The following is a 288,358-nucleotide window of genomic DNA, read 5'->3' as shown; positions in this document are numbered from 1 at the left end:
TTTCTGAAGCTGGAAACGGGGAGAGACAGTCAGACAGACTCCCGCATGCGCCCGACCGGGATCCACCCAGCACGCCCACCAGGGGCGACGCTCTGCCCACCAGGGGCAATGCTCTGCCCCTCCGGGGCTTCGCTCTGCCGCGACCAGAGCCACTCTAGCGCCTGGGGCAGAGGCCAAGGAGCCATCCCCAGCGCCCGGGCCATCTTTGTTCCAATGGAGCCTTGGCTGCAGGAGGGGAAAAGAGAGACAGAGAGGAAGGAGGGGGGGGTGTGGAGAAGCAAATGGGCGCTTCTCCTATGTGCCCTGGCCGGGAATCGAACCCGGGTCCCCCACACACCAGGCCGACGCTCTACCACTGAGCCAACCAGCCAGGGCCAAGTCAAATATTTTAACGAGTATCTTCTGAGAGAGAATTTTAGCAGTCAGACCTTGAAGTCACTGATACACAGGAGGCAACTGAAATTGTGAATGTGTATGAAATTGTTTTCATAAGAATTAAGCATGGAGAAAGGAAACTAGGACAGCCTGGCGCTAGTGGGCTGGGGCCAGGGAGGTGAGGATTGGAGTACAAAGGACTGCTGTTACAAAGATGAGGGCACACCTGACCAGGTGATTGCGCAGTGGATAGAGCGCAGGCCTGGGACATAGGACCCAGGCTCAAAGCCCCAAGGTCACTGGCTTGACAAGGGGTCACTGGCTCCGCTGGGGCACCCCAATCAAAGCACGTATGAGAAAGCAATCAATGAACAACTAAGGTGCTGCCATTATGAGTTGATCTCTCTCCCTTTTCATCTCTCTCCCTTCCCACCAGTCCCTGTCTGTCTTCCTTTCTCTCCCTGCCTTGTGCCTCCCCCACCACCACACACAAAAAGAGAAAAGACAAGGGTAGTCAAGGCAGCAGATAACATTCTATAGCCTGAGAATACAGCATCTTTGATGGCAAGGAGCAAGATAATGTTTCCCTCTACTATACTATAGGCCAGCAGTCATTTCATCCTCTAGACCAGGGGTAGTCAGCCTTTTTATACCTACCGCCCACTTTTGTATCTCTGTTAGTAGTAAAATTTTCTAACCGCCCACCAGTTCCGCAGTAATGGTGATTTATAAAGTAGGGAAGTAACTTTACTTTATAAAATTTATAAAGCAGAGTTAAAGCATATAATAATTATTACCAAGTACTTTATGTTGGATTTTTGCTAAGTTTGGCAGAATACATCTTTATAAAACAACTTACTATAGTTAAATCTATCTTTTTATTTATACTTTGGTTGCTCCGCTACCACCCACGGTGAAAGCTGGAATGCCCACTAGTGGGCGGTAGGGACCAGGTTGACTACCCCTGCTTTAGACACATCATAAATTATGTGTCTTTTTATATACTTTTTAGTAGAGAATTGGCTACTAACTGATGAGACGATATGGTAATTTTGGAAACACCGTACTATCAGTATGAGGTCTGTGATGTCTGTGCAGGAACTATAAAGTCTGTTTCCGAGCCAGTGTTGACGAACTTCAAATTCAGCTTGTACCAAGCCCACGAGGCATCTTTAAAATACATGTCATTGAAATATTGCCCCACATACCTTTCCAATAACTTTTTTGTTCCTCTCATTTTTTTGTAAGTGGTACTTTGGAGTTTTACCCACAAAAATGTGTTAGGGGGATTCTTTTTGTTTGTTTGTTTGTTTTTTCTTTTTCTGAAGCTGGAAACGGGGAGAGACAGTCAGACAGACTCCCACATGCGCCCGACCGGGATCCACCCGGCATGCCCACCAGGGGCGGTGCTCTGCCCACCAGGGGGGATGCTCTGCCCCTCGGGGCATTGCTCTGCCGCGACCAGAGCCACTCTAGCGCCTGGGGCAAAGGCCAAGGAGCCATCCCCAGTGCCCGGGCCATCTTTGCTCCTATGGAGCCTTGGCTGCGGGAGGGGAAGAGAGAGACAGAGAGGAAGGAGGTGGGGGGGTTGGAGAAGCAAATGGGCGCTTCTCCTATGTGCCCTGGCCGGGAATCGAACCCGGGTCCCCCGCACGCCAGGCCCGACGCTCTACCGCTGAGCCAACTGCCCAGGGCCGGGGGGATTCTTTTATTAACCGGGTTCTCATGTTGATATTCCTATTTTTTTAAAAGATATTAATACTCTGGTTAAACGGCATGTATCTGTTCTTAGGACTAATTTTTATTCATTACAGTAATAACAAATTACCACAAATTTGGTGGCTTAGAACAACAAACAGTTCTGGAAGCCAAATGTCCAAAATCAAAGTGTTGGCAAGGCCTCGCTCCTCTTAGTGGCTCTGGGAGAGAATCCATTCCTTGCTGCTGGTGTTCCTTGACATTAGGCCATGATCAGTCCAAAGTCAGCCTCCATCTTCATGTCTGTGTGTGTGTTTCATCTCCCACTTCCAAGAACATTTGTGATGGCATTTAGGGCCCCTCAGGACAATCAGGATATTCTCAAGAGTTTTAACCACATTTGCAAAGACCCCTTATAAAATAAAAGTGACATTCACAAGTTTGGACATTAGGATGTGTACGTATATTTGGGAGACATTATCAGCCAACCACACAGTTTTTTACTAATTTTGTAACAAAGGCTAACATGGGTCTACGCTAGAATAACCCAAAACTTGCAGAATTAAATCAGACCTAGGCAGTCCCAGTCCCCTAGAGCAGTGGTCTCCAAACCCCGGGCCGTGGACCGGTACCGGTCCGCAGAGAAAGAATAAATAACTTACATTATTTCCATTTTATTTATATTTAAGTCTGAACGATGTTTTATTTTTAAAAAATGACCAGATTCCCTCTGTTACATCAGTGGAAGACTCACTCTTGATGCTTGTCTCGGTCACATGATACATTTATCCGTCCCATCCTAAAGGCTAGTCCGTGAAAATATTTTCTGACATTAAACCGGTCTGTGGCCCTAAAAAGGTTGGGGACCACTGCCCTAGACAGATCCTACCTAAGAAAACTCCAGAATTGTGATATTCTGCAGAGATTCTTCTGAGGGAAGCTAGAAACAGATTAAGCTTTCAGGAGTCAGTATGAAGTCCAGTCTGTGCTAGTTCCACAATTCTAGAATATAGCGTTCATGGAATGTTGTGTTAACCATTATTCCTCTAAATTACCTTCCACTTGCATTAGCATACATCCTATCTACCATAAATACTTTATATTTTTCAGTGATGACAGATATTTCCCCCTTCCACTGTGAGGTTACAATAGCAAACTTTTTTCTTTTTTTTTTTCAGGCATGAAAGGGCTTTTTCTCGACCTCATCTCCACCTTTAATCAGACATACATGATTTATATTAGAAAGAAATGATTGCTGCTTAAACCAAACACTGTCATGAGTTAGATTTCACTCAACATTTGCATTTGCACTGAGTTGAATGTTCTTTGTTTTGGTGTGTGGGGGTGAGGGGGACAGACAGAGATGAAAAGCATCAACTCGTGGTTACAGTTGACTGGGGCAGGGAGACTCCAGCTGAGCCAGTGACCCCTTGCTCAAGCCAGCAATCTTGGGCTCAAGCCAGCGACCATGGGATCATGTCTGTGAACCCATGCTCAAGCTGGCAGGCCTGTGCTCAAGCCAGCAACCTAGGGTTTCAAATCTGGGTCCTCTGGGTCCCAGGTCGATGTTCTATTCACTGCGCCACTGCCTGGTCAGGCAAGTTGAATGTTTTATTCACTGTTTTATTTTTTTTTAGATTTGGGGAGTAATGGACAATTACATGAATTAAATGATAAAAATTCATTTGGTTACAATGAAATATATCGAACATTCAAACAAATTAAGGATTAATTCAACTTGATGTGTTTTGGGGGTATTTATTTTATTTCAGGGGGGCAGGAAGCATTAACTCATAGTACAATAGTTACCTCTTGTATGTGCCTTTACTGGGCAAGCCCAGGGTTTTGAACTGGCGATCTCAGCATTTCAGGTCAATGCTTTAACCACTTTACCACTACAAGTCAGTATGGTTTTAGAGGTTTTTATAGTACACCCTGTGTTATGGGTGAGGTTTCTATCACTGGATGATCTTCAACCAGGCCTTATTTGTTAATTATTTGAAGTAAAGGCATAAGGAGATGGCAGCTGTGTGACTTACATGTCTAAGTCACATGTTCTCATGTTGATTGAGTCATCCTCTTCTAGAACTATTCTGGAAATAGTTATCATCACTTCACTCATTCCTTTGAATTTTCCAACCTCAATAAAATATGACTTGGAGTATACAAGATTTTAACTGAAGAGTTATACATAGAGTCTATTTTATAAGATTAAAAGACAGTAATTCCTGAACTACATCTTGGGCTCCTTGCATAAACTGGACCAACTGATAATTACTATTTAGCAGACACCTGACTTAATTTTTCTGCCAGCTCTTAAGTTTTTAGAAACAGCCACCACTATGACACTTATTTCATTCCACCAATGTCATAGAGGATGTCCCTAAAAAAGGAAGTTGCACCCACTACCCTTATCCTTCCACTCAGAACCAGTATACCTAACTCCTGTGGTCAGGGCTTTCTCCTTTGGCAGGATGTGGCTAATGCCGGATACGGAATTAATGTTTTATTGCCCTAGGCCCCCTGCCAAGTGTCTTGCTCAGGGACAGTAAAGAGGACAGGTCTCAGGATGTCATCTAAACAGGATAGGTGTAATTTGTCAGCCCTGGAAAGAGGAGACAATTGCAGTGCTATTGCTCTGTCAGAGGTGCATCTTCCCAAAAGTTCATCTACCCAAAGCTATTACATCAGAAGGAAGGAATTTTTACAAAACGTTCATATATTGATTTTTCAAGAGAGGAAGGCAGGGAGAAAGGCAGGAACATTGATCTGTTCCTGTATGTACCCTGACTGGGAATTGAACCAGCAACCTCTGTGCTTCAGGATAATACTCTAACAAACCCAGCTATCCAGCCAGGCCAAGGAAGGAAATTTTAATTCAGTTGTTTGTAAAACTCACTGAGAGGAGCAGTAAAATTAGTCACAATTGACTCAACTGCTTTATCTCACTTTGAAGAAGGAAGGTAACATTCTAGAAAGCTAAGCCTTCTGGAGTGTCAGGACAACACTCAAACCAACTGAGCTGCCCTGCCAGAGCCCTGAAGCAAAAGATTTTGACAGGTCTCTTTGACCTGCATAAATGAACCCTAAAATTCCACATGAGCTAAACCAAAATATATTCAATATCTAATCTCAACCCTACTTTAACTATAACTCTTTTCCAAAGGAAAATAATCTGTGAAATAGTAATAAAAAATATTAATTTGTTATATAATAAGAGTCTAGTTTTCATGCATAGACTTTCTCTGCTCTCCTGCTATCCTATCAAGGTGGGACAATCACCTTGATAGGATAGCTTTAACGAAGCTGTCACCCAAGTTCCCCAAAACCAATTAAAATGGGGAATGGTGAATGAATTTGAAAAACTCTCAAATGGTAGCTTAATTCTTGGTTCTTCAGCATGATGTTTCTATGGAAAAGACATCTCTAGGTTGAACAACTCAAAAGCTCTGATAGTTAATAATATTATCATTTCTTGGCTCCCCCTACTATGTGCTTCCCACTACTCTAAGTACTTTATGTGTTTGTCTTAGCCCCCAAAACAATGCTATGAAATAGTGGTTCTTAGTGTTTCCTAATAGTGCTAATGGGTGCATCAAATCAATACAATAAAACAGTCATTAGAAACACTGAAAAATAAAATTATTTTTGCTGATATAAATGAATACTTCAAAAGCACAAAATCTATAGAAATTATTCAGGAACTACTAAAGTTGCTGGGTACAAGATAAATAAGCCAAAGATCAATACCTTTTTTCCTATATTCACAATAAGCGCATAGAAGCTGATACAGGGGGAAATATTTGTGACAGACAAAAACTATAATGAGCTACTGTAAAGTCTTATTCTAATAAGGCTTATTAGAATAAGACAATCAAGATCTGAACATAAATGGGAAGACAATATCAAAATAAACATTTCCCCAAGTTAACATTTAATGTAATACCATTTCTATTTGAATCTTCAACTAGGTGAGATTTTGAGACTGAAATTGAACTAAATGATCTTAAATTTCAAGGGAAAGAAGAAATGGCATTAACCAATAGAGTAAAAATGAGTCCAGAAGCAGATTCTAGTGTTTAACAATAGTTACTATATAACAAAATATATTTCAATAAGAAAGAATATTATTTTGTAAGTGATGCTGGCACAACTAGCTATCCATCTGAAGAAAATAAAAGTTCAACCCCTATATCACAAAAAACACATGGACACATTGCAGATAAATTGAAAAATTACAAGGTATAAATAAAACAAAAATCTTAGAAGCAAATCTGAGACTGGAAGTGTAGTCTAGAGATAGGGCAGACCTTAGCCAAATCAAGAAACTCAGAACTTTTTAAAAAGTTATTTTATATGAATTAAATTGCTAAAATTAAAGATAGAGATTTAAAACTTGTTTGGCAAAGTATATTACAAAGTCAGAGTTGGGAAAACAAATAAAATAGGGTTAATATAAAATAGAAATGGTTCTCAGAAACTGAAAAATGATCCCTTCAAGAAATGGGTGAAAGAAGCCAACCTGTGGGTGCAGTGTATAAAGTGTTGACTTGGAATGCTGAGGATCACCGGTTTAAATCCCTGGGCTTGCCCCATCAAGGCACATACAGGAAGCAACTACCACCAGTAGATGCTTCCCGTTTCTCCCCCCTCTTCCTTACTCTTCCTTACTTTCCCTCTTTTCCTCTTTCCTCTCTCCAAAAATCAATAAATAAAATCTAAAAAAGGAAAAAAGGCATGAAAAGCCTGACCAGGCAGTGGCACAATGGATAGAGCAGCGGTTCTCAACCTCAATATTTATTATACAATACGGGGGTCGAACGACCAAAACACGGGTCGCCTAAAGCCATCGGAAAATACATATTTATTATACAATACATTTTTAAATAAAATATGTATTTCCGATGGCTTTAGGCGACCCCTGTTTTTTGGTCGTGCGACCCACAGGTTGAGAACCGCTGGGATAGAGCATCAGCTTGGGTTGCAGAGGACTCATCTTGGAAACCCTGAGGTTGCCAGCTTGAGTGTGGGGTCATCTGGCTTGAGTGCGGGCTTCCCAGCTTGAGCGCCAGGTCACTAGCTTGAGCATGGGATCAGAGACATGACCCCATGGTCACTGGTTTGAGCCCAAAGGTCGCTGTCTTGAAGCCCAAGGTAGCTGGCTCGAGCAAGGGGTCACATGTTCTGCTGTATCCCCCGAGTCAAGGCACATATGAGAAAGCAATCAATGAATAACTAAGGTGCAATGAAGAATCCATGCTTCTCATCTCTCTCCCTTCCTGTCTGTCTGTTCCTATCTGTACCTCTGTCTCTGTCTCTTTCGCAAAAAATAAATAATAAAAAAAGGATGAAAGATTTCTAAGGAGTTCAGGGAAAAGCAATTCCAAATGACCCATAAACATAAAAAAAGTGCTCAAACTAGTCAACAGAGTGATCCAGAAAGTAACAAAGAACCCAATAGGCCAAAAATTGCAAAGATATATATAACACTACAGTTTCAGGAGGGAGCTTTGAGGGGAAGAAAAGAGCCATACATGTATTACTGATGGAAATGTGCATTGTAGTGCCTTTGGGTAAACCAAAATTTTTTTAATGCTATCTGCTAATGTCTATTAAAATTCAAAATAGGCATAGTTGACCCAGCTACCCTATACCTAATAGTGAGACCAAAGAAATGAAAAGTTACATACTCAAGACTATTTACTGACACACCATAAGAAAAAGCAGAAATAGGATGATCATCAATAAAGAATGATTGAACCTGACCAATTGTGTCGCAGTGGATATAGCATTGACCTGGGCCGCTGAAGTCCCAAGGTTCAAAACCTCAAGGTGTCGCCGGCTTGAGTGTGGGATCATCAATATGATCCCATGGTTGCTGGCTTACGTCCAAAGGTCACTGGTTTGAAGCCCAAGGTTGCTAGCTTGGACTGAGCAGCCCCCCCAAATCAGGGCACATATGAGAAGTAATCAATGAACAACTAGAGTGAACTACAAGTTGCTTCTCTCTTTCCCTTCTTTCTTTCAAAAAAAAAAAAAAAAGGTTGAATAAATTATGATTCATAGAAGAGTACTATGCAGCCATTAACGAGTTTGATGTTGCCTGACCAGGCGGTGGCGCAGTGGATAGAACGTCAGACTGGGATGCGGAGGACCCAGGTTCGAGACCCCGAGGTCTCCAGCTTGAGCGCGGGTTCATCTGGTTTGAGCAAAATGCTCACCAGCTTGAACCCAAGGTTGCTGGCTTGAGCAAGGGGTTACTCAGTCTGCTGAAGGCCCCCCCCCTTCAAGGCACGTATGAGAAAGCAATCAATGAACAACTAAGGAGCCACAACGAAGAATTGATGTTTCTCATCTCTCTCCCTTCCTGTCTGTCTGTCCCTGTCTGTCCCTCTCTCTGACTCTCTCTGTCTCTGCCACAAAAAAAAAAAAAAAAATGAGTTTGATGTTTAATGATTGACTTAGAGCACCAATTTTCAACCTTTTTCATCTCGTGGCACACATAAACCAAATACTAAAATTCTGTGGCAAACCAAAAAATAGATTTTTTTTCCCAATCTGACAAAAACAATAGGTATAATTTTGATTGATTCACACACACACACAAAAATAGTAATTACCTACACTTTTTGCTCCAAAATGACTTCTTAAAATAACAGGTGCCTATACTTGTATAAGTATTTATTGGCCATGGCTCCACATCCTATCCAAAATGCCACAGTCCAGATAAAGGATGAAATACCCTGATGGAAAGGGATGAGGCTCTAATATGTGTTTTTAGTTACAATGGGATTTTAATAGTCTCTATTGGGTCTGCAGTTTGGTTGCCTAGTTTAATAGGGATATATAAATAAAGACATTGAATGTTTTTATTCAGTGGTATCATGGACAAGCAAAAAAAGTATCTTTTAAAGAAAATCCCTATATGTTGTAAAGCAGTGGTCCCCAACCTTTTTTGGGCCACGGATTGGTTTAATGTCAGAAAATATTTTCACAGACCGGCTTTTAGGGTAGGGAGGATAAATGCACAAAATATTAATAAAATTATGCGACTGGCGTAAAAACTGTATTTTTAAATATAAATATATAAGGATTTCTGGCACCAAGAATTAACCAATCAGACACCATCTTATTATGTGATGTGACCAATAAGATGGAACTCTATTCTATGAACGATAATATAAATATAAGACCTATATATTTATGGTTCAAGACAAGGCATTCACATCAGACAGCTATTATTTTGTTGGCTGTTGTCATTTATTTGACAATCTAAGGAAAAAGAGATCAGTGCCCCTGATTAAATAGTCAGATTTTGCATGTTTTTAAATTTTATATATTTTTAATTGAGTTTATTGGGGTTACATTGATTAATAAAATTATATAGATTTTAGGTGTACAATTCTATAAAACATCATCAGTATATTGTGTTGTGTGTTCAGCAACTCAAGTCAAGTTTCCCTCCATCACCACTTATCCCCCTCTACCTCCCCCACCCCTCTTTCCCTCTGGTAATCAGCGTATGTTTTAAAAATTCTTGAGGCATGACCAGTTGAAAATTGGCTGACTTAGAGGGATTTCTGTGAGGTACTGAAAGTGAACAAAGTACAATACAGAGAATTGTGTTGCATGTGTGTGTGTTACATGAATCTGGAAAAGGAACAAAAGGATACATACCAGTTTGTTAACCTGGCCATAGAGGAGGGGAGTGGTGAGGAAGTTAGGAAGATCTCGGTAGATAGAAGAAAAGCAAAAATACACCGATGAGGGAAAAGACAGGAGCACAAAGTTACAGAGAACGGTCATTGTCAGTAGCAACTAGGTAAATAAGTTTCTGAGATATAAATATTAAAAGCTATATGAATGTTATGTAAAATATAAACGTGGGGAGGGTAATGTACAATTAGAAATTACTGTGCTGGCATTAGTCATATAGATGACTTTTGAATTTTTTTCCCTAATATTGTTATCTTTACACAAAAATAAATTTTAGATATTTTAATTCATTAAGTCATTATAACTTTATATTTAAATCAGACAAAAAATTATTCAAAAAGGCGAAGGAGTTTAGCTTTCTTTTATTACCTGAAATTCAACCTTTTTACACAGCTAAAAATCTTCTGTTGATCTGGTGAAGGACAAAGCAGCAGAAGGACTTCCCCAGGATAGGACTTCCCCCTAAATTAAACTCAATCATTTAAAAATTGCAAATAGGAAGTCAGAGTGGATTTTAAAGCACAGATTCACCTAATGCCCTTTTGCAGTAGACTCAACCTTCCAAACAAGTCTCAAAGGCAATGTTCAAGACAGATATAGTTTTTTCTGAGCATTATCTTCTACTGCCAATACTTACATTCTATCATTTTATGCTTTTAGATTTACTTCTATTTATAGAAACTGCATAGTTTTCTCTTACATGCAAATATGTTTGTAGCTCATAAAATACTCAAAATATTTTACAAGTCAGTTCTTGCTTTTGATTTATGAAATAAATACACTACATTTTCAATCATTAAAATAATACCTTGAACCTGACCAGTGGTGGCATAGTGCAGTGGTTTCCAACCCCCCGGCAGTGGACCAGTGCCGGTCCGTGAGCCATTTGGTACCAGTCTGCAGAGAAAGAATACATAACTTACATTATTTCCGTTTTATTTATATTTAAGTCTGAACGATGTTTTATTTTTAAAAAATGACCAGATTCCCTCTGTTACATCTGTCTAAGACTCACTCTTGACGCTTGTCTCAGTCATGTGATACATTTATCTGTCCCATCCTAAAGGCCTGTCCGTGAAAATATTTTCTGACATTAAACCCGTCCATTGCCCAAAAAAGGTTAAGGACCACTGGCATAGTGGATAAAGCGTCAACCTAGAATGCTGAGGTCAGCAGTTTGAAGCCCTGGGCTTGCCTGGTCAAGGCACACAGCAGAAGAAGCAACTACTCCCCCCCCCCACTCCCGCCATCTCTTTATATATATCCTCTCTCTAAAATCAATAAATAAAATCTTTTTTTAATAATAAAATATTAAAAAATAAAGTAACACCTTGAAAACTTTGTTGTTAAATAATAGATTCATAGCATCATGCATGCTGTATCCTCATAAGGATACATTTTTATAGATCCTCTAGTGAGAAGATACTTACAAAGAAAACTATATATAATTATCCATTCAAATTTTTAATTATTTGTTCCATTGTTCTCTAAAAGGTTATTATTTAGCCTAACCAGTGGTGGTGCAGTGGATGGACCATTGACCTGGGACACTGAGGTCCCCGATTTGAAACCCCGAGGTTGCTGGTTTGAGTGCAGGGTTGCAGGCTTCAAGCCCAAGGTCGCTGGCTTGAGCAAGGGGTCGCTGGGTGGCTGGAGCACCTCCCCCCGTCAAGGCATAAATGAAATGAAACGAAATGTTATAATTTAGTCAGATAATGATGTGTGTTTGTTTTCCCTGTACTCTTTCCCCTCCCTGCCCTCTTCTGTAGGAAAATGGCCTGGAATTAGATAAGACTGTTGTCCTGAGACAAGCCTTTGGTGTGGACTTTGGAGCGCCAAGTGCTGTGAGGGCAGAATGCTGCTCTGGCAAGCCCTACTATGATTGTTTATAGGAAGCAGCTGATCCCTACAGCCATTTTCCTACATGCCTCTATCCGTTGGTCATCTTTCTCTGCACTTGAACCCATTGTAGACTAATTTGACCCAGGCTCTGCTAATTTGCTTGATGAGCAAAGAGAGCAACAATTATGATGCTGCAGAGATCTGGGCTCTCAGTCCTAGAAGCTGGGAGTCCTCTGTACCCACCTTTTCTGTATGTTGTGTCTTGTGTGTTTTTCTTAAGTCCTGCAGCGCCTTCCTTTCGTGCACCCCCATTGCTGAGCTGGTCTCAGCACTCTTCCACCTGTCTCAGTATGCAAGTAGCACATATGTGCCTCCCATCTTCAGCCATAATACTGAGGTCTGGACATGACCTGCATTAGGTGAAGTGGACTGAAGACTCAATGTCTTCATCTGTGTTTTCAGCACCGCATACGGTACCCTCTGGATTTCTGTGCAAACCTCAGATAAGAGAAAACCCCTATGATGTGTGAGGTTGAATTTCCTGCCAAATCATGCAGCCTGAGGGCTTAGTCAGAACTAAGGTCACATAAAAAATTTGAATGTGCCTTTTTTTACCCAGTTGAATTTATGGAGTAAGGTTCATGCTAGCCACCTTCTTTTTATAATAAATTTTAAACAGTATAAATTGTGCCATTTATAGAAAACAGAACAAAGCAAGAGACCTAATAAATCATTCTTCAGAAATGCAAATGTGTGTTTGATTTACAGGATTTCTAAGCCAAGCACAGAAGTATATGAAAATAGCAAGGTAAAATGCACAAGCTGTAATAATAGTTTTGTGGTTTAGCTGAAGAATGTCTTATGTCAACAGGGAATAATGGTTTTATTTTTCAATTGCCCCTGAGATCATATCCACTATTGATGAGGCCTGAGATGTCTGTAAAGAGAAGTCATTGCAATTAATTTGTCCGGCAAACTTTTTGTCAGCAAATTCTGCACTACCTTGTAAATGTTACTAACAACTCTCTGCTAAAGACACTGGAAGCACAAGCCACAATGAGACCTATATTGAGCTATCCCTTACTGTTAGAATTCTATGAAGCAATAATATATAATTTCATGTTAAAAATCTTTCAGACATCAATGTTAAAATCACAATCCATCAATAAAAGGGTAACTTGAAATTACAAAGTTTACAGTTCACCATTATGGTTTCCTCCTCAAATTGAATACAATTTGAAAGAATTGAGGGAGAAGCTGTAAATGAATTATTTGAAGGTTCTTCCTGTTTTTAAGAACCAGAAAATTAAGATGATAAATCTTTTGAACTGGCAGAGTACTGTAAAGTATCTGTATATGATACAACATAATGTAAATAAAAATAAATTCAATCTGATTATACAAATATAGAGAATCTTTCTAAAATACTCTTAGAAAAATTGAATGCAATTGTACTGACTGGAACTGACCCACTCATTCAAGAAAAATGTGAGTACCTACCAAGTAACAAAAGGTAGAGGTGAACGGAACGGATATGGTCCCTGCTTTTTTTGGAGCTGAATAAAGAAGCAGACACTTATATTGAATATTTACTACATGTGGTGCATTATAATGTTAGTCAATGTTTACTGAGTGATTATTGTATACCAAACACTGTTTGAAGTGATTTACATATATTAACTCATTTAATCCTCCTAGTAAATCTATGAGGCAGGCACTATAATTTCTGTTATACAGAAGTAAAGACAATTTTGTCCAAGGATCCACTGAGTAAGTGAGGGAGCCAGGATTCAACCCAAAGAGTCTTTGTGCTCTGTACCACCTCTACAATTGCTGCATAAATATTATTTAATTGCCAGTACAAACTTTTTGAGTACAGTACTCTTATTATCTCTGTGTTACAGAAGAGGAAACAAATGCAGAGAGGTGAAATAACTTACCCAATGAGAACTGACCAATATCCTACCGACTTTAATACATTTCACTGGGAAAATAGACAAGTGTCAGCCAGGCTCCACATGTAATTTTTATCCCATTTGACCTTGAAGAAAGGCATTTTTCTTCAAACCAGCCACCAACACCACCACCAACACCACCCCTCCCTCTTTTTCCCCAACCCTGCAAAAAAAGTACAGTCTGAAAAGACAATGTACTCAATCAATAGCTTTTTTCTGTTATCAGCACAACTACATTCTTCCTAGAATCATGATAGTGTCTCCTTGAGTCCTTCATGAGCTTTTTCCTATACATGAAGTCCAAATAACACACCCAGACCTTGGAGGGCACAGTTTACACTCCACACTTAAATATTTTTCTTCCTCCCCTGATTCATAAACTTCTTCCTCTTGAAATGTAACAATTTTTAAAATCTTTTTTGCTGCCTGAGCTATCTGGATCTAACTCATATCTTGCAGATTCCCCCTAAAATACATTTAAAGCTCTGTTTTGCTTCACCTCACTGATTCTAACTACTTTGCAATATCATCTGCTATTTATGCATAAGTGTGTGTCAGAATTTTATTTTGATTACCAAGATCCAATACATCTAAACTAAATCCAAAAACCAAACTAAGTAAAAAAACGTGGAGTTGATTTTGTACTACATATGTAATATGTCTCACTAAACCTATATAAAATATATATAGTTTAGATGTATAACATGACTAAAATATATATAGTCATATGACTAAAAGATTGCTTGGTACAACAATGTGATGGAATTTAACGCCACTGAACTGCACACTTAAAATGGCTAAAATGGTAAATTTTATGTTATGTATATGTTACAAACAATTTTTAAAAATGAATAGAAGAGGCCTGACTTGTGGAGGCACAGTGGATAAAGGATCCACCTGGAATGCTGAGGTCACTTGTTCGAAACCCTGGGCTTGCCCGGTTGAGGCACATATGAGCGTTGATGCTTCCTGCTCCTCCCCCATTTCTCTCCCTTTTTCTCCCTCGTTTCTAAAATAAATAAATAAAATCTTTTTAAAAATAAATAAATAAAAGAGCTGGTTGACATCAAACCGGGAGGGGGGTGCGGGCGACAATAAAATATCATCAGCAAGCAAGCACCATTAACTATTTGCGAGATGTAATAGTTTTACCTCATAATAGGTTTGAAGTAAGACTGTTTTAAGAAAATAATGGCTAAATTTTATCTGGTAACTACAGTAGTGATTTAAATATATATGTATTTCATGTTATGATCGATTAAGTATGTCTGAATAGGTAAGTTTACATGATTTTTATTTTTATGAGAAAATTCTCTTTTTCCTCAGTCTGTATTTCCCAGGTTCAGGCACAGTGTCTGGTACATCATAGACACAATAAATATTTGTAAGTAGCTGAATAAAGGATTCTCTGGGATTATATCCACTGAACTGCTCTGTATGAGGAACAAAAGAAGACTTTGCAGTCATATTTATATTTATCAACATCAAATATTAATTATTGTGAGCTCTTCATATAGACAAGAAAAAAATCTTTTGTTCTTATTACAGCATCACAGAAAAAAGGATTAGAATTGGTTCAATTCAATCTATGTTACTAATGCCTCTAACACCATGTCTCAAGTTTGATACTGTAAGATGAACTGATAATTATTTTGAGTAAGAATAAGATCATTTTGAACATGTATACTATGCCATGCATATTATATGCCTGGTACTATTTTCTAAGGCTATACACATATTAACTGACTAAACCTTCATAACAATCTTATAACCTAGTACTATTGTTACACCCTCCCCCCCAAAATACTGAGGCACCCTCTTCACCCAAGGTCACATAGCTAGCAAGTGGTGGAGGTGGGACGAGACCCCAGGCAACCCAGCTCTCAAGTCTGAGCTTTTGACTACTTTGCTTTATTGCTATTTTTATATTCAGTCCTCATATCTACCCTAAGAGAATATTTTATTTTCAGAGATGAGGTTTAGAATAGTTAAATAGCTGAGAAACTACAGAACTGAGATTTGAACCTGGAAAGTTCGAGTTCTAAGACTGAGCTGGCAACTTCCAGTCAATATTGTCTCCTGAGCCAAGCCATGTTGTAAAACTGCACATTGTTGTTGGCTAACAGCTCAGCCAAAAACTGGTGTTTGTGTTCAATTCATGATTCATTGTTATGTGCTATACTTTTGGCATGTGGTTCAATTTAGTTCAAGTCCATCACCTAAAATAAATTACTTTCTGCAACTGTATTTCTTTAGATAAAGAAATTATACACATAATATGTTTGCAATGTTTTGAGCTCAAAGAAGAAAACTCCAAATATTAAAAAAAAAAATCTCAAATCTGAACAAGAGTTAAAATATAAGTACTTCCTTTTGTTTTATATATGCTGCAGTATACCCTACAACTATATATATGCAATATTATTCTAACTTTGGGGCATAGAAAAATGTTTAAGCATCTACCATAACTTAATTCACTAGATTCATATCTGACTCATTGGCATACTTATTAAAATATTTGTTTGCATTTCAATTGGACCATGCTATGAAAATAAATTGCCTTGAAAAAAATAAGGCACAGTGAATTAGACAATAACCATAAAATCATGCAGTCTCACCAAAGACAATGACTATCAACATTTGCTATGATCTTTGTTCAGATTTTTTTTAATGATCTCATTTTTTTAGAGCAGTTTTAGGTTCACAGCAAAATTGAGAGAAAACTACAGAGATGTCCTATATATTACCTGCCCCCAAACATGCAAACCCTGTAGACCGTTTGGGAAATTGTAGTTGAATATAGCTAGAATATGGCATATGAGGTAGAGATACTGGCAACATGATGCCAGTGTCAGGCAAACTGGATCTTGAAGACTGAGTCTTCACTTTTACAATGCAAGTAAAACAAGTTTGGCTGAGAAAGGAAGGACAGAGAAAAGACAACAGCTAAAAAGGAGCAGCAGGTGAAAGGATGCTTCCTCCTGAGGGGGAAGAGAGGTCAGGCCGATTTGGGGACTGAGAGAAACTGATCTCATGTGACACCTGATGTAATTAGATGAGAAATACTCAACAATACCTATGTAGTATCCTTGCACCCTGTCCCTCCAAATATGTTTATCTATACATATCTGTCTATATCTATATCTAGATATCTATAAATTTTTTTTAGGTGAGAGGAGGGGAGATGGTGAGGCAGACTGCCACATGAGACCTGAATGGGATCCACCCACCCAGCAACCCCTGTTGGGGGCTGATGCTCAAATCAACAAAGCTATTCTCAGTGCATGAGGCTGATGCACTCTGACCAACTGAGCCACTGGCTGTGGGCAAGGAAGAGAGAGAGAAAGGGAAGAAAAAGGGGCCCAGAAACAGATGGTTGCTTCTCCTGTGTGCCCTGACTGGGAATTGAATCCAGGATGTCCACAGAGTGTCCGGGTAGACACTCTATCCACTAAAACACCAACCAGGGCCCAAATGTTTTTTAAAATATTCCAAATTAAGGAATATTCTGTAAAAATTGGTCTGTAAAAATGGGATCCTTTACTGGATCCCATATTGAAGGAAGGCTGTTTAAAAAAAGACATTACTGAGCTGACCAGTGGTGGTTCAGTGGATGAGCATCAACCCAGAGCACCAAGATTGCCATTCTGATTCCTAGTCAAGGCACGTATGAGAAGCAATCAGCGGGTGCACAACTAAGAGAAGTAATGAGTTGATGCTTCTTTCTCTCTCTCTCTCAAAAATAAAGGGAGGAGGGAATTATTGAGACAATGGGGAAATTTAAATATGCATTCTGTTAATGTTAAATGTTCTGAGTGTTTATATTATTGTATTAGGTAGAAAAATGTTTTGTTCTTGATTTAGGATATGCATTCTAAAATACTTAGAGGTGAAGTTTCAACATGTCTGCAGCTAACTTCCAAATGCCTCAGGCAAAAAACAAACAAAAAAGAGAGAGGGCAATTGTGCAGAAATGTTAGCAATTGGTAAAGAGTATATTAACACCTATTTTACTATTTTTACAGCTTTTCTGTAGTTTTGAAATTTTTCAAAATAAAAAGTGGGGAAGATGGGAGGAGAAAAACAATGATGTTTGATTTCCTCAGCTGTTGAGGGTGAAGGAGAGGAAGTAGTGCTCCCCATCAGACAGTTCAGGTTTGAGTATTTTGAGGATGGCTGCTTACTTACTGAACTTTAGTTCCTGAGCAGCTGTTCTTTCATAAGCCTTTTTTCCAGCTTCTTAACAATTCTGTGAGCTCTTGGTAAGCTTCCAGTAAAATCCCCTTTTCATAAGTTAGCTATAGTGAGTTTCTGTCACTGAAACCAAAATCCTAAAAACAAAGCTAGAATGTATACCATATGCATCAAACAAGGAGTTTATTCCAAGTAGTTTTTTAAGAAATCAAATGACTATATTCAGAAATATTTCAGGGTAGTATGCTATTGATGTCTACTGATTGTGTCAAAAATGAACCCTGGGGCACTTTTCAACAAGTGTTCTCTCTTTGCATATGAACTGAACATTGGGCTAATCTTTTGCCCAAAAGTGCTTTTCCTTTTTATTGTGTGCCTTATGGCCAGTCACTTCAAGAACTTTGTGTGAATAAATTACACTGGAATTCAGTTGCCGAGAAATGCATGACAAGATCCTGAACCACTGCTCACACTTTGAATAAACTTGCTCTGGCACTGAAAAAAAAATCATTAGGATCACAATTCACTTCCCATAAGAAAATAAGTGCTCTTTTCTACAGGAAAATTAGGAGATGGGAAGAATGAGAGAGCACCAGGATGGGACTGGCCAAGTAAGTTACTGAAGGATGAGAAAATTGCCATTTCAATGATGACTATATGCTGTGTACATTTGACATCTCAGTTTTTTCTCCTTTTTTTTTGATTAATTTTTAGAGAGCGAGAAAGGAAGAGAGACAGAGAAAGATCAATTTGTGCCTGACCAGTGGCGGCTCAGTGGATAGAGCAGGGGTCCACAAACAACGGCCTGTGGGCCACATGCGGCCCCCTGCGGCCATTTATCTGGCCACCACAGCACTTCCAGAAGGGGCACCTCTTTCATTGATGGTCAGCGAGAGGAGCGCTGTATGTGGTGGCACAGCAAAGCACAGTGTCGCTCACATACAGAACTACTTCTGGTGACGCAGGACGCACGTGTCACGTCTCCGGAAGCGCGTCATATCACTCCTTACGGCTAGCAGTGACAAATATGGAACCGGACATTGACCATCTCATAAGCCAAAAGCAGGCCCATAGTTCCCATTGAAATACTGGTCAGTTTGTTGATTTAAATTTACTTGTTCTTTATTTTAAATATTGTATTTGTTCCCGTTTTGTTTTTTTACTTTAAAATAAGATTTGTGCAGTGTGCATAGGGATTTTTTTTTATAGTCCGGCCCTCCAACGATCTGAGGGACAGTGAACTGGCCTCCTGTGAAAAAGTTTGGGGACCCCTGGGATAGAGTTTAGACTTGAGACACTGAGGAAGAGATGAATTAAGGTTAGTTGAGGCCTCGGGCACAGAAGAAAATATTGGGCCTCTTACATTAGAAAAAAAGTGTAAAGTTGGGGTTTTGCAGGGCCCTTCAGAGGTCAGGGCCTAAGGTGTGCGCCTGGTGTGCCCACCCTTAAATCCACCTCTGCAGTGAGGTCCCAGGTTTGAAATCGGGAGGTACGGGGCTTGAACGTGGGCTCATTATACTTGAGCGCTGGGTCACTGGCTTGAGCATGGCATAGATCCCATGGTCACTAGCTTGATCCAAAAGATCACTGCCTTGAGCAACAGGGTCACTGGCTCAGTTGGAGTCCCTCGGCTCAAGGCACATATGAGAAGCAATCAATGAACAACTAAAGTGACACACTACCAGTTGATGCTTCTCATCTCTCTCCCTTCCTGTCTTTTTCACTTAAAAAATATAAATATCAATTTGTTGTTCTCCTCTCACTCACACCATCACTGGTTAATTCTTGTATGTGCCCTGACCTGGGATCCCATCCAAAACCTCTCTCTGCAGGTGGGGACCATGCTCTAACCAAGTGAATTACCCAGCCAGGGCCAACTTCTCGTTTTTTTTTTAAAAGATTATTATTATTTATTTATTTAATTTTTTTACAGAGACAGAGAGAGGGAGTCAGTGAGAGAGATAGACAGGGACAGACAGACAGGAACGGAGAGATGAGAAGCATCAATCATTAGTTTTTCGTTGTGCATTGCAACACTTTAGTTGTTCATTGAATGCTTTCTCATATGTGCCTTGATGGTAGGGCTACAGCAGACTGAGTAACCCCTTGCTTGAGCCAGAGACCTTGGGTCCAAGCTGGTGAGCTTTTGCTCTAACCAGATGAGCCTGCGCTCAGGTTGGCGACCTCGGGGTCTCGAATCCAGGTCCTCTGCATCCCAGTCCGATGCTCTATCCGCTGCACCACCGCCTGGTCAGGCAACTTCTCGTTTTTAATCCTCACAAGAACTCTAAGATAAAGACGTTATCTCCATCCCACAGATGAGAAATCTTTGGTTGCAGGGGGTTGGATCCTACTACATGGCACCCAAAGCCACATTCCTCCCCAAAAAATACCACATTGTCTCAGCAGGAATAAAGTATGAAGAGGTCCTTCAGGGAACGAATTTCCCAGAATTAGAGCATGATGTAAGTGCCTGGGACAAAACTTCGACTGATTCCTTCAGGGTCACTTTGAAATAGAGGCAATACCATCATCACCTTTTATGCTTTTTAAGGCAGGTGACTGGTTTCTCCTTAATAGGGAAACATGCTGAGTAAATAACAAATAGCCATTCTGGCAACCAATTTCAAAAACTGGAGAGGGTTTACAATTCAATCAAAGTGAGTAAAGTGAGAGACACGGACCCTCGAGGTGTAAGGCAGAGACAGCATGTCTGAAACTCAACTCCAGGCTCTTTTTCACATGGAATACCAGAAAATTACTTTAGTTATTTTTTCCCCCCCGGAAACTGTCAGTATACATCAAGCTTCCCAGTAGGATAACCCGGCGCCCAGACCACACTCACAAATAACAGGCCGGCAAAGCGGCGACCGCGTAACACCTCTAAACCCTGTTAGGCTCCGCCCCCTTCCCGACAGGCCTTGCGCTGTTCCACACTGGATCACCTTCGCGCCTGCGCAGATAGGACCTGAGCCTGTAGGCGGAAGTTGCCCCTGCCTTCGTTGACAAAGTTGTTCTCCCCACACCTCTTTTCTCCACGGCGACAAAACGAGAATATTCTTCCGGGTCGAAGGGTTTGCTTCTGGAGAGCGGGAAGGCTGAAACGCAGTAGCTGAACTGAGACCAAATTAACAAGATTCTCGGTGGAAAAGGTTGTACCCATGGACAGGTCAGTTCTGGTGGTGAGTGCTAATCTAGGAGGCTTGTCGCTCATGCTTGTTGGCGAAACGCACCAGGTAGAACTCGACTCCCAGAGGAAGCCGACCGCCCGAGTGCTGACCCTAGGAGTCTCCCTGGCTGCGAGACTGCAGCTGATGAACGAAAGACCGCTTGGGTGGGAGAGGAATACAGATAAAGATAATTCCCTGCGTCCCCACGGCGGCTCTGCCATCTGTTCTGCGCCTTTGCGGAGCAGTTTTCGCTTCAGGGGTGGGCGGGGTAGGAGGTGGCCCTGCACGCGAGATGCCGACTGACCGGCCCGAGATCGCAAAGCCAGTCAATGACGGAGCTAGGAATCTCATCTCAGACTTTCTGACTAAAAGTTACGGACAGATAGTTATTGAATTAAGTTTTCCTCTGACCCTGACATGTGCTAACCGCCTGCGACCAAGATGAGTTATTCAAAGTTCTTGACCGCGGAGAATTCGTCATATAGTAGGAGACAACCAAGAAGTATAGGCAGTTTTGTACTTCTCTATGGGGAGTAAATGAAGCAGTTAAGCCTCCCTGTCAGGAGAGGTATCGGGAAAACCTCTCAGTGGAGGTAACTTTCTAGTCCGTCTTTGGAGTGATAATAGTAGCTAAGATTGAGTGCCTCAAATACTACAAATATATTGTAAGCTAATTTTTTGTAACAGTCCTGTGAGGATAGAGGCTATGATACTTTTTTCATAGATAACACTGGGACTAAAAGAGGTTAAGGAACCTGGTCAAAGTTAGAAAGCTAATGAATGGAAGAACCAAATTGCCAACCTGGTTTCGTGAGTCTCCAGACTCAGGGAGGCTGTTTGATGAGTAAGAAAGTGTTCACCAGGTGGACCAAGAAGGCAAATGTCCGCCGCTGTAAAAGAAACGTGTATGGATATGAATGTGCATGCTTTGTGCATCAAAATGGCACATGCATATGTTTGTATGGGAATGATGTTTGTGGCTGAATATAAGGCCTAATTAGTAAGCTGGGGACAGATTGTAAAAACATGGGAGGAAATTTGGACTTGATTCTGTAGGCCAGAGGTGGTTATCTGAAGGCTTTAAGTGGAGGAAAAGCACATTAGATTCTTCTCTTAAAATACAGGTCTCTTAATTCACACAATTTATTTTCTAGACCTTGAGCTGAGATTCACACATCTGGAGCATTGTAGTAGTGCTGAGACAGGAGACACCGTTTGTGTACTACAACTCTTTGACTTAGCCTCCCATCTTACCAGATCAAACAGCAGATACCCATGGTTTGAAGAATTTTGGAAACTACAAAAAATCCTTTTAAGAGATAGCTCCTGCAATTTTAGAGAACTCAATACAATAGAGGAAAAATTTACCTTCATGAAGCGATTATCTGAAAGTGTTATAATAAAGTACCAAGTGTTGAAATAATTGCAAAAGAGAAAATATACTGAGTACTAGGGTGTTAAAGAAGTCTGTGCAGGTAAAATTTAAACAGAACTCTGAGGGATAAGCAAAATTTGGAGCTGGAAGGGCATTGTTAACAAGAAGAGCGAAGACGTGGCTGCTGAGATGATTTGTACCTTGACTGACTTGGGTCCTTTGCTTCAATAATGATGATATAGTTCTTTGCAAGTGCTACATCCTCATTTCATTCATGAGTTTGATTGTGCTATTTTAGGAGTGGCTTTGGAGACATGTCATCCCCTGTGATCCGGGAGGCAGAGGTGACACGGACTGCACGGAAACAGAGTGCTCAAAAAAGAGTTTTCTGTATCCTTTGCATTTTAAGCATCATAAAAATTTTAGCATGTTTGGAAATAGGATTATAGCATTTTCTTTTTATGACAGGTATTGAACACTAGCTATAATACATGCTACAGACACTAGGGTTTTTTGTGTGTGTTTTTGACTCCTCAGGTATGTTATTTGGTAAATAAGCTGAAATTCAATGAGATTAAGATTTATCTCCCTGAAAATAAGGACAGTGCATTATACTGCTATCATATTGTGGCTAGCTTCTGCTGAGATTCCATATCCTTTTTTTATTTGAAATGTGACTAAGAACTCTTAGATCAATGTGTAGTAATCTAATACTGATATCTGAGAACTTAAATGGTAGAGATAATTATTAATTTGCATAGAAAAAATGATAAACATAAAATATCTTGTCCTTGAAAAATACATTTATATATTTTGTATAGTATAAATACGGTAATTCTAACTTAATAGTGTCTTTTCTACACGGAAAATTTCTTAACTTCCTGCAGTTCGGCCATCCCAAGATGAAATTTTTGCTAATATCACACCAAGAAATCAGGTTACCCCTCGAACTCCCAGCTCATTTCGACCACCTTGTAAGATTTTTTGCCTTTAAAGCTTTTTTTTTTTTTTTTTTTTTTTTTTTTTAAGGTGAGAGGAAGGGAGATAGTGAGGCAGACTCCCCCATCCCTCTGGACTGGGATCCACCCAGCAACCCCATCTGGGGCTGATGCTGGAGTACTGAGCTATTAGCACCTGAGGCTGACACTGGAACCAACAAAGCTATCCTGAGCACCAGGGGCCCAACATTCGAACCAATCAAGCCACGGATTGCGTGGGGTGGGGGGAGACGAGGGAAAGAGGAGGGAAGTAGATGGTCACTTCTTCTGTATACCCTGACCGGGAATTGAACCCAGGACATCCATACATTGGACCAACACTCTATGTCCACCGAGCCACTGGCCAGGGCCTTAAAGCATTTAATAATAGTAGTAATAACTAACACTTCTAATACACATAATAATATTTGATTGCAATATCAATAATTAAGAACAAATAATAATGATTGCAGTTGAATTCTGTGCTTTATGTAAATAGACAGTAACTACGATGGTAGGTATTATCTCTGTTTTGCCAAAACTGAAAGTGAGACTTGGAGAAATTTATGAATGCTGATAGTATAGCCAAAGAAGTATGTAAGTAAAGTAATGGGACCAGAAAGCAAATAATGAGTTGCTTACTCCAAAGCCCATGCCCTTACTGTACTACCTCCCCAGTGTGCTATTTTATAAAATTAGAATATGAAGAATCCACTGACTCAATGATGTAATTTTTCATTGCTCAGTTATGTTATAATGAAAGCATCTCTGCAGTAAAATTTTTCTTGATGCACTCAGTAGTACCAAAATAAGTTTAAATCTTCATATCATGGAAATACTAATATGTGAAGTATTTATTTGGTTATAATCGAAGTAGTTGAAAACAAATTTATTTGTTCTTTATTTATTTTTGCTTGTTCTTTCATGATCATTGCTTATGCACTCGGGATTCATTTTATTAACATCTTGTTTGTAGTTACTCCACCAAACCGAAGCTTACTAAGGCAGCCAGACGTTTCCTGCATTCTTGGAACAGGAGGGAGATCTCCCAGGTTTACACAGTCTTCAGGGTTTTTGGGAAATCTGTCTATGGTATGTAGTATTAAAATAGGGCTGAAATTTTCTCCATTTTACAAAAGTACGTTATGATGCTCTTTAGGAATCACTATGATACAGTATTTAAAATACCAGAAGCAATGTCATATAAACTGTTATGTAGAATGATTTGACCTAGGTGTTTAAAGTACTATAGAAAAAGAAAGAATTGTATCTCACTGAGAAGAGTTTTGTTAGAATAGTATTTAGGAGGCACATTTAGTTCCAAAAACAAGATAAAAATAATAATTCTATATTTGGCTCTGTGTTTATTAAAATGCTTAGATTTTTTATTTTATATTATTTCTTATTTTTCTGAAGCTGGAAACGGGGAGGCAGTCAGACAGACTCCTGCATGCACCTGGCCAGGATCCACCCGGCACGCCCACCAGAGGGCAGTGCTCTGCCCATCTGGGGCGTCGCTCTGTTGTGACCAGAGCCATTCTAGCACCTGAGGCAGAGGCCATGGAGCCATCCCCAGCGCCCGGGCCATCTTTGCTCCAATGGAGCCTTGGCTGCGGGAGGGGAAGAGAGAGACAGAGAGGAAGGAGAGGGGGAGGGGTGGAGAAGCAGATGGGCACTTCTCCTGTGTGCCCTGGCTGGGAATCGAACCCGGGACTTCCACATGCCAGGCCGACACTCTACCATTGAGCCAACCGGCCAGGGCCCAAAATGCATAGATTTTTACATGTGCTTGAAATTATCTAAACTTGGTGTTTTCTGAAGAGCAGTGTTGTATGTTAAACCGCTCTTTGGCCTGACCAGGCGGTGGCGCAGTGGATAGAGCACCAGACTGGGACGCAGAGGACCCAGGTTCAGGACCCCACCAGGTTTGAGACCCCGAGGTCGCCAGCTTGAATGGGCTCATCGGGTTTGAGCAAGGCTCACTAGCTTGAGCCCAAGGTTGCTGGCTCGAGCAAAGGGTCACTTGGTCTGCTGTAGCCCTCCGGTCAAGGCACATATGAGAAATCAATCAATGAACAACTAAGGAACCGCAATGAAGAATTGATGTTTCTCATCTCTCTCCCTTCCTGTCTGTCTGTCCTATCTGTCCCTCTCTCTGACTCTGTCTTTGCCACAAAAAAAACAAAAACAAACAAACTAAAAAACAAACAAGAAAAAACTGCTCTTTGTTTTAAAAGATTAACTTGATCTTTAAAATATTTATTATTGTCTCATGGATTTACAGAATGTGTCAATGATTTGATCTTTTTTTTTTTTTTTTTTTTTTTTTCATTTTTCTGAAGCTGGAAACAGGGAGAGACAGTCAGACTCCCGCATGCGCCCGACCGGGATCCACCCGGCACGCCCACCAGGGGCGGTGCTCTGCCCCCCAGGGGGCGATGCTCTGCCCATCCTGGGCGTCGCCATATTGCGACCAGAGCCACTCTAGCGCCTGAGGCAGAGGCCACAGAGCCATGCCCAGCGCCCGGGCCATCTTTGCTCCAATGGAGCCTTGGCTGCGGGAGGGGAAGAGAGAGACAGAGAGGAAAGCGCAGCGGAGGGGTGGAGAAGCAAACGGGCGCTTCTCCTATGTGCCCTGGCCGGGAATCGAACCCGGGTCCTCCGCACGCTAGGCCGACGCTCTACCGCTGAGCCAACCGGCCAGGGCCTGATCATTTTTTTACTCTGCTTATAGAACTTGTTTATTTTGGCAAGATTTATCTTGTACTTAAACACATGAGTGAATTGACTGCCTCTGGATTTTAAGCAAAAGATGAATTTTATTATTTACTGCAAGATTAATAGTAAAATTGTTACTCTCTTAAAGGCAAGGCTAGAATAAGTGTGTACTGATTATTATAAAATGTATAGGAATTACTGTGAAATCAATGATTTTCTTTCTTTTTTTGTGATAGAAACAGAAAGAGGAACAGATGGGGACAAACAGGAAGGGAGAGAGATGAGAAGCATTAATTCTTTGTTGCAGCACCTTAGTTGTTCATTGATTACTTTCTCATATGTACCTTGTAGGGGGCTACAGCAGACCGAGTGACCCCTTGCTCAAGCCAATGACCTTGGGCTCAAGCTGGTGAGCCTTACTCAAACCAGATGAGCCCATGCTCAAGCCGGCGACCTTGGGGTTTCAAACCTGGGTCCTCCGTATCCCAGTCCTACACTCTATCCACTGCGCCACCATCTGGTCAGGCATCAATGTATTTTCTTGATTTGTTTTGCCAATTTTCATATTGCTATGAGTAGTGGTTTTGGATATGTTGGTTACCCTGAAGAAAGCAAAATTGCTACATTAGTTTTCCATGTTTGCATACCAAGATTTGATTGCAGAGCGAAGTCTTTTTCTGAATGCAAAATGTCAGTGCTGTGTAAGATTCCTATACTAATTAAGGATAAGTACCCAGAAGGGATTGAACTATTAATCAGTCTCTGATAGCTGGAGCTAGGTTCTCTTTAGCCCACAGTTACTATCATGAATAATCATGAATATATAGGGTTCCAGCACCCATCTTTAGCATTTTCCCTTGGGAGACTGATTTACCAGTCTCAGTGTGTCTTCTTCAGTGTTCCTTGGTTGAAGAGTCCTCCTAATTTAGCCCAAAGTTGGTTTTTCCAGATGATGGTTCTTAAAATTAGTTTGTAATCCACTTTGGTTCTGGGAGGTAGAAGTTGGTAAGTTCACCTGCTCCATCGCCATCTTGTCTTCTGTTTTGGGAGACTGATTTAAAGATACATTTTTATTGTTGCTCATGCCTGGATTTTAAATAAAGGTGACTCTTTAAACATTTTATTATGAAAATTTTTAAATATGTCCAAAAACATAATAGTGGCATAAGCCACTATGTGATCTTTCGTCAGTCTCAACAGTTACCAACATAGGGCTGATCTTGTTTGGTCTGTTTCCTTCATATTACTTTATATCCCTCCGATTTCATAACTATTTTATCCATAAATACTTCTGTACATACCTTTGAGACCTAGGAATGCTTTCTGTGACATAAGCACAATATAGACATACCTTGTTTTGTGCTTCACAGATACTACTTTTTAAATTTTTATTTATTTATTTATTCATTCATTCATTCATTCATTCATTCCAAAATGAGGAGCAGGGCGCCACAGATAGACTCCCGCATGCGCCAGACCGGGATCCACCCAGCATGCCCACCAGGGGGCGATGCTCTGCACTAATTCCATTATGATTTCACACATTCACTTTATATTTCTTATTATATATTTCATTGAGTATTCACAGTTTCTTAGTGTGTCAAGTTTTTTTAAGTTGGTTAGTTCAAATCAGGAACCAAACAAAGTCAACAGTTTGCATTTGCATAATATGTCTTAAGTTCCTCCCTCATCCTTATTTTAAATTACCATTCATCTGTTGAAGAAACTGGGTCATTACCTGAGCATGTGGTGGCACAATGGATAGAGCATTGGCTTGGGATGCAGAGGACCCAGGTACAAAACCCAAGGTTACCAGCTTGAATGTGGGCTCACCAGCTTGAGTGTTGGGTCGCTGGCTTGAGCATGGAATCCTAGACATAACCCCATGGTTGCTGGCTGGAGCCCAGAGGTCACTGGCTTGAAGCCCAAGGTTGCTAGCTTAAATCCAAGGGTGCTGGCTTGAGCAAGGGGTCACTGGTTCTGCTATAACCCTCCCAGTCAAGGCACATATGAGAAAGCAATCAATGAACAACTAAGGTGCTGCCTGTCTCTTTCTCTTGCTAAAGAAAAAGAAAGAGCCTGACCAGGCAGTGGCGCAGTGGATAGAGTGTTGGACTGGGATGCAGAGGACCCAGGTTCGAGACCCTGAGGTCGCCAGCTTGAGTGCGGGCTCATCTGGTTTGAACAAAAGCTCACCAGCTTGGACCCAAGGTCGCTGGCTCAAGCAAGGGGTTACTTGGTCTGCTGAAGGCCCGTGGTCAAGGCACATATGAGAAAGCAATCAATGAACAACTAAGGTCTTGCAACAAAAAATTGATGATTGATGCTTCTCATCTCTCTCCCTTCCTGTCTGTCTGTCCCTGTCTATCCCTCTGACACTCTCTCTGTCCCTGTAAAAAACAAAGAAACAAAAAAAAAAAAAAAAAGAAAAAGAGAAGAAGGAAGAGAGAAAGAAACTGGGTTATTTTTCCAGTACAATTTCCCCAAAGAGAAAAGTTGATATGAACTTAGAGTGGTAGGACTTCCTTATTTACCTATTAATATCAGCTTAAATATTACGAAATATTTTGAAAGTATGGAGTAGTACAAAGAAGAAAACAATAAAAAAAAAACTAATTTTCTTTTTTTTTTTTTTTTTTTTTTTTTTGCATTTTTCTGAAGCTAGAAACAGGGAGAGACAGTCAGACAGACTCCCGCATGCGCCCGACCGGGATCCACCCGGCACGCCCACCAGGGGGCGACGCTCTGCCCATCCTGGGCGTCGCCATGTTGCGACCCTCCTGGGTGTCGCCATGTTGCGACCAGAGCCACTCTAGCGCCTGGGGCAGAGGCCACAGAGCCATCCCCAGCGCCCGGGCCATCTTTGCTCCAATGGAGCCTTGGCTGCGGGAGGGGAAGAGAGAGACAGAGAGGAAGGCGCGGCGGAGGGGTGGAGAAGCAAATGGGCGCTTCTCCTATGTGCCCTGGCCGGGAATCGAACCCGGGTCCTCCGCACGCTAGGCCGACGCTCTACCGCTGAGCCAACCGGCCAGGGCAAAACTAATTTTCTTAATAAAATATCTCCAATGGCTATCTCTTGAAAATGAAAAACGTACATAAGATTTAAAAAATTTTAGTCTTAATGTCTTTATTCACTCAATGGCAACAGCTCTATTCTTTTCTGTATCTTCCTTTTTTACAAGGTGACTAACCTGGATGACAGTAATTGGACTACTGCCTTCTCAGGACAGCGTTCAGGGCTCTTCGCAAACACAGAGTCCCATGGTGTCACAGAGGACCTAACTCTCAGTGCTGTTATGTTACATGAGGATGACCCTGGAGAAGCTGGTAAAATGGCCTTGAGCTTCGGTTGTAACAAAGTAGCTGTCCCTCTCCTAAAATCAAAGAGACTATCTCCTCCTGTTCCTGAATGTCATCTTTAAATTTTTTTTGTTGTTAAGCTAACTAGCTATGGTAATGGCTAAACCATCTGATGTGGTAGCTCTAGAAGTTTGAGAACTTCACCTTAGTTCTCAGTTGGAGCAACATCTTGCCATTTTATCCTTCAGTGTAAATAGCAGCCTATTAGGTTATTAGTAGACAGATCTCTATATTGTCATTCTTTTCCTACTTGTGCTGTTGAAAGTGCTTCTCTTTTTCTTTAGGTTCAGTTTTTTTGGGGGGATGGGTGCAGTGAAGAAGGAAACTTTATTCAGTGAAAACAGCTTAATAGTGCCAAAGCACAGATGCAAAAACAGCTTAGCTGTGGCATAGCTGTGAAAACAGTACAGTCGGAGAACAGCTCTGGGGCCAGGCTACTCTCCTGCTAGACAGCTCTGGCTTGCTCATCAATGCTCTGCTCTGCGCAGCTGTGCTCTGCACTGCGCTGGTCTTCTCCACGATGGTCGGTTTCGCTCTGCTCTGGCAGATGTTTCAGTGTTTTATCTCGGCCAGGGAGACGCAGTCTTCCTTCTCCACTGGCAAGGAAATGTGCACTCTAGGTTTATTTTTTATCTAACACTGTTGACACTTCTTGCTCTGGCCTGGATGCTGATGCTGTTTTTTCAAATAATATTGAACCCTTTCTAGTTTTAGGTTGGTTATTACTATTCCCTTTTGGAAAAAAAATATTTGCTTTTAGTGTTTGTGTATGCATACTTTATTACATAATTTTTTAGCATATAATCATTATCATACACTAACATATGAGTGCTATATTATTTGGAGATTAACCCCTTATCAAGTATATGGTTTATACATATTTTCTCCCATTCCATTTTGCCTCTTCATTTTGTTGGGGTTCTTTTGCCATGCAGAACATTTTAGTTTGATGTAGTTCCACTTGATTTTTGCTTTTGTTCCTTATGCTTTTGGTGTCATGTCCAAAAAATTATTGCCAAGACCAATATCAAGAAGCTTTTCCCTGTATTTTTTTCAGAAATTTTACATTTTCATGCCTTAGGTTTAAATCTCTAATCCATTCTTAGTCATTGGTACAAGTGGTATAAAATAGGGATGCAGTTTTATTTTCTCTATGTGGATTTCCAGTTTTCCCAACACCATTTATTGAAAAGACTCTCCTTTGCCCATTTTCTATTCTTGGCTCCCTTGTCAAATATTAGTTGGTTATATTTGTGGGAGTTTATTTCTGGAGTTTCTGTTCTGTCCCATTGGTCTGTGTGTCTATTTCTGTGCCAGTACCTTACTGTTTGATTACTGTAGCCTTGTAGAACAGTTTGAAACCAGGAAGTATGATGCCTCCAGCTTTGTTCTTCTTTCTCAGGGTTGCTTTGGCTATCATAAGTTTTAGTTTTGCAAAATGAACAGAATTCTATGGGTGGATGGTGGTGATGGTGGCACAACAGTGTGAATGTACTTAGTGCCACTGAACTGTACACTTTAAAATGTTTACAATGGTAAATTTTGTTATGTGTGTTTTACCACAATTGTGATTTTTTTAAAAATACAACAGTTATACAAAAGACTTGTAGCTATGTTTTTAAGTTTTCAAACAATTATCTATAAATATGTCATTTAATGTTTTTTTATTCCTTTTTCAATGTGTTCTAGCATCCATGAGTATGTTTTCTGATTTCCTCCAGTCTTTTTTGAAGCATTCTTCGACTACAGTTTTTGACCTTGTAGAAGAGTATGAAAACATTTGTTGCATTCAGGTAAGATAATTTACTTCATTACTGATTAAACTTTAGTACTCTTAGTTTCCTTTAAACAGCATCAACCTGTGAATTTCTATACAGTATTTATGGGAGGTATCTTAGTTGTATGGCAAGGATGGTATGGCTAGGAGGTCAGCCAGAGTAGCTCTGCTTTTTACATACTGAAGTCCCCTATCAGGTTTATTTTGAGCAGGTAAAAGAATTCTGCTGCTTTAAAAAGGAAAAATTATAATATACAAAGAACTTTTAAAACTCAACAAGAAAAGGAACAATCCAATTACAATTAGACAAAACATATTAATAGACACCGCACTAGAGAAGATATACAGATGGCAAATAAGCATATGAAAATATATTTAACAACAGATGTCATTAGGGAATTGCAAATTAAAACAATGAGATGGCACTATACTATTGGAATGGCAAAAGTCCAAAACGCTAACCCACCAAATGCTGGCAAGGATGTGGAGCAGCAGGAACTCGCATTCATTGCTGGTGGGATTGCAAAATGCTACAGCCACTTTGGAAGGCAGTTTCTCAGTTTCTTACAAATCTAAGCATACTTTTATCATCTGATCCAACATTTATACTCTTTGGTATTTACTCAAATAAGTTAAAAATGTATGTTTACACAAAAACATGCACATAGATGTTTGTAGCAGCTTTATTCATAATTGGCTTAACTTGAAATCAACCAAGATGTCCTTTAGTAGGTAAATGGATAAATCAACTGTGGTACATCCAGACTATCGAATATTATTCATCACTTAGAAGAAATAATCTATTATGCCATGAAGAGACAAGGGTGAACCCTAAAGGCATATAACTAAATGAAAGAAGCCAATCTGAAAAGGCTATATACTGTATGGATCCAAACATTCTGGAAAAAGGAAAACTTGGAGAGAGTAAAAAGATCAATTGTTGCCAGAGGTTAGGAGGGAGGGAAGGGTAAAAAGTGAAACACAGTGGATTTTTAGGGGAGTGAAGTTATTTTATATATCATAATGTTTGATATATGTTGTTATACATTAGTCAAAACTCATAGAATGTTCCAAAACCAAGAGTGAACCCTGAGCAAAGCTCTAGACTTGGGTTGATAATGATGTCATTGTAGGTTTATTGATTATAACAAATGTACTACACTAGTACTGGATATTGATGGTAGGAGGTGAGGTTATGTATATGTAGGGGCAGAGAGTAATGTGAATTCTGTACTTTGCTCTCAGTTCTGCTGTGAACCTAAAACTACTCTAAAAAATTGTGTTAAGAGGAAATGGGCTTAAAGATGCTATCACATTCAAGAGTAATTGAAATAATAGCCAATATTTGTGGAATATTTAATATTATTTCAACAGTCTCTGAATTGTTTCATTATAAAAAGCAATGGTGCCTGACCTGTGGTGGCGCAGTGGGATAAAGCGTCGACCTGGAACACTGAGGTTGCTGGTTCGAAACCTTGGGCTTGCCCGGTCAAGGCACATATGGGAGTTGATGCTTCCTGCTCCTCCCTCCCCTTCTCTCTCTCTCTCTCCTCTCTCTCTAAAAATTAATAAATAAAATATAAAAAAATAAAATAAAATAAAAAAATAAAAAGCAATGGCTTTATTAAATAAAAAAGCAATAATGATTACTTTAATGAATCACTGGAGTTAGAATTCCAATAGAGAATTTAATAAATGCTGTTCAGGGATAGGGAAAATTTACATCATTAAAATGTCCATATTGCCTGACTGGTGGAGGCACAATGGACAGAGCTGTAACCTGGGATGCTGAGGTCCCAGGTTCAAAAGCCCAAGGTTTCCCTGGCTGGTTGGCTCAGCGGTAGAGCGTCGGCTTGGCGTGCGGGGGACCCGGGTTCGATTCCCGGCCAGGGCACATAGGAGAAGCGCCCATTTGCTTCTCCACCCTCCCCCCTTCCTCTCTGTCTCTCTCTTCCCCTCCCGCAGCCAAGGCTCCATTGGAGCAAAGATGGCCCGGGCGCTGGGGATGACTCCTTGGCCTCTGCCCCAGGCGCTAGAGTGGCTCTGGTCGCTGCAGAGCAACGCCCCGGAGGGGCAGGATGCCCCCGGTGGGCAGAGCGTAGCCCCTGGTGGGCGTGCCGGGTGGATCCCGGCCGGGCGCATGCGGGAGTCTGACTGTCTCTCCCCGTTTCCAGCTTCAGAAAAATACAAAAAAAAAAAAAAGCCCAAGGTTGCCTGCTTGAGTGCAGGCTCATCTGGCTTGAATGCAGTTTCTCTGCTTGAGTGTGGGGTTGCCACTTGAGCATGGGATCATCAATATGATCTCATGGTTGCTGACTTGAAGACGGGTCCCTGGCTCAGCTGGAGCCTCCGGTCAGGGCACATGTGAGAAACAATTAATGAATAACTAAGGTGATGCAACTACAAGTTGATGCTTCTCATCCCTATCTCTTCCTGTCTGTCTCTCTCTCAAAAACATGATAATAAAATAAAATGTCCATACTACCCAAAGCCATCTGTAGATTCAGTGCAGTTCCTGTCAAGATACTAATGGTGTATTTCACAGAACTAGGGAAAATATTCCAAAAATTTATATGGATCCACAAAAGACCCAAATAGTCACAGCAATATTGAAAAAGACAAAGGTGGAAGGAACCGGCTACCTGATATCAAACTATGCTAGGTCATAGTAATCAAAACAGTATGGTACTGGCATAAAAACAGACATATAGATCAGTGGAACAGAACAGGCCAGAATAAACCCACACCTTTATAGTCAATTTTTTTATTATCTTTTTTTGTGTTTTTCCAAAGTTAGAAGGGGGGAGGCAGTCAGACAGACTACTGCATGTGCCCAACAGGGAACCACCCAGCATGCCCAGCAGGGGGCAAAGCTCTGCCCATCTGGGGTGTAGTTCTTTTGCGGTCTGAGTTATTCTAACATCTGAGGCGGAGGCCATGGAGCCATGCTTAGCGCCTCGGCCAACTTTGCTCCAGTGGAGCTTTGCTGCAGGAGAGAAAGAGATAGACAGAGAGGAAGGAGAGGGGGAGGGGTGGAGAAGCAGAGGGACACTTCTCCTGTGTGCCCTGACCGGGAATCGAACCTGGTACTTCCACACGCCAGGCTGATGCTCTACCATTGAGTCAACTGGCCAGGGCCTATATAGTCAATTAATTTTTAACAAAGGAGGCAACAACATACAGTGGGTCTATTCAGTATACAAAGATAGTCTATTCAATAAATGGTGTTGAGAATATTGGACAGACACGTACAAAAAAAATTAAACTACCTTACACCATACACAAGAATAAACTCAAAATGGATTCAAGACTTAAATGTTTGACTTGAAACCATAAAAATCCTAGAAGAGCCTGACCTGTGGTGGCACAGTGGATAAAGCATCGACCTAGAAATGCTGAGGTCGCCGGTTCAAAACCCTGGGCTTGCCTGGTCAAGGCACATATGGGAGTTGATACTTCCAGCTCCTCCCCACCTTCTCTCTCTGTCTCTCTCTCCTCTCTCTCTCCCTCTCTGTCTCTCTCTCTCTCCCTTTCTCTCTCCTCTCTAAAAATGAATAAAAAAAAATTTTTTTTTAAATCCTAGAAGAAAACATAGGCAGTAAAATCTTGGACATTTCTCATATCAGTGTTTTTTCTGACATCTCCTCAGACAAGGGAAACAGAAACAAATGAATTACATCAAACTAAAAAGTTTTTGCATCGCAAAGAAAACCATCAACAAAGTGAAAAGACAACTTACTGAATGAGAGAACACTGATACATCTGATAAGGGGCTAATACCTAACATTTATAAAGAATTTATAAGACCCAACATCAAAAAAAATCCAGCTTAAAAATGGGAGAAGCATATTCAGTATTAAAAGACCTTTGTGAGCTTGAGAGAGGTGGGTAAGAAGAGGGAGGCTGTGTCCCACAGACACTGGCACCATGAACATGTTTTGGTCAACTTCGATGCACAGTTAAAATTTTCCCGTGTGACCCTGTTGACACAGCAGCATCTGAAAAAGGTCTGTGCCTGTTTTGCCCTCTGTTTGTGGTGGCTGCAGGGGCCATTGTCCATGTGGTCACTCATTTCGTTCAGGTTGTCCTGCTCTCTGCCCTGGGTTCCCTGAGGTTGATGACTTGGTTGACGACAACGCCTCATAGCCTTGAAACTGAGCAAAAATCCTGGGACTTATTGTGAGATTTGCTTTCCTTAGAGCAGTTGGCCTGGGCCCTGCTCTGGAGTTGTGCATTGCCATCAACCCCAGCATCCTTTCCTCTGCCTTCACAGGCACAGCGAGGTTCTTCACCTGCTTTACCCTGATTGCTGTAGTTACCTCTTTTGGGGAGGCATCTTGATGTCAGTCATGAGCCTGGTGCTCTTGTCTTCCCTGGTACAATGTCTTGATCCGTTTGACTTTTCCAGGCAAACCTGTATTTGGGCTAGTTGGTTATGTGTGGCTTTGTCCTTTTTGACACTCAACTCATTATTGAAAGGCTGAAAATGGAGATAAGGATTATATCTGGCACTACATTGACCTCTTGTTAGATTTCATTACTCTTCAGAACACTCACGATGATTCTGGCTGTGAATGAGAAGGACAGGAGGAAAGAAAAGTGAAATGACCATCCAGCTTTACCCAATTTGGCTTCCTTTCCTTCTACCTCCTCATTTTCTCTTTGCATACATTGCTCGTGGTGTGATCTGTAGTAATTGAAAACATTAGAAAAGCTTACAAAAATTGGGCAAAGAACCTGAATGAACACTTCTCCAAGGAAGATGTACAGATGGCCAATAGATTTATGAAAAGAGGCTCCCCGTCACTAATTATCAGAGAAATGCAAATTAAAACCACAATGAGCTAGGCTAGCACTTCACACCTGTGAGAATGGCTATCATCAATACCTCAACAAACAAGTGTTGATGAGGCTGCAGAGAAAAGGTAACCCTTTTGCACTACTGATGGAAATGCAGATTTGAGCAGCCACTATGGAAAGTAATATGGAGTTACCTCAAAACTTTCAAAATGGAACTGCCCTGCCTGACTAGGTGGTGGCACAGTGGATAAAGCATTGGCCTGGGATGCTGAGGACCCAGGTTCAAAACCCTTGAGTGTGGTCTCATCCAGCCTGGGGGTGGGGTCACCAGCTTGAGTGTGGGATCATAGACATGACCCTATGGTCACAGGCTTGAAGCCCAAGGTCGCTGGCTTGAGCCCAAGGTTGCTGGCTTGAGCAGGTGGTCACTGGCTCGGCTGGAGCCCCTTAGTCAAGGCACATATGAGAAGCAATCAATGAACAGCTAAGGTACCACAACTCTGAGCTGATGTTTCTCATCTCTCTCCCTTCCTGTCTGTGTCTCTCCCTCCCTCCCTCCACCCCATATATATATATATATATAAAATGGAACTGCCATTTGACCCAATGATTCCACTTTTAGGAATTTATCCAAAGAAACCTGAAACAATTTAAAAGAATATGTGCACCCCTTTGTTCACTGCAGTGTTATTTACATTAGCCAAGATTCGGAAGCAGCCCAAGTACCAATTAGTTGATGAGTGGATAAAAAAAGCTGTGGTACATTTACACAATGAAATTACAACTCATCTATAAAAAAGTAGGAAATCTTACCCTTTGCAACAACGTGGATGGACCAGGAGAGCACTGTGTTAAGTGAAATAAGCCAGTCACAGAAGGACAGATACCATATGATTTTACTCATATGTGGAATCTAATGAACAAACAAGCAAAATAGAGACGGACTCATAAAAAGAGTAGGCTGACAGCTGTCAGGCGGGGTAGGAGTTGGGAGCTAGTTAGGGGGGTGATCACAAAAAAGGAAAAACTCATGGACATGGGGGAGTGTGAAGTGCGGGTAAATGGTGATGGAAAGAGGCTGACTTGGGGTGATGGACATGTCATACAGGGTACAGATGTGTTGTGGAATTGTGCACCTGAAACTTGTATAACTTTATTAACTAGTATCACCCCAATAAATTCAATAAAAAGGAAAAAAATGTTTAATAAGTGAATGAGAGTCCAGATAATACTTTTTTAGAAAACTGGCCTTAAGGCAGAAGTGACATTATTTTGTGAATACTTTTCAAAGGGAGGGAAATCCTGTTGTGATGTTGACTATTCACATTCTGAATGAGAATAATCATGTTCCTTAATTCCCTTACCCCGAGTCTTTAAACCTCCTGATAAACAGTTTTGCGTGTGTTTCTATGGAGAATATCCATACCTTTCATAGATTTTCACATGTGCCTCAGTCCCAAGAAGTTTAAGAACTGTTTTAGAAGAAGGAGCAACTTTGAGGTTTTGGCTAGAAATGGCATTCTGTTTGTGCCAATCTTAGGAAAGTAGTTTTCTTGATCTGTTATGGGGTATAAATTTTTCAGAAATAATTTGAAGATACCTTATTTTTAATTCCCATTGCTGCTTGGTTGATTCATGTTATGATTTTGTCAGTTGCAGGCTAGATTTAGCTTATCTTCTGGAGATCTGTGCAGGGGGAAAACAATCTACCCAAGGCTGTTACTGTTGAGTCTGGGTTATGTTTAACTTTTACACATGCATTCACATAAACACACCTTACTTTAAGGCCGTTTCTAGTGGGACTATTACATTACATTCATTTAAAAAAGACAATAGGCAGGTTGGACAAATTTATATTAGAAATACGTACATATGTATATAATTAGTTTTAGCATAGTGTACTTGAATACAATGTTACTTAAAATGATAGAAAACCTCCTATGTCTCTGTTTTTAATTCAGGTGAATATGCTGAGTAAAATAGTGAACCGAGCAACGCCTGGACTTCAAAAGTTTTCCAAAACAGCCAGTATGCTCTGGCTTCTTCAGCAGGAGATGGTCACGTGGAGGCTGCTGGCTTCTTTGTACAGGTAAAGTTGTGTAGAAGTCATAAATAATATAAACACAGGTGACAAACCAATAGGCAAATTAACTTAAAAGCTAGAGTAGGATGTGTTTGGAATTAGGTTCTGCTGAATTTTTCTGGGGTTTTTTAGGCTCTGCTATTTTTGATGCTTGTCATTGTTCATGCCTTATTTGTTAGGAGTGAGTTAGCGAGGAGGTTTCAGGTCATAAAGCACTGGTAGCTACCCAAAATTGGATATGTATAACGATTTAAGGAAAGTGCTAAAAATACTGTAGTACTTAGGAGAGGAGAGATAAGAAAAAAACTGAAAGATAGAATTTATGTGTTGTGGAAACATGACAGAAGTTAACCAAATTTTTCTTAGCTGCTCAGTGGTTCCTACTCATTCTGTTGTTTTCTCATATTTATGAGAAAACCTTGAAAGGAAATCATGTAATTTTATTTTGGGCCATGTGAAAACATGTTAAAAAGTTAAATGTAGCCTGACCAGTGGTGGTGCAGTGGATAGAGCATTGACGTGGGATGCTGAGGACCCAGGTTTGAAACCCCGAGATCACCAGCTTGAGTTTGGGCTCATCTGGCTTGAGTGCAGGCTCACCACCTTGATCATGGGGTCACTGGCTTGAGCACAGTAGCATCATGATCCTGGGATTGCTGTCTTGAACCCAAGGTCACTGGCTTGAGCAAGGGGTCACTGGCTGACTTGAGCCCCCTGGTCAAGGCACATATGAGAAGCAATCAGTGAACAACTAGTGATGCAACTACGAATTGATGCTTCTCATCTCTCTCGTTCCCCCTCAAGAAAAAATAACAATAACAAAAACTTAGATATATATATATTAGCAGGTGGCTGTTAAAGACTTTTTAGTGTATACTGTTTAGAAATAGTAGTACTTTTTTCTTTTAAGAAATGGTGTGTACTTTTAAGTTTTGTTTGGGCATCAGTATCAGATTCAGAAGACATTTACTACTTGTATCTTGTTTAGAAGCATGATAGCTAAGTTAATTGAAAGTTATTTTTTAGGTTGTAGGTTTATGCATGGATATAGCTTAAAAGGCGATTTTATATATTTATACATATGTGAAATAAGGCTTTTTTATTTTGTGTTATTTTTCCTCAGAGACAGAATACAATCTGCCTTAGAAGATGAACATATGTTTGCAGTTACTGTAAGTTTTATATTGTTTTTTTCTTCATAAATGTTTTTTTAAAATGTTTTTAGTTGTAGAATTTGACTTTTGACCCTCCATCTTGAATTTCTTCATTTTTAAAATTTTACAAGTAAATAAAAGATACAATAAAAGGTAAAATAATCAAATATTGATTTATATCATAAAGTAAAATAGTCTACTTTATTTCTCTTACTATTCAGTATAACAATTTGTTATTAAATCCTGCCAAACATTTTTCTATGCATCTTTTTTACATACATATATACATAGTTTGCTTTTTTGTTGTTTTATTTTAGATGTTTTATTTATTTCATTTTTTTCATTTTATTATTTATTTAATTTTATTTTTTTATAATTTTATTTTTTTAATGGGGTGACATCAATATATCAGGGTACATATATTCAAAGAAAACATGTCCAGGTTATCTTATCATTCAATTATGTTGCATACCTATCACCCAAAGTGAGATTGTCCTCTGTCACCTTCTATCTAGTTTTCTTTGTGCCCCTCCCCCTCTCCCTTTCTCCCCACCCCCTAGAACCACCACACTCTTATCAATGTCTCTTAGTCTCACTTTTATATCCCACCTACATATGGAATAATGTAGTTCATGTTTTTTTCTGATTTACTTATTTCACTTCGTATAATGTTATCAAGATCCCACCATTTTGCTGTAAATGATCTGATGTCATCATTTCTTATGGCTGAGTAGTATTCCATAGTGTATATGTGCCACATCTTCTTTATCCAGTCATCTGTTGATGGGCTTTTTGGTTGTTTCCATGTCCTGGCCACTGTGAACAATGCTGCAATGAACATGGGGCTGCATGTGTCTTTATGTATCAATGTTTTTGAGTTTTTGGGGTATATACCCAGTAGAGGGATTGCTGGGTCATAAGGTAGTTCTATTTTCAGTTTTTGAAGAACCACCATACTTTCTTCCATAATGGCTGTATTACTTTACATTCCCACCAACAGTGAACGAGGGTTCCTTTTTCTCCACAGCCTCTCCCACATTTGCTATTACCTGTCTTGTTAATAATAGCTAATCTAACAGGTGTGAGGTGTGGTATCTCATAGCAGTTTTGATTTGCATTTCTCTAATAACTAAAGAAGATGAGCATCTTTTCATATATCTGTTGGCCATTTGTATTTCTTCCTGGGAAAAGTGTCTGTTCATGTCCTCTTCCCACTTTTTTATTGGATTATTTGTTTGTTTGTTGTTGAGTTTTATGATTTCTTTGTATATTTTGGATATTAGGCCCTTATCTGAGTAGTTGTTTGAAAATATTATTTCCCATTTAGTTGGCTGTCTGTTTATTTTGTTATCAGTTTCTCTTGCTGAGCAAAAACTTCTTAGTCTGATGTAGTTCCATTCATTAATTATTGCCTTCACTTCTCTTGTCTTTGGAGTCAAATTCATAAAATGCTCTTTAAAACCCAGGTCCATGAGTTGAGTACCTATGTCTTCTTCTATATACTTAATTGTTTCAGGTCTTATGTTTAGATCTTTGATCCATTTTGAGTTAATTTTAGTACAGGGGGAGAGACTGTAGTCCAGTTTCATTCTTTTGTATGTGGCTTTCCAGTTTTCCCAGCACCATTTGTTGAAGAGGCTTTCTTTTCTCCATTGTGTGTTGTTGGCCCCTTTATCAAAAATTATTTGACTATATATATTTGGTTTTATTTCTGGGCTTTCTATTCTGTTCCCTTGGTCTGAGTGTCTCTTTTTCTGCCAATACCATGCTGTTTTGATTGTCGTGGCCCTATAATATAGTTTGAAGTCAGGTATTGTAATGCCCCCAGCTTCATTCTTTTTCTTTAGGATTGCTTTGGCTATTCGGGGTTTTTTATAGTTACATATAAATCTGATGATTTTTTGCTCCATTTCTTTAAAAAATGTCATTGGAATTTTGATGGGAATTGCATTAAATTTGTATATTGCTTTGGGTAATATGGCCATCTTGATTATATTTATTCTTCCTAACCAAGAATAAGGAATATTCTTTCATCTCATTATATCTTTTTCGATTTCCCTTAACAATGGTTTGTATGGCCCTGACCTGTGGTGGCATAGTGGATAAAGCGTCGACCTGGAAATGCTGAGGTCGCTGGTTCGAAACCCTGGGCTTGCCTGGTCAAGGCACATATGGGAGTTGATGCTTCCAGCTCCTCCCCCCTGTCTCTCTCTCTCTCTCTCTCTCTCTCCCCCCCTCTCTCTCCCCCCCCTCTCTAAAATGAATAAATAAAAAAACAAAAACAACAATGGTTTGTAGTTTTCATTATCTAAGTCCTTTACATTCTTTGTTATGTTTATTCCTACGTATTTTCTTTTTGTATTTTTCTGAAGCTGGAAACGGGGAGAGACAGTCAGACAGACTCCCGCATGCGCCTGACCGGGATCCACCCGGCACGCCCACCAGGGGCGACGCTCTGCCCACCAGGGGGCGATGCTCTGCCCCTCCGGGGCGTCGCTCTGCCGCAACCAGAGCCACTCTAGCGCCTGGGGCAGAGGCCAAGGAGCCATCCCCAGCGCCCGGGCCATCTTTGCTCCAATAGAGCCTTGGCTGCAGGAGGGGAAGAGAGAGACAGAGAGGAAGGAGGAGGGTGTGGGTGGAGAAGCAAATGGGCGCTTCTCCTATGTGCTCTGGCCGGGAATCGAACCCGGGTCCCCCACACGCCAGACTGACGCTCTACCGCCGAGCCAACCGGCCAGGGCCAGTATTTTCTTTTTTTTGTAGCAATCATGAAGGAGATTATTTTTTTGAGTTTGTTCTCAAATGTTTCATTGTTGGCATATAGAAAGGCTATGGACTTCTGTATGTTAATTTTGTATCCTGCGACCTTACTGTATTGGCTTATTGTTTCTAGTAGTCTTTTTGTGGTGGATTCTTTGGGGTTTTCAATGTATAGGATCATATCATCTGCAAAAAGCGATACCTTTACTTCGTCTTTTCCAATATGGATGCCTTTTATTTCTTTGTCTTGTCTGATTGCTCTGGCTAGAACCTCTAGCACCACATTAAATAAGAGTGGAGAGAGTGGACAACCCTGTCTTGTTCCTGATTTAAGGGGGAAAGCCTTCAGTTTAGTGCCATTTAATATGATGTTAGCTGATGGTTTATCATATATGGCCTTTATCATGTTGAGATATTTTCCTTCTATACCCATTTTGTTGAGAGTCTTAAACATAAAATTGTGTTGTATTTTATCAAAAGCCTTTTCTGCGTCTATTGATAAGATCATGTGGTTTTTGTTCTTTGTTTTGTTGATATGGTGTATTACGTTAACCGTTTTACGTATGTTGAACCATCCTTGAGATTCTGGGATGAATCCCACTTGATCATGATGTATTATTTTTTTAATATGTTGTTGTATTCGATTTGCTAGTATTTTGTTTAGTATTTTAGCATCTGTATTCATTAGAGGTATTGGTCTGTAGTTTTCTTTTTTTGTGCCATCCTTGCCTGGTTTTGGTATGAGGGTTATGTTGGCCTCATAAAATGTGTTTGGAAGTATTGCTTCTTCAATTTTTTGGAAGACTTTGAGTAGAATAGGAACCAAGTCTTCTTTGAATGTTTGATAAAATTCACTGGTATAGCCGTCTGGGCCTGGACTTTTATTTTGGGGGAGGTTTTTAATGGTTTTTTTCTATTTCTTCTTTACTAATAGGTCTGTTTAGGCTTTTTGCTTCTTCTTGACTCAGTCTAGGAAGGTTGTATTGTTCTAGAAATTTATCCATTTCTTCTAGGTTGTTGAATTTAGTGGCATAAAGTTTTTCATAGTATTCTACAATAATTCTTTGTATATCTACGATGTCCATGGTGATTTCTCCTCTTTCATTTTGAATTTTGTTTATATGAGTTCTTTCTCTTTTTTCCTTGGTAAGTCTTGCCAAGGGTTTGTCAATTTTGTTGATCTTTTCAAAGAACCAGTTCCTTGTTCTATTAATTTTTTCTATAGTTTTTCTGTTCTTTATTTCATTTATTTCTGCTCTGATCTTTATTATCTCCTTTCTTCGGCTGGTTTTGGGTTGTCTTTGTTCTTCTTTTTCTAGTTCCTTAAGGTGGGAAGTTAAGTGGTTCACTTGGGCTCTCTCTTGTTTGTTCATATATGCCTGAAGTGATATGAACTTCCCTCTTATCACTGCTTTTGCTGCATCTCATAGATTCTGATATGTCGTATTGTCATTTTCATTTGTCTTTATATATCTTTTGATCTCTGCACTTATTTCTTCTTTGACCCATTCATTTTTTAAAAGTATGTTGTTTAGTTTCCACATTTTTGTGGGATTTTTTTCCTCTTTTTTACAGTTGAATTCTAGTTTCAAGGCTTTATGATCAGAAAATATGCTTGGTACAACTTCAATTTTTCTGAATTTGCTGATGTTGTTTTTGTGGCCCAACATATGGTCAATTCTTGAGAATGATCCATGTACACTGGAGAAAAATGTATACTCTGTCACTTTGGGATGAAATGTCCTGTAGATGTCTATCATATCCAGGTGCTCTAGTGTTTTGTTTAAGGCCAATATATCTTTGTTGATTCTCTGTTTGGATGACCAGTCTAGAGCCGTCAGCAGTGTATTGAGGTCTCCAAGTATGATTGTATTTTTGTCAGTTTTTGTTTTAAGGTCAATAATTAGATGTCTTATATATTTTGGTGCTCCTTGGTTTGGTGCATATATATTAAGAATTGTTATGTCTTGATTCAGTGTCCCCTTAGCCATTATGAAATGGCCATTTTTGTCTCTGAGTACTTTTGCTGTCTTGTAGTCAGCATTATTAGATATGAGTATTGCTACACCTGCTTTTTTGGGGGTGTTGTTTGCTTGGAGTATTGTTTTCCAGCCTTTCACTTTGAATTTGTTTTTATCCTTGTTGCTTAGATGTGTTTCTTGTAGGCAGCATACAGTTGGATTTTCTTTTTTAATCCATTCTGCTGCTACTGTGTGCCTTTTTATTGGTGAGTTTAATCTGTTTACATTTAGTGTAATTATTGACACTTGTGAGTTCCCTATTGCCATTTTATAGATTGCTTTCTATTAGTTTTGTGTCTTGTTTGATCCTTCTCTTTCATTTTTCTATCTTTTGTTTTTATTTGGTTGTATTCCATACATCTTTCCTCTTTTGCTATCTTTTTAAATCATGTGCCTCTGTGGTGGTTTTTTCAATGGTGGTTACCATTAAGTAATGAAAAGAGTTCCTACCCTGTTCATTGTAGTGCACTATCTTGTGCAGGGGTCCCCAAACTTTTTACACAGAGGGCCAGTTCACTGTCCCTCAGACCGTTGGAGGGCCGGACTATAAAAAAAAAACTATGAACAAATCCCTGTGCACACTGCACATATCTTATTTTAAAGTAAAAAAACAAAACAGGAACAAATACAATATTTAAAATAAAGAACAAGTAAATTTAAGTCAACAATCTGACCAGTATTTCAATGGGAACTATGCTCCTCTCACTGACCACCAATGAAAAAGGTGCCCCTTCTGGAAGTGCGGCGGGGGCCGGATAAGTGGCCTCAGGGGGCCACATGTGGCCCGCGGGCTGTAGTTTGGGGACCCCTGATCTTGTGAGTACTTTTGCACTCCATTGTCCTTTGCTACTGTTAATCTCCATCCTCTCCCCCCCTTTTTTTTTGTTGTTGTCACAGTTTAAATTTGGTTTTATTGTGTTCTTCTTGGAGCTTTTACTTTTGGCTCTGTTTTTTTTTTTGTTCTCTGTATCTGATTGGAGAACCCCCTTTAGTAATTCCTGGAGTGGGGGTTTTCTGATGATAAATTCCCTCATCTTTTCTGTATCTGTGAATGTTTTTATTTCTCCTTCGTATTTAAAGGATAGCTTTGATGGGTATAGTATTCGTGGCTGAAAGTTCCTCTCTTTCAGGACTTTAAATATTGGGGTCCACTCTCTTCTAGCTTGTAGAGTTTCTGTTGAGAAATCTGATGATAATCTAATGGGCTTTCCTTTATATGTTGTATTCTTTTTTTCCCTGGCTGCCTTGAGAATTTTTTCTTTGTCGTTGGTTTGTGCCAATTTCATTATGATGTGCCTTGGAGTAGATTTGTTGGGGTTAAAAAAACTCAGAGTTCTGTTTGCTTCTTGAATTTGAGGCTTTAGTTCTTTCCACAGGCTTGGGAAGTTCTCATCTATTATTTGTTTGAGTATGTTCTCCATTCTATTTTCTTTCTCTTCTCCCTCTGATATACCTATTATTCTTATGTTATTCTTTTTGATGGAGTCAGATAATTCCTGTAGGGCTATCTCATTTTTTTAAATTTTTGAGTCTTTTTCTTCTTCTCTGTTGTGCCTCAAGTTGCTTGTCTTCTATTTCACTAATCCTACCTTCTATCTGGCCTGTTCTATTAGCTAAGCTTGTTACCTCATTTTTCCGCTTGTGAATTGAGTTTTTCATCTCTGTTTGATTTGTTTTTATAGTTTCAATTTCCTTGGTAATATATTCTTTGTGTTCATTGAGTTGTTTTCTGAGCTCCCTAAATTGCCTTTCTTTGTTTTCTTGTATATCTCTGAGTATTTTTAGGATTTCTGTTTTAAATTCTCTGTCATTTAGCTCCAAGTTTCCAATATATTAAATTTTTTCTCCATAGATTTTTCCTCATCTATCTCTGTTACCTCTTTCTTTTGTATCCATGATATTCGATTTTCTCTTCCTTAATGGCATCTGAGGGTGGTTTTGTTTATAGTATTAATGAGATTTAATAAAGAATAAAAAGTTAAAAAAATAAAATAAGAAATAGAAAAGTTTTTTTTTTTTTAAAGAAAAAAAAAATAGTAAAAAAAAAAGAAAATTATGCTCCCCCTCCTTTTTTCCTCTCCTCTTCCCTCTTTCCTGAGAAAATTTTGTGGTGAACTGTGAATTATATTGTACTAAATAGAACAAACAATCCCTATAATGGAGGGCCTGAGTTGGGAATAATTAATAAAGTGGCAAAAGAATGGGGTATGGACCCACAAAATGCAAATAAGGAAAAAATTTGGGTCAAAAATACAATGATTTGTTTTTAGTTGTTGGTTTTCTAAGAGATATGATGAGAGGAATAAGAGGGAAACAGGAAAATGGGAAAAATTAAAAACTTACTATTGTATTTAGTGGAATAAGAACTAGATAAAATGGAGAACCAGGGTTGGGAGCACTGCTAGTGAGTTAAAAAAGTGAAGTAAAAACCCCCCAAAATGCCACAAACATAAGTTTGAGTCCAGATAAGATTATTTGTTCGTTATTGAGGATTGAATGCGAGGAGACATAAAGGAGAAAGGAAGAAACTAATATAGAAGGAGAAAAGAAAGAGAGAAAAAAAGAAAAAAACAGAGGGAACCACTAAAAGAAGAAAAAAGGAAAAAAAGGAGAGAGAGAGAGTTAAGGGTTTTGGAGTGCAACCCTCATAGAGAGAAAGGAAGAGGAAAGAAAAGATAATGGGAGATGTAACACTTATGGGTAGTGTAGTTCAAGGAGAGGAGAGAGTAAGACCGGCAGAGAATTAAACGACCAAATTGGAAGAGGAAAAAAAAAAATCAAGACATGAAGATAAGAGAAACAAACGAACAAATATAATAAAATGGGATAGGTTATAAAGTCTGTGGATTATTCTTGATTTTGAGAGGTTATCTTCTTGCTTTTTCTTTTCTCTCTCTTTTCCTGGTCGGTGACTCTGTACCTCGGGTTCTGCCCCTGTGGCATGCTCAGGTAGAGGTTTGCAGTTGATAAGTCTCTATGGCAATGTCATGTATTGGGCTTCAGTCTCGTTGGCAGTCGAGGCTCAGTAGCATTTGTAGGCTCCGACAGTGAGAGAGTCCGTGTTCCCGGAGCCTCTCTCCTAGTCTTTCCTTCCTCAATTATTAGCCTGGTGATCCAGCTATGGGGTTGCTGCTGTCTCTGCCTGGATAGTAAGAGGCTCAAAGAGCTGGCATCTCCCCACTCTATTCCCCCTCAGCACAGGGCTCTGGGTAAGGCTCAATCAGTCAGAGCTGCTAGCACAATCAGGTGGGGCTTGCGCCCACACAAAGACCTCTGACTCTGCCACTCTGTCCGGTAACACAGGCAGGCGGGCACCCACTCCCAGGGCGCTCAGAGGAATCTCTCGCTCACTATGTCCGCACGCATACCAGAATATCAGGCCGGCAGTCTCACACTCTGAGTGAAACCCCCGCCCGCACGGAAAAGTTCCAGCATTGGAATTAGCTCTTGCTCCCTCCCCGTGTGCAGCTTTTTCAGGGTGCTGGGGCGGCCTGAGACTCCGCCCTCAGCCCACACAAAGGCCCCTGACTCTGCCCCTCTGTGGGATAACATGGGCTCCCACTCCTGAGGTGCTCGGAGGAATCTCTTGCCCACTCTCCGTGCACGCCGACCAGGATATCAGGCCGGCAGTCTCACACTCCAAGTGAAACCCACGCCCACACGGAAAAGATCCAGTGTTGGAATTAGCTCGCTTGCTCCCCGTGTGCGGCTTTTTCAGGGTGCTGGGGCAGCCCGGAGATTCTGCTTTCGGCCCACACAAAGGCCTCTAACTCTGCCTCTCTATGGGATAACACGGGCGCGCACTCCTGGGGCTTTCAGAGGAATCTCTCACTCACTATCTTCCCCTCCCGCAGCCAAGGCTCCATTGGAGCAAAGATGGCCCGGGCGCTGGGGATGGCTCCTTGGCCTCTGCCCCAGGCGCTAGAGTGGCTCTGGTCGCGGCAGAGCGACGCCCCGAAGGGGCAGAGCATTGCCCCCTGGTGGGCGTGCCGGGTGGATCCCGGTCGGGTGCATGCGGGAGTCTGTCTGACTGTCTCTCCCCGTTTCCAGCTTTATCTGCCCGTGCCGACCAGGAGATTGGGACGAATGGCTGCCCCACTTGTCTTTCTTTATCTGGGTTTGGCGTGAGTGTTAGCTTGTATTGCCTGGGTTGCCACAGGCACAGTTTTTCCTCGGCTTGGATCTCCGTGCCACAGTCTGGTTCAGCCATTTGTGCCCTGGCCTGGATTTATTCACCCCCTTTGCCCGCCTTAGTTTCTATACTCTCAGTTCCCAGTGAAAGCAGCCCTATTTAGGTTAGTGAGGAAGGCGGAGTGTTTCTTACTCCCTATTTCCTTCGGGGTTTGATTATATATTTAGCCAATTTTTCGCTCGACCATACCTTTGGGTGTATTGCAGAACATCTGGAGGTTCCAAGGATAGATTTTTCTGTTTCTGGTTGAAGATCTTGTTGAGTTTTTGGGGACATTTATCTGTATCGCTTCCTACCACGCCATTACTCTGACGTCATCTGTCTTATTTTTTTTTTTTAAGTGAGAGGAGTGGAAATAGTGAGACAGACTCCCGCATGCACCCCTACCAGGATTCACCTGGCAACCCCTCTCAGGGGGCCAATGCTCGAATCATCCAAGCCATCTTCAGCACCTGGGCTGACGCTTGAACCAGCCAAGCCACTGGCTGTGAGAGGAGAGGAGAGAGAAGAGGGAGAGGGAGGGACAGAGAAGCAGATAGTCATTTCTCTTGTGTATATATTAAAAAACAGTAAAATTTATTACCCTCATAACTTGCATTAACAGTTTTCATGATGTTGAATTATCCTCAGATAGAATAAACTTGAATTATGATGTATTCGTAACTATACTACTAAATTTTCATAGCTAATATTTGATTTAGAATTTTCCCAAGCATGTTTTCTCTTTTTTGTGACTTACCCTCATCCAGTTTTGGTGTCTAGGGTTATGCTAGCTCTCCAGAACAAGTTCATGAATCTTACATCATTTTTTGGTGCTTTGTTTGAAGAATATAGGAATTACCTATTCTTTGAAGGTTTGGTAAAAACATGTCTTTAAAACCATAAAGACCAGAAGCTCTTTGGGGTTTAATTACTTTTTATTTTCTGTTTTTGTTTGTTTGTTTAAGTAAGTGAGAGGAGGGGAGATAGACAGACTCCTGCACCTACACTGACTGGGATCCACTTGGTAACCCGTTTAGGGCAGATGCACAAATAAACCAAGCTATTTTTTTTGTTTGTTTGTTTTTTTTTCTGAAGCTGGAAATGGGGAGGCATACAGATTCCCGCATATGCCAGACTGGGATCCACCCGGCACGCCCACTAGGGGGCGTCACTCTGTTGCGACCAGAGCCACTCTAGCACCCGAAGCAGAGGCCACAGAGCCATCCCCAGCGCCTGGGCCATCTTTGCTCCAATGGAGCCTTGGCTGCGGGAGGGGAAGAGAGAGACAGAGAGGAACGAGATGGGGAGGAGTGGAGAAGCAGATGGGCGCCTCTCCTGTGTGCCCTGGCCGGGAATCGAACCTGGGACTTCCGCACGCCAGGCCGATGCTCTACCACTGAGCCAATCAGCTAGGGCCCAAGCTATTTTTAGTGCCTGAAGCTAGCATTAGGACCAACAAAGCTATCCTCAGTGCCCAAGGTTGACGCTCTAACCTAGTGGTAGTCAACCTGGTCCCTACTTCCCACTAGTGGGCGTTCCAGCTTTCATGGTGGGCAGTAGCGGAGCAACCAAAGTATAAATAAAAAGATAGATTGAACTATAATAAGTTGTTTTATAAAGATTTATTCTGCCAAACTTAGCGAAAATCCAACATAAAGTACTTGGTAAGTAATTATTATTATATGTTTTAACTTGCCGTAACTCTGCTTTATAAATTTTATAAAGTAAATTTACTTCCCTCCTTTATAAATCACCATTGTGGAACTGCTGGGCAGTTAGAAAATTTTACTACTAACAGAGATACAAAAGTAGGCGGTAGGTATAAAAAGGTTGACTACCCCTGCTCTAACCAATTGAGCCACTGGCTGCAGGAGAGGAAGAGGGTGTGAGGGTGTGAGGGGGGGAGGGAGGGAGTGAGAAGCAGATGGTTACTTCTATTGTGTGCCCTGACCGGGAATCGAATCCAGGACATCCATATGCTGGGCTGACATTCTGTCCACTGAGCCAACTGGACAGGGCACTTTTTATTTTCTGATTACAAAAGTCATGTTTAAAGTAACTATAGTAAAAAAAAAAAAGGATAAAATAATTATACATTTTTATAATAAACGATTTTAGCCATACGTCTGTTAATCTGCTTTTTCACCGAGAATATTTTTTGCTATCTTTTCAAACTTTTTTTTATTATTTTTAAAAATCTTTTGGCTTTCTAGCACTCTTAATTTTTTAAGGGTTTTTCAAATTTTTTTTATTAAAATTATTGGGGTGGCATTGGGTAATAAGGTTCTATAGGTTTTTAATATGCATTTCTAGGATACATGATCTGTATTGTGCATTGTATATCCACCACCGAAAGTCAGGCTGCCTTCTGTCACCATATATTTGACCCCCTTTATTTTTTACTACACCTCCATCCCTCTTCCCCCCGGTAACCACCACACACATTGTTCAGTCTGTGTCTATGAGTTTATGTTTATTTGGTTTGTTCACTTGTTGCTTTCTCAATCTTTTAATGTATTTATTTTGCAGATACTTATTTCATGCTAACCAAGTGATACGCATGTCTAGGAAGATTATCTTACATTTGGCTGTTTATTGGACTTATTAGTTTTTTTGGAGGGGGGCTCGTCCCGGATGTGAATGAACTTATTAGTTTTAATAGTTCTCCACTGATTGTCTTGGTTTTCTGGTAGGCAATCCTATTACCTAAAAATAGTGACAACTTTGACTCCTTTTTCGCATTTACTACTAATTAGGTGTATTTTTTCCTGGTTTTAGAGTTAAATGTCATATTCACTATAGGCTTTAGCTAGATAGTTTATCATATTAGCAAAATATTCTTTTATTTGTAATTTATGAAGATATCTTTATCAAGTGACAGTTTGGCATCTATCTAGATGTTCCTATGGATTTTCTCCTTGAATATTTGAATAAGATGTGCTAATTAATAGGTTCCATCACCACATATTGTCCTTTTAATACACTGCTTAATGTTACTTGCTAATATTTTTGTCAAGTTGTACTTAAAGTTGGTCTTAAGAGTTTTGTTTCTTTTTTTTTGTTTTTTTTTGTTTGTTTGTTTTTTTCATTTTTTTTTCTGAAGCTGGAAACAGGGAGAGACAGTCAGACAGACTCCCGCATGCGCCCGACCGGGATCCACCCGGCACACCCACCTGGGGCGACGCTCTGCCCACCAGGGGGCGATGCTCTGCCCATCCTGGGCGTCGCCATGTTGCGACCAGAGCCACTCTAGCGCCTGAGGCAGAGGCCACAGAGCCATCCCCAGCGCCCGGGCCATCTTTGCTCCAGTGGAGCCTTGGCTGCGGGAGGGGAGGAGAGAGACAGAGAGGAAAGCGCGGTGGAGGGGTGGAGAAGCAAATAGGCGCTTCTCCTGTGTGCCCTGGCCAGGAATCGAACCCGGGTCCTCCGCACACTAGGCCGACGCTCTACCGCTGAGCCAACCGGCCAGGGCAAGAGTTTTGGATTAAGTTTTATCACCTGTCAATGTCTGCTGTGTAAAATAAGTAGATTTTTAAAAGTTTTTAAATGTTAATTTTCTAATGTGTCACATGACTGCATCCATCCCTTTATCAGGATTTTCTGTTTGTTTTACTTTCTTTTTTGTGGGTTTTTCTTTTTGTTTGTTTGTAAGAGAAAGTGAGAGAGACAGGAAGGGAGAGACATGAGAAGCATCAACTTGTAGTTGCGTCACTTGAGTTGTTCATTGATTGCTCCTCATACATGACTTCACGGGATGGGCAGGGGGAGGGCTCAAGCCAGCGACCATGGAATCATGTCGGTGATCTCACCTTCAAGCTGGCTATGCTACGCTCAAGCCTCAAGCAGTGACCTTCGAGTTTAGAACCTGGGACTTCAGCATCCCAGGTCAACTCTCTGTACACTGCGTCACCACTGGTCAGGTTTGTGTTTTATTTTTAACTAAAACGATATCTCTTGGAAAATATAGGCAACCCCACACTCAAGCTGGTGAGCCCGAACTCAAGCCAGCGACCTTGGGGTTTTGAACCTGTATCCTCAGCATCCCAGATATAGATATTTTAAATTCCAAGTGTAGCCAAAGAATTACAACATCAAGTAAAGCAGTGACACACTGATACAGCAATTTGAAATTTAGTAATGAAAAATTTTCTTAGGTGAATATACCAATTTGCTGTGTGGTAAAATGTTTATGTGTGATTAAATACACTTATTTCAGATTCAATTCACTTTTACTATTTTGTTGAAATAATATAGAGCATCTTTTTTCTTTCCCTTCTTTAATAGGCTCTTAATGCAAGTGAAAAAACAGTTGTGGAGGCGTTATTTCAGAAAGACTCACTTGTCCGACAAAGTCAGGTATGAGTAGAATTTTTTTGTTTGTTTTTGACAGAGACAGAGAGAGCCAGAAAGAGAGACAGATAGGGACAGAGAGGAAGAGAGATGAGAAGCATCAATTCTTCATTGTGGCTCCTTAGTTGTTCATTGATTGCTTTCTCATATGTGCCTTGACGGGGGGGGGGGGGGGGGGGGGGGGGGGGGGGCTACAGCAGACCTAGTGACCCCTTGCTCGAGCCAATGACCTTGGGCTCAAGCTGATGAGCATTGCTCAGACCAGATGAGCCCGCGCTCAAGCTGGCGACCTCAGGGTCTCGAACCTGGGTCCTCCATGTCCTAGTCCAACACTCTATCCACTGCGCCACCGCCTGGTCAGGCTGAGTAGAATTTTTAAGAAAAAAAAATTTTTAATGAAATATGGAAAAAAAAGGTAAATGATAATAAAAGAACTGAAGTTATTTTAATTTAGAATATATTTTTTAATTTTTTTCTTTTTGATCTTTTTATTTGTAAGTAAAAAGAATTAACCTTCTTTTTGGTTTTCAAATAATAGCCCTAGTATTTCCAGGAATAGCCTGTTAAAAACTATTTTATTCCTATAGAAAGTTTCATTGTTTTGCCATAATATTTATATATGTTTAAAAAGTGATAATAGTGACTGGGAAAGTTGTTACTTGGCATTTTTGTATCAGAAACTGTTTTAAAAGATTTTATTTATTGATTTTACCAGGGTGGAGGGATGAGAAATATAAATCATAGTTGCTTCACTTTAGTTGTTCACTGACTGCTTGTCATATTTGCCTTGGCCTGGCAAGCCCAGGGTTTCGAATTGGTGACCTCAGCATTCCAGATCGATGCTCTATCCACTGTACCACCACAGGCCAGGCTGTATAAGAAACTTTTTTGAAATTAAGGGTAGGAGTACTACATATAAAATACTAACAGATTTTATAATTAATACTCTTTTTTTTTTTTAACTTTCCTAGCTGGTGGTAGATTGGTTAGAGAGCATTGCCAAAGATGAGATTGGAGATTTTTCTGATAATATTGAGTTTTATGCAAAATCAGTGTATTGGTAAGTCATTAAACTTTTATTCCAAATACTTAAAGTTGGTTTTGTTTATTCATCTTTCAGCAAATACTTATTCACTTCTTACTACTTATTCAGTCTGTGAGTAAAATAGATTAAAAACCCTGCCTTATGGAATTTATAATAGTTTAAGAGAAGAAAAAACAAATACATATGCTGTTAGGTATTCTGAGCTTTGAACAGAAAAGGGGAGTTGCTGGATAGAGGACGATAGTGGGCACTGCTTTAAGTAGAAAAGGTGATCAGGGATGGCCTCTCTATGGAAGTAACAGGTAAATTAAGTGTAAGAAGCTTTAAGAAATAAAAGAGGTGAGTCATACAGAAATGTGGGGGTTGGGTGTTCTGGTTAGGAACAAAACTACAGAGACCGTGAGAAGGTCAAGTATTTGTTCGCAAGGAGGCCAGTGTGAGCACAGTGAAGAAAGGAATAGTAGGAAATGAAGTTGAAGGGAGCCAGCTCACCTAGGACTTTTACCAGCAGACGAAGGTACGGGTTTGGGACTTTAGTCTAACTGTGATGGGAAACCTTGAGGATAAAAGGAAGTGACATGATTTGTTTTATGTTTCATACTTTCACAGCTATACTTAATCATAAACCAAGAAGACACCTGTGCTATGTTTCATCTACTTGTGATTTTAAAAAAATTTTCCCCATACCCTTCAGTAATTTTAATTTACTGTAGGCCTTTGAAACTAGAAAGCACTGCAGGTTAAAGGGACAGTTTATTTCAAGACTTGAAGAAAAAGTTCAGGTTGCCTTTGAATTCAGTAATATAATGTGTGCTAAATCTGCAATTCAATTACCATTTTTCTCTGCTTAACTAGGAAAGTGGTGTTACTGGATGTTTATTAAAAATTAAATCTTTATGCAACATAATCAAACGTCAAAATAACCTGGAGATGTTTTCTCTGAACCTATGTACCTTGATTGATGGTCACCCATTAAAATTAATAAAAAAATTAAATCTTCAGTAGTTGTGATTTTTCTAAGTAAAAATGAAATCTTCATTTTCAGAAAAATAATTTTTTAGTTAAAATGACCTGTTAAGATTTTTGCAAGTTTTTTTATGAATACAAAACAGAGACCCCCCAAAAGAGACTCACACTTATATGGTCATTTGGTTTTCAACAAACTGCAGAAAAAACTAGATGTGAAAAAAAGATTGATCTTGACACCTCTCTTACATCATATTCAATAATTACACTTGATCTTAGCCAAAAGGCCAATCATATTCAATAATTAATTCAAGATGGGACATAGTCCTAAATGTAAAAGTTAAAACCATAAAGCTTTTAGAGGAAAATGTATGAGAGCATCTTTATGACTAGAGGATAGGAAAAAGTTTCTTTCAGAAATTAATGCTTTCAGAAGCATTAATCAGGGGACAAAATTGATTTGACTTCATCAAAATTAAAACCTTCTCATTAAAAGACATCATTGAGAAAATGAATTGGAGGTGAGCCACAGACAGGAAGAAACATAGAACCCATAGTTCAGAAAGAACTACAACTCAGTAATAAAAAATCAACCTAGTTAAAAGGGCAAAGATTTGAATAGGTGCCTCACAAAAGCACATAGATGAATGGTTAGTAAAGACGTGAAAATTAGTTATCTGTGCTAAAATAAAATTGCCTTTTTATACTTAGCATTTTTGCATGTTTTTGTAAGTTCATATTCTTTAATTTTTTTAACTTTGACTTGATTTTTTTTTAATAGACCTATTAAAATTGCTCCTTTAAAAAGAAATTGTACTTTTTCTTTTAGGGAAAATACTCTGCATACGTTGAAACAGCGGCAGCTGTCTTCTTATATAGGAAGTTCCCGTTCTCTTGTCACTGAAGTGGTAAGTGTTCTTTGAAACAAAAGTTGTCATCAAAAAAGAAAAAGTAAAAAAACAGGAAAAAGAAAGAAAGGTGTCTTCAAAGTTATGTGATTTTTATTTTTAAGGCTGAGAACTTTGCTTCTCTTGGATCCTTGTTTTTGTTTCCTGAAGATTTGTACATATTTTTTAACTCTAAAACTACTAAGTTGCATTTGAATTGATGGAATATATTTAAGCATATCTGTGACCTGTGAATTATAAATTTTAAAAGAAGGCATAGGAAGTATTGCTGATTTGCCAGTGTTAAAAACAAGTTAATTTTGGTTTTATATAGCAATATTTGACTCTTCAACTGTTTGACGGTGACCTGTGTAGAAAGCAGAGAAAAAAAGTAAAGGTTTGTGAATTAGCTTGAGGTTAGAAAGTTCATTCCAGAATATGAGTAACTGAATTTGAAAATGAGTAAAATTGTAGAAATAAAAGTATCCAGCTTTGTGACAGGTGGCAGCATGTCAATTAAATGTTTAAAGTGAACAGTGGGAGAAATAAGAAGCAATCGGGCCCTGGCTGGTGAATCAGTGGATAGAATGTTGGCCTGGCGTATGGACATCCTGGGTTTGATTCCCGATCAAGGCATGTGGGAGAAGTGACCATTTGCTTCTCCCCTGCCTCTCTCCTCCTTCTTTTCCTCTTCCCCTCCCGTAGCCAGTGGCTCAATTGGTTCAAGTATGGCCCTGGGTGCTGAGGATAGCTTGGTTAGGGCGCATCAGCCTCTGGCACTAAAAATAGGTCAGTACTCTAGCATCAGCCCCAGACAGGTTTGCTGGGTGGATCCTGGTGGGGTCCTGTGCAGGAGTCTGCCTCACTGTCTCCCCTCCTCTCACCTTTAAAAAAATAGAGAAAATTTATAAAATTTCATTTGGTAACATAAAGTGGTTTTTGATGAAAATTATTTGGAACTACTGGAAGAGCTTGAAATAAATTGAACTAAACTACTTAGTAATAAGCAACCGAAAATCATTTTCTCTAACCATCTGAAAAGTGGTGGTTTCCTTTCTCCAGAAAGAGACCAAGTTCCAAAATTGGATGAGTGTATCTATCTGCAAAATATTTGTGACAATAGCCAAACATTGTGCATTCCATTTTCTGAATTGATAATCATTTTGCCATACACAGTAACACGAGTAAGAATGACTTTCTTTCTTAAGTCACATTAAAATGGTTTTTCATTTGAAATTCAGCTTGAAGTTCCTGTGTGCTTTTTGCTGAAGTGTGAGAACAGTATATAATCTCATTAAAAGCACATTTTTGCCCTGGCCGGTTGGCTCAGCGGTAGAGCGTCGGCCTAGCGTGCGGAGGACCCAGGTTCGATTCCCGGCCAGGGCACACAGGAGAAGCGCCTATTTGCTTCTCCACCCCTCTGCCGCGCTTTCCTCTCTGTCTCTCTCTTCCCCTCCCGCAGCCAAGGCTCCATTGGAGCAAAGATGGCCCGGGCGCTGGGGATGGCTCTGTGGCCTCTGCCTCAGGCGCTAGAGTGGCTCTGGTCGCAACATGGCGACGCCCAGGATGGGCAGAGCATCGCCCCCTGGTGGGCAGAGCGTAGCCCCACGGTGGGCGTGCCGGGTGGATCCCGGTCGGGCGCATGCGAGAGTCTGTCTGACTGTCTCTCCCTGTTTCCAGCTTCAGAAAAATACAAAAAAAAAAAAAAAAAAAAAAAGCACATTTTTTTTCTATCTTGAAAGATAGTAGGTAGAAATAATGGGGATTTTTTTTTTTAGAGGGGGTCATATTTGTTTATTGAAAATCTGTTTTAAATTTTTTTATTGATTTTTGGTGTATTTTATTTAGCATTAACCCTATAATGGGCTCTCTTCTTATAGATTATTAGAAACTACCAAAGTACCCTTTCTAATCACCGACTAGAATGAGATTCCCTCCATTTCTCTTCTGTGCTAAATTTTCATCTAGGCCTAATCTTGTTTAGAATTAACTTGACCATGTAGTTGCTTTTTTATATGAGGGTAAAGATCAAGTCATCTTGAATTATGAGTATCATTTCTAGAGTTACCTGGCTGAACTGGACCAGTGGTGTTTCCACCTTTCCTGACCTAGACATGCACCTCTGTGGGCCAAAGGTGTCTGTTTTGAATGGTTAGCAGGCAGTTGTGTGGCTATTTGGAATGCTTATGACACTTTTATTCCCATTGTTAACTAACTAAATTGTAAATGAATTTATTACACTAATATACTCAGAAATTTATCACCTCTTGATGACATTTAAATGTATGTGGGTTACAAAGGACTTAAGTTGATGATTTTTTTTATAGGACCCTGATGCTCCCATAAGACAGAAAATGCCCCTTGATGATCTGGATAGAGAAGATGAAGTTAGATTACTCAAATATCTTTTCACTCTTATCCGCGCTGGAATGACAGAAGAGGTAAATCATGTAATACCTTGCTTTTCCAATCTTAAAAAGTCATAGACACTTTAAGCTGAAAGGGATCTTTGTGACCATCTATATGTGTTCTCAATATAGTTTATCTTTTTCATAGTGTATCTAGATCTACTGTTTGAACATTTCCAGTGATAAATTCATTGTCAAGTCAGACTTTGCCATCTTATTTTGTACTGCATATCCTCGGCATATTTCCATTATTTCTAGTTCTGATTTTTAAGAGTTGAGAGTAAGTCTGACCCAAATTGCTCTGTCATGTGACACTATTTATGCATTTGAAGACCACCATGGCCCTCAGACTTATTCCTTTTAACCTCACCTCTTTAGGGTGTAAGCTCCTTTGTAATATTTAATATCTTGTAGTACCTCTGAGAGATTGCAGATTCTATTCCAGAATACATCAGTAAGCAAGTGGTAATTGTGTTGCTGATAGAAGGGCTTGCCTTCAATTTGTAGAAAATGCAACATCTGTAAAGTGAAGCCCAATAAAATGAGGTGTGCCTATAGAATGTTAAGTATCTAATTAGACAGCTTACTATATGGCTGTGTTGATTCTTTAGATGAGGCAATCTGATACATAGGAGCTTCAATCTTTAGGTATTATGTTGTACCTCTTTTGCAGTACTCTTGGTGATTTTTTTAGAATTAATTCCAAGTATAGTTTTGGTTTGTTATGGGTTTTTTTTTACCCTTTTTTTAAATTAAAAAAAGTTTTTTGGTTGATTTTAAAGAGAGAGAGAGGGCAGGGGAGAAGAGAGATGAGAAGCATCAACTCATAGTTGCTTCACTTTAGTTGTTCATTGATTTCTTCTCATGTGCCTTGACTGGGGGGCTCAAGTTGAGCCAGCGACCTCTTTCTCAAGCCAGTGACCTTGGGCTCAAGCCAGCAGCCATGGGATTATGATGCAGATCCCACACTCAAGCCAGTGACCTCAGAGTTTTGAACCTGGGACCTCAACGTTCTGGGTCAACCCTTTATCCACTGTGCCATCACCAGTCAAGTTTTGTTTTCTGTTACAAACCATTAACATATATTAAGTACAGTAATTTCTTACAGTAGTGTTGGGTTATTAAGCATCATTTTTTAACTAAGAAAAGAAGTTGATATCATATATTCATTTATTCAAAAAATATTTAAGTCCCAGCCACTCTACCAGGTGATGTGCAAGATATTAGGAATTGCAATGGCAAACTAAGATGTATTTTTAAAAACAGAAGACAGAAATTGATCACACTACTGAAGGCATGAAAACAAGAACTTTCTATGTCCCATTAACTTTATGTTACCACAAATAGTGGGTTTTTGTATTTACTTAAAGCTCTTTATCTTTTATAATTCTTTTTAACATAATTGTAATCATAGTATACATTCAGAGTTTGTTTCACATTTAACATCTTTATTGATATACAATGCACATACCATACAATTCATCTATTTAAAGTATATACTTGTGTTTTTTATATTATTGATTTTCTTATTGCAGCAAAATGTATATAACAAAAATTTGTCATTTTAACTTTTTTAAGTGTTTTTTAAGCATTTCAGTGGCACTAATTACATTCACTGTGAAACCATTGTGTCTATGTCCAAAACTTTTTATCACCCAAAACAGAAACTCTGTAACCATTGCGCACTAACTTCCCATTTTCTTCTTCCCCCAGTGCCTGGTAACCTCTCATCCACTTCCTGTCTCTATGAATTTGCCTCATCTATATTTTTCATATAAGTGGACCCATACAATATTTGGCCTTTTATGTTTGGCTTACTTCACTTAGAATGTGTTCAGGGTTCTATATTCAGGGTTTTTTTTGTTTTTTGTTTTTTGTACTTTTCTGAAGCTGGAAACGGGGAGAGACAGTCAGACAGACTCCCGCATGCGCCCGACCGGGATCCACCCGGCACGCCCACCAGGGGCGACGCTCTGCCCACCAGGGGGCGATGCCCCGCCCCTCCGGGGCGTTACTCTGCCGCAACCAGAGCCACTCTAGCGCCTGGGGCAGAGGCCAAGGAGCCATCCCCAGCGCCCGGGCCATCTTTGCTCCAGTGGAGCCTTGGCTGCAGGAGGGGAAGAGAGAGACAGAGAGGAAGGAGGGGAGTGGGTGGAGAAGCAAATGGGCGCTTCTCCTATGTGCCCTGGCCGGGAATCGAACCCGGGTCCCCCGCACACCAGGCCGACGCTCTACCGCTGAACCAACCGGCCAGGGCCTATATTCAGTTTTTAATCCTCTTTTTATATAGTATATCAAACATCTTTCCATGTTTCTATGTAGTTTTTATAATTTATTTCATAATTATTTTGTTACCAATCCAAAATGGTGTTTGAGATGTTCTTTAACTTGTATTAACTAGGTTTTCTGGGTTTAAGAAACTCAACTCAAATTACTTACAAGAGGGGAATTGATTGGCTTATGGAACAGAGGCATTTGGAGTGTTAAATCTAGTTTTAAGCAGGATCCAGGGGCTCAGAAGATGTCATAGAATACTGTTTTTCTCTCCCAAGCTCTTGACTCTGCCTTCTTCTCTGGCTTCATTCTCAAGAAGCCAGTCCTTGCATCTGCGGTGGCCACCAGCAGTTTACATCTTCCTTCTAGCTAGCAACCCCAGCAAAAGCAGTGCATCTCTTTCTCAGTATCTTCAGCAAGAGCCTTGGTAGTAATTCTTGTTAGATCACATGCCTAACCCTAGTGTTCAGAGGTAGGATTAGGTACCATATGAACTAAGAATGGAGAAGAGATGGTTTCTAAAGTGATTATGGAACAACAAACATCTATCTATCTATCTTACTGGTTATAGTAAGCTCATTTGATTGGACTCTTTTTTTTTTAGTGAGAGAGAGACAAACAGGGACAGACAGACAGGAAGAGAGAGATGAGAAGCATCAACTCATAGTTGTGGCACTGTAGTTGTTCATTGATTTCTTTCTCATATATGCCTTGACCAGGGTTTCCAGCTGAGCCAGTGACCCCTAGCTCAAGCCAACAAGTTGGGGCTCAAGCCAGCAACCTTTGGGCTCAAGCCAATGACCATTGGGTCATGTCTATGACCCCAGACCTTGGGATTTTGAACCTGGGTCTTCAGCATCCCAGGCCGGTGTTCTATCCGCTGTGCCACTGCCAGTTCAGTCTTGATTGGATACATTTAATGTAAAGAAATATCAGTAAAGTGAATGAGCAATAATAGTACTCTGTCATCTTGGAAACTGTTTTTTAATAATTTTACATAAATTGAGAGTCATCAATCTCTTTAGCCTCGTTTGTCTCTAGCAGAATTAAATGCCTGTGGGCTCCATGGGAACCTATTGATTAGCCCAAAATTAGAGCACAGAGATTATTAGGAAAAGAAAAGCAGAGATCACAGTGACATGCAGATGGTGATAAAGTGAAATGCCATCACTAGTTGTCTGCATCATCCTCTGTAATGTGTCGTAAGTTATCTGATCATGTCATACATTGCTTCTACTTTTCTACAAGGCATTAGCACTGGTCCAGCACTGCACCATTATGTAACTACCTGCTTTTTCTTTTTTCTGAAGGCACAGCGGCTCTGTAAACGTTGTGGTCAGGCATGGAGAGCTGCAACACTTGAAGGCTGGAAGCTCTATCATGACCCTAATGTTAATGGAGGTATTTTAGTAGATTTTATTCTGAGAGTTGGGGGTATATTTAGTTCTAAATGCCAGTCTTTGTGAAGTATAGTTTTTGTTTTTAGAAATCAGTAGAGATCTCATTTTGAACTATTATTTTATTTCTTGAACTGTTTTGTAGGAACAGAATTAGAGCCTGTTGAAGGGAATCCATATCGACGCATTTGGAAAATAAGTTGTTGGAGAATGGCAGAAGATGTAAGATAAAATAAAATATTTACTGATACCGAGTTTTACTCTATTGAAGCCCTGCGGAAGGTGCTGTGGGATGTTCAGAGTGGTATAAGGCGGAAATACCTTCTTTCAAAGAACTTCCAATCAAATTGAGGATAAGAGTTGGCAGACTTAACTGCTAATCAGAATTATTGAGACACTAAGTAGTAAGAATTAAACATAGGCAGAAATATAAAGGAGGTACCAGTGAATTCTGAGAGTAAGCATTGGGCTAAAGCTGATTCTCAGGAGAGAGAATTAAATTGAACTTTAAAAAAATTAGTGGGATTTAGGCTCTTGGGCATGAAAATAAGGAATTCTAGCTAGGCCATATAGGTTATGTCATGATTTGTGCATTCCTAAAAATCACTGCAGCATGCAAAATTGTACAGATACCCACAGGACTTTTGTGGGGGGTAGGATTTAAGGGTACAATACTCAAAAACCATCAGTGTACATAAAGAGACAAAAAGTTAATAGAAACAGCACCATTTCACACTATTAACTGGATAGGAAATACATAGATACTATGATAAATATGGCACTTTAAAGTGCTATTAATAGATTCTGGAGGTGAAATGGAATAATTTGATGAATATAATTAATTCTGTTTAGGAATTTTGCGCACACTGATGTGACAGGTTCCAAATGCTTTGTTTTGATGTTTCTAGGTCAGTATCAGGTAAAGTTAGATATTTAGAAACTTTCTAGCTGAAAACACTTATATGAATCTACTGGAATAAAATTAGACTATTCTATATAAAGACTCCATTAGACTTGGATCTGCTTCAGCCCTGTATTCGAAACTTAGATGCTTGACTTTTCCTGAAGATTTCAGCATTGACTGTATGGTCCAACGAAGGGATCTTGCCTTCTTATCACCCCACAAGGTCTTTCAGTAAGTTTAGAAAGGATCAAGTAAATCGGTTCAATTTAGAAGACATTGCAGAATTACAGATTATGGAAACAATGACATACTAAGAAAAACAATTTTCCAAATTAATTTATATTTATTGTATTTCAGGAGATTTTTAATAGATATGAGAGAGCAATTTATGCTGCTTTAAGTGGGAATCTCAAGCAGGTATGCAGGCTATTTTAATAATCCTTTTTTCCTATGGAATGAAACCGGATACCTAAAATATTCTCATAATTGTATATGATAAATGTTATAAACTTAAGCTAGTTTTTGAGAGTAGCAGTGATAAAGGTAATCATGAAATAGAATAGTGACTTGAGCTGCTTAATATGATATATCCCATATACCAAATGATGTTTAATACATGAAATCAGACTTCAGTTTCTAAGAATTGTAAGTTTAATTACAACATACATTTACTGATGACTTATAGTACGCATAGCTTTCTGCATAAGTATACCACTGAGGCTCAGTGACTATTTGGATTGTCTAACAATCCTGTATGTGACCCCATTACCCCCTATATTTTATAGCTATTTTGAGGTATGTTATATTAATTAGTTGAAACCCCATCATATATCAGCATGGAAAATTGATGCTATTGTAAACTCAGTATGGAAAAAAATCTTAATAGTTCACAGTTAGAAGATGTGGTTTGGAGGGGTGTGTGTGGGGGTTATTTGATATGATAGTTTACATTGCAGTCTCCGATATTTTGTGATTATAGTGACTTTATCATCCATATCAATGGGTCTAACTGCTTTTTCTTTCCTTTTTGCTGACTATGTCTACATTTTTCTGTTTTGGAATGGGGCAAAGCTTCTTCCTGTCTGTGACACCTGGGAAGACACAATGTGGGCCTACTTCCGGGTGATGGTGGACAGTCTGGTGGAACAGGAGATCCGGACATCAGTTATAACTCTGGATGAGACTGAAGAACTCCCTAGAGAATATCTGGAAACAAAGTGAGTTTGTTGTTTTGCTTTAGAAATGGTGATTTTTAGTATACCATAACATTTTATTTTGTATCCCTTATTCATATTAATATCATTTTATCCCTTTCCTGTTCTTTCTTTCAAAGTTGGACCTTAGAAAAAGTTTTTGAAGAACTTCAAGCAACTGATAAAGTGGTAAATATTAATGTGAATATTTTACAATAACTGGAATAGGAAACAATAAATGTTATGCTACTGTGCACTAAAACTGGAAGGTAAAAAAATATGTGAAACCTTGTTATCTTCTCCCTTCTTTTCCTTGCCTATTATTCAAATGAGAAACATCTTTAAAAGGAAAAAACCTTATTGCATATTTAAGTAATATATAATTTCTGTTTCTTTGGTTTAGGATTGATCTCACCTAAATATATTACATGCATTCAAGCTAATTTATCCCTTACCTTTTGAAAAATAAAAACACATAATGGAAAATATAAGACTTTTTCTAAAGTAATCAATATATTTTTATTTTATTTTAAATGACCAAAGTAATAGCATATGTCCTTGGAACAAAGTAATCCCATAATAATAAAAACTTTATTATTTCCTCTTAACACCTTTATGGTCACTCTCATTCCTCTGAGATGGTAAAGAATATGATATGTATTCTTCCGTATCTTTCTCCATACTTTTACAAATATGTAGAAGTAATAATATTGATATTCCACTGTAGGATTTTGGGTTTGTTTGTTTTTAAAGATTTTATTTATTCATTTTGGGGAAAGGGGTAGAGAGAAGAAGGGAAGGAGTAGGAAGCATCAACTCCCATACGTACCTTGACCAGGGAAGCCCGGGGTTTCGAACTGGCAACCTTAGTGTTCCAGGTGGACGCTGTATCCACTGTGCCACCACAGGCCAGGTGGATTTTGGATTTTGTTGTTTTTCTCAAACCACATGTATATCACTCTACAACTTTGTTTTTATTTTTTATTTAATGATATTCCAAGTTAGTAGATATAGATTTAACAAGGTAACTTACTATTTTTAATAGGTACATAATGTTCTGTACAATGATGTGGTATTTTAAATAGTCCCACTTTTGGTGATATTTTGGTTGTTTCTAGCACCGAAATGAACATTTGTGTGTATATATGCTTATCTACTAGTCCTGTTTCTTTAGGATAGGTTTTCTGAAAGCAGAGTTGCTGGGTTAAGGGGCGTCTATATGTTAAATTAATTAACTGGGTATAGCAATTTATTCATACTCGCACAAGTAATTTATTAATGTGTCCTCTTCCCTGCATTCTCACTGGTCTGAAATATCACCCTCTTTATTTTTTTCCAGTCCATCAAATTAGGTGGAAAATAGGATCATACTGTTCTGCAGACGTTTTACTATGTATTCGTAAGGCTGAGCAAGTTCTCCTATGTTTATTGGCCTTCTGTGAATTTCCTGTTCTGATCTTTATCCATTTTTATGTTGGGCTTTATCTTTCCCTTATTGTACAACAAGCTCTTTGTAACATAAGGAAATTAACTTTTCTGTCAAGGGTTTATTGCTAGCTTATTATTTTGGAGATTCCAGCTAGTGAAAATAAAACAAAGTCAAGGAATAGATATAAATATTAGAAAGAAGGAAACATTTGATAAGAGTGTAAATCTAGAAACTCAGAACCCAATATGTTACTAGAGTCAATAAGATAAGAATTTGTTAATCTAAACTCAAGAAAAAGTTACAAAAAAGTTATAGCCTTTCTGTACTTGATGTAACTAGTTAGAAAAGTATATGGCCCTCCCCAAAAGTCCCATTTAAATTATTGACTAAAACTATAAGATACCTAGAAATAAAAATTAATGAACGATTTTAGGACCTTCATAAAGAAAACTGTAGAATCTTACTGGAAAACATGAATAAATAGATATACCACATTCCTAGATGGGAAGACAATGTAAATGTCATTTATTCCAAAATTAACATAGAAACAGTGCATTATGGAATTATTTCTAGACAGAAAATTTTGAAATAGAAGAACAAGTAAGAATGGCAAGAAAATTTGGAAAAAAACAATAGTTGTGGGATAGTTGTCTTCGCAACAGTGTGGAATTGACAGAGGAATAAATATATCAGTGGAATACGAAAGTTCACGTGAGATCCAAGTGTAAATGAAAACTTAACAGGTAACAGAGGTGACCTTTCATATTAGAGGAAAGGGGGTGGTTTGTTTAGATACATGATGGTATAGGCATAATTGACTTTCCATCCAGAAAGAAAACAAAACAAGATCCCTACCCTAGGTCATGTACTATATTTAAATAAATTCCAGATGAAGCAAAGTTTCAAATGTAAAAAGAATAAATGCTGAAAGAAAATTTTGACAACCAAATAAAAATTTCAAACATTCGACAGAAAATAAACTATTTGCTGCAAGATATCCAGCTGCAGATTACTTGTAAATGTTTTTTTCTACTGTCTGTCTAGTCACTATTTTGATGGTTTTTTATTACTCTTAATACCATATCAGAAGATAATACCCAAAAAATCCTTTTAGTTTATTGATTATTTATTTATTTATGACAGACAACGAGACAGAGGGACAGCTAGGGACAGACAGACAGGAAGAGAGAGATGAGAAGCATCAATTTTTTTTTTCTTTTATTTTTTTACAGAGACAGAGTCAGAGAGAGGGATAGACAGGGACAGACAGACAGGAACGGAGAGATGAGAAGCATCAATCATTAGTTTTTCATTGTGTGTTGCAACACCTTAGCTGTTTATTGATTGCTTTCTCATATGTGCCTTGACCGTGGGCCTCAGCAGACCGAGTAACCCTTTGCTCGAGCCAGCGACCTTTGGCTCAAGCCAGCGAGCTTTTGCTCCAACCAAATGAGCCTGTGCTCAAGTTGGAGACCTCGGAGTCTCGAACCTGGGTCTTCCGCATCCCAGTCCGATGCTCTATCCACTGCGCCACCGCCTGGTCAGGCACATCAATTCTTTGTTGCAGTATCTTAGTTGTTTGTTGATTGCTTTCTCATATGTGCCTTGACTGGGGGTCTACAGCAGAGCAAGTGACCCCTTGCTCAAGTCAGCAACCATGGGCTTCAAGCCAGTGACTGTGGGGTCATGTGTATGATCCCATGCTCAAGCCAGTGACCCCTTGCTCAAGCTAGTGAGGCCATTCTCAAGCCAGAGACCTTGGGGTTTTGAACCTGGTTCCTCTGCATCCCACTCTGACCCTCTATCTACTGTACCACCACCTCATCAGGTCCCAAAGAATGCTTTTTAGAACTGTTATTCTTGTTGATAGAAATCTTTTAAATTTATTTTACTTAGGTCACAGTGCCCTCCCTTTCTTGTCCACCATAGAGTGCCAAGGAAAACAGTAGAAAAATATTTTTAAAAAATTGTCCCTGCCCGGGTTGCCCAATTTGTTTTAGTGTTATCCCCATACATCAAGGTTGTAGGTTATATCGCCAGTCAGGGCACAGACAAGAATCAACTAACGAATGTGTAAATAAGTGGAACAACAAATCAGTGTCCTCTCTCTCTCCCTCCCTTCCCTTTCTTTCTCTTTCTCTCTCTCTCTCTATCTCTATAAAATCAATAAATACAAATTTTAAAAAGAAAGTTTAGTAACATTCACAGTGGTTAGTTTTATCACAGTTCCCCGCTTTCAGTGATACTGTTCAGTACTGGATTTGTAAGTCTTAAGTGTATTTCAAAGACAGTATCTTTCTATATTTTGTTTTGATTTCCTACAGTCCTTTATTTCCAACTTTTTCTTTATATGTGTTTCTTCTAAAGTTTGACAATCTTAGTTTAACAATGAATACATACTACAGAATGACCTCTAGAAGATTTATAGGAAATGTAAAAAATTTTTTCAGAGAGTTCTGGAAGAGAATCAAGAACATTATCATATAGTTCAAAAGTTCCTTATCCTGGGAGACATTGATGGTAAGATATTATAATTTTATTTTACTTTGTATGAGTCCCTTGTTTTCTTACAGTAATTTTGTAAAAAGTTGTCAAAACTATGCATATGGGTTCGATTCCCGGCCAGGGCACACAGGAGAAGCGCCCATTTGCTTCTCCACCCCTCCGCCGCACCTTCCTCTCTGTCTCTCTCTTCCCCTCCCGCAGCCAAGGCTCCATTGGAGCAAAGATGGCCTGGGCGCTGGGGATGGCTCTGTGGCCTCTGCCTCAGGCGCTAGAGTGACTCTGGTCGCAACATGGCGACGCCCAGGATGGGCAGAGCATCGCCCCTGATGGGCGTGCCGGGTGGATCCCGGTCGGGCGCATGCGGGAGTCTGTCTGACTGTCTCTCCCTGTTTCCAGCTTCAGAAAAATGCAAAAAAACAAACAAACAAAAAAACAAAACAAAAAAACAAACAGGTCCTGGCCGGTTGGCTCAGCGGTAGAGCGTCGGCCTAGCGTGCGGAGGACCCGGGTTCGATTCCCGGCCAGGGCACACAGGAGAAGCGCCCATTTGCTTCTCCACCCCTCCGCCACGCTTTCCTCTCTGTCTCTCTCTTCCCCTCCCGCAGCCAAGGCTCCATTGGAGCAAAGATGGCCCGGGCGCTGGGGATGGCTCTGTGGCCTCTGCCTCAGGCGCTAGAATGGCTCTGGTCGCAACATGGCGACGCCCCGGAGGGGCAGAGCATCGCCCCCTGGTGGGCAGAGCGTGGCCCCATGGTGGGCGTGCCGGATGGATCCCGGTCGGGCGCATGCGGGAGTCTGTCTGACTGTCTCTCCCTGTTTCCAGCTTCAGAAAAAATGAAAAAAAGAAGAAAAAAAAAACCAAACAAACAAACAAAAAAACCTATGCATATGACCTACTATACCTTTTAATTTTTAGAAATAGCCTATTTGAATGCAACTATCTGCTTTAATGTATTTCTTTTTTTGTGGGAGAGACAGAGAGAGGGATATATAGGGACAGACAGACAGTAAGGGAGAGAGATGAGAAGCATCAATTCTTTGTTGCGGCTCCTCAGCTGTTCACCGATTGATCTCATATGTGCCTTGACCGGGGGCTACAGCAGACCAACTGACCACTTGCTCGAGCCAGAGACCTTGGGCACAAGCTGGTGAGCCTTGCTCAAACCAGATGAGCTCACACTCAAGCTGGCGACCTCGGGGTCTCGAACCTGGGTCCTCCGTATCCCAGTCCTACACTCTATCCACTGCGCCACCACCTGGTCAGGTGCAACTATCTACTTAATTGTTGTAAGATAAAGTTTTAATTTCATCCAGAGTCTGTTTTATACAGTAGTTATTAACAATGAGAAAGTGACTTAATAGCCCTGTAGGATTGGGGTAAATGTTCTTGGCAATGTTTATTTATCTTCTTTTGATTTTTATCCCCCTTATTGAATCTTTTCTTTGATGGCTTGTAGGTTTGCTTGATGAGTTTAGCAAATGGCTTTCCAAAAGCAGAAATAATCTACCTGGACACCTCCTGCGCTTCATGACTCACCTTGTTTTGTTTTTTCGCACGCTGGGACTGCAGACCAAAGTAAATAAAAATGAACCATTCACTCCTCTCTGAAAGGCAGATGCTTTTTACCATCAGGAAAACACTACTTTTTTATTGTTGTTTTCTAGAAATGGTGGTGGGGTGCAGAAGTCTTCTAAACAGTCTCATGTGGTCACTCAGTGATAACTTACTGTGGGTGGCCCATTAGGGTTCTGATCTGTGGCTACAGAGTGCTGCTGTTCATCTGGTTTCTGTTAAATTCATAACTTTAATCCTTATTAGTACCCCACTCTGAATCCACCAGCTGAGTGAACCAGACTGAGTAATGTGTGAGATTTTAAGCCTTTGTTTTAGTTTTTCTTTCTCTTTTTTCCTAAATGATTAGTAACATTTGGTTAGAGTACATGTAGAAGGCAGAATGATACAAGTTAAAAACTTGGGTTTGGGAGTGAGAATCTGGGTTCACAGCCTTATCCAGCAGCCTCTAGTTTTGTAATTCTTGGTAAATAAAGCCTCCATAGATCTTAGTTTCTTCCTCTGTAAAATGAGAATAATAATACCCACAAAGAATATGATATGGTTAAATCAGGCAATATGTATACTTTGCTAAGTACTTAGCCTAGCAGATAGTAATGCTCAGTTATATATTAAATCATTTAATAGAAGATTTTTTTATTAGATATATTGTTTGTATATGTAAGCAGTTGTGTTTATGATTGAATTATATCTTTTTTTCCTGTGTAGGAAGAAGTTTCCATTGAGGTTTTAAAGACATACATACAGGTAAACTTTAAGAGTCCACAATTTGATTCTTTTTTTCTTTTTACTATTTTAATGAAAAAGAATAGCAATATTTTTATACCCAGTGGCAGGAAATTTATCAGAATCTATAAGAGACATTTTAATAATTACAAGTTTATTTTTTTGGAGTTTAAAATTATTTTAACAACACAAATCTGTGTATGAATTTCTCCTAAATGTGTTTGAAATTTTGAAGTGACCTTTTAAAATAGTATCATTGATTTTAGAACTTGTTTTATTATTGACATACTATAATCTTGTTCTATTTTTTAGCTTTTAATAAATGAGAAGCGTACAAATCTCATAGCATTTTATACCTGTCATTTACCTCACGACCTAGCTGTTGCCCAGTATGCATTGTTTTTGGAAGGTGTTACAGAGTTTGAACAGCGCCACCATTGCCTGGAGCTGGCTAGAGAAGCAGGTAAGAATGATGGAGAATGTCGTCTGTCAGACTTTATAGGCAAATTATCATTTTGGCTTTAGTAACATTTATCCCTCTAGTTTTAAATGTTCTCTTGAGAGAATTTCATTGAAGTTCTATTTTAATAAAATATACTGTAACTCATAAAGAAAAAATCTTTTAATTTTGGCATTTTAACAATATCTTTTATATGTTTAAAAATTATCCCAAATTTACCAAATTATTGTGACTGTTTATAGAGGATATTAGCATAAGCAATTAATTATTGCTTTTGTCTCTTCAAAAAATTTTTTAGATTTGGATATTGCTACTATTACAAAAACTGTAGTTGAGAATATTCGAAAGAAAGATACTGGTGAATTCAGTCATCATGACATCGCCCCAGCCCTAGATACTGGCACTACTGAGGTAGTATGAGGGGAAGGGGATGGGTTGTGCTTTGGTGAACTTCTACCATAAAATACTCTGGCTTTTGTTAAGAATTTTGCTCTCTCAGCCATTTTTAAATTATAAAAATCAGAAGCAAACTTAATGTCTAATACAAAGGTTTACTTATAGTAGTATTGTTAAAACAAGGTTGTTTTTTTGTTTTTGTTTTTTAGCGAGAGAGAAAGAGAGCGAGAGGGAGGGACAGACAGACAGGAAAGGAGAGAGATGAGAAGCATCAACTCGTAGTTATGATACCTTAGTTGTTCATTGATTCAATCTCACATGCGCCTTGACCAGGAAGCAGGGGAGAGGGTGGCTTGCTCCAGCTGAGCCAGTGACCTTGGACTTAAGCCAGCAACCATGCATCATGTCTATGATCCCACACTCAAGCCAGCGACCCCACACTCAAGCTGGTGAACCCACACACAAGTCAGATGAGCCCGCGCTCAAGGCAGCAACCTCAGGGTTTCGAACCTGGGTCCTTGGTGTCATGGGTCGATGCTCTAACTGCACCACTGCCTGGTCAAGCATTTCTTTTTTTTTTCTTTTTTTTTTAAGTTTACTTTTTTAGTTTATTGATTTTAGAGAGAGGAAGGGAGAGAGAGAGAGGAACATCAATCTGTTCCTGCATTCAACCTGAAAGGGGATTGAACCCACAACCTTTGTGTGTCAGGGACAACACTCTAACCAACTGAGCTATCCAACCAGAGCAGCAAGCTTGTTTAAACGAAAGAAAATGAGCATTGGATATTTGCTTATCAGATTATTCTAGATACTTGATCAATTACTAACTCTTATATAGTTTACTTATTCCTATTTTCAGAAAAGAGTGCAAGTTTATATATGAAAGAAAAATATTTTAGAGTAGCATTTAAAGAGGTCAGTGGTTAAATTGGTGGGACATAGACTATGTAATTCCAGATTCACAGTCCAGTAAGTTTTTCTTTTCTTTCTTTTTTTTTTACAGAGACAGAGCAAGAGTCAGAGAGAGGGATAGATAGGGACAGACAAACAGGAACGGAGAGAGATGAGAAGCATCAATCATTAGTTTTTCATTACGACACCTTAGTTGTTCATTGATTGCTTTCTCATATGTGCCTTGACCGTGGGGCTACAGTAGACCAAGTAACCGCTTGCTCGAGGCAGCGACCTTGGGTCCAAACTGGTGAGCTTTGCTCAAACCAAATAAGCCCGCACTCAGGCTGGCGACCTCGGGGTCTTGAACCTGGGTCCTCAGCATCCCAGTCCGATGCTCTATCCACTGTGCCACCGCCTGGTCAGGCCCAATAAATTTTTCTAAATTTATTAGTTATAAATATAAAAATAAACTAAGGAAAGCTATTCTTTCACAATTTTGTATAACTTAAGGGAAAATGATGTTCACTAAAGTGCAGGTTTAAGTTAATTCTACTAATTTGCAGACTATCTTAGAAAACAATAATTTTTTTTTCTTTTTCAATTAAATGGATAGGAGGACCGTTTAAAAATTGATGTAATTGACTGGTTGGTATTTGACCCAGCACAGAGGGCAGAAGCTTTAAAACAAGGCAATGCGATAATGAGAAACTTCTTAGGTACGCTGTATTTTTATATCTTTTTTTAAAAGTTTTTGTTTAAATCCATATACTCTTGAACATAGTTTTGTTTGTCTAACCTTTCCAATAAGGGAGGGGACAAAACAGCCATCCCTATATCAAACCTAGTGTCATGAAATAAAATATGTTTATAGTGAATTTTCATATCCTACTCAATTTTGCATATCCTATCAAGGCTTTGAAAATATAATCCTTTTTTTTGGAGCCTCGCTGCGGGAGGGGGGGGGAGACAGGGAGGGGGGGATGGAGAGGGGTGGGGGGGCGGATGGGTGCTTTTCCTGTGTGCCCTGGCCGGGAGTCGGGCCCGGGGCTTCTGCACGCCGGGCCGACGCTCTACCGGTGAGCCAACCGGCCAGGGCCATTTACTATTTTTGTTTGAGAAAGTAGTGAACAGAATCTGAAGAGTGTATACATATGTGCAAATGGCTCGGGAACCATATGTTTAAATTCAGAGCTTCAATCTTTTTAGTGTTTCACATATTTGAGTTCACATTAAGTCAACAATTATGAGGTTATGAGTTTCTAGAGCAATAAGAATTTTTCAACTCCTCCAAGATGAGTATTTTATACTTTTTAAAATACATAGCCCTGGCCGGTTGGCTCAGTGGTGGGGTGTTGGCCTGGAGTGCGTGGGTCCCGGGTTCGGTTCCCGCCGGGGCGCGCAGGGGAGGCGCCCATCTGCTTCTCCGCCCCTCCTCCTCTCCTTCCTCTCTGTCTCTTCCCCTCCAGCAGCGGAGAAAAAAAAAAAAAAAAAAAAAAAAAAAAAAAAAATATATATATATATATATATATATATAATCCTTTTTTTAAGACAACGGAAGTATGTAAAAGTAATTGCATGTAATGAATCCTTTTGTGACTGTATCTTATAAATAAATAAAGAAGCCCAGCCATTTAGGTAGAAAGGTCACCTTGACCTTTAACAGAAGTACCTTGGGACCTGAAATGGTTACAGCTGGTTATAAAAGTTGCAAACCAATGATTCCATTAGAAACCATTACGCAGAAATCTACATACAATATATTGAAATTTTTTGTATTTTTTTCACAGCATCAAAAAAGCATGATGCTGCAAAAGAAGTATTTGTGAAAATTCCTCAGGATTCCATAGCAGAAATCTATAACCAGTGGGAAGAACAGGGAATGGAAAGTCCACTTCCTCCTGAAGATGACAATGCTATCAGAGAACATTTGTGCATTAGAGCTTATTTGGTGGGTTTGTAAAGAAAACAACAAATGTGCCTTTCTTCAGGATGATTTTTCTGATTCACTCTCAGACTTTGAACTGTTTGATGAGTGGTGATTGGCATTATCCTGTCTCTCCTGCGACTGTGGTACTGACTGATCTACACATGCATTGAAATCACACCCTGGTTTTCATCAGCATGAGCCTGTAATTAGTGCTAACCAACCAAGAACATCTCACATGGCAGATAGTGTGTGTGATGTCTGAAACTTATGTTTTCTTAAGATTCTTTGAATGCTTGTCTTGACTTTAATATTTCTGCTTTTGTCAACAACTGAGAAAAGCAGTACATTCTCTGTTTGTTAGGACTGAGATAATAACAACATGCTCATTCAAAATCCATTCAACAAGTAAGTTGAATGGGCTAGGTCCTAGGGCTAAGTCTATGAATGGCTTTCTGTCATTGCCTTCTAGAAAGGAATAGACTAGTCAGAAAGACAGACCTGTAAACATGTGTACATCACAGAGTGATAACATTACAGAGTGGTAAATGTGAAGCCGCTGTGCGATCAGGCGCTAAGATAGGAGTAGGTGCCAGAAAACACAATGTATATATACAGTAGTACAAATCTTGCTGGTGTTTGTCACTTTGTAAAACATATATTCATGATTTTTTTTTTGCATAAAGGCAAAAATTTAAGTTTTATTTCTTGATGCTGCAAAATTATTTCTAAGAACCAAATTTTAAAAACTTGAGCATATGTGAAAATCTTCTATTTTATTTCATATTTTAGGAAGCCCATGAAACTTTTAATGAGTGGTTTAAGCATATGAATTCAGCTCCACAGAAACCTACTTTGATACCTCAACCAACTTTTACTGAAAAAGTGGCTCATGAACACAAAGAAAAGAAATATGAAGTAAGCTAAATATAGATGAAACCTGTCTATTATATCTTAACAATACATATATTTAAAGAGGTCATTTTAGTGTTTTATTTCACTGCAATCTGTTGATATTTACTTTTACATTTGACTGAATGAATGAATGTTAACACTTTAGAACGGTGATTTTCAACTGATGTGCCTCAAGAATTTTTAAAACATGCAATACATGCCTGACTGGTGGTGGTGCAGTGGGTAGAGCATCAACCTGGGACGCTGAGGCCACAGGTGTGAAATACTGAGGTCGCTGGATTGAACTCAAGGTTGCTGGCTTAAGTGCAGGCTCACTGGCTTGAGTAAGGGGTCACTGGCTCAGCTTGAGCCCCCAAATCAAAGCATGGATGAGAAGCAAGCAGTGAATAACTAAAGTGACACAACTATAAGTTGATGCTTCCCATTTCTCTCCCTTCCTGTCTCTCTCTATCTCTGTCTCATGAATTAAAACAAAAACAAAAAACATGCAATACCTGACTATTTTGTCAGGGGCACTGATCTTTTTTTCCTTAGATTGTCAAGTATAAAAGTAACAGCCAAAATAACAATAGCCATCTGGTATGAGTGCCCTGTCATTTTTTTTCCCTTGAAGTGAGAAGCAGGGAGGCAGAGAGACAGACTCCCACATGCACCTGACTAAGATCCACCCAGCATGCCCACTGGGGGGTGATGCTCTGCCTATCTGGGCCATTGCTCCATTGCAACCAGAGCCATTCTAGCACCTGAAGTGGAGGCCATGGAGCCATCCTCAGAGCCTAAGCCAACCTTGCGCTCTAGTGGAGCCTTGGCTGCAGGAGGGGAAGAGAGAGAGAGAGGAAGGAGAGGGGGAAGGGTGGAGAAGCAGATGGGCGCTTCTGTGTCCCCTAGCTGGGAATCGAACCCAGGACCTCCACATGCCGGGTGATGTTCTACTGCTGAGCCAGCCGGCCAGGGCCTTGAACCATAAATCTACTGCTCATAAAAAATAGGGAATATTTTATAGCTTCATATTCATTTTGAAATATCCCCTAATTTTTGTGAGCAGTATATATAGGTCATATAATAGAATTGTATCTTACTGCTCATGTCATTTAATAAGGTTGCATATGATTGGTTAGTTCTTGGTGCCAGAAATCCTTATATACAAGTGTAGGCACCTGATTTTTTTTTTTTTTTTTCATTTTTCCGAAGCTGGAAACAGGGAGGCAGTCAGACAGACTCCCGCATGCGCCCAACCGGGACCCACCCGGCATGCCCACCAGGGGGCGATGCCCTGCCCCTCTGGGGCATTGCTCTGTTGCGTCCAGAGCCATTCTAGCGCCTAAGGCAGAGGCCACAGAGCCATCCCCAGCGCCCGGGCCATCTTTGCTCCAATGGAGCCTTGGCTGCGGGAGAGGAAGAGAGAGACAGAGAGGAAGGAGAGGGGGAGGGGTGGAGAAGCAAATGGGCACCTCTCTTGTGTGCCCTGGCCGGGAATCGAACCCGGGACTGCTGCACGCCAGGCCGACGCTCTACCACTGAGCCAACCGGCCAGGGCCGGCACCTGATTTTTTTTAAAAAGTCACTTTGGAGCAAAAAGGGTAAATGATTACTATTTTTTTTAACTATATCAAAATTATACCTATTTTTTTTGTCAGGTTGGCAAAAAATATCTGTATTTTGGTGTGCCACAGATTTTTTAGTAATTGGTTTATGTGTGCCTTGAGATGGAGGTTGAAAATCACTGTTTTAGAATGCTGTTCCATGTACTTATTCCCATCTCTACTTTGCAAATACATTATTTAGTGGTTTTTGTCCCTGATATATTTGCAGATGGACTATGGTATTTGGAAAGGGCATTTGGATGCCCTAACTGCTGATGTGAAGGAGAAAATGTATAATGTCTTATTGTTTGTTGACGGAGGCTGGATGGTGGATGTTAGAGAGGTAAGCTATGTGTATTGTTTATAGCTAAAAGCAAAAACAAGTCTTATTTTTTAAGTTTTACCTCTAAATAGGAGCATTATAGTTATTATATAACCTTTGTACTTATAACATTGCATAATTTAAGACTAAACTGAAACTACTTGCTAGGGAATGGGAATATTGAACTCTTGGGTAAACTATTTCTTCAGATTTAGTGTGTTCACTCAGGATACTAAAGTCTAATTTTTAAAAGTTCTGGACCTAAATTTTTAACTATACATGTATGCAGGCTCAGTTTAGGGATAATAAGTCTTAGTATGAGTAAAACATATATTTATATAAAGCAGTGGCTCTCGCCTCTGATCTGTCCATTTAAATGATCTGGGACGATTTTAAAAAATACTGGGCTCTACTCCCAGAGTTCCTAGTTTGATTAGTCTAAGGTAGGGCTGGGTTTTGGTTTTTTTTAATTGCCTAGAGAGCTTTAATGTATACGCTGGGCTGTGAACCAATTATTAATACAAAAGCACTGAATGCCATAAGAAACACACAAAGTAACTATTTTGCAAGTTCAGGAAATAAAAAATTGCTTCTACCTAGAAGAGATCTGGACAGGGTGCTTGAAAGGTAGTCATTTTAACAACTTTCTAACCAACCGCTTGATGTCTTTCTGTAGGATGCCGAAGAAGACCATGAAAGAACACATCAAATGGTTTCACTGAGAAAACTGTGTCTGCCAATGTTGTGTTTTCTCCTTCACACCATATTGCATAGTGCTGGTCAGTATCAAGAATGCCTCCAGTTAGCAGATATGGTATCCTCTGAGCGCCACAAACTATATCTGGTAAGTTCTAGAGCATTTGAGCTTTTAAATTTTAGTGATTTGGTAAACTATACTTATATTGTCTTAAAGTAATTGATCATTTTAATGATAGTGCTTTCCCCCTATCACCCAAAAATATGTAGCATTTCTAAGCAGTTAGAAATATGTAGACTGGCTCAGAAAAATAGCTTTGAAATTTCTAACCAAGCTAACATACTAGCCTCTGGCTCCATTAATATTAAAAAAGGAATTTCTTCTATTAAGCGAATTAGGTTGATAAGTTCTTAATCTTCTTTGTTCTCATTTTCTTTTCTCTTTTTTAAAAATCAGGTATTTTCTAAGGAAGAACTAAAGAAATTGTTACAGAAGTTAAGAGAATCCTCTCTTATGCTTTTAGACCAAGGACTTGATCCACTGGGATATGAAATTCAGTTATAATTCATCAACTTTTTGTAAGCTCACTAATTTCCATGATAAATGGAGTATTTTGTAAAATATACCTACTTGTAATTACTGGGTTTTTTCTTTTGCACTGTTATGGGGAGAAATACTTTTAAAATTTAGACATTTGAATTTTGTACTTTTCAGAATATTATGGTTACACTGAAATTTTACTGTAATATGTCAGTATTTCCCTATGTTTATTAATAAAATTATATAAAAATTAAACTGTTCTTTTCTTAAAATTCCAGGATTGTTTCTCTGTTATAAGAAATTAAAATTCCTGGTATCCTACTTTTACTCTATGATCATAAGTACTCTAGTATCTTAAAATTATGAGTAAAATGGAAAGTAGACTTAAGCCAGTTATATAATTTCTCATCATAAAATTTAGTATTTTTAAAATATTACAAAAAAATATTATAGCTCAGAAGATGAGTATAAGAAGAATGTTTTCTAAAATAATATTAAGCTATTGTTTTTTTATTTTTGAAGACATTTCTAGTTTATTACCTCTTATTCAGCAAACCTGCTACTCATATGGAGCATGTAAAGACTAGTGTAGGATCTGGCACTCAGTAAACTCTGACTAAATTGAGAAATACAAACTGAGTAAAATCTAATCCAGCCCTTCTAGTAGGGGAAATACAATAAATATATATTGTAAATGCCATTAGAAAATACAAGCAATTGCCTGGTCTGTGGTAGCACGCGATGGGTAAAGCATAGACCAGGAAAGCTGAGGTCACCAGTCCAAAACCCTGGGTTTGCCTGGTCAAGGCACACACAACAATCAATAAGCAAGCAGAGAACAACTAAACTGAAGCAACTATAAGTTGATACTTATCACTGCCCCTCTCCCTCTTTGTAAAATCAATGAATAAAATCTATTTTTAAAAAAGAAAAAAAAACACAAACAATCTGAGCAGGAAGAAACTATTTCCAGCCGAAAGGTCTCTGAGGAAGTGGTATTTAGGCTGGGGTTTGAGTAATGCACTAAGTTTGCAAAGGGAAAGATAAAGCACAAGAAGGGTGAGGCAGCCTAACTTGTGGTGGCTCAGTGGATAAAGCGTCAACCTGGAATGCTGTAGTCATGGGTTCGAAACTCTGGGCTTGCCTGGTCAAGGCACATACGAGAAGCAACTACTATGAGTTGATGCTTCCCACTCCACTCCCCCTTCTCAATCTAAAATCAGTAAATAAAATTTTTAAAAAAGGGTAAGGCACTACAGGTTGGAAAATCAGTATCAGCAAGGCTAAGAAATGGTACTGCATATTTATGAATCAATAAACATGCCATATTGACTAGAGTGGAGAATTTATAAATGAGAGAATGTGAGTCTAACAGAAAACATGGTCGAGGTTAGTAACTCTCCAAACTGGCTAATCATCTGAATCCCCTGAGAAATTTGTTATATATGTGTTTATAGATGTCAACTCTAGAGATATGTGGCTCAGGAGGCCTGGAATGTCATAGAATTTGTATTTTAAAATGTAATAAGCAGTGGGTGATTTCTAAATAGCTAAGTTTCAAGCCATTCTGGCTTACATCAGAGATGGGTATTGGTACACCTTGCACCTAAAGCAGGCAGCAGTAATGATCGCAGTGCAGTCTCCGTGCCATCAGCTGGGAAGAGGTATAGAGACAATGGACTCTGCCTCATTTTTATTCTAGCTAAAGTGATCCAAAGATGAAATGTTTACTTATCAAAACCTCTTTAATTGTTATATCTTACTATGTATCCATTTTCATGAGGGAGAGCCTTATGCACTGATAAGGAAGAATAAGTCTAACAGAAAGTACAGGATTTATATGTGAGTAAAGACTACAAAATACTGATGAAAGAAACCAAAGAGGCCCTGACTGGTTGACTCAGTGGTAGAGCATTGGCCCATGTGTAGATGTCCCAGGTTTGATCCCCAGTCAGCACACAGGAGAAGCCGCCCATCTGCTTCTCCACCCCTCCCCCTTCCCTTTCTCTCTCTCTCTTTCTCTCTCTCTCTCTCTCTCTCTCTCTCTCTCAAAAAAGAAAGAGGCCCTGGCCGGTTGGCTCAGTGGTAGAGCATTGGCCTGGCATGCAGGAGTCCCACGTTCGATTCCCGGTCAGAGCACACAGGAGAAACACCCATCTGCTTCTCCTTCCTCCCTCTCTCTTCCCCTCCCGCAGCCAAGGCTCCACTGGAGCAAAGTTTGCCCGGGCGCTGAGGATGGCTCTGTGGCCTCTGCCTCAGGCGCTAGAATGGCTCTGATTGCGGCAGAGCGACGCCCCAGATGGGCAGAGCATCGCCCCTGGTGGGCATGCCGGCTGGATCCCGCTCAGGCACATGTGGGAGTCTGACTGCTTCCCCGTTTCCAGCTTCGAAAAAATACAAAAAAAAAAAAAAAAAAGACCAGATTCCCTCTGTTCCATCTGTCTAAGACTCACTCTTGATGCTTGTCTCGGTCACATGATACATTTATCCGTCCCACCCTAAAGGCCGGTCCGTGAAAATAATTTTCTGACATTAGACTGGTCCGTGGCCCAAAAAAGGTTGAGGACCACTTCCCTAATCAATCAAGCCATGGCTGTGGGAGGAGAAAAGAGAGAGAAAAAGAGAGAAGGGTAGGAAAGCAGATGGTTGCTTCTCCTGTGTACCCTGACTAGAAGTCGAGCCTGGTACTTACACATGCCAGGTCAGCCTCTACCACTGAGCCAACAGGCCAGGGCTTTTTTTTTTTTTAACTTTTAAAAAAGTTTTATTGATTAAATTTAGAGTGGTAGGAAGGGAGAGAGAAAGAGAAACATCAATTTGGTTCCACTTTATTTATGCATTCATTGGTTGATTGTCGGATGTGCCCTGACTGGGGACTGAGCCCATTACCTTGGTGTATTAGGATGATTCTCTAACCAACTGAGTTGCTGGCCAGGACTCTATTTTTAACATGTAAAAATGAGAGTAAGATAATCACATTTCAGGATGAGTATAGGTTAGGGCTCCTGTGTTTTGTGGAAGGAGGTAAAGAAAGCCACTTGGCCCTGGCCGATTGGCTCAGCGGTAGAGCTTGGCCGGGCATGTGGAATTCCCGGGTTCAATTCCTGACCAGGCACACAGGAGAAGCACCCATCTGCTTCTCCACTCTTCCCCCTCTCCTTTCTCTCTATCTCTTCTCCTTCCACAGCCAAGGCTCCATTGGAGCAAAGTTGGCTCAGATGCTGAGGACAGCTCCATGGTCTCTGCCTCAGGTGCTAGAAGGCTCGGGTTGCAACAGAGCAACGCCCCTGATGGGCAGATCATCTCCCCCTAGTGTGCTTTCTGGGTTGATCCCAGTCCGGCGCATGTGGGAGTCTGTCTCTCTGCCTCCCTGCTTCTGGCTTCAGGGAAAGAAAAAAAAAAAAAAGCCACTTAACCAACTGAATCAATCTGGTAAGGTACAGGTTCTAGAACAGTGGGAAACAGGATGAATGTCAAAGATGGGGTCAGACTGAGGGAGGCCTTGAATGACAATAATCCTAACCCAACAGGCAGTTAAAATACACTAGATATTTTTAACTTTTTAAAATGATGTTATGTGTAGTTAGTAGTTAACTTAGAAACGCATGATAAAATTGCACTAAGAACAGGACAAATAAGTGCACTTTTAAAATTATTATTTTTAGCCTGGTGACACGGAGGACTTTGTTTGGAAACATACTGGTTCTTATAAAACAGCATTTATTTGGGATGTGAGAAGGACATGGAACTTGTTAAATGTGTCAAATGGGTTAACTGTTTATTTTAAATTTTAACCCTAATTTGAGTTCATATATTTTTTTTAATTAATTTATTTATTTTTACAGGGACAGAGAGAGAGAGAGTCAGATAGAGGGATAGACAGGGACAGACAGGAAGGGAGAGAGATGAGAAGCATCAATCATCAGTTTTTCGTTGCGACACCTTAGTTGTTCATTGATTGCTCTCTCACACGTGCCATGACCACGGGCCTTCAGCAAACCGAGTAACCCCTTGCTTGAGCCAGTGACCTTGGGTCCAAGCTTGTGAGCTTTTTGCTCAAGCCAGATGAGCCTGGGGTCTTGAACCTGGGTCCTTCCGCATCCCAGTCTGACGCTCTATCCACTGCGCCACCACCTGGTCAGGCTGAGTTCATATTTTAACTATCTTCAAATGTAAGAGAAATGGAATGATAAAAACAATTTATCGTCCATGCTAAGATTATTAGTCCAAATCTATAATCACAAGGAGACAATGAAGATAGGCCAGTTAAAGCCTGGGCTCTTACTTGGGGAGCAGGTGCGAGTAAACATAATAAATCCTTATCAGGTAGAATTCTGTAGATCCAAACTGGGAGGAGGATTGCAATATAAAGATACAATGGAAAAGGCACACAGTACAGCGCAATGGTAGAGTGTGGTAGCATGATAGGTAGAAAAGCATATCAGAAAGACCAGGTTAGGAAAGCTACACTTCAGACTTTGCCTTATTGGCTTATAATCATTCCCAAATGTTTGAGTCATATCTTGGGGAAGCTCTTGACCACCATTTTCTCACCAAATTTAGATCAGGTTCTTTTATTATACATTCATGGGACCATATATTGTAACTTCAAAACATTCATTTATTATGGTTTATAATTGTTTAGTACCAGTCACTAAATTCTGTGAGAGAGGGTCTGGATTGGTTTTGCCCTCCCTTATTTCCCAAGTGCCAAACAGAATTCCTAGTGTGAGGCAGGTACTCAATATTTGAATAATTCTTATATCAAAGAGGAAATTAACACTCAATCAGACTACTTAGGAATTAAGGAAAATGGAAAATGAGAATTACATTGTCTTGAGGACTGTGGACAAAGCTATCATCAGGGGGAAACACACAGCTTTAAATTGTTTAAATAAATAAGCACTGTTAGGGAAAACAGTAGGAATGAAAAATGTAATGAAACAAAATCAGTAGAAGTAATCTTTGAAAAGGCCTATAAAATAGACAAATTACTGGCAAGGCTAATCAAGGGACAAAGAAAGCCCACATACATGATGTCTAGGTTAAGTAAAGTGATATAACAACAGATGAAAATAGAATTTAAAATATGGTAGAATACTATCAATACATACAACTCTAACCAAGTATATTAGAACATTTAGGTAAAATGGACACTATTCTAGAATAAGAGGCCAAACATTCTTCAAAAAGAAAATATGAATATGAATAATTTCCTAACCATGATGAGCATATATGAAGGTTACACTTTCTACACTTCTGTATATTTGGAGGACTAAAATTAGCACTGTCCCTTACATAAAATTGAACATCAGTGTTTGCACAGCCCATTCCATCAGCTTTAGAGCAGCAGTCTAGCAAGTCGAGTCAACCCACCCACAGGAAATGTCAAACATCAAGAAATAGATTCCAAATGAGTCCAGCCACGGTAGAGAGTCGGTGCCTAACAAGGAATGCAGACCAACCGAGCAGCTTTCCGTACAGAGAACCCAACGCGCCTGCGCAGAGTAGAGGCTACGCTACCAGCTGGGGGCGGAATCACGGGCGCCCCGAGTCACATGGCAGGAGGCGGGGCGCGCAGGACGTGCTGCCGTGTATTCGCGGGCTCAATGGGCGGTGGCAGAGCATGTGTACGCTGCTGTTGCTCGCCTTGGACCCTTACCCCGGCGAGCAGCTGAAGCTGGCGACTGCGAGAACGCAACAGTGGAGGAGGTGGGCTAGGGCAGCCGGAGGCAGGCCGGCCGTCGTCTAGGAGGCTGGGGGGCCCAGGTTTCGTGGGGGTCATGGCATCGCTGGCAGACCGTGTGCGGGATAATGGGCGCATCGCCGCTGGGCTCCTTCTCAACTTGCTGGTGTCCATCTGCATCGTGTTCCTCAACAAATGGATCTATGTGCACCACGGCTTCCCCAACATGAGCCTGACACTGGTGCACTTTGTGGTCACCTGGCTGGGCTTGTGCCTGTGCCAGAAGCTGAACATCTTTGCCCCCAAAAGTCTGCCGCCTTCCAAGCTCCTCCTCCTGGCCCTCAGCTTCTGTGGCTTCGTGGTCTTCACCAACCTTTCTCTGCAGAACAACACCATCGGCACCTATCAGCTGGCCAAGGCCATGACCACGCCGGTGATCATAGTTATCCAGACCTTCTGCTACAAGAAAACCTTCTCTACCAAAATACAGCTCACGCTGGTGAGTAGCTTCAGCTTCGCACAGCGCACCTCTAACAACTCATCTCCCCGACCGTCTTTTTTTACCGGGAAATTTGAACGTTTAATCTTGAGCCACGCTCTTTCCCAGTATCTTGAAATCCACACAGGTGTCATGTGGGAGCATGTGATTTTAAAGGCTAATTTGAGGGAGATGGAAAAAAGCCATCTTGGCACTATATTGGGTTCTTATCCCAGAAGTGTGCTTGTGTGTTTTAATAATTCTTGTTTGTTGGATATCCTTCAATGCTGTGATCCATAAGAAAAGAAAGCTGTATTGGGTGGTGCAATTCTGTGTATCAGCTATCTGCAAAATTTCAAACTGAAAACAGCCTACCTCCCCCAGGGTAACCAAACCATGTATGATAAACGTTGAAGGTTTAGCATAAAATATGTCTCAGACTATGTCAGCAGTGATACTCTGCAGAGGGTTCTGCATCTTTAAGAAAATGAACTAAAATAATTCTAGCACTTAATAACTTACAATATTTAGGATCCGAATGCTATTGTTATGTGTTTATGTTTATATGTTGTTTAAACACTAGTTTTGGGGTTTACTCCTGTCTCTATGCATGTGGCATTCATTTTTTGCCAAGTGCAATTCATTGACTCATTTTTTCCTCAAAATTTTAAATAGAATTAAATGTAAACATAATTAGAACTATTATATCTTTAACTGAGGAAACAGGATTAACAGTCAGTGTTTTCAAATAGAAAAGAAAAACTTATAGAGGTTCTTTGTAACCCAGTGATGTGTTTTTTTGATTAACCTTGTAAAACACCATGAAAGAAATACTCTTGAATTTAATCTGAACAACATTTACCTCTTTTTCTTTACAGATTCCTATAACTTTAGGTGTATTCCTAAATTCTTATTACGATGTGAAGTTTAATTTCCTTGGAATGGTGTTTGCTGCTCTTGGTGTTCTAGTTACATCCCTTTATCAAGTGGTTGGTAACTTTTTTTTCTCTTTGTTCCTTTTTAGCAGATTTCATAAAATTTGAAGCTGTACCCCCAGTTTTACAATATACAGTATAGAGACAATAGACTTAGGAAGAAAGCATAAATGCATGAATTGTCTGACACAAGGTGAAGAGAAGAAAGGAGACAGAGAAACTTGGGTGTATGATGCTCACCAAATACCTACCTGTTTGTAAGTGTGTAATACCCATGCTTAACAGTCTGAGTTTGGGGTATGTTATATTATTTTCTGGGAAATTTTCACAAAATGTATAATTAAGACTTTTTACTTGAGGACTGATTTCATTGGTTACATTTATCATTTATGCTTTAATTATAACATTACTGTGAAGGAGTGAGTACACTTTCTAAACTTTGAGTGGGAAAGGAAAATTACGGATTTATTTATCTTTGCCTCAAAAATATGCTACTGTTACAACTTGTATCTTGGCTTTGAATATATACATATATATATATATATATATTTTTTTTTTTTAGCAAGAGAGAGGAACAGATAGGGTCAGACAGACAGGAAGGGAGAAATGAGAAGCATCAATTCTTCGTTGTGGCAGTTTAGTTGTTCGTTGATTGCTTTCTTATATGTGCCTTGAGCCAGTGACTCCTTGCTCAAGCCAGCAACCTTGGGCTCAAGCCAGCAACCTTGGGCTCAAGCCAGCGACTTTTGGCTCAAGCCAGCGACCATGGGGTCATGTCTATGATCCTACACTCAAGCTGGCGAACCCACACTCAAGCTGGGCACCTTGGGGTTTTGAACCTGGGTCCTCTGAGTCCCAGACCTATGTTCTATCTACTGCGCCACCACCTGGTCAGGTGGCTTTGAATAATTTGTCTACATCAATACTTTATAGCAATGGGTATTTTGATTTCACTTCTTGTACTAGCAGTATGCCTTGCCTATGTAGCAGGCATTCATTAAAAATTTGTTCATGGCCTGACCAGGCAGTGGCGCAGTGGATAGAGCATTGGACTGGGATTCAGAGGACCCAGGTTCGAGACCCCGAGGTCGCCAGATTGAGCGCGGGCTTATCTGGTTTGAGCAAAAAGCCCACCAGCTTGAACCCAAGGTTGCTAGCCCCAGCAAGGGGTACTCTGTCTGCTGAAGGCCCGCGGTTGAGGCACATATGAGAAAGCAATTAATGAACAACTAAGGTATTGCAACGTGCAATGAAAACTAATGATTGATGCTTCTCATCTCTCTCTGTTACTGTCTGTCTGTCCCTGTCTATCCCTCTCTCTCTGAAAAAAAAAAAAAATTTTGTTCATGGATCTGCTTCATTACCATAAAATCTGAACAAGTATATTTGTTTTTTATGTAGTGGGGAAAAGGTAATTTGGTGTAGGGTACAGTCAAACTGTATTTTCTCTGTACTGAAAACCTTGGACTGAAAATGTGGGTGTACCTGCATGGGGAAATTAGATTCAAAATTTGTAACCAATTTTATTCTTTTTGCAAACATCCACTGGTAATAAACTAAGACATCTTGTTGAATGTTAGGAGTTTAATAATACAGCCTTAGCATCTACTCCAGCAGGAGGAGAGTAGGGGAGTCCTTCAGATGTGGCTCTTGGAGGTGATGTGCCCTTTGGGGGTGCAGTTTCATTAGAGGAGTGGCGGGCATAGCCAGGGTGCACACAGGAAGGGAAAGTGGAGGTCCTGACTCACCACGATCCCAGGCGGTTCTGTGTCAGAGAGGCAGCTGCCTGGTGAGGCTGCTGAAGTGACGGGCAGGTACACAGTCTGCATTCGTTTTTGCTCGCTGCAGTGCCCCAAGGAGCCAGCAGAAGAAGAATCAATTCTTTGTCCTTCATATTCACAGAAGACTCTTAGCTAAGGCTGTCAGGAGTCTGTCAGATTTCCTGCTCTTCTATTTTTGTCTTGGTGAATTTCTATAGACTTACAGTATATATAACAGGATACCCAGACCTACAGGAAAAAGGGTTATGTAGGAGCAGTTATTCAAAGGCTGGACTGTTTTTGCCAGATCGTATTCCTATAGTCCTATCAAATTTTTCTTTGAACAGTTATATTTTTGAAGCATTTTGATGGGATTTGAGGTGTCAGTTCTGCTGAATGACATAGTTAGTTGTTTAGGGTTTGTCATCATCTCATTTCTTAGGAGTACTGGTGGGAGATTACCCACAAAAAAATTACCCATAAAGAGGAAAGTTCCTTTTACTGTTGACTGGTCTTTTAGTGATTGAAAAGACCTCACTTTCCTTTCTAGCCACAGACATTGGCAGCCACCTAGGATAACTGAGTTCCGTCAGTCAGTCACCTGGGATAACTGAGTTCCCGTCAGTCAGTCACCTGGGATAACTGAGTTCCCGTCAGTCAGTCACCTGGGATAACTGAGTTCCGTCAGTCAGTCACCTGGGATAACTGAGTTCCCGTCAGTCAGCCACCTGGGATAACTGAGTTCCGTCAGTCAGCCACCTGGGATAACTGAGTTCCCGTCAGTCAGCCACCTGGGATAACTGAGTTCCCGTCAGTCAGCCACCTGGGATAACTGAGTTCCCGTCAGTCAGCCACCTGGGATAACTGAGTTCCCGTCAGTCAGCCACCTGGGATAACTGAGTTCCCGTCAGTCAGCCACCTGGGATAACTGAGTTCCCGTCAGTCAGCCACCTGGGATAACTGAGTTCCCGTCAGTCAGCCACCTGGGATAACTGAGTTCCCGTCAGTCAGCCACCTGGGATAACTGAGTTCCCGTCAGTCAGCCACCTGGGATAACTGAGTTCCCGTCAGTCAGCCACCTGGGATAACTGAGTTCCCGTCAGTCAGTCACCTGGGATAACTGAGTTCCCGTCAGTCAGCCACCTGGGATAACTGAGTTCCCGTCAGTCAGTCACCTGGGATAACTGAGTTCCGTCAGTCAGTCACCTGGGATAACTGAGTTCCCGTCAGTCAGCCACCTGGGATAACTGAGTTCCCGTCAGTCAGCCACCTGGGATAACTGAGTTCCCGTCAGTCAGCCACCTGGGATAACTGAGTTCCCGTCAGTCAGCCACCTGGGATAACTGAGTTCCCGTCAGTCAGCCACCTGGGATAACTGAGTTCCCGTCAGTCAGCCACCTGGGATAACTGAGTTCCCGTCAGTCAGCCACCTGGGATAACTGAGTTCCCGTCAGTCAGCCACCTGGGATAACTGAGTTCCCGTCAGTCAGCCACCTGGGATAACTGAGTTCGCGTCAGTCAGCCACCTGGGATAACTGAGTTCCGTCAGTCAGCCACCTGGGATAACTGAGTTCCCGTCAGTCAGCCACCTGGGATAACTGAGTTCCCGTCAGTCAGCCACCTGGGATAACTGAGTTCCCGTCAGTCAGCCACCTGGGATAACTGAGTTCCCGTCAGTCAGCCACCTGGGATAACTGAGTTCCCGTCAGTCAGCCACCTGGGATAACTGAGTTCCCGTCAGTCAGTCACCTGGGATAACTGAGTTCCGTCAGTCAGCCACCTGGGATAACTGAGTTCCGTCAGTCAGCCACCTGGGATAACTGAGTTCCCGTCAGTCAGCCACCTGGGATAACTGAGTTCCGTCAGTCAGCCACCTGGGATAACTGAGTTCCGTCAGTCAGCCACCTGGGATAACTGAGTTCCCGTCAGTCAGCCACCTGGGATAACTGAGTTCCCGTCAGTCAGCCACCTGGGATAACTGAGTTCCCGTCAGTCAGCCACCTGGGATAACTGAGTTCCCGTCAGTCAGCCACCTGGGATAACTGAGTTCCCGTCAGTCAGCCACCTGGGATAACTGAGTTCCCGTCAGTCAGCCACCTGGGATAACTGAGTTCCCGTCAGTCAGCCACCTGGGATAACTGAGTTCCGTCAGTCAGCCACCTGGGATAACTGAGTTCCCGTCAGTCAGCCACCTGGGATAACTGAGTTCCCGTCAGTCAGCCACCTGGGATAACTGAGTTCCCGTCAGTCAGCCACCTGGGATAACTGAGTTCCCGTCAGTCAGCCACCTGGGATAACTGAGTTCCCGTCAGTCAGCCACCTGGGATAACTGAGTTCCCGTCAGTCAGTCACCTGGGATAACTGAGTTCCCGTCAGTCAGTCACCTGGGATAACTGAGTTCCGTCAGTCAGTCACCTGGGATAACTGAGTTCCGTCAGTCAGTCACCTGGGATAACTGAGTTCCGTCAGTCAGCCACCTGGGATAACTGAGTTCCCGTCAGTCAGCCACCTGGGATAACTGAGTTCCGTCAGTCAGCCACCTGGGATAACTGAGTTCCCGTCAGTCAGCCACCTGGGATAACTGAGTTCCCGTCAGTCAGCCACCTGGGATAACTGAGTTCCCGTCAGTCAGCCACCTGGGATAACAGTTCCCGTCAGTCAGCCACCTGGGATAACTGAGTTCCCGTCAGTCAGCCACCTGGGATAACTGAGTTCCCGTCAGTCAGCCACCTGGGATAACTGAGTTCCCGTCAGTCAGCCACCTGGGATAACTGAGTTCCGTCAGTCAGCCACCTGGGATAACTGAGTTCCGTCAGTCAGCCACCTGGGATAACTGAGTTCCGTCAGTCAGTCACCTGGGATAACTGAGTTCCCGTCAGTCAGCCACCTGGGATAACTGAGTTCCTGTCAGTCTCTAATTAGTCTGCCCTGTCCCCCAGTCTTTGGGAGGACCATTTTTAGAAAGAAATGAAGTCTGACACTACATCTGTATTCTTTTTTTTTTTTTTTTTTTACAGAGACAGAGAGTGAGTCAGAGAGAGGGATAGACAGGGACAGACAGACAGGAACGGAGAGAGATGAGAAGCATCAATCATTAGTTTTTCATTGCGCGTTGCAACACCTTAGTTGTTCATTGATTGCTTTCTCATACATGCCTTGACCGCGGGCCTTCAGCAGACCGAGTAACCCCTTGCTGGAGCCAGCGACCTTGGGTTCAAGCTGGTGGGCTTTTTGCTCAAACCAGATGAGCCTGCACTCAAGCTGGCGACCTCGGGGTCTCGAACCTGGGTCCTCTGCATCCCAGTCCGATGCTTTATCCACTGCGCCACCGCCTGGTCAGGCATCTGTATTCTTACTGACCGGAATTTCCATTCCTGCATATTTTCCTGAGATCTTTTATGCTTATATGTTATGCATTGACTTCCCCGTTTACTAGGATCAGGATAGAAGATAGGATTTTTTCTCCTCCTTTATAATTCAGAAGAAAATACATGATCAGACATTGAGTTTATAAAGGTCCTTCATCCAGGGTGCTTAAAGAACATTTGTATATATTATTGATCTTTGATATCTTGTAGAATAATTAGGCATTTTCTCTTCCCCCAGCCCTGTGCCCTCCATTCCCATTTTGTGTCTAGAGTTGAATCTTTTTTTCAGTAAATGATGCTATTTTGTTTTTCTACCTAACTGGTTTCATCTCCTAATTTTTAGTGGGTGGGAGCCAAACAGCATGAATTGCAAGTTAACTCAATGCAGCTGCTGTACTACCAGGCTCCGATGTCATCTGCCATGTTGCTGGTTGCTGTGCCTTTCTTTGAGCCACTGTTTGGTGAAGGAGGATTGTTTGGTCCCTGGTCAGCTTCTGCACTGGTGAGTTCTGATTGTTTTGGTGTCTAAGAAACAAGATAATAATTCCTCCATTATGAATGTAATTTTAATTTTCAGAGCACTATTTTTTTAATTTTTTAAAAAATTGATTTTAAGTTCTGGCCAGTGGCTCAGTGAATAGAGTGTCAGCCTAGTGCAGGGGTCGGGAACCTTTTAGCTGAGAGAGCCATGAACACCATATATTTTAAAATGTAATTCCATGAGAGCCATACAATGACCCATGTACATTATGCATTATCCAATAAAAATTTGGTGTTGTCCCAGAGGACAGCTGTGATTGGCTCCAGCGACCCACAACCATGAACATGAGCAGTAGGAAATGAATGGGTTGTAATACATGAGAATGTTTTATATTTTTAACATTATTATTTTTATTAAAGATTTGTCTGTGAGCCAGATGCAGCCATCAAAAGAGCCACATCTGGCTTGTGAACCATAGGTTCCCGACCCCTGGCCTAGTGTATGGACATCCTGGGTTCAATTCCTGGTCAGAATACACAGGAAAAGGGACCATCTGCTTCTCCTTCCCTCCCTCTCCCCCTCTCTCCGTTTTCTCCTCCTGTAGTCAGTGGCTTGATTGGTTCAGGCATGGCCCCAGACACTGAAGATAGCTCTAGTAGATCCAAGCATGACAGCCTCAGGTGCTTGGTAGTTGAGCATCATCCCAAGACAGGGTTGCCCGGTAGATCCTGGTCCAGGTGCATGAGGGAGTCTGCTTCACTATCTCCCCTTCTCTCACCTAAAAAGAAAAATTATTTTAGAGAGAGGAGAAAGGAGAAAGTGAGAAAACATCAATTTGTTGTTCTACTCATTAATTGATTCTTGGATGTATCCTGATAGTTGTTTCCGTTACAAAAATGGAATCATATCACATGGTTTTCTGTATCTGACTTTTCTCAATATCTTATGAAAGTCTATTTATATCATTCTTTTTAATGCCTGTATAAGACTTTTAGTTTCAGTTCTTGACCACTATAACCAGTGTTGTAATAATATCCTTGTACATGTGTCCTCATGAACTGGTACTTTTTATTATGAAGTAAAATCCTAAGAGTAGAATGGCCAGATTAAAGGGATATGTAGTTTGGGGACATTTTAAGTTAGAAAGTATAATCCCCCACTTAGGGAAGGAATATCTGCTTTAACCTTTAGAACAGTCATTAAGAATGTCATTTTTGTTGGTGGTGTTAATTTATTTAACTTACTTTGCTCTTAGTTTGTTCTAGATCCGTGATGGGGAACCTTTTTATAAAAACCGCCCAGCTTTCATGGTGGAGGGTAGCGGAGCAACCAAATGGCGCTGCATTGGCCCTCCATGAAAGCTGGAACACCTGCTAGTGGGCAGGAGGGAACAGGTTGACCAGCACTGCAAAAGTGGGTGGTTTTTATAAAAAGGTTCGCCATCACTGTTCTGATAGTAGTCTAAGCACTTTGCAAATATTAACTTACTTAATCCTGATAACGACTTTTTTTGTGGATACATACTGTTATATTTACTGATGAGGAAACTGAGAGACAGTGAAGTAATTGACTCGAGATCCCACAGCTAGTAAGCAAATCTGAAGTTCTATTGAATTTATGCATTCTGACTCCACAATCCATATTCTTAATCACCCCACTATGCTGCTTGTGAGCAGATTGATAGTTGTTTCAAATTCACATGCTTTGACATAAGAAATTAGTATGTAACATTTTTTCCAAAGTAGAAATCCCTGAACCATCTATGAGATGATATTTCCTCTTAATTTTATAAACATTCTAGCCATCTTGGCTATCCAATCTTCAAGCCATTGTAATTTAGATACCTTATTTAGAAAGAGAGAGGTTTTTTTGCAATAGGCCCTCTGGCAGATTTGAAAAAGAGGCGAGTAGCAGAAAGACCATAAAAAAGTCAAAGTTAGGCTCTGGCTGGTTTGCTCAGTGGTAGAGCGTCGGCCTGGCGTGCAGGAGTCCCAGGTTCGATTCCCGGCCAGGGCACAAAGGAGAGGCGCCCATCTGCTTCTCCACTCCTCCTCCTCTCCTTCCTCTCTGTCTCTCTCTTCCCCTCCTGCAGCCAAGGCTCCATTGGAGCAAAGTTTGCCTAGGCGCTGAGGATGGCTCTGTGGCCTCTGCCTCAGGCGCTAGAATGGCTCTGATTGCGGCAGAGCAACACCCCAAGATAGGCAGAGCATCGCCTCCTGGTGGGCATGCCTGGTGGATCCCGGTCGGGCGCATGTGGGAGTCTGTCTGACTGCCTCCCCGTTTCCAACTTCAAAAAGAAAAAAAGTCACTTAGTGCTGAGACCATTTATATAGGGAAAGTCACCTTCCCTTTTTTTTTTTAATTTCCATTTATTTAATTGATTTTTTAGGGAGAGGAGAGAAACAGTTTGTTGTTCCACTTATTTACATTGATTGGTTGATTCTTATATGTGCCCTGACTGACAATTGAACCCGTAACCGTGGTATATCCAGATGATGCTCTAACCAGCTGAGTACCCAGCCAGGGTCTCACCTTTCTTCTTTAATATTCTTAGAGGACATCACCTCCTCAAAGTATAGCTTGTAATTGTATATTTAATGCTAAGTATCAAGAAATAGGTGTATAACATCCTGTAAGTTCAATAAAATTGATAGTGTTATATTTCTAGAAACAGTTTTTAAAATGTTTTAAAGGTATGTACAGTTTTTTTTCTTTCTCACATTTTTTATTTATTGATTTTAGAGCGAGTGGGAGAGAGAGACAGAAACATCAATCTGTTCCTGTGTGTGCCCTGACCAGGAATCACAACCATAGGACGGGCTGACACTCTATCCATTGAGCCAACCAGGCAGGGCCAGTTTTTAAAATTTTTAAAGAGCAAGTTTTTCAGAGTTGAAAATTAAATGGGTTTCACTTATAAAACAAATGATATATTACTCTTTTTACCTATATAGGACACAAATCTAATTCCTCTGGTCCCCTTATGATTGCAGTGATTTAAAAACCATTGTCTCAGTACACCAAGATTGTGGGTCATTCCCCAGTCAGAGCACATACAGGAATTAACCAGTGAACATATAGATAAGCAGAACAACAAGTCAATGTTTACCTCTCTCTCTCTCCCCCTTCCGTTCTCTCACTAAAATCAATCAATAATTTAAAAAAAAAAAACTGATATGAGGGGGGGATGCATTCAGGGAGACACTAGAATCTATGTAAACGCAATAAATAAATTTTTAAAAAGACTGAGATGTCATTCATGTCTTTGGAATTTAAACTTGTTATTAACTCAAATCATAAATATTATTTTATTTAAACTCTCTTATTCTAGAAATAGAAAGTGACTTTTAAACTAATTTATAATAAAATTGTGAGATAGGCCTGACCAGGCGGTGGCGCAGTGGATAGAGCTACGGACTGGGATGTGGAAGACCCAGGTTCGAGACCCCAAGGTCGCCAACTTGAGCGAGGGCTCATCTGGTTTGAGCAAAAAGCTCACCAGCTTGAGCCCAACGTCGCTGGCTCGAGCAAGGGGTTACTCGGTCTGCTGAAGGCCCACGGTCAAGGCACATAAAAATAAAAATGTGGGAAAATTGTGAGATAGGTTTGAAAACAATATTGTGTGTGTGTGTACTGTGGTACAGCCCACTTTGTCCCCATGTCCTCAGCCAGGTTGTCTTATACCCTGTCCCTTGTATACAGCTTGTGTTTTCCATGCTCCCGTGCTTTGGCCCATACTGTTCCTTCTGCTTGGAATTCAGCCCCCTCTTTTTTCTTTAATATATGCATTCATTTGAAATCCAAGGGCGTTTTTCAGATTAACAAGAAAAATGAACTGGAAATTCTCATTCAGAGGCAGGATATTATTGGACAATTTTTCTTTGAGTTTTGTAGACAATTCTGTAAACATTTCAGAATATTATTCATTCTACACTTTTACCCTTAATTCTCATCTTTCAAATTGTGATTCTATTTTTAAAATCTTCCTAATGGTTGATATTTGAGTTTTTAGAAATGCACAATGAAATTCTTTTTACCTGATGATTATAATGATTGAAGCTGCATTAATGATTCTTTTGGTTTACTTGTAGCTTATGGTGCTGCTGTCTGGAGTAATAGCTTTCATGGTGAATTTATCGATTTATTGGATCATTGGGAACACTTCACCAGTCACGTATCCTTTTCCTAATGACTTATAGATGCATAGTCTTTGTGTGTATGTGTGTGTGTGTGTGACAGAGACAGAGAGAGGGAAAGAAAGGGGCAGACAGGAAGGTAGAGAGATGAGAGATGAGAAGTATCAATTCTTCGTTGTGGCTCCTTTGTCTCCTTAGTTGTTCATTAATTGCTTTCTCATGTGCCTTGAGCAGGGAACTATAGCAGAGCGAGTGACTGCTTGCTCAAGCCAGTGACCTTGGGCTCAAGCCAGTGACCTTTGGATTCAAGTCAGCAACCACGGGGTCATGTTTATGACAGTCTTTTATATATTTTCTAAAACTCCATCACATTTGTTTCCTTGAGTCTCACAATTACTATTGCATGGCCTAAATTGAGTAGTGTGAGTTATTTTTAATCTTTAATCATCTCATTCTACACTAGAGTCTATAGAGGTTTAAAGAAATAAGAACTGGGAAAATGGGTTAGTTTTCTGTATCATGAACATTATTTATTTATTTAGCGAGAAAGACAGGCAGGAAGGGAGAGAGATGAGAAGCATCAAGTCATAGTCATGTCATTTTAGTTCATTGATTGCTTCTCATATGTGCCTGGACCCAGGGGCTCATGCCGAGCCAGTGACCCCTTGCTCAAGCCAGTGACTTTGGGCTCAAGCCAGCAACCATAGGGTCACGTCCATGATCCCATGCTCAAGCCAGCAACCCTGCACTCAAACTGGTGAGCCTGCATTCAAGCTGGATGATCCTGTGCTCAAGCCGGGGACCTTGGGGTTTTGAACCTGGGACCTCAGCGTCCCAGGGTGATGCTATATCCACTGCAGCACCACCAGTCAGGCCAGTTTTGTGTTTTCTTAAGTCATAGATGATCATTTCCCTTATCAAGATGAACACAGAGAACCATTTGTTGCACATAGTGGGGTTAATTGAATATTGGGGTGAATAATAGGATGGATGCTTGAGTTGTCAATCAGTTCTCAGTTATCTATAGTAATAAAGTAGAGGTGTGGTTATCCACATAGCCAAAGTTAATCAGACCTCTGAAATTGATATAAGTGACCTCTGAAGTTTAGGGGATGTTTTTGTACTTATGGGTGTGCCTGTTTTCTCAATATTACTTCAAGCAGTGAAATCATACCTTGGAGATCCGAATTACACCCAACTTCCCATCTTAACATTCTAGTTGTCATTCTGTTTCTCTTCCCATTTCACTTTGCTCCGCTCTGAGGCAAATGCAAAGAATGTATTTCTTTAAATCAAAGAGGTAGGTTAGTAATATTATGTCAAGTGTACTGATTTAAATGAGTGAACACTGATGTCATCAAAGTAAATAAGCATATTTTCAAACAATAAATAACAGCAATGATAATAATTTTTTTAGAAGAATACTTAATAAGTGTTTATTTGGTGCCAGGCACTTTTCAAATCACCTTGTCTATACTAGGCATTTAATTCTCACAGTAATTCTTTAAGGTAAATTCTGTTATTTTATTTTGCAGAAGAGGAAATGGAGGTGCAGAGAATTTAAGTAACTCAAGGTTGTGCAGCTGTGAAGCATTGTATCCAGATTTCAAATCATGTACTCTGCTGCCAAGCCAAAGTATTTAAGTATGTGCCCTTATTAAGAACACTTATTGGGCCTGACCAGGCGGTGGCGCAGTGGATAGAGCGTCAGACTGGGATGCAGAGGACCCAGGTTCGAGACCCCGAGGTCACCAGCTTGAGCGCGGGCTCATCTGGTTTGAGCAAAAGCCCACCAGCTTGAACCCAAGGTCGCTGGCTCCAGCAAGGGGTTACTCGGTCTGCTGAAGGCCCGCGGTTAAGGCACATATGAGAAAGCAATCAATGAACAACTAAGGTGTTGCAACATGCAACGAAAAACTAATGATTGACGCTTCTCGTCTCTCTCCGTTCCTGTCTGTCTGTCCCTCTCTCTGACTCACTGTCTCTGCAAAAAATAAATAAATAAATAAAATTAAAAAAAAAAAAGAACACTTATTGAACACCCACTATAAACTGTTCAGTGATTTAATATTAAATATTTATTATATGTCAGGCACTGGACATATAGCAAAATAGACAAAAATCTTTACTCTTACAGGGTTAAACTATAAACAAACAAATAAAAATATACATATTAGTGTTAGGTAGTGTTTAGTGCCAAGGAGAAAAAGCGTCAAAGAGGATATGAAATGTTGGTGACAGAGTTGAAAGTTTAGGGAGAAAAATCAGGAAAGCCTCTATAAAAAGACTTTATTTATTTTTTATGTGAAAGAGACAGACCTACAGGAAGGGAGAGAGATGATGTGAAACATCAACTTGTAGTTGCATCGCTTTTTTAGTTGTTTATTGATTGCTTCTTGTACATGCCCTGACCCGGGGGCTCCAGCTGAGCAGTGAGTGACCCCTTGCTCAAGCCAGTGACCTTGGGCTTCAATCCAGCAACCTTGGAATCAGGTCTATGATCCCGCTTTCAAGCTGGCAACCCTGCGCTCAAGCTGGTGAGCCTGAGCCAAAGCCAATGAGTCTGTGCTCAAGCAGGGACCTCGGGGTTTCAAACCTGGAACCTCAGCGTCCCAGGTTAGCCCTCTATCCACTGAGCCTCCACCGGTCAGGCAGACTATTCCTTTCTTAATTGACAAAAGGAACCACTGAGGAATTTTTTTAATTTGCCTTCCCTCGGTATAAATATCTTTAATACATCATGAGCTACTTAAAAGAGGCCGAGGAGTAAGGAAATGCCTAAGTGTTAAAGGCAGTGCACTTGAAGATAGCTCATAATTGAAAATAAGGCGTATTTTTTTATGGTTCTAATTAATATCCTTGGGAAGAACTTCTGACTCTCAGGAAATCACCCATGTTGGTCAGGCAAGCTCAGGTCCCCTGTGACACGGAGGGACCTTCCCAGCTGCCCATTCGGGCTCAGAACAGAAGAGAGTCTAATTTGTGGTCAGGCAGTTTCAGGTGTGCGTCCCGGACTCTGCCTCCACCTGTGAGCCTGAGCAGGTTGTGAGAGCTCCCAGGCCTCACTCTGGCCACTCACAAAATGAAGGAAATAATATCTACAATGGGTTGTCTTGTTTGAGAGAATATGTGTCAGGCACCAGGCGGATTTTTTTTTTTTTAATTATTTTTATTTATTCATTTTAGAGATGAGAGAGAGAGAGAGAGAGGGAAGGGGGGGAGGAGCAGGAAGCATCAACTCCCATATGTGCCTTGACCAGGCAAACCCAGGGTTTTGAACCAGCGACCTCAGTGTTCTAGGTCGATGCTTGATCCACTGCGCCACCACAGGTCAGGCCCAGGCGGATTTTTATTACGCATAAATACTGCTGTTGATAACTATTATTGTAGCTAACACATATGGTTGCATAGTGCCTGGCGTGTCACTGATGCTCAATATTACTTCCTTCCCTTTCCCTCATTTCCCTCCTAAACTTACTCGTGCAGGGCGTGCTTACCTTGAGTCAGTTTTCTTTTGCCTTGCAAATCTCACCTCACTTGTCAGGGGAAGTTATAATTAGAAATGGCACTTTAAAACGGAATTGTAAATTGACATACAAGATACCTTCTCTTCCTTGCTGTGAATTCCTTTCACAACCTTATATTTCCCACTGGTGGCGGGAAAGGAGGCGTGAACCCCTTTTCTTTTCTTTTCTTTTCTTTGGAGATATCAATAGGGATAGTTGAAGCAGTCTCCTGTCGCTTATTAATTGCTGCCACCTACCTGTAGAAACTAGGATTGACCCAGGACTCCACTGAAGTTCCTGTTGTTTAGATTGGGGAGGGGAGCTGTCATTCAGTACTATCATGCAGTACTTTCCAGCCACAGGAAGCCATTGCTCTGTCTGTCTGTCTGTGTGTGTGTGTGTGTGGGGGGGGGGGGGTTAAAACATCTAACTTGTTATTCCTTTTTATCCTTATCCAAAAACCTCAGCTATAACATGTTTGGACACTTCAAGTTCTGCATTACTTTATTGGGAGGCTATGTCTTATTTAAGGATCCACTGTCAGCGAATCAGGGTCTTGGCATGTTATGTACATTATTTGGCATTCTTGCCTATACCCATTTTAAACTCAGTGAACAGGAAGGAAATAAGAGTAAACTGGTACAGCGTCCTTAATTGGGTTTTAGCAGAGGAAAAAAGTCACCTCAAGAAGATTTTAAAATGTTAAGTGTGCAAGTTGCTTTCAAAGAAGAAAATAATTACGTTGCAGAATTCATTGAATGATGGTTTACAAGAATTAACACAAAAGGAATTTTATTTATAAATAATGACTTTTTAATTTAGAGTACCTTTTTTCAAAAACTTAATTCATGCTTCTTTTTAAGGATGATGATTATATGGAGTATATAGGATGGTTTGGTTATACCAAATGAAGTACATGAAATAAAAATTCTGTAACAGTGCCAGAGGACTTCATATCACTGAACCACAAATGTGTCATTATTTTTAAGTGTTCATACTCTTCCAAAGAAGGATGCATAGGACTCCTCTACATGCTCACAGGTCTCCATTGTGAGCTCTATTATAATTTTGTCCAGTGTTCAAGTCAGAATTTAAATCTAGCATTTCTATTTTAGTTGTTTTAGTATAACTTCCTGCTTATTTCATTTATAAAAATGAAATAGAATTTATAGAAACCAAAGTGAAGTATAGAAGACCATAAAACAAAATCCAATTCCAAGAGTACCATTTTTCTTGTGGAAAATTGATATCAGAGTTATATGTGGGCCCTGGCCAGTGGCTCAGCGGTAGAGTGTTGGCCCAGTGTGTGGGTGTCCTGGGTTTGACTCCTGGTCAGGGCACACAGGAGAAGCAACCCATCTGCTTCTCCACCCCTCCCCTCTCGAGCCCACCCTTTCTCTTTCCACCCTGCAGTGGCTCAATTAGAGCAAGTTGGCCTGCACTGAGGATGGTTCCATGGCCTACACCTCAGGCTCTAAGAATTGCTGGTTGCAGCCTGACCAGGCACATTGGAGAGAGCATCTGCCTGGAATACAGAGGACCCAGGTTCGAAGCTATGAGGTTGCCGGCTTGAGTGTGGGCTCACCAGCTTGAGTGCAGGATGGCGGGCTTGAGTGTGGGATCATAGACATGACTCCATGGTTGCTGGCTTGAAGCCCAAGGTCTCTGGCTCGAGCAAGGGGTCACTCACTCTGCTGTAGACCCCCGGTCAAGGCACATATGAGAAAGCAATGAACAACTAAGGTGCTGCAACCAAGAATTGATGCTTATCATCTCTCTCCCTTTCTATCTGTCCCTTCCCTTTCTCTGTCTCTCTCTCCCTCAAAAAAAAGAAAAAGAAAGAAAGGCTCCGTTGCTGAGCAACAAGCTGCACCCCACATGGACAGACAAGTCGATGGCCATTTTGTTCTTGTGGTTCTAGTGGGCATAGAAGGAGGGAGCAGGGCAGTTGAGGGGACCTACCTCGACTGCTGCCACCGCCTCTGTGCTGGTGGTGGGAAAGGAGGCGTGAGCCCCAGGTGCCAGCCGCCAGCAGTGCCGTTATGGAGGGTCAGTAGTGAGAAGGCGATGGAGGGGATGAACTCGGCATTAGCAGCAGCAGCCGGCAGCTGCTGGACGTGTGCATGTCCAAGCCTGGTCAGAATCTCCAGCTACAGGAGAATGAAATCAGAGGACTGTGCTTAAAATCCTGAGAGATCTTTCTCAATCAGCCTATCCGACTAGACCTTGAAGCACCACTCAAAGTATGTGGTAGTATCTATCTATGGGCGATACTATGATTTGATTCGACTTTTTGAGCACAGTGATTTCCTGGCTGAAAGCAGCTACCTGTTTCTTGGTGACTGTGGAGAAGGGGAAGCAAAGCAGTCACTGGCTTACTCGTGTACAAAATCAAATAGTCCGAGAATTTTTTTCTTCTCAGAGGAAACCGTGTATGTGCCAGGATGAATAAAAATCTGTGGATTTTATGCTGAATGTAAAAGAAGATGTAGCATTAAACTATGGAAAACTTGCACAGCCGGCTCTGTTTACCAGTAGCAGCCATCATGGGTGAGAGAATGTTTGCCGTCATGGAGGTTTATCACCGTATCTTCAATCCATGGAGCAGATTCGGCAAATGATGCGACCAACTGACATACCAATCAAGGTCTTCTTTGCAATCTTTTGCGGTCTGACCCCAATAAAGATGTCTTAGGCTGGGGAGAACATGACAGGAGTGTCCTGCACGTTTGGCACAGATGTGGTTGCAGAATTTCTTCAGAAGCATGATTTGGGTCTTACATGTAGAACCCATCAGATGGTTGAAGATGTTTATGAGTTTTTGCAAAGAGGCAGTTGGTCACCCTGTTTTCTGTACCCAGTGATTGTGGAGGTGCCATAATGAGTGTGGACAAAACACTAATGTGCTCTTTTCAGATTATAGAACCTACGGTGAAAATGAAGCCGAGTGCCCTGAGACCTGTAACACCTCCAAGGGGTATGAGTACAAAGCAAGGAAATAAATGAGATGTCATTTTGACACCTAGTCGGGAATTCTAACGTACAGTATAGAGCCTTCATTTTTAACATTGTAACGTGTGTTGGTCAGCTTGCTCAAATAGTGTTTGTGGGGCTCTTCCTTCCATTTTTGAGTTAATGAATGGTATTTGCTGGTAATAACAGCAAATGAAAGACTGTTTTTTTAAAATTCATTTTTTAGAGGGGGGGAGGGAGAAGGCAGGTGGAGCAGGAAGCACCAACTCCCATAAGTGCCTTGACCAGGCAAGCCCAGAGTTTTGAACTGGTGACCTCGGCGTTCCAGGTTGACTTTTTATCCACTGCGCCACCACAGGTCAGGCAAAAGACCACTCCCAAGAAAAAATGTTTTGTTTTTTAATTCACTTGCAAACAATTTTAATGATCTTGTTAAATCTGTACATACCAGGACAGATATAAGGGGTAAGTATACAATTCACCTTTTTTTTTTAATTCAGTAAAACCAATAAGTAATGTAAATGTTCATTTTTTTTTTTTAGGATATATTGAGAGCCCTAGGGTGTTCAATCTGTACTTGTTATTTTTTAAAAAACGCATACTATAGATTTAAAAAAAGTTGGTGGTGCAGTGGATAAAGTGTCGACCTGGAACACTGAGGTCAGCAGTTCGAAACCCTGGACTTGCCTGGTCAAGGCACATATGGGAGTTGATGCTTCCAGCTCCTCCCTCTTCTCTCTCTCTCTCTCTCTAAAAATAAGATTTTTTTTTAAAAAGTATGTAATCCTAAAAAGCTACAGTTTCTGTAGGTATTCTCATTTTCAAGCTCTCAGTGAACTCTAGAAACTGTACATTAAATTAAAAAAAAATAGCTCCATGTTCAAATGGCTCAAAGAAAAGACAATAGAAAAAAATTGAACAGGTTTCCTGGCCTCTTAGAGCCTTTCATGTTGGAAATTTTTGTTTTTAAGATTTTATTTATTCCTTTTTAGAGAGGGGAGAAAGGAAAGGGGGGAGGAACAGGAAGCATCAACTCCCATATGTGCCTTGACCAGGCAAGCCCAGGGCTTAGGAACTGGCGACCTCAGCATTTCCAGGTCGACACTTTACTGCGCTGCCACAGGTCAGGCCATGTTGGTAATTTAATTCCACCTCTCTACTATTACTCCCTACCCCCACCCCCCATTTGAGGGATTCGTGGAGCTTTCTTTGGCATTGAAGATTTAGAGTGAACCATGTTCAGTCTTCCTAAGGTGGCAGAGGAAAATTTCTTTCATAGCAAGTCAAAGAAAATGCTATACAAACACTAAGCAAAAAGTTGGTGAAAAAAGATTTGAGAGAAATAGAAAAATGGTCAATATTTAACTAGTTCTGTGAATTTTTTGAAGAATAATTTTTTTAATTAGGATATAAGGGAAATACATGAGTCCTATTTAAGAAAATACATAGTACCCTGTATCTAATTGCAAAATTTATTTCTGCCTTCCAACTCCTTGACATTAGAGCATTAAAAACAGTTGTTTAAGGCCCTGGCTGGTTGCTCAGTAGATAGAGCATGTGCCTGGCATATGGACGTCCAGGGTTCAACTCCCAGTCAGGGCACACATAAGAAACAACCATCTGCTTCTCCACCTCTTCCTCTCCCCTTCCTGTAGTCAGTGACTCAGTTGGTCTAAGTTTGGAGCACATCGGCCTCAGGTGCTAAAAATAGCTCCGTACTTGAGCATCGGCCCTAGATAGGGTTGCTGGTAGATCCCAATCAGGCTTCATGTAAGAGTCTGCTTCACTGTCTTCCCTCCTCTTACATACATACATACATACAAGCAGTTGTTGATAACCACTCACAATAAATTCACGGAGACAGATAAACCCTCTTATAATAATTCTTTTTCTAAGTATAATTAATTTTTCATATGTGACAGGGACAGAGAGAGAGAGGGACAGATAGGGACAGACAGGAAGGGAGAGAGATAAGCCTCAATTCTTTGTTGTGGCACTTTAGTTGTTCATTGATTGCTTTCTCATATGTGCCTTGACCGTGAGCCTTCAGCAGACAGAGTAACTCCTTGCTTGAGCCAGGGACCTTGGGTCCAAGCTGGTGAGCTTTGCTCAAAAACAGATGAGCCCGTGCTCAAGCCGGCGACATCTGGGTCTCGAACCTGGGACCTCCACATCCCAATCTGACGCTCTATCCACTGCGCCACCGCCTGGTCAGGCCAGGCTAATTTTTTTAAAACTTTATATGAGAAAACAACTCTTAAGAGGACACAGAGCCATGTGGATTTTTTTTCCAGACCTGTTTGAAATGAAAGCCTCAAGGAAACTCTATTTTGACAGAATTTAAGTATATCAGTCAATCTGTTGTATGATTAGTATGTGTGACTTGCTGTTTGTGTTCTAAATATTCTTTGGTTCTCAGTTTCTGAAAATATATTTTATTATGCTAAGAAGTACAAAACAGTTTGTCTTACCAGATGAGCCTCAGGCATTGTTTGTTTACTTTCTCTGTATATGTCTTAATTAACATATAATTATTTCCCCAAAGCTGGAGACAAGTATGTTAGCGCAGTAAGGATTGTGTGACTTCTGTGCACTAACAGCCGAGTTAATTTGTGCCATGTACAAATTCTCCTTAGCTGTAAATACAACTTAAGAGGGCTTTATGGTAAATGTTGGGGGAGGATCATAATAAATGTCAATAGAAATGCAGTGAGAAAGTTGGACCAAGATATGAAAGGATGGGATACATATCCATAAGTGAGTAAAATACGTATTGCTGGAACTAGAGGCTGGTAAACATATTTGGCCCTGAAGACGATCTTCCCATTGAAAATGATATTCCTGAGGGATATGTAACAGATGACCAGGACCAGCCACAGAGATAAACCAGAAGCACAGTGCTGTGGAAGAAGACACGCTTTGTGACAGATGTCACTGCACTTGTTGTTTACCCTGTGTTAAGTGACTAAACTTCAGTTTTTACCTGTTGCAAATAAAAAGAACCTGATGGTTTTACTTGTGTATTGTGCATTAGAATCAGTGGAAGAACGATCGCATCCCTGTGTATGTGTGGCAGGAACGCTGGCCTGTCCAGCTCCCAAATGTGCGGAATCTAATAAAACAAAATCCTCTTGTCCCTTTTAAAATAACAGAAAGGAGAAATCTCTCTCTGAAATGAACCAAGCTTACTCCTCTTTCATTTTAAAAAATACTTTTAAACATTGTTATATTTAAATCATTAGTTACCGGCCCTGACCGGTTGGCTCAGTAGTAGAGCGTCGGCCTGGCGTGCGGGGGACCCGGGTTCGATTCCCGGCCGGGGCACATAGGAGAGGCGCCCATTTGCTTCTCCACCCCTGCCCCCTCCTTCCTCTCTGTCTCTCTCTTCCCCCCCGCAGCCGAGGCTCCATTGGAGCGGAGATGGCCCGGGTGCTGGGGATGGCTCCTTGGCCTCTGCCCCAGGCGCTGGAGTGGCTCTGGTCGCAGCAGAGCGACGCCCCGGAGGGGCAGAGCGTCGCCCCTGGTGGGCGTGCCGGGTGGATCCCGGTTGGGCGCATGCGGGAGTCTGACTGTCTCTCCCTGTTTCTAGCTTCAGAAAAATACAAAAAAATAAAAAAAAATCATTAGTTACCTTTTAAAAAAGTTACCCACGAGCAACAGCATTAATCAAGCACTCCACATTGATTGTATCAGTCAGTAGTTGGGTGAATGAATATTTACAATGGCCAAAGGTGAAAGTCTCATTAAAAGAATGGAGATCAGCCCTGGCTGGGTAGCTCAGTCAGTTAGATGTCCCAATATGCCAAGGTTGTGGGTTCCATCATGGTCAGGGCACGACAAGAATCAACCAATGGCCCTGGCCGGCTGGCTCAGTAGTAGAGCGTCGGCCTAGCGTGCAGAAGTCCCAGGTTTGATTCCCAGCCAGGGCACACAGGAGAAGCGCCCATCTGCTTCTCCACCCCTCCCCCTCTTCTTCCTCTCTGTCTCTCTCTTCCCCTCCCGCAGCCAAGGCTCCATTGGAGCAAAGATGGCCCAGGCGCTGGGGATGGCTCTGTGGCCTCTGCCTCAGGCGCTAGAGTGGCTCTGGTCGCAACATAGCGACCCCCCCCATGGGCAGAGCATCGCCCCCTGGTGGGCGTGCCGGGTGGATCCCGGTCGGGTGCATGCGGGAGTCTGTCTCTCCCCGTTTCCAGCTTCAGAAAAATACAAAAAAAAAAAAAAGAATCAACCAATGAATGCATAAATAAGTGGAACAACAAATCAATGTTTCTCTCCCTCTCTAAAATCAATCATTGTTTATAAAAGGAATGGAGACCAGATCTATTAGACATATTCTGTTTTTGTATTTTTATCTCCAAACTTGAACTGGATTATACTTGCTAACATTAGGAATACAATAATTTCACTCAACAAAGGTTTATTGAATGTGTATTATGTTCCAGTTACTGTGCTAGGCTCTGCGAAGACAAGCCTTTTGTGCAGAGACAGTTCTGTTTCCAAGAGACATCTGTCTAGCAGAAAAGATAGAAGTTAATTAGATAAAAACAAAGTGAATTTATTACGCTAAAAGGAACATGGTTCTCTTAAGCATATAATGAAACACTGGCCTAACATTGGCTGTCAGGGTATCCATGAGCTAAAGTCTGATTAATACATAGATGTTAGGTAAGCAAAGGGAGGGGATTGCATTTCTGGTAAAAGGGAATAGCACATACAAAGGCCCATTGGTTGGAAGAACTATGAGTACAAAGAACTGCAGAAAGCACTCAGGTGGCTGGTTCAGTCTCTGGTTGGAGCATAGATGGGAACAGCTTGATGTTACTGTCTGCCTCCCTGCCCCTCTTTAAAAAAAAAAAAGGCTGCAAAAGGAATGGAGTCTAGTGGCAAGAGGAGATAGGGAGGATGTGACATGAGCCTCAAAGGCAGGCTGACCTCAGACGATAGAATATCTTGTAGGCTATGTTAGAAATGTAGTAAATGCAAGAGGGTGTGTTCTGAGCGATGTTACAGTCAACCCATAAAACTTAAATTACTGGAGTATGCCCAATAAGGATGAAAACGTAGACAGGATGAACATGGTGTAAAGCAAAAACACAGAGTGCAACCAAACCTGGAGTCAGCATATCCTGGTAGAGGAAGATAATTCTGCAGAGGAAACTGAAAAGGAGGAAAGGGGAGGAAGAAAATGAGGATGACAAATGAGGGTGGACAAATATGATAATATTGCTGAGAAATTAAGGTAGACATGGACAGAAATATAGCTACTGTATTGACAGTTTATTAGGCTGTTTTAGTCAAGTGATGGAGGGAAACAGCAGATTGGAGCAGGCTGAGTTGTCAGTGTATGAGAGGTAAGGATATGAAATCCAAAAGTACAGACAATTCTGTTGCTAATGCAACGTGCAGTGTCACAGGGAATATTGAACATGGCTTGACATGAACTACGGGTTTTTTGTGTATGTCTAAGACTTTTATCGTAATGGTAATCTATTATTACAGGATTAAAATAGTAGATAAAGCACCAAATACCCCGTGTACCCCTAGAAGTAATGCAGATGTTTCTGTAACAGAGAAGCTCTTTTGCTCTGAAAAGTTTTATTTTTGGATCCTGAGCTCCTGTATGTATTCTTGTCAAATGCGTTGTTATTAATAAAATCAGCAGTTACTTTTGTCAGCTGCAGGCACTTTGGAAAAACAATTTTGCAAGTCCACTGAGGGCGGATCCAGTCATGCATTTTCTTGTTTCTAGTACTGCTAAGGTTCAAAGTAAAAGGGAACCTGCCAAAGAAAAGGCCAGTATTGGTGTGGACACTAAGGTGGTGCAGTGGTGTGAGGCTAGCCTGCACATCAGGACGCGGCTTCCAGTCCAGGCTGTGCTATTTACTGGGATAGCCTTGGCATTAGGCGAGTCACTTGATTTTTCTCAATCTCGCCAGTGAAATGAGAGCTTGGATCCAGATGATTTCCAAAGGGTCCTCCAGCTATACATTCCCCTGGTTCTGCTTTCTCAGACTACATTTACAATTTCTTGTTTGTTTAAATGGAAAGCAGATTTGATTAAATAAACAGGAAATAATTTATTGACTCTTGTGAAAATTGTTTTCTTGTTCAAGAGCTTTTCTTCTGGATTCTGTTTTCATGTGCATTTCTTTACTGGTGGGTTGTCTTTAGAAAGTATTTGCAGAACATTAAATGTGACTTATTTCATATTTGTTATATTAGAAAACATGATTTGACTTATCAAAGCTGCTTCACACATCAATTGAAATCATTGGGAGGTGAGTTATTCCCAGGTCAACTATTTATATTTTCTGCTGTGCTGTTTTTAATTTGGAAAACAGCACATCACCCAAACCATAGTAATTCACATTTTTCTATTTCACTAAAAATGTAAGTACTATGTATACCATAAGAACAAGCCTGTGTATTTATTTAACCAGCCCGAGCTATGCATTTTTTAAGGACTTTATTTTTTAAGCAGTTTTAGGTTCTTATGCATTTCTAAATTTTGAAAATTTTTGTTACTCATAGAAGATTTTTTTTAAAAATAAAACTATCTGTATCAACCAAATGTCATCATTTTCCTTTTCCTGTTTGTTCTTACTCCCTCCCAAAAATGTCAGTTTCCTGTTTTCTCAATTCCCCTTTCCTAAAAATTACAGCTGGCCCTTTGGTGCAGGAGAGCGATGGCTGGACCTTAACCCAGGAGATGGGAGGCTCAAAATAGCCTTTTGAGATCTGGGATCTCTAAACTGATGAATGCAGGATCATAGTTGGATCTTGGAACTGGGCATCAATATGAAGTTTCTACAGATATTTAATACAAGAACCTAGAAAAAACTCATTCTAATAATGCTCCAGAGCTTCCATAAAACTATAGGGAAATAGAGCTTCACTAGAAGGCCTTCCAGTGCACAGACAGACTGTGGACATTAGTGAGACCTGTGTGCTGGGAGTAAATGTCTTTTTTTATCATGACATGATTGCCATGAAGAATTCAGCCAAAAAAAAAAAAAAAAAAAAAAAAAAAAATTCAGCCAAATGCAGGACCATTCTGAAATCAGAACATGAGAACATCTAATACATACACTCAAATAGCATTCCTCAGAGGGATGTTAAGCCTGTGAATTGCTTACCTTCAAAAAGCTCAGTAGTGTTCTGAAACTCAGGCATTTTGCCAAGGAAACCATGAGCTACAATTTCTGTCCACTCTTTACCCCTACTGCCCTGTGTGGCTCCAGAGAAGTATGACAGGGCCTGTCATCACGGGTTCTCAAATGTCGTCATGCTGGTCTCCATTCTAACCCACCTCTGGCCTCACCTTCGTTCCTGGAGTGAAGATGCAAAGGCAAGCACTTAATAAATATTGACAAGTGAATGAATGCATCTCCTAACAGCAATTCTTAATTCCCTTAAAGAGCCCCCTCAAACCTCGCTGTTGCCTAACAGGACGGAAAAAGCAGAGGGAGAAGGAGGGATAAAGGCTATCATTACAGCCTGACCTGTGGTGGCGCAGTGGATAAAGCATCGACCTGGATATGCTGATGTCGCTGGTTCGAAACCCTGGGCTTGCCTGGTCAAGGCACATATGGGAATTGATGCTTCCAGCTCCTCCCCCCCTTCTCTCTCTCTGTCTCTCCCTCTCCTCTCTAAAATGAATAATAAAAAAAAAAATCAATCAATAAAAAAAAATCTTAAAAAAAAAAAAAGCTATCATTACAATTCAGGATTGAATCACCCACTGAAAACAGGTAGTCTCATCCTCTGGTGTCTTCCCACTTTCCTTTTATTCTTCCTGTCTTTTGTCCTTTCATTCTGGCTGGGCTGGAAACACAGAGGTGATAGGCGAGGGATCGGAACTCATCTACTGACAGACTTCTGGACATCACGTGGGCAAAGCAGGAGGGGTACATGAGTGGCTAAATCTATTTCCCCATTTTTAAAATGTGGATTTGCGCTGGGAGTTACTGTTTGTTTTTCCACCAGGGTAGGCGTTTTGAACAAGACAACTTTGTGACTCTGAGAAAAAGTTGGAAAGTAGGAAAAAAGCAAAAAGTTCAGCATCGAGAAAGCAAAATAAGATGGCATAATTACATTCAACTACATCAGTAATCATAACTTTATATTCATAAAGACAAATACTTTATAGCTAAATAAATCTATATGCTTTTTGTAAGAGACTTTCCTAAAAGAGAGAGAAGGAAAAAGAAATCTAAGGTACTACTGTCAATATCAGACAAACTAGAATTTAAGGCAAAAGTATTAACAAGGTCAAAGAGGGTCTTTTTTTTTACTTTTTAAACAGACAGGGACAGACAGGAAAGAAGAGAGATGAGAAGTATCAATTCTTTGTTGTGGCACCTTAGTTGTTTATTGATTGCTTTCTCATATGTGCCTTGACTAGGGGGATCCAGCAAAATGAGTGACCTCTTGCTCAAGCCAGCGACCTTGAGCTTCAAGCCAGAGACCTTTGCACTCAAGCCAGCGACCATGGGGTCATGTCTATGATGCAACACTCAAGCCAGTCGACCTCATGCTCAAGCCAGTGGCTCTGTGCTTAAGCTGGATGAGCCTGTGTTCAAGCGGGCGACCTCCAGGTTTTGAACCTGGGCCCTCAGCATCACAGACACTCCATCCACTGTGCCACTGCCTGGTCAGGTAAAGAGGGTCTTTATTGAAAGGACAAATCACCAAGAACATAAATAATCATGAATAACATAATAAATACATCTTATCAGCGATTGATAGAGCAAGCAGCCTGAAAGAGAACTTGTTTAATAAGGTGTATCAAGGACCCTGCAACTCAACAAGCAGACGACACATTTTTTTCAAGTACTTGTGGAACACTGCAACAGTCAAGATGAACATAGATGATAGAAATAGTTGGTAGCTTTGAGCAGAGTTTTTTGTCTACGTTTATTAAAATTATTTATTTACATCTTTTATTGTTTTAAGATACTTCATGTTGAGAATGTGCTAGAATATTGAGTGGTTACATTTGAAGGTACAGAAATTGAACTCAGTGATCTTGTGGCTTCAAGGAGGCTTTGGAAGTTAGTACAAGTGAGACTAACAGTGTTTGGGCTGGATCCTGCCTCAAGATATGTGGCTGAAACCAGAAAAAGCATGGTATAAAGCAGGAGAACAGCCGAGGAGGAGGGAACTGAGGAAGCCATATACAGAACTCAGGAAAGTTAAAAGGATAAATAGGCCCTGCCCGGTTAGCTCTAGGGTAGTTTGTCAGCCAGCATGTGGATGTCCCAGGTTTAATTCCCGGTCAGGCCATACAGGAGAAGCAACCATCTGCTTCTCCACCCTTCCCCCTCCCCCTTCTCTCTCTATCTCTATCTCTATTTCTATCTCTATCTCTTCTCCTCCTGCAGCCATGGCTCTAATGGTTTGAGGAAGTTGGCCTCAGGCACTGAGACTGGCTCCATGGCCTCACCTAATGCACTAAAATAGCTCAGTTGCCAAGCAATGGAGCTGCAGCTCCAGATGGACAGAGCATCACCTGATAGGGTGCTTGCTGGTTGGATCCCGGTTGGGGTGCATACAGGAGTCAGTCTCTGCCTCCCAGCCTCTCACCTAAATAAAAAAAAAGAAAGAAAAAGATAATCCATGTTGACAATTTATTACACTTTCATATTCTATCCATGTTTAGTATAATAAACATGCATATTAGCCATGGCCTTTTTATAAATGCACACGCAATACACAGAACATTGAAACTGGGAGTATATTACAAATACTTTTCTGCCTCATAGAAATTCTCCCAAGTCACTTGGCATAGCTCCAACTCACTGTCTTTTAGTGGCCTCATAATATTCCATGGTGTGGCTATGCCATAATTTTTCTAACCATTCCACTTTTATGGACACATTTTGTTTCTAGTTCTTTTTCCTATGAACAATATTGCAATAGATAACTTTGCAGTATTTTCTTTAAAATGTTTTTATATGTTGATTTTAGAGAGCTAGAGGGAGGGTGGGAGAGACAGGAACATCACTCTGTTCCTGCATAAGCCCTGACAGAAACCTCTGTGCTTTGGGAGGATTCTCTGACCGAGCTCTCTGGCCAGGGCTGCAAGTGTTTTCTTACTAGTGTTTTTCTATGGGACAGAGTCCCAGGCATGAGATTGCTGAGTAAAGAGGTATTTTAATTTTTTTTAATTTTTATTTATTTATTTATTTTTTTTTACAGAGACAGAGAGTGAGTCAGAGAGAGGGATAGACAGGGACAGACAGACAGGAACGGAGAGAGATGAGAAGCATCAATCATTAGTTTTTCATTGCGTGTTGCAACACCTTAGTTGTTCATTGATTGCTTTCTCATATGTGCCTTGACCATGGGCCTTCAACAGACTGAGTAACCCCTTGCTGGAGCCAGCGACCTTGGTTCAAGCTGGTGGGCTTTTCCTCAAACCAGATGAGCCCACACTCAAGCTGGCGAACTCGGAGTCTCGAACCCGGGTCCTCTGCATCCCAGTCCAACGCTCTATCCACTGTGCCATCACCTGGTCAGGCGAGGTATTTTAATTTTTACTAAATATTGCCAGGTCATTTTCCAAAAAATCTGTGATAATTCACATTTCTACCTGCAATATATGACAATAACTTTGTCTTTGCTAGCAGTTGGTATTATTAATCTTTTAATATTTGCCCATTTAGTATGCATACAATTATTTTATCTTTTTTGTTTATTAGTAAGTGTTATGTTTATTAGTATTAGTTTCTTGTTATATTTGATCACTTGAGATTGCTTGCTGTGAGATGCTAATTTATGGACATTGTCTATTTTTCATAAGGTTTTGTTAATAATTTGTGAGTTCTGTTATTAAAATGTTAATCTAAAAAATGTTAACCTTCTGTCTTTTGTGCTTGTTTATTTTTTACTTCTATTTTTTCTTAACTTGGTTTATGGTTTCTCTTGCCACAGCAAGACCACGGCCTCAAACTGGCAACCTCAGTGCTCCAGGTCAATGTTTTATCCACTGTACCACCACAGGCCAGGCTTTTCAGAGGTTTTTTTTGTGTGTGTGTTTTTTTGTTTGTTTGTTTGTTTTTTGTATTTTTCTGAAGTTGGAAACAGGGAGGCAGTCAGACAGACTCCCGCATGCGCCCGACTGGGATCCACCCGGCACGCCCACCAGGGGGCGATGCTCTGTCCATCTGGGGCGTGGCTCTGTTGCGACCAGAGCCATTCCAGCGCCCGAGGCAGAGGCCATGGAGCCATCCTTAGCGCCCAGGCCAACTTTGTTCCAATGGAGCCTCAGCTGCGGGAGGGGAAGAGAGAGACAGAGAGGAAGGAGAGGGGGAGGGGTGGAGAAGCAGATGGGTGCTTCTCCTGTGTGCCCTGGCCGGGAATCGAACCCGGGACTCCTGCACGCCAGGCTGACGCTCTACCACTGAGCCAACCAGCCAGGGCCCTTTTCAGAGTTTTTTGTGGTTCCATATAAATTTTGGAATTATTTGATCTCGTTCTGTAAAAAAGTGCCTTTTTTTTTTTAAGAGAGAGAGGATAGAGAGAAAGTGGGGAGGAGCGGGAAGCATCAACTTATAGTAGTTACTTCTCATATGTGCCTTGACTGTGCAAGCCTGGGGTTTCAAACCAACGACCTTTGCATTCCAGGTCGACACTTTATCCACTGCGCCACCGCAGGTCAGGCGCCATTGGTATTTTGATAGAGATTGCCTTGAATCTATTGATTACTTAGGGAGATATGGACATTTTAATGATGTTAATTTTTTCTTTCCATGAGCACAGTACATGCTTCCATTTACTTGTACCTTCTTCAATTTCTTATAGTTTCCCAAGTACATGTCTTTTACCCCCTTGATTACATTTATTCTGATACAATTGTAAATGGAATTGTTTTCTTAATTTCTCTCTCCTTTTTTTTAATTAAAATTTTTAAATTTATTTTGAAATAAGAGTACATAGGTTTCAGGTGAACATCTGTATCAAAATCTGTATAGCATTTGAACAGTTGGCTGTGTTGTGTGCCCATCACCCAAAGTCAGATAATTTTCCATCACCATATATTTGTCCCTCTTTACTCTCCTCCCCCTTGTCCCTGTCTCCCTGGTAACAACTTAACTTTTACTTATGTCTATGAGTCTAAGTTTTATATCCCATCTATGTATGGAATCATATAGTTATTAGCTTTTTATGATTTACTTATTTCACTTAGTATAATGTTCTCAATGTCCATCCATGTTGTCATAAATGGCAATATATCATCATTTCTTATAGCTGTTGTAGTCCATTGTATATATGTACCACATCTTCTTTATCCAATCCTCTATTAAAGGACACTTTGGTTACTACCTGACTTTAAATTATACTATAGACCCTGACCAGGCAGTGGCGCAGTAGATAGAGCATCAGACTGAGATGCAGAGGACCCAGGTTCAAGACCCCGAGGTCGCCAGCTTGAGCACGGGCTCATCTGGTTTGACCAAAAAGCTCACCAGCTTCGACCCAAGGTCGCTGGCTCCAGCAAGGGGTTACTCAGTCTGCTGAAGGCCCATGGTCAAGGCACATATGAGAAAGCAATCAATGAACAACTAAAGTGTCACAACAAAAAACTGATGATTGATGCTTCTCATCTCTCTCCGTTCCTGTCTGTCTGTCCCTATCTATCCCTCTCTCTGACTCTCTCTCTGTCCCTGTAAAAAAACAACAAACAAACAAATTATACTATAGAGCCACGATAAAACAGCATGATACTGGCAGCAAAACGGGCATACAGACCAATGGAACAGAATTGAGAGCCCAGAAATAAAACCTCATAGATATGGACAAATCATCTTTGACAAAGGAGCCAAAAACACACAATGGCAAAAAGAAATCCTCTTCAATTAATGGTTCTGGGAAAACTGGGAAGCCACATGCAAAAGAATGAAACTTTACAGTTTGTCTCCATGCTTAAAAATTAATTTAAAATGGATCAAAGATCTAAATATAAGATCTGAAACAATAAATTACATAGAAGAAAACATAGGTACTAAATTTATGGACCTTGGCCATAGAGAACATTTTATGAACTTGACCTGAAAGGCAAGGGAAGTAAAGGCAATAATAAATGAATGTAGCTATATCAAACTAAAAAGCTTCTGCACAGCAAAAGAAACTGACAACAAAACAAAAAGGTAGCCCTGGCCGGTTGGCTCAGTGATAGAGCATCGGCTTGGCGTGCGGAAGTCTCAGGTTCGATTCCTGGGCAGGGCACACAGGAGAAGCGCCCATCTGCTTCTCCACCCCTCCCCCTCTCCTTCCTCTCTGTCTCTCTCTTCCCCTCCCACAGCAGAGGCTCCATTGGAGCAAAAGATGGCCCGGGAGCTGGGGATGGCTCCTTGGCCTCTGCCCCAGGTGCTAGAGTGGCTCTGGTCGCAACAGAGCGACGCCCCGGATGGGCAGAGCATCGCCCCCTGGTGGGCGTGCCTGGTGGATCCTGGTCGGGCACATACGGGAGTCTGTCTGACTGCCTCCCCGTTTCCAGCTTCAGAAAAATACAAAAAAAACCAAAAAACACAAAAAGGTAGCCTACCAAATGGGAGAAGGTATTCACAAACAACAACTTCGATAAGGGGTTAACATCCAAAATATATAAAGAATTCACAAAGCGCAACAACAAAGAAGCAAACAATGCAATTATTTTCTCTTTTGATAGTTCATTATTAGTGTATAAAAGTACAGCCAATTTCTGAATATTAATTTTTTATCCTGCTACTTTGCTGCATTCATTTATTAATTATAATAGTGTGTGTGTGTGTGTGTGTGTACCGCAGGCAGTCTCTATTATGTAGTATTATTTGTAAAGCAGGACATCTGGTTATCCTAGATCACTTCCTCCTTTTATTTAAATTAGTTCTATAATTTTGTTTTAAATATTAATACATAATTTCTAAAGTCACATCTTTTATTAAAATTTAAAAAAGTCTGCATGCTGTTCTGAGAGCCTTGCTTCTTTTTTAGTTTGGAGAATTTTCTCCATTAAACCTAAGGTTGAAAGGTTGTAGCTTACTGCCCTTAACCTATGAAAGGGAGGCTTGTCTTCTCCAGCATCTCCCGGCTAAACATTGATTCAGAGGGACAAGCCTGGCCTCTGGGCTGACTCAGAATGAATGCACATTCACAACACAGAGGGGAGAAAGCAGAAAATTCTTGTTTAAACTGTGGTTGCGGTGAATGTCTTTGGGGAAGAAAAATTTTGCTTAAGTTTATTAAAAGCATTATTTTTAAAAGTATAAGATTTATGATTGCCATAACTTAGGTCCCTTTGGGGATGAATACAACAATATATGTGACAGAGGGATGAAAAATTAATTACTATTCTCATTGTAAATTGGACAAAGTATTTGTAATTAGGTATTTGTGATGTTGCCACTTTCCAATTAATTCTTAGTGTTCTCATGTTGAAAATTCTCTGGGTGGCCTGACCTCTGGTGGCACAATGGGTAAAGCATCAATCTGGAATGCTGAGGTCACTGGTTTGAAACCCCCGGGCTTGCCTGGTCAAGGCACATATGGGAAGCAACTACTACTAGTTGAGCTTCCCGCTCCTCTCCCCTTTCTCTCTCTCTCTCTTCTCTTTCTAAAATCAATAAATAAAATCTTTAAAAAGGAGCCTGACGAGGCAGTGGCACAGTGGATAGAGCGTTGGACTGGGATGCAGAGGACCCGGGTTCGAGATCCCAAGGTCACCAGCTTGAGCGCGGGCTCATCTGGTTTGAGGAAAGCTCACCAGCTTGGACCCAAGGTTGCTGGCTCAAGCAAGGGGTTACTCAGTCTGCTGTAGCTCCACGGTCAAGGCACATATGAGAAAGCAATCAATGAACAACTAAGATATCACAACAAAAAACTAATGATTGATGCTTCTTATCTCTCTCTGTTCCTGTCTGTCTGTCCCTATCTATCCCCCTCTCTGACTCTCTCTGTCTCTGTAATAAAATAAATAAATAAAAAATAAAAATAAAAAGGAAAACCAAACCAAAATAAAAACCCAGAAGAGCCTGATCAGGCGGTGGCGCAGTGGATAGAGCATCGGACTAGGATGCAGAAGACCCAGGTGCGAGACCCCGAGGTCGCCAGCTTGAGCGTGGGCTCATCTGGCTTGAGCAAAAGCCCACCAGCTTGGACCCAAGGTCCCTAGCTCTAGTAAGGGGTTACTCGGTCTGCTGAAGGCCCGTGGTCAAGGCACATATGAGAAAGCAATCAATGAACAACTAAGGTGTTGCAACGCGCAATGAAAAACTAATGATTGATGCTTCTCATCTCTCTCCGTTCCTGTCTGTCTGTCCCTGTCTATCCCTCTCTCTGACTCACTCTCTGTCTCTGTAAAAAATAAAAAATGAAAATAAAATTTAAAAAAACCCAGAAGATTCCCTGGATGAGCAAAGATTCTTTATTAAAGGAAAAGGGCAAACTCCTTAAAGTGTCAATATAAGTAGTGAAGGCACCAAAATTCTGCCACCTTGAAACTGCTTCTTGGGATATTGACTTTTAAGCTGTTTATTAAGAAACAAAGGACTCGCCTGATCTGTGGTAGCGCAGTAGATAAAGTGTCTGCCTGAAACACTGAGGTTGCCAGTTTGAAACCCTAGGCTTGCCGGGTAAGGCACATATGGGAGTTGATGCTTCCTGCCCCTTCTCTCTCTCTCTCCTCTCTAAAATGAATAAATAAATTTAAAAAAATTTTTTAAAGAAAAGAAACAAAAAACTCACCCTGACCAGGAGCAGTGGATAGAGTGTCAGACTGGGATGCAAAAGACCAAGGTTCAAAACCCCGAGGTTGTCAACTTGAGTGTGGGCTCATCTGGCTTGAGCAAGGGCTCACCAGCTTGGACCCAAGGTTGCTGGCTTGAGCAAGGGGTCACTCAGTCTGCTGTAGACCCCGGTTAAGGCACATATGAGAAAGCAATCAATGAACAACTAAGGTGCCACAACGAAGAATTGATGCTTCTCATATCTCTCCCTTCCTATCTGTCCCTATCTATCCCTCTCTCTGTCTCAAAAGAAAGAAAGAAAGAACGAAAGGAAGAAAGAAAGAAAGAGAGAGAAAGAGAGAGAGAGAAAGAAAGAGAGAGAGAGAGAAAGAAAGAAAAGACTCTGAAAAAACATTTGACCTTCCCCACTTCCCTGTCCAAGAGGTTCAGACAATTGTAATACCTGTAGGTATTTCAGGCAAAGCCTGATGACAACTATGTGGCTTGGCTTCTTAGCCTTGAGAGGCTAATTAAAGTTCAAATTGGAGATTCTTTATGACATTCCAGCAAAGCAGATTTAGGAGAGTTTATATGGTTGACTGCTATTCTTGTTGTGTTTATATATACAAATAGGACAAATTGAAACTGGACTTAATGCAATATATAAATTATTTATTGGCTATTTTTTATAAAAATGAGGGTGATTTTAGGGAAATTGTGTTTCAAGAGAGACAATAATACACAGTTGTGCCTATTAGAGTCTAGTTGTTAATTGTCTTTATTTTATTTAAGATTTTATTCATTCATTTTAGGGAGCAGAGAGAGAAAAGGGGGAGGAGCAGGAAACATCAGCTCCCATATGTGCCTTGACCAGGCAAGCCCAGAGTTTTGAACTGGTGACCTCAGCGTTCCAGATGAACACTTTATCCACTTTACCATCACAGGTCAGGCATGTTAATTGTCTTTAAAGTTTTGTTTTTCATCTGTAAAGGGTACTAAATCCTGAATTTTCTAGCTTAAGTATTTGACTACAACCCTCTGAACTAATGTTTTAATTTTTTCTCATTCTTTGACTTGGAATTATTGAGACCTGAAACTTTTTTTTTTCTAAGCCTTGCAATTGCAAATTTCAGCTAAAGGACATGACTTAAGGGCATGACACAAAGTTGAGAAATCCTCACTACAGCTCTCAACGTAAACAATCTTAATGACTGCTGCTGCGTAAGCCACAGTTTACCTGAGCACCTGATGACATCACCAGAGACATTTGAACTGCAGGCCTGGACAATCTATCAGATTGTCACTCTCTGCCTTTATTCCAGGAAGAGAAGCTTGGAGCCTTACATCTAGAAACCTTCTCAACTGACAGAGTTACAGACTCAGAAACTGGTTCATAATTTGCTGTGGTCATTAACCTTTGTTGTTCTCAGAGCGAAGCCCCCTATTCAATACCTGATTGCTGGCTTACACAATACGGGCCTCACTTTGGGATCCCATCTGCATCACTGCCTCCTGAAATAAGACTTAACAATTTAACTGGAACTGATTTATTCTCAGGACTAAAAGATTGAATCAAGGAAATATGGAGCAATCAACCAATTTAGCTTATTGAACATGAAACTTTATTAAAGTTCCAGAGGCGGGCCTTGTCAGGTAACTCAGTTGCATTGTCCCAACATGCCAAAGTTGTGGGTTTGATTCCTGGTCTCAGGGCACATGCAAGAACCAACCAATGAATGCATATATAAGTGAAACAACAAATCAATGTTTCTCTCTCTCTCCTTGCCTCTCCTTCTAAAATCAATCAATAAAAATTTTTTAAATTAAAGTTTCAAAGGTGGAACTGAAGGGACAGAAATCCTCTCACCCCGAAGCTTCTTTTTGAGATACTGATTCTAAACTGTTAAGAAGCAAGATTCAGAAAGAAACTTTGGTCTCTTTTCTTCCCAAGAGATTTAGACAGAGAAACTTGCTTTAGGAATATTTTAGGATGCTACCTGTCAATGTAAGAAACATCCACACTTGTAAGAAATTTTATGAGTTTATTTTAGCTAAACTGACAACAGTTGTCAGGGAACAAAATCTCAAGGGATTGAGAAAGTGCTCCAGAAAATGGTAGTTTTATCACTTATTTTCAACATCAGAATCAAAGGGGAAGACAAGAGGGTTGCAAGAAATCCACTGGTGATAGATTAGCGTGGCAAGAGAAAACAAAGTGAGGAAATCTCTGGGATTGGATAAAAAGTAAAAGGAATAGATACATACTAATTTTACATAAGCTAGGGTAGTTAGCAATTAATTAACATGATAATAAAATGAGGGAATCTGTGTTCTTGGCGTGGTTGTACTTTTTGTTTGTTTGCTTGTTTTAAGATTTTATTTATTAATTTCTTTAGGGAGAGAGAGAGAAAGGGGGTGAGGAGTGAAAAGCATCAACTTGTAGTAGTTGCTTCTTCTATGTGCCTTGCCCAGGCAAGCCCGGGGTTCTGAACCGGTGACCTCAGCATTCCAGATCAATGCTTTGTACATTGCACCACGACAGGTCAGACTGGTGTAGTTTTGCTTTGGGTTGAGGGAGGAAATTCCTTTGATATTCCAAAGCGATGCTATCAAGTATGTTCTCTAAGATGGAAAAAAAATGACAGGCTCAGTGAAGGTGCAGATTGAGCTTTGTCAGGGAAGATACCTGCCCAGGACGTGACTACCTGCCATGACCTGCCTTTAGTAGAAAGCTTTCATTTCAGACCATCCTAAGTAGTTACTTTAGGTCTCTGAGTTTATAAGACCACCAGGTAGGGCTCCCCTGAGCTTGTCAGGTTTAGTACAGCTTAGCCTACTTTGAGTTAAGTGTTAGCTAGATACCTCCTGTGCTCCACTGCTTCTGAGTTGCCTCGCAAGAGTTTTCCTGTCATGTTAAAACTAGGAAGTATAATGAGTTCGTGCTGTCTGTCACCAATTCAGAAACAGAGATTGAATCTTTACGGGCGCTTTATTCCAGTGGCCAGTGTGGGGCCAGTAGTCGCAGCCGGCACAGCCAGGCACGTGCAGGTTCCCATTAGACTCGGGCAGACAGTAAAGAACCTGTGGAGCCAAAAACTGGTGGGCCATTCCTTTATTCTAGCCTCACACCCGGCCAGTGAGTAAAAACACACAGGCTCCAAAACCCTCTCATTCAGAGCTCATAAAGCTACTGACACATCCGGGTTTTCCTAGAATCAAAGGCCCCCACCAGTCTTAGTCACCTCTGGTTCCCCATCTGCCAACATGGCTTCTTACTCTGCAAAACTGGCTTCTCTCTCCTTCCCTTGTGTCTTAACTTCTTTTTTCCTTCTTCTCCTTCTTTCCTTGAAACTTTTTGTGTGAAAACCCCTCCTCCAGCACACATTAGCATTACAATGGCCCTTCCAAGCAGGAAGGTAAGTAGCAGTTTCACCTGGTGGTGCCATTTTTAACAATAAAAGTGAGCAAACTCAAAAATCATATTTTATTGTACAAACTCATTTGCCCAAGAATCTGGGGTTGATGGGGGTTATGTTCCCAAATCATTTCAACTCCCTTTCCCCCACCAACCTTTTTATAAGGAGAAGAAAAGGATAGGTAAGAGTTTTGGATTTCAAGTGAGAGTCAATCAGATCATAGTCAAGCCTTGGAGTACAAAGGCTTTGCTTGGGGATCCATGGGAAACATGGGTTGCTTGCAGATCTCCTGGGCACAACAGTGAATCACTTGCAGATCTCATTAAGTTCTGTAGGCCTATTCAGATGTCCCAGCTCCTGGAACAAAGCTTTTGCTTGCGTTAACAATTATGCTCATTGACCATAACCAAAGCCACCATTACTCAAGCTAAAACTTTAACTCTTGAGTTCCCCCTATTAATGTGTTCCCCTTTTGCTCAGCTGCTTATAAGTTGCCCATTTTCACTTCTTGAATCTAATACCCAATTCCCCCTTTCTCCTTTGTCCAAAAAGGAGACTTATATACTCTGTGTTGCCTCACTGTCTTTGGAATTATCATCTCATGGATTTATCATGTCTATGTAAATTCCTCATGCACATGTATTCAACTTTGATTTTCTCCTCTTAATCTGTGTCTGCTAGTTTGGTTATTGGCTCAGCCTAGAAGAATTTAGAAGGTGAGAGGAAAAGTGTAAGGTGTGGTTGTGGCCATGCAGATTCACATTGAATTCGGGCAGATGGTAAAGAAACTGTGGAGCCAGAAAACAGTGAGCCATACCAATTTAATGGAGGCTTGCAAAGACAGGCAAGGCAAAAGAAGAAAGGGAGAAAAAAATGAAAATCTGCTTTTTGCAGTGGAGGGCAAGGGGTCAGAAAGACAAAACCATACCTCTCCATGGAGGGAGCACGATCTGATCTCATCACCCCTGAGGGGAAGCTCTTATACCCTTATAACAGTGCTGCCACGTGCTCACACACTAATTGAACAAAGTGCTTGCAGCCAGTAAACCAGCAAGCAAGGCTAACACAGCTGTTTTCCCCACAAAAAGTATTAATATTTTTTTATCTGCCACAGTAGAATCTCATTTTGGTCAACAAATCCATTATAGTTACAGTTCTAAGAGGATTGTTTTTCACATTGTGGCTTATAGCCCATAGCTAATAATAAACTTACTACTTTGCAGACTTTTTTTCATTAATTCATTTCCAAGGTAGTTTCCTTTTGATCTTTCTCCTTTTAGCCCCTAGTTTTGCATACTCAGCGAACCTCCATCCTGACCTCTACTCTCTCTTTATTTCCTTAGAAGCTCCTGCAGAGCAGAAAACATGTCTGCCTGTCTGTCAGCAACGCGTGAGACAGTATGGGCCCATACCGACGTTATGTTTCACTATCAGTTACAAACATCATTCTCAGGCTGCCTCTTTATTTATTTATTTATTTATTTTAATAATTTTATTTTTAATGGGGCAACATCAATAAATCAGGATACATATATTCAAAGATAACAACTCCAGGTTATCTTGTCGTTCACTTATGTTGCATACCTATCACCCAAAGTCAGATTGTCTTCTGTCACCTTCTATCTAGTTTTCTTTGTGCCCCTCCTCCTCCCCCTCTTTATTTTATTTTTAAAAAATTTTGTTGATTTTTAGAGAGAGAGAGAGAGAGAGAGAGGAAGGAAGAGAGAGACAGAAAATTAATTTGTTGTTCCATTTATTTATGCATTCATTGATTGATTCTTTTTTTGAATGTGTTGACTTTAGAAAGAGAGGAAAGGAGAGAGACTGAGAGAGAGAGAGAGAGAGAGGCAGGAACATTGGTCTGTTCCCCTATGTGCCCTGACCAGGAATCAAACTGGCAACCTTTGTGATTTGGGATAATGCCCAACCAACCAAACTATCTGGCCAATGCTCTTTGGTTGATTTTTGTATGTGCCCTAACTGGGGGTTGAACCTACAATCTTGGCTTATAAGGATGAAGCTCTAACCAATTGAGCTACCTGGCCAGGGGTCAAACTCGCATCTTTAGTTCTGTGCTACTGTCCATAGTTCACTGTTGTTCTTTCAAGTAAACATGGTGTCCCATGAAAACAGCACAGTTAGTGGGATGTTCCTTGTTGAGATGACCACTCTACATGCTTCCTGTGAACTTCCCATTATGTCATACAGAATACTTGTTGTAAATTGAGTAATTTGAATAATTTTTGACTGCTTCTTCGAGGAGATTCTGAAGGGACTCTTAAGGGAAACTATCTACTGCCTTTTTTTTTTCTACTGCAAGCACATGATGGTGAAGAATAATACAATGATTGCCAGTGCAGATGGTGCCACAGCCTTGATTCATGCCAAGGTACCAGTCATTCTACCTACCATCTGTGCAAATGTCAGCAAGGTAAGAAAAAGCAAATAAAGTCTTAGTATTCTGAAAAGAATTTAGACTTTACAAGAGCTTTTCAGGGGTTCCATAGACCAGCTTTGAGAAGCTCTACCCTAGGCTTTCAGGATGGCATAGTAAACAGGTCAACAAAGCCCCTGCCCCAGGTGAGGCCGAGTTCCAGGGGTGGTAGGCAACGACTAGAGAAGTAAACAAAGTGATCCCGGGAAGAAATAAACGAGGGCAGTGATAGCAGGTGACTGGGGTTGAAGGAGGGGCTGCTTTTGAGAAGGCCCTCTGAAGAGGTGACATTCGGGAGGAGAGTTCCATAAGGAAAGGCTGTCTGTGGTCAGGAGCCTGGGGAGAGATTTCTGGAAACATGACACAGCAGGGCCCAAAGCCTTGAAGTTGGAATTGGTGTTTGAGAGATGGAGGAAAGGGGGCAGCATCTTTTATGGCCCTTAAAATTTTTTTGGGTTGGGAGAAGCCTGACCAGGTAGTGGCGCAGTAGATAGAGCATTGGCCTGGGATGCAGAGGACCCAGGTTCGAAACCCCAAAGTCGCCAGCTTGAGTGCGAGCTCACCAGCTTGAGCATGGGGTCGCAGGCTTGAGCGTGAGATCATGGATATGACCCATGGTTTCTGGCTTGATCCCAAAGTCACTGGCTTGAGCACAAGGTCACTGGCTTGAATCCAAGATTACTGGCTCTACTGGAGCCCCATGATGAAGGCACGTATGAGAAAGCAATCTATGAACAGCTAAGGTGCCACAACCATGAGTTGATGCTTCTCATCTCTCTCCCTTCCTGTCTGTCTGTTCCTGCTCGTCCCTAGCTCTCTCTCTCTCTGTCTCTCTCACTAAAAAAATAAAAATTAAAAAAGGAAAAAAATTTCCTTGGGGGATTCCATGCTATTATCCTGAAAAATGATTGTTATATGCAGTAACTTGTTCAATTCTAGCCACAAGGAGGCTGTCTGGCTACAGAACCTATACTCGTAATATTTAGAGAGTCTTTGAGAAAACCATCACTCAATGGATCAAAACTTCCTTGTTAGTGCATATAAAAGCTTGTTTGTGTAATATAGTATATATGTGTGTGTGCTACATCTAATTTATCCTGTTCACTTTGTTTTCGGTCAGGCCACTGGAAATTCTATCACTGGAGGGGTAGCTGTAGTTCAGTGGAAAGGGGTTTCTCTGGATAATTCCCCTGAAAAATGTCTCAACCTGAGCAGTCAGCCATGCATTGATTCTTCATGAAGGTTATGCCTTATTCTGAATAAAATATAAACAAAGAGCAATGAGCTGTGAAGCTGAACAGTCTACTCTGCGACAAGTTCCTCTGTATAGGCTCAACCATTTCTCTAACATTTGTGATGTGGTGATTGGATGAGAGGTGACCAAAACACAGGGTGTGACAAAAGTAGGTTTACAGTTATGGGCAAAAGTTTATTTTTGTATAATTATTTATTAATTAGTATATTATTTTTCTATATGAACAACTGCTTTTATTTTGTTTTCTCCCACACTGTATTATGATGCCCTACTGCCAAGTCTATAAGAGGCAGAAGGTTGTAATTTCCTCTCTGTAAAGCCAGAAGCCAGGGCCACCATCATAGCAGCCTGGCCTATGCAGGTTCACATTGGATTCAGACAGTTGGTAAAGAAACAACGGACCCCAAAACTGATGGGCCATCTTCTTTAATCCTAGCTTGCACCCGGTGGGCAAATAAAAACACACACTGGGCTCCAAAACCCACTCACATTCAGTGCTCACAAAGCTACTGATTTATCCGAGTTTCCTAGAATCAAAGGTTTCTAGCTCACCAGACTTATTCACCTCTGTTCCCCATCTCCTTCCTTCTCCCTGCACAAACTCTGCACTAACTGGCTTCTTACTCAACACTCCGCCATCTTGGCGGCTTCTCCTGGCCTCCTCCACGTGGCCTTTTTCTGCTCTCCTCTCTGCTCTCTCCTCTAATCTCAGGAACCAAGAGAGCAAGCTCCCACTCTGCCCCTATTTTATAGTGTAGAAATCCAAACCTTTTATCCAATATACAAAATAGGGAAGTCTCTAATACAAAGTCACTTACCTGGGCATGATGGGATTGTACCACCCCACATCAAAAAGGGTGGGAAAGGCTTAATCCCAAAACCAAGCCCCAGGCTACAAGGATTCTGCCTGCCCACAGCCAGTCCCCAACACACATTAATATCACCTGGGCAATGGCCTCCACGTGGGCAGTGTCATCTTTAACAAAGTGAGCATAATATATTTTATCTGCCCAACACTCTCTAGGAGCAAACCTTACCTGAGACCCCAACTGGTAAGGGGATCTAACTGTCAGCTTTGGTAGGAAAGTCAACCTTCCCCTGCACAAGGATGATAAGGTTGCAGACGGGGGGCCATGACCCCCTCCTCCCTTAAGTAGATGAAGGGACATTAAAAAACTGGACATTCAAGATCACCTCCCCCCAGACATCCGGATTGACTCACCCAGATTGACTCACCAGGTGTGGAAGGTCCCCTAGCTTACTGACCAGTCATCCTCCACCCCTCCCCTCATAACAACTACCAGCCCCCACCCTCGAGTCCCCTATTTAACTCTACCTGTTAGAGAGTCGGTCGCTGACCTCCACCTTAGGAGCCAGCCCGGCAGATGACCCCCTAATAAACTTTTCTTGCCTGTACTCAGGTGCCCTCTTTCTGCTGACCTTAAAAGGACAATAAGACCACTCTTGTCACATTCTTGAGTGCCAATCACAGGTGTGATAAGGTGCCAAGGAACTGTAAAATTTAGCATTAGCAACGCCATTTTAAAGAGGAAAGGACAGGCTTCTTGCCCCCTCCTTTCTGTGGAGAATGGAGGAGAAAGAATGCAGGAGCTTCCTGGCTTACAAGGACAGCTGGGTCATCTGGTCATAGTTTAGCTAATTCCTGGGATTCTCTGAAAGGGTGCCTGGGGCCACTTAACACGCAGAGCAAAGAAGATGGAATTTATCTAAAAACCAAGGTTTATGTACTTTAATCAAGAATTCCTATACTCAGACTCACCCTAAAGTCATGAAAGTGATTATACCTCTAGACAAAGGGATCACGAGCCCCTCCTTACCCACCCCAACCAGTATGTGATTCAGTGTATAACATCAGCCACAGAATGGTAGGGACTTTCTACATGATTTGGGATTGTGCCCCGTGTAGCTAGCCGGCTAATTAATAAACTCCTCAAACATTCATTTGGACTTGGAGTCTCTATGTAACCCGTGGATAAAAGTACAGTACTTTACAACACAGGCAGTGGGGGAAGGAGCAAACCTAACTCAAAAAAGTCATTACTGGAGGTCTGTTTTACTTCCTCTTTGTGGGCACGCTGTCATCTGTATTGCAACAGAATTCGGTTCCTTACTAAGAAACTAACCTCACTGTAGGGTTTTGCCATCTGCACCTTCACCTTGGTAGTGGACTGGCTTCTGCTCACCCAGGAGCTCTGCTCTGAGCTCCTGGGAATTAGGTGGGGGTTTCACACTGAACTCATTACAACTCAGGCAAATAAAAAAAATAACACTTTAATTTTGCCAACAATTATTCCTGAGGCTGAACCTGGCTCGGGTTTAGTAAGAAAACTAATTAAATGTCATATTATTTAAATCTCATTGAATCTCATTTAAGCAGGAAATTGAGACAGTGCTGTGGACGAAAAAGGAGCCATGGGCTGACAAGCTCAGAGTGTTGTAAAGTACTGTTCCACCGGGTTTAGGTAAAGACACCAAGTCCAAATGAATTTTTAAGGAGTTTTATTAAAAGGAGATTTATTAATAAGTGGCTGCATATGACAAACATGGGGTATAACTGACCCAAATCATGCCATCCCCAACACAGCCCTGAGGCAGGCTATATACACCTGATCACACACAGGCTGGTGGGAAAAGGGGAGGGGGGAGCATGACATTATCATTATCAAGCTTATAACATCCATCTATAGAATTTATAAAAAACATTCCTATATATTAACACTTATAAGGTGCCCTGGCTGGTTGGCTCAGTGGTAGAGCGTCAGCCTGGCGTGCAACAGTCCCAGGTTCAATTCCTGGCCAGGGCACACGGGAGAAGTGCCCATCTGCTTCTCCACCCCTCCCCCTCTCCTTCCTCTCTGTCTCTCTCTTCCCCTCCCGCAGCCAAGGCTCCATTGGAGCAAAGTTGGCCCGGGTGCTGAGGATGGCTCTGTGGCCTCTGCCTCAGACGCTAGAATGGCTCTGGTTGCAGCAGAGCAATGCCCCAGATGGACAGAACATTGCTCCCTGGTGGGCATGCCGGGTGGATCCCGGTCGGGTACATGTGGGGTCTGTCTGACTGCCTCCCCATTTCCAACTTCAGAAAAATACAAAAAAAACAAACGAACAAAAAAACTTATAAGGTAATACAATAGCGAAGGATGTCGTTTGATATATTAAAAAACATTCTTAAATCTTTAGTGTCCATCTGCCATTCCTTTGTCTAGAGGTACATGCATTAATCACACGTTTTCAGGATGGGAGGGGGGCTTACATGATGTCAGGGGATAAGTGTTTGTAAACCACCCATTAAAATAAAGGGGGAGAGAAAAGGGCTTGCTTAATCCCCCCACCTCTCACCCCCACCCCGCACCTGGCTAGGTGTTTACCTTTTTCCTCACAGGTGTGGGGGGACAGAGGGAAGTCTCCTTCCCACTTCCATTCAAAACCTAACACAAAACCTCTCCATTTACAACACAATGCTGTCATCTATCCTGAGCTGGTGCAAATTACACACAAGTATAAAAATCATATTTACGAAGTCTCTCTGTATGTTTAGCCCAAATTATAAAATGCCCTTTAAGCTTCCTAATAAAAGTGGCTTTCCTACACAGTATGTCTCTGCAAGCCAGGAAACTCCCACATTCCTCTCCCCTCACTCTCTACAGAAAGGAGATAGCAAGAAACCTAACTCTTTTTCCTAAAATATTAATATTAATTTTTCCATTCTTTGGTAGGAAGCCGTAACGATGGCCTTGCAGACTCAGGGACCTAAAGTCACCACACAGGATGGCCTGAAATGGAAACTTTCTAACTAAAAGCAGTTTATGGTGGGTAGTCATGTCCTAGAGAGGTATTTTCTCTACAGGGGACCCCTATCCTCTAGGACTGAGAGCCCAGATCTCTGCAGCCTCATCGTATTTATTGGTCTCTTTGCTCATATCTGTTGTCTTTTGCATCTACAATAAGGTACCTGATAACTGTAAAGTATTTTTCCCCCACCGAGGAAGAAGGAAGGGTGTAGCCACAAAGTGCGGATAAGCAAAAGCTTTATTTAGTACAGCTCATCTCGCCCGATGAGGTTCGCTGGTCTGGGAGACAGGGGCCAAAGAAGTCTCATGGAGGAAACCACATGGGGAAATTTAAAGGATTGTTAGGGTGGTCTAGCTAATATGATGTGGCAGAATTTCATTGGCTGGCAGACAGTCGCTCTTTTCCAAAGGACTCTTTGGGAAGTTTTTTTTGGTGCACATTTTTTTTGGTGTGGGTGGTTCCAGCCGGAGTTCCCAGGTCTGGTTCCTCACATGACCTTCCTCCATTGCCCACGACCTCACAATAACATGTCTTTGAAATGTAAGAGTGATCTTCTTTTCCTGCCTCCCCCCCCCCCCAGGGTGCAGCCACCCCCCACCAGAGCAGAAACCACAAATCCCCTCATTGTTATTGTTATCATGTTAATTGTGAACTGCTAATTATCTTATTCCCACCTATGTAAAAGAAGTACAGGTATATACATTTTTACTTTTTATCCAATCTCAGAGATTTCTCCACCTTGCTTTCTCCCACCTCCCTCATCTATCACTAATCCAATCAATGTCACATAACCCCCTTCCATCTCTGTGTAAAATAAGTGGTAATACCACCATTTTCAGGAGCACTTTCTCAATTCGTGGAGTCTTTGCTTCCCAGCAACTGTCGACAGTTTGGCTCAGGTAAACTCAAAAAATTCTTACAGGTTTGGTCATTTCTTACGTTGAAAATGTCCAGTCTCTCTCCCTCTCTCTATTTTAAAGTGAGAAGAGGGGAGAGAGAGACAGACTCCCACAATGTTAAGGAATGAACCTTTTTACAATGAAAAGGAGGACAAAAATAAATAGAAGAAAACATCATAAATAAAAGAAATATTTTATTCATTGCAACAATACACTAGAATATGATAAGTGCATAATAAAAACATCTGAACTATTTTATATTGTAATTATGCTTACATGCCTATTAATTTTTAATAATAATTGTAAGAAAAAAGTACTCACTTAGTAAAACTAAATATCAAACAAAACCACTAATTTGGAGTGATATTTGGGTGTATTTATCATTTTCTAATTAAAAAACATCTATGCATGTTTTATGCAACTATTTAATCAAAATGCATTATTAGTAGATATGGTTTGAAGTTAGATTTCCACTTTAAAACTCAAATTTGAGAAAATACTTGTAAATAAAATTATTCGTATTTGGAAATTATTAAATAGATAATGAATTAATAAAACGTGAATTGTGCTTACCTGTCTATGATTGAATATTTACTGAGAAAAAAATAATCATGAATCTACAATGTCATATGTGCCATTTCGTGTTTCAGTAAGAAGTAAACAAAGCCATTTGCATACTCGGTATATCACGCACTCTTTCAAGTTTTCCTGTGTGGAGTGCATACATCTCATAATCACATCTTGCTGCACTGTACTGATCTTGACGAATTGTCATGTCATACAAATACGTCACATCACACACAATGGATTGACTCTGCATTGATCAAATACAGACATTTACAGATTAGTCTTCCAATATCAAAAAGGAGGACATGTAGGAGGACACTTTTTAAGGGAGGGCAGAACAAACAAAAGAAGCACTGTCCTCCCTAAAGGACAATTGGTCACCTTAACAATGTGCCCCAACCAGGATCCACCCAGTAGACCCCGTCTGGGGCTGATGCTCAAATCAACCGAGCTATCCTCAGTGCCTGGGCCTGAGGCTTGAATCAATTGAGCCTCTGGCTATGGGAGAGGAAGAGAGAAAGGGGATGAAGGGGGAGAGAAGCAGATGGTCACTTCTCCTGTGTGCCCTGACTAGAAATCAAACCCGGGATGTCAATATGCCAGACCAATACTCAATTCACTTAACCAACTGGCCATGGCTGTCCAGTCTTGTTTAGTAGACATGTTCATAGGTGCTTGTGATATTTAACAGTTTATCTTTTGGATTTCAATAGTTTGTTTTGCAATAAATGTTCTGGTTTTTAAAAGAGATAGATAGATAGGTAGATAGATAGATAGATAGATAGATAGATAGATAGATAGATAGATAGATAAAATAGAGTCCTTTCACAGATTTGCAAAAAAAGCATTTCAGGAAACTCATGTATGGGAGGTTGAGGTTTTGTGGTAGAATTTATTTGGGTTGAAATGGAAGGCTATGCCCAGGTTTCTCATGTCTCATCTCTGTCTATCCTGCTGTGAAAGAAGTCTAGCCTTGTTTTCATTAAACCCAGAAGAAAGGCCAGTGTCCATAAATTCTGTGCCATTAGTTGAGTCCAGTTCAGTCCCTGTCCTCAACCGGCTAACTTAGTCTGTGTTCCCCGATGCATTCCAGTTGGAGCTGTGACCAGGTCTGTGCTTGAAACCTGCATGACTGCTATGGAGAGAAAACACAGGCACATAGTGGGTAAGTGCGTGTGTGTGTGAGAGAGAGATGGGCTTTTGTCAAACTCTGATTATATTATCTTGGGCTTGGGAAGAACCAGATGCCCTTTCAAACTAACCAATCACCTTCCCAATTCTTTGCAGGCTAGGTTGGGTCCTTTCCCTACCCCATCCATTTCCTGCATCTTCTGGGGTTCTGGGTCCCTTATCCAATCTCATCCTTTTCCCACGCTAGGATTCACCTCTTATTTTCTACTGCATATGCCTGAGAGTAGAAGCATCTCTCCTTGATTCATTTTTTTTATGATTCAAGGATTTATTAAGTCATACATGCAAAACAATACTGCTAATTACATTAGCAAATGATCATTGTAAAAGCACTCCACAATTCTGCAACTGTCAATTTAAAAAAATGTTGTTCTAGTGGTTGAAAGGTCTAATCTTGTATTCTTGCCAGTGGGTAAGTTGTACAAACTTTGTTAGCACGAGCTCGGGGTTTACAGAATCTCACACCCAAAGGAGCATTGTTAGAGCAACAGGGTGCACGTCCACACGGGTGAGGTAGAGAAGAGTCAGCACTAGTCAAGGTATAGTGCTGGGGTCTGGCAAAACAGTAATGTTAAGAAAGTTCATAGTTTAAGACAATGGTTCTCAAACTTTTTGAATTGGGGCTCACTTAAAATCCTACAAATAATTGTAGGTGCACTATATACAAATTTCTGAGAAATATGTTATAATAATTAAGTCAAACATTAAAGAAAAAATATAAAGTCCAAGCATGCTTTTATGGTAATTAAACAAAATAAATACGACAAAATTAAATTTATTCTGACATTAAAAAACATTTTTATGTTACATTTTCTGAGTTATCCTTTTTAGAATATATTAAAAAAAAGAGGAGTTAAATAATTTTTAAAAAGAAAAATATGGCCTGACCAGGAGGTGGCACAGTGGATAGAGCGTTGTACTGGGATGCAGAAGACCCAGGTTCGAGACCCCGAGGTTGCCAGCTTGAGCGCGGGCTCATCTGGTTTGAGCAAAACCCACCAGCTTGGACCCAAGGTTGTTGACTTGAGCAAGGGATTACTCGGTCTGCTGAAGGCCCACAGTCAATGCACATATGAGAAAGCAATCAATGAACAATTAAGGTGTCGCAATGAAAAACTGATGATTGATGCTTCTCATCTCTTTCCGTTCCTGTCTATCTCCCTCTCTGTCTCTGTAAAATAAAAAAATTAAAAAAGACAAAAATGTTATCTTTTTATATATATAGATATATAAAAGAGATACACTCTTAGTAAGATTTAGTAAATTCGGCAGGTCCCGGTGCAAATGTGTTAAGTTTTTCATTCTTGTGTTTATGAGAAACATGAGCCTGATGTGTCCTAGCAATTTCTTCAATGTTTGGGCATATATTTGAAAGGCAAACTCTCATTTCCTCATCAATACATTGAAGAATTCCTCTCTTTTTACTCTAACTGTGTTGAGTGCAGAAAAACCCCACCATATGTATCATCTTAACTTTACACCAAACAAAGGATAGAAGAAACTTGCCTCCAGTCTTTCTGGGGAGCATGGGGGGGGGTAGTGTAAACAATCCAGCACCACAGCTTAACAGCCTTTTGCAACCTAATCAGGCAAGTGAGGTGGGGTGTTAGGCAGACTGTCAGCTTACAGCCAATTCCCCACACCTCTGTCCCCAAAAACCTAAACTCCAAGAACTGTGTTGGTTTTTTGGTCCCCAACAGGCACATATTTCTCTGGAATACCATAGGGTGCACCTGGAAATCTTCTAGGGCTCACCAGTGTACCCTGGTGCACATTTTGTTTACCACTGGTTTAAGAATATGTAAATTTTTTTTTTTTTTGGTATATTTCTTAAGTTGGAAACGGGGAGGCAGGCAGACAGACTCCCACATGTGCCTAACCGGGATCCACCTGGCATGCCCACCAGGGGGCGATGCTCTGCCCATCTGGGGCATTGCTCTGTTGCAACCAGAGCCATTCTAGCGCCTGAGGCAGAGGCCACAGAGCCATCCTCAGCACCCGAGCCAACTTTGCTCCAATGGAGCCTTGGCTGTGGGAGGGGAAGAGAGAGACAGAAAGGAAGGAGAGGGGGAGGGTTAGAGAAGCAGATGGGCGCTTCTCCTGTGTGCCCTGGCCAGGAATCGAACCTGGGACTCCTGCACACCAGGCCGATGCTCTACCACTAAGCCAACAGGCCAGGGCAAAATATTTTTAAAACTGTAAAGATGCAACATGTGATTTTTACATCTAGTTACTAGAAAACTAAGGAAGCATTTATTAGCTTTGAATAGAGGAACATGAAAACAGAAATGCACTTTTACTAATCTACAAAAATACTTCTAATGCATTATCAAGAAAGATTTTAAAGTGCAAGGAGGCATACTGCTTGCTGAAAGGGGGTTCTATAAGAAAATCACTAAGTTGGCAACTATGGGAATGGCCAGTTTAGTGATGAATTAGTTAAATGCCTTATTTCAGGAAGAACGCAGATTTAAGAAAAAGGAAAGTGTCAGAGAACACTTACTGATTATCACCGACTTTCTTCACCATCTACCACATTGGACAGAAAAGAACCTTTTTAAAATTTTACCCGTGACATTTTTATTCTGTTTAATTATTATGTGTACAGTGTAGTGTAAGTTAATCTCTATTTCATATTTTGTCAAAATACTATCTTCATCCTTTGATCACATCAAGTGTCCCACACACTCCACCCCAGTGTGCCCATGGCTAGAGCAGAATACTTCAGAGGGAACACGTGAGCAAAGGTTCTCTTCAAAATCTCAGCAAAAGCTCATACACTAATTTTTTAAAAAAATAAATCTCACTACAAAATAAAAAAGATCTATCCAGAGAGTTGAGTTGTTACAGTCATTCCATTATGCTATACAGTACAATGTTAGGCAATGCGCATGGGTTGCTTAATTATCAACCCATTAAAAGGCAACATTTCGTAAAGGAGGCTGAACTGCTTGCCTGTGAAACTTGTTGGAAAGTGTCTGCCTTTCCTAACTTCAGAGCTACAGCGTCTCAAAGACGAAGGTCTTCAAACAGCTTAGTGTTCTTAGCACAACAATGCAATTTAGTTCACAAGGTATTTTGGCAACTCTTAATCTGAACAAGAATAGGGGCTTTTCAAAAATCAGGTTTTAAGAAAGCTTGTCATTTTAGGGCTAAATTTTCAATAGAATGTGAAAGTTTGAACTCTTCATACAAAACCTAAAAATTACTGATTGGTTTAAAATGGTTATATGGAAAAAAATGAATCTGTAACAAAAACTTGGCATTGAGTGCGAGGGCTCCATTGTTTTTGAGCAAAGCGTACAAAGGCTGGGGGGGGGGGTACAGGGCAGCAGGGAAGAGGGGCCCAGACATTTACTACAGTAGGCATTTTCTCTTCCTCTTCTTGACAGGAGGTGGGCAGAGAACGGCTCAAACAGCGTCATCAAACACTGCTTTGAGCCCTCGCTGCGTGAGAGCTGAGCACTCCAGCTATTTTATAGCACCGTTCTCCCTAGCGATGGCTAAGCCCTGCGGGTAGGTGATGGGTGTCAGCTTCTTCTTCAGTTTCTCAGTCATGTCTTTGTCATCTCTAAGGTCAAACTTAGTCCCCATGAGGATTATGGGAGTGTTGGGACAATGGTGTCGCACTTCAGAATACCACTTTACACGAACATTTTCAAATGACGCAGGACTCACAAGAGAAAAGCAAATTAAGAATTCAACTGTCTGCAGGTAGGAGAGGGGACGTAGCCTGTGATAATCTTGGCCAGCAGTATCCCATAAGCCCAGATTCACCGGTTTTCCATCTACCATAACATTGGCAGAATAGTTGTCAAAGACAGTGGGGGTATATTCTCCAGAAAATGCATTGGTTATATAACTAATCAGTAGGCAAGTTTTACCTACAGACCCGTCTCCCACCACCACACACTTGATGGCCTGCATCTAGGCCCTTCAGGCGGCCGGCGTTCAGGCGAGAAGCGGCTGGCTCTGGGCGCGGCGGGCGGCAGAGCGCGGGCTGCCGGGCCGCTGTCCACGCCGCCTCGCACTCGGCCAGCCGAAAGCTCAAACCCAGCAGCAGCAGCCACCACCCAAAGCTGGTTCTCTCCCTGCTTCATTTTGACTTCTGTTGTGCATGTCCAAAAGTTCTGTTGGGTCTTCTGGTTTCTATTGCACGTGTGCACAGCAGAAGAATTTCTCCTGCTCCAAGCGGTCCCCTGAAGAGCCTATGAATGCTGCAACCTCCTAGTAAAGCAGGCTTATTATCCAATCAATTCCCTAGTTTATTATGCTTAATAATGTCTGATTCCCCTTTCTCCCTTCCTTTATTAATATCCAGCTACCTTTATAGATAGATAGATGATAGATAGATGATAGATAGATAGATAGATAGAGGAAGAAATATTCAGTCTTGTTTATATTTCTCTCATCCTCTGCTTTTCTAAGTTAGTATTCTAGAATTAAGGGTTAGGAGTTCCTCTTAGCCATGTGCTGTTTTTTTGTCAATTTCTCCCATCCACTTTCCAGGCTGATGTCCCTAGTCCACCAGGTTAATTCACTCTGTTGGCTTCTGATGCTGCAGCCTAGAGGTGAACATCCAGTCCCTACCGATGAAGTCTAATCCAAAGGAAACTATCTATTTGAAGTTATGCTATACATGTGTTTATATTTTAATTTATAAATTTAAACTATTTAAATTTTATTTGATATATTATTTAGCATCTCTACATGTTTAAAAAAGGAATGTACATGTTTTATTGATATCAGTTTATTAGCCAGAAAATTGAGTTAACTTTAAACAATAATTTTATTTATTTATTTATTTATTTATTTATTTATTTATTTACAGAGACAAAGAGAGATTTAGATAGGGACAGACAGACTGGAACAGAGAGAGATGAGAAGCATCAAATCATCAGTTTTTCATTGCAACATCTTAGTTGTTCATTGATTGCTTTCTCATATGTGCCTTGACCGTGGGCCTACAGCAGACCGAGTAACCCCTTGCTGGAGCCAGCGACCTTGGGTCCAAGCTGGTGAGTTTTTGCTCAAACCAAATGAGCCCGCACTCAAGCTGGCAACCTTGGAGTCTTGAACCTGGGACCTCCACATCCCAGTCTGGTGCTCTATCCACTGCACCACCGCCTGGTCAGGCTAAACAATAAAATTTAATTAATTAATAACATACAATCTCCTTGTGAAAAAAATGAGTAACATTTGAAGGGAACCAAATTTTGCCATCCTGATACTGCTTTCTGGGATATTGATTTTAATATCTGGGATAGTATTAAGAAACACAACTCAAAAAACTTATGACTATCTTACCTTTGCTGCCTAAAAGAGTCAGACTGGTAAACATACTTGCAAGAAAAAAATCTTAGGATGTCATCTTGGGCTCATTTGAATGAACTATGATAAATAGATAACCCCTGTGGTCCATTGTTTCTGAGTTGCCTAGGAAGAACTTTCCTACCAGGTGTGTTCTGCTCTTTTCTCAACTATCTGTAAATTGTCCATTCTCACTTCTGAAACCTAGTCTCACCCCCCCCTCTTTCTCCTTTGTCCAAAATATCTTATATACACAATGTTGCCTCGCTGTTTCTGGAATTTTCATGCTTATGTGAATTCCTCATGTTCATGTAGTAAAATCTAGTATATTCTCCTTACATAAAAAGATATCATAGTAATGTATCTGTCACTTGCTTTTTCATGCAGCTGGATGCCATGGAGAGCTATCTAGTTTTTACAGTCCTTGTCTCATTCTTTTAACTCCTTCATAGCACATTGCATACATAGTTTGAATGTATACTTTCTCAGCCATTCTTCTGTTCATGGCTCAGTGCTTCCTGTTTTTCCTGACAAGGAACTCTGAGATGGGCATGCTTGTACATGTTTTCTTCTGCACAAGGGCCTGTTTTTTTCAAAAGTAGACACTGATATCTGGAATTGCTGGATCATAGCCTACCTGTATTTTTATTTTACTTAATATTGCCGAACTGACTGACCTTCAACATGCTGTATCAATTTTATATTCCCATTAGCAGTGTGTGCATGTTTTCCCACACCCACATTAATATTTCATTAATGTTTTTAGTTTTGCCAACGTAATGGTTGAAAATTATCTCAGTGTTCTAAGTATAATCAATTTCTCTTAATAACTGGTGAGGATCAGCTATCTTATGTTTATTGGCCAACCGTATTTATTTTCCTAGAAATAACTTATCCCATGTTTCCATTGGTTTATTTGAGTTTTCCTTTTTTTATCTTCCATTTTTTGTAAGAGTGCTTTATAGATCTAAATTCTAGTCCTTTCTGTGTTATACACATGGCAAATATTATCTCCTAATCTGTCACTTGTCTTTTAACCTTATTTAAACATGTTGTCTGTTATTCAAATTTATCAATCTTGTGACTTTGCTCATGATGCCATTTGTATTACAGAAGTTTTACATACTGTTCGAATGTACCAGTCTTGATGGAGTCAAAGTTATCATCTATTCCTTTATGGCATTTCCATTTAGGGTCTGGTATATAATGACTCCTAGTTTCTCAAAGTCATAAGCATATTCTCCTATATTTTCTTCTGATACATTTAGGGTTTTGTATTTTATGTTTGGGTCCTTAATCCCTCCAGAATTTTATTTTTATGAACAGTGTTAGGTAGAAAGTCTGACTTTATTTTTATCAAAACAAATATCAATTGTCCCAATTGCATTTACTGAATTGTTAATATTTCCCCCACTGAGAGAGGAAGTAACTATTGTACATATCACCCTAATTTGGGTGAACTAGCCATGCACAGGAATCACAGTTACTAAGAAAAAGCTCACATACAGCCTGCCGAAATTAGACAAAAACCCCAGGCTTATCTAATTGAGCATATTGTATCCTTAAAATAGAAATTGTAACTTAGTTATTATAAAGCTGGTCTGGAATAATATATAGTAAAGGTGGGCTATGTTTATATATAAGAAATATATAAAAAGAGGAATTAAATAGTAAGAATTTGATCATGATTTTCTAGCATGAAAATAATCAATTCACTAGATAAATACATAAAAATTTCCAGGTCTTTCCATAGTTTGAAAGAAATAGCTCTTTACATTAGTCTAGTCTTTACCAATGATATGTGCCCATTAAAAACTTTCTGCTAGTCTACCCAGTTTCAGAGGTACCTTGATACAAAAGGAGAGGATGTCCTTAGAGAGAAAATAAGTATTTCAGACAAAGCTACTGTTAAACAAAAATCTTTGAAATGTCTTTTTAAAAGAAAGGGTATATTAGACCACTGCTAGCAAAAGAAAGAAAGAAAGAAAGAAAGAAAGAAAGAAAGAAAGAAAGAAAGAAAGAAAGAAAGAAAGAAAGAAAGAAAGAGAGAGAAAAAAGACCAATCTTGGGGCATGGAGTCCAAATCACCAGCAGCATGGCTAAATAGAACAGATAGCATAATGCATTTTTACACAGCAAGCAGTAGGGAGAAAGATGTATGCCATTCTGAAAGGGTTTACATTATCTGTAGACAAGGAGATGGGGGAAGGTGAATTAGTGCTAGTTCTAGGATAGGTTCAGTATACAGTAGTTGGTTGGGGAGAAGTGTCATCTCCTGTGGGTTAGCCGTGGGCAGCACATTGGGAAATTCATGTGTAAATAAGAAGTGGAGGTTTCTGGGGTTCTTTGGCACCAGGCTGTTCTTGTAAAAATAGCTACCTGGAAAACTTATTTTAGATTTATTTATTTATTTATTTATTTATTTATTTATTTATTTATGTATTTTTCAAGAGAGAGAGAGAAGAAGGGGAGGAGCAGGAAGTATCAACTCCCATTTGTGCCTTGACCTGGCAAGCCCAGGGTTTTTCTTTTTGTTTGTTTTTTTTGTATTTTTCTGAAGCTGGAAACGGGAAGAGACAGCCAGACAGACTCCCGCATGCGCCCGACCGGGATCCACCCGGCACACCCACCAGGGGCGACGCTCTGCCCACCAAGGGGCGACGGTCTGCCCCTCCGGGGTGTCGCTCCGCCGAGACCAGAGCCATTCTAGCGCCTGGGGCAGAGGTCAAGGAGCCATCCCCAGTGCCCGGGCCATCCTTGCCCCAATGGAGCCTTAGCTGCGGGAGGGGAAGAGAGAGACAGAGAGGAAGGAGGGGAGGGGTGGAGAAGCAAATGGCGCCTCTCCTATGTGCCCTGGCCGGGAATCGAACCCGGGTCCCCCACACGCCAGGCCGACGCTCTACTGCTGAGCCAACCGGCCAGGGCCAAGCCCAGGGTTTTAAACCAGCAACCTCAGCACTCCAGGTCGATGCTTTATCTACAGCGTCACCGCAGGTCAGGCTAGCTACCTGGAGATTAATCCTAAATTTCAACAGCTTTAAGCCCTGGCCAGTTAGCTCAGCCAGTTAAGAGCATCATCCTGAAACAACAAGGTTGTGGGTTTGATCTCCAGTCACGGCACACATGTGGAAGCAACCAATAAATGCACAACTGAGTGGAGCAACAAATTCTTCCCTTCCTATCTCTACCTTTCTAAAAATCAATAAAAAGTTAAGCCCTGGCTGGATAGCTTTGTTGGTTGGAGTGTTCCTTTTTGGGCATGGAGGTTGCCAGTTTGATGATCTGGTCAGGGCACCTATAGCAGTAACTCAATGTTCCTGTCTTCTCTCTCTCTCCGTGCCTCTCGCAAAAAAAAAAAAAAAAAAAAAAGTTTCAACAGCTTTACAGGAATGTGAGCAGTCTTTTGTCAGACAGAGCTGGTCCATAACTTTAACAGGCTAACTGTTCTGTCTCTTTCACTCTCTGGCTGTTGCAATTTTAATTTAGAATATCTTAGAATTTCTTTTCTTCTCACTACTTTTCTGACTTGAGAAATTGATATCCTGGTGCGCAAATCAGTCCATTAAAACAGTGGTCCTGGCCCTGGCCGGTTGGCTCAGTGGTAGAGCATCGGCCTGGCGTGCAGAGGTCCCGGGTTCGATTCCCAGCCAGGGCACACAGGAGAAGCGCCCATCTGCTTCTCCACCCCTCCCCCTCTCCTTCCTCTCTGTCTCTCTCTTCCCATCCCGCAGCGAGGCTCCATTGGAGCAGGGATGGCCCGGGCACTGGGGATGGCTCCTTGGCCTCTGCCCCAGGCGCTGGAGTGGCTCTGGTCGCAAAAGAGCGATGCCCCGGAGGGGCAGAGCATCGCCCCCTGGTGGGCATGCCGGGTGGATCCCGGTCAGGCGCATGCGGGAGTCTCTGACTGTCTCTCCCTGTTTCCAGCTTCAGAAAAATACAAAAAACAAAAAAAAACCCCAGTGGTCCCCAACCTTTTTTGGGCCACGGACCGGTTTAATGTCAGAAAATATTTTCACAAACCGGCCTTTAGGGTGGGACAAATAAATGCATCACGTGGCCAAGACAAACGTCAAGAGTGAGTCTTAGACGGATGTAACAGAGGCAATCTGGTCATTTTTAAAAAATAAAACATCGTTCAGACTTAAATATAAATAAAATGGAAATAATGTAAGTTATTTATTCTTTCTCTGCGGACCGGTACCAAATGGCTCACAGACCGGTACCAGCCTGGGGATTGGGGACCACTACATTAAAAGACTTTAACTATGGTTTAAACTACGAAAGCCATACAGTTTTCTGAATTTCTATTCTGTGTTTTCACTTCTGGGCCCTGCATAGTGCCTGGTACATAGAAGTTACTTGTTACCTGAGGAGGACCAAAACATCTGCCCTGGCATAGTCTGGAAATAGTTTCCTCTGCGATGTTGCAGGAAAAGGATTTCAGCAGCACTCGCATAGGAGTCTTAAGTGATAGTGGCAAGATTTGTTAGAGTGAAAAATAATGTAAGTTATTTATTCTTTCTCTGCGGACCGGTACCAAATGGCTCACAGACCGGTACCAGCCTGGGGATTGGGGACCACTACATTAAAAGACTTTAACTATGGTTTAAACTACGAAAGCCATACAGTTTTCTGAATTTCTATTCTGTACACTCTTGGAGAGACAGAGAGTGGGCAGGCTAGGTAGCAGCCATGTGGACTCAGGAAAGGAAATTACAGAGGCAAAAGCAGAGCCCTCTGCTGTTGCTCACTGCTCTCCTGGTTGTAAGTCTTGTGGGGACTCTTAGAGTCCAGGAGACAAGAAGGCAAAAAGTACATGCTCAAGAGAAGGAAGGGCACGGGTATGCTCCAAGAAGGGTACACACTTAGGATTCTGTTAAAGCTTCTTTATATTTCCTTGGGTTTGGGAAAGAGCAGGCATTCTTTCAAACTCTCCAGTCGCTTTCTGGGTTTTTCTTGGGCTGTGCTTGTGCCCTCCTCTTATCCAATCTCTTTTTCCCAGGCTAGTGCCCTTCCCTTTTTATGGTCACCATCTTGACTCCTACTGCCCAAGCCTCATAGTTCTGCTTCTTCATTTGGCTTCTAAACAGATGCACTTAGTAGAAGGACTTTCCTCCTGTTTCTCCCCGCCCCTGCCACCCACCTCCCAGTGGTCTGGCAGACGCCCCAAGGTGACTGAATAGCCATTTTCCCCACCAATATGGATGTTTTTGTCTATTTGGTTGGAGTAACCATTCTGTTTGCTCCCTCCTCTCTTGTTAATTCCTAACTAACTGCCTACTTGAACATATTTAGTACATTTGTTGAATGAATAGATAACCAAACCATCACTGTTGTTAATTTAATATTTTAAATGCTGTGAATCACAGTTATTTTTTTTCTCCCAGAGTGTTACTATGTAAATGATTAATTTCTGCTGAGGAATTCAGGCCTACAGCTAGAGTTACAGCTCATCACATTCAAGCTAGATTGCAAATATCTCATTCATTTATTTGCTCATTCAATAAAAATTTGCTAAGTACCTATTAACCATGATGTTAAACTTTGGAGAATGCAATAATAATTTTCTTTGCTAAAAATGTCATCTTTATTTTTTATTTATTTATTTTTTTTCATTTTTCCGAAGCTGGAAACGGGAGGCAGTCAGACAGACTCCCACATGCCTCCGAATGGGATCCACCCGGCATACCCACCAGGGGGTGACGCTCTGCCCCTCTGGGGCGTCGCTTTGTTGCGTCCAGAGCCACTCCAGCGCCCCAGGCAGAGGCCACAGAGCCATCCCCAGCGCCGGGGCCATCCCCGCTCCAATGGAGCCTCGCTGCGGGAGGGGAAGAGAGAGACAGAGAGGAAGGAGAGGGGGAGGGGTGGAGAAGCAAATGGGCACTTCTCCTGTGTGCCCTGGCCGGGAATCGAACCCGGGACTCCTGCGCGCCAGGCCGCCGCTCCACCGCTGAGCCAACCGGCCAGGGCCAATAATTAAAGACCACTGTTCTTGTATTTAACCAGAGTGGAACGTAGAGGGGGGTTGCAGGTGTAAGTATTTGGAGTTCTAAGCAGCAGGTTTAAAATGGAGGGAAAACCACACTATTTGTACTCTGATATAGAGAGAACCATGACCTCCAGGGCTTCACCCACCCAACCGAGATTCAGTTGTCAAGTACAAAGTAAAAACCCCAGGCCTTCCCAGAAGATTAGGGGAATCACAAAGATTATTAGACCATGAACCATTAGACATTTAGGTGATTTCCAGGTTTTTTTGCTGTTATCAATAGTTCTGTGATAAACTTCCCTGGACAAAAACCCTTGTGTATTTCTTAACTTCCTTACGATTGACTCCTTACAAGTGGATTCTCTGGATAAAAGAAAGGGTATGCCAATTTACAGTGCTAAAATCAATCTAAGAGCTTACTTATTTTCCTAAACCTTTAGCTATATTAAATTTGGAAAGATAAGGCTTTATAGGTTTCCATGAAAGATAAGATGTGTGATAATTTTATAAGTTAAAAATGTCAATTTCAGGCCCTGGCCAGTTGGCTCAGCGGTAGAGCGTCTGCCTGGAGTGTGGAAGTACTGGGTTTGATTCCTGGCCAGGGCACACAGGAGAAGTACCCATCTGCTTCTCCACCCTTCTCCCTCTCCTTTCTTTCTATCTCTCTTCCCCTCCAGCAGCCAAGGCTCCATTAGAGTAAAGTTGGCCAAGTGCTGAGGATAGCTTCATGGTCTCCACCTCAGGCACTAGAATGGCTCCGGTTGCAACGGAGCAACGCCCTGGATGGGCACAGCATCGCCCCCTGGTGAGCATGTTGTGTGGATCCTGGTCAGGTTCATGTGGGAGTCTGTCATCTCTCTCTGCCTCCCGCTTCTCACTTCAGGAAAAAAAAAAAAGTCCATTTCAGGGCTATTTTAATCAGTCAGAGAAACTCACAGGTTATGTTTATAGACAAAGGAATTTGCTTTCACGTTATATTGCTGTGACCATTGGAGTCAAGTAGAAAGTGCTCTGCGGTGCTTTAACTGATTGTGTTAAAAAAGAGGTGTGATAGGCCCTGGCCGGTTGGCTCAGTGGTAGAGCGTCGGCCTGGCGTGCAGAAGTCCCGGGTTCGATTCCTGGCCAGGGCACACAGGAGAAGCGCCCATCTGCTTCTCCACCCCTCCCCCTCTCCTTCCTCTCTGTCTCTCTCTTCCCCTCCCGCAGCCGAGGCTCCACTGGAGCAAAGATGGCCCGGGCGCTGGGAATGGCTCCTTGGCCTCTGCCCCAGGCGCTAGAGTGGCTCTGGTCGCAACAGAGCGACCCCCCGGAGGGGCAGAGTGTCGCCCCTGGTGGGCATGCCGGGTGGATCCCGGTCGGGCGCATGCGGGAGTCTGTCTGACTGTCTCTCCCCGTTTCCAGCTTCAGAAAAATACAAAAAAAAAAAAAAAAAAAGAAAGAGGTGTGATAGAAGGAAAAAGTGGTGGCAGAAAAGGTTAAGAAAGATGATAATATGACAAGAAATGAAGGCAAGAAGAACAAGAAAAAGGAAAATGGAGGAGCGAGAGGGTCCAGATTCCTGCTCTGCCCGAGCTTGTCCCTTTTCTTGTATACTTACCCTGTCCAATGTTTTCAGTTTGAACTGCAGCTTCCTTTATCATCACAGGAGGAAATTAAAGAGCAAACACAATTATAGGCTGAGAAGTAATTATTGGGGCCAAAATGAGAAATCAGTACAGATTTTTTTTTATGGAAAATTCACGTTGCAACTTGCTAGTTCCGCAGGATCTTAAGGCTCTGACCCTGAGAGGCTAGTCACCCTTCCTTTCAAGAGGTTCCCTCCCTATTTTGCTAACTGGTTGTTGTCTTGTTACTAAACACAGAGAGCCTTTTAAAGCTCTCTGAAAAATCTACAAAGGAACTAATCTAATAAGCAGCATTCCTCTGTGTTTACATGTTAGTCAGTTGACTACTCGTTTACTTCTTTCTACCTCTTAGGCTCATTCCCATGTAAGGGAAGTCACTGAACTAAAATCTATTTTAAAAACTTTCAAAAGGCTTTGGTTTTAACATAATAGAAGTTTTTCTATCAGTAAGTTTAGGATTTAGAAAGCCAATGGTAGTAATGGCTCCCTCTAAAGACCAGAATATGGTGCAATCTAACTGTGGTTTTGCTTTAAAGCTTAGAGTCTGTGGTCTGTTTTAAAAATTTTGGCAAAGGCTAAATGCTTTCTCTCATTACCTTACCTAGAAGTGGCCTCATAATATGTAAGTTATTTAAAGACATAAATCCAGCCTGACCTGTGGTGGCGCAGTGGATAAAGTGTCGACCTGGAACGCTGAGGTCACCAATTTGAAAACCTGGGCTTGCCGGGTCAAGGCATGTACAATAAAGAACCAATGAACAACTAAAGTGAAGTCCAATGAGTTAGAAAAGAAAGGAAAGACATAAATCCAAATGCACCATATTAAAATACAAACAAAAATTAAGAGAGTAATTTTAAAAATTAAAATATTCTTTTTTTTTTTTTTTTAGAGAGAGACAGACAGGAAGGGAGAGAGATGAGAAGCATCAATTCATAGTTGTAGTGTTTTTTTTTTTTGTATTTTTCTGAAGCTGGAAACGGGGATAGACAGTCAGACAGACTCCCGCATGCGCCCGAAGGGGATCCACCCGGCACGCCCACCAGGGGGTGACACTCTGCCCACCAGCGGGCGATGCTCTGCCCCTCCAGGGCGTCGCTCTGTCGTGACCAGAGCCACTCTAGCGCCTGGGGCAGAGGCCAAGGAGCCATCCCCAGCGCCCGGGCCATCTTTGCTCCAATGGAGCCTCACTGCGGGAGGGGAAGAGAGAGACAGAGAGGAAGGAGAAGGGGAGGAGTGGAGAAGCAGATGGGCACTTCTCCTGTGTGCCCTGGCCAGGAATCGAACCCGGGACTTCTGCACGCCAGGCCGACGCTCTACCACTGAGCCAACTGGCCAGGGCCCATAGTTGTAGTACTTTAATTGTTCATTGATTCTTCTCCTATGTGCCTTGATGGGGGAGGGGCTAGCCGAGCCAGTGACCCCTTGCTCAAACCAGTGACCTTTAGGATCAAGCCAGCGACCGTGGCATCCTGTCTGTCATCTCATGCTGAAGCTGTGAGCCTGCACTCAAGCCGGGGACCTCGGGGTTTTGAACTTGGGTCCTCAGTGTCTCGGGCTGATGCTTTGCCTATTGCGCCACGCTTGATCAGGCAGTATTGTCTGTTTTTAAAGGTAGGGCTGGGACAATTAGAGATCTGGTCAAAGGTTAAGAATATGCAGTCAGGCCTGACCTGTGGTGGCGCAGTGGATAAAGCGTCGACCTGGAAATGCTGAGGTCGCCGGTTCGAAACCCTGGGCTTGCCTGGTCAAGGCACATATGGGAGTCGATGCTTCCAGCTCCTCCCCCCCTTCTCTCTCTCGCTGTCTCTCCCTCTCCTCTCTAAAATGAATAAATTAAAAAAAAAAAAAAAAGAATATGCAGTCAGCCTGACCAGGCGGTGGCGCAGTGGATAGAGCGTTGGACTGGGATGCGGAAGACCCAGGTTTGAGACCCCGAGGTCACCAGCTTGAGGGTGGACTCATCTGGTTTGAGAAAAAGCTCACCAGCTTGGACCCAAGGTCCCTGGCTCTAGCAAGGGGCTCCTCGGTCTGCTGAAGGCCCGTGGTCAAGGCACGTATGAGAAAGCAATCAACTAACAACTAAGGTGTCGCCACGAAAAACTGATGATTGATGCTTCTCATCTCTCTCCGTTCCTGTCTGTCTGTCCCTATCTATCCCTCTCTCTGACTCTCTCTCTCTGTCCTTGTAAAAAAAAAAAGAAAAGAAAAGAAAAAAAAAAGAATATGCAGTCAGAGGAAAAGTCAGTTCTGGAGAGCTAATGCACAGCATAGTGATTATAATCAACAACACTGTATTATATACTTCAAAGCTGCTAAGAGACTCAATATTCAATATCACCACACACAAAAAATGATAATTATGTCAGGAGATGGGTAGCTAACACTATGGTGGTAATCATATTGCAATATGTAAATGCATTAAATCCACACTTTTTAAATCTTAAACTTATACAATGTTATATGTCAATTATATCTCAATAAAAATGAAAAATAAAGGTAAGTTAAAAAAATGAAATATAAGAAAGACCAATGGATGGGTGGTGAACACACACGTACAGTGTACAGATTACGTATTACAGAATGGCACACTTGAAATCTATACAGCCCTGGCGGGTTGGCTCAGTGGTAGAGTATTGGCCCGGCATATAAATGGTAGAGTGTTGGCCCAGCACATAGATGTCCTGGGTTCAATTCCTGGTCAGGGCACACTGGAGAAGTGGTCATCTACTCTCTCTCTCTCTCTCTCCTCCTTCTCCTGCAGCCATGGCTTGATTGGTTTGAGCAAATTGGCCCTGGGTGCTGCAGAACAGCATGGCTAGTAATTCCAGGTCCTGAGTGAGAAAGATGCAGAATGAAGAAAATAGACTTAAAGAGAAAAAGGATGGAATTGGGAGGCCTCTGCAATGCCTTTAGCTTGCCAGAGAAAAACAGTCCCTGGTTTGCTTTCTTATATAGCCATATGCAAATAAGGAAGTCTCCGATACAAAATCACACATCTCCAAGGCAACCCAAGAATTCTCCCAAATGCAGAAACCCTCTACCTTGCATAACTGAAATCAACCAACATTAGAACAAACAAAGGGTGAGAGGAAGGACATGTAAATTGCTTCTAGCAACTTAAGCAAGTAAAGTGGGGGGATGGGATGAGTGCAAATACTCAGCTTTATAGCCAATATGGAGGTGTGTGTGTGTGTGGGGGGGGGAGAATTTAGCCTTTTGTTAAGCCTCAAGCTACAAGAGCTTTGCTACTTGTAGTCTCCCACACATGGGCACTAAAGATGGCTCCATAGAGCCTCTGCCTCAGGTGCTAAAAATAGTTTGGTTTGGGCAGAGCATCACACCAGACAGGTCTTGCAAGGTGGATCCTGAATGAGGCCCATGCAAGAGTTTGTCTCTCTGTCTCCCCTCCTCTCAGTTAAAAAAAAAAGGAACCTATACAATATTATTAACCAATGTCACCCCAATAAATTCAATTAAAAAAAACCCCAGGAGATGTTTTTAAATATATAATTATATAATTTATTTGATTTGTGATAATGTTTTCTATATCAATGGAATTTAAAAACATTTTTTCCTAAAATTTTAATTAAGCCTTTATCACCTAAATGGTAGAAATAAATCATTTAAAATTGAAATACCAATTTTAAAAAAGCAAATGAAAATCTTTATTTATCACAATTATAAATAAATTTAAAAAAGTTTTTTAGATTTTGTTCATTCATTTTTAGAGAGAGAGAGAGAGGAAAGAGATAGAATGGGGGGTGGGGAGAAGAGCAGGAAGCATCAACTCCCATATGTGCCTTGACCAGGCAAGCCCGGGGTTTTGAACCGGTGACCTCAGCATTCCAGGCCGACACTTTATCCACTGCGCCACCACAGGTCAGGCTAAATAAAAAGTTTTTTAAAGTAAACAAGAATCTAGAACTTTGCCTAGCATAGGTGAAATCCGTCATTTAGCTCAATGTGGAGGGATAAATCCTTTGAAACCAGTCACATCAGGAGTTTCTTAAAATATTACTGCAATCTTCTCAGATAGGTATTAATATATTTTAAGCAAGAATATAGCTGTGATCCTTAATTCATAGCTGTAACAAATATTTATTGGCACAGTGAAAGGCAAATAAAAGATAGCCTGATCAGCTCTGGCCAGATACCTTGGTTGGTTATGAGTATTGTCCCAATACATAAAGGCTGTGGGTTTGATTCCCAGTCATGGCACATATAGGAACAGACCAATGTTTCTGTCTCTCTTTCACTCCCTTCCTCTCTCTCTCTAAAATCAATAAGTAAAAAACTTTTAAAAGGAAGAAAGGAAGGAAAGAAAGAAAGGAGGAAGGGAGGGAGGAAGGAAGGGAGGGAGGGAGGGAGGGAAGAAGAGAGGGGGGAAGGAAGGCTAGTTTGATCAGCCCTGGCCAGGTAGCTCAGTCGGTTAGAGCAGTGTCCCAGTACATAGGAGAAGCAACTAATGAATGCATAAATAAGTGGAACACAAATCAATGTTTCTCTCTCTCTTTCTCAATAAATAAACATGTTTTTAAGAACATAAAAACAAAGTCCTCCCATTTTTGGAGCTTGCACTGCAGTAAAGTAGAAAGACTAGAAACAAATAAATATATAATTGCAAATTGTATTTTCAGAAGGGAATAGAAGTTACATGTTTTCAGATGGAAAGAAACTGTATTCTTAAAAAACAAACTAAGTGGGGCATGTAGACATAGATGTATTCTATGAGATCCGCATGAGGGGGAGTTATGCAAGCAGAAGGCAGGGTGAGGTTGGTAGGCAGATGGAAACTCTGACAGAGACAGCATGAGTAATGATCACTTAATTACGCAGAGAGCCTCAGCATTTGGTTCAGTTGGTGATATATTAATATTTTCTTGTTCATGAATGTGTCATTGCTTAAAAGCTTAGTATTTTGCATATGGCTATGTGTTTTGAACTTTATTTTCTTTTCAAAAAATTTTTTTAAATTTTATTTATTTATTTTAGAGAGAGCAGAAGGAAGAGAAGAGAGAGAGAGATACAGAAATATCAACTGTACCTGTATGTGCTCTGACTGGGAATCAAACCCACAACCATTGTATATCAGGACAACACTCTAACCAACCAAGCTATTTGGCCAGGGCTGCTCTTTGGACTTTAGATTAAGGGCTCTGTGATGAAAGGAAATGTCTTCCATTTCTTTTCACTTTTCTAGGTTTAGTACAGTGCACTGCATGCAGAGGATTCTTAAGTCATGCTACCAACTGAATAAAGGACTATTTCTTTGACTCCACCTAGTTGGGAAAGTGCCCTTGGTTAGATGATCTCGCCCAGGGTTTTGTATTTCTAGCATCTAACTGGGTGTCTGTCATAATTAGTGCTCAGTAAACATTTGTGGAATAGTGAATAAAAGACCAAGTGAATGAATAAATTTTTCACTGCAGTCATATGTCTATTACCATGTGTCCAGTCAAACCACTCATTTAAGTATTCAATGTTCAATAGATAATCATTGAAAACATGCTGCACGCCAGGCATTGTGCCTGACTGGGGGTACAAAGGTGAGCAGACACAGACAAGACCTAGCCCTATGAAACTTATAGCCTCTATCAAGTATCACAAAAGTCAGGCCTGACCAGGTGGTGGCGCAGCATATAGAGCATCAGTCTGGGACCCAGAGGACCCAGATTCGAAACCCTGAGGTCACTGGCCTGAGTATGGGCTCATCTGCCTTGAGTGTGGGCTCACCAGCTTGAGCATTGAATCATAGACATGACCCCATGGTCACTGGCTTGAAGCTCAAAGTTTGCTGGCTTGAAGCCCAAGGTCGTTGGCTTGAGCCCAAAAGTCACTGGCTTGAAGCCCAAGGTTGCTGGCTTGAGCCCAAGGTCACTAGCTTGAGCCCAAAGTTAATGGCTTGAGCAAGGAACCACTGGCTTGGCTGGAGCTCTCACCCCATCAAGACACGTACAAAAAAGCAACTAATGAACAACTAAGGTGACGCAACAAAGAATTGATGCTTCTCATCTCTCTCTTCATATCTGTCTGTCTGTCTGTCTCTCTCTGTTGCTAAAAAAAAGTATTAAAGATTAGGCACATACTGTATTTTCTTTATTGTAGGGAGAGAAAGGGCACAGGGGCAAGGGGTGGATCTGTATGAAGCTGAAATTATGCCCCAACTGAGCACATTTCAGCAACAGACAGTCCAGTAGAACTCTTGCTGCTGTCAGGGTTCTATTACCAAAGCAGTGGCCATCTTTGGGACTACCAGCAAAATTCTTCAGGGACCACTAACCTGCAGGAAACTCTAGCAGCCTTTCCACACCAAAGGTGGGTGGAGTGCTACCCAACCTCACTTGTCTCTTCTGCCAGTTAAGTGGCCCAACAACTTCCATAGGAGATATGATTGTTACAGAGCAGAAAAAGTTTGTCTGCCCAGCACTAGCAAAGCTAAGCAGTAAACAGTAAGAATGGTAGTGAAGAAAGATGGACTGTTTTATTATGAGTAGCACCACCAAGGCAAAAAGGAAGCTAATGCTCAAAAGCCCAAACTCTCTGATCCAGGGTTTCGGAGGGATGGTCAAGTGTAGAGGTGGAACACGTATAGTACTTGGAAGTGTTGGCAGAGCAAGTTTTTTTTTTTTTTTGAAAGAGAGAGACAGGAAGGGAGAGAGGGAGGGAGGAGAGAGATGAGAAGCATCAACTCGTAGTTGCTTCACTTTAGTTGTTGATTGCCTCTCATACGTGCCTTGACGAGGGTGGGGGGGTTGGGAATTCATGCTGATCCAGTGATGTCTTGCTCAAGTCAGCGACCTTGGGTTCAAGCCAGCAACCTTGGGATCATGTGATAATCTAATGCTCAAGCCAGTGACCCTGTGCTCAAGCTGGTGACCTTGGGGGTATCAGAGTTTCAAACCAGGGACCGCAGTGTTCTGGGTCAAAGCTCTAACCATTGCACCACCGCCACTCAGGTAGGGTAAGTTTTAATTGGAGGACTTTGGAGCTTGGCCATTTATGGTATGGGGTGTCAACACAGGATCTTCCTGGCTCCTCAGAGGGTTCCAGTGTTTAAGGTCTTGCTACGTCCTGGTCCTGTGGTTCCATGGGGGGTTAGAAAGGGCGGGGCAGGACTTTGGTTTCTGGCTACTTGAGATAAAAGTTCTCTCTTCTGTGCATACTTTGGCTGCATGACAGTTTTGGTCTGTTGTCTCCAAAAAGCAACTAAGTATCACATTAAACAGGATAGAACCATTTTGAGGCTACAATTTTTATAAGTGTCTGATTTGGTTGTGGGGTATGGGAGGTTATAAATTCTTCATTCCTCCAAAAGGTGACCTGTATTGCTCCTGGCCCTCCCTTAAAACATTCCTTGGTAAAAGTCATCAAACTGGTTGAGTCTATATTACCCTTGTGGGAACCAGAGTCTCAGATCAAGAATTTGGCCTTATTTGAACAGTTACTTGAAGAATGGAGTAACTGTTTTCAACAGGACAGTATCCCCGAAGAAATCCTGAAAATATTTGGTAACCTCTAAGGACAGGATGTCAACTCTGCTCCATATCATCCTAATATATTACTCTGTTAAAAATGATGCATCACTATCTTTAAAAAGAAAATACCCATTTTAACGAGTTGCAGTAAATACAGAATTAGAAAATCAGTATTAGAAAATCTATCACTATAATGTTACCATCTCCGCATGAATAGAGAAACATTAGATAAAACTGAACACTTATTAATATTTTTAAAATCTCAAAGAATTAGAAATAGAAGGAAACTTATATAACATAATAAATGGCATCCACCTAATACTTACAGCAAACATCAAACTTTGAAAATATTTTTATTAAAGTCAGCCAGTGACCTCGGGCTCAAGCTGGTGAGCTTTGCTCAAACCAAATAAGCCCAAGCTCAAGCTGGTGACCTCAGAGCCTTGAACCTGGGTCCTCCATGTTTCAGCCCAACGCTCTATCCACTGTGCCACCGCCTGGTCAGGCAATACGTCATGTTATTATATGAGGGAAAATCCAGAATGAAAATATGTCAAATTAATCTATTAATCCAATGCAGTTTGAATAAAAATTCCAATAAGATTTTTTTTAAATGTATTAAACAAACTAATTCTTTAAGGGTCATCCAAGAAGAACCAAAACAATACTGAAAAAGGTAAGGAGAGTTTTGCCTGTTAGATATTGAAACTCACTATAAAGTTATACCCTGGCCCGCCCTGGCTGGTTGGCTCAGTGGTAGAGCATCATGTGAATGTTTCGGGGTTTGACTCCTGGTCTGGGAACACAGGAGAAGTAATGATCTGCTTCTCCACCCCTTCCTTCTCGCTTCTCTCTCCCTCTCCCTCCCTCTCTCTCTTTCTCTCTCTCTCTCTCTCCTCCTCCTCCTCCTCCTCCTCCTCCTCCTGCAGCCATGGCTCCATTGGAGCGAGTTGGCCTAGGGCACTGAGGATGGCTCCATGGCCTCTGCCTCAGGTGCTAAGAAGAGGTCGTTGCTGAGCAATGGAGCAACACCCCACATGGGCAGAGCATCGCCCCCTAGTGAGCTTTCCAGGTGGATCTGGGTTGGGGGCACATGCAGGAGTCTGTCTCTGCCTCCTCTCCTCTCACTGAATTAAAAAAAAAAGAGTTATATCCTGGCCCTAGCGGGTTGGCTCAGTGAATAGAGTGTTGGCCTGGCAATGGACATCCTGGGCCACCTGTTCGAATCCCAGTCAGGGTACACAGGAGAAGTGACCATTTACTTCTCTCCCCCTTCCTCTCCACCTTCTCTCCCTCTTCACCTCCCACCGCCAGTTCAAGCATAGCCTCGGGTGCTGAGCATAGCTCCAAGTGTGACAGCCTCAGGTGCTAAAAATAGATTGGTACTTGAGCATAGGCCCCAGACAGTGTTGCCCAGTGGATCTTGGTCAGGGCACATGTGGGAGTCTCCCTCACTATCTCCCCTCCTCTCACCTAAAAAGAAAAAAAAAAGTTATACCCTATAGCCCAGCAATTTCTCTTGTATGTATATAGCCTACTGTATTTACTGTTTGTGGATTTATAGTCCATGTATAAAACATGGACTCAAGCTCTGGTCAGGCAGCTCAGTTGGTTAGAGCGTTGTCCTGAAATACCAAGATTGTGGGTTTGATCTCCAATCAGATCACATACAAGAATCAACCAATGAATGAATAAGTAAGTAAGTGGAACAATGCATCAATGTTTCTCTCTCTTCCTCTCTTTTCTTCCCTAAAAATCAATCAATAAAAATTAAAAAAACAAAAGAAAACATGGACTCAATAGATAAAGATCAAATTGATAATTATGGTTGCCTCAAGAGAGGGAGGGGATTGAGATTAAGAATGAGAACAGGGGCCTGACCAGGCGGTGGCGCAGTGGATAGAGCATCAGACTGGGATGCAGAGGACCCAGGTTCGAGACTCCGAGGTCGCCAGCTTGAGCACAGGCTCACCTGGTTTGAGCAAAAAGCTCACCAGCTTGAACCCAAGGTCTCTGACTTGAGCAAAGGGTTTCTTGGTCTGCTGAAGGTCCACGGTCAAGGCATATATGAGAAAGCAATCAATGAACAACTAAGGTGTCACAACGAAAAGCTGATGATTGATGTTTCTCATCTCTCTCCGTTTCTGTCTGTCTGTCCCTATCTATCCCTCTCTCTGAGTCTCTCTCTGTCTCTGTAAAAAATAAATAAAAAAAGAATGAGAACAGGGGAATTTAAACTTTTATTTCATTGAGGTATAATTCACATACAACATTACATAGTTTTAGGCAAACAAGAGTTATTTAACATTGTATATGTTGCAAAATGATTGCCACAATAAGTCTAGTTAACATCTCTTACCATACATAGTTACAGAATTTCTTTTCTTATAAGGAGAACTTTGAGGATTTACTTTCTTAGTGACTTTCAAATATACCGTACAGCATTATTTTATTTATTTATTTTATCTTATTTTTTTAAAATTTTTTTACAGAGACAGAGTCAGAGTGAAGGATAGACAGGAACAGACAGACAGGAACGGAGATATGAGAAGCATCAATCATTAGTTTTTCGTTGTGCATTGTGACACCTTAGTTGTTCATTGATTGCTTTCTCATATGTGCCTTGACCATGGGCCTTCAGCAGACCGAGTAACCCCTTGCTTGAGCCAGTGACCTTGAGTCCAAGCTGGTGAATTTTTGTTCAAACCAGATGAGCCCACGCTCAAGCTGGCGAACTCGGGGTCTCAAACCTGGGTCTTCCGCATCCCAGTCTGACGCTCTATCCACTGCGCCACCGCCTGGTCAGGCCTGTACAGCATTATTAACTATACTTGCCATGCTTTACATCCTCATGACTTGCTCATTTTGTAACTGGAAGTTTTCTTTGTATTATAGTCTTCCATATTATGTAATCTCCACAGTCTCTGACCAAGCCATGCGTTTTTTAGGCATTATTGTCTCCATTTAGAGTAAAATACATCCTCATGATTTATTTATTTTATAACTGGAAGTTTGTACCCTTGACCTCCATCACCCGTTTTCTCCACTCTACTACCGCCCGCCTCTCTGGCTACTATCCATCAGTTCTCTGTATCTGTGAGCTTGGTTTTTTCTTCTCTCTCTCTCTCTCTCTCTCTTTTTTTTTTTTTTTTTTGTATTTTTCTGAAGCTGGAAACGGGGAGAGACAGTCAGACTCCTGCATGCGCCCGACAGGGATCCACCCGGCACGCCCACCAGGGGCGACGCTCTGCCGAGACCAGAGCCACTTTAGCACCTGGGGCAGAGGCCAAGGAGCCATCCCCAGCGCCCAGGCCATCCTTGCTCCAATGGAGCCTTGGTTGCAGGAGGGGAAAAGAGAGACAGAGTGGAAGGGGGGGGTGTGGAGAAGCAAATGGGCGCTTCTCCTATGTGCCCTGGCCGGGAATTGAACCCCGGTCCCCTGCACGCCAGGCCGACGCTCTACCGCTGAGCCAACCGGCCAGGGCCTCTCTCTCTTTTTTAAGAGTCCACACATAAGTGAGATCATATAGTATTTGTCTTTCTCTGTCTGAGTTATTTCAATTAAAATAACACCCTCAAGGTCCATCCATGTCACAAATGGCAAGATTTTATTCTTTTTTTTATGGCTGAATAATTTCCATTGTGTGTGTGTGTGTGTCTGTGTCTGTCTGTCCCAACTTGTATAATTTTATATAAATATATATAAAATATTTTTTTAACTATTCATCCATCAATGGATACTTACGTTGTTTCTATAACTTGACTATTGTAAATAATGCTGCAATGAACACAGAAGTGCATATATCTATATACCTGTTTGAGTTTTTGTTTTCTTCAGATAAAGACCCAGAGTGGGATTGCTAGATTATACAGTAGTTCTATAATTAATTTTTTGAGGAACCTCCATACTGTTTTCTAGAGTGGCTGTATCAATTTACATTCCCACCAACAGTGTACAAAGATTACCTTTTCTCCACATCCTTGTCAACACTTGTTATTTTTTTGGCTTTTTGATAATAGCTATTCTAACAGTGATATATTTCTGAGATTATCTAAAAAACAAGAGTATACAGGCACCTAGGACCCCAGGAGCTTCTGCTTCTTGTTTCCACAGGAGTTTTATAGTCTCTGCTGCTCCAATCCTAGAACTAGTCCCAATTCACCGTCCTCTATCTCTTTGTATTTCGCTAATGTAAATTCTTCCAGAAAGGCTTTCTCCCCACTACCTGATGTGTAAAAAATGCTTGCAAAAACTCTTCAGAGATGAAACATGGTATCTTTTCTGCCTAGCCATGCTGTTGGTGGTTCACACTTTATACACCAAGACCAGTCTTTTATTCTGCTAACAATGGCTTAATAAATCTTTTCTTTAAAAAAATAAAAAATAAATCAGCCTGACCAGGCGGTGGTGCAGTGGATAGAGTGTCGAACTGGGATGTGGAGGACCCAGGTTCGAGACCTCGAGGTTGCCAGCTTGAGCACGAGCTCATCTGGTTTGAGCAAAGCTCACCAGCTTGGACCCAAGGTCGCTGGCTCGAGCAAGGGGGTTACTCGTTCTGCTGAAGGCCCACGGTCAAGGCACATATGAGAAAGCAATCAATGAACAACTAAGGTGTCGCAACAAAAAACTAATGATTGATGCTTCTCATCTCTCCGTCCCTGTCTATCCCTCTCTCTGACTCTCTCTGTCTCTGTAAAAAAAAAAGAAAGAAAATCAGCTGTGGAAGTTAAAATATTTTTTAACAGCATTAGAATTTTATTAACCAATGTCACCCCCAATAAATTCAATAAAAAAAAGAGAATTTACCATGTGTACCAAGCAGTACCTTAGGCCCCAAGAGGTGAACACGTTATCCATATTCTCTGCTGTCATAAAATCTATCAGGATGAGCACTGGTCAGTTGGCTTAATAATAGAGCATCAGCCTGGCATGTGAATGTCCCAGCTTCTATTCCCGGTCAGGGCACACAGGAGAAGTGGCCATCTGCTTCACCACCCCGCCCCCTCTCACTTCTCTCTCTTTTTTCCCATCCTGCAGCCATGCCTAGATTAGAGTGAGTTGGCCCGAGGCACTGAGGATGATTCCATGGCCTCTGTCTCAGGTGCTAAGAAGAGCTTGGTTGCTGAGCAATAAGCAATGCTCCAAATGGGCAGAACATTGCTCTCTAGTCGGCTTTCCGGGTGGATCCCAGTCAGAGAGCATGCGGGAGTCTGTCTCTCTGCCTACCCTCCTATCACTGAATTAAAAAAGAAAAAGAACCTAGCAGCAGGTTGACTTTAAATTAATTCCACCCTAACAGAATGATGATAACGCTGACAAAAAATCTGGAGAACTTGAAAAACTGGTTAGTGGTTGAGTTTTGGAGGATGTACCACAAAAGTAAGAGTTCAGTGCTAGACAATGTGGCATTGAAGCCTGGGCTGGAAACTGAGCTTTTGCGATGATTGATTCAACACTTAAAAATTGATGAATTGCTCAATGGTGAGAAGACACTAGACTAGGATAAACTGCAGGGGTAGGAACAGTAAAGAAGGGGAGGAATGACCAGAAGAGCAACCACCACAGGGTCATATAATGCTGTCTCAAAAACCAGAGGAGTCTGGCCTGCGGTGGCATAGTGTATAGAATGTCCACCTGGAATGCTGAGGTGGCTGGTTTGAAACCCTGGGCTTGTGGGGTCAAGGCACATGACTTCTCACTCCGCTCTCCCCCTTCCTCTATGTAAAATCAAGAAATAAAAACTTTTCTAAAAAATTAAAAAAAACACCAAAACCCAGAGCAGTCAAGTAATGATACTGACTACTGCTGAAACTAAAAGAAAAATGAGAAAACAGAATGGATCTGGTCACTCTAAAAACAATTCTTCCTGTTTTTGACTTTAACATCAAGAATGACGCAGACCAGCTTCTGTTGTTCCCCCGCATTCCACAGGTAACTCGTGCCATGCTGCCTTGTGCTTATTCAAGGCTTCTCTGGGGCAAGCTTCTGTTTAATTTTTGGCAGTATTGTTTTTGACACCCTTCTTTAAAGAGTTTCAAGAGATGGAAATACTTTGCGCATCTTTATATTCTATGGAGCTTAAACTCTGCAAACACATCCACAATAAAATTTTTTTTTTTTTTTTTCACTTTTCTGAAGCTGGAAACAGGGAGAGACAGTCAGACAGACTCCCGCATGCGCCCGACCGGGATCCACCCGGCACGCCCACCAGGGGCGACGCTCTGCCCATCCTGGGCGTCGCCATGTTGGGACCAGAGCCACTCTAGTGCCTGAGGAAGAGGCCACAGAGCCATCCCCAGCGCCCGGGCCATCTTTGCTCCAATGGAGCCTTGGCTGCGGGAGGGGAAGAGAGAGACAGAGAGGAAAGCGCGGCGGAGGGGTGGAGAAGCAAATGGGCGCTTCTCCTGTGTGCCCTGGCCGGGAATCGAACCCAGGTCCTCCGCACGCTAGGCCGACGCTCTACTGCTGAGCCAACCGGCCAGGGCACCACAATAAAATTTTATCTTGGTCCAAAGGCCACGTCTTATTTGTATTTATTAATGACAACTAATATTTAAAGAATAGTAAAATACAAACATGATATATAGCAGAAACAGTGTTTAGAATATTTAGAATGCTGAAAGTTTCACAATACTTATGAGACCATCCAAAAATTACAGAGGTAGTTCAAATTCCAAATGTCTAAGGATGAGTAGTGTTATTTAAAAAGCAAAACCCCAGCAAATGGTGACTATAAACACACAAGCTTTTTGTTTCTTATTTACTTATTTTCAACCATAGTTTATATTCAACTCCATTCAGTATCAGTTTCAGATGTACTTTTTGTTTCTATCTTTAGAATCGACTAATTTTGACAAGTTTAAACTATGCAGAAGCATTCACTGAACAATTCATATCCAGTGTAACCACTGCCCAGAATACACATTTGTCATTTCTGCTTCATATGTATTTAAAAAGTGAAACATTTTTAAAAGTTGATATATAAGACATACAGATGGCCAACAGATATACAAAAGGATGTTCAACATTACTAAATGTCAGGGAATGTAAACTGGTTCAGCCACAACAGAAAACAGTATGGAGGTTCCTTAAAAAATTAAAACTAGAATTACTATATAATCCAGCAATCCCATTCTGGGTATTTATCTGAAGAGGTTAATTTTTTTTTTTTAAGAAAAGCCTTCACTTTATTTTATTTATTTATTTGTTTATTTTATTTTATTTTTTTATTTTTAATTTTTTTATAGGGACAGAGAGAGAGTCAGAGAGAGGGATAGATAGGGACAGACAGACAGAAACCAGGAATGGAGAGAGATGAGAAGCATCAATCATCAGTTTTTCGTTGTGACACCTTAGTTGTTCATTGATTGCTTTCTCATATGTGCCTTGACCGCGGGCCTTCAGCAGACCGAGTAACTCCTTGCACAAGCCAGCAATCTTAGGTCTAAGTTGGTGAGCTTTTTGCTCAAGCCAGATGAGCCTGCGCTCAAGCTGGCGACCTCGGGGTCTCGAACCTGGGTCCTCCGCATCCCAGTCCGATGCTCTATCCACTGCGCCACAGCCTGGTCCGGCTGAAGAGGTTAATTTAACAATACAAACATATATTCAGGATTGAGAACAGTCCTCTGTTAGTTTTGCACTATAATTGTTAATGATTAACTCCTTTTTGTCTCTTCCTACCACCCTGGGCCTGCTGTAATTTAATTTCGGACATCTCAGAATTTTCTCCTTGTCTTTACCAATTCCTTCAAAGATAGAATCTTTGCCTCATCCATCTCTCTCTGCTACACTCTGAATACTATCATTTCTTCCTTCACTTATAGTTCCACTAGAAAAGGACTAATGCTATCAGTTCTGCCCTTCATTTTTGCTCTACAGAATTTTGTCTGCAAACAATGTTTTCAAAACACTGGGCTAATAAGAAGGGGGAAATTGGTCCAGAGGGGGCTAGCCAGATTATTCAGAGCTTGAATCTGCTCCTAGTTTCCTCACAATTTGAAGCAATTCACCTGTTTACATGCTCCTAATCTGTCTACTATGTCCCCAGCTCTGAGTTTAAAGGAGACTCTAAGTTCTTAAAACATTTTTTCTTGACTCTTGTCCAAGTCAAACTGATTTATTGTTTGGCAAACAGGTCTTCAGATTTTCACTTCTGGACTTTTTTTGATAATATTTTTTTGTGCTTGGAGTATTCTTAACTTTTTAAGTTTTACCATCTTTCAAGGCACAAAATACTCTGATTCTCTCTGAGGATTTTGTGAACTATCGGATATTCACTGAATTATCTTGTCTTTAAACTCTTACAGCACATACTTGTTCCTTCACTTAGCATTAACAAATGCTAACTTGTATAATTTATGTTTTTATATAAATACTTTTTCTTTGCTGCTTGCAGTTTCTCATGTGAGCCAGGGCCCACATCCCGGCTTTCTCTATGAGGGTCCTCACAAAAGCCAAACCGAATCATCCTTGAATGGTAATTAAATCAACTGAGTGACCACTGTGTTTAAGAAAGATTATTTCCTAGCAAGCTAGGGTGTGGAAGGAGGCAACATATAAAAACATCCTTGTTCAGAGGGACTTAACTGCTTTTGGCCAAAGAAGCTGGTCCTTGCCAATGACTTGCTTTCTGAGTTGAACCAGCTCAATTCTTATGTTCTTGTTCATTTTTGAGATTGCCACGTCTGTGTGCCAAAAAGGGACAAATATGTGAGTCGGTATTAAGTGCCTAATACATATATACTTTTAATGGGAACGAATACATGTATTATATAAACAAAGCCAAACATTCTAGAAGCATATAGTGAAAAGCAACCGTTCTTTATCCCACCAGTCTTTTATTTCTGTAACTAGCACAACTGTATGCAACCGCGTACAAGCCTCTATTGTGCTATTTTTAGTCGCACTTAGAAACAAGTCTTGAAATAACTCATTTGTATTCAAATCCAGGCAGCTGGCAGTATGGGCTTAATATATCGCACAGCTGTCAATTTTGGTTTCTTTTTACGGTAGCTGCACTTAGATACGCATTTGCCTGCAATTTCCACCGCGGTGGGGAGCTGTAAACACAAGCAATACGAGCAATACCACAACGGACAAAGATTCAAAAAAATAGCATGCGGCCAAAGACGTCCCAGGGCGTCCCGCTCCAAACCAGGCTGCGGCGGGCGGGGGCGGGCGGGGCCGAGCCCGCAGGGAGAGGTCCCGCCCGGGGGGTGGGTCGCACACCAGCCCCGTTCCCTACCCTGCTGAGGCCGCGGGCGGCGGCGCGCCGAGACCCAGGCCCCACCCCTTGACGGAGGCCACCGCCCAGGCCCCTGACCCAATTGGCGGAGGCGGCGGTCCCGGCTGCGCGGGCGCGCGCGCGCGCGCACCCAGAAAGGCCCGGATGTGCTGCTACTTCCGGCGTGCTCCCCCTCGGGCGGTAGGGGTCGCGACTGCGTGCCCCTTGTTCTGCCCGGCTTCTGCTAGGGCATGTGCGGGCTTGCGTGTCTAGAAGGAAAATGGAGCAACAACCCGACCTCAAGGGGCAGCTCTAAGCCTTCTGGCCGCGGTCCTGCCGCTTCCTCCGTCAGGAGCCTCCTCCGGACATAGTAAGTTCCAGGGCCCCAGTGGTCCAGGCCCGCGAGTGGAATAGTTGCTGGAGGCCTGGGCGGAGGGCTGCCACGCGCCGGAGGAAGGCACTGGGCGGCCCCGGGGAAGCCCCCGTCCTGTACTCCAGGCGCGGGAAGCCCAGCGGGGTGAGGAGCGAGGATCGGCGGGAGGCGCGCGCGCAGTTCTGGGGTTGCGCGTGACTTGGGTCTCCCAGCTCGCCGTCGTTTCCAGACTTCTCCCTCCCCGGAGCCTTTGTGCATTTGGTGGTGGTGGTGGTGGGGTGGGGGTGCAGAGCACAGGGGTCTGTGGAGGTGTCGTTGGAAGGAGGCGCGCTCGGGTTCTGGGCCCGCGCTCCCGGCGGGCGGGGGGCTCGGCGAGGTGGGGGGTCCCGGGCAAAGGTCACGTGGGCGGGGCGCGGGGAGCCCCCGGACGCCCTCCGGCCGGGTTTGGAAGAATGACAGGTGCCTGTTCTCTAGCCGGTCTGACGCGGCTCCGAGTCTGGGCGAGACTGGGCTGGTCCTGCGGGCCGGTTGACTCAGCTTTCCTCGTGGGCTGGTCAAGTTCGGACACGTTCCGAGGCTGCGGTGGAAGGAGCTAAGCCCTGACTTGTCTGCAGCGGGGCTATTTAAACCGTGCCGCCTGCCAGCTGCGCGCACTGCGGTCCAGGCGGCGGCGCGCGTTCTCTGGTGACCCAGGTAAGGACCACTCTGGCCAACGGCTCTAGTTTTAGTAAACGCGTTCTTACTTAAAGGTATTGTTTTAACTTTTTATCGTGTTTTATTTATTTACTTTTCCTTACTCGTAGGCAGGTGTGCAATACCAGCATGTCCGTTTCTGCTGAGGATACTGTAAGCACCTCACAGATTCCTGCTTCGGAACAGGAGACCCTGGTTGGTATTTTGTGTCTAAATGTAACTTTTTGAAAAAAAATTGGTTAAGAGGTGGTCAGCTAAAATAGGCTCGCTGCCCCTCATCATAGCATGGCTCTGAAGTTGTATGTACCTTGCTTAAATTCTACTTGGGTGTAACTGTATGAAGTCAAAGTTAACTGTAAGAGAGAGTATTTTCTTAAGTTTTTAACACACTGGACTTAAAGTGAGTTCCATTACGTTAAGTGTGGATGCTGAAGTTTAGTACAGTTTTTAACTTTTGAAATGGTTCTTAAAAGTCACAAAGTAGTTCATGTTTGTAGAGTTAAGGCTTTACAGAAATGTAGAAAGTAAAAACTGAAAATTCTAGCCTTTTGGATTTTTTAAAATTTATGTACACTCACATATATGTGTATGTCCATATGTGAGTTTTAACGTTATTGTCCTACTAAAATGAGATTAAACTAGAGGTATGTCTATGTCAAATAAAATTATAGAATTGTTTTTAACAGCTGCATAATATTTCATAACAGTATATACCATTTATAAAATTCACGCCTTTACTCTTTTATTTTGCCGTCACTCAATTTTAATTGCCTTCAGTTTTTGAGCATTAAAAAGTGCTACTTTGTCCCGGCCAGGGCACATAAGAGAAGCGCCCATCTGCTTCTCCACCCCCCCCTCCTTCCTCTCTGTCTCTCTCTTCCCCTCCCGCAGCCAAGGCTCCATTGGAGCAAAGATGGCCCGGGCGCTGGGGATGGCTCTGTGGCCTCTGCCCCAGGCGCTAGAGTGGCTCTGGTCGCAACATGGCGACGCCCAGGATGGGCAGAGCATCGCCCCCTGGTGGGCGTGCCGGGTGGATCCCGGTCGGGTGCATGTGGGAGTCTGTCTGACTGTCTCTCCCTGTTTCCAGCTTCAGAAAAATACAAAAAAAAAAAAAAAAAAAAGTGCTACTTTGTACCTGAATACACAAGTGTTACCTGAGTATTTCTGTAAGAAAGATTTTATAGGCAAACTCTTGGATCTTAAATTATTTAAGTATTTGATTACTGCTGATAACTTGGTAGCTTACTGAAAGATTGTGACAGTGTGGGGCTAAAAAATATTAATACTTTCCATTTTCTAAGTTCTGGCTGGGCTAATAAATTGACAAATAAATAGGAAAAAAAATCAAAGTTTTAATACACAGGCATGGGGAATTCACATAGGCATGAAAATTCTGAAGACAGTGAGGCAACTCTGGATGTATAAGACATTTTTGGACAAAGACGAGAGAGTATGGGGTATTAGATTTCGGAAGTGAGAATGGGCAATTTACGGGTAGTTGGAGGAAGAGTGAAACACAGGAAAATTCTTGCTAGGCAACTCAGAAACAATTGGACGTGGCCTATCTAACTTATAGGCCCTGCCCTAAAGCCCTCTATATACCGCACTTATTCAAATTAGAATAAGGAGACTTTTTATTCCTGTATATCCTTACTGAAGCAGATTTTTCTCTCTGAATCTCTTGGGCAGGAAAGGTGGGGGTAGGGTAAAAAATTCTGAGTCTTGTTTTCTTAATAAACATCTTAAAATTGGTATCCCAAAAGCAGTTTCAGGGTAGCAAAACTTTGGTTCCATTCAGTCTAGTTTGCTGGCCCCTGGAATGTTGGTCATATATTTTTCTTTTCTTTATCAATACCTATCCCTGGTGCATGGTAGAAGCTCAGTAAATGTCAGGTAGATAACTGAAATGGAGATGGACTAAGGCAGCATAAAATAGTAGAAAGAAAAGGGAGGCTTGTAGTTGAGGGACATTAGTTGCAGTCTCAGATCTGTGACAGACAGAAGGACAGATAGAGACAGGAAGGAGAGAGATGAGAAGCATCAGTTCTTCCCTGCGGCACCTCAGTTGTTCATTGATTGCTTTCTCTTGTGCCTTGACCAGCGGGCTACAGCAGAGCAAGTGATCTTGGGCTCAAGCCAGTGACCACGGGGTCATTCTGTGATCCCACGCTCAAGCTGGTGAGCCCGTGCTCAAGGCAGATGAGCCTGTGCTCAATCAAGCCAGCGACCTCAGGGTTTTGAACCTAGGTCCTCTGCGTCCTAGTCCAACACTCTGTCCCAGGGGTCGGGAACCATTTTGGCTAAGCCATGAACGCCGCAAATTTTAAAATGTAATTCCGTGAGAGCCATACAACGACCCATGTACCTTACACATTATCCAATAAAAATTTGGTGTTGTCCCAGAAGACAGCTGTGATTGGCTCCAGCCACCCGCAACCATGAACATGAGCGGTAGGAAATGAATGGATTGTAATACATGAGAATGTTTTTTATATATATATATATATATATATATATATATATATATATATATATATATATATATTTTTTTGGTATTTTTCTGAAGCTGGAAACGGGGAGAGACAGACAGACTCCTGCATGCGCCTGACCGGGATCCACCCGGCACGCCCACCAGGGGCGACGCTCTGCCCACCAGGGGGCGATGCTCTGCCGCCACCAGAGCCACTCTAGCGCCCAGGCCATCTTTGCTCCAATGGAGCCTTGGCTGCGGGAGGGGAAGAGAGAGACAGAGAGGAAGGAAGGGGGGGGAGTGGAGAAGCAAATGGGCGCCTCTCCTATGTGCCCTGGCCGGGAATCAAACTCGGGTCCCCCGCACGCCAGGCCGACGTTCTACTGCTGAGCCAACTGGCCAGGGCCTAGAATGTTTTATATTTTTAATGTTATTATTTTTTTTATTAAAGATTTGTCCGCAAGCCAGATGCAGCCATCAAAAGAGCCACATCTGGCTCGCGAGCCATAGGTTCCCAACCCCTGCTCTATCCACTGCGCCACTGCTTAGTCAGGCTCAGATCTGCTCTTGATTATCTTGTCACCATGGTTTGGTTATTTAAATTCTCCATTCTTCAGGGACTTAATCTGTAGAAGGAAAAGATTGGTAAAATGTCCCACACTAAAGATTTATTTCTTTTTCTTGAATTTTGTAATTTGCAGTAAGCTCATTGGAGTATTCCATTTATGGCTGAATTTTTTTTTTTTTTGTAATTTTCTGAAGTTAGAAACCGGGAGAGACAGACAGACTCCTGCATGCGCCTGACCGGGATCCACCCGGCACGCCCACCAGGGGGCGTCACTCTGCCGCGACCAGAGCCACTCTAGCGTCTGGGGCAGAGGCCAAGGAGCCATCCCCAGCGCCCAGGCCATCTTTGCTCCAATGGAGCCTCGGCTGCAGGAGGGGAAGAGAGAGACAGAGAGGAAGGAGAGGGGGAGGGGTGGAGAAGCAGATGGGCGCTTCTCCTGTGTGCCCTGGCCGGGAATCGAACCTGGGACTTCTACACGCCAGTCCGACACTCTACCACTGAACCAACCAGCCAGGGCTATGGCTGAATTTTTAAGGTAATAAGCAGATGGCATAAATACTTGAATGAAAAGGAATAATTGCTTTTTTGCTGGCAGCTGGTAATAATTGAGAAGTCTGACTATTTGCATAATAATTATGTCCCAGCATTATTTTTTTTCAAACTCCCTAGACTGTAGTATTGTTATATAGTCTATTACATTTAGACTTATGAAAACATTATGACTTACTTTTTGAGAAGTATAACGTTGTGAGATTGTTGAATGTAGTGTCTGCTATCTTTATTGAAATTATGGACATGTTTGCAGTGGGCTTATAGTTCTGTAGTAATTTTGGAAATATAATAGCAACTTTGTTTTTTGTAGGTTAGACCAAAGCCATTGCTTTTGAAGTTGTTAAAATCTGTTGGTGCACAGAAAGACACTTATACTATGAAAGAGGTAAGCTGAACTAAGAGTTAATAACTGATGTCTTACTAGCATTTTGCCGTTTTTTCCATGCCTAATGTATCTAAATATCTGGGCAGAGGTAAAGGTTTGGGAAAAAAAAATACAGATTGTTAAGGTTTTATCTAAATCAGAAACAGTTTCTATCAAATTAAAAAGATTTAAAAGCAGCTTTTTAAAGGGTTGTTTTCTGGATGGTTTGAATGTGTTTTGGTGGTTGTTTACCCCCCACCCCTTCAGATAAATGATATTGAATGTATTTAATGCTCAGAAATTGTATTTCTATTGCAGGTTATATTTTATCTTGGCCAGTACATTATGAATAAACGATTATATGATGAGAAGCAACAACATATTGTATATTGTTCAAATGATCTTCTAGGGGATTTGTTTGGAGTGCCAAGTTTCTCTGTTAAAGAACACAGGTAAATTCTTCAGCTTAGTCCATTGTAAAGGCCAGCTGGGTAAACATTTCTTTTCACCTCCACCCTCCCTTTTATCAGAGAAAATCATTATATATGAAAGATTCTAAAATTTAATTTCTTAGTAATATAGCATATTGTTTCAGAACTTTAATTCTTGAATCTTGAAAACCTGAGTTTCAGACCTAGCTTAGTCGTTTACTAACTGTGTGACTAGGTAAATTGATTTAACCCTCTCTAAGCTTTAGTTTCCCCCATTTGTGGAGTAGAAATATAAATACCTGCTGTGGAGGTTATGAAAAGACTTTGTGTAAAAGCATAGTGTTTGGCATATATTATAGAAAGTATTCACATACTTTAGCTACAGTTATTGCACATTAAAAAATACTATTGCAATTACTTCCAAAAATACTAATTCAGCTGAATTTAATCCATATAACATTTCTAGAATTATTCTGTGAACTGAAGACTTTTTTTCAGTCATTCATACCTTGCATTTGGAATTCTTTGTCCCATTGGTTTAGCACAGTTTGCAGGGAGCCTTAGCATGTGTATCTTAATAAATCAGATTGAATACTTTTCACCTGAAAGAGTTAACTAAATGCTACTGGTGGCAATAGTAATAAAGCGAAAATGAGGCTAATCTTTTTTTTTCCTTTTCTAAGTGCGAGGAAGGGAGATAGACTCCAACATGTGCCCTGACTTGGACCCATTTGGCAACCGCTGTCTGGGGCCGATGCTTTGCTCATCTGGGGCCATGCTTGCAACCTATTTTTAGTGCCTGAGGTGGATGCTCCACGGAGCCATCCTCAGCTCTCTGGTGTTGCGTTCACACCAGTTGGGCTATGTCTGTGGGAGCGGGGTAGAAAGAGAGAAGGAGGGAGAAGGGAGAGAAAAAGAGAGAGAGGGAGGGAGAAGAGGGATGGGTGGAGAAGCAGATAGTCACCTGTCCTGTGTGCTGTGACTAGAAATTGAACCTGGGACATCTACATGCTGGGCTGGTGCTCTAACACTTAACTGAACTGGCCAGGTCCATAAAGGCTAATTAAATGGGATGTTTATAAATTTAGAACAACTTTACTAATATAAACATCATATGAATTTATTATTAAACATTCAGACAGAAAGTAAAGAATAGGAAAAAATGACCATAGTTTATCATTGAAAGGTACTTTTACTTGTCATTTTTATATTATGTATAGATAGGTGTTTTAACATATTTGTGAACATAATGTATTTAATTTTGTACTGCTCCATATAACATAAGCATCTTTACATTAATAAACATCTTCTGTTTAATATATATTTGTTATTGTTTTATACTTGGCCTTGGGCTATAAGCTTTAATTACACATTTAAGAAATAACTATGATGACTTTCCACCGTTTGAGTTGTCAATCTTCTGATAATGTTTAGAGATGTAATTTCTAATAATAAAGTTATCTTTGACTTAACTTCTGGTATGTTGAGATGTTACATACTTGGGAAATTGCTGACTTGAAAGAAGCATATGAAGGTTAATACTGATTTTTGTGAGTTTAAGGAGCTGTATCAGTCTCAAGAGTAAAAAGAAGTAGTTCTAATTCCTTGAGAATTAGAAATGATATCTTGTAACAGACATTCTCTAAAATCATTAGTTAAAAAATACATATGACATCAATGACTCCTGGAATAAGTGCTTTGTCTTCCTATTAGGATGTAAGTTTCACGAGAGCAAATATTTGGTTCTATTTTATTTTTCCCCCAAGTTTTTAGATCACTGATTGGTGTGTAGTAGGTTCTCAGTCTGTATTTATGCAATGAATGAATAAATAGTGTTTTACCTTTAATAAGTTTTAAAATCAAGAAAGAAAACCTATTAGATGACTGGGTTCAAGATGGTTGAAAGTCAGAATTATAATTAAGATTCTATAGTGGGTTTTCTATAACAGTACCTTTTTGGGTAGTCTTCTAAGCACAGAGCTGGAAACTTTCTCTTTGAAAATAAGAACATGTTAACCCACTTTCTGCATTCATTACTGTTCTCTGGGGTTGTTTGGTAAAGTCCAAACGGCACATTTCAGGAAATGGAGACGTAAAATCTTTTAGCTATAGAGACTATAGTGATTGTAAAATGTAGCTGTGTGTAATTATTCTGCAACTAATTATGCTTTTTAAGAACTCAGAGTTTGATATAATTTGAATGCAATGACTTAAAGTTTGGTTTGTGTGCACTAGTTTCATGTAATCATTTAAAAATCTGGTTAAATCCAGTTTAATACATTTTTAATTTAAAATGTACATTTCCTGTTTTTTTCTCCTTATAAGGAAAATATATACAATGATCTACAGAAACTTGGTAGTAGTCAATCAGCAGGGTAAGTTAATTTTTGAATACCATACACATTTACCATAAAAATATTTTTAAGACATTTTGTGTATGTCCAGTCATTTTATAATTGTGATTCTCTTTAAAATTTGCTTTAATTAGCCCTCGCTGGATAACACAGTTGGTTCGAGTATTATCTGGATACACCAAGATTGCAGGTTCAGTCCTTGGTCAGAGTACATACAAGAATCAACCAGTGAATGCATAAATAACTGGAACAACAAATCAATGTTTTTTTCTCTTTCTCTCCCTTTTAAATCAGTCAATAAAAAGATTCTTTTAAATTGCTTTAATTATAATAAAAGAATAGGATAAATATAACAGAGGTAAATACAGGTAAACTAGAACAAAAATGCTAAGATTCTGATTCAGACTTACTATAAGAAAGGTTAAGTGTCTTATTATTACATCAGTTTAAGCCTGAGAATATTAGGGTTAGAATTTGTTTTGAAAAGTAGATCATTTCAAAAGCTTTTGCTTAGTAGAGATGTGATCAAACTTCAAATGTATTGAAAGGATTTGGAAAGTAATACACTCCTAGGTTGGATCATTTGAAAGGATGGGTTTTTTTTAGTTTTTGTTTTTTTACTTTTATAATAGACAAAACTTTGTTTACTAATTTGTAAAGTAGCAGTTTACTTTTTTATCTGTAAACTTTTTTTTTCCCCCAAAGTGAGAAGCAGGTGGGGGAGGCAGGCAGACAGACTCCTGCATGTGCCCAACCGGGATCCACCCGGCATGCTCACCAGGGGGCGATGCTTGGCTCCTCTGGGGCATTGCTCTGCTGCAGTTGGAGCCATTCTGGCACCTGAGGCGGAGGCCATGGAGGCCTCAGCTCCTGGGCCAACTTTGCTCCAATGGAGCCTTGGCTGCAGGAGGGGAAGAGAGAGACAGAAAAGAGAGGGGAAGGGTGGAAAAGCAGATGGGCGATCCTCCTGTGTGCCATGACCGGGAATTGAACCCTAGACTTTCACACACTGGGCCGATGCTCTACCACTGAGCCAACCGGCCAGCACTAGACTTTTTTCTTTTTCATTTTTCTGAAGCTGGAAACAGGGAGAGACAGTCAGACAGACTCCCGCATGCGCCGACCGGGATCCACCTGGCACGCCCACCATGGGGCAACGCTCTACCCACTAGGGGGCGATGCTCTACCCATCCTGGGCGTCACCATATTGCGACCAGAGCCACTCTAGCGCCTGAGGCAGAGGCCACAGAGCCATCCCCAGCGCCCGGGCCATCTTTGCTCCAATGGAGCCTTGGCTGCGGGAGGGGAAGAGAGAGACAGAGGAAGGCGCGGCGGAGGGGTGGAGAAGCAAATGGGCGCTTCTTCTGTGTGCCCTGGCCGGGAATCGAACCCGGGTCCTCCGCACGCTAGGCTGATGCTCTACCGCTGAGCCAACCGGCCAGGGCTAGACTTTTTTCTTAAGAGAGAGAGACAGGAAGGGAGAGAGTTGAGAAGCAGCAGCTCATAATTGTGGACTTTAGTTTATTGATTGCTTTCTCATATATTCCTTGACCGGGGTGGGGGGGAGGTGGCACCAGCTGAACTAGTGACCCCTTGCTCAAGCCAGTGACCATGGAATCATGTCTATGATCCCACGCTCAAGCCACTGACCCTGCGCTCAAGCTGATGAGCCTGAGCTCAAGCCAGATAAGCCTGCCTGTGCTCAAGCTCGTAACCTCAGGGCTTTGAACCTGGGTCTTCAATGTCCCAGGCTGGTGCTTCGTCCACTGCACCACAACCTGGTCAGGCAGACTTGTTCTTAACTGGTTATTTTTGGGTCACTTACCACCTTAATCTAGCAAATGCACTGGGTTTTCATTCCAGAAAGATACATGTATATAGTGGTATGCTGGTAAATGTTTACTAACCCACTTTCAGGGGAAAAGGCCTGATTTGTAGTGGTTGCTTATTTCCATGGTATAAAAACTCCCACCATGGCCATTTCAGGCTACAAACACACCGAATTGGGGAGAGATATATACAGTCTGTGTGCAAATGATGCCAGGGGCTGGCTTCAGTACACCACAGATTACTTAAAACCCATTCTAGAAAGTCAGTTAAGAACTGTTCTCAGAAGCCTATTTATTTCCCAGGATGAACTGACCACTTTTTGTGTTCTCATTATTTTGTATTTAAATTTTATTATTATACAGCTTTGTTATAATTGTTTATATATATTTCTCTTTTCTATGTCCTATTTAGGTCTGTATTATGTATCTCACACAGTATAGTGTTTTATTAATATGGTGTTTAGTAAATGTGTTGAATATTTATTCTTCCAAAGTTAGGATTTTACTTGGTGTTCCCTCAGTTTGTAATGGCCTTTCCTAGTCCTACTTCTGCATCTTCTATGAAACCTTTCCTGATACCTTGTCCCTCAGATCCTTCCCTGTCCCTACCAGATAATTACTGCTCTTCTTCACCACTGGCTTATCTTTATACTTTTATTGTGTTTATACTTTATTTTTATGTATCTTCTCTACTAAAATTGAATAATTTTACTTAAACCTCCATTATCTAGCACAAGGATGGCACATGGGAGACATATGTCTAATGTTTGTTGAAAGGTTAAATTGTGTAAGCAGTTTGTCCTGAACTATCTATTGAGTAGCCATTTCTTAGTTTGTACTTTTGTGTTTTTATTTTCTATCAGAACCATCAGATTTAGGCACATCTGTGAGTGAAAACAGGTGTCACCTTGAAGGTGGGAGTGATCAAAAGGTAATCTTGAAAGTAACTCAGTATGATTCTTAAAAATTGCAAAGATTATTAAAATTGGAAATTAGCTTTCTGATTTTAAAGTTAAGTTTGTGGGTCTTTTTCTTTTGAATGCTTAGGACCCTGTGCAAGAGCTGCAGGAAGAGAAACCTTCATCTTCGAATTTGGTTTCTAGACCGTCTACCTCATCTAGAAGAACAATTAGTGAGATAGGTATATATGAACATTTAATTGTCATTTTCAAACAGCTTTTTAGTGTTCATTTTCTAATGAAATTAGTACATTTAAGCTTAATGAAATTGCTTTTTTGGTTTAGATGAATGAATTTGAGTTTCATTTTCATTTTTATGTGATTTATTTGGTTTAAGAATTGCTCTCTCGTTTTTTTATAAATAAATTTTTATTAATGTTAATGGGTTGACATCAATAAATCAGGGTACAAAGAAAACATGTCCAGGTTATCTTGTCATTCAATTATGTTGCATACCCATCACCCAAAGTCAGATTGTCCTCCGTCACTCTCCATCTAGTTTTCTTCGTGCCCCTCCCCCTCCCCCTCGCCTCCTTCCCTCCCACGCCCCCCCCCCCCAACCACCACATTCTTGTCCATGTCTCTTAGTCTCGTTTTTATGTCCCACCAATGATGTATGGAATCATGTAGTTCTGTTTTTTTCTGATTTACTTATTTCACTCCGTATAATGTTATCAAGATCCCACCATTTTGTTGTAAATGATCTGATTATCATCATTTCTTATGGCTGTGGCGCAGTGGATAAAGCATCGACCTGGAACGCTGAGGTCGCTGGTTCTAAACCCTGGGCTTGCCTGGTCAAGGCACGTATGGGAGTTGTTGCTTCCTGCTCCTTCCCCCTTCTCTCTCTCCTCTCTCTCTAAAAATGAATAAATTAAAAAAAGAAAAAGGAAGTGAAAGAATTGCTCTCTTAACAACATTTGGTTATCAACATCTGGTGGTTTAAGAATTGCTCTCTTAACAACATTTGGTTATCAACATCTGGTTGACTATAGCAGGCATGGTTTACTGTACCCCTGGATTTTATAGTTAGATAGTTCTCTATTCAAGATGATAAAGGACAAGGATATAAACTGTTTTACTCATTATTCTTAGTCATCTTAGCAGTTATATTTGTTTCTAATAAATTATAAAATATCAGTGAGTTTCAAAATGGTAAACATCTTAGAAAAAAAGATGAGATAAAATAGCTGAGTATTTTTGCAGAGAAAGGAGCGGAGGAGGAGGCTGTTGCATAATCAAAAGTTATAACTAAAACTCTAAGTCATGTGAAAGGAGATTAGTGAAATAGAATAGATAAACCAGACTGAAATCTTGTACATGAAGGCAGTAAGGGCAGAGGGTTTCTTAGTAAATACATGAGACTGGAACAAAACGTTACTTATTTGGAAAAAACCCTCAATTTATATTTGTAAATTAATGCCAAAGTAAATTCCAAATATACCTTCCAAATATATTAAACTTTATTTTTTCAGAAAAACTTGTATCTCAAAATTTGACTTATGATAAAAATTCTAGATTGTTTGCTTAATACAGGCTGTGGATAGATTAAATTGTGTTTTGGAGATAATGTTTTGAAAGAAGCTTTAAAAAGGTTTAAAAATGGTATTCTGCTTTACTTTGGACAGATCCAGTAAACCATGTTGACTTTTGAAATAGCAGTTTAATTTTATTGGAACTAAATTTTAGTACAAGTAGGTACTCATGTCAACTCAATTTCTAAATAAATCTGTTTAACAATTTAATTAACTTGTTTTTCCTTACTTATCCAGGAGAAAACTCAGATGAATTACCTGGTGAATGTCAAAGAAAGCGTCACAAATCTGATAGTATTTCCGTTGCCTTTGATGAAAGCCTTGCTGTTTGTGTAATAAGGGAGATACGACGTGAAAGAAGCAGTAGCAGTGAATCAACAGGGACTCCTTCAAATGCGGTAATCTTCTCATTTCAATAAAAGATGACTTTTATTTTTTTTCTTAGAGACAGAGACAGGAAGGGAGAGAGATGGGAAGCATCAACTCATAGTTGCTGCATCTTAGTTGTTAATTGATTGCTTCTCAAATGTGCCTTGAACAGGGGACTCCAGCCCAGCCAGTAACCCCTTGCTCAAGCCAACAACCTTGAGCTTCAAACCAGTGACCTTTGGGCTCTAGCCAGTGACCATGGGATCGTGTGAATGGTCCTGCACTCAAGCTGGTGAGCTTGTGCTCAAGGTGATGAGTCCATGTTCAAACTGGTGACCTCGTGGTTTCGAACCTGTGTCCTTAGTGTTCCATTTCAACACACTATCCGCTGTACCACCACCTGGTTAGGCAAAACATGACTGACTTTAACAAGACTTTATTTTTAATTTATTGATTCATTTTAGAGAGAGAATCAGTGGTTTTGTTGTCCCACTTATGCATTTATTGGTTGATTCTTGTATGTTCTCTGACTGGGGATTGAACCCACAATCTTGGTGTATCTGGTGACACTCTAAGCTACCCAGCCAGGGCACTTTTTAAAACCTAATTTTGGTAGTTCTAATAATCATTCAGATAGAATGCATATGTATGATACATGATTGCTGCTATATTAGCAGTGGTAAATTTCTTTTTCTATTTTAAAATTTTTTAAAATTTATTTCTGGGGAAGAATGGTGTAGGATAGTGGAGTTGCATTTGGGTTTGTTGATAAAATTAGTACCAATATTAATAGTTATTAATGTCACCCTACATATTGGAGAATCTTGTGGGCCACTGCACCAGTAGTAAATTCATATACTTTGGCCTGGCCTGTGGTGGTGTGGTGGATAGAGCACTGTGCTAACCAGGAACGCTGAGGTCACTAGTTTGAAACCCTGGGCTTGTCTGTTCAAGGCACATAGAACAAGCAATCAGTGAACAGCTTGAGTGAAGCAACTATTTCTTGTTCCTTCCACTGCCTCTGTAAAATCAATAAATAAATCTTTTAAGAAAAAAATTCAAATACATAGGAATTTAGAAGTTTATTTTTTTAATAAGGGAACAGGAATGAAAGTTTGATTCAGTTAGATATTTTAAGATTTTTTTTTTTAATTTACTGATTTTAGTGAGAGAGGAAGGGGGAGAGTGATAGACAGGATCATCGAGCTGCTCCTATGTGTGCCCTGACTGGGATTGACCCGGCAGCCTCTGCTGCTTTGGGACAACGCTCTAACCAACCAAGCTATCCAGCCAGGGCTATTTTAAAATTCTAAGGTATATTTGTCTTGAATATTTAGAATGATTATTATTTTTTTTTAACTGTCATTGTCAGTAAATAAGTTGCCAGAACTTCACATTTGCCATTTTAGGCCTAGACATCAGGAAGGTCTCTTTACTAATTCTGTGAAATATGAGTGAATTTTTTGCATGGGTGAGTTAACAATATTTTTTGATTAATAAAAATTCTAAACAATGAAATTAAGAAATCTCACCTGGCCTGTGGTGGCGCAGTGGATAAAGCATCGACCTGGAACACTGAGGTTGCCGGTTCAAAACTGGCCTTGCCCGGTCAAGGCGCATATGGGAGTTGATGTTTCCTGCCCCCCCTTTCTAAAAAAAAAAAAAAAATTCATTAAAAAAATTTTTTTTTTACTTTTAAAGATTTTAATTACTGATTTTTTTAGAGTACGGGGAGAGAGTGAAAAAAAAGGGGGGGGCGGGATAGAAGTGGGAAGCATCAACTCAAAGTAGTTGCTTCCTGTATGTGCCTTAATCGGGTCCCAGGATTTCGAACCAGTGACCACATGTAGCATTTTATTTTTTTTTATTTTTATTTTTTTTTAAAGATTTTATCTATTAACTTCTTTAGAGAGAGGGGAGAGAGAGAAAGGTTGTGAGGAGTGGGAAGCATCAACTTGTAAGTAGTTGCTGTCATATGTACCTTTACTGGGCAAGCCTGGGGTTTCGAACCAGCGACCTCAGCATCCACATCAATCCTTTATCAACTGCACCACTACAGGCCAGGCTGCATGTAGCATTTTAGGTTGACACTTGATTCACTGTGCCACCATAAGTCAGGCAAAAGAAGTTTTGTAAAGAACTTTTTGTTAATGAGTACTTGACAAATGGAATATTTTCTTTCTTGTCATTAAACATTGGTCTTTAAAAACGCTAACATTAGGCTTGACCAGGTGGTGGCACAGTGGATAGAGCGTAGGACTGGGACGCGGAGGACCCAGGTTCGAGACCCTGAGGTTGCCAGCTTGAGCTCGGGCTCATCTGGTCTGAGCAAAGCTCACCAGCTTGAACCCAAGGTCGCTGGCTCGAGCAAGGGGTCACTCAGTCTGCTGTAGCCCCCCCCTCGGTCAAGGCACATATGAGAAAGCAATCAGTGGACAACTAAGGAACCGCAATGAAGAATTGATGTTTCTCATCTCTCTCCTGTCTGTCCCTATCTGTCCCTCTCTCTGACTCTGTCTTTGCCACAAAAAACAAAAAAAGTTAACATTAGAATACATTTATTTGTGATATGGCAATGCCTCTGTCATTATTTTGAGTCTGAGTGTTCACTTAGTTCTCTAGAAGACGTAAGGGACTAAATTTAATTGCGATAGTACTGTTCTTTTCATGTATTCTTTTTGCTTTGCATTACCTTTGGTTTTCTCTTCAAAGCAGTGATTTTATGGATACAGATGGAAACTCAACAGTTGCTTTTAATACAACTATTACTTATGTAGGGCATTAGATGGCATAGGGAGAGCACATTTATTCAGTAGATACTTAAATGTCTTTTCTAACGCCAGGTTTTGTTTGGCATTGGAGGTACAGTGGTAATCTAGGTAGATACAATCCCTGCCCTCATAGGGAAATAGACCATCAACAATCTAACAAATAGTAAAATATTTAGTAAATATTTATACTATGAAAAAATGTAGCATGGGACAAAAATAGGTTAGCTGTTGTGAGTACGTGAAATAGTTTATTGTATTATTTATTCATTTTTGTATTCCATACAGACAACTGTAAACCTACTTTTGCCCCACCCTGTACAGGGTTTTTTTTTTTATACAGAGACAGTCAGAGAGAGCGGTAGATAGGGACAGACAGGAACGAGAGAGATGAGAAGCATCAATCATCAGTTTTTTTGTTGCGACATCTTAGTTGTTTATTGATTGCTTTCTCATATGTGCCTTGACTGTGGGCCTTCAGCGGACCGAGTAAGCCCTTGCTCAAGCCAGCGACCTTGGGTCCAAGCTGGTGAGCCTTGCTCAAACCAGATGAGCCTGCGCTCAAGCTGGTGACCTCGGGGTCTCAAACCAGGGTCCTCCACATCCCATTCTGATGCTCTGTCCACTGCGCCACTGCCTAGTCAGGCTGTACAGATTCTTGAAAGCAAACTTGTGTTATCTGAAAATTGAATTCAATAAAAGAAAACTTGACATGTACACAGACTTCATGTTTGGATAATTTTATTGTTTTAATGCTCCATAAAGCTTAGTTCTTTTAAAAGTTGTTTCAGAATTCTAGCTAAATAATACTGAAAGTCCTTGTTCTTGCTTTCCACCTGGAATCACTGCCTTGTTACCAAAGCAATATAGAGGGAAATCCTCTTTTTAATTATTCCTATCCTATACTTTTTCAGAAATCCCTCTCTATTAGATATCTTGGTTTTCAGACTAAGTCCCTTGTTGTGAGAGCTTTTAGTGGGGCAAATTTTTTTATTATTTTTCTTACTTCATATAAGAATGTTACAGCCTGACCAGGCGGTGGCGCAGTGGATAGAGCGTCCGACTGGGATGTGGAGGACCCAGATTTGAGACCCTGAGGTCACCAGCTTGAGTGCGGGCTCATCTGGTTTGATCAAGGCTCACCAGCTTGAGCCCAAGGTCGCTGTCTTGAGCAAGAGCAGGGGCCACTTGGTCTGCTGTAGCCCCTGGTCAAGGCACATATGAGAAAATCAGTGAACAACTAAGGAGCCGCAATGAAAAATTGATGTTTCTCATCTCTTTCCCTTCCTGTCTGTCCCTATCTGTCCATCTCTCTGACTCTGTCTCTGCCTCCCTCCCCCCCCAAAATGTAACAGTTATCATTTGGTGGTGTCTGTAAAGGAAAGTGCATTTCCTCCCATCTCTTCTTTTCAGTTTAATAAATTTGTGGGACTAAGGCTGTATATTCTAGGCTTTACAGCAGGCATTTTAGCAGCTTCAAACTTCATTTATAGATGGTAAAACTAAGACTTGAGGGTTTCTGTCACTTATGTAAGATCCCATAACTAATTACGAGCACAATTGGAAATTAGATAAAACCAGGGATTTCTGACTTTAAAAATGTAAGATCTTTCTAGATCAAGCCTGTCTGCTGCTTTTAAATATAAATATTTATAAGTTTCTGGGTTATTCTATTTGATCATTAATTAGAATTTTAAAAAACATTTTACTTTTTTTAGTGAGAGACAGGAAGGGAAAGAGTTGAGAAGCATCAGCTCGTAGTTGCAGCACCTTAGTTGTTCATTGATTGCTTTCTCATATGTGCCTTGATTGGGGAGCTCCAGCCGAATCAGTGACCCCTTGCTCAAGCCAGTGTTCTTGGGCTTCAAGCCAGTGACCTTTGGGCTTAAGCCAGCGACCATGGGGTTATGTCTAATCCCATGCTCAAACTGGTGACCTTGGGATTTTGAACGTGGGTCCTCAGTTTCCTGGGTCAATGCTTTATCCACTGTGCCACCACCTGGTCAGGCAGAACTTTAAAAAGCTTTTAATACTGTTTCTTCATAGTATACTAGAACCAGGATGGGCCAACTTTTTCTATGAAGAGCCAGGTACTAATTATTTTGCAGACCATGTGGTCTGTGTTGCAACTAAACTTTATTGCCATACGGGAAAAGCAGCCATAGATGATAGATAAACAAATGGGCATTGCTGTGATCAATAAAGCTTTATAAAAGCAGATGGGTGGTGGCCAGTTTGTTGGTCCCTGCCATAGAGGATGCTTTCTGATAGTTTTTTTTTATGATTTTACCCCTCTTATTCTAAATTTAGTGTACTAAAGACTAGTTCATTGAAATACCCAGTTTGCTAGGTTCCTTTATTTAAGATGTATAGTTTATCTTGACTTTTGATTTTTACCTGATTGTTAGAGCCCTTGTTAGGAATTAGAATTGCAACTTGATAAATAACTGCTTTTACTACTGCTTTCTTAACCTTATTATGAAAACAACAGTATTTTTTTTTGTTAGGAGGTAAGATAGAATTCTGCATGCACCCTGACCAGTATCTACCCAGCAACCCTGGTCTGGGGCCAATGCTGGAATCAGTTAAGCTATTTTTAGTGCCTGGGGCTGATATGCTTAAACCAGTTGAGCTATCCTCAGCGCCTGGGGTAATGGTTGAATCAGTTGAGCTACTGGCTGTGGGAGGGGAAGAGGGAGAAAAGGGGGAGAGAAGCAGATGGTTGCTTTTCCTGTGTGCCCTGACTGAGATCAAACCCTGGACAACCATACACTGTGCTGACATTCTATCCATTCAGTCAGGGCCAAAAACAGTCTTTTGACTTTAGTGGTTATAAAATAGTAAATGTACTTTGTTTTTATTTATTTTGTATTTTTCTGAAGTTGGAAATAGGGTGGCAGTCAGACTCCCGTATGCGCCCGACCAGGATCCACCCGGCATGCCCACCAGGGGGCGATGCTCTGCTATCTGGGGCGTCACTCTGTTGCATCCAGAGCCATTCTAGTGCCTGAGGCAGAGGCCACAGAGCCATCCCCAGCGCCCGGGCCACCTTTGCTCCAATGGAGCCTTGGCTGCAGAAGAGGAAGAAAGAGACAGAGAGGAAGGAGAGGGGGAGGGGTGGAGAAGCAGATGGGCGCTTTTCCTGTGTGCCCTGGCCGGGAATTGAACCTGGGACTCCTGCACGCCAGGCTGACGCTCTACCACTGAACCAACAGGACAGGGCCACTTTGTTTTTATTAAGTGATGGAAATTTATTTATTAGAGATCATTTAATTTAAACTCCTTTCAAAGATAGAGTAACTGGCCTTTTTTTTTTTTTTTACTGGGACAGAGAGAGAGTCAGAGAGAGGGACAGATAGGGACAGATAGACAGGAACGGAGAGAGATGAGAAGCATCAATCATCAGTTTTTCGTTGCAACACCTTAGTTGTTCATTGATTGCTTTCTCATATGTGCCTTGATTGACCATGGGACTTCAGCAGACCGAGTAACCCCTTGCTCGAGCCAGCAATCTTGGGTCCAAGCTGGTGAGCTATTTTGCTTAAGCCAGATGAGCTCACCCTCAAGCTGGTGACCTCGGGGTCTCAAACCTGGTCCTCGGCATCCCAGTTCGACGCTCTATCCATTGCACCACTGCTTGGTCAGGCGGAGTAACTGGCCTTTATAGGTTAAGGTATCCAAGGTTTAATAGTTATTTAGTGGCAAATACAGAATAAGTATGTATGTATCCTGATTCCTAGACTTAAAATGTACTTTGTCTAATTCTGGCCTTCTGCTTTGCAATGTGTTCCTACCCTTAGCCACTGACAGTTCAATAAGGATGAAAGTCTTACTAGGTTCTCTTTTACTTTTTTTAAAATTAATTTTTGGATTTGTAATGACTGAAACTAAAAAGGTCTAAAACTGCACCTTTTGGAAGAACTGTTCTTGCCAGTCTTAGCCCTTTTTTCAGGTTTGACCTTGGCTTCCCCTTGGGCCTTGCATTTCAGAGCAGGGTCTCTGAAGACGTTTTTATTGATGACAGTTTTGTCCAGGGGGACACCCACAGAGTACCTTGTGGGCATGAGGTGATTGTAGCTACAAACTTTCACAAAAGACTTGATCCTTGACCTCTTGGCAATTTTCTTCATGATTATAGCAGCTCTCACTTTGTGGGGATAGCGGTCAACTCCAACCACCAGAGCATGGCTGTAAGTGTGGTCTGAGGTGCTGTCATCAGTGTTCTTTACAATGACAGCTTTGTGTCTGGAGTAGTGTCTGGACAGGACCAGTAGCACCTTCCTGGGTTTCATAAACTTACCCATTTCTACCCTGCTCAACCTTGGGACTAGAGCAGGAAGGAGATTCTTATGTTATTTATTTGAGACCAGAATTGAGGAACCACATGAGCAGACAGAATTTTCTTCTGAAAAAGTTTTTTAATAGCTTTCAAAATATTTCTTCTGAGCCTGACCTGTGGTGGCGCAGTAGATAGAGCATCGACCTGGAAATGCTGAGGTCACTGGTTCGAAACCCTGGGCTTGCCTGGTCAAGGCACATATGGGAGTTGATGCTTCCAGCTCCTCCCCCCTTCTCTCTCTCCTCTCTCCCTCTCTGTCTCTCTCTCTCCCCTTCTCTCTCCTCTCTATAATGAATTAAAAAAATTAAAAAAAAAAAATATTTCTTCTGAAAGCTTCTCCCAAAGAAATAATCAAAGTTCATTATAAAACGTAAATCTCATAATTATTGTTTATAGTAGCTTCTAGCATTCTACCAGTCTGAAGATAAAAAGATGCTTAAAACATGGCCTCAACTCTGTGTATATAATTTAGATAAGATATGTACATAATTATGTCTTGCATACTTATTTGGGAAAATAGAAATAATATGTAAGTAGTAAAGACAGAAGATTCAGAGAGTTCTTGTAGTTCTGATTTGACAGAGGCTTTGGCAAAAAGGTGAACAGGACTTAAAAACTCACTGCAGTTATAAAGGGAAAGTGGAAGGTGAAGTGCCACGTTTGGTTTAGGAAACAATCTAGATCTGGCTGAAAGTATTTATTTGGTGAGGAGGGAGTGTCTTGTTGGAAATAAGCTGAGAGTGTTAATATTGTCATACTGTATGGTACCTTAATATCAAGGAGATTTAGTCATTTTTCTAAATGTAATGTAGTAATAATCCAGAATCTTAATCTAGTGTCACTGTGAAGGATAGAACTGAGGAAGAATTAGAAGCACCAGGATGATTTAGGAAGCTGTTAAACAGAGGCCAACAAATAATGTCACTTCCTTCCCTCCCCCCCCCCATTTTAGGATCTTGATGCTGGTGTAAGTGAACAATCAGGTGAATGGTTGGATCAAGATTCAGTTTCAGATCGATTCAGCGTAGAATTTGAAGTCGAATCTCTCAATTCAGAAGATTATAACCTTAGTGAAGAAGGACAAGAACTCTCAGATGAAGACGATGAGGTAGTTTTTTCTCTAATTATAAAAGTTTATATTTCATATCTGTTGACTTGAGATTAAAATAATGTATTTAGATTTCACTTGAAATACTTGAGCTTGATTTGATCAAACTAGAATATTGTTTTGTGGACTTGAGGCTTTCTTTGTAGTTCCTTGTCTAATTTATATTTTATAAATATGCCAAGAAGTAAGTAGGCCTTAATGAGCATTGCTATAATAGTCTGCTCATTTAAAAATTTAATTTGGTTCCCCTTAATTAATATTCTTACTTTTTATAAAAGTGAAGCATTCATGCAGTTATATAAAGTTATGTAGTTGCCTACATTTCTAGCTGTTTCATTGTTATTTAATACCTTCATATTTGTAAAATAAGATGCTTGTACTGAATTTTTTGTTTTATTTAAACATTCTGTCTGACTTTTACCATAGTGACCCAGGATTTGCCTGATCTTCATTTCTCCCCCTTTACACTCAGTAATTCCATTTGACTTTTGTCTCCAAATTTCTTTTATAAAGTAATATATATTTGTTTAGAACTCAACCACTAAGAAGCTTTCCTGATTGAAAAAAATAAATTATTTTATTAGGTATATCGAGTTACTGTGTATCAGGCAGAGGAGAGTGATACAGATTCATTTGAAGATGATCCTGAGATTTCCTTAGCTGTAAGTATATATCTGTTTTTAAGATATCAAAAAATAACATTGAAATCAAGATTAGACTATGTTTAATCTACTTCTTGACATGAGGTAATTTTTACTTTAAAATTTTAAAGATTTAAAGCATTTTTGTTTTTTTTATTGTGTTGAGGTATGTTGCTGCCTTTTTTTTTTTGAGCTGGGATTTGAACTCGTAAAGTATATTATTATTAATAAAAATCTCAAGTATGTACAGCATACAAAACATCTCCAGTATCCTTATTACCAGCCTCTAATACAGCGGTTCTCAACCTGTGGGTCGCGACCCCCGCCGGGGTTGCGACCCACAGGTTGAGAACCACTGCTCTAATACTTACCAACATTTTACCAATCTTGTTTGAATATAAACATTTTTGTATTATTTGTATTAGAATGTGGTGGGATATGCCATTAAAGAAATCAGGACTTAGAAACACTGCACATATCACTAGGTTCCTGAGGTGTTAGAAGTTTTTTTAACTGAATATTTGCTTTTTTTTATTTTTGTGATAGAGAAACAGATAGGGACAGACAGACTGGAAGGGAGAGAGATGAGAAGCATCAGTTCTTCATTGCGATACCTTAGTTTCTCATTGATTGCTTTCTCATATGTGCCTTGATGGGGGGGGGGGGGATGAGGGGCTACAGCAGACCGAGTGACCCATTACTCAAGCCTTGCTCAAATCAGATGAGCCAACACTCAAGCTGGCGACCTCGGGGTTTTGAACCTGGGTCCTCCGCATCCCAGTCCGATGCTCTATCCACTGTGTCACTGCCTGGTCAGGCTGAATATTTGCTTTAATTTTTGTTAATGTTGCCTTTTATATTTGAATAGGTAATCTCATTTTTCTTTCCTGAGTTGAAAACACTCAGATATAAAGTGAAATTGTAAATTTTCTGAAAATTTTTTTGTTATGTTAGAAAATAATTCAAGTAATTAGACTCATTTGATGTCAAGTTGAGTGAAAAGTTTCAGACATAGGTCTTGCAAAGTTTTGGATTTTTTGAAGGACCCCAAATTATAAGACCTTTCTTTGTCTTTGGTTTTATCAGTTACAAGAAACCTACTTTGACAACTTGAAAGAACCAATGCGGGAGAATGAGTGTTTTCCATGCTTCTTGCTATTGTTCTGGGTCTTTGTTAGGCAGTTTGGAAATGGTTACATTATTCATGGCAAGATAGGCAGGACCTCTTATGGCAAATTTTACATATACAGTGTCCTCAGGCAAGAACCATGCTTCTGTTAAGGCAGGGAGATAATATGTTCAGTAAAGAGGCTGGAATATGAGAGGAGTTTCTTCCCCAAATTGCATGGTGGAAAGGTTTGCGAAGTAAACTGGGGTAAGGAAAAGCAGTAAGCCATTAGAGTTGAGAACACACGAAAGGATAGACAAGGGGCATACGGTTTGGATAGTGACAGGGATGACAGATTTTAGCTGGCAGTGACTATTGAAGAGTGTGTTAGCATTTCTTTTGTGGGTAAAGTTAGGGAATACTCAGCTGAGCTCTGGTTTTCGAGCACTTCTAAGGGAGTCGGTGGCATATTGAGCAGTAATTTCATCTAGATTGATTGGGTGGACTTGGCACAGTATCCTGGGTTGAGCCTTTAAGGGAGTGGAATGGATACAGAGTAGAAGATTGACCCCATACATGGCACTTGCTTTAACTCACTGAACCATTTATGTACTGTATCTATGTCTTCCAACAGATAAACTATAGGTGCATGGTTAAGAGTTCAGCTAGAAAAACAGTACTTAGCATCTCATACTTGAGGAAAGACTGTTTATATGTTAAAAGTTTAATATAAAATATGAAATGCTGAAAATTGAGCTTGTATATTTTACCTTAGACATATTAAAGTTGTTAGTGTTAATACAGCTAGTTATTAAAGGGTCACAGAAACTCTGTCTTATTTCATTGAAGGATTATTGGAAGTGTACTTCATGCAATGAAATGAATCCTCCCCTTCCATCACATTGCAACAGATGTTGGGCCCTTCGTGAGAATTGGCTTCCTGAAGACAAAGGGAAAGGAAAGGGGAACTTGCCTGAGAAAACCAAACTAGAAAACTCAACACAAGAAGAAGAGGGCTTTGATGTCCCTGATTGTAAAAAAAATACAGTGAATGATTCCCAAGAATCATGTGTTGAGGAAAATGATGAAAAGAGCACACAAGCCTCCCAATCCCAAGAAAGTGAGGACTATTCTCAGCCGTCAACTTCTAGTAGCATCATTTATAGCAGCCAAGAAGATATCAAAGAGTTTGAGAGGGAAGAAGCACAAGACAAAGAAGAAAGTGTGGAATCTAATTTTCCCAGTAATGCTGTTGAACCATGTGTGATTTGCCAAGGCCGACCTAAAAATGGTTGCATCGTCCATGGCAGAACAGGACATCTTATGGCATGCTTTACATGTGCAAAGAAGTTAAAAAAAAGAAATAAACCCTGCCCTGTATGTAGACAACCAATCCAAATGATTGTGCTAACTTATTTCTCCTAGTTGACATGAAAAATTTTATTTTATTTTATTTTTTAGGTTAGAGGAGGGAAGATAGTGAAGCAGACTCCCACATGCACCCTGCCTGGGGTGATGCTTGAGTACTAACCTGTTTTTAAGCACCTGAGGTTGATGTGCCCCAGTGGAGCTATCCTCCACACTCAGGGCCTCACTCAAACCAAACGAGCCACTGGCTGTGGGAGTGAAAGAGGGAGAGAAGAAGGGGGAAAGGGAGGAGGGAGAAGCAAATGGTTGCTTCTCCTATATGCCCTGACCTGTAGTGAATATTTTCTTTAAGGAAAATAAGACTTTTGTTTATATATATATATATTATTTTTTTTACAGAGACAGTCAGAGAGAAGGATAGACAGGGAGAGACAAACAGGAATGGAGAGATGAGAAGCATCAATCATTAGTTTTTCGTTGCGCATTGCGACACCTTAGTTGTTCATTGATTGCTTTCTCATATATGCCTTGGCTGTGGGCCTTCAGCAGACTGAGTAACCCCTTGCTTGAACCAGCGACCTTGGGTCCAAGCTGGTGAGCTTTTGCTTAAACCAGATGAGCCCGCGCTCAAGCTGGTGACCTCAGGGTCTCGAACCTGGGTCCTCAGCGTCCCAGTTCGATGCTCTATCCACTGCGCCACCGCCTGGTCAGGTTTGCTTATATTTTATATTGAGTTTTTAAGGTAATTTGGATTGAATTTATAGCTCATTCTTTATCCTTGCCTTTTATTTTAAATAATTTCTACTTACTAAATTTTTTATTATTTTTTAAAATTAATTTTAGAGAGACAGGAAAGAGGTCACCCAGAGAGAAACACTGATTTTTTCTACTAATTGATGCATTTGTTGGTTGATTATTGTATGTGTCCTGACTGGGGATTGAACCTGCAACCTAGGTGTATTGGAAGGATGCTCTAACCAACTAAACTACTGGCAGAGCTCCACTTTCCTTTTAAATGAGAAATATTTGATCTTTTAAAAAATACTTTGGGGATCCAAGATGGCAGCAGACTAGGTAGATGTTACACTCACCTCCCAGGACCAAATTGGAATTAAAACTAAAAATAGAACAGTCATCCTGAATAACCAACTGAAGACTAGCTGAATGAAAGTCTTACAAGCAAAGATTTACAGAGGAAGTCACATTGAGACTGAAAGTGAAATCGACTGACCAAGAAACTGCCAGAATGCTGTTGTAAGCTCCCATTTCAAAATGGTGTGGATTTATAGTGGATAAATTTGAAGGGACAGCCAGTATTACTCTCATCTCTGACATAGCATTTTTGTCTCTGATAACTCTTTTAAGAAGAAAACCCCACTTTCATTTTGTTTTAATTTCCCTATAATTCATGGGCAATGTATAATAAAAACAGCCCCTCTAAATACTTTTATTTATTTTATTGAATTTATTGGGGTGTAACATTGGTTTACTAAATTATACAGGGTTCAGGTGTATGATTCTATAATACATCATCTGTGTATTGTATTGTATTGTATTGTATTTTCACCACCCCAAGTCGTGTTCTATTACCATTTATTTCCCCTATGCCCTCTTCTATCCCCCCATAAGTAGGACATTTATATAGCTTGCTTAGTACCTCTCCTCTAAGAAAAGTTTGTGTGAAAGATTTAATATTTAAATTTTAGATATACATATATATATATAATATATATATATATATTATATATATATATGTTGGGTTTTTTTTTTGTTTTGTTTTGTTTTTTAGGTGAGAAGAGGGAAGATAGGCAGACTCCTGCATTCACACTGACCAGGATTCACCTGGCAGCCCTGTACGGGGCCAGTGCTCGAGTACTAAGCTATTTTTAGCAGCTGAGGGCCAAGTGCTGACCAACCAAGCTATTCTCAGCGCTTGGGGCCACTGCGGGAGGGGAAGAGGGAAAGAAGAGGGAGAAGCAGATGGTCACTTCTGTGTGCCTGGACCAGGAATCGAACCCAAGATGTCCATACGCTGGGCTGATGCTCTATACTGAACCACTGGACAGGGCCAAATTTTGATATTCTTAAACCTTTAATTCTTAGTTTTCTTACTCTTTCAGAACCTCTTAAAATATATTTTACAGATAAAAGTAATTATATTCACTTTGTAAGTAAAACTGTTATTCAGCTTATTTGGTATAATAAAGGATTGGTGGTAATATGTCAGTTTGAGACATCTTTGAGAATAACCATCATTTACCTACAGATAAAACTAAGGTTGCCCTGACCAGGTGGTGGCACAGTGGATAGAGCATCGGCCTGGGACGTTGAGAACCCAGGTTCAAAACCCTGAGGTCACCAGCTTGAGTGTGGGTTGCCAGCTCAAGCGTGGGATCATAGACATGACTCTGGTTGTTGGCTTGAGCCCAAGGTCACTGGCTTGAGCAAGGGGTCATTGGCTCAGCTGCAGCCCCCCAGTCCAGGCACATATGAGAAGCAATCAATAAACAGTTAAAAGTGCCACAAATATGAGTTGATGCTTCTCATCTCTCTCCCTGTCCCTGTCTCACATGCGCACACTAAGAAACAAAAACTTTTAAGGCTTTCTGGTACAATATAGACTTGTCCTAGGCATTTTTTTTAATCGGATTTATTTATTCTTTAGCAGTTGCATAAAATCTTGCAAATTTGTAGTCTCAATTTTTGATAACATCGACTATATTTGAGATTGTATTGATTTCTCATGGGAGAAATAACAAACCTTTATCCATCTTCTGAGCACAATTTTAATAAAAAGTTTTATTGATAATTTGTCCTAGTCATCTTAACCTGTATATCAGGCTCTTTTCCACGCCTAATTTCAAGATTTAGTATAATTTGTTAAGTTGAAAGATTCTGAGATACTTGGAAGTACCTTTGTGAGCTGGGTTTCAGGGTTCCAGGTAGTTCCCTGGGTTTCAGACCTTTGCTTATGGCCAGTTTTAGAAACCAGTGAATTCAGAGTAATTGAGAAATTTAATAAACAGAAGGACTGTTTGTTTTTAAACTAGCTGGAAATGTCACAACTTCGCTTGAAATTTTCCAGAAATTTTGCATTACTTTAAGACTGATGGGGTCAGAACACAGAATTCTAAAATATCAAACTGCATAGGTTAACAGCTTGATTTATATTTAAATAATGACTCTTAAGCAAAATAGTGAAAATAACCACTTTGAAGATTTCAGTGTTTTACTCCCATGTATGACAGTTTTACGTCTTCAGATAAGGACTATAAAATTATGTTTAGAAGGATAATTCAGCACAGCAAATTTGTACTAGTTACTAATTAAACCATGCATATGATATATCTACATAAGTAGAAAACAAATGACTGAAGTGATTATTACCTTAACCAGAGTGGTCCTCAAATATAGTAAAGCCTTATTATTTTGGGATTTATACTTCAAATATAGAACGAGTTAATGTTCTCTGAGGATAGTTAGTAAAAATGAGATTATAAACACTACAATCAGAGTATGTTAATACAGTTATGCTATGGTACAAAACAATCCGCTGCCTACACATTGCTAATGTTTAATAACTGCTCACAAAAATTAGGGAGATATTTCAAAATGAATATGAAGCAATAAAATACCCCCTAATTTTTGTAAGAGTATAGTTTGGTATACTTAAAAATTTATTGATTTACAAATAAATGATTTATTAAGTGTTTAAGATGTTTCAAGAATGTGATTATTGGATCTTACACTTCAAATATTTCCTTAATGAGTTTTGTTAAAACAAATTGTATTTGAATATCATCTATTTGTTTAATCGAAGGTGTAAGTCTGAATATGCTTGTTTTTGGAATGGCCATGTCTGCTCACTTTGAAAGTACTCATATCAATGAGCAATTGGATGCTGTTGGAAGCCTCCACAGTACTAAGGTCAGCTTGAGAGAAGGTTACAATTTAGTAGGGTGTGAAACACTCCCCCCCTCATCTTGATTTCACTTGTGTCACCACATTTCAGGGTGTCCTAAGTGGTTTTTCAACAATACTGAACTGCCCTGGAAGGGTTGTTAGTCTTGGCAGGCAAGTTAGGGCTGGCCAGCTACTGTGCCACTTTGTCAGCATTAAACAACCTCTGTTGTAATTGCCTGTAATTTCTTTGCATTATCTATGAAACTACATTCCATGAGGCCAAGAACCTCTAAAAATTTTTTTTCTTTTAGCAAGAGAGGAAGTGGTGAGAGAGACAGGGTCATTGGTCTGTTTTGTATGAGGCCTGGTCAGGGATTGAACTGGTAACCTTTGCACCCTGCGATGACACTAACCAACTGAACTATATGGCCAGAGCTGTTGTTTTTTAAATTTTTTTTTGTAAATTTTATTTATTTTTATTTATTTTTGTATTTTTCTGAAGCTGGAAACGGGGAGAGACAGACAGACTCCCGCATGCGCCCTACCGGGATCCACCCGGCACGCCCACCAGGGGCGATGCTCTGCCCACCAGGGGGCGTCGCTCTGCCGGGACCAGAGCCACTCTAGCGCCTGGGGCAGAGGCCAAGGAGCCATCCCCAGCGCCCGGGCCATCTTTGCTCCAATGGAGCCTTGGCTGCAGGAGGGGAAGAGAGAGACAGAGAGGAAGGAGGGGGGGCGGGGGTGGAGAAGCAAATGGGCGCTTCTCCTATGTGCCCTGGCCAGGAATTGAACCTGGGTCCCCCGCACGCCAGGCCGACGTTCTACCGCTGAGCCAACCGGCCAGGGCTTGTAAATTTTATTTATTGATTTTAGAGAAGAATGGAGAGGGCGAGAGATGGAAACATAGATCTGTTCCTGTATGTGCCCTAAGGATCTAATTTGCAACCTTTGCATACTGGGACGGACGGTCTAACCCAGCGTTTCTCAACCTGTGGGTCGCGACCCCGGCGGGGGTCGAACGACCAAAACACGGGTCACCTAAAGCCATCGGAAAATACATATTCCGAAAATACATATTCCGATGGCTTTAGGTGACCCCTGTGTTTTGGTCGTTCGACCCCCGCCGGGGTCGCGACCCACAGGTTGAGAACCGCTGGTCTAACCAATGGAGCTATCTGGCCAGGACAAGAACCTTTTGGTTGTGATACATATACAAATGCTCAGTAAGAAAATTTTTTTAAATTACCTTTTAATCACAAACTTTCATAAGGATCCTCAGACTTTTATTTATTTTTTTAAATTAGAGAGAGAGGGATAGATAGGGACAGACAGGAACAGAGAGAAATGAGAAGCATCAATTATCAGTTTTTTGTTGCGACACCTTAGTTGTTCATTGATTGCTTTCTCATATGTGCCTTGACTGTGGGCCTTCAGCAGACCGAATAACCCCTTGCTGGAGCCAGTGACCTTGGGTCCAAGCTAATGAGCTTTGCTCAAAGCAGATGAGCCCGTGCTCAAGCTGGCGACCTTGGGGTCTTAAACCTGGGTCCTCTGCATCCCAGTCTGATGTTCTATGCACTGTACCACCGCCTGGTCAGGCTGCTCAGTAAGAATTTATTGAATGGCCTGACCTATGATGGCACAGTGGATAAAGCATCTGACCTGAAATGCTGAGGTCACTGGTTCCAAACCCTGGGCTTTCCTGGTCAAGGCACACATGGAAGCAACATATGAGTTGATGTTTCCCCCTCCTGTCTTAATTCCCTTTCTCTCTGTTTCTCTCCTCTCTCTAAAAAGCAATAAATAAAATCTTTTAAAAAATTACTAAATGAATCAAAGCATTGGGACTTGAGTCTTGAAGCTGATTTTAAAGCAGGAGCCAGACCAGGGTTAGCTGTTGCCACCCATCAGTTTAGATTTTTTATTTTTAATAAGGGTTCTAAAGACACGGATTAGTGTGTAGGTCTATAGGCTTATGAGGGTACCGCAAGTTATGCTGTGTATTGTGAAAAGTTTGTAGTCACTTTCTGGTTGGTTGGCTTCTGCATTTTTTTTTTTTTTTATTCATTTTAGAGAGGAGAGGGAGAGACAGAAAGGAGAGACAGAGAGGGGGGGGGGAGGAGCTGGAAGCATCAACTCCCATATGTGCCTTGACCAGGCAAGCCCAGGGCTTCGAACCGGCGACCTCAGCATTTCCAGGTCGATGCTTTATCCACTGCACCACCACAGGTCAGGCTTTTTTTTTTTTTTTTTTTAAGGACATAGAGACAGATTACTGCATTCACCTGGCAAACCCCCTACAGTGGGATGCTGTGCCTATCTGGGGTGTTGCTCTGTTGCTTGACAACCAAGCTATTCTTAGCTCCCGAGGGACAGGCTACAGAGCCATCCTCAGTGCCAGGGCCAACTCACTCAAACCAATCAAGCTGTGGTTGCCAGAGAGGTGGGGAGAGACAGAAGTGGGAGGGGTGAGGGTGGAGAAGCAGATGGTTATCTCTCCTGTGTGCCTTGACCAGGAATTGAACCTAGGACACCCACATGCTAGGCCAACGGTCTACCACTGAGTCAACCTGACAGGGCCTCTGAATCGAGTTTTAATTTAGTATTTACAAAATTTCTTCAGTTTAAAAAATACCAATTGTTTAGATTATGGCCGTGTTGTCTACCAGCTTTCAGTTATATAGGATAGGACTTTTTTTGACATTTACAAATGATGCTTTAAAAAGATAAATATCCAAGGCCCTGGCCAGTTGGCTCAGTGGTAGAATGTTGGCATGGCGTGCAGGAGTCCCGGGTTTGATTCCCGGCCAGGGCGCACAGGAGAAGTGCCCATCTGCTCCACCCCTCCCCCTCTCCTTCCTCTCTGTCTCTCTCTTCCCCTCCCGCAGCTGAGGCTCCATTGGAGCAAAGATGGCCCGGACGCTGAGGATGGCTCTGTGGCCTCTGCCTCAGGCGCTAGGATGGCTCTGGATGCAACAGAGCAACGCCTCAGAGGGGCAGAGCATCGCCCCCTGGTGGGCATGCCAGGTGGATCCTGGTCGGGCGCATATGGGAGTCTGACTGCCTCCCTATTTCCAGCTTCGGAAAAATGCAAAAAAAAAAAAAAAAAAATCCAGCCTGACCAGGTTGCGCAATGGATAGCGCATCGGACTTGGATGCAGAGGACCCAGGTTTGAGACCCCGAGGTTTCCAGCTTGAGCGTGGGCTTATCTGGTTTGAGCAAAGCTTACCAGCTTGGACCCAAGGTTGCTGACTCAACAAGGGGTTACTCCAGGGGTCGGGAACCTTTTTGGCTGAGAGAGCCGTGAACACCACATATTTTAAAATGTAATTTCGTGAGAGCCATACAACGACCCATGTACCTTACACATTATCCAATAAAAATTTGGTATTGTCCCAGAGGACAGCTGTGATTGGCTCCAGCCATCTGCAACCATGAACATGAGTGGTAGGAAATGAATAGATTGTAATACATGAGAATGTTTTATATTTTTAATGTTATTTTTTTATTAAAGATTTGTCTGCAAGCCAGATTCAGCCATCAAAAGAGCTACATCTGGCTTGCGAACCATAGGTTCCCGACCCCTAGGTTACTCGGTCTGCTGTAGCCCCATGGTCAAGGCACATATGAGAAAGCAATCAATGAACAACTAAGGTGTCACAACGAAAAACTAATGATTGATGCCTCTCATCTCTCTCCGTTCCTGTCTGTCCCTATCTGTACCTCTCTCTGACTATCTCTGTAAAAAAAAAAAAAAGATATCCAAAAGCACCAGCACATTAGTGCTCAGAGTTGAATATGTTAAATTGTAAAGTGGACTCTAAACAAGATCAAATAAAAATTAAGAGAGCCTTCGCCAGGTAGCTCAGTTGGTAAGACTTGTTCCAATATACCGAGATTGTTAGTTAGATCCCGGGTCAGGGTGCATACAAGAACCAACCAATGAATGCATAATAAGTGGAACAAAAATTGGCATCTCTCTCACCCTCTATCCCTGCTCTCTCTAAAATCAGTAAATAAAATTTAAAATTCTTTAAAAAAATAAAGTAGAACAAGAGGAGTGTGGAGTGACAAGCAGAAGATCCCATGTGTTCATAATTAACACATCTGGATATGTAAAAATATTGCTCGAATAATATTTTGGATAAGAGCCCTAATTGTTCAGTTGGGTTAAATTTTAGTACTTTCGTGTGGTTTTGATTCATACTGTGACCCAGGTCATGCTCTGTATTAGACCTTCCAAGAACACAGTAACATCTGCCTACAATGACTTCACTGCCTTTGGTCTCTCCCAGTTTTTGGTTCGTTTATGGAAAAAACTTTAATTTTATTGTTTGTTGAGTATTATCTCAAATGTTATGCCTGACCTGATCATTTTAGACTTCTAGAGCTCTTTGAAACATGCTTTTTTTTTTTTTTTTTTTTTTTTTTTTTACCATTCTCTCAACCTTTTTTAGTGCAACAAACTTCATTTGCATCCTGACTCTCCCCAGACTTAATTTTCATCCTGTGGAGTGGGAAGGACTAAATTCCAACATTAGATCTGGTACTTGCTAAGTGCTCTTAGAATCAGAGACAATAAATGTATAATGGAGCCTAGGACGGTGTCTGGCAGGTAGTAAGAACTAATAAATTGCAGTTGTTTAATTTCATTGCATCCATGCATGACCACAACTTCCAGAGCTTGGCTGAGAACTTGAATTAACCCTTCTTTCCCCCCTGCATTGTCTTAACTCAATACTCCTCACATTCACTGACCTGTTGCTTTCTACTCTTCTACAGCAGGTGACTATAACATCCTTTCTGCCACCCTCCGCCAGGAGCTTGGTATGATGCATTGTGTGCACAGTAGGTATTCAGTAGCAAGGAAAGCAACTATGCAGCTATCCCTAGTTTACACCAGGAAAACAGGAAGTTTTTAAAAATCCTGAAAATAAGGAAACAGTGATCTTTAAAACTTGATATGGTGTCAAGAGTTGTAACAATTGGAAAAGCTTTTCTTAAAACATCCTTCTGGCCTGACCAGGCGGTGGTGCAGTAGATAGAGCATCGGACTGGGATGCCAAGAACCCAGGTTCGAGTCCCCAAGGTTGCCAGCTTGAGCGTGGGCTCATCTGGTTTGACCAAGGCTCACCAGCTTGAGCCCAAGGTTGCTGGCTCGAGCAAGGGGTCACTCGGTCTGCTGTAGCCCCCCAGTTAGGGCACATATGAGAAATCAATCAATGAACAACTAACTGCCACAACAAAAAACTGATGATTGATGCTTCTCATCTCTCTGTGTTCTGGTCTCTCTGTCCCTCTCTCTCTCTCTCTCTGACTCTAGCTCTGTCTCTGAAAAAACAAAATCCTTCTGTATTAAATACTTTTTCACCTTTTATCACACTAATTTTTTAGAGAGACATGTGAAGACCAACTCTTTTTAGTTATTCACTTATTAAACCACAAGGTGGAAGCAGCACATTGGGTTCTCTGAAGTCATTCCCTAAGTAGGAAGACTTAACTATGGACAGAATACTCCCACAAGAGAGCGTGCTGGGCTGGAGAGCAAAGAAATGAGAGTTCTATTCTCAGTTAAAGCTAGATTCATGTTTCAGTCTTGAAATACACTATCCTTCAGAGCTTCACGAGACGCTATGCATAAAAATACTATGCTTTAGTGTTGAAAGATCTTTGATTAATTAGAAAATTTATTAATGTTGACCTAAGTTAATCACTAGTATAAAGTCTGGAAAGCTTCAGTGAATATGGAAGAAGGTGTAGCTATTGTCTAAGCTGGTGCTTCTAAAATTTGGGTTTCCAGGCCCTGGCCGGTTTGCTCAGTGGTAGAGAGTTGGCCTGGCGTACAGAAGTCCCGGGTTTGATTCCTGGCCAGGGCACACAGGAGAAGCGCCCATCTGCTTCTCCACCCCTCTCCCTCTCCTTCCTCTCTGTCTCTCTTTTCCCCTCCCGCAGCCAAGGATCCATTGGAGTGAAGATGGCCCGGGCGCTGGAGATGGCTCCTTGGCCTCTGCCCCAGGCGCTAGAGTGGCTCTGGTCTTGACAGAGCGACGCCCCGAGGGGCAGAGCATCGCCCCCTGTGGGCAGAGCGTCGCCCCCTGGTGGGCGTGCCGGGTGGATCCCGGTCGGGCGCATGCGGGAGTCTGTCGGACTGTCTCTCCCTATTTCCAGCTTCAGAAAAATACAAAAAAATAAAAATTAAAAAATTAAAATTTGGGTTTCCACTCTTTGTATTAGTTGCTTTTCATTATAAAACTAGTAGATAAAAATTTTCAAAACATGGACTAATTACTTGTTTATACTTCATTTTCTTTTATCTTTTCTTTTATGGTTAATATTTTAAATTTTAGTTGATTTGAAAATTGTACATTGCTTTGCGAGCAGGTTGTATAGTGTGTACTGAACTCTCTGAGTTGCAAATTTAGATATTGTAGTCTAGCTAAAATATACCAGGAAATTTCTGCAAATGAATTCTCTTTTAGAAATAGAAAAACTGATCCCAATTTATTTTCTAAATTGAGATAGTTACCACTTTTAGAAATTGATACCTGTAAATTAGCTGTTTTCTACTTGGTCGTGTCTCATTTAATCTTAACTTTTTTAGTATGTTTCAGAGGGCAGACATAAAGTTGAGCCTAGTTTCTCTGTGACTACAAATTTGATAATGGGTTGCAGTGACGAATGGTAAGGGCTTGTTTTCTAATTCCTGTAGGAAGCAAATAGTATGCTCTGTGTTTTAAAAACACTATTATCTGGATATTTGTTTATTTAGCGATTAGTACTAAAGACTTCTCCCTCTAGCAGCATTTCTCAAAATGTGTTTATAAGTCTAAGAAGTTAAGTTTAAGGGGAAGGCAGTAGGCTAAATTACTTAAGAAAATAGCTCCATGTTGAAGTACCCTTGGGAAATCCCATTTCTTTCTTGCATGATTTAGACCTTTTAACTACATTCTAAATTTTTCAAAGTGTGTGTGTATTTCTCAGAAGGCACACTTTTCATTATCTACCCATGGTACAAATTAACTTGGAATGTAACAGACTAGGATGAGTATATATCAGGGGTAGTCATCCTTTTTATACCTACCACCCACTTTTGTATCTCTGTTAGTAGTAAAATTTTCTAACCGCCCACCAGTTCCACAGTAATGGTGATTTATAAAGTAGGGAAGTAACTTTATAATATTTATAAAGCAGAGTTACAGCAAGTTAAAGCATATAATAATAATTACTTACCAAATACTTTATGTCGGATTTTCACTGTTTGGCAGAATAAATCTTATAAAATAACTTACTATAGTTAAATCTATCTTTTTATTTATACCTTGGTTGCTCTGCTACCACCCACCATGAAAGCTGGAACGCCCACTAGTGGGCGGTAGGGACCAGGTTGACTACCACTGGTATATATCATAAACTTTTGACAGAACTGTTTGGGCTGTGAAGAGTTATTGTATTGCAGTATTGCTTCATTAAAGGTCACTAAATTTGGTCTTTATTTGGTAGTAATTAGTTCTCTAGTATGTGGACTTCGTTACACTTGCATAAATATTTGTTTTCAAGGTAATGTAATAGAAGGAAACAGCATTCATTGTTTACATGAATATTAATTTATTAAGAATAACAGACATTCTAGATTTACTGAGTTTAGAGGTAGTCGTGGCCAATACCCAATAAAACTTTAAAGTCTTAATTTGTGCACTTAAAGTTCTTAATTAGAAAATCACTGAGAAAACTTTGAAAATCATCGTGAAACTTCTATAAAAGGCTGCGGAGTAGTGCATATACTAAAGCACGATAAGATGGTTTGTAAGCAATACAGCACAACATCTACTTATTAGTGACAGACCCTATAACAAGAACGTTGACTTGAGACGTTCTCCAGACTTCAGTTTTAGGTGTTAACATTTTCTCTTTTCTCTTTATTAACCATTTTCTCCTTCTCTCCCCATCTTGAGTCACGAGGAAGCTAAAAGGGATTTGTCATAAAATAGACATTAACTGTATTTTCACTGTGTACAACAAGAATCAAACTTCTCAGTAGGTAACTTAACCTGTTGCCAGGAGGCAAGATGTTATGCTCAATTTTCTGGATTCCCTAGGAAAAGATATTTACAATCAAGTGTCGTATTTTTTTGCTTTCTAAAGGTAGAACATGCAGATTTGCTTCTGGAACAAAATGTCCAGTATATCTGACAGCTCAAATTTGAATGTGATAAAGTCAACACCCAAATTAATACTGATACTTATCAGCAGGGATTTAACATTTCTTGAAAATACTCCCACCATTTAGGTTCATTCATGTTTATATAATTTGAGTAGGTAATCAGAAACTGTTACTTCATGAGTTTTCTTAAATATAATTAAATGATTCTAGCTAACTAAATGTTTCATTTCAGTTTTCAGGCCAATTCTGTTTGTATCTGAGGCAAAAGATTTGGTCCTGGATAAGTTACACTGCCTTCAAAATATCTACCACCTGAGTGTTAAATACCCTTCCTCCACTTGGACAAGCACCAAAAACAGCACCAGTGTGGCTCTGACAGCCACAGAATCAGTCAAGCAGAGGCCTTCATCTTACAGGTAAGGAAACTGAATGTGGGGTGAGTTTGAGCCCAGGGCTCCTGCCTAATTCTTTAGCTGCCACATGCTTGAAGACATGTTCCATATTGGTTTTTCTATAAAAGGAGTTATACCTGAATTTAGAGCCTGAGCAACACACAAAGGTGGGGAACAGTAAGGAAGGTGTTATTCAGGGAGATGTGGGGGTCTGACTGCAGTTGGAATTCCATAGTTTCTCCTCCTATTTGGACACATTTTGCTAGGTTAGTGGCAGGGTGCAGCTGTGATTCTACTATACTTACTAAATCCTGGCCACAACTGTGGAGCACAGAGGCATTGCTGAAAATATGTAACCCAGACCTGCTCTGAATTACTGTAAATTCAAATTGGGTATAGATTTGGTTTGGAGATTATCTTAATTGTTTTGCTGATCTCTAAAGAATTTTGTTTTCTCATAAAATTTCTAATTTTAAAAACATTTCCTTAACATTAAGGCTCATGAACCAGTTCAAATTTTGGTTCATGTTTTTTCAAAAATTGCTCTTATAATTTTATTAACCAATGTCACCCCAATAAATTTAATAAATGACAATAAAAAACAAAAAATAAGATTAAAAAAAGAAAAAAATTGCTATCTTGGAAAAGGAAAAGTTAGAACTCAGAATGCCTGAATGAGGAATTTTTTATGGCTTGCTTGACTAGGTGGTAGCGCAGTGGATAGAGCATCAGACTGGGATGCGGAGGATCCAGGTTCAAAACCCCGAGGTTGTTGACTTGAGTGCGTGTTCATCTGGCTTGAGTGCAGGCTCACCAGCTTGAGCTCGGGGTCGTAGGCTTGAGTGTGGGACCATAGACATGATTCTTTGAGCCCAAAGGCCGCTGGCTTGCGTCCAAGGTTGCTGGCTTGAGCAAGGGGTCATTGGCTTGGCTGGAGCCCCCCGGTCATGGCACATAATGAGAAAGCAATCACTGAATAACTAAGGTGCCACAACTATGAGTTGATGCTTTTCATTTCTCTCCCTTCCTGTCTGTCCCTGTCTGTCACCCCCACCCCTGCTAAAAAAAAAATAATTGTTTAAGGCTTGATGGTAAATCAAGCCAAATTTTATATATCTTTATATGTAATATACCAAAATCATTTTCTGCAATATATTAATATATTCTTTCAAGTATAATAAATTATGGCTTATTGAAATAAAAATGATCGAGATATTTAGGTTATTACTTGATTTAAAAGAATTAAAAGATTGAAAACTTAATATTAAGCATGTATGATTTTATGCTGGTACAATAAGCTTGGCACAAAAATAGCTCCTAAATGCCCATGTTGCTGTTATTCATTATGGTTCTCCAGCATTCACCATGTACCAAACCCAGTATAATTTTGTTTTCAGATCCCACAGAACTTTCGATTTAAAATAAGAGCCAAGGTAACTCATTTTCCATGACCAATACTTAGCACTTAGAGATCTGCTTACCAGGGTTGCTATATTTTTTCTGTTTGATGCTTTTTCTTAATTCTTTCATTTAATGTTTTAAGTTAGGTCAACTCTCATTATAATGGAGAATAACTGCTTCATATTGAGTACTGACGGTAAAAGTTTTGTTTTTCAATAAAAAAAAAAGGTGGCTGTAGTGTTAACAGGTAACATAATACCTTTACTATGAACCTTAAGATAAATGCAAAGTCCAATAAAAGCACCATGTTTGAATTTATTTCTTGACACATATATAAAAACACTCTTCTGTTAGTGTTACCAGTGACCTGGAAATTGCCAAAGCAGAGGATCTATATAGTTTCATAAAATGACTCAAAGCCCTTTATGGTTTTGGGGAGAGATTGGGACTAGCAGGTTGCTGGAACCCTTTGTTCATTTATTCAGTTCCCAGTGTGTTCTCTGAATATATAAAAATGCATTTTTCAAACAAATTAAAGAGCTCCTGATCTCAAAGAGCTTACCCTCTACTAGAAGAAAGTCACACATGGAAGTAGATTATAATACAGTGTTGTAAATCCGATAACAGAAGCAATCTGATTCATTTGGAGAGCCAAGAAGAGGGGCCCCTAGATTGACAGGGAGGTGGTGAAATGGAAAGGAATGGGATGATAGTCAGCAAAGGCTTCCTGGTGGAATTGATGCCTGAACTGAGTTTTAAAAGAGGAGGGAGAAGGAAAATGTGGGTCAGAATGGTATTCCAGACGTAGGGGACACAAACAGGATGTTAGGTGTGTAGGTTGTTGATTTTTGTTTTAGAGACCCCCTTCCTCAGTGCTGTGTGCAGGATGGATTTGAAGAGGAGAGAGCTGGGAGCAAGAGACCAGTAAAGCTACTGCAGTGGTGCAGGTGAGCTATGATGGCTGGAACTTGGCAGTGTTAGAAACCATGGAGGGAGGGTAGACCCAATCAACATTTATCGTCAACATCAGTCTTTTGTGATTGGCTGAATATATGGGATGGAGCAGGAGAAGGAAATATCAAGGATGACTCCCAGGTTTCTAGTTTGGTGGCACCAGTAATTGAGACAGAGAACATAGGAGGAAAAGCAGCTGTAGGGAGAAAAGTACATATGTTCAATTTCTGACATGAGTTTGAAGTACCCCTAGGTCACACATATATGCAGTGGGCAATTGAATGTTGGGTCTGAAGCTCAGGCAAGAGGCTAGACTTATACATTTAGGGGTTGTTAGCTTAACAGAGGACTGCATCCATGTACATAAAGGTAGGGACACTTATTTAATTGACTCATTGTTTTTGGGACTGTGTAGTCACCACCTTTTCATCCCAAGAGGCCCATGTTTTCTTGGGCCACTGAGATACGGTTGCCTAATTTTTGTCATGTATTTCCTTAGAATATTTGGAAAACTATTCCAGGCCTGTCATCATTTTTCCCTGCCCTGAGAACTAATTATTCATGGCATTATCTCTTCACATATAGCACTCATAGCAAGGTCTTGTATGTAACAGGTGATCAATACATGTTTGTGTTCATTGCTCATATTCATCTGGCTCTCTGTGTACAGAATTAGCTGTTTTTTTTCTTGTAGGAACTTCTATTTTGCTTCTCATGTTTAACTTTTTACACATTTCTAAAGACTACTTTAAAATTAAGTGTAAGGGGGCAGTACTTGATAGATGGTTGTCTTCCATTCTTCACAAAGACTAAATCATTCCTTTTGTTATCACCACATTGCTTGTTGCAGGATTTATCTTCTAAGGGAAGGATGGTGGAGTTTGTCCAGTTGTCCCGCAGAGGGAGTCAGATTTGCAGTAACCTGGCATAAGTAATCCCTGATTCCAGGTGGTGATGAGGTTGAGTTTCACATTTTGCTTTATTTGAACAATATATGAAAAAGAGTCACTAAAAATGAGAACAGACTAGGCTTTGTTGCAGCTGAGTGGCTTGGCAAATTACTGTATAGAGGAATCATAGGACATGGAGGATTTGATACTGGGATAGAATCCAATTGCCCTCTGAGTGGAAATAAAATATCCTTTTTAACAGCACTGAAGTCCTGGGATTTTTTTGGAATAATCACCTTTGTGAGGTGTGGATCATGTCCAGGGACTGTAACCTGAGAAGAAACAAGAAACACTTATCTGAGTGATTTCAGATGTTTTGTGGTGCCAACACTGAAAACACTAATATCCACGACTAAAATGCAGCCTTTATGAAACACATGTAACAATCTGCCAGGCCTCCCAGGCTTGTAACCACTTCAGTTCTGCTCGTTGAAAGAGTTATCCAGTGTCCGTTGATATGGATCATTGTTGTTAATGCTGTTGTCAGGGATTACAAAGTGAAATACAGACAGGTCCTTTATCTGGAGATGTAAGTCAGGAGAGGGAAGCAATAGACTGATCCTGCCCATCGTTTTCATGAAGGATAAAGGTAAAGAGTTGACTGTTTCCCTTTGTCCCAAGTCTGTACTTAGTATCCTGATTGAGTATCAAGATTATTTATAAGTGGAATTCTTTTCTCAATTTATTCTATTTTTCTTGCAGCTGACCTAAGTGTACAAGTTTATTGCTTCCTTAAAAAGCTTTGATTTTTAACTGGTTTTGTTCATATGAATCTGAATTTTTTTAAGCTAGATTTGTTTCTTTGTGGGGGGGGGCGTGGAGTTGGGGAAAATGATCAGGAAAAATAGAATCAATGCTAAACTAACTATAGATCATGTCCAGCGAGAAAATGCTTTTATTATATATGGCGAAGAGAGAAAAGAATGGGGAGTAACACTTACGTAACCAGTAACTGGTATGTATTTTAGCCATTCATTTCAGCTTCCAAAATCTTGCCTTCCAATCTTGTACTAGAACTAGTAGCTAAAGTCAACATGTACTATGTTAGTCTAACTAATTGGAAATGAACTATTCATAACTATTTTATAAAGGTGTGGCTTATTTATGGGGCTATATAAAATAATTTAGACTCACTACAAGGAAAACCCTTTTTTCGTAGAATGGAAATGTCACAGTAAAAAACAGGAAAGTAAAGGGCCTTTTTTATGTAATGAGTCACAGTGAATTGAAGTTTTCCAGTTCTATGCACTCAGTGGGAGGAAAGATTGATAAAAAGAGGATGAGAAACTGATGAGCTCCGCTGCTGGGCACTGTAGGAACAACCTGTGGAGCACAGAGGCTCTGAATTCTATAGTTTTATAAATGGGAAATCATGCCTTTATTATGTCCTAAAGATGGAATACAAAGCCAGTTTTCCCTTCAGAATGGACTACCTTCTCCTAGGAGTAGCTCTTCAGAACAACTGCTATTGTTAGCATTAGACCCACTATACAAAGTAAAATAATCTTGAATTTCTTAGAGAAAAGTTTTATCATAGCATAAGAGGCACAATCCGGCCAACTAAATCATGTACTTACTCATTTAATTCATTTACATAAAACCAACTTGGGCTCAAACCAGTCCAAGCTTCCTACCTGGAAGAAATGACTCAGAAACATTCACCTTAAATTAGAACTACAGGCCCTGGCTGGTTGGCTCAGTGGTAGAGCGTCGGCCTGGCATGCAAGGGGTCCCGGGTTCGATTCCCGGCCAGGGCACACAGGAGAAGCGCCCATCTGCTTCTCCACCCCTCCCCCTCTCTTTCCTCTCTGTCTCTCTCTTCCCCTCCCGCAGCCAAGGCTCCATTGGAGCAAGGATGGCCCAGGCGCTGGGGATGGCTCCTTGACCTCTGCCCCAGGTAGCAACAGAGCGACGCCCCGGAGGGGCAGAGCATCGCCCCCTAGTGGGCATGCTGGGTGGATCCCGGTCGGGTGCATGCAGGAGTCTGTCTGACTGTCTCTCCCCGTTGTCAGCTTCGAAAAAAATTAGAACTACAATGTGGAATTTTACTTGCATTGATTGGAAAACTCACCATCATTTGCTTATGAAAGGACTATAAAATATGTCTGTCATTTGCTTAATATAGTGGTAACATTTTGTGGATCAAATTTTACTTATAAGGAATTTTAAAGAAATTTTGTCTAAATCTATTTTTTAACTGCAGGAGCTATGTTTGGTGAAATGGGTATTAAAATGCTATTTCTCATAAAGTTTACAAGTACTTTGGCTACATTGTTTAATCTTATTGTTAAGGTTTGTTCCATTTTTTTTTTTATCATAAAAGGTATCACAAGAAATAGAATTTGGCCTTTATTTAAAAAATTAATTGGCCCTGGCTGGTTGGCTCAGTGGTAGAGCGTCGGCCTGGTGTGTGTGGAAGTCCCGGGTTCGATTCCGGGCCAGGGCACACAGGAGAGGCGCCCATCTGCTTCTCCACCCCTCCCCCTCTCCTTCCTCTCTGTCTCTCTCTTCCCCTCCCGCAGCCGAGGCTCCATTGGAGCAAAAGATGGCCCGGGCGCTGGGGATGGCTTCTTGGCCTCTGCCCCAGGCGCTAGAGTGGCTCTGGTCGCGACAGAGCAACACCCCGGATGGGCAGAGCATCGCCCCCTGGTGGGTGTGCTGACTGCCTCCCTGTTTCCAGCTTCAGAAAAATACAAAAAAAAAAAAAATAAATAAATAAAAAAAATTGCCAGTTGGGAAAAAAAGGAAATTTTTTGGTTTGTTCCTTTCATGCTCACCTGTCTCAGTCCCTGCCAAAAGCAAGTCTAACGTCTTTTCTTTCTATTTTGATGTATTACTTTTGGACTTCACAGACTTATTTTAAATTCCTTCTAGGTGAGTAAGTACTATGAATTTTGTAATATTTTAATAACAATAACTAGACCTGTACACTTACATTTAATGTATATGACCCAGGCAAGAGAAGGAGGTAATACTCTCCAAATTTGTTGGTTTTATAAGGGCAGATATGTTTTCTGTCTTGGACTTCTACAATTACATTGTGTAATGGATTTCCCTTATGATCAAAAACTTGACCCTTTACACCTGTAAGACAAAAATAGAATAAAATGTTAATACCATTTTTATGACATATGAAAAAAAAACCTTCTTGTAGTTATTTAAGTAAAGTATGTCCATATTTATTAGCTGTTCTGAGTTAACAAAACATTTGAGAAGGAAAACTTTAAGAAAAATATTGAGATATAATTGACATATGATATATATTAATTCCAGGTATGCAACATAATGATTTTGATACATGTATATATTATGAAATGATCACTACAGTATGTCTAGGTTATATAGTTACAATTTTTTTCTTTTAAAAATATTTTAAAAATTAATTTGAGAGAGAGGAAGCGGAGAGAGAGAGGCATTAATTTGTTGTTCCACTTATTTATGCATTCATTGGTTGATTCTGTATGTGCCCTGACTGAGCATAGAACCCGCAACCTTAGTGTATCGGGACAACAGTCTAACCAACTGTGGGCCAGGACAACAATTTTTTTTTCTTATGTAAGAACTTTTAAGATTTACTTTCTTAGTAAATTTCAAATTACAATACAGTATTCTTAACTATATTTACCATACTGTACAACTCCAGGACTTACTTATTTTGGAACTGAATTTATTCCTTTTGAAAACTTTCATATATTTCTCCCACTTCCTGCCTCTGGCAACTACCAATCTCTTCTCTGTATCTCTGAGTTTAAATTAGGGTTTCTTGTTTTTGTTTTCATTTTAGATTCTACATAAATGAGATCATACAGTATTTGTCTTTCTCTGCCTGACTTATTTCGCTTAGCATAATGACTTCAAGATCCACCCATGTTGCAAATAGCAAGATTTTGTTCTTTTTTATGGCTGGGTAATATTCCATTGTAAATATATACCATATTTTCTTTATTTATGCACTGATGGACACTTAGGTTGCTAACATTTGTTGGCTATTGTAAGTAATGCTGCAGTGAACATGTGGGTGCAGACATCTTTTCAAGTTAGTGTTTTCTTCTAGAAGTAGAATTGTTGGATCACATAGTAGTTCTATTTTAACTTTTGGAGGAACCGCCATACTGTTTTCTGTAGTGGATGCACCAATTTACATTCCCACTAACAGTGTACAAGGGCTCCCTTTGCTCCACATCTTCACCAACATTTGCTATTACTTGTCTTTTTGGTAATAGCCATTATAACATGTGCAAGGCAATATACACTTCATTGTGGTTTTGATTTGCTTTTCCCTGATGATTAGTGATATTATATACTTTTTCATGTACCTGTTGGCTATTCTGTTTTTGAAAAAAATCTCCAGTTAGATCATCTGCCAATTTTTTTGTCAGATTTTTTTTTTTTTTTTTTTGCTATCGAGTTGTATGAATTTTTTATATACTTTGGACATTAATCTCTCATTAGACATATGGTTTGCAAACATTTTCTCCCATTCAGTAGGTTGCCTTTTAATTTTGTTCATGGTTTTCTATGCTGTGCAGAAGCTTTTTAGTTTGATATATTTCCACTTGTTTAAGTTTGCTTTTTTGCCTTTGGTGCTAGGTTAAAAATTACAACCAGACTGATGTCAAACTTACTGCCTACGTTTTCTGCTAGGCTTTTATGGTTTCAGGTTTCACATACCAGCCTTTAATCCATTTTGAGTTAACTTTTGTGTGCAGTGTAAAATAGTGGTTTAGTTTCTTTATCATGTGGCTTTCCAATTTTCCAAGCACCACTTATTAAAGAGACTGTCCTTTCCCATTGTAGTCTTTGCTTCTGTCCTAAATAAATTGACCATAGATGTATAAGTTTGGTTTCTGGTCTCTCTATTCTGTTCTGTTGATCTGTGTGTCTGGTTTTAAGCCAGTACCATATTGTTTTGATTACTACAGCTTTGTAGTATTGTTTGAAATCAAGAAGCACAATGTCCAGCTTATTCTTCTTTCTCATCTTGCTTTGGCTACTAGGGATCTTTTGTGGTTTCATACAAATTTTAGGATTGTTTGTTCTATTTCAATGAAAAATGCCACTGGAATTTTGATAAGGAATTACATGAATCTGCAGATTGCTTTGGGCAATATGGACATTTTAACAATATTCTTCTAATCCATGATCATGGAATATCTTTCCATCTACTTGTTATCATCTTCAATTTCTTTCAGCAGTGTCTTAAAGTTTTCAAACTACAGGTCTTTCACCTCCTTGGTTAAATTTATTTCTAGGTGTTTTATTCTTTTGTATGCAGTTGTAAATGGGATAGTTTTCTTGACAATTTTTATTACATAGAAACACAACAGATTTTTGTATGATTTTATATCCTGCAATTTTACTGAATTAGTTTATTATTTCTAACAGGTTTTTGGTGGTCTTTAGGGTTTTCTCTATATGATATGTCACATGTAAATAGTTACCATTTATTTCTTCCTTTCTGATTTGGATGTCTTTTATTTATTTATTTTCTTGCATAAATAAATATCCTGGCTAAGACTTCCAGTACTGTGTTGAATAAAATTGGCAAGAGTAGATATTCTTATCTCACTCCTGAGCTTAGAGGAAAACCTTTCAGCTTCTTCCTGTTGACTATTTTAGCTGTGGCATTGTCATATATGGCTTTTATTATGTTGAGGTATGTTTCCTCTATACCCACTTTGTCGGGAGGGGTTTTTTTTTGTATCATAAATGGATATGTTGAATTTTGTTAAATGTTTTTTCTGCATCTGTTGGGATGAGCATGATTGTTATTTTTCATTTTGTTAATGTGGTATATCACATTGATTAATTTGAACCATCCTTGCATCCCTGGAATAAATCCCACTTCATCATGGGGTATAATCCTTTAATGTTGAATTCAGTATGCTAATATCTTGTTGAAGATTTCTGTACCTTTGCTCATCAGGGATACTGGTTGTAATTTTTCTTCTTGTGTTCTTTTCTTGTTTTGGCATCACTGTACTGAGGGCCTTGTAAATTGATTTTGATAGTGTTCCCTCCTCTTCTTTTTTTTGGAAGAGTTAAAGAAAGATTGGTATTCTTTTAAAAATATTTGATAGAATTTACCAGTGAAGCCACCTGGTCCTGGGCTTTTGTTTGTTGGCAGGACCAGAATGAGTTTGATTACCAACTCATTCTTAACTAGTAAAAGGTCTGTTCATACTTTCCTATTTCTTCATGATTCACTCTTGATAGGTATTTGTTTCTAGCAATTTAACCATTTCTTATAGGTTGTCCAGTTGTTTGGTGTATAATTGTTCATAGTAGTTTTGTTATGGTCCTTTGTATTTCTGTAGTATCACTTATAATGTCTCCTCTTACATTTTAGATATTATTTAGTCTACTTTTTAGTCTTGGTGAGTCTAGCTAAAGGTTTATCAGTTTTGTTTATCTTTTCAAACAACCAACTCCTAGTTTAATTGTTCTTTTAAAATTTTAGTCTCTATTTTATTTGTTTATTCTGATATTTTGTATTTTTCTTCTAACTTTGGGCTTAGTTTGTTCTTCTTTTTCTACTTATTTAGGGTGCAAACTTAGGTTAAGATCTTTGTTTCTTTCTTTTTCTTTCCTTTTTTCTTTTATTAAAATTTTAAATTTAGCCTGACCAGGCAGTGGCACAGTGGATAGAGCATTGGCCCAGGATGCAGATGAACCAGGTTTGAAGCACCAAGGTTGCCAGCTTGAGTGTGAGCTCATAGACATGACCCCATGGTTGCTGGCTTGAGCCCAAAGGTCACTGGCTTGAGCCCAAGGTTGCTGGATTGAGCAAGGGTCACTCACTCTGTTGTAGCCCCCTGGTCAAGGAACATATTAGAAAGCAATCAATGAACAATTGAGGTGCTGCAGGGAAGAATGAATACTTCTCATCTCTCTCTAGTCTGTCCCTCTAACAACAAAAAATTGTGTTAACATGGATTCAAGTGTCCACTCAATATAACCCCCTCAACCAACAATGTGCCCCCATTACACCCCCTTTGTTTCCCCTCACCTACCTCTTTCCTCCCCCTTCCCTCTGGGACTTGCTGTCCTATTGTATCTCTATGCATTATGTATATATAATATAGCTAATCCCTTCACCTTTTCTGATCCTGTCCCCTCATCCCCCTTCCCTCTGACAGCTGTCCCTCTACTCCCTGTGACCCTGTCTCTGCCTCTGTTCCATTCCTCAGTTCATCGTGTTCATTAGATTCCACACATAAGTGAGATCCTATGGTATTTGTCTTTCTCTGCCAATCTTTATGTTTTGTTTTGTTTTTTTGAGAGAGAGAGAGTCAGAGACAGGGACAGATAGGGACAGACAGACAGAAAGGGAGAGAGATGAGCAGCATCAATTCTTCACTGCAGCTCCTTAGTTGTTCATTGATTACGTTCTCATATGTGTCTTGATTGGGGAGCTCTAGCAGAGCAAGTGATCCCTTGCTCAAGCCAGTGACCTTGGGCTTCAAGCCAGAGACCATTGGGTTCTGTCTATGATCCCATGCTCAAGCCAGTGACCCTGTGCTCAAGCTGGTGAGCCTGTGCTCAAGTCAGATGAGCCTGTGCTCAAGCTAGTGACTTTGGGGTTTCGAACCTGGGTCCTCTGCATCCCAGTTTGATGCTCTATCCACTGCACCACTGCCTGGTCAGGCTCCAATCTTTGTTGTTTGTTTTTTTTTTCAAAAGAAACCTTTTTATTTTATTTTTTTACAGAGACAGAGAGAGAGAGAGTCAGAGAGAGGGATAGATAGGGACAGACAGACAGGAACAGAGAAAGATGAGAAGCATCAATCATTAGTTTTTCATTGTGACACCTTAGTTGTTCATTTATTGCTTTCTCATATGTGCCTTGACCGTGGGGCTACAGCAGACCCAGGAACCCCTTGTTCTAGCCAGAGACCTTGGGTCCAAGCTGGTGAGCTTTGCTCAAACCAGATGAGCCTGCGCTCAAGCTGGCGGCCTCGGGGTCTCGAACCTGGGTCTTTTGCATCCCAGTCTGATGCTCTTATCCACTGCGCCACTGCCTGGTCAGGCAATCTTTATTTTTTTTAATGTAGGCTTTGTAGTGTTAGAACTTTCCTCTTAGAAATGCTTTTGCTGCATCCCATAAAGTTTGGTATGTTGTATTTCTATTTTCATTTGTTTCAGGGTAATTTTAATTTTTCTTGATTTCTTCTCTGACCCATTGGTTGTTCAATAACATGTTTCATCTCAACATATTTGTGAATTTTCCAGTATTCTTATTGTAATTAATTTCTAATTTTATACAATTGTGGTCAGAAAAGATGCTTGATATGATTTCAGTTTTCTTCAACTTATTAAGACTTGTTTTGTGGCCTAATGTGATTTCCTGGGAAGGCTTCATATATACTTGAGAAGTATGTGTTTTGTTCTTTTGGATCAAATACTCTGTATATACTGTATTTCCCCATGTATAAGACACACCTTTTCCTGAAAATTTTGGGGTCTAAAAACTGGGTGTGTCTTATACAGTGGTTGTGGCATTTCAAATGCGATGGAACTGGGGATGAGGCAATATATGAAGACAGTGATTCATCATCAGACACAGATGATTAACAAGCTAATGGATGGGAGTTTTGACAGTGATGAGGAGTTGTATAAATTTTATGATGAATAAAACTTGAGTTCAGTAACTTTATGTAATACATTTTCTTTTCAAATTTCGGGTCCCAAAATTAAGGTGCGTCTTATACATGGGAGCGTCTTATACATGGGGAAATATGGTATCTGTTAAGTCCATCTGGTCTAGCATGTCATTTATAGCCAAGTTTTCCTTAGTGATTTTCTGCCTTGGTCATCTATCCATTGATGAAAGTGGGATATTAAAGCCCCCTACTATTTTTACATTGTTGTCTGTCTCCTTTTAGGTCTGTTAATATTTTCTTCATATATTTAGGTACTCCCTTGTTGGATGCATAAATATTTACAAATGTTCTATCTTGTTAGATTGACTCCTTTATCATTTTATAATGATTTTGTCTATTATTTCATTCTTTCTTAAAATTTGGTTTCCATTTGCATGGGATAGCTATTCCATCCCATCCCTTTCAGTCTGTATGTGTTCTTGATTCTCTTCTAGATAGCATACAGATAGGTCTTGTCTTTTTAAATCTTCACCCACCAGTCTTTTGATTGGAGAATTATTCCACTTTTCTCTTGCTCTCTTCCTTTGTGATTTGATGATTTTCAAAGTTAGTTGTATGCTTAGATTCCCTTTTCTTTATCTTTTGTGTACCTACTGTAAAGTTTTGCTTTGTAGTTACCATGAGATTTACATAAAACTACTTATATTTGTAACAGTCTATTTTAGGTGAATAACAACTTCAGTTTGAATGCATTCTAAAGCTTTACACCTTTACTCCCTTATCCATGTTTTATGGTTGATATTCCAATTTAACATCTTTTTAGCTGTGTATCCATTAACAAATTATTGTAGTTGTAGTTATTTTTACCACATTTGTCTTTTAACCTTCACACTGGCTTTATAAATCTACTATCTTTACACATTAGATTTAGAACTTTATTTAATATTTACCTTTACCCATTAGATTTATATTTTCATATTTTCCTGTTACTAATTAGTACCCTTTGTTTCAGCTTGATGAAATTCCCTCTGTATTTCTGTATTTATACTAGTGATAAAATCCTTTCATTTTTCCTTGCCTGGAAGACACTTAGTCTCTTTCCCAAGTCATTGTCTTTTTCTTTTCTTATTAAGTGAGAGGCAGAAAGGCAGACTCCCACATGCGCCCCCATGGGGATCCACCTGGAAAGCCTCCTACCAGATGATGCTCTGCCCATCTGGGGCCACTGCTCCATTTCTTGGCAACCAAGCATTTTAGTGTCTGAGGCAAGGACATGGAGCCATCCTCAGTGCCCCGGGCCAACTCACTGGAACCAATCAAGCCATGGCTGCAGGAGGGGAAGAAAGACAGGGTGGGGGGTAGGGAGAAGGGGTGGAGAAACAGTCACTTCTGTGTGCCAACTGGGATTTGAACCTGGGACGTCCACACATGGGGCTAATGCTCTGCCACTGAGCCAACTGGCCAGAGCTCTTTTCCAATTCTGAAGGATAACTGTGCCAGGTGGAGTATTCTTAGATGGCAGTTTTTCTTTCACCACTTTGAATATATCATGCTTCTCCATTCATGACTGCAAAGTTTCTGATAAATAATCTGCTGATAATCTCATGTTTTCTTAAAGGTAAAAAAGTTCTTTTTCTCTTGCTGCTTTAAAAAATTTTACTTTTAAACTTTGACATTTTAATTATATTGTGTCTTGGTATGGGTCTCTTTGGGTTCATCTAATTTGGAACTCTATGGGTTTCCTGGATTTGGATGTGTTTCCTTTGCCAAAATTAGGAAACTTTTTAGTCATTAGTTCTTCAAATAAGTTTTTTGCTCCTTTTTCTTTTCTTCTGGGACTTCTGCTGCAATATTGTTCTGTTATGTTCCTTAGGCTGTCTTCACTCTTTTTCAGTCTTTTTTCTTTTTGTTGCTCCAATCGCATGCATTCCATTGTCCTGTCTTCAAGTCTGCTAATTTTTCTTCTGCTTCACCTAGGCTGCTGTTAAACCTCTATGTTGAATTTTCCAGTTCCTAAATTTTCTCTCTTTGTTGAAATTCCCATTTTGTTCATGCATTGTTTTCCTGAGCTCCATGAACATCTTCATGATCATTATCTTGAACTCTTTATCAGGGAAATCACTTACTTCCATTTCATTTAGTTTTTTTTCTGATGTTTTATCTTATTCTTTGTTCATTATCTGTGTTGTTTTTCTATTCATTAGATAAAACAGCCACTCTCCTAATCATAAAGGAGTAGCCTTATGTATGAGATGAAACTTACTGTTCATCCCTGTCCTAGTTCTTGGTTGTTTCTCAAACCTTTGTGATCATCCAAGCAACCTACTTTTTTCTTACTAGCTCTCAGTAATTAGGGTTGTGCCAAGACCTGTCAGTGTCCTAACTTGGAGGATCTCAGCACCTAGTCTAGGAAGCTAGACTCTCAGGCAGCAGCTTTTAAAATATGAAATATATCTCTTTCAGGGGAAGACTTGAATATGGACATGTCTGTCTGCTCCCACTGCACCGAGCCCTGGATGATAGCCAATTAAGAACTGTTTTTTGTTTGTTTGTTTGCTAATATTCTGTTGAACTTGTGAGCCACTAGAACCAGGCAGTCAAGGGCTATCTTCTGGGTAACAGCCACAGCAACTAAGGCACCAGATGAACTTACCAGCTCCTGGAGGGGATAAAATGATCGCACCCTAGAGGGAGATGGAATGATGGTTCTTGCCAGCCTCCATCTTTGGAGGACATTTCAGCAAGACCCTAGATGTGGATTAAATTAGATGCCTGCCCTCAGGTTGAAGCTTTAAGACAAGAAGATAGGCCTCTTTCAAAGCAAGACTGGTCACTTTTCAGTTGACTGTCTCTGCGCTGGGCCCGGGGCAGGGGGGATAGCCAGGTGAGTCTGTGCAAACCCTTTAAGAGCTGTTTCTTAGTTTGCTATGTCCTTGTGGACATAGATGCAAGACCCATGGCTTTCAAAGTTAGATGCTTTGGGGGCTCATCTCTCAGGTACAAGTCTTAAAAGTTGGGGTGCCAGATGTGAGGTTCAAGCCCTTTGCATCTCAGGGATAAGCTCAGAGTTGTGGGTTCCTTCCTGATTGTGGGTTGATGTACCACAAATAAGGTTTATGGCGAGAATGTGTCTCTGCCTCCAACAGTTTCAATGTGGGTTTTTTCCTCATTCAACTTGATGTGTAGGAGTCTCTCAGTTAGTTTTTGAGTTTCTTCCAGAGGAATATGCTCCATATGTAGCTGTAGATTTGGTGTGTCTGTGGGAGATGAGTTCAGCATCTTGAATCAGAACTTGGTTAACTTATTTTTAATGTAACTTAACATACAATCAAACTATCAATCTGGTTTATAGGTTAAATATGTTATAATATCAAAATGAGAAAGCATAAATAACCTTTCATTTTCATGTTGTTTACTTAATAACCAAACTGTACTGCAACTTTGTTATAGGTAGATTTGATAAAATCCTACACAAAAGTAAAAAATACCAATGCATTAATTTCCAATAAGATACTTATCTATACAAGGTATTCAAGAGCATGTAGTCAGGCAAACTAGAAGGGAAACAAAATGATAATCACTGGGTTGCTTAGAAGCATGGAATTGATTGATGGGGTCTTATTATTACTAATAACAGCGAACATTTACTGACCAGTTAACATATTTCAGACTCTACGCTAAGTGCTTAATGTGTATTTTCTCATTGAATTCTCACATCAACTCTATGATGTAGGTAATGTTATTATCCCAGTTTTAAAGGTGAGGAAACTTAAAGGTTTTGGATTATTAAATAACCTTCCCAAGCTCACATAGCCAGCTGAGTGCCACAGCCTAGCTGTAAATCCATGCTAGTCACTAGAGCCCACACTGAACCCAACCCATACCCCTTACGTCAGAATTTCAGGACTATGATTAGTTAATAAAAGGCCTTTTACGTTTTAAGACTCTTCTCATTTGAAACCCTGTATTTCACATTCCAGCTTGTTCACTTCAGTGATAAATCAAGTTATCTTAATGACACAAAGGAGAAAGAAGAGCCACAATGAAAAAATGACCCTAAACTATCCCCAAACAGTTATACTTAGTAATTATTTACCAGGACAGAAAAGTATGAGGCACACATTAACTAGTTCCCTTCAGAAAAGGTTAAAATGAAATGTAAAAGTTTTGACATTATGCAATAAAATTTTTATCTTGAACGTTAAGCAAACTTTTATCTGACCCCTGTTGCCTTTTACTTTCTTTCCTAATTTTTTAAAAAGATTTTAAAAATTGATTTCAGAGAGAGGAGAGAAAGAGACAGAAGGTTAGAAGAGTGGGAAGCATCAATTCGTAATAGTTGCTTCTCCTCTGTGCCTTGACCGTGCAAGCCCAGGGGTTTGAACCAGTGACCTCAGCATTCCAGGTCGATGCTTTATCCACTGCGCCAGCACAGGCGCACTTTCTTTCTTAATTCTTAACTCTTTATTTTTTTTCCCTTCGGATAATTGTTAAATACTATATTTCCTTCTCATCTTTTCAACCCAGATTAACTCTGTAAACCTCTGTTTTCATGTAATTTTTTCCTCTTTTGCATTTTTAAGAAAATATTCCATTGATATTTGTTCCTGCTACCTGTTATATGTCCTTTTTACCTTTAGGTAGTACCCAACCACAGACATCAGTCAGGATTTAGTAACCCCATTTATTTGTTGAATTTCAGTGGCATTATTGTTTGAAAAGATACTTCAATTGTGTGCCTTCTTAGCAGGTCTTTTGATACATTAGATAAATACAGCATAGCTTGGTGTGACAGAAAGAAACTGGTCAGATCTTAGTTTGAATCCGAGCTCCCCACTCACTAAACATTCCCAAGCCTCAATTTCATCACCTATAATTTGGGGATAATATGTTCCACCTTCCAGGAAGTCCATGAAGATTAAATACAAGTAATATAATTGGAGGCTGAACAGATATTAATCCTTTACTTTTCTTTCTTTTTTTAAAAAAATAGCCTTAATCAATGCCTATTCTTTTCTTAATCCATTTCTTATTTGTATAAGAAAAGCTATACAAAGGAATAGAAAGAATGTAGCTGTATAAATTTGGAGTCAAGAGAAATACCTGTACAGGGTAAGTTTCTGGACTGTCAATTCAACTTTGTTCCAACAAGGGCAAGAATATGTGAAGGAAGAAGCTATGTATATTTCTTCCTTCTTCTGGTCTCTGAACTTGCTTACCTCCCTGCCACTTAGAAAATCGGTATATTTGAGCAACTAAGCTAGTGGTAGTGGTGATGTATCTGTTGGTTTCTTTTGTATTTTTCATTGACTTCTACAAAAACAACCTCAAAAAATAAAAACTATCCTTGAGCCTGACCAAGAGGTTGTGCAGTGGATAGCATATCAGCCTGGGACTCTGAGGACCCAGGTTCAAAACTCTAGGTTGCTGGCTTGAGCATGGGCTCGCCAGCTTGAGTGTTGGGTTGCTGACTTGAGCATGCCCCATGGTCACTGGCTTGAAGCCCAAGGTCTGAGCAAGGGGTCACTGGCTCTGCTGGAGCCCCCAGATCAAGGGACATATGAGAAAGCAATCAATAAACAACTAAGGTGCTGCAATGAAGAACTGATGCTTCTCATTTCTCTCTCCCTTCCTGTTTCTCTGTCCCTGTCCCTCTCTCTGTCTCTTTTGCATAAATAAATAAATAAATAAATAAATAAATAAATAAATATCTGAGATGGACTTAATACTGTCCTTTGACATCCAAGGTAAAGCTGAAACAATTCAGGATGCTAGTAATGAGTAGTTGATGGAAGATACCAAGAAAAAAAATATTCTGGTTCTTAAAAAGGGATTGCAAATTCCTTCTTGGCTAGAATTGGTTACACTTTAACAGAACAGGCTTCAATTTTCACATGAACAGTATTTTTAGATGGCCTTAGGTACACATACACACCTATATATCAGTATGTGTCACGAATAAACAAAGATTTCAAGTGTAGCCTGCCTACTCTCAAATATGGGAAAAGCGTAATAATTTGGATTTAGGGGAAACCACTAAATGTCTTCATATTGCAGTGACACTCATTAACTATCCTCTAAAAATCCAAAGATTCATTTCCATAAGACTCTTACCCAAACCTAGAGATAGTTCTTCAGGCTAGGGAAGGCTGGGGTATTTGAATATCACTGTTGCTGAACAAACAGACCATGCGTAATATGGAGTTTCTATTAGAGGGAAATCCCATACCATCAACCAAATAAAAGCTGTCTTCATATCTTATATGTATTACAATATTCTGTCCAGGCACCACCAAACCTTTCACTTAGAGGGAGTTAATTATTTTACCAGAAGATACAATTTACCTTTATATGTTGCGATTGAGACATTGGAAAAAGACCAGTATATCCAAAGAGATACAGAGAGAGCCAGTACTATTATACCAGGGGAAGAAAAAGTAAAAAATTTAAAAAGCTCAGATAATAAACAAAGGAGAATAAAATCTGATACTTAAATTTTGTGGCCACACCTGAAAACAAGGGAGAGAAATGTAAAGCTCTCCCTCCCTTGGAAATGCATCAAGCTTTAGCCCATGTCTGTTGGGCACAATGCAGAATCCAAGTGGGGTGGTACGCGGAGACTGTTTGTTCACTCCTTGTTCCCATGTAATGATCACAGTTCCCACCTGTTCTGCATCTGATGACAGCTATGTATCTGTGTCCCACTGGCTTTTGGGACTCAGCACATACCAGATTCCCTTAGGCTGGGTTGCTTAGGTTTCTGGGAGCTGTGGCCATCCCCCAAACTTCAGGGTTCAGATCTGCTTTGAGGAGAGAGGACTACAAGTAATATCATGTGTTACTCATCCTTGCTTCTCCCAGAGAGGGGGACAAGCATTCCAGGCCCCTAGAACTCATAGTTGTCCTCCTTTGCTATCTTGGCCTTCATGTCTGCAATCCCTTTTAAAATATCAATGGCATTCTTCTCAGAACTAGAACAGCTAATCCTAAAATTTATATGGAGCCACAGAAGACCCTGAATAACCAAAGAAACCTTGAGAAAAAACAAAGTGGGCCCTAGTCAGATACCTCTGTTGGTTAGAGCATTTTCCTGATGTGCAGAGGTTGCCAGTTCAGTCCCGGTCAGGGCACACACAGAAACAGATCGATGTTCCTGTCTCTCTCCCTTCCTCTCACTAAAATCAATAAATAAAACTTAAAAAAAAAACTTTAAAAAAAGTGAGAGCTATCATGCTCCTGATTTCAAACTGGACTACAAAGGTATAATAATCAAGACAATATGGCATAACATCAGTGGAATAGAACAGAGAGCCCAACAGTTGAATAGAACAGAGAGCCCAACAGTTGACTAAAACTGTAGTGTGGACAAGTGGCTAGCTCAAGGTTTTACACATGGGGTGGATGATAAAAGAGCTGGTCTTACCAAGGCTCCTGACCTCCTGGCCAGGCCTGCCATTAGAGCAAGAGGCCTTTCCTTCCCAAATAAAACAGGCCCAAGACTTCCGGTGGGTCAAAATCTCAGCGACCCAGAGGCATTTTAGCAAGTGGTGAAACTGGACCAGTGAATGTGACTTAGATTGTTAAGTATCAACAATTTTATTAAACCAGAACAATACCAATAAGGAGGTATTCACTTCTAGCACCGACAAATAAAAATATTCTTTGGCTTCTCTACTGGGCACCAATATGAAGAGAACCTTTCTATCGAGTAACAATAACTACACTGTATCTGTGTTTTGAAATAGTTCATGATTAAACTACAAAAAAAAATGCCCTTGTTTTAAACCACAAGGGGGCAGGGTTGATGTGTATATATATTTAAGTGCATGTCAGATTATGGAGACAGGCAGACAGATACATATTCTTTATAAAACTTAGTGTAAATGGACTTGTAATCCTTCCAAATTAATAATGACAATAGTTATGCTAGAGTGTGTATGTTATTTAACAGTTTACAAAACTCCTTCAATGGCAATATTATGTCAACATGGTACTTCAGAGCCTGCCTTAATTTGGTGCTTGGTAAGTAATCTTCACAAGTAGATTAAAAGGCCACAAATACTAGTGCAGTTACATGGGGCACATTTCATGTTCCGTTGCCCTCCGCTCTTGACGCTGATGGAGGAGGACTTTTAGGAAAGATAGAATACACTCTAAAAGGTCACTATAGGTAGAAATACAATAGAAAGGTTAAATTATTATGTTCCTCATGAGGAAAACCTAGTAGAGAAATACCAGAATATTAAGCAAGAGGGGACCTGAAACAAAATCTGATGGCAATTAGAAAGGAGAAAGACCCAAAGATAAGCTTAATAGATGTTAAGATGCTGGTGAAGAAGAAAAAGGAAATTTTGTAACATCTCCTGTCAGGGAAATCAACCTACCAGGCCTACCCCACTTGTGTCTCAGCCAGTCAGACACAGCCCTGTGAGTCCACCAACAATCTCTGTGTATTGTGTTGGGGGGGGGGCACAGGAAAGATATAGACATGAAAGGGGGAGGGGCATCCATTTTGGGATGTGTAGCCAAGGAAAGCTCTTAATTCTTGTACTCAGCCCCATACCTCTGTGCTTCTTTGTCTTCCTTCCTTCAACCATCTCCATCTCTTTTAGCAGGTGTGAAGCATGCAGAAAATTACAGGAATTATGCAATTATGCAGCAGACACACAATACAAACCTCTTCAACACAAACATACACCCTCTACTTTGGCTTGATGTGGTAGCCTAACTATTGTGCCAATTCCTGCTGTTTCTTCCCCCAAGCCATTCTGAATGGAGAAGAATAACTTTACCTCTAGCAATGCAGAAGAGCCTTCTACACCCTGCCCAAAGAGGCACAGACAGGAACAATAACCTTGAATTGGGTGTGATTCCATCATCACCACGGCAGGGTGTTTCTCTGGATCAGCAGCATTGCATCACTTGGGAAGATGTTAACCATTCAAGACCCAATAAATCACATTCTGGGGATGTGACCTGGCAATCTGTGTTTTAGCAAACTCTCTCGAGTCGGCTGCACAAATTTGAGAACTACCACTCTTGCCACAGTTAGTCTGTGATAAAGATCAGACAACTGTCAAAAAATGAGCTGCGATGATTCCCAGTGCTGAGTCACTTGGCAGAGTGGAGGGGTGGGAGAGGTTAAAGCTAATGGTGCCTGATTACTGCCCCAGATACAGAAAAATGCAAAATGGCATGTCCAATGTTCTCTGAGTTTGTGAAATTGTGTGGCAGGCGACAAGCAAACTTTCATTTTTTCTAACTGGGAGATGATGTAACAGTAACAACCTGATTTCCTGATCTTTTGCCAGATTTCCAGGTCGTTCAACTTGTAAAATTAGACGTCCTCTGGATTTTACATCCCCACATTAAAGTAACATACACCATGCTTTCTCTTATATGAACTCACGGGCATGGCATTTCTCACACACTGCAGATACTCATGCCGAGAGAATTCTTAACCATTAATTCTGGTATGAAAATGAGGAGCTGTACCTAGAAGATATAAATAGGGGCTAACCCAAAGGTTCTGCTAGATGTTATATTTTCTGTTAATGGGAATTAATAAGAAAATCTGACAAACCTAGGTGCACCTGTTTTATGTATTCAATCAACGAGGCTTTGTTAGAATCCCAGAAGAGTGGAAGCTTCTCTTCGCGAGGATATTTACAGCATGACAGCTCCAACGTAATTTCAAAACACTGGGCCCAGATGTAGTTATAATCTTGCATTCCACCTAAACACAAGCATATTTAATATTTTTTAAGGTCTAAAACTGGAGTGGAGCCAAGTGTCCCATGTCTTGAGGACAAGTTAATCAGGCAGTTGCAAGGAAAATACATATAAACAGGAAAAGATGAATTTGACCTATTAGCATATAAAATCAGGGTTTGACAATTTATTACCCAGGCATGACCAGGCAATCGTAAATATTCCCATATGGGTAACTAGATCACAGCTGATTGAAGTTCAACTGCGCATAAAATTAAGTGAGGGGTAGGGGAAGGGTTCTATTTTGTAATCAGGGCATAACAAAAAGATTCTTCCAATTACATTTCTTCCCTAAATTACATTTTAAACAGATGTACACTACAGTGAGATTTCTTTTAAAATATTCCTACAAACCATTTATAAATACATTTGTTACATAAAGCTAAGTACACAAATTTGGAGGAATAATCATGGTCAACATTTACTGAGCATTCACTCTTGCTAAGTACTGTTTGAAGAGCTTTGTATCTGCTCATTTAAGCCTCAGAGCAATTACTACTCATATTTTAAGATGAGGAAACTTAATTACAGATCTTAAGTAACATGCCCACGCATCCTAGCCGGGGATGACAGACCAGACCACAGGCTCCTGCTCGAGCCCAGGTGCTCTTACCCATGACATCCAACTGTCCCTGGGAAGGACAGAAGGGTGCTGTGCCGGCTCCTGAGGGGGGACGGGTCTGGCCCGCTGCTGCTCCTGGGGCTGCCACTGCCCCGGGGCACCTTCTAGTCCAGGTTGGGAACCTTTTTGGCTGAGAGAGCCGTGAACGCCACATATTTTAAAATGTAATTCCATGAGAGCCATACAATGACCCGTGTACGTTACGCATTACCCAATAAAAATTTGGTGTTGTCCCGGAGGACAGCTGTGATTGGCTCCAGCCACCCGCAACCATGAACATGAGCGGTAGGAAATGAATAGATTGTAATACATGAGAATGTTTTATATTTTTAACATTACTATTTTTTTAATTAAAGATTTGTCTGCGAGCCAGATACAGCCATCAAAAGAGCCACATCTGGTTCGTGAGCCATAGGTTCCTGACCCCTGTTCTAGTCTGACCTCTGGAGGGCCTATTTTCGAGGGAGCATAACCATATTTCATGTTTTCTAAGATGAAAAACTTTTCACATTTTAAAATCTCTGAATTGGATGTGTCCTAAATTTGATGGTGGAGAAACATCATTGTGTCATTAGTTTGGCAGGCAGCATTTCCTTTATTTATTTATTTATTTATTTATTTATTTATTTTATTTTTCTGAAGCTGGAAACGGGGAGAGACAGTCAGACAGACTCCCGCATGCGCCCGACCGGGATCCACCCAGCACGCCCACCAGGGGGCGACGCTCTGCCCACTAGGGGGCGATGCTCTGCCCCTTCGGGGCGTCGCTCTGTCACAACCAGAGCCACTCCAGTGCCTGGGGCAGAGGCAAGGAGCCATCCCCAGCGCCTGGGCCATCCTTGCTCCAATGGAGCCTCGCTGCGGGAGGGGAAGAGAGAGACAGAGAGGAAAGAGAGGGGGAGGGGTGGAGAAGCAGATGGGCACTTCTCTTGTGTGCCCTGGCCGGGAATCGAACCCGGGACTTCTGCACACCAGGCCGACACTCTACCACTGAGCCAACCGGCCAGGGCCAACATTTCCTTTCTTTTTTTTTTTTTTTTTTTTTTTTTTTTTACAGAGGCAGAGATAGACAGGGACAGACAGACAGGAACAGAGAGAGATGAGAAGCATCAATCATCAGTTTCTCGTTGCGCGTTGCGACTTCTTAGTTGTTCATTGATTGCTTTCTCACATGTGCCTTGACCGTGGGCCTTCAGCAGACCGAGTAACCCCTTGCTGGAGCCAGCGACCTTGGGTCCAAGCTGGCGAGCTCTTTGCTCAAGCCAGATGAGCCCGCGCGCGACCTCGGAGTCTCGAACCTGGGTACTTCCGCATCCCAGTCCGACGCTCTATCCACTGCGCCACCGCCTGGTCAGGCAACATTTCCTTTCTTGATACATTATTACATTTTACCATCAATGCCATTTGGGATTCGATGAAATATAGTAACTTTGAAGAAAGTGGTTTCTGTGAGATTTTAATTTGTTATACTTTATATCTGCCCAATAAGATACATACTCTCAACGCCATCAGGGTATTTGGGAAATTCTAAAGTAGAAAAAAAAGCTTATGCTAAAAAAATGGTCAAAATAAAATGTTATTGAAATATTAAGTAGTATCTATGTAGATCCAGATTCTAGCCAGGAAGAATTTTTCTGTCTTTTCTATTTTTCTCTTAATGAGAGTTTTATATTTCTCTCTGACCTCATTTTCAGCATGAAACAGAAGAGGGAAGAAATGGAGAGAGAAACAAAACAACAGCCCTCGGCGGATGGCTGTGCATCAGGTAGACAGACTTTAGATAGTACAGCAAGTGTGCAAAGCATGCAGGATTGAGAATACCAGGTGTGGAGAGTGTGTGCACCCCTGAATGAGGCCAGTCAGGCCTGGCTGATGAAACCTCCAGGCTGAGCCAGAATGCTTTGTGTTAAGCTCCGTAAAGTAGCTGGCTCTGTCTGCTTTTTTGCATCAGAAGGACACACAGCTTACACACATGGGAACAATTCTTGACAGCAAGATTGAGTTCCTAGCTAATTTCCCACACATCTGGATCTGTCTTGAAATTTACACACTATGTGCATGGAAGGACAGCTCTGCCAGTGGACAGGAGGGGCCCTTTCCTCCCTGTGAAGAGTGGTGAGCAGGGATCAGGTGGAGCTCTGAGGCAGAGCTTGGGAGGCTGTATCTGGGACTGCAGAGAGGTCTGGGGTGTTGTGGTACCTCTCTGGCCCTGCTGCCTGTCACTCACAGTCTAGGTTTATTTACATTACCTGGAAAGCTGGCAGAAAGCCGTCCAGACATAAAAGTACCAGCTTACGCAAGACTAATTGATCGCATCCACACTCCAAGTAACAACTGGGGAAGTGGCCTGTTTGCAGAAATGCGGCCTGAAGTTTGCAGTTGGTAGGGTCAGGCCAATCAGCCTCAAAGGGGCACTGCCCCCGGAGGCCACGGAAACCTGATTCCAGCTCACTGTCTTCCCTCACATCCTTCCATCCTAGATCCATCCTATTTCCTCTCAGTGCCTAGACTGAGTGCCTAAAAGGAGTTCTCTGACATCTCTGGGCTTCTGCTTCTGTTACTCTTCCTGATGAAAGCATCCCCCTCCCATGTTCCTACCTGGCAGTCTCCTTACCTCCCCTTGCTCACTTGGCCATCCTGTTCCAAGGTTGGAAAGCTGGAGGCCTCCCTCCCACTGTGTCCAGCCTGAAGAGCTTGTTTGTTTAGCCTGCAAAGTAGCTTTAAAATCATGAGGCTTCATGCACAAATCCAGCTTGTTTTACAAACTGGAAGAGCTGGCGTTACTGGGACCCACTGTGGCTTGGCAATAATTAACTGGATCTAAGGAGCTGCCCCCATTAGGTTTCTTCAAGGTCTTCACTCCCTATTGTGTTTTGGCTTTATACCCTGGTACACTGTACCTTTTCTAAATCTATTTTTATTCGAATTATACTGCCATTACAATTATTTATATGCATGTCATTCTTCCCTATTAAACTTGGTTAATTTTTTTTAATTTTTATTCATTTTAGAGAAGGGAGAGAAAGAAGGGGGTGAGAAGCAGGAAGTATCAACTCCCATATGTGCCTTGACCAGGCAAGCCCAGGGTTTCGAACCAGTGACCTCAGCGTTCCAGGTAGTAAACTTGGGGTGAAAATCGGTGTCCTGCTCATCTTTCTTGGCATAGCTCCTGACTCATAGTAGGACAAGGCTATGTGAGCACCTGAAAGAATGAAGGCATCCTTGGCAGTGAGGAACATGTCTGAGCATCGCTCAAAGGACCAGTCGTACTCACTGTTCTTGTGACTGTAGGGACTGTGCTGTGCTTAACAAACTGATGACAACTGCTGGGCTCAGCACAAAGCAGCAGGTGTCCTGGTTGCAGGCAGAAAGGAGCACGGTGGAAATGAAGAGAAACTCACCTCTGAGTGGATACCAAGAGTATCCATTTGTAATCCCATTAGGGAAGTTCATTTTATTTTTACACTGATCTCCTTTCTTCATGTTGAGATTTCTTGAGGCGTAGGTATTTGCAAGATGTTGAAAAACATCATCATCAGGGGACAAGCTCCGGGAGTGTAATGTCCCAGTTGCTGTGTGTGAAAGACAAACCAAGACCTTTGTGTTGGCACTAGAGTAAGAGGGAGCACACAGTGCCATATTAGCAAATACACCATCACATCACACACACAGGCTCAGATTTCCTAGAGAGAAATCCTCTATCCACGTCTACGCGTGCTCCCTCCACTCTTCTTCCTTGGGTTCAGTGAACATACACAAGGTGACATCACACAAAGTAAGCCATCTACAGATCCAAAGTCCTCCTGAATCAGATCAACAGTTAAATATACTCTTAGTCACTCTTGCTAATTTCTGAAGGTCAGTAAAGTTGTTTAAAAAAAATTTTTTTTTAGGTACTATGGGGTTAAATGAAGCCACTGTAATACTTAAGTCCTCGGTACATACATCTTGAAGAGCTTCAAGAAGAGTCAGGAATTATTACTCATATGATTAGCAGAGAAAAGGTTGTTTTATTTTTATTTTCTCTTAGCCATGTTGCCCCTAGTGAGTTAATATAAATCCTAATTTTACTGTTTCATTGATGAATGTCAAATAATCTTGTTGTTGCTTGTCAATTCAGCCACACTGTCCATCTCCTGTTTATAAATTGTAGGAAGGATGGCTCAGGGTTGAGAAAATGAGGCTCTTTCTATCCCTGCCAGAGAGGTTACGTGGTGAGAAGAGTTCATCCCTACTCAAAGGCAGAGAGTTAGAGTTTACAGTTTCACTCTGGATGGAGAGAGCCAGAGCCGGCCGTGTTGACTTACCTGGAACACCATTATCAAATGGGTAACTGGCCACCAGGGCACCACCGTGGAGGTTTGCAGAGAGGACAAATGTCTCTGTTTTCAGCCACTCCATGATTGCCACAGTTTCAGGCTGCCTTGATACATTATTAAATTCAAAAGCATCGGGGAAATTTCTATTCAGGTCATAGAAGTTACTATTTTCCCTTTAAAAGAAAGAATTTTTTAGGGTTTACTACTGTTGGTTGTGAGAGAGTGGGTTTGTGCAATGTGTAGAGCTTTTGTCTGGGCTTCAGGTGTTTTTCCAAATATGAATGCTGGGGTGGTGGGTGGTGGACTTGGCAGCCTCCAGGGACCCACGCCTGGCAATCACACAATAGGTAGTCCCCTCTCGTGTGACTTGCTCTCACCTATGGGACTAGCTATTGAGGTAAGCAGAGGTTGGACAGGTATTTCCGTTTGGAGGCTACTGCTCTTGGAATACTTCCTTTTCGAACCCTGAGGTCCCAACGTTAGCCATGTGGAGAGTGCGCACAGAAAAATGAGAAACCCGGGTGACAACTGGAACTGAGATTCCAGAGATGTGGTCCCAAGTTAGTTGTCTCACCAGACCCCAGCTGAGGCCCCAGACATCATGGCATATAGAGTGGCCACCCCTGCTCTGCCCTGTCCTGATTCCTAACTTATAGAATTGAGAGTAAATTAAAGTGGTTGTTGGTTTAAGTCTCGAAATTTTGGGGTGGTTTGTTCCATAGAATTTGATAACAGAAACAACTGGAAGTGCCGCTCTACACAAGTGTCTTTCTGAAAAGGGGACCAGCCATGTTTAAACGTGTCAGAAAAACTGGAAGGGAATCCAGTGGTGAGGTTTAATTTATTTTTGGTAAAAGCAACCAAATTTTTAGTTGCACAGATATAGTGTAAATGTATATTAGGCATTTGAGAGATCCCAACCTTCCAGAGGCAACATGAAACAAAATAAACTGTAAATGAAAAATACTGCTTTCCATGCTGACAGCCCTCTCGCTAACACAGTGAACGTTCCTACAACCTGCGGACTCTGAGAAGCGTGGCGGCAGCAACCCCTCAGAGGGACACCGGATCAGAAGGGCGAGGGTGCTGTGCTGTGTGGGGAAAGCGGGTGAGGACAGGAAGCAGAGGGGTCACGGTGGGCAGACGAAGCCGATTTTCTGCAAATGGCTAAAACTGCAAACAAGATTGTGCTGAAGCTTGAATGCCTAGAGCCCAACTGCTGCTGATGGAAGAGGAGGCTGGCCACGGAGGATGCGAACATTTTGAACTGGGAGGAGATACGAAGATACTGGGCCAAGTGATCCAGTTCTAAGTTTCCTATTTTGTTTTATTATGAAGACAAAAGTCTTGAAGATCTGTTCACTTAAAAAAATGCTATAAGACTTACTCTTCTTGGCCCTGGCTGGCTGGCTCAGTGGTAGAGCGTCGGCCTGGCGTGCAGAAGTCCCGGGTTCGATTCCCGGCCAGGGCACACAGGAGAAGCGCCCATCTGCTTCTCCACCCCTCCCCCTCTCCTTCCTCTCTGTCTCTCTCTTCCCCTCCCGCAGCGAGGCTCTATTGGAGCAAAGATGGCCCCTGCACTCGGGATGGCTCCTTGGCCTCTGCCCCAGGCGCTAGGAGTGGCTCTGGTCGTGGCAGAGCATCGCCTCCTGGTGGGCGTGCTGGGTGGATCCCGGTCGGGTGCATGCAGGAGTCTGTCTGACTGTCTCTTCCCGTTTCCAGCTTCAGAAAAATACAAAAAAAAAAAAACCAACAAAACAACTTACTCTTCTTTGTGTTTAGTTCTTGTGCTGGCTTAATAAATCAAATGGTAATTATTGAGGGCCTAGGGACCCTGCTGGGCCCTGGGGGGCTTAATACTGATGAACACAGTGGAGAGGATTTCTACCCTTGGGTAGCTTGTAGTCTGATAAATGCTGGGTGACAGCAGTATTAAGCGAGAACCCACCATATGAGAGGTTAGGGAAGGAGGCTTTGAGGACAGGCCATTTAAGCTGCAGGAGGGGTGAGGATTGTGCAGGAGCCTGCCCTGCGAGGAGAAAGAAAGGTCAAGAAACTGCAGAGGGTGAAGGCCAGTCAGAGCCCAGCAGGGGTAGGGGTGTGGGGGGGAGGACCGCAACTGCAGCCAGAACAGCAGGGCAGGAGCGAAGCCGCCTTCTTCAAGGTTGCACCTTTCCCCTCCCAGCAATGGGCAGGCGGCCCTGAGGAGTGTGGCACAGTGATGGCATGACACAGGCTAGAAGATGGTTCCCTAACTCCCCTCGACAGGGCCAAGGGATACTCTCTTCTGGGGGCCTTTGTATTGTTTTATTTTAAATAAAGATTAACCAGCTCATTCTTACCTTCCATTAGAGTAAAAACAGTCAGGCTTTTTGACGGCCTCAAATCCATCTGGGTTCATGGAAGGCATGATGTGTATTCGGGTACTATTGATTAATCTTGTGATTTCAAGGTCTTTTCCATCACTGGTTACGAGATATTCAATTAAATGTAGCAGCAGTTCCCGCCCAACGGTCTGTATGTGGGAAAGGGATATTAGGCCAGGGAAAACAAGAAAAACAATCCCCAAAGCCCAAATTCCTCCGCAAGGGGCTCCAGACAGGAAAAGTTATACCAAAACTAGTGGCAAGAGACGCCCGTTTCTCAAGCACACTGATACTCTGAAAACCGGCAATCACAGGTTATTTGTCAGAAGTTTCTTTAAAAAGTTAAGTTTAATAATACCCATCTGCAAATAATTTACTTCTAATGAAGGAATTAGAGTAAACCCAAAATATTAATTTGAAAGATCATATACATCCCTGTTAACTGCAGCATTACTTAGAATAGCCAAAGCACAGAAGCATTCCAAATGCCCATCAACAGATGAGTGGATAAAAAAGCCATAGTACATGTATATAGTGGAATATTACTCTAGCCATAAAAAGAATGAAAAAATTTTTTTTAAATTTACTTATTGAGGGAGGGAGGGTTGGAGGGAGGAGAGAAGAAGGAAGAGAAAGAGAGAAACATTGATCCGTTCCTTTAAGTGCCCTGACCAGGGATCAAACTAGCAACCTTTGCACATCAGGTAAGACTCTAAACAAAGCTATGTGGCCAGGGCAAGAATGAAATCTTACCATGTATGACAGCATGGATGGCGCTTGAGGGTGTTATGCTAAGTGAAATAATACAGAGAAAGACAAAAACCATATGGTTTCACTTTATACAGGGGTGGGCAAAAGCAGGTTTACAGTTTTGAGTACACAAAACAGTTTATTCTTGTATTATTATTAATTATTGTATTATTTATTATGAACAACGGTAAACCTACTTTTTGCTCAACCCTGTATGCTGTATGTAGAATCTAATGAGCAAAATAAATGAACAAACAAAGTGGAAACAGACCCGTAGATACAGAGCACGGACTGATGGTTTCCAGAAGAGGTTTGGGGGGCTGGGTGAAAAAGATAAAGGAACTAAGAAGTAAAAATTGGCACTTAACAAAGAGTCATGGGAATGTAAAAGTACAGCATAGGAAACACAGTCAATAATATTGTAGTAACTATGTGGTGCCAGGTACTGGAAATATCAGGGGGATCCCTTTGTAAAGTATATGGCTGTCTAACCACTATGTTGTACACCTGAAACTAATATAAATTAAAATAAAAAAATATTGAGTGTCAAAAAATAAATAAATTTGTGTCATTACCATTTTGCTAGATATATGTTTCTAGTGTACATGAAAATAAAAGCATGACTATGAAATAAAATGGTCATCACATCCACTAACATTATCTTATATACCAAGGACAGGTAAACTGAAGGCCTGTGAGAGATCTTGCTTTACAATTAATTCCCAATGCAGAGATTTACATTCCTTGGAATGTTGGGTTCACGGAATCTGTGTTTTTTTTTTTTGTTTTTTAAAGATTTAGTTATTGATTTGAGAGAGAGAAAGGGGTGTGAAATGTGGTAAGCATCAGCTTCTTGTATGTGCCTTGACTGGACAAGCTCGTGGTTTCGAACCTGCGACCTCAGCATTATAGGTCAAATGCTTTCCAGACCAATGCCTTATCCACTGCGCCACCACGGGTCAGGCCGGAATCTGTTTCTGAGTAAGGAATGTTTACAATCTTCCATAAGGTTAGTGCTGCTGAGGGTTAGGAAAGGGGAAATCAGGGCAGCAGGTGGTTAAATAGGAACAGTGCTGCAGAGGTGTTCAAGTTGGCAGTGGGCAGGAAAGGAATTTCCAATTGCAACTCCACTGTAGGAATTCATTGTGACAAAGGACGAGCAATTCCTTTGTGCCCCTCACTGGCAATCAAGCATAGGGACCATGTTTTATGAGTTTGCTATCCAAATAAACACAAAATAATTGGGACTTAAGAAAATTTGGTATATATGAATTACATGTCCCTAGGTAGCCATAAAATTCAGAGTGGAAATATATTTAATTCTGACTTCAGTTTTTTTCCTACTCATCTCTATCTTTTCCCTCTACTGTGATTTTTTGTTTTTATAATCAAAATTGTCACTTAAAAATATCCTTACAAACTATTAGTCAGAAAGATCAAGTGAGCTGTATGCTGAGTTTCCAATCCATGTTTTGGGAGCTCAAGCACTTTTGGAAGCAACCTCCATGAGCCATTCACTGGCTCCCCTAAAACCATGGGAGAAGAGGTTGGTGACTTTGATTTTCAAAGGTGACTTTAAATGTAGGAAGTGTGGTCGGTTTAAGGAGCTTTTCTGTCAAGGGGGTTGGAGGAAAAAAAAAAGGTAAAGAAAAGGAAGGAGGAATCACTTGCAGCTCCTGAAAATTTCAAATGCTGGTTGGAGACTGTAGGATGGTTCAATCAGAGGGACGAAGCAGGACATATGTGAGGCTGGTCTGGGTCCCAGGACAAGTCCAGCGGGGAGCCAGATCAGAATCCCCGTGTGGTTCTGAATGTGAATTTCCCTCTTCACCACCTAAGCCTTACATCTTCAAGTGCCCCAGAACCCAAGATATGAGTCAGCAATGAAATTCATTCAACCCAAATCACATGAAAATGAAGAAGAGTTAAGAAGCTATGATTAAGCTATAAACTGTGGTAATATGGGTACAGAATAGAGTATAACAGTTAAGGTTTATAATTGACAGTGAGGGTAGAGGCTGGAGGTGATGAAAGTAGAGGAGACAGATTTTTTTTTTCTTCTTTTTTAGCAAGAGACAGAGAGAGGGACAGGCAGGGATAGACATACAGGAAGGGAGAGAGATGAGAAGCATCAAGTCTTCATTGCAGCACCTTAGTTGTTCATTGATTGCTTTCTCACATGTGCCTTGATTGGGGGCTATAGCAGAGCGAGTGACCCCTTGCTCAAGCCAGCGACCTTGGGCTTCAAGCCAGCAACCTTTGAGCTCAAGCCAGAGACCATTGATCATGTCTGTGATCCCATGCTCAAGCCAGTGACCCTGTGCTCAAGCTGGTGAGCCCGCACCAAAGCCAGTGACCATGGGGTTTCAAACCCAAGTCCTCCACATCCCAGACCAACACTCTATCCACTGCACCACCACCTGGTTGGCGAGACAGGACTTTTCAAAGTGCCAATTTCTTCACTTCTCGTAGCAATGGCTTGGAAGATACTATCAACAAATTTTAAATGATGACTGTTAAAGTTTTTTGTAATTTTTTCTTGACTTTAGAAGAATCTTCTAACAATTTTTTATTTTGAGAAAATATTTATCAAGCTTACCAATTATTTGTTTCACTTCAGTTTTATTGTTAAATCCAAGTAAAATTAAATCTCATAGTTGTTTAAAAATAACATGAAACATTTTATTTTATATCCTTTTAATGTGGCTCGTTCTCTTATTACAGAAATACATAATGTCTTGAATGATGTCTGGCAAATATTAATGATAGTTATTTTTTAGTAATGGTATTCTTTTTTTTTATTTTATTTTATATTTTTATTTATTTATTTATTCATTTTTAGAGAGGAGAGACAGAGACAGAGACAGAGACAGAGAGGAGAGAGAGACAGGGGGGAGGAGCTGGAAGCATCAACTCCCATATGTGCCTTGACCAGGCAAGCCCAGGGTTTCGAACCAGCGACCTCAGCATTTCCAGGTCGATGCTTTATTCACTGCGCCACCACAGGTCAGGCCAGTAATGGTATTCTGAATAATTTTTATTTCCTTATTTTTTAATGTCACTTTTAAATTAAAGAAAACCTATGTTACTGGAAAAAGAATAAAATCATCATATTGTCAAGAAAAAAATATGTGTAACAAAGATATTTTGTTTGCCTCCATATGCCAAAATAAATCACAAGTTCTGAACTGCAGAGAGTAAATAAAAATCTTGGAAATACAATAAAGAACTAACGAAGAGTCAGGTCATTTAAAAATGCTGAGGTAAACAGATGAAATTTCAGAGAGAGTTAAACAAAGTCCTTTCTTTTTTCTTGGTTGGGCCATATTTTTGCTGCCTCCGTAACAGCAGATTTATGCCAAATAATATTCAAATTAATTCTTCCCAACTTTAATATAAATGTCTCAAACACTCATGTTTTATGTATAAACTTCCCTTCATTCAAAATTAAGTCTTTGAATATGAAACCTTAGAGAGTCCAAATCTGAAGAAAGAATGTGGTCAAAGCAGTCTCTAGTAGCTCCCCAGCCTGTCACTCTGGCGCCCGCTTCCTTTCTGTGAGCCTGGAGACTTGATGTGAGAATCCCTAATGAAGGAGCTCAAAGGCTGGGTAAGCGCAGCGCACCAGTTCCGGGAGCCTTCACTCAGAATAAACCCGGTGGGTGAAGTGGCAATAACCTGGAAAACAACTTGCTCCATTCAGGCGAGTTGGGATTTGCTAGATAGGTAAAACTGAGTGAATGAGCTCTTTCCAGAACAGGTATAAGCAGTCCCCGCACAGGCGGTGTGTGGTGTGAGAGCGGGTGTGAGAGGCAGCACGCAGCCTTCGGCTCTCCAACGCTGGGCTCTGTCTGGAACGCCGCCCTGCAGCGCAGCTTCTGCGGGAGCAAGATGCTTGGCAGTGCGAAGGCTCCAAAAACGTTACAGATTGATTTCATTTGTCTGGTTGATGAGCTAAATCCTTCCTCTTCAAATAGCTTACACGGTACAGTGTCCAGCACGCGTTCTCCTGGCCTCCCAAAGTCTGGGTTCCATTGCCTGCTGTGTAGTCCCTTATCTCTTCCTGCCTGCCTAACTCTCCTCACAGCAGCCTGACGACCCTGACTGAGAGCCCCTCCCCCACCCCGCCAGCCCAGCCTGGAGGGCAGCGTCCCAATGGCTTTCTCTGTGGCCCCGGTATCTGTACCCAGCTCCTGGGATAGCATGTACGTACTCAAAAATCACTGTTGACAAATCCATTACAAGGTCAAGACTATTCTAAGGAGGATCTTTCCTTATGAAGATGTAAGGCCCTCGGTGAGGAGAGGTGGACAAATGCTCAGGTTATTTCATTTGAAGGATTTTCAATATTGAACAAATTTTACAGGGGTGGGGCTAACAGTTCTGCTCATGCCGAGGACTCAGGACTTCTGGTCACCCCAGTCCAGTCTCACCAAAAGGGAGGTTAAAAAAAAAAAAAAAGGATAGTTATGTGAGGAATTAAATACATGCCCAAAAGGAATTAGATACTTCATCTGGAGTAAAGATTAGTTCTGTCTAAATCCCCAAAGAATTAATTATCCAAAACCACTCTACAACACGGAGGACATTTTGCTATCATCTGGGATAGGGGTGGAAATAAAGGACCAGCTTTAATGCTTTAATTTTTTGTTTTGTTTTTACTAAGTTTGGAACCTCTTCTGTACATTGACTACACATCCCATATTTTCCAGGACAGACACAGGTTTAGAAATTCTGTCCTATTTTTCACGTAAACATTAAAATACCCTCTAAATACAAATGTTTAGACATGCAAACTACATTTCATAAACTGTCTCCTAGATCCAAAAGTTATGTGAAAATTATTTACCTTTTAAAGTTAAAAAATATGGTCATTATTATCTAGGGAATGCTTTTCCCTTCAACCTATATATCTGGAATATAATTAATTATATAAATTGAGGACACCATAGGTGAAATTCTAAGTGTCATGTGGATATTTAAAAAATCTATATCCAAATAAACCATCATAGTAAAAATAATGCATTGATGTTTAAGAAACAGAAGCTTTAAAAACAAAAAACCAACCAAACAAAAAAGTCAGAACTGGCAATTCAGTTAAGCTAAACACACAGATTGAATACCTACCCCCACGCCATTTACGACCATGGGCCCTGAGGTCAAGGGCACCTTGCAAACGCAGCCTCTGACGTTTCTTTGCCTGTTACCGGATTTGTTTAAAACTATTGGCACCCAACTTTTTAAGCACATAGTTAGTCCTCACTTTAGTATTTCCATGAGAGAAGAATTAGACATGTCTTAACAATCTAGAAATGATACTCAAGTATAAGATTTTTTATTCTATAAAGTTTTAGAAGTGGGATAGAAGATAGGCACAGACCAAAGAGCAGGGAGGGCTGGAGGACGGGGAAGCAAGGATTTCCCGCTCCTCTCCTGCACCGCACTTGGGCTGAGGTGTTAGCTGTTCCCAGTTTCCGGGCATGGCCCCGGTTTTCAGTAAAGCTCTGGTTGTACATATTGGGTTACACAGTATACTACAAAGCCAGCCAGGCGCAGAATGAAGGGGAGGGGCAGGGCAAGGAGGCAAAGACCCCACTGCAAACCATGTGAATGCTGCGGAGCAAGGGAATGGCGGAGAGCCCCGCCCGGTGTGTGCTGGCCTCGTCCCTTAAGAACAATCATTATTAGACTCCAGGTGAGCCAGCACTGCCACTTAGGAGCTTGCATAAATTAAACCTAGAATTGGGGCTTCTACGACACAATGCACCAGCGTTTATGTAAAGAGGAGCTGTACGGTCTGGGGAAACACCTGCTAGTCTAATTAAAGTAAGAAAGGCAGGAACTCAGAAACGTTTCTCGCATGTTCTGAAACAGCAGGAACATCAGGTGACAAAGGATTACCAAATGTCAGTTAGCTACCCAGAGTGACTCCACAGCAGCCAAGGAGCAGGGAGCAGCGGGGAGGAGAGAGAAAGGGATGGAGATCCGTGACTGGGAGATGTTTAGTCCAGAGTTTCTCTGAGCCTCCTACCCTGTTACACGACGAACGAATCCAAATCTTATTGTCAAATGGCAATGGAACAACGAGGTACCCATCCAAACAAAATTAATTTGATCGATATGTAAAAATCAATCACAAATCTCTAGGTAAAAATAGAAACAGAACAATCCAAAAGCAGCAGAGAGAGTAGAGGAGGCAGAGCTCAGGGCTCCGGCTCTGGGTTCAGATAGCTTATGACCAAGCAAACCCGGACTTCCTTGCAGGTGAATGTACTAACACACACGGCTCCTGCAGAGGTGGCCGAAAGTAGCGATGCCCACAAATAGGGTAGTGTGCTCTGCTCAATACTATTATTATTTTATTACATATATTATTCTTATTAATTGTATATTATTATATTTTATTCATAAATTATATTTATAAATTATTTTATTTATAATTTATTTATATTTATAATTATATATTATTATTTTCTTGTAAAGCCTTGTATGGAAGCTAACTTGCCAGCTGGCTCAACGTGGCAGAGTGAGCCAGCATCATGGGAATATGTGAGCTAGTGGCAAGGTGACTGAAGACGCCAAGGAAAATATTATACAAAACAAACTAGATTTACCTTCACTACTTCTATCACAATACTTGCTTGCGCCTGGGCCACTTTAAGTTGATTTTGCTACTCACAGTTTGCTTTGTGCGTTCCTGGGTACAGCCAGGCTAATGAGCCTGAAACCTTAGCATCAGCCAAATTAACCCATCCTCACAATTCCTGAGATATAAATTAGCCATAAATATTTCACCTAAACCCAACAAACTGTTAGATCTAACTTCTCGTTTGAAGAAACCAGAGGAAATAAAAGCACAAGTTCAATAAGGAAAGAAAAGAATATCCAGAATGTGGGACATTCTGCAGGACAGACAGCTAATCAGGTATTTATTAAAGTCCAGTGTCGTGAAAAGACCCTTAACCTGCTAGATTAGAAGAGAGTCAAGGGATAATCAACCAAATGTGATTCATGACTCTAGACTGGATCCTTATTTGGGCAACTTAGGGGACATTTTGAGGACAACTGGAGGAACTAGAAAGGGGAGTATAAGGTAAATATAGGATAAAGATTTAATGACATTAGCCTGCCCAGGCAGTGGTGCAGTAGATAGAGCATCGGACTGGGACATGGAGGACCCAGGTTCGAAACCCCAGGTCGCTGCCTTGAGCACGGGGTCGCCGACTTGAGTGTGGGATCATAGCCATAACCCCATGGTTGCTGGCTTGAGCCCAAGGTCTCTGGCTTGAGCAAGGGGTCACTGGCTCTGCTGTAGATCTGGGTCAAGGCACCTATGAGAAAGCAATCAATGAACAACTAAGAAACCACAACGAAGAATTGGTGCTTCTCATCTCTCTCCCTTCCTGTCTGTCTGTCCCTGTCTCTGTCACACACACACAAAATTTAATGACATGAGAGGGGAGTTAGCATTAACTTTAAAAATATAAATGAGCAAATCAGCATAGCTCATTTGGTAAAAGTGCAGGCACACACATGCATATGCAAATATCTGGGATGATAAATAGTAAGGAATTAGTCCTAATTTTTGGAAGGTCAGTATACAATTATTCCTATTTGTTTGTACTTCTCCCAAGGTGCACCTATGTTGATTTTGTAATAACAGATTATTTTTAATTTAAAAAAGATCTGATTCTATAACAAGGCATAATGAGGTAAGGTAACAATTCACGGCAGGTCTGACCAACAGAATTATGTTTTCCTGATGTGTAGATGCCACTGTCATTGAGCCATGGTATTAAGTGTGGAAAGCACACAAGACACTGGGGTGTGCCCAGGGAAAAGAGGAGACATTTATAATAGTGTGGTTCATTCTGTCCACCATGTTACTCAGTGTACACGTGCCCCCACAGGAGGTCCACAACAACTCCCAGAAGAGCCATACGTCCTGAGGTCAGCATTCGAAGTTGTACCAGAAGAGTAAGGACTTAATCCAAAGGTTAAGAACTGTTGCTCTAAAATGTTAACTTCATTTTGTTTTTTTTACAGGGACAGAGAGAGAGTCAGAGAGAGGGATAGATAGGGACAGACAGACAGGAACAGAGAGATGAGAAGCATCAATCATCAGTTTTTCGTTGCGACACCTTAGTTGTTCATTGATTGCTTTCTCACATGTGCCTTGACCACGGGCCTTCAGCAGACCGAGTAACCCTTTGCTTAAGCCAGCAACCTTGGGTCCAAGCTGGTGAGCTTTTTGCTCAAGCCAGATGAGCCCGTGCTCAAGCTGGCGACATCGGGGTCTCAAATCTGGGTCCTTCCGCATCGCGGTCCGATGCTCTATCCACTGCGCCACTGCCTGGTCAGGCATTGCTTTTTTTTTTTTAAGTGAAAGGAGGGGAGATAGTGAGACATGTATGTGCCCCAACTGGGATCCACCCAGCAACCCCCACCTGGGGCCAATGCTTTGCCCATTGGGGCAATGCTCACAACAGAGCTATTTTTAGTGCCTGAGATGGAGGCTCCATGGAACCATCCTCAGCACCAGGGACATCGTGCTCAAATTAATAGAGTCATAGCTACAGGAGAGGAAGAAGGGGCGGGGGGAAGAGAAGCAGATGGTCACTTCTTCTGTGTGCCCTGGCCTGAATCAAACCTGGGACTTCTACACATTGGGTCAATGCTCTACCGCTGAGCCAACTGGCCAGGGTCACTGAATTACTTTTTGTGTTTTTTAAATTTTTTAAATTTTTATTTATTTATTTATTTTTTTACAGAGACAGAGAGTGAGTCAGAGAGAGGGATAGACAGGGACAGACAGACAGTAACAGAGAGATGAGAAGCATCAATCATTAGTTTTTCATTGCGCGTTGCAACACCTTAGTTGTTCATTGATTGCTTTCTCATATGTGCCTTGACCATGGGCCTTCAGCAGACCGAGTAACCCCTTGCTGGAGCCAGCGACCTTAGATTCAAGCTAGTGGGCTTTTCCTCAAACCAGATGAGCCTGCACTCAAGCTGGCGACCTCGGGGTCTCAAACTCGGGTCCTCTGCATCCCAGTCCGACGCTCTATCCGCTGCGCCACCGCCTGGTCAGGCTGTGTTTGTTTTTATAAATTATTGTGTTTTTAAAATTTTTTAAAGATTTTACTTATTCAAATAAGGCAGGCAGAGAAAGGAAAATATCATATGACCTCACTCATTTGAGGAATCCAATGAACACTGTGAATTGAAGAACGGGAGAGAGACAGGCAGGATCAAAGGGACCAGAGGGAAAACAGAGGGAAAGGGGAGGAGAGGATGGGATCAGAGAAAGGAAAGAGATTGGTGAAATTATATATATATATATATATATATATATATATATATATATAACAGCGTTATAGAGAGCAGAAAAGCAAATCCTGGAGGGAAGGGGGAGGGTGTTGCGGGGAGGAGGGCAAGGGGGATGTTGAGGGGACACGGGGGTTGGGGGGGTGTATTTGGTGGGATACTTGAATCTATGTAAACACAATAAATTAAAATCGATAAAAAAACAAATGTAAAAGAAAAGATTTTACTTATTCATTTTAGAGAGGAGGGTGGGAGAGAGGAAGGAAGGGAGAAAGAGAGAGAGAGAGAGAAGGGGATGAAGAGCAGGAACCATCAACTCCCATATGTGCCTTGACCAGGCAAGCCCAGGGTTTCAAACCAGCAACCTCAGCATTTATCCACTGCACCACCACAGGTCAGGCCACCATTGCTTTTTTTTTTTTTTTTGTATTTTTCTGAAACTGGAAACGGGGAGGCAGTCAGACAGACTCCCGCATGCGCCCGACTGGGATCCACCCGGCACGCCCACCAGGGGGCAATGCTCTGCCCATCCGGGGCGTTGCTCTGTCATGACCAGAGCCACTCTAGCGCCTGGGGCAGAGGCCAAGGAGCCATCCCCAGCGCCCAGGCCATCTTTTGCTCCAATGGAGCCTTGGCTGTGGGAGGGGAAGAGAGAGACAGAGAGGAAGGAGAGGGGGAGGGGTGGAGAAGCAGATGGGCACTTCTCCTGTGTGCCCTGGCCGGGAATCAAACCCGGGACTCCTGCATGCCAGGCCGACACTCTACCACTGAGCAAACCGGCCAGGGCCATGGCCACCATTGCTTTTTAATAGTGGGTTTTGAAAATGTTCTTTTGATTCCCAAAGATTTGGGAGAAGAAGATGGATAAGTAAAGTGATGAGGCCTTTACCTCTGCTCAGGCTGAGCCACCACTATCCCCAGCCCCCAGTGGCACCAGGAGGGCAGAATATATCAGATCTCAAACTCACTATAACAAGTTCTCTATGGCCCGTGGAGCCCACAAATGCTGCCCCCAGCTGTTTAATGGGACTTCAGGTCTCTGCCCCCAAACACTCTGGGACTCTTCCCTGCCTGATCTCAGCCGCACATCAAAGTGCACCTGAGAGCCCTGACTTGACAGGATACAGGAACTACCTGGACAGCAAGACGCCAGGAATCTGGGAAAGCGCATGGAAGGAAAGAGCACATTCAGAGGGGAGGAGAAAGGACTCCTACTCATCTTTGGAAGTTTCAGTTCCAAGGATAAATTTTTGAGCAACAGGCTGCAGCCTCTGAAATGCCAGGAATTTAATAAATATACGACTGAGGTCAATGAGTGGCATGTGTCTCTTATTAAAAATGGATTCCACAGGACCTTGATCAATAGGCTAGATAGCAAAAGGGAAAGGAAGTCTGGGCTGCTGCCTGTAATGAATGATTGTTTTATTAAAAACAACTTTTGTCTGACTCCCAGCAACAGTAAGCCTTTGAACGGACAGCCCATTATGTTCAAAAAGTCACAGGGGCATTGATCTTCCACCCACCTACAAATCAGGTTCAAAGATCAGCCCCTTGCCTGACCAGGCAGTGGCGCAGTGGATAGAGTGTGGGACTGGGATGCAGAAGACCCAGGTTCGAGACCCCGAGGTTGCCAGCTTGAGCGCGGACTCATCTGGTTTGAGCAAAAACTCACCAGCTTGGACACAAGGTCACTGGCTCGAGCAAGGGGTTACTCGGTCTGCTGAAGGCCCGTGGTCAAGGCACATATGAGAGGGCAGTCAATGAACAACTAAGGTGTCACAACACTCAACGAAGAACTAATGATTGATGCTTTTCATCTCTCCGTTCCTGTCTGTCTGTCCCTGTCTATCCCTCTCTCTGACTCTCTCTCTCTGTCTCTGAAAACAAAAACAAACAAAAAAAGATCAGCCCCTTGGTTGGAGGAAAGTGTTTGCATCTCAGCTCCAGATGGAAGAAGCACCCTCTCTGGGTAAGACAGGTTGGGCAGCATGCCTGGAAAGGGCAGTGTGTGTGTGTGTCATGTGGGGCGGATCCTATTTCTGTAGAGCCCAGGTTTGGGGCGGGTTAAGCCAGGGCAGGAAGCTCAGCCTTCCATTAGAGCATGCCACCCACACTGTTGCAGCCTCAGGAGTGCTTTAACAAGCCAGCCGGTTGTACTTACTGGATATACATTTACTTTGACATTCCTTAAAGTTAGGTGTGTTTTACAGGATGTTACACATTCTTCCTACGTAAACTTTCTTTAATGTGATGACTGGGGACTATCCTTCCCTTCCACTTGATTGCCTGGTTGTATGGAGTGCTGCTGAATAGAAAATCTCCAGTTGTCATATCCTTAAAATGCTCTGAGGAATTAAGGTGAGAAATAGTGGTAAGCATTTTCAAATGCTTACCAGGAATGGCAGGGCAGGTAGGAACAGTGAAAGGGTATTTGGCAAAATATAAATAACAGAAAACAACACAAAATACAAATAGATTTTATCCCCGCTAAGTTAGAAAAGAGGCAAGACATTATGGAATTTAAGAGAGTTTGTAGAATGGTGAGTACGCGAGAACCCTAATTTTGATTGTCTAAACTTGAGCACTGAAAACACTGAGTATAAGATTAAGAGCCAGTGACAAAAGCATTCAGAAAACTAGATATTACTAGATATTTTGGGATCTAGATTAGATCCCAAAAGCATGGATAGCTATTTGGGATCTTCTGATTGTTTTGATTGAAATAGACTATAGCTCCTTTGCTGGGTCACCTTGATGCTGAGCAGGAGGCAGGAGAACCCACCCAGGGAGGAGTTCAGGACTGCCTGGCAGTCCCGAGTGTGGGCACTGTTGGCCTTCCAGCCCCAACACAAAACAAGCTCAGGTTACCCTCACCGGTTGGGTAAACAACCAAATGTCTGTGCTGGTTGTTGGGCCTTGGTTCCTTACATTCTCTCAGAAGGTCTAACAGGAAGACCTTTCCAGATGCTTTCCTGTAATTTATGCTGCCCTTCTGGCATGTACCCAGAGCTCAGAAACCCTAAGGGGAAGTTTCCGTGGTGACACTTCAGAAGATCAAGCCCCATACATACCTCATCTCCATGCATATTTGCCACGTATTTGAACTCGGGAATCCCAATTCTGTGTTCCTTTGGTGAGCGTCCCACAACAAGAACCCACAAGTTTCTGCCTTTATAGGGAAGAAAAAGATTGAAAAATAAGTTGTCTTTTAAAATGATAAATGAATTCTGGGAGAATGACCTAAGGAAACAAACGATGCTGCTTCTCCCCCCCCCCGCCCCGATTTATGTGTCACGATGACTGAAGTTCATGACTAACACCTCGGTGCTTAAAATGCTCCTCGTTTACTGCCAGCCAAAACTCTCCTCAATTGAGCACAAATATTTAACTTACTATTTTAGAAAGTGACTTTTTTTTAAAAAAAATTGAAGACTTATTAAGCTCCCTAGCTCTTATTTTTCCAAAATGCACATATACTTTGCTCTGAGTTTCTGGTCCTTTATAGAAAGGATCTCGCTAATTCAAACAATTATACAAACTTAGATCGTAGTTGACAGTTGACTGGGAGGGTGCCATCATTCTAAGTGCAAGGAAAGGGGGAAAAAACAACAAGCCAGCCATGAAACATGGAACCCAGAAGGGAGCTGGTTCTTAAAGTGAGCAATCCTGAGTCTTGTCTTCAAATGCTGATGGGACACAGCTCTGCGCAGCGAATGTCCCCCCGATGTGCGGGCATTTTGTAATGCAAACTGGGAGCCACAATGCATCCTCAGGAAATCCCCAGAACACTCCTAAGTTCTACCTCTGTCACACATGCTGTGATTTGGGGGAGAAGGGCAGAGCCACAGGTCACTGAGGATTTGCTTGAGCAGACACAGTTGGTACCCTGGTTCACATGATTGCAGGTAATCCCTTGTCATAACTCACTGAGATGGATTTTTAGCCAAATTTTACAAATGAGAAAGATGATCTTCACAAAATAGTAAGTAAACTGCTTCTGGTCACACAGCAAGCCATTAAGAGGCTGTGATTTAAGTCCCAGAGCCAAGACCTGAATCCTTCCTATTCGATTTCAGTTCTAGCACCCCTTCCACTAATGAAAAATGCTCCTATCTCAAGAGGCTTGGTTTCCTAAGCAAATGAAGAGGTCCCTTTCAGTTCTATAATCATCTGGCTCTTTTAATGCAAACATTTTAAAATCAGAGGTTGTGGATTATATGTTTGATATCTATCACATATAAACAACGTTCGAATATCTGTGGTATCTATTGTAATAAGACTTCTGTGGAATTCAAGAGCCCAGGAAAGGAATTTAACAGCACCTAGTGGGCTAGTTAGTGTAGACCAGGTTTCTGCAGAATTTCAGCTCTAGTTCTTAAATCAGGGGTCTTGCAGGCTGGGGAAACTGTTGCCATGAGGAATCCAGGGAGAAGTGCACACTGGACTCACCTCTTTCATCATTTAGTCTTATTATAACAATATTTTAGGGAAATCTGTCATGACAAGGTGATGGCCTTAACTTTAGTAACTGCAGAAACTCTCAGAAAATAACCCACAGATGCAGTTCATCTGATTGATGCCACTTATTCACAGTACAATGCTCATTCTTACAGCCACTTGTGTAGTAACTAATTTATCCAGGCACTTAACCAGGTGATTAGACTGTACAGATAAGTAGTTCCCTATGCCCAGGGAATTTCTGATCTAGTGGAGAAGAGCAACATGGAAACATAACGAGACTAGACTGTGACACATGATCACAGAACTGTGTATAGGTATTATCGTAGATGTTAAATGAAAGACATGGTTAATGTTTTACAAGGATGGGGAGCATGTAAAACTTCACAGGTGTAGGGTATTAGAGCTGATGTCTGAACAGGCTTCTGAAGAATGATTCTGAGTTTGCCATGTGGACAAGTACAATCCACCCGTGATCTCCTGCCAGAACCATTTCACTACCCAGAACCTTCTATTCCCCCAACTCTCAGGTCATCTGGAATTAATTGTGCAAAGTTAACATTTTCATGTGAAGCAAGAAACAGCTTTTTCTGAGGAGTGAGCTATCAAACTTGGCTCTTTAGTTTTCCTTCTGGGGAATTCTTTTAGGTGGCTATTTATGCTTTTAAAGCTAGAATAATCACAAATTTGTACAGAATATGGTCTACCCCTCATGAACAAAGGTACAAAATTCAATATCCTCTCAACATAATATTTAACTATTGTTATATTTATAACCCTACACCTGCAACAGCTGGCCTGTTACATAAAGGAGAGTGTAAGACGACAGAATACTGATGATACGGATAGCCAACATTATTTGGTTTAAAGAAGGAGAGAAACCAAACTGATAAAACCTAAGTAAAGAAGTACTTTGATGGGTAACTCAACTTCAATTTTAGCACAAATGGCCCCTAAGTGAACTGTAGGAGGAGAAACTCGCCTTGAATAAACCTCAGTGGCACTAAGCAATAAATCTAGAAGATATTCACCAATGCTTTAGGAATGACAACCTCTTGAAGGGCTTTAACCAACCTCTCCAATGAACACTGGCTGTCTCTAGCTTAGACCAGAGTAAATATACCAAGGGCAAACTATTTACTTTTTATAGCCTGATTGCCACGGTAAGGGTAATTTAAATAAGATTTTTTTTTCTATCAAGGTTGAAAAGGTTACCTTTGTTACCCCAAAGTTCTTGCCAATACCAGGTGTGCTTAAGAGTTCTGATACGCTTGGTCTCTTTCTGCTCATTACAAAATAAACAAAACTTGGATTCTCCAAATATTTCAGTATCAGTGTTCAGGAACTCATTTGGGGGTTGACACAAATCCCAGTGCTGGGACAGGGGCGCCCAGTTGAGCTTGCTTGGAGGACTGGGAAAAAGTCTTACAACTCAGAATGCTTTACAAAGATCCACAAGACAATAAAGCAGGCAGTCAACGCCAGGAAGTTCTATCGGGGTTCCAAAGGAAGTGGGGGGTGCTCAGGAAGCTAAGTATAGCTTCAACAGGTAGAAACGGGAGGAGGGTTGTTCCTACATCAGAATCACCGGGATCCTTGTAAAAATGCCAGCCCCCAAGCCTGGTCCCCTAAATCAAACTCTAGCTGGAAAGCCTGAGGCCTGCATTTATCAGGTGCCCCGGGTGACGCTGAGGCCCATTCAAGTTAGAAAGCTGCTGAGACGGAGGCAGTGGACGTCCAGATAGATTTGGGAGGCAGTTGATCTTCAGGTAAACTGGTCTCATCTTACATACAGCTGTGAACATGTCTCTATGTTAACAAACATATTTCTACTGTATCTTTTAAAATGGCTGCTTAATATTTTATACATGAACATTCTACCATTTGCTCAACTTAATGCTCTATTGGTGGGTGTCCAACACTAAGTAATTTTATGTAAATTTCAGCATGTCCACTGAAATTATGTACAGAATTTATAACATAAAAACATTCTATCACGTGAAAGAAATTGGAATGCAAAATATATAACTACAACCATGTAAAACAGATTGTTCATTGAAAAAGTACCATGGAATTAAATAGCTCCATAGCAGATGAAGCCTTAAATAATGTAATGGATGTGTCCCTTACAAGATTTTATTTTAAATGATGTTTTAATAAACCAGATAAATTATGCTCAGAAAAAGAAATGAATTGAAAATGGCACAGTATCGTTGATAAGGGGCTCAGTGATAGGGTGATAAAAACCAAGTAAAATTGTTTTCACTTTTCTGTCTTTCCAATTTTTAAAAAATTAAATACCAAATCCTATTATTCATTAACTCCAGGTACTATGTGCCAGGCAGAATGCTCAGCACTTGATGTTACTGGATCTTCAAAACACTTCTGTGGGACAGGTGATATCCACAATTTATTGTTGAGGAAACTGATTTAAGTGGCGGAACCAGAGTTCAGCCCCAGGTCTGTCTGATTCCAAAATCTAAGTTTTTCTGGTGACTCCAATCCAGGCTGCCACAGTTTTCCTGAAAGTACTAGATGGGTCGGAGCCAACGTGTTCTGGAGGGAATGCTCCCAGGCAGTGGCTGCTACCTGGCTACAACCGACCGGGCCAGGGCAAGATCGGAATGGAGGGCTACCCACGCACGGTGCCCTACAGGGACATTCTGCTTGGCTGTTGATGTACCGACACTGTCAGACTTTCTCTGACCTGAGTTTCAGTGGGACATGCCCAGAGAGGCGCAGAGACCCTGCCTGGGTGGCCCAGTCACTGAGCAGAGCTGCGGTGATGATGAAGCACACCCCAGTCTTTCATGAGGCTTGCTGTACGTGCGGTCTGATCCACGAGGCTCTGGTATCCAGAGTGATGGGTCAGCGCATGGTTTCCCAAATTTGCACAATTTCTCTGTGTATCCTCACCATTGCATTTTGACCTAAGTCAAAGCTAGAACAAGCTTGCCCAACACATTCATTTGCAGTGTCCTCCTACATAAGTGTGAATAACAGTCCTGTTAGCACGGCTGGTGTGAGGCTGGTGAGTGCCTTCCAAGAAGGAGCTAAAGATCTGATACAGAACCTCCAATGTCACTTATGTGTGTTCCCATTACCACACACAGAGAGTTGAGTACACAGCATACAAAATCCTACGTTAAATAACAATGAGTTCCTAGGAGAGTTGAAAAATAGCACATTTACTTAATTAAGTCAGACTCAGCCTCCAAAGTTCACACCCGCTAAGTGGCCCAGTGGCCCATGACAAAAAAGCAACAATCACTGGCACACAAAACAAGACAAAAAGCAGCAAAAGTTTCCAGGTCAGTTGTGCTTGCGTAGTAGTACTCACAGCTCAAAGCATTTGACAGGCATTCACGTAACAATGACAATCACAAGCAGCAGGTACTAGTATTATCCCTTCATATAGGTGGACACAATCTTAAGCAACCTCATAGGCCAGTGGTTCTCAAAGCATGGTCCATCAGCACCACTTGGCAACTTGTTAGAAATGTACATTTTTAAAAAACTTATTATCTTTGAGAGAGCAAAAGGAACATTAATTTGTCATTCCACTTATTTATGTATTCAATGGTTGAGTCTTGTATGTGCCCCGACCGGGGATCAAATCTATAACCTTGAAGTATCGGGACAATGCTCTGACCAATTGAGCTCTTGAGCTCCAACCCTATATACTGAATCAGAAACTGGCATTCAGGACCAGCAGTCTGTGTTTTAGTAAGAATCCAGGGGATTCTCCTTCACAGTAGTTTAAGAACCACTGTGACCAGGAATGAAGCTGGGGCGTCTACCCACAGAACTTGCTCTGTTCTTAAGCACGCCGCTGCACTGCTCTAGTCACCTAAGGGATGGAAAATATCAAAGACAAAATAGAAGAAATGTGACCCATGCTTGCTTTCTTTTCTTTTCTTTTTTTTTAGTGTGTGAGAGAGAGAGCGAAGGGAGAGAGATGGGAAACATCAGCTTATAGTTGCAGCACCTTAGTTGTTCACTGATTGCTTTCTCATATGTGCCTTGACTGGGGTGGAGATTGGGGGGTGGGGGGTGGGGCTCCAGCTGAGCCAGTGACCCTTTGCTCAAGTCAGATGAGCCCATGCTCAAGCCAACAACTTCGGGGTTTCAAAGATGGGTCCTCAGTGTCCCAGGTTGACGCTCTATCCACAGCGCCATCACCTGGTCAGGCTGCTATGTACCATTTCTGGAGCTGAGATCATTTTCTTTCTTCCCACTGAAGAACTGGAAGAGGTTGAGAAGACACTGTGAGGGGCCTTTGAGAAGTTAAAAGCTATTGTTTGCTCCCTTTTTTGTGCAAATCCAAAACTGGTTCACAAACTGATATACAAGTTTGTCCCCAAATTGCTCTCTGTTTAAGGACACAAAATTGTGAGTCTGGAGTGGCTTCCTCAGGCAATACATTTGGCTACTAGTCAACAAATGGGCTAAAAAATAGGGTGGGTAAAGTAGCAACGAAAGGACATAGACAAAACCCATCTGCTGCCTACATATCCTGCTTCTGTGATACAAAATTCACACAAACGTCTTCCCTCATTGCAAACTGCCCAGGGTTCACTGTGGCTTCTGTCCTGAGCTGAGGGGTGCTGGCAGACTGAAGTGAACACCCGGCCTGTTTCTGCTCTTGCAAAGCTGAGAACCCACACTTGGACAAAGGCAACGACCCCTTCCCACACCACCCCTGCCCGTGTCAGCCATGTAATCCCCATGAAGTTTAACTGCTATTTCCTGTGCAGGGGCCCGGGAATTCCTGACCTTGATCATGAACACAGGAACTTGTCAAGAAGGGGTTTGGAAAGGAACCGGGAGCCCCAGGAGTCCTGCTGCTACTGTTCTCAGAGCAAGTGCTCTGCCTGGATGCAACACGGGCTGGGCAGTGCTAAAGCCCAAAGTATCGACTGCTAAATGTGTTGGACAGCTTTCTGTTAACGGTATGTAAAGCACTATGCACATTTACCGTACCTATAGACTGATTGTGGATAGCCAATAAATTACAGTACTATTAAAATGCACTGAAAACACTACTTTAAGAAGGAATACCATAGTTAGACATCACTGGCAAAGCCTATTTCTTGAAATTTTTCCCTGGGTAATTTCATTATATCTGCATGCACCATCAAATAGTATTTGTATGTGGACAGATATGATTCAAGAGCTGAAGTAATGCTTTGAATTTTAGGAGTGCAAAGTTGTGCATGGATAAACCAAAAAAAAAAAAAAAAAGAGGGGGGAGGAGAAGAACACCTAAATACTTGCCACGTGGTAAGTGAAGTGGGGCGCTCTCTAGCGAGGTGAGCAGGGAGGCCCTCTGAGCGTGCCTGATATGCGGTGGGAGCCGAGCAGAGAGTCCGGGAGTGTGGGGACACAGGCCTGACACCGGGAGTCAGGAAGTGAACAGCAAAGCCCGGCTAAACCACAGGTATGAGGCCAAGCTGACGGCAGCAGCCAGCTGCTGAAAACCTGACGGATTGAATTCAGCTTCCCAAGGTGACCAGACTCATCTGTAAATCTGGATATGAAACTTTAAAAAAAAATCAGGTACATCTTCATTGCGTAAATGACCATCCTACACAAAGGCTTAACTCTTCTTCATTTTCTCACTCATTCAATAAATTGGTACTGACTGAGCCAGGTATAGTTAGCTGAAAAAAAGGTAAATCCCTCTCTCATTATATTGCCAAGAAAAACACTAATTTTGTTTTTCTGACATCACTTTCATCATTTGTATAAAAAATGAAGTTCAAATGAAGCACAATGTTCGGTAAACTTGCCGTTATTTGGGGGTTAATCAAATAGGTATCGGATCCCATGGCTTTGCTGCTTACCCTGCAATGGCTCTCCAGGGCATCAAGATAGAACCCAAGCCCTTCAGCACGGCACACCAGACTTCTCGTGGGCTGTCCCCTTCCTGCCTTCAGCCTCCCACAACCCCGCAGGCCAGACTCTGGTCATTCTTCATTATGTGTGTTTCTAGAAGGAGCAGCCCTCTGCCTTATCTTTAATGCATGCTCTTTCTTCTGCATGGATAGTCCCTAGTCCACCTGATCAAAGGAGTTCCACTTGCATTTTCAAGGCTCAACCAAAAGCCCCCTCTGTCCAGTACCTTTCTTACCCTTCTCCTCCCTCGGTCCCGATCCTTACCAGCCTAGCTTCTCTCCCTTATGAACTCCGATAGTACTTCTGCAACCTCTCTCCTAACACTTCCTGAAACCAGGGGCTCTCCTGCTGGCCAAGGATTGAGTATCTCTGTGCCTGCGACACATATTCCGACACATACATGGTAGGTGATTGATAAATATTGCTAAATGAATGAATGACTGGATAAATGAACAAACAACTGAGGAAATCCAGTTGGATCTGGAGTTACCTCTGATCACCTCTGATTAGGTTATTTTCTGGTATTGATGAAAAATTCTGCAACTACACTTCAAAGTGCCGTTTGCAATGGGCTCTGAAAAGGACCCAGTTGTCTAGATCATTTCCAGAGTAGGTGCACCTACTTGGAGTACTTCTGTGTGAGTGTGCTGAGATCTAAACCAAAAACATGGCTTCAGGTTAGATTCTTGACATCATGGAGCAATGAGGTTTCATTTGCTTGCATATTTGACCACATGGCACTAACACTTTATTTATTTATTTAATTATTTTCCCCAAAGTTAGAACTGGGGAGGCAGTCAGACAGACTCCCTCATGCATCTGACCGGGATCCACTTGGCATGCACACCAGGGGGCGATGCTTGGCTCCTCTGGGGCATTGCTCCACTGTGGCCGGGGCCATTCTAGCGCCTGAGGTGGAGGCCATGGAGCCATCCTCAGCGCCTGGGCCAACTTTGCTCCAATGGAGCCTTGGCTGCAGGAGGGGAAGAGAGAGACAGAGACAAAGGAGAGGGGGAAGGGTGGAGAAGCAGATGGGAGCTTCTCCTGTGTGCCCTGGTTAGGAATCGAACCGGGGACATCCACACGCTGGGCCAACGATCTACCGCTGAGCCAACCAGCCAGGGCCGGTACTAACACTTTTAAATACCTGAAGGAGTAGATGTTAGGTTCTGTTGTATTTCTTCCTGAACAAGTGGAGAACTTTGGGGACTGGGAATTCTTCTGATTGCTCAAGGACATTGCCTTTTTTAATTGAGAAAACAGAAAGAAGAAATCTGAAGATACATTGAGTTAGAATACATTCTTCTTCTTTCTGTTTTGATTCCAAGACAATCAAGACTCCCAGAGAAGCTGGGAGATTCGTCTCATTAGACAGCAGCCATCAACCAGAACAGATTCCAGGCAAGGCCTCTGCTTCCCTCCATTTGCCAGCGCTACCGCCGCCTCTCCTCCCCCTCTGTTCCCAGGTCAGAGGCTGATGAGTCTGTTCCCCTTCCTCTGAAATTTTTAATTTTTAAGCTATAAATTATAAAATCATAAGATGTTTTTAGAAATGGAGTTCTAAAGACCAGCCATAATTCTCCTGCCCCAACCATCATACTTTCCCTATGTTCCCTTCTAGTCTTTTTTTCATAGAGAGGCAGGAAACTTGTTTTCAATCCCCCAAGTGGAAACCTCTAGAGGCCTCATACTATAAAAAGCTGAGAACGTCTCCTTTTGGTCCCTCGGGAGAGAAGTCAAACATAATCAGGTCATCTCATCTAAAAGTACAAAAAGTACTTAAGAGGGATTTTTAAAATGTTATTTTAAAAGATATGATAATTACAGCTAACACTATACATGTATCGCCCATCCTAGGGTTCTCTTTTATGGTCGGTCGGGGGCATTCTGGTTCAGTGTTGAGGTTTTGCTTCCTTCTTCCCAGTTGGTGTTGTTATTTCTGATGGGTTCTTGCAGGTGTCACATGGCTATAAATAATTTCTGACAAGGCCAATTCAGATCCACTTGACCCAAAGAAAAGACAGATTTGTTGGAGGCATGCTTATTCTTATGGCCTATTTATATGCTACCATAAGGACTCACCTTTTAGGGGCAAGAAATAATGGTGATTAATTTTCCAGTGTTCTCATAGGATGCTTTTGAAAATAAAACTTTTTCTTTCTATCATCCTAAGATGATATCTGAGTTTGTGCCCTGAAAGGCTTTCATTTGAAAGTAAACCAAGCCAGAGCCCAGACAGAAGGATGCTTATTAGTTCCTGATAACAGGAGAAGCCTGACATTGTCAAAATGAAGTTTCTTCAAGAACTAAACTCAAAGGTAGACTTCTCATTGATATCACTGTTATGAGATTTAAATGGCTCAGTAGTTTAGTAAGGACATCAAAACCAGTATTTCAGCAGCACATCATCTGCCTCAAAACAGCATCTAAGATTTCTTAAAAGATATGCGGAATCCTTTAGCGGCACCTCGTGCAGGTCCCAGAATCAAGCTGCCAGGGTTTAAACCCCTAGCCATGTGGTGTTGGGCAGGTTGCGTGACCTCTCTGAGTGAACTGGTTTCCCCATCTGTGTTATATAATTCATTTTACCTGTACATTATCGGGTCGCTATCTGGTTTAATCCTCATAGTTCTTACAAACAGTGTTTGTTTGAAGGCTTCAGTGCACACAATTGGCTGATGACAAACTACAGGTTCTAGCAGATGACATGGTATTAGAGCAGTTAAAGAAAAAATTCAAATATAAACAGTTTCCATTAACTATAGACAGAGGCCCGATGCCAGCAGCCCGCAGAAATGTGTATTCCAGAGCGTCTGCAGACCAGTTCCCACAGACCAGACACACGGGAGGTTTTTTTAAAAACTGAAGTGTGGATTCAGGAAGCGGAAGGGGCTACCTTGAGAGAACATGTCCTTTAAAATCTATTAGCACAGCCTGACGAGGCGGTGGCGCAGTAGCTAGTGCGTTGGACTGGGATGCCGAGGACCCAGGTTCGAGACCCCGAGGTCGCCAGCTTGAGCGCAGGCTCATCTGGCTTGAGCAAAATAAAAAATTCTCACCAGCTTGGACCCAAGGTTGCTGGCTCAAGCAAGGGGTTACTCGGTCTGCTGAAGGCCCGCAGTCAAGGCACATATGAGAAAGCAAATCAATGAACAACTAAGATGTCGCAATGAAAAACTGATGATTGATGCTTCTCATCTCTCTCCATTCCTGTCTGTCTGTCCCTATCTATCCCTCTCTCTGACTCTCTCTGTCCCTGTAAATAAAAATAAAATAAAATTTAAAAAAATTAAAAAAATATTAAAAAAAAATCTATTAGCACAAAAACTGTCACCAACATTCATACCACCAGACATCAGGTGCATTTACTTTTTTAAAAATTTTATTTATTTTTTTAAGACTTTATTTATTCCATTTTTAGAGAGGAAAGAGAGAGAGAGAGAGAGAGAGAGAGGAGGAGCAGGAAGCATCAACTCCTATATGTGCCTTGACCAGGCAAGCCCAGGGTTTCGAATTGGCAACCTCAGGGTTCCAGGTTGATGCTTTATCCCATTGCACCACCACAGGTCAGGCTGCATTTACTTTTTTAAGTCCAAGGACTAAATCTCATTCAGAATTCCCAGGACAAAATGCCCGAGGATTGTGCTGGGCCTGGAAGCAGATCTACCTGGGCTAATTGTGCTGAAAGAGGAACCATAAACATGTCTTTCGCAACGTCCTCCTACACGGTCTGTTGGCCAAAGTAGTTGACGCCGTCACATAGTTTAACTACATCTCCAGGCTTACCCATGTTAAGATTTCCAGTCCGGCCCTGCAGTGGAGAGATTTCAACTCATTACTGTAAGAGGGCAACCTGGGAACTTGTCAATGAGGAATTCATTCACTAGGAACCAGTCAACGACACAAAACTGGTGCAACATGAATCAGCCAATGAAAACAAAAGGCAGGGGGACTGTCCCACATTATGAGACAAAAGCGACATAACACTATATGCAATGTGTTCCCAATCCCTGATTGGTTTCTAAGAGGAAGAATGTTATGAAAGGCATTTTTGGAACCACTGGAGGACTTTAAAAATGGAGTATACTGTTTATTGAATGATCATTATTTTTCTTAGTTTAATAATGGTGGGTTGTGGTGAGGTAGGAAGAAGTCATTTTTAGGTGGTGCACACTGAAGTATTTAGTAAATAAATCATGCTATTTAGCATTTCTTATAGTTCAGCAAAATCTTCTTGAGAGAGAAAGCAAGTGTGGCAAAATATCAAGAACATGGATCTACATTGAGGAGCCACTGAGCCATTTCACCCGCAGGTGTTGTAAAGTACCAAAGGCTACAGAATTAATATTAATATTTTAGGAGGCTTGGAGAACATTTTATTAATTTGGGTTAAGGTGTGCAGAGAAATTGTGAGAGTAGTCTCTGTACTGTGTGGTTGGCATAACCAGGATGGCCCTTGGCATTGTATTGTAAATGCAAAGGGGAGGAAAACATGGATTCCCAGACATTCCACCACACCTGTGGGGAAAGGGGTGAATGGCTAGCCAGGTGCAGGAAGAGAAAAGCCAAAATAAACCTTTTCTTATAGCAATGAGCCATTTGCAGGTATTTGTCCCCACCGAAACTACCTCTCCTATGTAAATGCATGTGTGACTCTGGACAGAGAGATAGCAGATAAACACTAGATAATATAGGAAAGCCTTTAATATGTAAAGAGACATCTTTCTACCATTGTGTTGACTTGTAAATTTTGTTTTCTCCAAAATGATGTATGGTTTGCAAATTGAACGTGGTCCTATCATGTTAAAGGACATATGACTATAACTAATAGCGGTAAGGGGCTCCTAATTGCAATTTTTGCTTCTGTACTTCCCACTTACAAAACTGTAAAAACTAAGTAGAACAAAGGGCCGGTGCGCGCTTTCCTTCAGAATTCTGTCAGAGTTCCCACCGCTTGGCCAAGCTAGACAATAAAGCTTTGATGTGTAAACGATGGACCTTGTTCCTGTCTTCTATATTTCGGGTCCCTCCGAATTTGGATTAACATACATGAAGACTGTGTATTTATTCTACTAATTTTTACAACTTTTCTATAGATTTGAATTTTTTTTGAATAAAAAGCTGGGGGTAGAGAGGTTTAAAGAAGGGCAAGGTAAAAAATCACAGCCTAATCCACTGGCTTCTGGCTTTGCAGCTTGTAAAGGCTAGATGCAGGATCAAGAGAGATCAGAGTTGATCTCCTGGAATGAAAGGTGAAGCCAAGAGGAGGGAATGGAGTCCCCACAGTGAGAAAGAAATTCACAGGTTGCTTCTTCTCTTTGAAAACACGGAATTATACTAGGAAAGGGGTTAAGAAATTACTAGGCAAAGTGTCTAAAACAAAGGCACCTTAGCTGATTAAATCTTCATATGTGTGTGTTAAGTGAGAGGAGGGGAGACAGAGAGACAGACTCCCTATTGTGTGTCCCAATCGGGATCTACCTGGTTGGCAACCCCTGTCTGGGGCTGCCGTTTGAACCAACTGATCTATCCTCAGTGCCCGGAGCTAATGCTCCAAACAATTGAGCCACTGGCTGTGAAACAAGAAGAGAGAGAGAAGGAGGAACGGGAAGAGGAGCAGATGGTCACTTCTCTTGTGTGCCCTGACTGGGGATCGAACCTGGGACGTCCTCACACTGGGTGAATGTTCTATCCCCTACACCAAGCGGCCAGGGCAATCTTCTTATATGTCGAGAGAAAAATCATCTTCATGCAAATGTGAATTTTGACTAAAGGATAGACACTTTTTATTTTTCTACCACAAGAAAAATATTTCAAAAGTATTTTGAGCCTGACCGGGCAGTGGCGCAGTGGATAGAGCGTCGGACTGGGATGTGGAGGACCCAGGTTGGAGACCCCGAGGTCACCAGCTTGAGTGAGGGCTCATTTGGTTTGAGCAAAAGCTCACCAGCTTGAGCCCAAGGTCGCTGGCTCGAGCAAGGGGTTACTCGGTCTGCTGAAGGCCCACGGTCGAGGCACATATGAGAAAGCAATCAATGAACAACTAAGGTGTTGTAACGCGCAACAAAAAACTAATGATTGATGCTTCTCATCTCTCTGTTCTTGTCTGTCTGTCCCTGTCTATCCCTCTCTCTGACTTTCTCTCTGTCTCTGTAAAAAAAAAAAAAAAAAAAGAAAAGTATTTTGAAATTATATAATTGATGTGATCACTGAGCATTCTAGTTGCTAAAATCATTAATCTAGCAAAGTCCAAGCCATTAATATAGGACAAAACTAAGGAATCAGTAAAGCGTGAGTGCTAGGCAATTTAATCATGACTTCCATCTCAAGATTGGACTTTGGGTCCGAGAAAGAGGAGTGTAAATGGTTGAAATGGTTCTCTCTCCGTCAATTAGATAACCACTCCCCTTTGGACTTCGGTTGGAACAGATCAGTTAAGACCATTACAGGAGCTGGGGGTCAGGGGAGGTGAGGCAGGATCAGTGGCTACTAAGAAGGAGAGTATGAGAAAGAAGGACCTGAACATCACCCAACCTGCGAACAAGAACTCAGGAGAAGCCTTGCTTCAGCCAGTGGACATCAATGAAGGACCATATGTCTGTGGCATTGAAGGAGTCTTTCAATTTATCCCTCAACAATGTCATGGCCTGTATTTGTTGTCAACAAACTTAAGAAGCTATCTGATAATTAATCAGCCTCCTGCAAGGGAGTGAGTGGTAAACATGAGATTTACTTCATTTCTTTTTATGTTCATTTTTAATATAGCGAAGAATATAAGCATACTTTGATGCTATGCCCCTAGATCATTTAAACCATGAACTGGTGCTAATAAATTCTGTAACAAGGTAGCATGTTAAATTTGCTGCATCTATTGTTGCCAAGTCAATACAAATATATTTACTGAAAAAAACAACAACAGAAGAACCACTGCCTATACATTCATACCATTGCAACACCATACTTTCAGAAATACCAACAGATTTCTCAAGCTTACAAAGCAATCGGCAATGAGGCTTTCAGCAGATGCATTAGAAGTGATCACTCACTGAGGAGCATTACAGGGTGAGCTGCTTTAGTAGCAATTTCTATTGATTTGGGACTTTTCCAGCATTTCACTGAGAATATGATTATTAGCATTATGAAGGGGGTAGCATATTTAAATGATGTCATAATCATTTAAATGATGAAGACTAAAAAAAAAAGAGATTTCAGGAAATCATATCTGCTTAAAATGCTGACATTTTACATAATTTCCAAAGTATTTTCATATACTTCTAGTTATTTAAACTTTTTTTTTTTTTTTTGGTGAAAGAGACAGACAGAGAGAGGGACAGCTAGAAACAGACAAACAGGAAGGGAGAGAGATGAGAAGCATCAATTCTTTGTTGTGGCACCTTAGTTATTAGTTGATTGCTTTCTCATATGTGCGTTGACCAGGGGGCTACAGCAGAGTGAGTGACCCCTTGCTCAAGTAAGCTACCTTGGACTCAAGCCAGCGACCTTGGGCTTCAAGCCAGTGACCCTGCGCTCAAGCTGGTGAGCCTGCACTTAAGTCAAATGAGCCCACACTCAAGCTGGTGACCTTGGGGTTTTGAACCTGAGTCCCAGTCCGACGCTCTATCCACTGCGCCACTGCCTGGTCAGGCCATGTTATTTAATCTTTAAGAGAAACCCTTTGAGCCTGACCGATCGTGGCACAGTGTATAGAGCACTGACCCAGAACACACTGAGGTTGCCAGTTCAAAATCCCAAGGTTGCCAGCCTGAGCAAGAGGTCGCTGGCTCAGCTTCAGCCTGAGGTCTGATTCATGGTCAAGGCATGTACAAGAAGCAATCAATGCACACTAAAGTGAAATAACTTTGAGTTGATGCTTCTCCCCCTATCTCTCTGTTAAAGAGAGAGAGAGATAGAGAGAGAGAAAGAGAGTAAGAGAGACAGAGAGGCAAAACCCTATGAGATAGATAAGAAAGGATTATCATCATCATTTTACAGATGAGAAAATAGGCTCAGTTACCCTGGGCTTTGAACCAGTTTTTGTTTGTTTTACTCTGTTTGTTCCATATTACTCTAATGTAAGACAGAACTTCCTCTGCAATCACTTTAGGTGCAAAAGATATTTACCTTTCTGAGAATAAAGAACTTGAGGCATCTTTAACTCTCAAAACAAAGCACGAGTTTCAGCTCCAATGTCCCTCTCCCCACCCAGCAAGAGCAACTCTTAGTAAGTCACTTCTCCAATAGTGGCGTTAGACTCATCAATGAGAAGATGCTTTCTGGAATGTCATCTGTTTACTTTCTTTTGTGTCTATTAGAGCTCTGAGACACTAACTAGTTACCATTTAAAGCCAATGTTATCTGCAAAATAGGCCTGTCCACATATAGACAAAAAACAGAAAAACAAACAGCATTTAGCTTGGAAGTCACTAAGTTTCCCAACTGTTTTTCTGGCTGGGAATTTACAATTGATTGATCGTAAATCTTTCCTGAGCCAAAGACCACAGTGCCATCTTGCACCACCAACTACAGCTTTTGCTCAGTCTGTCTAATGGAGCAACACTAAATGTTCAGGCTCTGGACTGTCTGCCAGAGCAGATCCAAGGTCACATGGGCGGCTGCCAATGAACATTTCAAGGTCAAAAAAATCCCAACTCTTCAGTTCATCAAACTGTATAATTAGTTTCATCCCACATTAGTTCCCACCTGAAAATATGGGTTAAGAAATGCTCATTTCTGAAGCAGCAGGAGGAAGGGAGGCTGTTAATAAGCCACCTGAGTTTACTCACCCATTAAAGCACATCTTATCTTGATCTTTGTTAGTCTGTATAAATTTAATCAATGATTTATGTGCTGCCAATTTCACAAGGGATATGAGGCAGCTTGGTGACATAGCACATTGTTCACTGGCAAACTATTCTCAAGAAAGAGTAGGCCAGATGCCTAGAATTGATTTCACACACACAAATGTGTGATGGAAGTCAGGCCTCTGGAGAGGCACCTGTGTGTTTCCAGGGCTGTGACACAGGAACCTGAGTGGAAATCCCAAATAAATATAAGAAGCCATTCCACAGATGCTTTTTGACTCTATGAGGCACTTTCTCACGACGGGCTGAGGTAGCCCTGGTTTGTCCCACAGCAACGGGTCTGCACCCACCATTCGCAGCACGTGGCGTCCACCCTTTATCCTTTCTGATCACGGGCCGCTGTTGACCTCAACTGAGTTTAAGAAATTTGTAGACGGGGACCTCATTCACACGCTCACCTATTTCGCTTCATTATATTCAAATGGTTGGGCTGAAAGGATGAGGCAGATTCTTAAGAGAGGATGGGCAACACGATTTGCCAACGTTTTCTCATTGCTCAACAAGTCAGCAATACTCAGCCAAAGAATTACTAATAGGGCAATACCTTGAGACATGCCCAGCCATCACTGAGAATTAGATGTGCCCTTACAGGCCAATGATAAAGTATGGTTCAAGCCGCCTGCTACATTTAACACACATGTAAGTTGGCAAGAAATGATATGACAAAGGCCCAGTGGAAAAGCTGGGGAGGAGCAGTTTTAACCACGGCTTTTGCATTTGGGTGGAAGGGGAAGAAGAGGCAGTAGAGGATGTGGATGGTGACACAGTCCCACGCGGTGACTTCTAGCTAATGCAGATAAACACTGGGAGGATAGAGCCACACCTGGAATTCATCTTCTTTCCATTAAAATTCAGGAAGCTTTTAAAATTCCTCTCATATAGGCACCAGAGGGATTCAGAGAAATCGTGCTGTAGGCATTTTACATAATATTTTTGCATTTTTTTTCTCACATAAGATATATCTTATAGTGTGAGTTCAATCATTTTCAAAAAATCTTTTGCTCAGCTTTTGTAGTCCTGCTAACGACAGAGTTAAGCTGATCAACAGCTGAGTAGGTCAAGTAGTATCTCACGCTTTTCTTTCTCTTTTTCTCTTTCTCTTTCTCTTTCTTTCTTTCTTTCTTTCTTTGTTTCTTTGTTTCTTTCTTTCTTTTTTTCTTCCTTCCTTCCTTCCTTCCTTCCTTCCTTCCTTCCTTCCTTCCTTCCTTCCTTCCTCCTTTCCTTTCCTTTCCTTTCCTTTCCTTTCCTTTCCTTTCCTTTCCTTTCCTTTCCTTTCCTTTCCTTTCCTTTCCTTTCCTTTCCTTTCCTTTCCTTTCCTTTCCTTTCCTTTCCTTCTTTCAGAGAGAGAAGAAGAGATGGGGGGGGGGAGAGACAAGCATCAACTCACTGTTTCACTGAGTTGTGCCATTGATTGCTTCTCATATGTGCCTTGATGGGCCTCGAACTGGCACCCTCGGGATGGGAGACCAGGGCTCAAGCCAGCAGCCACAGCACTCTGGGATGACACTGTCTACTGTGCCCGGCCAGGGATTGCTGTGTTTCTTACAAGCATATCTCTGACTACCTGCAGCAGAATTATCTTAGGTATCTGTTACAACTACAAACTCTTGGGCTCTGCCAAGAGTGAGAATCTTTAGATGTGAGTTCAGGAGTTGGAACTTTTCACAATACTTCAGCTAATTACAGAATACACCATTAAAACAACAACAACTCTGTAGGGAAACAATATGCATATAGAAAACCGTACATTGCACAGCTCACTGTGGATTTCACAAAGTGAATATGCAGTTGTGTAGCCAGCACCCTAGAAGCACCTTTGTACCTACTTCCAGGCACTGCCCCCTATTGTGGTTTCATTTACAACACTGTGTAGATGTAAATCATTTATTCTCAGGGCCATGTAGTATTCTCTCATGTGATACAAACCAGACTGAGGCCACTGTCCCAGAAGGAAGCATAAACAGAGCCACCCCTGCACGGGTATGCCCCCCTTACGTCACAAGGCAATCTCCTCCATGCTCACCACAAGGTCAGACTTGGCCGGGACCTCAGAACTCACTGTAACTGAGTCAGGGCTGCTCTGGAGTCGGACCCGCAGAGCAGCAGCTGTTTTTCACCTTGACGGAGGTTCCTTCTAGGATGGCCTGATAACCCCAGAGGCAGTGTGAGTAGCTTTTCCTGAAACGGGGTTTTCAGCTCTGCCTCATGAGGGCTCATCGGAGTAGAATTTTTCCTGCCTGCTGCATTTGCTGAAATAGCCAATTTAGAGGCATTTGCATAATGGTCGTGCTTACCTGGAGCCAGACTACTTAGGTACAAATTGTAATTCTGCTACTTCTAAGGTGGCCCTGGGTCCCCTGTTGAACTCTATGGAGTCTCAGTTTCCTTTTGAGTAAAATAAGGCTATCATTTATACCTCAATAAAACTTGAAAAAAGGCAAAAAAAAAAAAAAAAAAAAAAAAATAAGGCTATGACTGAGCCTCCTGGGGTTGTTCTAGGGAATAAATGAGCTAATATTCACTGAGAACTTAGAACAGGGTCTGGCACAGGGCAAGCAGGCAAATGTGTCTGATAGGTGAATTGGTATTTCTAAACTTATCGGTGCAACACGTACACCAGGGGATCGTATGGGTCTCATGCCGGAGGAGGAAAGGTCCTGAGATAATTCTGAGTAGATTAGTCCAGACTGCTTCCCACCACACCCCCTTTAAAGAATTATATCTGCCGAAGGTTTGTTCCTTTGTTACCCATACTTCTGCCACACAACATTCTTTTTCTCAAATCTAAGAGGTGTTAATTAACGTGCCTACATGCTTTAGTAGTGCACTTTTATTAACCTCTGGTAGCCAGAATTAATGGGAATCAAGTCAATCATTAATCCAGGGTTGGGTTATTTGTAAACAGGGTGTTATCCCAAACTCAATTTTGCCCCAGATGATGGATTAACAATTCTGTTACAACTAGAAATGCCACAGAATCCAACCTCTGATTCATGTTAGCTTGTTTTCTGAAGCTGTGACATTTTGTATATTTGAGATGTTTCATGTGTTTTCTGAGCTGCTATAGCAACCAGGACACAAGGTCAGCTGCGGGCTCATCTTTCTGTCTCTGTCCCTATCTCGATTCTTTAGGACTCAAATCTATTCCATGGGCCCACAGCCTTCCTTCCCCATCATTTTACCTTTTCTCCCCTGGACATTCACTCTGAAAGTGTCATTTCAAAATCTTTGTAGCTCTTTCTGCTTACAGAAAGTATACATGCTTTTAAATAATTTAAACATTCAAAAATATATACTGTTGCCTGCCCTGTGGTGGTGCAGTGGATAAAGCATCGACCTGGAATGCTGAGGTCACCACCCCTGGGCTTGCCTTGGTCAAGGCACACATGAGAAGCAACTACTATAGGGGCTGAGGCTTCCTGCTTCTTCCCCCACCTTTCTCTCTCTCTCTCTTTCCTCTCCCTAAAAAAAAAAAAAAAATCAATAAATAAAATCTTTATATATATTTTTTTTCTTTTTCTTTTTTTTTCTGTAGAATGTGAAATCTATCCACACACTACTCCACTCACAAAAATAGATTCCAGATGGATTCAGGTGCTAAATATAAAAAACTAAAACTATAAAAAATTTTGAAAAAAGTATAGACTATATTTATGACCTTGGGGTAAAGTAGGCCTTTTTAAATGAGACATAAAACTTAAAAAGCATAAATAAAAAGATTGATGAATATGACCTCATAAAAGTTGAAAACTTCAGTGAGATAAAAGATATGGAAAATAAAGTTTAAAAGACAAGCCACAGAATGGGTGAAAATATTTGCCACATACATAATAAAGAATATCTAAGAAGGCCTATGAATTAGAAAAACAGGCCAAGGGCATGAGGAAGTATAAATGGCCAACAAGCCCTGCTTGCATGTCAGTTCCACAAGGGTAAGTGTGTGTGTCCGTTCACTGCACCTACACCATTCAGAGTGTACAGAAGGTGAAATAAATGTAAAAACATGTCAATTCTGATTTTTGATCATGCAAAGAATTTCAAATGGAGATTTTTTTTTTCACTCATTGGATTGGAAAAAATGTACAGTGTTGTTAGGCTATGGGGAACGTACACACCTGTGTGGTGTTGGGAGTGAGACAGTACACTTTATTGAAGGGCAATTAGTTGGTATCTACCAGGTACAAAACTGCACGTGCCCTTTGACTTAGCAATGTTTACCTTGGAAAATGACTGCGCTCACGTGCTTGTTCAAGGGCATGGATCGCAGCATTGCTGGAAATACCTGAAATTTTAAATGTCCTAAATACTGACTAATATAAACGTGATTAAATAAGCTATAATAAAATCAAACTGGGAATAGTGCAAAGCAGTTAAAAAACAGTGAGGTATGGCAATGTCTACCAACCTCTAACACAGAGAGAAAAAGGCAAGTTCATGACAATATGTAGTAGTGATACCTATAGTATAAAATGAAACTGCATTCATATGCATATATGTAAATGCATTGAAAAATGTTTGGATATGAACTTTTTTTCCTTCACAATATATTCTGGATATTTCCCATGTCAAAACATAAAAATCCACTTTGCTTTTCTAGCCTGGCACATGGAGGTGCAGTGGATAGAGCACTGATAGGAACTCTGAGGTCACTGATTCAAAACCCTGGGCTTCCTTGGTCAAGGCACATACGACAAGCAAGCAATGAACAACTAAACTTCTATACTTTTTGCTCCCTTACCCCCCTCTCCTCTCTCTGTAAAATCAATAAATAAAATATTTTTTAAAAATCTACCTCATTCTTTTAGAAAGGTATAAAGTTCCATTGGCTGGGTATGACATAATCTAATCAAACCTCTATTGATGACTTTTTAAAACAGCTTTATTGAGATATAATTCACATACTATACAATTTACCCATAATTCAGTGGTTTTAGTATGTTACGTTAGTTTTAAAATACAAAAAATTGTCATTTTAACCATTTAAAATATACAATTCAATGGCATTAATTAGATGATCCTCATTTTCATTTCTTACTATTATAAATAATGCTCTAAATCTACATCCTCATATACAGTGTTTCCGTAATGTCATGGTGCACTTTTACCGGTCACAGGAAAGCAACAAAAGACGACAGAAATGTGAAATCTGCACCAAACAAAAGGAAAACCCTCCCAGTTTCTGTAGGATGATTGGCAGCATGTGCGCATGCGCAGATGATGATGTAACATCGTGTATACAGCGGAGCAGCCCACGGCCATGCCAGTTGACATGTGGATGGTACAGAGGAAAGTTCAGTGTGTTCTGTGGCTCGCTAAATTAGAATCCGTGACCAAAGTGCAACGTGAATATCGGCGCATTTATAACGAAGCGACACCACATAGGAATAACATTACTCGGTGGGATAAGCAGTTGAAGGAAACCGGCAGTTTGGTGGAGAAACCTCGTTCTGGTAGGCCATCAGTCAGTGACGAGTCTGTAGAGGCTATACGGGATAGCTACCTAAGGAGCCCTAAAAAATCTGTGCGTGAGCCCACATCGAACTGCACTGAATAGGTATGAAACTGGGAGAGTTTTCCTTTTATTTGGTGCAGATTTCACATTTCTATCTTATTTTGTTGCTTTCCTGTGACTGGTCAAAAGTGCACCATGACTTTATAGACACACTGTATACTTTGTACAACTGTATTTCTCTATAAGATAGAAAATTCTCATCTGCTGAGGGCCAGTAATAAACAGCCATAAGAACAATTATGGGCTGGTGTTTTTCCTAAGATTACTACATTATCACTAAACATGATTTAAAAATCTCTTAAAAAGATAGGGGATTTTCCAAGGCAACTGCAAAAGTGCACTTGCTTTTCTAAGTTCATTCACATTGTCAAATATATACGTAAAAACAAGCCAACAAAAGCAAAAGATGATTTTTTACCCAGTATCTGAGTAAACATATACTAGACTCCAATGGAGTCAGTTTTCTGGTATCTGACAGCTTATTCTGAGTCTTTTTGCCAACCATACCACAAGCAGCTGGACCCTACCGAGAGAGACACAGCCTTAATATTAGATCTGATTTCCTAGTCTGAACTTCACAGTCTCATTAGAGGGTGAACTTTGGCAATTCACTTCATCCTGTGGCCTCATATTCCTCTTCTGAAAGATTGAGGGTCTAGCGGCCCGATGCTATAACCTGTATGGTCCAGGTCAGCAGGGGCGCCAACAGGAATGAGGTCAGCCTACATCTGCAGGTGTGGTGGGGGTAGGAGCCAAACTCTGCAGACTGGGAGTTCAGGTCTGAATCTGCCAGCTACCTGCTTTATGGCTCCAGGCAAGTTTCATAACTACCAGCAAGTCAGTCTCTAAAGTTGTCTGTTGGTACTTATCTTACAAGACATTGTGAAATTCAATGAGATAAAGCACAAATCTTGCCTCTCTGGTGCCTGACACCAAACATGCCTTCAATAAACGGTGGCTTCAAGTATTTTAAAAACCAAAGTGTGTCAGTGCCACATTTCCAAGTTGCTAACTACCCTAATTTCTGTAACAGCAGTAATAGTAGCATAGACTTCTATAGCCTTTATTATGTGCTGACCACATTTTGAGCATTTACATCTATTAATTTATTTAATCCTCTCATCAACCTATAAAGTAAATACTATTATTTCCATTTTACAAAAGAAGAAAATAGGTACATAGAGGGTAAGAAACTGGTCCAAGAAAAGTTACTAAATAGCAAAACCAGGATCTGAATCCAGGTAATCTGTATTCTACAAAGTCTGTGTTCTTAAAACCATTATTAAACTGTTATATTATTGTTTCACAAATATCTGTGTACTTGTGGGTGTGGGTAAAAACTAAGATTACTTTGCTAAACCATCTAGCTTTAAATTGACTGCCAGATGATAACTTGTTTTAAAGATGGCCACATGAAAAGAACAAATTAAGAAGAGGCATTATTACACTTCTATTTGTCACTTATGACCTCTGTGATCATCACACTTTGTGTGTGTGTGTGTGTGTGTGTGAGAGAGAGAGAGAGACAGACAAACAGACAGACAGGGACAGACAGGCAGGAAGGGAGAAAGATGAGAAGCATCAATTCTTGGTTGAGGCACCTTAGTTGTTCACTGATTGCTTTCTCACATGTGCCTTGATTGAGTGGCTCCAGCAGAGCCAATGACCTCCTGTTCTAGCCAGTGACATTTGGGCTTGAGTAAGTGACCATGGGGTCATGTCTATGATCCTAGCTCAAGCCAGCGACCCTGCTTTCAAGCCAGATGAGCCCGTATTCAAGCCGGTGACCTTAGAATTTTGAACCTGGGTCCTCAGCATCCCAGGTCAACGCTCTATCCACTGCGCCCCGCCTGGTTAGGCTCATACTGTGATTCTTATGAACATAAAATGTTTTGGAATTCAAATGCTTGGAGAGTTACCATCTCTCCAATAATGGGCAGCACTTTGGTCCATTACGTGACTCTATTTCCCTAAAGTTTCCACCTCATAATTGAATGGTTTGTCACTAGACCACATGCACCATCATACCACTTATAACTCAGGGGGATCCTTGGTTTATGACAGTCTTGACATACAATGTTTCGAGTTTACAACTCTCACTCCCATAAGAACTTTAAAAAGTTGAGATGTGAGTGTTTTGGCTTATGATGTTAGCATCGTAGTTAATGGACTACGTGAGCAAATTAGTTTGGTTGCACACAGCAGAAGAATACGCAGTAAGTAACACGTACAGTACAGTACAGTATATTTATGTCCTTTTCCTTTTTCTGTGGCTAAGTTGTATTTTTATGTTCTAGATTATGATTTTACAACTGTGTTAGGAGGGGTAAGTGACTTAGGGTATGTTTCAACTTACACCAAAATTTGGGTTATGTCACTGTCGTAGGAACGGAACTGTCATAACCCAAGGACCCCTGTATGTCCCTGAGAGGAAATACAGTTTGGACTGCTGATGAATGGAGCATGCTCTGTGTTTGGCAGCCTGGGATTCTGTTAATTTACCCAATTAAAGATTATTTTGTTTTCTCTCTTTAATTCATTTCTCGCTCCATCTCTAGCATGCAGGGAGAAGCTTTTCCCCCACTAGCAAGTGGGATGCCCCCTGCTAGCAAGGAATGACAGTTAGGTGATAACCCTACTGTCTCATTCGCAGGATACACAGGCACTGAGGCTGGTCGGCATACTTCAATGTCCCTCTACTGCACCACCATCTTCTCTCCCCAGACATTAAGGATGCTGACTGGACTCTGTCGTATCAATTGGGTGGCTGGTTGTCTTATGCATAATCTTCCCTTGGGGGTTCTGCAGCCTTACCATGCAAGGTCTCTCAGTCTGTGCTCATTGGAAAACCCAAAGTTCCTGATGGCTAGATTCTGTCTCCTACTCTCTAGTTCACCTTGTCGATCAACAGAGCCTGTATAAGCAGGATCTCAGTTGTGAGGAGGGAGCTCCTGAGTCCAGGTAAATCAGCAGAGGCAGTGGTGTGCTTCTGGGCATTTTGAAATACTCAGAGAGGCTGTATCTGCATCAACCATAGCAAGATTGTGGGCAAGGGGAGGCTCAAGAAATCTTTTGCCTAATTCAATACAAAGGTGATCAGCCAAGATGCTCTGTTAGTTATACAAGTTCCTGTGTTTGGCTTGATATATCAAATATATTCAATATTTTCTAACAGATCCAATCTCATTTCAATCAATTTCAGAGGGCTCCGAACCTTTGTAAAGCTCACTTGTACACATCCCACTAGAATACTACGTCCCAAAGGCTGGGAGCTGATACCCCCTGGCATATGCCAGAGAGGCTGGCACACTGCCTGGCTTATGGCACATCCTCAGGCTATTCTTGCAAAGGTACCACAGTCAATGAAGTAGTTTCCATGCTACCCACCTCTGGTTGTGGAACCTTTATACAATAAAGTCTTATGTGAAAATACAATGTAAAAAGTTAAAGCTGAGAGGCTCTGGCTAAGGGAAGGGGACCCCAAGCTGCCAGTCTCCTCACCCACTGAAGTGTTCCAGGTCGCCTCGACGAAAGCCTCTAGGCTCTCGTGACCTTTTGAAACTGGAAGCACTGGGGCCTTGAACCCTCACAGGCCTGGGTTTTCATTCCCAGCTCTGCCACTTTCTAGCTAACTGGTCTTGGGCATGTCACCCTTTCCCCAGGCTTAGTTTTCCATCTATAAAACAAGGATAACGCTATCTAATTCCCTCATGTCAGGATGCAAAATGACGTGTGAAAGCAGCTAGTACATAATAAGCATTCAATACGGTGTCCAACTTTATTATTAATGCTCAAATACTCCCCTTTTTTTCCTTTTAAAACATATTTTCCCAAGAACAGAGAACAGAATGTCCTATGGAAACATAGTTCTCTTGGGGCTACAAATACTGCATTTTTAGTGGAGAGTTACGTGGGTCAAAATACTTTCCCTGTTTATCACTGTTCTTTGAACAATCTGCTAAAAACAACAACAACATGGCAACAAAGATCCTTCTAAAACTGTACTGTCCAGTGAGCACACACTAAAACCCCTTGATGCTAAGGTACGTTCGAAGTTGCCATCCGGTCTTTACTCCTGTCCACACATACCAGGCAGGCTCCATCTCCTCAGCATACGGGCTCCAGCCGCTGCCCCATCAGCACACCAGGCCCTTTGGCTCCAGTCTCTTTTTCCATTCACTCTACCTGGAATTCCTATCCCCTCACCTATCTGTCTGCCTGGCAACATTCAAAGCTTTATTCAAGTATCAGCTTCCCTGATAAGCCTTTCTCAACTTTACCAAGCCCCCCCGGAGACCAGGTCTTCCTTACAGTGCTTTTCCCGTTAAAGTGATTGTGCAGGAGGCTCTCAGCCTTAGTTCCTAAAGAGAAAGGTCCAGGTTGTGTTTTCTTTGTATCCTTCCAGAGAGATTCTCAATAAATATTTGTCGAACAAATACTATATAAATGAATTTAAAAAGCCAAATTGAGGTGAATGTACCCAAATTATCAGTTACCAAGATATAATTTTGGACCCTCCATTCTTTCATCTATAAAATCTTTTTGTTTTTAGCTCTAAAATGAGAATATAAATAACATGTCACAGAGTTTATATATATATTAGAAAGGAGAAAAATTTGTACAGGGCCTAACACGGTACCTGGCACATAATAGGTACTCAATAAACAGTAGTTGCTTTTCGTTCATTCCTTGCCTCCCTCGCTGCTCCTACTGAATAGTTTGCCTAGACCAGGGGTAGTCAACCTTTTTATACCTACCGTCCACTTTTGTATCTCAGTTAGTAGTACAATTTTCTAACCGCACAACGATTCCACAATAATGGTGATTTATAAAGTAGGGAAGTAGCCTGACCAGGCAGTGGTGCAGTGGATAGAGCACAGGACTGGGATGCGGAGGACCCAGGTTCGAGACCCTGAGGTCACGAGCTTGAGCGTGGGCTCATCTGGCTTGAGCAAAAAGCTCACCAGCTTGGACCCAAGGTCACTGGCTCGAGCAAGAGGTTACTCGGTCTGCTGAAGGCTCATGGTCAAGGCACACATAAGAAAGCAATCAATGAACCACTAAGGTGTCGCAACGGAAAACTGATGATTGATGCTTCTCATCTCTCTCCGTTTCTGTCTGTCTATCCCTCTCTCTGTCCTTGTAAAAATAAATAAATAAATAAATAAATAAATAAATAAATAAATAAAGTAGGGAAGTAACTTTACTTTATAAAATTTATAAAGCAGAGTTACAGCAAGTTAAAGCATATAATAATAATTACTTACCAATTACTTTATGTCGGATTTTCGCTAAGTTTGGCAGAATAAATCTTTATAAAACAACTTACTACAGTTAAGTCTTTTTTTTTTTTTATAAGCTGGAAATGGGGAGAGACAGTCAGACAGACTCCCGCATGCGCTCGACCGGGATCCACCTGGCATGCCCACCAGGGCGATGCTCTGCCCCTCGGGGCGTCGCTCTGCCGTGACCAGAGCCACTCCAGCACCTGGGGCAAAGGCCAAGGAGCCATCCCCAGCGCCCGGGCCATCTTTGCTCCAATGGAGCCTTGGCTGGGGGAGAGGAAGTGAGAGACAGAGAGGAAGGACAGGGGATGGAGAAGCAAATGGGCGCTTCTCCTATGTGCCCTGGCCGGGAATCGAACCCGGGTCCCCCCCACGCCAGGCCGATGCTCTACCGCTGAGCCAACCGGCAAGGGCCTTAAATCTATCTTTTTATTTATACTTTGGTTGCTCCGCTACAGCCCACAATGAAAGCTGGAACGCCCACTAGTGGGCGGTAGGGACCAGGTTGACTACCACTGGCCTAGAGCAGGGGTTGGAACTTTTTAGGCTGAGAGAGACAAGAACGCCACATATTTTAAAATGTAATTCTGTGAGAGCCATACAATATGTTTAACACTAAATACAAGTAAATGTGTGCATTTTATGTAAGACCAACACTTTTAAAGTATAATAAGTCTCTGAATTCTTTTTAATAATGTTGTTATGCTGTTGCTAACCAGTGATGAATAAAGTACTTCTTAACATTAATGCGACTTCTGGTGCTGCATGGTTTTGCTGATGGCTTTGTAGTCTGGTTGATACGTGGTGAGCTTAAACTTCATGCAGGCATTGAGACTTCCATCCATTAAACATGATCATAGGTTGGTCTTAACGTTCTTTAGATGTGAGAAAGACTGCTCACATGCATAGGTAGAGTCAAACATTGTCAGTACAGCAATACTCACACACTGCAGTGTGTGGTATGTGACGGGAAGTGCGTTCCAAGTTTTGACAATCGGCTGGTCCACGAGTTGAAGTTTTTTCATTTCTCCTCATTTGTGTTTGCTTGCCAACTCTGCTTGCTGTTGTGCAAGTCTTTCCAAATCTTCATTCAGTGACTTGAACTAATTCACCCACATGTCTGAGGCCTTCAGGTCAGCAGCTTGTAGCTCAAAATCTCTCATGAAGACCCTGGGGTTGTAACTCAGGTCGGTGCTGTCCACTGCACACTCGTGTGGATGGGTGATGAACATAAAAAGATGAGTGCGGCCTGACCAGGCAGTGGCACAGTGGATAGAGCATCAAACTGGTATGCAGAAGGACCCAGGTTTGAGACCCCGAGGTCGCCAACTTGAGCGAGGGCTCATCTGATTTGAGCAAAAGCTCACCAGCTTGGACCCAAGGTCACTGGCTCGAGAAAGGGGTTACTCGGTCTGCTGAAGGCCCGTGGTCAAGGCACATATGAGAAAGCAATCAATGAACAACTAAGGTGTCACAATGCGCAACGTAAAACTAATGATTGATGCTTCTCATCTCTCTCCGTTTCTGTCTGTCCTTGTCTATCTATCCCTCTCTCTGTCTCTGTAAAAAAAAAAAAAAAAAGATGAGTGCGCTCACGAAATTCTCCAAAGCGCACTTTGAATGACTGCAGGAGATTAGATGTGAAGCCCGCTAGCTGCTGGAGATCAAGATGTTGAGCAGGATCACTTGCTGTGCATGCATCTTTAAACTCTCCCAGCTTTTCAAAGTGTAGTAAACGACCTGTTTCAATGTCAGTAATGAAGAGTTCCAGCTTGTTTTCAAATGCAAACACTGCTTGTTGAAGGGATAAGACTGTATTTCTAACGCCTTGCATTTTCACATTGAGTTAGTTCACATGTTCAGTCATGTCCATGAGATAGTAGAACTTCAGGAGCCACTCAGTGTTAGCTAACTCAGAATGCTCAACGTTTTTCATTTCAAGAAAAGTCCGGATTTTGCTCAGACAAGCTGCGAAATGGCTTACCACCTCTCCTCTTGACAACCAACGCACATTGCTATGCAGAAGCAGACCAGGATAATTATTCCCAACTTCATCCAGCAGTGTTTTAAACTGGCGATCATTTAAAGCTCAGGCAACAATGAAGTTGACAACCCAAATGAACAGCAACATCACTTCACCAAGCTGCTCGCCACACATCTGAGCACAAAGCGCCTCCTAATGTAGGATGCAGTGAAAACTTAGGATGGGTCTCTTTTCATGTTCAGGAAGAAGTACTACGAATCCTCTGTTTTTCCCCACCATGCACAGAGCACCATCAGTACACACTGAAATAAGTTTATCCATTGGTAGATTATTTTCTTTAGCAAACTCAGTGAAAGACTTGAATAAATCCTCTCCTCTTGTTGTCTCTTTCATAGGCAAAACAGCAAGACTTTCCTCACGTAGTGTGTCACCAACAGCATACCTTGCAATCATGCTGAACTGGGATAAATGGCTTATATCTGTTGACTCATCCAAAGTGAGAGAAAAGAATGGTGCTGCATTTATGTCCTTCACTTGTGTTGCCTCAATTTGATTAGCCATCATGAAGATACGATCGTGAACAGTTCTTGCCGACAGAGGCATGTCTTTTATTTGTTTGATTATCTTGTTTTTATCCGAAAAGTCATCAAAATGTTCATTGGCAACATCAAGCATGAATGTTTTGGCATACTCCCCATCTGTGAATGGCTTTCCATTTCTCACAATTGCTAAAGCACCCGCAAAGCTAGCCAAATTCCAGTCACCTTGTTGGGTCCAAACACGGAGTTGCTGCTGACTAGCTTGCACTCTGCACAGTAGCACTTGACATTCTTTCTTCCTGCCGTCCCTCTCTGGATATTTCGATGCAAATGTAGTATGGCATGTGTCGAAGTGCTGCTTTATATTTGACCGTTTCATTGATGCAATTTTATCATTGCATATTAGACACACTGCAGAACCTGCTCTCTCCACAAAGGTGAATTCCTCTATTCATTCCTGCTGAAAAGTACAATATTCCTCATCTTTTTTTCTTTTAGCCATCTTCTTCATCAAAAGAGTTTCTGCAATTAGCTAGCTGACTACTTGATTAAAAGGAGGGAAGTTTACTTCCTGACCTCACAACAACTTGTGTATGTTACGCATTATCCAATAACAATTTGGTGTTGTCCTGGAGGACAGCTGTGATTGGCTTCAGCCACTCGCAACCATGAACATGAGTGGTAGGAAATGAATGGATTGTAATACATGAGAATGTTTTATATTTTTAATGTTATTATTATTTTTTTATTAAAGATTTGTCTGCACGCCAGATGCAGCCATCAAAAGAGCCACATCTAGCTCATGAGCCATAGGTTCCAGACCCCTGGCCTAGAGCATGAGACCAAGATTAAGTTCTCTGTCAGTGCTGCTACATAACACCTGAAAATAGAAATGATTGTATTTCATAATAACAACATTCCAAAATTATTTCTAAGTAGGAAGTATTTGCTCCTGAGGCAGAATGTGAGAAGTTAAGGGAATTCCCTGGCAAGTGGAATGGGGAAACTGAGACAGCTGAACAAACTGGGTAAGTAATTCACAGCCAGAAACAGCCGTCAGCAGTGTGGAAAGCCGCAGGTGCCCAGCAACGGGCAAAACTGCCGCCAGGCCTCATCCCCAGCGTGGCCTTTTCTCCCTTGATGTATCACTGATCCTGTGGTTTAGACCCTCTGACCTTTCTTCCCTAGAGATAACATCTACCTTGTTGTATTTCAGCTCCAGGCCCCAGAAAAGCAGCAAAACCAAGTCTGGTGATGCCAGGACCAGCTGCAATGACTAACGACCCCCTGCCCTGGCACGAACCAAACAGTAGAGACCACAACGTTGAAGGGACTCACCTGGAAAAGCTAATGAATATTTCATCGAGACCCTTCCTTAAGGCCTCCCCTAAACTCCCAGCCTTAAAAACCCTAAAACAAAGGTCCCAGCATGCCCTCTCCCTCCTGCGATTACAGCCACACCCTTCCTTCTCCCTCTCCTTCCCCCACAGGTGTGCATCTCCTAAAGAGTAAGTGTCCCCACAAGACTTGCAACCAGAAGAGCCATAGGCAGGAGCCAAAGCAGCATTGCCTAGACTTTCTCCAGTGCTTCTCCTATCCTAAGCCCTTCCTCGTTTCACCATCCCAGCTTTAATAAACGTACTCTGAAAATCACCTGGACTCGTGTTGTGAAATCTTTCCTGCATGAAGTCAAGATCCTACACATTCCCAGCCAGCCTTAGGCAGACCTGCTCAGGGCCCAGTCCCCTTTCCAGTAACATTCCCATCTTGTGCACTGAAGGTGGGAATGTAAATTTGAAGCCATTACAGAAAACAGTATGGAGCTTTCTCAAAAAAATTAACTCTAGCCCTGGCTGGTTGGCTCAGCGGTAGAGCGTCGGCCTAGCGTGCGGAGGACCCGGGTTCGATTCCCGGCCAGGGCACACAGGAGAAGCGCCCATTTGCTTCTCCACCCCTCCGCCGCGCTTTCCTCTCTGTCTCTCTCTTCCCCTCCCGCAGCCAAGGCTCCATTGGAGCAAAGATGGCCCGGGCGCTGGGGATGGCTCTGTGGCCTCTGCCTCAGGCGCTAGAGTGGCTCTGGTCGCAACATGGCGACGCCCAGGATGGGCAGAGCATCGCCCCCTGGTGGGCAGAGCGTCACCCCTGGTGGGCGTGCCGGGTGGATCCCGGTCGGGCGCATGCGGGAGTCTGTCTGACTGTCTCTCCCTGTTTCCAGCTTCAGAAAAATGGAAAAAAAAAAAAATTAAAAAAAAAAAAATTAACTCTAGACCTATCATATAATCCAGCAACCCCACTTCTGGGTATATAGCCAAAGGAAATGAAGTCACTATCTCCAAAAAATATCTGCACCCCCCCTCCCCCCCCTTGCTCACTGCAGCATTATTCACAATAGCCAAGGCATGGAAACAACCTAAGTGTTCATAGATGGATGACTGGATAAAGAAACACACACACTCTCTCATATCATTCAGCCATTAAAAAAAAAAAAAAAAAAGGAAATCCTGCCATTTGCTACAATATAGATGAAACTTAGCATTATGCTAAGTGAAGTAAGTCAGAGAAAGACAAATACTGTATGATGTCACTTACATGTGTAATCTAAAAATGCTGACCTCATAGAAACAGAGAGTAGAATGGTAGTTACCAAAGAAAAGGGGTTGAGGAAATGGGAAGGTATTGGTCAAAGGGTACAAACTTCTAGTTAGAAGATGAGTAAGTTCTGAGGAGTTCATGCACAACATGGTGACTATAATGAACAATACTGTATTATATTCTTGAAAGTTGCTAAGAGAGTAGATCTTCAATGTTCCCACCACCACAATTAGCACCTGAGGTGAAGGATGTGTTAACTAAACTCATTATGACAGTTTTATAATATACATGTGTATCAAATCATTACATCATACATTTTAAACTTATACAATGTTATATACCAATTATATCTCAATACAGTGGGGGAAAAAGTATCTATTTCCAGATACTCTGGCATTTCTCTTTGAATTGTAGATTTAGTTAATATTTATCAGTTTCTGTATGGTTGGCATACACAGAATTTGTCTCCAAAATTGCTGATTAAAGAATCATTTCTTTTTGAGTGATCTGTGTTTTCTGATGGCAAATAGAAAAGACACTATGTGCAATACGCTATTGAAATGTTTCTAATAAGTTCTAGTAGCAAAAATAAATTATCTTTAAGGTTTAAGTGAACAGTTCGATTTTGGTATTTAAATCAGAACTCTTCACAGTAATTATTCCTAGGAACTGTAATTAGTTTTACAGATTTCACATTTTACTTTGCTGGTGCTCTAGTTTACTCACCCTGGTGTGTTTATATACTGCTCACAAAAATTAGGGGACATTTTATAGCTTCATATTCATTTGAAATAGCCTCCAATTTTTGTGAGTAGTATATTTTCTCACTTTTTAAAAAAAAATTCCAGAAATGGCTGTTTCTTATTTCTAAAAGGGATTTAAAATTTTTTTTTTAAATTGATTTTAGAGGGAGAGAAAAAAACCTCAATTTGTTGTTTCACTATTTAATGCACTTGTTGGTTGCTTCTTGTATGTGCCCTGACCAGGGCTGGAACCCGCAACCGCAACCCGCGTATCATGATGACACTCTAACCGACTGAGCTACCCAGCCAGGGCAAAGGGAACCTTTATTGTAATGCTAGGTGAATTATAAAATCTATCAAAAATATTTCCATTAGAAAATTTTCCCATTTTCCAATCACCCCTGAATCCCTAGGATGATTGTGACTCCCCTTGGATGAAGCCAAAAGTCTCTAACAAGGTACAAGGTCTTTCCTGATCCACCCACCTTGCCTTCTCTCTCCCCTTCACTCTCCCTTCTCCAGCCACAGTGAGTTTCTTTTGTTTCCCAAGGTCAGTCTACTCCTTCATTGCCAGGCCTTTGAGCATGCTATTTATTGCCTTTCTTTCTCCCTCTCACCTGGCTGGCTTCTATGTATCCTTCTGGTGTCAGAGCCAGGATAAGTCCCCACCACAGACCCCCCGCAGAGCCAATCACATCTGCAGTTATTGAACGCTTCTTCCTTCCACCCACTGAGGCTGTCAACTCCACTAGGGCAGAGACCACATCTTTTGCTTCCATATTCCTATGCCAGCACATGCCACAAACTATATTAGGCATTTAATTAATGTTTGCTGAGCACAACAATCTGTCTAGACAAAAAAAGGAATTTATCCTTTGAGACACTGCACTTAACTTTATGGCTCTCAGTTTTCACTAACAGCAGCCTCAACATGGTTAACCATGACTTCAGCAAAGAAAGAGTTAACATGGTCATTCTGGTTTATTTCCTCCTTGCTTATCTCTGGGAACACCTGCAGTCCCTGTAATGGCTCTTAACCAAACTGAGCACCACTCCTGAAATGTTCACTAATTAATGATGCTATTTGGTACCCACCCCCACGTCAGTGCACCAAACAGAAAGCACAGTTTAAAGTAAACATGAAGATTTATGATGTGCACCTGGTATCCAGTGTGGGTCTGCACCCTGGCTGGTCACACAGCTAAGTGACCAGCTCCCTTGAAGAACTCTGGACTGCCAAGAGGAGCTGGCTTCCCTCGGTGGAGGGAGAGTTCACACCTGGAGAGAAACACGCATCTGTGGGGAAGGAAACCTACACCGACTTCTCTCATAGTGGCCTGTATGTATCATTATCCTGCTTAAAAACTCTTCACTGTGAGTAGGACTTTATGCTGAACTGATAGTTCTTCTGGGTGGCCAGGGGGCCCGAAAGAGCCTCCTTCCTGAACTGCTGTCCTCCTCGATGTCTGCGACACCATTCTCCGCTCTCCTCTGACCTCGCTGCAGGGTTTCTTTCCGCCTCCTTTGTTGGCTTCTCTCTCTCCCAGGCTCTGCGTGGTGTGTTGTCCTCCAGCTCTATTCTGGCCTTTCATCTTAACGCTCTAGATCATTGTATTAATCTCGTGGGTTTTGATATTGTCTATATGTTGATGACTCTCAACTTTATTTCTATAGCCTAACCCCTCCCCCAAACTTCACACACAACTGTCTATGGACATCCCCACTGTATGTGCACTAAGTATTTCAAACTAATAAAAAAAGGTCTATAAATTGGAGCTCTTGATTTCACCCTGAACTTGCCCTCTTTTATTTTTTCTCATCTTGGTAAAATAAAACCTCACTCTCTCAGTTGTCCAAGCATATATCAGAAAGGTCATCCTGGATTTTTCATTTTTTCCTGCCCACTCACCTTCCAATCCATTAGCAAGGATTGTGGGTTTTGTTTCCAAAACAAATCTCTGGAATCACTTCACTCGTCTGCTTTTCTAACCCAAATCACCGTTTGCCTGGATTATTCTCCTTGTGTCTGTCCTTGCCAGTCAGCAAAGTGATCTTTTCTCAGACCTACATCAGATCACATCATTCTGCTTCAAACCCTTCTACTCTATTCTCAGAACGGAATTCAAACTCTCCAGGTGTGACTGGCTTAGAAGGCAGTGCCTGCCCTGCCGCCTGCACACCTGCCCCACTTGGTCCAGCGCCCCTGTCCGGGCTCACCCCCACTTGGTCCAGCGCCCCTGTCCGGGCTCACCCCCACTTGGTCCAGCGCCCCTGTCCGGGCTCACCCCCACTTGGTCCAGCACCCCTGTCCGGGCTCACTGCTGCCGCCCGCTGTCCTGTTTCTGCTTGAGAGCATGCAGCAGCCTCTCCACCTCAGGCCTGGGCGCTCACCGCCCGCCTCCACGCTTTGAACCAGTGTCTGCTGTCGAGTCTGAAACACATTTTGTATATTTAGAAGAACATGCTTTTTAAACTGAAAAGATGACCAAGCCCAATTACATGTTTGTTAGGGCTGGAATATGGTATTTTCCAATTTATCTTTTTGTTTCTTCACGAATAGAAAGGAATTTACCAGTAACAAATGATAATCCAGTGAGGCTTATCTCTAGGTTATCTCAAGTATAGTAAGATTACTCATCTGGGTCCCTAAGAGTAATAGAAAATAAATAATATTTGTGTTTCTCAATGGAGCAACTTTTATCTGAAATTTAACTCCACATGTACATGGTATGGTTATTAAGAATAAACTTTTCTAATTAAAAGTAATGGGAAAGCTCCCAGGGAATTACCATGTGTGACAATGATCTGTCCCCACTGGTCTCCAGGTGTCTACACTTTCACAAGAGTGAATACTCCTCTTTAAAAGAATTGTAATGGTTGGGCTCAAGTGAGTTACCAGCAAGGGCAAGGGAGTGAATATTTAATAGGGACTAAAAATTAAAGCTAAGATATACCTTTAACAGTCTATCCACCTGTGTATTTCCATAACCTGTGCCTTTCTAAACCACTCATAGCAAGATTAATTAAGCACATTGGCTGCCTTTATCTTAAATCTGTACAACATTCCTGAGTATGGAGAAAAAAAAAAGACACTTAAAATTGAGGGGTTTCAAATCTCTGTTTACCTTCTTTGGGGGAAAGGCTTCATCACGTGATCTATTTTTCTCCTTTTAATTCTCTAAATAGACACTTGGATTATTCTTGTGCTGTTCAAATAAAACCAAGGATATTTACTTAAACTCTTCTTAATGGAGGTGTGTGTGTATGTCCTATATTTACTCTCTCTTCCTTTGATACATGTTTGGTTAGGCCTGGGGGGCTGAAGGGAGTGGGGAAAGAACCACTTCAGGTCTGTCAGTGAATAGTTCAATTATTCCCTTTACTGCCTGAAACACACTGACTTCCCTGCTGCCTCCTCCACTCCAGGAATCTGCAGCTGTGGCAGGATAAGTTTCTCCAATTCTACCTTTCTAAAGTTATATTACTTACCATAAAACAGTTTTAGCCAAAAACACAAATTCATGTTTTTTCTTGTGCGCGCGCACGTGCGAGAGAGAGAGAGAGAGAGAGAGAGAGAGAGAGATAGGAGAGAGATGTGAAGCATCACCTCGAAGTTGCATCACTTTAGTTGTTCACTGATTGCTTCTTATACATGCCTTGATGAGGGAGAGGGTGTCCAGCTGAGCCAGTGACCCTTTCCTGCTCAAACCAGTGACCTTGGGCTTCAAGCCAGTAACCTTTGGGCTCAAGCCAGTGACCACGAGATCACATGTTGATGATCCCATGCTCAAGTCAGCAACTATATAGTGCATTGACCTGGGTCCTCAGTGTCCCAGGTCAATGCTCTATCTACTGTGTCATTACTGGTCAGGCCTAAATTCATTTTCTTGAGAGACTGAGGTACTTACTACATACAATATGTACAACTATATAAAGTTATATGAAGTTACATAAAAGTATATATAAAACATACATCCTATATACTTATGCAATATAATAACATACTGAATACTATACTGTATAAAAGTATATTTACATTCATGTTCAGTTACTATGCATGGAAAAACTCTTCAGCTTTGACCCTTAAAGGGTCTGTCACATACAAGCACCTAATTGGCCTAGGACACAGAGATGACCCAAGCCTGGCTCCTGTTCTCCAGGTGCCATGTAGCTGGAGCTACTGGACAATGCTCAGGGGGAGGGGCACGGGATTCCAACTCCTCCCAAGGGACTGCAAAGGACTTCCAGGAGGAGGCACCATTGTGAACTAAGCCTCAATGAACTGATTAATGATCAAATGGTCTGTCCCATCCACACCTGCTCTAAAAATGTGATGGTGTGCTACATTTCACCCGCTGTATTCATCATGTACCTGTGCATTTTGTCAGGAAGGAGTCTCAGCTATGCATTGGAGCAGATGTCAGTTTGCGTGACTTCAGTCGTGCTCCGGAAATGTGATGCTAGTTTCCTCAGACAGATTCCGGTCAGAGAAGTTAAGAAACTGGGAAAGTAACTAGTTGAAAGCTTTTTATTTAAACAAATACAAGTTACTTAGCTGGTTTCTTCTAGTGAACAATGTGATAGGGTAAACCCTCCAAATTCGTAAGCACTGTTGTTAATGCCTTTATCCCCACCAAAAAGGCCTGCTATCTTCAGCTCTGGGTAAATTCATAAGTCTGTGGGGCCAGTTCGAAGACAGCTTGTTTGAAGTTGGTCACACTTTTCCTAGTACAGTGAGGACTAAGCCCTCCAGTGTGAAGTTACGTATGTGAAAGGTCACAGACTAGAAGATTTGTATTTTAATTTAAACATCTGACATACAGAGATGAGATATGCAACTCCTGTTTTCACACATACTCTAATTAGGATCCACAAAGCTCTCAGCAAGCTGCTATACAATATTACATTGAACTGCTAAGAAGTTAGAAAGCACAACCATTGTTTGAAACCACTGGATTGGAAGATCTGATCTAATCCCCTCCCTCTAAACCTAATGCATGTTAGTATATAATATAATACTTAAAATATTTTATTTTACTTTAAGATTCTTTTTGTACGTTTTTGCTTTGTACTCTTAGAGAAAGGGAAATTCTAAATATACAAACGAAAAGAAGGAAACAGAGCTAATGGCAGTTATCACCTCCCAACTCCACATCCCGCTGTCAGCACTGGGTTACTTCCAGACACACGTGTTCACTGATTAAGAGCAGAAACCAAACACCTCTTGGATGCTGCTACGTGAATCTGCAGCAGGTCCCTGCCCACTCTCTCTGTCTGTGAATGTAGACTAAGTTCCTAACCCTATCAGCCTGTAACTCTTTTTTTATGTCCAACAGTTTGCATTTCTCCCTTTCCCATGCTGGCATTAAATTCACAGACAATAAAACATATTTAGGCCCTGGCTGGTTGGCTCAGTGGTAGAGCGTCGGCCTGGCATGCAGGAGTCCAGGGTTTGATTCCCGACCAGGGCACACAGGAGAAGCGCCCATCTGCTTCTCCACCCCTCCCCCTCTCCTTCCTCTCTGTCTCTCTCTTCCCCTCCCGCAGCCCAGGCTCCATTGGAGCAAAGATGGCCCCGGCGCTGGGGATGGCTCCTTGGCCTCTGCCCCAGGCGCTGGAGTGGCTCTGGTCCAACAGAGCCACGCCCTGAAGGGCAGAGCATCGCCCCCTGGTGGGCAGAGCATCGACCCCTGGTGGGCGTGCCGGGTGGATCCCGGTTGGGCGCATGCGGGAGTCTGTCTGACTGTCTCTCCCCATTTCCAGCTTCGGAGAAATACAAAAAACAAACAAAAAACATTTATACATATAATTTCTCTCTTTTTTAAAAATTTTATTTAGAAAATTAACTTTAACAGGGTGACACTGATCAATAAGAGTACAACAGGTTTCAGGTAAACATTTCTATAGCATTTGAACAGTCGATTATGTTGTACACCCATCACCCAAAGTGAAATCATTTTCCGTCACCTTATATTCATCCTTTTTTACACCGTTCCCTTCCCCCTCCCCCTACATAGTTTCAAAAAGAGCAATATGATGTTCAAACTGTATGTAAAGGAGAAATAAAAGGAAAGCAACTTATAATAAAATACTGCTATTACAATAGAATGTAGAAATTTGGGCACAGTCCACTAGAAGACACAATGAAAAATGTCAGACACTTATATAGTCCTTCCTTTGTATCTGTGGGTAAGCGGTTCTAGGACCCCCATGGACACCAAAATCCGAAGATTCTCAAGTCCCCTTTATAAGATGCAATAATATTTGCATATAACCTATGTACATTCTCCTGAATACTTTAAATCAGATTACTCTTAATATTTAATACAATGTAAATGCCATGTAAATAGTTGTTAATGCTGAATTGTTTGGGGAATTATAACAAGAAAACAAACGTCTGTACATGTTCGGTACAGATGCAACCATTGTAGACCTAACTATATAGTGCATAGCAGCAACAATGTAACTTTTGTTTGAATATTTTTGATCTGCAGTTGGGTGAATCCAGGAATGTACAACCTGTGGATACAGAAGGGCTGACTATACTTGAGAGTCATGATGAACGAATGAATGCATCTATCACAAACGCAGACTAATTCAGTTGTGTGGTCACTGGTGTCAGGATTTTATGAATGTGAAACACCTCTCAGTCAAGTTCAGAGAAAAACAAAATCAAAATTTTCTCCAATTTATGCACAGTTACATTCCTAGAACATTCAGTATATATTAAAATTGTGGGGGAAAAGTATTTTGTGTTTGTATATACATAAAACAACATTTGGTTTTAGGCTCAGATTATTGTAAGCTGGTCTCTTCTCTGTGGAGGGCGTTATAAAATGGAGGGACAAGTTTTCACTACGCATGACTGCTCGGTGCATTGCGAAAAAGATCGGAAGGATACATCACGAGTGACACCTCATCCCCACCCCCACCCTCAAGATTTACATGGGCTCAATTTCCAAAATTCCCTCTAGGGGGTCTACCGCTCTTAAGGATAAACACTGTTTTCTGGAGACAGCAGTTTAGTGCATGGGGGTCCTGTGTGTCCTGTGTGTGTAAACCAGACTCTCAGCCTCCTGTCTCATAATCCAAGAGTTTTGCATACAGGAAGCAAATAAATTTACATGAGAAAATGGAATTCAAACTGCTTTGGATGAAACTGTATACACCGAAAAGGGTTCAAGGAATCCCACAGATCACTCACATTAAAAAAAAACCAAAAAACAACCTACAAACATTTAATATAGGCCTTTGTTTGGATGATACAGGATGCTTGTCAACCTTTTCAGCATCCCAAGGATTAGGGGCAAGATGTATAGGAGAAAAGAGTAGGCGGCAGGAACAGAGAAAAAGAAAACTGGAGACATTTTCCTCTGGACAGAGGTTTAAAGGTTTATTCACTATTTGTCACAAGACAGACTGGTTCCAATCACCCCTCCGTCACTTATAAACTATGGACAATTCAGTTTATCACAATTCTTCAAATGTAAATATGGGAATAATACTTGTATTTCATACCATTGTTAAAATGATTAAGTTAAACATTTATGTAAAGTGCCAGGCAAATAGTAAAATTCTCTTGATGTTGGCTATCATCATTTTTTTTTTTTTTTTGCATTTTTTCTGAAGCTGTTAACAGAGAGAGACAGTCAGACAGACTCCCGCATGCGCCCAACCGGGATCCACCCGGCACGCCCACCATGGGGCGAGGCTCTGCCCACCAGGGGGCGATGCTCTGCCCATCCTGGGCGTCGCCATGTTGTGACCAGAGCCACTCTAGTGCCTGAGGAAGAGGCCACAGAGCCATCCCCAGCGCCCGGGCCATCTCTGCTCCAATGGAGCCTCGGCTGCGGGAGGGGAATAGAGAGACAGAGAGGAAAGCGCGGCGGAGGGGTGGAGAAGCAAATGGGCGCTTCTCCTGTGTGCCCTGGCTGGGAATCGAACCCGGGTCCTCCGCACGCTAGGCCGACGCTCTACCGCTGAGCCAACCGGCCAGGGCCTCATCATTTTTTTAAAGTGTCAAATGCCACTTGGCACCTAGCATATTTCTGTTTAGATATATTTGAGATTTGGAATAAAAATGGTTACTAGATATAAGAAGCAGAGTAAAATTCTGTGTTACTTTTAGGATAATCTCTACTTCAATTTTCTCTTTTAAATTATACTACAGGCCCTGGCTGGTTGGCTCAGTGGTAGAGCCTCAGCCCGGCGTGTGGAAGTCCTGGGTTTGATTCCTTGTCAGGGCACACAGGAGAAGTACTCATCTGCTTATATCCCCTTCTCCCTATCCTTTCTGTCTCCCTCTTCCCCTCCCACAGCCAAGGCTCCATTGGAGCAAAGTTGGCCTGGGTGCTGAAGATGGCTCTATGGCCTCCACCTCAGGCACTAAAATGGCTCTGGCCACAGTGGAGCATCGCCAGATGGACCCTGGTCGGGTGCATGCGGGAGTCTGTCTGACTGCCTCCCCACTTCTAACTTTGAAAAAATACAAAACAAACAACAAATGACAAAAATTCTGCTACAAATAGGATACATCGAAATCATTTCTATAAGAAAACAAATAAAGTAGTGTCTTTTGAAAACTGTGAATGGTTATAAAACAAGGCCAATATCTGTAAGTTGTTTCAGGAAAAAAAACCCCAAAACTGCATTTCAAGTTAAAGGGGAAAGTCTTGCTAAATCAGTGTAACTTTAAATCACAAATGTGTATTACAGCTGTAATTTCCAGATTTTAGTGGTTTTCTTGATACTTAGTCCTCAAAATGTCCCCCTCTTTTATATCACAAAGAGCATTTTATATAGGATCTCAAGCAAACCGGTTTTATGACCACACTTGAGAAATGAACAGTGTGACAGAAAACTAAATGTTGTGGCATAATTTAATACACAATGTTTTATTTATTTATTTTTTTAGGAAAAATCGCCAGCCAAAATCTACACAGTCAAGGGCAGAAGACAATGAGAGATCTGTGTATGTGAATACAGTATACATCTCTTTGGGACAGGAATCCAAGTCAAATCTAGGGAGAATTTTGAGCATCTGAAATTGTATAAAGACTTCTGGCAGAAGAATTAAATAACTATCTGTTGGATGAATATATGAAGGTGAGAATTCTTGGGGGGCGGGGGAATCATGAGAAATAAATTGTCCCTTATACATTAAACACAATGAAAAATTGATAGTAATCTTTCATCATCATCATCATCATCACCTCGACATAACATCTATCCTTTTAGCAAATTTTTAAGCATACAGTACAGTATTATTATCTATAGGCACTATGCTATACAGTAGATCTCTGACATATTCATCTTGTATTACTGAAACTTGGCATCATTTAACAAATACAACAGTAATCTTTCAAACCACTAATGCTAGTATTTATTTATGAGTAGTATAGAATTTAAAAGAGTTGTTTTTGTCTTAGCATATTGTAATGCTGGTGGTTGAGGCCAGGCAGGTTCGTACTGAATTTGGGCAGATGGTATAGGAACTGTAGAGCTGGAAAGCATTGGGCCATTCTGTTTATTGGAGGCTCACAGAGACAGGCGAGCGAATAAACAAAGGAAAACCTGCTTTTTGCAGTGAAGGGAAAGGGACAGGAAAACCACCCCTCATGGTGGTGGCTGAGGGAATCAGGGAACCCAACTCACAGTGGCAGGAGTGATCTGGGAGAACTGCTCCGGAGGGAAAGCACCCTTAGCTTTTCATAGAGACACACACGTGGCTTTCTGCCATGTGTTCATGCCATGTGCTCATGCACTAAGTGTGCAAAGTGCTTGCAGCCAGGAAACCAGAGAGCAAGCCTAACATAGCTGTTTTCCCCACACATACCTTGATTGTGAGATTATAAACCAACACAATCTTTTTGGAAGGCAATATGTATTATAATTCCAGTGGCTGAGGCCAGGCAGGTCCACATTGGATTCGGGGGGACAGCAGAGAAACTGCAGAGCCAGAAAGCGTTGGGTCATTACAGTTTAATAGAGTCTCACAGCAGCAGACGAGCAAACAGGCAGGGAAAACTGCTTCTCAGGCAAATGAACAGCAAAATGGCCCCTCACAGTGTAGGGCAGGCAACCCACAATCCAGCATCCATCCTGAGCACAAGCACCCATAGCCTTACATAAATTACACATATGTGATGTGCTCACGCACTAATCAAGCAAAGTGCTTGCAGTCAGTAAACCAGCGAGCAAGCCTAACACAGCTGTTTTTCCAACTTGTATCAAATACAGTACATAAAACTGCTTTAGACCCAGCAATTTCCTTTTTGGAAATGTATCCCTAATACAGCTAATGTACCCCTAACAGTAGCTCTTATATAACAATTATGTGCCAGGAATTATTCTAACAACCCAGAGTCACACTGCCTAAAAAGTAGAGAATCTCAGGTTTGAACTTGGGTACTGTGGTTCCACAGCCTGTGCTCTGACAACTTTCACTGTCTTAGCTACCAAGATGTTCACTATGGCATTGTTTATAACAGGAACAGTATATCCATTAAGAAGACACAAAGCAGGCATTAAAAATCAAATTTTCTAAACAGCATGTCTGCATAGACAAACAAAATATTTGGCTCTGTGGGAGGTGGAAAGGCACATGTTTCCTTTGGATAATGAGATTTTAATTTTCTTTTTGGTGCTCTGTTGTATTTTCCAAATTTCCTAAATGAACTTGAATTCTTTTTGTTTTTTTTTATTTATTCATTTTAGAGAGGAGAGGGAGAGACAGAGAGAGAGAAGGGGGGGAGGAGCTGGAAACATCAACTCCCATATGTGCCTTGAGCAGGCAAGCCCAGGGTTTCGAACCGGCGACCTCAGCATTTCCAGGTTGACGCTTTATCCACTGCGCCACCACAGGTCAGGCCTTGAATTCTTTTTGTACCTATAAAAATATTACTAATAAATTTCTCTCTAGGTCAGTATATCCCATCAAAATATAATGAAAATCACATATGTAATTTAAAATGTTCTAATAACCATAACCACATTAACAAAGGTAAAAAGAAACAGATGAAGTTCATTTTAGGTATTTCTTATCTAACCTATATGTATATGAAAATATTATAATTTCAACCTGTAATCAATATAAAATATCAATGGAGTATTTTACTTTTTAGTACCAAGCCTTCACAGTCACTTTAGGAATCTCAGTTGGGTCTAGTCACATTTCAGCTGCTGAACAGCCAAGTGGCTCATGGGTACTGTGATGGACAACACAGCCACAGATCCTTAGCAGAAGTTGCACTTTTATTTTTATTTATTTATTTATTTTTAAATTTTTTTGTTTTTTTTATTTATTTTTTTCCTAAGCTGGAAATGGGGAGAGACAGTCAGACAGATTCCCGCATGCGCCCGACTGGGATCCACCCAGCATGCCCACCAGGGGGCGACGCTCTGCCCACCAGGGGGCAATGCTCTGCGCCTTGGGGGCGTGCTCTGTCGCGACCAAAGCCACTCTAGCACCTGGGGCAGAGGCCAAGGAGCCATCCCCAGCGCCCGGGCCATCTTTGCTCCAATGGAGACTTGGCTGCGGGAGGGGAAGAGAGAGACAGAGAGGAAAGAGAGGGGGAGGGGTGGAGAAGCAGATGGATGCTTCTCCTGTGTGCCCTGGCCAGGAATCGAACCTGGGACCCCTGCACTCCAGGCCAATGCTCTACCACTGAACCAACCGGCCAGGGCCAGAAGTTGCACTTTTAAATCAAATGTGCCCAAACCATGAATCCTGAAACCTTCCACTAACAACGTCAATCTCCATGTGACCATCTACATCTGTGTCAAGCTGCTTCTTTGAAAAGAGAAGTGCTTGAGAGGTGAATCTGTTTGAAAACTCCCTCTAACACTTACCAGCTGTGTGATTTTCAGCACATTAGTTAACTTCTCTGTGCCTTATTTCACCTGTTTTGTAAATGAGGATAATGCCTACTTTGAGTTGTTGAGATTGAAATAATGTATTAAAATACTTAATACATGGTAAACACTTGATAACAAATTTTTATTATCTATTCCTTGTCCTTTGCAACCTTCTTAATCAGCTAAAGTAAAGATTCTAAGATAAGACATAAATCTTAAAACAGAGATGGTAGGAATTCTCAATTAAAATGGTCCTGGAACTAATTTTAGGGAGTATGAATAGCCAAGCAGGGGGAACCCACAATAAATATGTTTGTATAAATATATCAAAGCAGCTAACTGATGGTAGGGAACAAAGGACACATATCTCTGCTTGCTTCCTACGCATTCGCGCAGCAAATAGTCAATTCATTAACCAAGCAGATATAAATTACTGACTATGGACCAGGCATCCTCCTATACACAAAGGAGGTTAGGAATTTTTTTTTAAATAAGGTGAAGGGGGGAGAAGCTTCCTTAACCACATGGACAAAGGACCAATGTACTTTCACTGATTTTTCTCCACTCAATTGCCAGTTGTTTTGTTTTGAGTTGCTTCCCTTGTTTCACATAATTATTTTTACTATGTCATTAGGTAGTGGGTTTTTTCCAAAAGATACAACTGAAATATGACCAGTGTACTATGTCTGAATCTAGGTGAATGGTACACATGCCCTCAACTTTTGTGTGGTTTTCATCAAACACTTCAAAATAAAAAACTGAAAAAAAAAATCATTAAATACAATAGAAGGTAATTACCATGACATGCATCAGTGATTTCACAGGATCACCGCTTATAAAAAAAGGTCACCAGAAACTATACAGCTGCTTCAAAGAGGTGAATGATTAAGAAAATTTAGAAAATCAAGAGGATAAAATACAATATAGCAACCAATTCACACCTGCAGACTTTGTCAATTCATGGAACTCTGTAATGAAATAATGAGAAGGGGGAAGCAGAATAGAATCCATGATTACAACAATAAAAATATATGAAATATGCACTTACAGAAATTTACAAATGTATTCAGTGAGGTAGGAATATTACTTTCCCTTCTGGGTAGGTTGCCCATGCTCATAATAGAAAAAGAGTATCACATATGATAAACCCTGTTTGCTAAGGAAACTAATCTTACACTAGAGGGCAGGTTGGCCAGGAGAAACTGCCTGTTTAGCAAAGGGTGCCAACATGCAGCACTGTCTTTCAATGTTCACACTAACATGCAGAGATAGTGTGGCAACGGACTCCCAGCTACAAGTGTGTATTTAACCCATCACTTGGAACCTAACAGCAGATTTGCGGTTTTTCTTAATCTGAGTAATTATTCAGAACATACTCAGTGCAAACATTTGACTACTAATGTCAGACTGTATTTTTCCACAGTAACTCCTCAGTCCTTTAACCACAGGAGTGAATACAAAGTAAAAAAAAAATTAATCTGTAGACTGATATCATGCAGGACAAATTAAAATAGCTGGTTCACATTAAGGGAGTCCCCAGCTTTCTTTCAAAAGCACTTTGTGCTTGAAGAAATAAAAACTTACCAAATCTAGGGCTTAATTTGTACTTAAAATGAACAATATCCGCCTCATCTTATGGTTTAATGATGACTGAACAATAACTCAAGCTAGTTGTGGGTTGTATTTTCTTTATTAATATAATTAGTATTCTTAGATCTTTTAAAATCTCTCTTTTCTAGCCTGAGGGGAAAATAATTTCAAAAGGTTGAATACGTATGCTGAGTCAAGATATGATTTCTCATACATTTAACCTCCAGAATTTTGGATGCCAGAGTAATTCTGGCACCAATTCTTTGGCAAAGCTGTTTAAAAACAAAGGTAGCATTATATATGTAAGTCCAGGATTTTTATTTTGCATTGCACATAAGTAAATTTATGTAATACTTTTTTTTGAGAGAGACGGGAAGGGAAAGAGATGAGGAGCATCAATTTGTAGTTGTGGCACTTTAGTTGTTCATTGATTGCTTCTCATACAAGCCTGGTGTGGGGCCAGGGGGCTCCAGCTCAGTCAGTGACTTCCTTGGTCAAGGGTTCAAGCCAGTGACTTTGGCTTCAAGCCAACAACTGTAGGATCATGTGAATGATCCCAAACTGGGGACACCGCACTCAAGCTGTTGAGCCTGAGCTTAATTAAACTGGAGACTGCAGGGTTTCGAACCTGGGTTCTCAGTATCCCAGGTGGCTGCTTCCTCCACTGTACCACCACCAGTCAAGCAAGATTTTTCTTTGATATAAAAGCCTTGACCTTAATTTAGGGGCAAAGACTAAGACTATGGTAATTTAGAGACTTCCAATTGGCTGAAAGCTCAGAGCTATAATCCAGATAGGGTTTGAAAATATAGAGTTGAGATCCAAACTGCATAAACTTGAAAAAATGTTTGATCTAAGCATTAAATTTTCTGCTAATTTCTTTGTGGAACCAATAGACTAAAAGAAGATTAGTAAGTAATATTTAATAAGACATTTGCCTTGCCCCTAAATGTCCAAACTTTGAAGCAGTGATCTGAGTACCAATCCTAGTTATAAAACTTACCATCTGGGTGATCTTGGGGAAAATTTTTAAATTCTTAATATCTTTATGATTTAAGATCCCCTTCTATAAAAGTGACCACTAATTAATATAAAGTTATATACATATATACTTAATATATGCTGCTCACAAAAATTAGGGGATATTTCAAAATGAATATGAAGCAACAAAAAAAAAGAAGCACTTGATTTTTATTAAACAAGAACATCAGAAAAGCAAACAAGAAGCCAAAGAAGTTGTCTGATTATGCAAATGAGATGCAAAACTAACTTTTATTTCATTGGTGAAAATGCACCATACAAAAGAGTGAAAGTATTGGATGGAGTATGTGCACATTCCCTGCCCCCTAATTTTTGTGAGCAGTGTAGTTTCTAAATTAAATCAATAAAGTAATTAATCAAGAAACATTTGAAAATGCTAGAAGCAGTTCTAATCACCATTAATGTTGATTTATTATCCAGCAACTGTCTTATTCAAATAAATAATTTTAAAAACAATCTTTAACAGTATCAGTCACTTTCTTTTTCTTTTTTTTTACATAACTTTAAGCATTTGGGCTAATTATACATGACATGGAAATCTCACCAAAGGACCTGCACTATTTTAGTTTAAAAGAGACCTTTAGGCATGATACTAACAGTCCAAAATATATTTAAAGAAGTCAACAAACAGGGAAACCTGAGATGGATAAACGCACTTCCTTGGCAGAAACTTATGTAGAAAGGGATTAAAACACAATCTCTGCATGATCCAAAAGAACAGAATGCATTAACTCCTAGAACTCAATGACCTCGAATGACAGCGGAGACATTTAGTAAAACTCGGGTCGTCCTATTTACTCCTCCCCTGACACAATAAAACAATACAATACACAAAAGCAGAAGACAAGCCAACAAGCAAGGCACTGATGTGCCCGCTTGGAGCTCCTCTGAGCAGCTTGGTCAAGACGGGACGCGAAGCTAAGGTATACGTAATGAATGAAAGCAAGGATTTGGAAAAGCGCACGAGACGGACCCTACCTTTCACGGATTTCCCAATACTGTGTAAGTGAGTGATGGAACTGTAGTTTTGGGCAACATTCTTCAGAAACTCTTCCATTTCTTCCTGGTGGTGGTAGCTGAAATCCAGCGCAGCTACCAAAGGCAGCAGCAGCCCTAGGCAGAGGCGGGCGAAGTCCATGTTCTAGAGATGAATAAAAATGATTAAGCCGAGATCAGACGAGGAGGGGGTTCTGGTATGGACGTCATACTAGCTTTGGCACAGATATTTTAGTGTCAGGTATCCTGACACCATCGTTTCCCGCTTCCTAAGGAGGTAAAAGTTGGAAGCAACACCTTCGGGAGTTCGAGCCACCGGAACACGGGGAGCCTGGGGTGCCTTCCATCCCGCCACCCGCCCCTCCCTTTCCTTTTCGCGTCCCGGCTGCGGGTCGCCGCCCGGCAGCTGCGGCAGCTGCACCCGGCCGCGCGCGCCCTCAACCTCACCCCGGCACAGGCGCGCACCTCCACCCGCCCGCGGCCGCGGGGCTGGCCGTCATTATAGCCCGGCCAGAGGGCGGGCGCACCCAGGGCCCGCCCCGTCGCCTGACTGAAGCCCCGTCGGCCCAATCAGGCGCGTGGGATCCCTCCTAGGCGGGGCCGAGACGCGCTGCGGGGGCTCCTCTGCCGTCCTCTCACCTGGGCGAGCCGGTGCTCCGGTGGCGCTGCGTTCCAGGGGGCGCGCCAGGCTGTGCGGACAGGCCGCAGTCTTAATCTTCGCTGGGTTTAAAGGGGGACTTCCCCTCGGACACAACTCAGTCCGCTGATAGTGTCCCGGGTGCTCCGCCGAGGGCCACTCGGAAACTTGGTGACCCCAGAAGCTGCAAATTTGGAGATATTAAATGATCGGCGGGCTTCCCGCACTGGCGGTTGCGAGCGGGCGCGCCCCCGGCTTACCTGGAGCCACAGGATGCGCCGCGCGAGGTCGGGGTGCGGGGAGTCCCGCACCGGCTCCTGCGGGTCCCTGCGGCGGGAGTCGCCCGGACCGCGCCGTCAGCCGGGCCAGGCTCCTTGGCCCTGTTTTGCAGTCGCGTTGGATTTAAGAAAGAGGAATGCATGTGTGTAAAAGTTTTAAATCCCGTCAAGTGTGGAGTCTGGGGAAATTTCCGACATGTGGTGTATGAGATTTGATTAAATCAGAGTTAAATTTAAAACGTAAGAAAGCAGAGCCACTATTTGTAAATACAGTGCTCCCTCCGCTAATATGATACTCCCTAGGTCAATTTCCGTTCTCTCTTCCTAAAATGCTTCTTTCTGGAATGATTGGGTGGTCTGTGTTTACACTGGGGAGAACAAGCAGTTCACCAAAACCTGAGGCAGTTTGTGGTGCGGGCAGAGACCGCATATACTGGTCACGTATAACCTGTCAGGATAATGCGGAGCTCGTGCCTAGGGTCCTGTGGAAATGTTTGAAAACCACTGATTTTCAATAACATTCCTCAACACGTTAAAAATCGGGGGGCCAGGGCCCCATCCCAGATGAATTGAACAGGATTTCTCTCAGTGAGGACCAGGGACAATTTTTTTTTTTTTTTTTTGAGTGAATCGAACGTGCCTTCTAGAGTGAGGTGCTGATTAAAGACTAATCCAGCGCTGGCTGGGTAGCTCCTTTGGTCCCATCGCAGTCCTCACGCCAAGGTTGCGGTTTTGATCCCTTGTCAGAGCACATACAACAGTCAACCAATGAGGGCATATATAAGTGGAACAACAAATTAGTGTTTCTTTCTTTATCTCCTTTCCTTCCTCTCTAAAATCAGTAAGTAAATTAAAAAATATAAAAAATAATCGGTTTAATTAATACCTCTGTAACCAGAATTGTTTAGGAGCTGGAAAATTTTAATATGATATTGTTGGATTTTTGAGTGAATATTTTTTAAAAAGTATGCAGCAG

The 288,358-nt window shown here is 41.3% G+C and overlaps 4 protein-coding genes, 1 long non-coding RNA gene and 4 pseudogenes across 7 annotated transcripts; 6 read left to right on the top strand and 3 right to left on the bottom strand.

Annotated features, from left to right (window-relative positions):
• Positions 1-20,751: 20,751 nt before the first annotated feature.
• Positions 20,752-77,771, top strand: NUP107 (nucleoporin 107). The gene is made up of 28 exons (XM_066257821.1): positions 20,752-20,949; positions 22,624-22,715; positions 23,213-23,299; positions 24,279-24,394; positions 29,203-29,347; positions 31,070-31,173; positions 37,919-38,046; positions 39,164-39,212; positions 52,434-52,505; positions 53,471-53,559; positions 55,340-55,418; positions 57,725-57,838; positions 61,390-61,480; positions 61,622-61,698; positions 62,738-62,797; positions 63,452-63,597; positions 63,714-63,762; positions 67,453-67,522; positions 68,965-69,083; positions 69,789-69,827; positions 70,119-70,269; positions 70,565-70,677; positions 72,170-72,272; positions 73,344-73,504; positions 74,273-74,398; positions 76,208-76,321; positions 76,977-77,144; positions 77,454-77,771. Exons 1-28 carry the CDS (start codon positions 20,942-20,944, stop codon positions 77,559-77,561), a joined length of 2,778 nt encoding a protein of 925 aa, XP_066113918.1. The 5' UTR covers positions 20,752-20,941; the 3' UTR covers positions 77,562-77,771.
• LOC136323712 (bax inhibitor 1 pseudogene) lies at positions 31,596-35,760 on the top strand (annotated as a pseudogene).
• A 5,347-nt stretch (positions 77,772-83,118) lies between the features above and the next one.
• On the top strand, positions 83,119-103,881 carry SLC35E3 (solute carrier family 35 member E3). Of its 2 annotated transcripts, none has more exons than XM_066257819.1 (5): positions 83,119-83,722; positions 84,580-84,690; positions 90,108-90,266; positions 94,337-94,419; positions 102,911-103,881. In XM_066257819.1, exons 1-5 carry the CDS (start codon positions 83,321-83,323, stop codon positions 102,960-102,962), a joined length of 807 nt encoding a protein of 268 aa, XP_066113916.1. In that variant the 5' UTR covers positions 83,119-83,320; the 3' UTR covers positions 102,963-103,881. The 2 variants fall into 2 exon arrangements, with proteins under 2 accessions (XP_066113916.1, XP_066113915.1); XM_066257818.1 differs by having other exon boundaries at positions 98,355-103,881.
• LOC136324654 (serine/threonine-protein phosphatase PP1-gamma catalytic subunit pseudogene) lies at positions 100,011-103,881 on the top strand (annotated as a pseudogene).
• A 29,729-nt stretch (positions 103,882-133,610) lies between these two features.
• LOC136322955 (ras-related C3 botulinum toxin substrate 1 pseudogene) lies at positions 133,611-134,078 on the bottom strand (annotated as a pseudogene).
• Positions 134,079-159,734: 25,656 nt separating this feature from the next.
• On the top strand, positions 159,735-185,813 carry MDM2 (MDM2 proto-oncogene). 2 transcript variants are annotated; one of them, XM_066257816.1, is made up of 12 exons: positions 159,735-160,133; positions 160,611-160,829; positions 160,940-161,024; positions 164,730-164,804; positions 165,102-165,235; positions 167,540-167,589; positions 170,261-170,328; positions 170,445-170,538; positions 172,129-172,289; positions 180,320-180,475; positions 181,060-181,137; positions 183,074-185,813. In XM_066257816.1, exons 3-12 carry the CDS (start codon positions 160,959-160,961, stop codon positions 183,647-183,649), a joined length of 1,458 nt encoding a protein of 485 aa, XP_066113913.1. In that variant the 5' UTR covers positions 159,735-160,133; positions 160,611-160,829; positions 160,940-160,958; the 3' UTR covers positions 183,650-185,813. The 2 variants fall into 2 exon arrangements, with proteins under 2 accessions (XP_066113913.1, XP_066113912.1); XM_066257815.1 differs by lacking the exon at positions 160,611-160,829 and having other exon boundaries at positions 159,736-160,133.
• Positions 178,926-179,332, bottom strand: LOC136322954 (large ribosomal subunit protein eL27-like; annotated as a pseudogene).
• Positions 185,814-197,502: 11,689 nt separating the features above from the next.
• CPM (carboxypeptidase M) lies at positions 197,503-286,944 on the bottom strand. Its single transcript, XM_066257817.1, has 9 exons — positions 286,915-286,944; positions 286,450-286,612; positions 238,184-238,281; positions 225,012-225,184; positions 222,658-222,842; positions 221,752-221,922; positions 217,541-217,693; positions 202,290-202,438; positions 197,503-199,626 (listed from the first exon to the last, which is right to left on the bottom strand). The coding sequence occupies exons 2-9, from the start codon at positions 286,607-286,609 to the stop codon at positions 199,384-199,386; spliced, it is 1,332 nt and encodes a 443-aa protein (XP_066113914.1). The 5' UTR covers positions 286,610-286,612; positions 286,915-286,944; the 3' UTR covers positions 197,503-199,383.
• LOC136324652 (uncharacterized) lies at positions 256,183-269,302 on the top strand. Its single transcript, XR_010729125.1, has 2 exons — positions 256,183-256,493; positions 268,866-269,302. It is a non-coding gene; the product is annotated as an uncharacterized lncRNA (long non-coding RNA).
• Positions 286,945-288,358: the final 1,414 nt, after the last annotated feature.

This window comes from Saccopteryx bilineata, chromosome 2, assembly GCF_036850765.1.
Source record: "Saccopteryx bilineata isolate mSacBil1 chromosome 2, mSacBil1_pri_phased_curated, whole genome shotgun sequence".
Taxonomy (NCBI): domain Eukaryota; kingdom Metazoa; phylum Chordata; class Mammalia; order Chiroptera; family Emballonuridae; genus Saccopteryx; species Saccopteryx bilineata.
The sequence above is the reverse complement of the archived record's forward strand: the minus strand, read 5'-3'. Positions and strand labels throughout refer to the sequence as shown.

What these genes read in the sequence shown, in the direction of transcription:
- CPM (XM_066257817.1), bottom strand. Translation starts at nt 286,609, where the DNA reads ATGGACTTCGCCCGCCTCTGCCTAGGGCTGCTGCTGCCTTTGGTAGCT. An exon ending in ATTTGATAATGGTGTTCCAG is followed by an intron (nt 221,923 to 222,657) that starts GTAAGTCAACAC and finishes TTTCACACACAG; the next exon opens with CAACTGGGACATTACACTCC. An exon ending in CATAAAACAGGTGCACCTAG is followed by an intron (nt 202,439 to 217,540) that starts GTTTGTCAGATT and finishes TTTGTCTTACAG; the next exon opens with GTGTAAAGGGTCAAGTTTTT.
- MDM2 (XM_066257816.1), top strand. Translation starts at nt 160,959, where the DNA reads ATGTCCGTTTCTGCTGAGGATACTGTAAGCACCTCACAGATTCCTGCT. An exon ending in GGTAGTAGTCAATCAGCAGG is followed by an intron (nt 167,590 to 170,260) that starts GTAAGTTAATTT and finishes ATTTTCTATCAG; the next exon opens with AACCATCAGATTTAGGCACA. An exon ending in AAGAACAATTAGTGAGATAG is followed by an intron (nt 170,539 to 172,128) that starts GTATATATGAAC and finishes TTACTTATCCAG; the next exon opens with GAGAAAACTCAGATGAATTA.
- NUP107 (XM_066257821.1), top strand. An exon ending in GTTGGAGAATGGCAGAAGAT is followed by an intron (nt 61,699 to 62,737) that starts GTAAGATAAAAT and finishes ATTGTATTTCAG; the next exon opens with GAGATTTTTAATAGATATGA. An exon ending in TTTTAAAGACATACATACAG is followed by an intron (nt 69,828 to 70,118) that starts GTAAACTTTAAG and finishes TCTATTTTTTAG; the next exon opens with CTTTTAATAAATGAGAAGCG.
- SLC35E3 (XM_066257818.1), top strand. Translation starts at nt 83,321, where the DNA reads ATGGCATCGCTGGCAGACCGTGTGCGGGATAATGGGCGCATCGCCGCT. An exon ending in CCTGGTCAGCTTCTGCACTG is followed by an intron (nt 90,267 to 94,336) that starts GTGAGTTCTGAT and finishes GTTTACTTGTAG; the next exon opens with CTTATGGTGCTGCTGTCTGG. An exon ending in GGGAACACTTCACCAGTCAC is followed by an intron (nt 94,420 to 98,354) that starts GTATCCTTTTCC and finishes CAAAAACCTCAG; the next exon opens with CTATAACATGTTTGGACACT.